At 40.3% G+C, this 275,554-nt stretch overlaps 1 protein-coding gene across 7 annotated transcripts; it reads right to left on the minus strand.

The window, feature by feature from the left end:
- Positions 1–1,177: 1,177 nt before the first annotated feature.
- CARMIL1 (capping protein regulator and myosin 1 linker 1) lies at positions 1,178–214,035 on the minus strand. Of its 7 annotated transcripts, none has more exons than XM_061995596.1 (39): positions 213,359–214,035; positions 209,207–209,304; positions 119,970–120,020; positions 115,419–115,478; positions 112,701–112,822; positions 110,638–110,735; positions 110,214–110,284; positions 110,008–110,081; positions 104,845–104,920; positions 101,435–101,523; positions 93,954–94,048; positions 89,266–89,352; positions 85,621–85,724; positions 83,641–83,718; positions 83,448–83,524; positions 82,504–82,608; positions 76,435–76,504; positions 72,078–72,159; positions 70,759–70,858; positions 70,620–70,674; positions 64,968–65,140; positions 62,716–62,784; positions 58,094–58,187; positions 55,750–55,848; positions 53,407–53,535; positions 53,025–53,156; positions 49,231–49,406; positions 47,375–47,462; positions 44,287–44,436; positions 26,517–26,583; positions 26,001–26,197; positions 21,482–21,588; positions 18,721–19,153; positions 13,729–13,807; positions 10,732–10,965; positions 7,949–8,083; positions 5,419–5,565; positions 2,748–2,902; positions 2,156–2,238 (listed from the first exon to the last, which is right to left on the minus strand). In XM_061995596.1, exons 1-39 carry the CDS (start codon positions 213,396–213,398, stop codon positions 2,233–2,235), a joined length of 4,302 nt encoding a protein of 1,433 aa, XP_061851580.1. In that variant the 5' UTR covers positions 213,399–214,035; the 3' UTR covers positions 2,156–2,232. The 7 variants fall into 7 exon arrangements, with proteins under 7 accessions (XP_061851585.1, XP_061851581.1, XP_061851583.1 ...); XM_061995595.1 differs by having other exon boundaries at positions 64,968–65,161; XM_061995601.1 differs by lacking the exon at positions 2,748–2,902 and having other exon boundaries at positions 1,178–2,238.
- Between the last annotated feature and the right edge of the window lie 61,519 nt (positions 214,036–275,554).

Genomic DNA, 275,554 nt, shown 5'->3' on the forward strand with positions numbered 1-275,554 from the left:
CCAAAACAAAACCTCAGGTCTCAAAGAGCTCCCACTAGCCATTCGCCAAAGTTGTTTCTCTACCACCTGCCCACACCACACTGATGGCTGGAATAAGGGCTGGAAGGGCTTTGCATAACTAACATTGAAAAACATTTCTGTTTAAGGAAATCTTTATACTGCAGTAGACAGCTATTACAACACTATGGCCTTGTCCAGTTTACTGATACCAGGGTGATGGGCATAACTACTACTCCCATTCTCACAGCGGGACCAGATGACTGATGAGATCATCAAGCACAAGTAAGTGAAATTCTCTGCAGTTGGAAGTGGGAATCTATTTCTTTTTAAATGAATACCACAAGCCTTACTGTTAATTTTGTTAAATTCAAAAAGCCAACAAACCATGCAGCCCTTCTTGTATACTTACACTTCTCAGTTGTCTTTTCCATGTCCCATGGGAATAAAAAATGTGATTTATTTATGATAGGATTATTTTTCCTATCCAAGCAGCTCAAGTTTTCCTTAGCCACTTCTCTTTTCTTCTCACTGATAAATAAGTCAAGAATACATATATGTGAAAATTCAGAGCTCTTTATGACTTTAGATGAGTGTAGAATTTCAAGACAGCGCAAACCCCAAGACCTTTTTCCCACAGCCTGTAGCCTGCTTTTGAGATGTAAACTTCTACAAAATGCTTTGAAGATGTTCTGGGATAAAAGGCTACTGTTTTGATTTAGCAGCCCTTTATACTGGGCAAGTAGGTGCACAGGGATTGTACAGAAAGTCATTTGACAGCTATCTGAGCATTTCTACCTGGGCAAGAAGCCACATTTCTACCTGGGCAAGAAGCCATAGGAGGGCCAGGGAAACAGCTCTTGGGAGAGAGTTATCAGAATCGTTTTGTTCTGTCCTGTGGAACGAAACCAGAGAATTTCAACAGCAGGTGTTTCTGGCTCCTTTGCTGAAGATCCCAAGAGGGATCTCTGTAAGAGATTAGCAATGAGATCTTCTTTCAGCAGTTTTAGCAAGATGACGTGTATGTGTCTCTTTCAGCAGCAGACATTTCCCCAGAAGCAGGCAAAGATTATGTGGGTTTTGTTTTAACTGCACGCTTCATCTACCTGACACCAGGCCATCATTTACAGAGCAGAGACTGTCAGACCACAAGCAGTGCCATAAGAAACAATGACCACTATTTCAGTTGTAAAATCTTTTTTTGTTTTATTGTTACAAATATACATATGAATAAAATCCCTTCAACCTGTAATGTAAGTGGGTAGCTGTGAAATTTGCAACCCCTCCCTTAAAAGCTGAAATGTTTTTACAGATGTCAAACTATTTTTCTCGTAGGATTACACACTGAAAGTAAGCTAATATGCAGACAGAACTGAAGAAGGCTTCTAGAAAACACCAATATTAATAAAATTTCAGTTGCCATCATTCCAATCAACTATATACATTAATATCTGAATGTGGAAGCATACCATGATTATACGTCATCCAAATCCTTCTCTGTTGTGCTTTTTGACGGTACACAAATGTAAGCGTTGGAGCTTTATGTACAGTACGAGAACGGGAAGAAAGAAGCTCCCTATGGGAGAATGTAAAAACCATACCCAAGCATTTAATATATATAATCTATACAAATTCTTTTATTAGTGTGCTCTTTTAATATAATTACAATGTGCAATTGCATACCGTAAGAATATATTTATAGGTAAGTCACGTGCAGATCTGACACATTTACATTCAGCAGTACAACACATTACCTGCTGTACAGTGTGTGAGTGTAAGACAGCGTCCAGTTAATTTGCTTTGCTTTCTAAACGCCCTAACTCAGGGCACCTTTTGTAGCTGCTTCAGAGAAGTTCAAGTAGAATACATGAGAGAATTGCTGGCTTTAGCAAAGGCATGGAAAGGAACGTCTGCATTGTACAGAACAGGAATTAAGGACCGAACCAATGCCAAGTGAATGTACTGTAAATCACGATTGGAAGATCAGGTTTTTCCCCATGGAAATGTACCTGTGGTGAAAGAGCAGCTGGCTAGAAGGGCTGTTGATTGCTTTACCCTGATTGTTATAAAAAGCTCTTGCTCTACAAAGCTCTTGTACTGATTGCTAAACAAAAATAAAATCTTTATCTGCTTCTTCGCCGGAGTCACTGGACTTGCTCCCCTGATGGCCATCTTTACTCAGGGACCTCTGCTTCAGCTCCTGGAACTCATGAGGCTGCTGCCCAGGGCTTTTTTTCACAGCTGTGCAAGACAGAAATAGGTCTTAGTAACAATTGTAGAAAAGAGGAAGAAAAAGAATTTTTACTAAAGTCATTCACGCACACAGGTCCTGTTCCTGCTCACACTCAGTTCATTTGGATTAGTGAGCGTAGCATCGGTCCATCAACTCTTCAACAGAGAAAAAGGTGAGAAAGAAGTGAGAGCTTGAGCAAACTTGATTCCACTGCTGGCTGGAAAGCAGGCAAACTCAAAATATGAAACTCAGTACTCCACTATGACATGGATAAATATTATCATTAGAAAGGGCCTGGAGACTTTTTTCCTCAGATCACTCCACTTTCAAAACCAGAACTGCATTCTGTTTTCCAGCTGGGCTGAGTGTCAGATGATGCACTGACTGCTCAGCGGGATATTCTCACTGGGCACCCCTCAGCCCAGCATCACACATCCCAGGCAGGCCTGTCTCCCCATCAGGACTCATCTATATTCTCCCTTTTGACTCAGCAGCCTTAATCAAGACAGACATTCACCTTGGCATCCAAGTTACTTGAACTGTGGTTCCTTGTCCCTCCAGTACTGCCAGGTCCTAATGTATCCTCTGTTCTCTGATCAGGGGGACACTCATGGCTCTGAGCCTGACCTGCACATCTTCCAGCTGAGACCATGGGCTCTGTACCTTGCTGTGCTTCACAGGGGAGAAAGTAAGAGGACATACACACTTGCCATGATCTAAGCACAAACAGTAACCACTTTGTTTGCTCAGTACCCTCAAATCCCGGCAAGGCCAGGGTTTTCCCCAAATCTATAAGCTTGAAAATAAATTGGAAAGATTATAAAACCTTGTTAAGCTTTCTGATCTAATCAGTAATCTAAAACTGCTATGGTACCAAGAGAGTTATTATACACATCAACAGGGGTGATGTTAAGCAAGGATTGACAGCTTTAAAACCTCATACTTCCAATTAAAATGAACCTTTAAACACACAGTGGTCCTTAAATATGACTTTACTGCAAGTCATCTCAATTCACCCCCTCAAAATGTTATGAGAACTTGATTTCCCCGTTTAAGATCAGGCCACCAGGCTTTGGTTTGCAATGGTCCTTTTGCCTGTTCCCATTTGTGCATGCCTCTCCTAACAAGGCACTGTTAACCACAGTAGCCACAACAGAGCACCACCTCCTCTTCCCTGTGCACCACTCACCTAAGGCCTCGCTGCGGCCAGGGTGGCGTGCCCTGTCACCAATGCCCAGCTCTGGCCAGTGCAGGGCCAGACAAGCAGAAGGCTGTTGTGCTTGCATCTCCATGGCCACTTCAGGCTGTGACAGGCCATATTAGATTCTATGATTCTATGATTAGGGTCTGCCAGAAAAGTGGAAAATGCAGAGAGGACCCCTGAGGGAATGGATGCTACTGAGCTGCTGGGGCAGGCTGAGGAGGGATGCTCCTTGCATCCCCGGGGGCCAGCATGACTTCCCAGGCAGTGCCAGTGACTGCCAACAGGCCATGAAACAGGAGACAGAAATCCCTGGCTCGTTTTCGTTTGGCACAGACAGTGTCTTGTCCTGGATCTCTGCCATGACAAAAGCAGAAGGGACGCATCCAGTATGTGTCTTGCGGAGACCCACCTCCGCACACACAGCACACTTGCTACCCAAATAGTTCTCCTGAGTCCAAAATACTTGTTTCCTTATTTGTGCTAGCCAAATCACAGAAGGAAAAGAGAGCCAGCAGCTACAGGCTTGCTGCATTCTAATCATGGCTTTGCTAGTTGGGAATGAAGAAGAATGGATTTTGAGAAAGGTTTTGAAAGATATTTAAAGGAATTGTAGAAGATTAACATACCTAAATTCTGTAACAAAATTAAATAAATAAACTAGGCATTTCCACCTTCCCAAACAGCTCTGCTTTTCAAAGAAATAGGTACCTGGAAACTTTTGAGTCTTTCTTGATACCAGTACCTCCTACTAATTACATGGCCTTTGAGCTTCCATTCACTCTTCAAATAAAACCTGGAATGCATCCTGCATCAGTCATTTTAGTTTATGGCCTGATAAATCGAGACAAGTAGTTTACCCCCAAAATGCCTGAAAAATACATCAGGCATTTAAGTCCACATACTGCAAGCAGGCTTCTACCACAAGAGCTTACCCTTGCCCTGATGAAACCATACACAGTTTACCTTCACAGATCTGTGGCAGCACCTCAGCTTTTGAAACTTACTCTGTCAGAGAAATATCTTAGAATGAACTGAAAGATAATAATTTGATGATGGTGAGGATCACAGATTCCAAGTCTGGGTGGGCTAATTTTGATCCTATGATATGAAAAGGAATTCAGCTTATACCTTTTGGCCTGAGGATGTTACACAAGCGATACATGACGTCTGATGGAAAGAAACTGTGGGTAAATATAATTGTGCAAGATATTCAAATGTCTCATTAAAATACTTCAGAAAATAAGTAATTTTGTAGCATTGTTTAAACAAATCAGTTAAGAGGTAAAGAGAAGCATGTAAACGTGTACCATTTGAGAACAGGAACTTTTATATTTTAAAAACACATAGATCAATCGTGTATTTTTATAGTCTAATAAATGAGTTCACTGTTAAGTCAAAGCTGCTCTCCAGAAAGTGCAGTTTAGGTGTGCAGCACAGTGTTAGTTCTGGGTTCTTTTGGGTTTTTTTAATCTGTTTATGCAGCTGAAAATCTGTACACTGTGTCAAAATAATCTGATTTACCCGGTTCTCAAATGATTTTGTGAATGATGTACTGAAACTGGCACTAACAATATTCAGCCTGAAATGTATTTTGAAACATGGAATTTACATAATACATAATGTATTTTGAAATACATCATTTTGAAATATTTCAGTAAAGGCACCTCAAAAACGAAAGGCTTGTCAGAGGTCTACCTGCAGGGTACTGACAGGGCAGCATGCTACCAACACTGCAATCAGCAGTCACAGGAGATAATGAGCCCTCATCTGCGGAGGGGCTGTGGGTGCTATACAGCACTGGGCACCGGTGTTACCACGGAAGAAATGTGTGTGCATTTTCCCTATCTGGAATTTTTTCCAGGCCACATAGTTCCCATGGGAACAAGCCCACACCCTTCTGTGGCTTCTTTGCCATTGCCGTTCCTTAGTGATTGTTAGTGCCAGTTTTCATGCACTGTCTTGATGAAAAATGAAAACTTCTAACCAGAAGTTGGCTGTGCCTTCCTCTGCCCAGGCACATGAGCTTCCTCTTCTGCACTGGTAGAACACTGCCCCGAAGTGGTTTGTTCACCGCCGGATGGCTGGGCACAGTCAGGAGCTGTATCTCTTTTTTGACAATCTCTTGTTTGCTCTAGCAGGGAAAAGGATTAATTTATACCCCTAGGCTCTTCTGTAGGCCCATATAAGGAAAGTAATATAAATGATTTCACTTATCCATCCCATTTAATCAATTATTCAAAGAGCAGTAATCAACATGCCAGACGCTTGCTTAAATTTAGTCTAGATATTTGCATATGTTGGCAACCATGGCCTGAACTTACAGGTATACACTGTGTACAGAGGTGTATTTTGATATTGTCTCGCCAAGTACAGTTAAACTTGTTAACATAAAGCAATTTGATAATCAAGCATCATCTAATTTGCAGCTTTCTTTTGCAGGAGATCTAATTTTGTTTACTAACTTAGGCTGATTTGCAGTGATTTACCAGTTGCAGAAATAAATTTGGCATGCTACCATGAGAGATGGCAGAAAGGAAAGACAGTGGAATGACTAAGTGAAGAGGTAGAGTGGTAATATAGAAAAAGCAAAACCTGAAAAAGAATAAAAAAGGAAAGAAACAGAATTTACTCTGGAACATTATTTTACAAAGCAGAGCATCTCCGTTAGGACGTGGAAACACAGTTTTATGCATTCTAACTATTATTGCTAGATTTCATACAGTGCAAGGTAGAGGCAACTAGAAAATCCTGCGTTTGTCCAAGTTGTCTGTGAAGGTGTGCCTAAGGGAACAAGGATTGAGGGAAGCAGAGTGTCTGATGCCTTTTTCCTAAGGGTGTTTGTGCAAACATCAAACATTTAAAAAACAAAACCATTGTTCCTTTTCTTGCGTGACAACCACAAAATGAAAACCTTGTCAAACCCCCGCTGTGCTAGAGATTGCTGTGACACACAAGGAGTGTAGTTACAATAGTGTATTCTCTGCTTCTCCAATATGTCTCCTCTCATGACAGGAAGATGGAGAAGACAGTGAGGTTAACCCCACATTAAAGTGTATCTCTCATAAGTCCCATTACATCGTGTTTATCTAGTTATGTAGTAACAATTTCTGTCTTGCAGACTGGTGAAAAGCTGGAGAGAAAACAAGGACTCTAGCATATACAGTTATCAGCTGAAAGAGGAGTACGTTGTGGCAAGGGCCTTTGACTGCAACTATTCACAACATGATGGCACTAGTGTAGTGAGTCTGATCCCTAAGCTGTAGCCCAGTTCACCTGTCTCAGTCTCTGAAGGGACTAAATGCAGGAGAATAAATAGGCTCTACTCTGCCTTGCAGCCCTCATAATGTCACAGACACTGGGAGACATTTCAGACACCCTACTGTCTTTCCCAGACACAGAACCACCGACTGTGTCAGCTTTTGGCAACCCAGACCATGTGAACCCTCAGCCCTTTCCAGACACAGGAGAAGTTTTTGGGTATGTCACGTTCTGCCAAATCTACCTAATGCAGTCAGATTGTAGTGGTCCTGCTGGCTTCATGGCACAAGAGCAGCCCAGCAGCATCATACAGGCTGCTGGAGCAAGAGTCAAAACCTATAGAGAAATAATTGATGCATTGGCATGTGGTCACCAAATAGTAGCTGCCACAGCAATGGCTTTCCAAGCAGAGCAAAACCCAGACTGTGAGGCCAGTTGTTTCATAAAGGGATTTGTAGTTTTAGGAGAGAAAGGAAGAAGCTTCTCAAAATATACCTTTGGATCATCCACTTTGGGGATGGCTTTGCATCTCTCATCTAGAGGGTATTTCAAAGACAGTCCCAGGAAGGACGAAGTCTCGCCCCTAGATTTCAAACATTGTCATTTGTGCCAGCTAACACCACTCTGAGCAACATATCTGTGACAACTTTTCCATGTATCCTATACGACCAGAGGAAGCCTTAGCTGTTCTAAGAGCTAACTGCAGGCAAAGAAATGCATCAACAAAAGTAGAGATGCAATGCGCACATGAAAATCAGGAAAGAAAAGGCAGTGGTCTACTGGCATATGTAAAAGACACTAAGTCTTGCCCTGCCACATAGACTGGGGAGGAGATGAACTCAGTCATGTGCAGTGACTCCACAGAGCATCAGGCTGGCTGCAAGCAACAAGGTCATGGCTGCTCCCCTGGGAACGTGCTGAACTACAGAGCTGCACTTCACATTACTGGGTGCGATTAATGCCAATGAGCATCTGGATTCAGATTAAACACAACACAAGGATCTTGTAATTGCTCAGCTGCATTATTAATACCAAGATATTCATCTTTTAGTTGGTTTGGTCAAAGGAAAACAATAGAGAGCACCAACTCATGGGTGGAGGAGATGAGGAACAGGTGACCAGATATACTTCCTTGCTCTTTTTTCATCCAAACAAATAACCCTTTTCCCTTACAAATGAAAACAAATCAGGGGACAATAACACATCACCTTCTAGAAGAAGACAAGCAGAAACACGAGTTATATCAACACTCCTACCTTCTTGAGAAAAGGATCTGATGGAGGGGCTGCTCTGACCATCTTTTTCTTTATCAGAAGGAACTTTCTTCAGCACAGGTGGAAGGAGGGCAACTTTTGGGGAACTGGGGCCAGAGGGAGACTCTGGAGCATCCTCTGTGGAGTACCATGAACAAAAGGGTGAGAAGTTATATTTGCACTGTAGCTCACAGAAATGGTGCTGTTATGATGGTCCCAATGTCACCATAATATACAAACATGCAACAGATAGAATCTATGTCAGGAAAAGAAGGATTCAGGAATTTACAATATGTCAAGAGGACACAGGCAAAAGAATTTCAACACCCAAAGATCTCAATATCAGCATTTTTGATGTTACTGTATCATAAATGGAAAACTGGTGAGAGCAACTGAATTTCCTGCAAGAAGTAAGTATGCCATTTGTAAAGAATGGCTGAAAATTATTTTGTGTGGATTTTTGGAAATACTTTTTGCATTTCTACCTTTATTGTCCTGAAAGAGAATGAAATGATTAATTCAGATGTCCTATTTCACAGTTACAAGGCATAAAAGCGAACCAGGGAAACAAATTTCATAAATAGCCTCCAGAACTCTGTATACCCAGGAGGAAATTTCCAGTACATAACATGATAGCATCTGAAAGGTTTTCTAAATAGAAAAAAATACTTTGTCTTCTAGACTGTGAGGAAATCTGGAACTTAAATTAAAAACCAGTTTAAACCATCTGGATATCTTGTTTAAATGGCTGAATATATAAATATGGTAGATATAAATATGGTATGTTGATTACCATCTTTAGAGCCCTTACAGGAAAGACCTTTTCAGTCCTACACTTAGGTCCTTCATTTGGACAGTAGTAAAGTACAGCTACAATGGATCACTTTAAAATTGCTTGTATGTTTGCTTTCCAAGGAATAAACAGTGGCATATGTATGCAATAGAGTAGCTAGGAAGATACATTAGCAGTGATAGAAGGAAAAACGATCTCAAGGTATCACCTGTATCACATATTTGTACAAGTTTTGTACAAACTGAGTGAATTCAGTTGCATTTTAGAAATTAATAGGAATTTTCCTCACCATTGAGGAGCTACCACAAAAGAGTCAATCTTTTTACTTTGAGCACAGGAAAGTGATGACTTTCCAAATGCAACTTGATCTGAACAGATACAGCAATTCTTGGACCTTCTCCAAGCTTTTGATGTGCTTGTGAGGCCGGTTGCTTTGGGAAGCTCAGTACCAACATATGGATGAGCACGGTTCTTGACAAACACAGCTACATATTTCTGAACTGAAGTTATTACAGGCTTGATTGAGGAATCACTTCAAGTCCTTGATAGTTCGTGGACATCTGAGCTGTGTTCCCTTGCCCTCAGATTACTTAGCAAAAATTTGCTACCATTAGTTTGGCCATGCAGCTGGAAACAAGACTGTAAGTAGGATCATCGCTTGGCCGCTTCCTTACGTCGCCTGGGCATGTTTAGCCTGAAGGCTGCTACAGGTACTAGAAGCTGGGCTGCAACAGAGGCAGTACTGCTGTTGCTGCCATCCAAGGAGCCGGCCTATTCTGGGTAAATATTAGTTACTCTTTATGTTAAATGCAGAGCACACTCTGCAGGAAATAGGGACTAGCAGAAACAGATAGCTCAGGTCTTTCTGATACCTGAGATTTTTGAGATAACACATTGATTATTTTACACATTAAGCATCACCAGATAAGCCACGCTTTCCTATTTTATTCATCTTTGTGAACATCTTACCCGGTATCTCTCACCTTTATGACCATTTCTACAATGGTCAATAAAATAAATTTAAAGCCATCTAAAACCTGGAGGTCATTTTGTATTTGAACAATGTTTTACTCACTGAAGTGCAAAGACTAAGTCATGTTCAGGTTACACATGAAGGGCAAAGAGGAGGCTGTAATATCCCTCTGCAACCTCATCCTCACCAGAAAGCACATCTTTTATAGATGGCTGTGCTCGCATTTTTCAGTCATTTGCAATTATTAAGCTGTACTCGCCATAGCCACTGTGGGAGCTGCAAACTAGCATGTGATTCTCCTCAACTGCAGTGGCTGTATTTGGGCAGCAGGGGTTGTCACACTGGCCTATTAAATAGCAGACAGACAAACGTATGGGAGATCTGCTGAAATATTTCTCACTGTTGGAAACCTTGAGATAATATTCAGACAGGAGGTTAGGACAGAGCATAAGTTAATAGGCATTCAACTGGGGTTTTGTGGTTGCAGGATTATAAAAGCACATTTACAATTATTTCCAGTCAATATTAATAAGGAAAGAAACAAAGGCAAAACAAGGAAAAAGAGAGTGAGAAACAGTCAGTTAGTGTGAATTTTTCAAGAACAGCAGGCATTTATTGGGGCGCTAAGAGCAGCCTGCCAGAAAACCCCAAGGACCTTTAAGGCAACGTGGTTTTGTCAGTGCTACTACAACAGGGCTTTGATGCTGAAGCAGCTGTCTGTGCTCAACTCTTCTGTGAAAGCAGGCTAACTCAAAACAACTCTGCCACTGCTGCTACTGCTTCTCCTTGGACTTTATCATTGTAGATCACAGATCAAGCCATTTTAGTATGTTTATTTGAGTTAGAGCAGAGAGAGGTGGAAAATAAGGATGTAAGTCAAGGGCAAATGACTGAAGAACCCGTCCCTCTACTTCTAATTCCTGTTCAGTATGTAGCCATAGGTGTCTCCTCCTTTGCCCAAACAAACACCACTGGGAAGTACCCAGCTGAGAACGATGAATGTGCAGAAGAGCTCCTCACCAGTGCGAGAGGCAGAGCGTGGTTTCTGTGGCACTGTGGGTCGTCCTGCCAGGCTGGGCTTTGTTGACTGCAGTGGGGGTTTTGGGCTAGTCGGTGTATTGGAAGAACTTCTTGCCTTTGCACCAGCTTCTGCCTTTGGTTCAGCTTTTGAATTTTTTTCTGATGATGCTGAGATGGAGTCGCCTTTATTCGAGGCAAAACGATTCTCTGGAAGGGTCTGCTGGAGTTTAGGCACTAAAACAAATAAACACATACAATGAAGTCTCTTGGAACACAGAAGGCTCTGTGCACAGATATGCTTATCTGGAAAACACCATCGTTAACTCACATATCACTGTTGCACTGTTGTGTGAGTGTGTAAGAGAATTCCTAAAACTTAATTAAAAATCACTGCAAGAAAAGCATCTAAATCCACTAGTGCTTCATCATTCAATTGCCTCAGAGATGATGGCATCTCTGGCTGGACGTTATTCTTCCTTTGTGTTTCTGGGAGCAGATGGTACAGCCTACCTGCTGAGAAAGCAGTGATGGAGCATTGGAAAAAGCTGCCTTTGGCTGTTTTGTGCCTCCACAGACAAAAGATTGGGTATCCAAGATCAACAGAGAAACCCTGGCCCAGAAAATAAATCCCAAATATGCGATCAGCAGGCTACATATCTTTCTTTGTTGCTTTTAGCAAGCTCCAGAGGAGGTTTTGAAACTTAGCCGAGATCAAAGTATTCTTTACATAATATTTTGATCTATCCAGTAACTCTGTATATGGATTACAGTTTCCACACATTAGCAAGTTTATCAACATATTATTTATCCCAAACAAAGACCAAGCTATTTACAGATAAAGCTATGCTGACTTCCAAGGAATACATCAACCCTATCTAGCTGTGCACGTGGGTGGGAAGCCTGATGGACTCTTGGTTTCAAATAAGTAAAGTGCTTGCCCTACTTTCCTACTCTGCAGCTTTCAGAAGTTTGAAAGCTGGTATGTGGCATGTACACTGATAATGTTGGAACTCGTACGTTAGCTAGGGAATTTTAACAATTGTCGCATCTATATTCTCAGAAGAAAATGACAGAGTAACTGAAATGCAGACTAGTGACCTTGGTACTTGGCAAAACCAAGTGTGTGCTCACAGATGCTGACTTGACCTACCTACCTGCTGTTCCCATTCAGATACTCCTCTTGTTACAGAGCACTGAGCACAGGTATTTTAACAGCAGTGGGAGGAAGGAAGAGGAGTGTTGATCCAGTTTGTTGTAAACCAATCTCCAATACCTTTTTCCAGCTTAGGGAGCTGTTTTTCAGCCCAGATGGAGCTAAACTCTGGTAAACTCTAAAGAGTTGTGTGGTGCATATGTAATTTCATGGGTGCATGACAAGGAGAGTTTGTGTCTATACGTGTGCAGTCGACTTTCACACCGCAAGCCAAACAGCAGGACACCTTCTACACCTGTGACCGTTTGCATACAAAAAATGGGCAACATCCAGGCACGAAGCAAGGAATAAAAACCCCCTTGTTCTCTTCTACATCATCATCTATAGTTTTACTTTAGCAAAATCCAGCAATTTTCCATTACCACTCTTTTGTGCCTTCCTAACCTCAGGCCTGCTAACATGAGAACCCAGTAAGTTAAAATAAATTAACCCAAAACAAAGACAAACTGCAGCCACAACAGCAAAGAGCAGCCTCGGGGAGCTCTCAGGCAAGAGTGGTAAAGAAAGAACTGACAGCTGGAGGTCGAAAGGAAGGGGCATGCACAGTGCAGTGAGGTGGGGGTGAAGTGTGTCATGTACGGAGACAAAGACCAGAGAAAAATTGGGGTCAGACACCCTCAGCTACTCTAATCCCCCAAGGGCAAACTATTCTTGCTCCTCTGACTTCAGCTTCATGATATCAGGAGATGCATAGTACACAAGGTCCTCCTCAAAGGATAAGCTGGCTTTAAGAGCACTGATTTATAGAGTTCACCTGGCTCTGAATATGTTTTTTATAACAGCTTTAGAAAGGTGTAAAACTTCAAAACTGATTTCTGAAGTGCTCATTCAAGACAGACACATTTAGATTTTAATTTTGGCCTGTTTCTTTCAGCCTTGTTTCTGTGTGTTTTGGCAGCCCCGCTTGCCATGCTTGCAAGATACCTAACCATTGCTGCTCAGAAATCAGACCTGGATTTCCTAGTTCAGCCCACTCCTTTTGGTCCAGAAAATGTAGTATATACAAACCACCAGAGCTGAATTCCTTTTGAATGCTTCAGTGGCCAGTCCCAAAAGTATGCACAGAGACCAGAATTTCATCTTGTAGGCACTGCCCAGGACTACAGCTTGACAAGGGCAGAATAGGACTAGGTGCAGAGGAATTCAGTGCAGTAAGCACCTCAAGGCTCAACTCCACTTTGTACACAATAGAGAGTTGTTCTGGGCATGAGTGTAGTGTCCAAGGGCCTCCACGGCTTTGCAGACAGCCCTGGCTTTGGTCAAGCTGGGTAAACCATTGGAAGAGCCACCTGCTATTGCCTAGGAGACATCTATTCTGACAGCAGAAAGCCAGGACTACTCAAAGAGGTACATGCATAGACTACTAGAAACCTTGCAAATTGGTCATATTTAGGTCATCACATATATTCAGGAGCTTCAGTTCTTTGTGTGGAGATATTTTTGATGGCTCCTGAGTTCAGCTTCAGCTTTGCTGATCGCATTATGGGTCAGCACCCTTTCAAAGGCACTCCAGGCACACGCACCAAGTCCTTTTCCTTCTGTGCAACACGGAATCCAAGAGTAAAAGCTGAGCTATCAACTCAGCCCTAGAGTTGACTTCATGAGAAATGCTGCCCAGTATAGGACAAAAAAATGAGCTTGTTTCTAATCCTCTCTGTGTGGTGTAAGCTCATATTTTGCTTAAGCAATAGTAGGCACACAATCCGAAGAGAGAAGTGAGGTTTTTGAGGTTAGTCATTCTTCGTTTTCTATAAAGAGTTTATACGAGGAAATTCAAACTGTACCTGTACCACTTCCTTCCAGTCGTTCCGAGGTCATCGCCGTGTCAAAAGACTCTCTGGGAGTTGTGTCATTCCCAAGCTTCTGAAAGAGTGAGAAAAGCTCTCATATTAGTCATATACCTGTGATTAACTAACAGAACAAACTCTGTGGTTCTGTTAGGAATAAAATAAGCTCTAGTTTGGAAATCACATGGCAGGAGAAAGCAGAGATAGTAATAAATTGTGGATTCTCTCTTCTCCTCTCTCTTTCAGGTCTTGGAGATCTAAGCAGGAAGAAAACGATGTCGATTTGTAACTGACACACGTACAAAGCTGCAATGACACTCTGTCTTCTACGACACATTTCTCCTAGTGTACACGAGTTGAAACTGAAGATAATAGTTAGAAACAATCTTTTCTTCAAAGACAGTTCCATATCCAAAAATCATTTTTTTAGGTTTAAAATAAAAAGTATTTTTCTGAAGATCTCAATTTTGAATATGAGTGCTGAAGGGATCTCACGCTCTTCCTCATACAAGAGCAATTTATTTCAGATAAACCTCCAACTTACACAAGTAACAGCACTCACGCATTTACAGGATTCTTCTGAAAACAGACCTTATGTACTGAAAGGTGTTTAAAGCTATGCATTTCAAGCACTGCTGGATGCTTGGCACCTCTAAATAAAGGGGGCTTCTTGTTCATGTGCCATTATTCTGGCTAAGTTTTCTATTCTCAAAAATGGCTTTCCTAACATCCTGAAGGAAAGAAAACTTTTTCAAAATAAAAAGTGCGAAGACTTTTGTCATATCATAGCTTTAGCCTAAGTGAGCTTGAAACCTGTATATTCACCAGGAGAAGCCTAGATACACAACTTGTAAAAGAACCAGCCTCTTTTATTGCCTTACTTGCTACCAAAGCTTAAGCAGAGGAATAAATGAGAGGATACAAAAACTTCACAAAAATAAATGTAACATATACTATGACAGAAAGCCTCATAAAGATAAGGCTAGGTAAAAAAGTGTTTTTTGAAACTAAAAAAGTGGGGATAGACTTCTGCAGGCAGCTTCAATCTTGATCTTGATTCATTACTTCAAGACAAGTAGCGTGGTGTATGACTTAAAGCAAATGATTTGTGCTGATGTTGGTCATATACCCGCACATAAGTCATATTGACACGTCCGGGACACTGCTACTACTGTTCCAACACAAATTCTGTGTGACTTGTGCTAGGATCTGGCTGTCACACAGAGTTCAGAAACCTCTTGCCATGCATCATACATCAAAATGGTCACCACCCTTTGGAGCTTACAATCTGAAAAACTAGGGGTAGCACGTAGATAAAGACTGGACAAAGGAAGTGTAAGAAGGAAGAGAATGGTTACACACGCAGTGGCACATACTAATTCTAGAAAAATTGACTGATTTAGAGTGAAAATAGTATTTTAAATACAAACATAAAGGAACGATCTCTAAATACCCACACTGGCCACATGTCTCTCCCCTGTAGTGGTAATTCAACACAGGCATTTAAAGAAATGCAGATCTTGGGCAGCGATGCAGAAAACAGTGTGGTCAGCCTTACAGATTTACTGATGCTTCAATTTTGCTCATGTAATCTCACAGCTCCTAAAACAAACCCTCTCATCGATACCAGAAAGAACAGAACAGAGATGCTGAAAGCCTGTATAAGACCGGACAGGGTAACGCTGCTTCCCAACTACTAAGCACAAGTGTGCACTTTGAATGTCATATTGCGTTAAGGAGGATGCTGTCGGAATTGTCATTACCCCAACACAGATACAGAGAACTATCCACTCTAAGAGATTATATTTCTACAGATTTTAAGTATAAAATCATGTATGTGTTAAAAAGAAAGTGTAAGACAAACAACACAAAGTTTTCTGATCAGAAGCACTCTAGAAATGTTATGACTTGTAAGGGGAAGCCTTGGTGTTTGTACAGACAAAACAAAGTCCTCTTCAAGGCTGGTAGGAACATCATGCTTTGTACCAATTTCTTGACTGCCACTGAAATTTTGGATAATTGTCACCTCTCCACCTCCTAAAGTCATGTGCTTCTTTCTAGGACTGCCTTGGCTATACATTTTTGAAGGGACTACTACTCTCCACTTTAAAGATTTGCCTTCCATACCTCGGCAAAACAAAACACTTTTGAGATCTGAATTTACCAACAATTTCCTCATGGAATGTGAATTCTCATAAACTTTGATTGAAGTACTCACGTTCCCATGTAAATATTGAAGATATAGGCATGACATAACAGTAAATTACTTGAGAGCTGTATGACAGTAAGAAAATAATTTCACTACAACTCCTTCTTCCCTCCCCAGTTATGGGACTCGTGAGCAAGTACGACCATATACAGAGACAAGTACAGAAGGTAGTGCTGGCATCTATTAGTGTAGTAGTTAAAAGTACAGTTAGATTGTTAGCATGTTTGACTACACACTTTACAAAACATTTTCTGCAAAAAATTCACTCTGGGAAGCTGTCAGTTGTGTCAGCCAAATGTGTTTAATTTATCATGTAGATAAATAATGTCCAGGCTCTACTTTTAATAATGATTAGTGCAAGCTTGGAAAATACTGCAGAGCTCTGGATGCCATGGAAAGTGAATAAATAGGTTACAGATGATCTTTGCCTGCTCATAGGTCTTGCTCGTGGTATTTAAGAATTGAGTCTGTAAACACTAGATGGAGCTGAAAGATCTTTCTTTGTGCACCAAGAGGCAACACTATCTGCAAATACTCCTCTCTACCATTAATGCCAATTCGCACGTTGTATTCTAAGCAAAAGAAAACAAAAAAGCGTTTACCATCTTTCCTTCTACTGTGCACCTGCTCATCACTTGTATCTGTAACAAGACTGCAATAGGGTATGAATTAAATAGTAAATTCCTTCTGGCTTTGTTTTCATATGAAACAGCTCAGAATATGAGCAGCCATCTGTACCTTAAAGGAAAATACAATTTTCTATCATACTGGAATTCTGATTAATTTGAAGATGTAAGGAAAGTTGGTGTCATACCCATCCTAGACAATTTAACAGCTTCTGTAGCTCAGCTGTCAGGGTATTGTATGGTTTTCACCTTCATGAATATCATGAATAAAAGTGCAAACCTAAATTATTTGGTATTGCAATGTAGGATGAAGTATGTGAAAAATTCTTGTGAACAGCAGTTCAATTTTGCATGGTCTGGGCAACATTAAGAATGGATAACTCAGTGCCCTGCTGTGTACAGATTCCTATTTCTACTCAGTTTTATTGTCACTAAAAAAAAAAAAAAACCCAACCTGCTTTTTCATTCCATAAACATAAATTTTTACAAAATCTAACTAAAAATCTGAGATCAGTAACATTATTTTTTTGAAAAGTAAACCTGAAAGAAGAAGAGTAACCTTTCCAGCCAGTTAAAGAATTAAGGATAGGGGCAACCACTCTTCTTTTTGATAGATGAAATTCAAGTTTTGAATGAATGCTATGAAAGCTCATGATTTGGAGAGGACTTTTATTCTCTTAAAAAAAAAATCCCTGCTAATATTCTACCTAAGTTACATCATTCCAGATCTTAACAACTTCAGATGACAAGTGGTAAGAACTTGGAAGAGCACCAAGCATACATGACTTATGCAGCTGTAAAAAAATTATATAATCTGTAGTATCTTGGTATTTTATAAGTTAAAGACAGAGCATAACAGTCTTTTCTAAAATCATATGCCATTTTACTTGTAAACTGTGTATTTTAGAAATCAATGAGATTTGCTTATTTTAAGACTCCAATGTCTGCGGCAATGGCTCAGACATCATGGCAAGCACTGTAAGACTACGAAGAAAGGTAAAAATGAACTTTGGATGCCTTGCTCGGTTGCAGCAAGTCAATTCTGTAATGTGTTAAAGGAAGGAAAACACAGCAAAGCTTGCAGATGAGTTTTGTTATAAGGCAACGTGTTCCAAATTACACATTGCATATGCACATTGCAGAGGAACAGAGTGAAAAAAGGCTGATCCTTTGGTAATTTTAGCGCATGCCAACTGCAGCTGGCAGAAAGTGGGAGATGATAATGGGGAAGTTTGATGGGAAATGGGCATCTGGCAAAACAGGTTGGCACAAAATGCTTTGGAGCGACACAAGGATATTCCACTCTGCACATTTGTGAAGTGAAGCAGGGTTCCTGCCCAGCATCAGCACTTCACAGAGGAGAAAATTAGAGGGAGTGAAGAGAATCCAGCCAGACAATTGGGAATAGATTACTTTAAAAAAAAAAAAAGCTTATTTTCTTTGAGTGTCAGTATTTGAAATAAAGAAATCAAAGGCATAAAAATAACCAGATGTGGTACAAAAGAACATAAAAACATGCAACAAGAAACTTATAAACTGAGTAGCTGTAAACAGTGTCTGCTAGAATATATAATTTAAAATACAGTACATCTCTTAATCTTTCTACCTCACATTACAAAAGAGAAGAGTACAGCCACCTACCCATTAGTTAACTGCCAAAAACCTGAGATACTGATGTGCTGGGGGTACACAGTGAGCGTGTCCTAGCTTTACCTCTGGTGAAGCAGGCTTCCATTATATATGAACAAACCACATATTATACAGAGTGGAGACATGCAAGCTGTGCTTACTAGTCACTCAAAAATTACTCTGTAATACATGCAAACAATTACATGTCCTCTTCTGTGCCTGTGATGTCCTGACATCAAGCACAAGAGCTGGCGTAATCTCCCGCACAAAAGGAGAGAAAGTGCACGCTTAGGGGTGCATCTCCTGCTGCAAATGTGCAGTCTAGTCCTTGGCCAGGGCATTTGTATTCACCAGTACAGTAGAAAACAATTCTCTTGCAGGAAAACCCTAATCCCTGGTATAAAGCAGGAATGACGTGTCAAAGCCCCAGCCACTAACCCTTGTAGACCAAATCTATCTCCCCTGAAGACATTTAGCTCTTGCTCTTATTTTCCCACGGCTCAAGAGAAAGCAAAATGCTATTACCTTCTGAGCGAAGGCTGCTCTCTTCTCCTGCTTGGCTTTCATTTCTGCAAGAAGTCCACTGCCCATCACCTGCACACCGTACCTCCGGCCTCCTTGTGGGCTTCCTTTGTTGTCACCCCTCTCAGCTTTTGCTGCATCATCTGTCTGTGTCTCCTCCAGTGAGTCTGGCGTCTTTAATTCCTCAGATCGGTCTGAACCACCGTTCTGCTCTGCAGGCTTTATCTCCTTCTTGCTTGTGTCCACAGCTGGACTTTTTGCAGCAACCTTGGGTGAGGAGGGCTCCTCTGCCACTGACACAGTCTGAGGACGTTCAGATTTGGAACCTCTTGATTTGATTAAATTAAGGAAGCCACTCTTCCTTGAGTCTCTTTTCTTCTTCTCATCACCAGCTTCACTGGGCTCACTGCCGTCTGAACTTTTAGTTGATGGTCTCCTAATAAAGGACATAGATGTTATAAACTCTTCTCAACTCCCTGCCCTCTCTTTTAAATATTATCCCCAAATGACTCCTCCCGGGAAAAGCCAATCTTTTGTGTGATTCTTGCTTGGCAAGGTTTTGGTAGCCAGGAGGCAACCAGGGTGGCTTCTGTGAGAAGCAGCTAGAAGCTTCCCCTGTGTCCAACAGACCCACTGCTGGCCAAGGCAGAGCCCACCAGTGACAATGGTAGTATCTCTGGGTTAAGAAGGGAAAAAAACTGCTGTGCAACAACAGTAGTAGAGAGGAGTGAGAATGTGAGAACAACCGTGCGGTCACCAAGGTCAGTGAAGGGGGAGGAGGTGCTGAAGGCACCAGAGCAGAGATTCCCCTGCAGCCTGTGGTGCAGCCCATGGTGAGGCCCTGCCCCTGCAGCCATGGAGGCCACGGGGCAGCAGAGACTCACCTGCAGCCTGGGGAGGACCCCACACCAGAACAAATGTATGCCTGAAGGAGACTGTGACCCCATGGGAAGCCCATGCTGGAGTGAGCTCCTGGCAGGAGCTGTGGCCCTGTGGGGGGACCTACATTGAAGCAGGTTTGCTGCAGGACTTGTGACCCTGTGTAGAACAATCTGTTCCTGAAGGACTGCCTCCATGGAAGGGAACCATGCTGGAGTAGTTCATGAAGAATTGCAGCTCATGGAGGAGACTCCACACTGCAGCAGGGGAAGAATCTGAGGAGTCCTCCCGCTCAGGAGGTAGCAATGTCAGATGAATTGACTGTAGTTCCCATTCCCCTTCCTCCTGCACCACCCAGCAGAGAAAATCAGAAGCAAAGCTGAATCCAGGAAGAAGGGAGAGGCTGGGAGGTGTTTTAAGATTTTGTTTTTCTTTCTCATTACCCTTCTCTATTTTGACTGGTGATATATTAAACTAATCTTCCCCAAGTTGAGTCTGTTTTGCTTGTGACGGTAATTGATGAGTGATCTGCTGGTCTTTATCTCAACCCATGACCCTTTTGATGTATTTTCCATCTCCTGTCCAGCTGAGAAGGGCAGTGATAGAGCAGCTTTGGTGGCCACCCAATTTCACTCTGCTCTGTTTTCCAGGGTGCACTTTCTCTGGTTTGTATCTGCCCATTAGTAAAAGAAGAAAAACTAATCCAGGCCCATGATTCGCACAGTTTTTGGAGAATCTTATCCTTTAAGAACCCTGCTTGAAAGAGGAATTAGTTGGCACAGACACCTTCTCTCAATAAGGAACACAGATAAGTCACCTTCATAGTGCAGTTACTCATCCTCAAAAAAACCCAAACCAACCCCAAACCTGCCAGTAAGGTTTTCTACAGGCTTCTCAGGAGCAGAGTATTCACGCTTGAGGGGAAAGCTGCATGCATAACACACCTGCATCAGACAACTCCAGGGCTAGGGCAAGTTCACAGGACATTTGAAACCAGTGGCTGGCAGGTGCCCAAAGGAATCAAAGGAGGATGCAGTAGTCTGTGGGCACCCTGAACTTAGCCTGGCTAATATACTTTTTGAAACTACTACAATTTTACCACTATACATAGTGTATCATCCACGGCCTCACATATCACAATGGATACTTATAAATGACCATGACATTTGCTTTCTTGCCACAGCTATCTAACAGTTAACACCTACCATTTTCCTTCATGGACATTACATGCAGCACAGAAGTTGTTTGGGAATTCCAAGTTGTTTGGGAATTGCCTTAACCTTCTTATTTATTAAATTTGTGTGTGTGTGTTTCTATGCATGAACATGCATGAATGCAAGGATATTTAGATGGATGGTTCTGTAAATACACAAACAGCTACAAAGCAACTGTATAGGCTGTATAAACCCTAGACAAAGCTGAAGGAGACATATCTTTCAGATTAACCCATTGCCTAAATCTGGAATGCTACAAATTGGTCAAACAAAACTTTAACACATTTCTAAAACAACATAAATCTACTGCCCTCTGTCAGAACATAGTGTCCAGCAGCAGCCCTTACTGGACAGACACACCCGTGTGTACTACTAGCACTGGAGTGGAGATCCTCTGTTTCAGCTCTAACGAGCTGCACTGAAGGGTAAAATGAAGTCAATTGAATCATAAAAATACACACTAGTCAATAATCGCCCACACATGGTGTATTAAAGCAATTTGTTTCAAAGTAGTCATTTTTAAGGGAAGGTTATTGAATTCACAACTTCACTACTAAAGTATTTTCTGACAACAGCAACTCTGGATACAAGCAATGAAAGTCAGATAAAACTTAAAAGTGTAACTTGCTCAGATAATAGGATGGACTTTTACTTTTTTTTTTTTAACTTACTTTGAATCCATTTTTGTCACTTTCTTAGTGAAAAATTCATCCACACCTTCATCCACTCTCCCCATGAGGCCATTCTGATCCCCTTCTGGAGGCACTCCAGCAGATACCTGACAAGAAAAACTCCCTGGTATATAATAATCTAAGCAGATTTATTTCCATGACAATAATTCAGAGTTAAGACATTATAAAAATTATTTGTGCCGACAAATTTGTGCAATGGATTCACCACTGGAATTACCACTTTAGGCAGACCAGCTGACACATGACACCAAAGTAACCCAAAACATCAGTGACAAACTGTATACTGAAATGCATGAGGCCAGAAATCAAATGCCTTGGTCTTTTTACAATAGAGCTCTGGTTCAGTTAGAAAACAAAAAGCATCAGCTAAGGCAAAAAAGTCAAAATCTGATCAGGTGGTGACCTGAAGAGAAAATATTTTCAACAGATAGTTGTTTCCCTATTCAGAGAAAAAGATATGTTCTGGATTTTGGATTTAGAGATTTAGAAGCAGAGCTCCAGCAGGCTAACAGAGCCTTTTAGAATTCAGTCAATCCAGCATTTCCAAAAGCAGAGACTATAAATACAGAATAAGGTATTTCACTTTAGGAACAAAACACAGAGTTTTTGCTGAGTGTCTGAAAATGGAAAACCTGCTCCCTTTCTTTGGTTTCAATGCCCATATTTTGAATGTTGGTGACTAGAAGGATCTAATCCAGGCTGATTTAGCAATCCCTGCCAACCACAAAGGCCTACGAAGATTAGCTGGTGACTCTTCAGCCTCTTAAAGATGAAACCTGATATCACCTGGGAGGATTTCTCACACAGTCTAGCTCACATATATGGCTTTGACGTGAAAAAAGTTATGTTAGCAGTAGAGAGATTTCCTTCAATTTAAATGCCATATGGAAACATTTTAGGTGACTACAGAGGACTCCACAAGACAGTTGTATTCTTGGTAGTAGCAATGACCAGGAATCAGTCTACCACAAAATAATGGGGTTTGTAATTTGAAACAACCTAAATCAATGAATCTCCTAGTTGCCATCATAACTCAAGAGTAATCCAACCTTCCTTTTTCAGCTGGAATACACTACTTTCTATGCCTCTAAAAAGAAAAACAAATATTCTTAAAAGCTGCTGTTAACATCAAAGCCAGTCTCATTTAGCCAGGACAATGAATTACATACAAAATAATGCTTTGACATACCCATGAAACATTTACTTTCCATGGCTGAACCTTTTTAGAAGCCTGGTATTTACTTTGTTATCAAAGATAATATTTTATTGATATGTGCTGTAGCAACATAATATTGATCTGGAAAGAGCCCATCAGGCAACAACTGCTCTGGTGTCAGTCAAACTGCATATTTTCTATAAAAAATAGTTTTATTTTAAGCAGCACAATAAATTCTCAGACTTCCAACTCTGATACCTTAAGGGCTTTGTAGGAAACTTGTTTAGCTAGAACATCTGACACCAGGAAGCAATGCATATACTAACATCTGTGTTGGTTACACCTATGATGGTTGTCTCAATGTGAATATTTACCTTTTCAGTCAAAAAATAGCAATCAAAGCTGGCTGAAGCATTTCAATAGAAATAAGTTAATTTGATACTGGTGCCCTCCAAATAATAGGAACAAGCAGAGGATTGGACTAGGTTATCTTTATAGGTCCCTTCCAACCTCTATCATTCTGTGATTCTGTGATAAAAGACAGTAGGAACAAGGCAAGCACATCTCCTGAGGGGTAGGTGATGCAAGAATCCAAGGTTCTATAGTAAATGAGAAAATCTGCCTCAAAAAAGAAAACTGTTTCCATCTGAAAATGCAGCAAATTCCTAAAAAGACATACAAAAACGTTGAGAGCCTGTTAAGCATCTTATGGCCCAGGATTTTCTTACATATGTTTATTGCAACAGCTTTTAGTGACTAGCATTAATATAAAAGATTAAACCCTGGTTTATTTTGTGTTTTATGCTCCTAAAAAAATTGCTAAGTTTTTGTTTGTCAATTCTCTTTTTTTAGCCTAAGTTTAAAAGTAAATATTCTATGTTTTTCTATTAATGAAAAAAATGGCTTGGAAGCAGAAATAAAGAAGTTGAATCTCAAACACTTTTATACATTAGAGGTTCCTCTCTGCTGCACTCAATCTTCACACTTGGTAGAAGAACTCTAGAAGTTAAGACATCAAAAGAATCTAAATGATAAACAACTGTTTCATCTTTCTTTTTTTCACCTTTCTCTCTTTTTTTTATTTCCCCTCTGAACATTCATTTCATTAAAAACTCTGAAAAAACTAAAAATCTTTCTTCTGTCTGCCCACCCACCCCCAGTTACGAGGTTACATTCTGTTTTTCTCCAGAGAATAATAGCTGTGATCATCTGAGACCCCTTAAATGACTAAATGGAAATAATGGGAACAGCGAAAAACTCAACAAATCTGCTTTAAGCAGCAGAAAATGTCAAGATTTTGCCTCTCACATATCAAGCACTTTTTCTAACTGCTGCCTTCTGTATTCTCAAAGTGGCAAAACCAGCAGCAAATCAATTCTGCAAACAACATCATAGTCCACTCATGACTCTGGCCTTTAAAATTTGGCTATTTTATTTTCAGAAGCAAACACTTTAAGTCTTTCTAAAATTTGTTTAGGCATTTGTTTAGGAATGAAAATGGGCTATAAAAATAAGACAGGAGCAAATGAGGTAAAGTAAAAAAATTCTTTTAGGTTTCTGCAACCAAATAACTACCTAATTTCCTAATTAATTCAGTATAGAGCTGTAGAATCATTTAGGATTGGAAAAGACCCTTAAGACCAATCAAGTTCAACCATTAACCTCACATTGCCAAGCCCACCACTAAACCACACCCCTCAGCACTTCATCTACATGCCTTTTAAATATCTTCAGGACTGAGGACTCCATCACCTCCCTAGACAGCCAGTATCTAACAGTATCTAACAACCCCCTCAGTCAAAAGCTCTTCCTAATCTCCAACCTAAACCTCTCCTGGTGCTACTTGAGGCCATTTCCTCTTGTCCTATCATTTGTTACTTGTGAGAAGAGACTGACTCCCACCTCTCTACAATCTCCTTCCAGGTAGTTGTAGAGAGTGATCTTGTCTCCCCTCAGCGTCCTTTTCTCCAGACTAAACCAATCCCAGTTCCCTCAGTTGCTCCTCACAAGACTTGTTCTCTGCAGACCCTTCCTTCACCAGCTTCATTGCCCTTCTTTGGGTGAGCACTCCCACAACACTGCTCTATCACAGGATGAAACACTTCACTATAAGTTTTTTGTTGATATTGAGCATTTATTGTATGTCCTAGTTCCATGTCTCATAGTGAAGCACTTGCCCTCCCATGCCCCACCCACCTCTTCCCACACTGCTGTGCAGATAGCATGGGATGCTCTGAGTAAATTTGTAAGAGAGGTGAGTTTAGCAACTGAGAAAACATGTGTGTTCTGTAGAATTGAAACTGGAAGGAGTAAACACAGATGTGTTTTCATTACAACTCAGAGACCAGTCCATCCTTCTGCTACCTTTCTCCTTCCTTGTGAAATTCAAGAAAATGGAAAGTTGGCTTGAGTATTTCCTCTGCTTGAAAGTTTCTCCAGTTCCAAGTAGTCCAAAAAGCACTCTACTGCCTAATATGATCTTTCCCAACAACAGAGTCCTGTTGGCTGACAATCCTCAGGGAGCAGAAGGGGCCACATATATTCACTACTAGGCAGAATGACTCAGGGAAGCATTGGCTGCTCCTTGATAAGGGTGTTACTTATCATATCAGCTGTGCTCTGTGCTGTGAGATAGCTCTGTAACTCCTCCAGATCTGTCCTTACATACCCTGAGGACATAGCATCACAGAAATAAACCTTCACTGATGTGGTATGCCAAGGAAATGGAACTGTGGGAGCTCTAGACACATATACTTGGGTTGACACCAATGTCTTTCGTAGACAGACAGTGCTCTTCTGTTTTGTTTTTCTAAGGCAGGCTCCAGCATGAAAAGCAGATATGTGACTATGCAGATTTGCTGGCTCAAACACCATTTTTAGTTAAGGAGCTGTGGGAAGCTGGGTGTCACAGAGTAGCTCCTCTGAGAGCTGACAGAAATAAGAATTCATGCCAAGATACCACATATTACTAAAGGCAGAAATAAAGGATTAAGACTTAACAAACCCTTGCAATATAACTGAAAAGTCTCATGATATTTTGTGTATTTCCTGTGAAAGCTCAAAGTACCTCCAGAAGTTGCTTCCATGAAAAAATAAAAGCAAATTTAAACAAACAAACAAACAAACAAAACAACATATCCTGGTTTTGGGCTGTGTCAAACAAGACAAAAATCTTGTAATAGAGACTGCACACTGAAAGACATGAATACCAGAAAGAGAATTAAATAGTTGCTTATGGCTTCTAAAACTTTAACAGTTGTCCTCATTGCATGGCAAGACCTGGCTCATGGCAAAAAGCAATCAACAGATGACATCACCAGCAATATTTTAATGTAGACTCACTGCTGCTTGGCTGGGCTGCTGCTTTTTGTTCCTTTTGGGCCGTAATTTTGTAAAATGTTCCAGTTTTCTCCCTTCTTCTGATGGCAACTCTGAAATGAATCCAGAAGTTCGTTTGTCCAGCCTGCTGGAAGGAAATGGTGGGTCTTCTATATGGATAGGTACTTCTTCCAGTGCTTTATCTAGATCAAATTCCATTTCTAAGAGAAATCAAAACTTTCTAATTAGATTTAACATGCTATTTAAAATGAAAGACAATGCCATTCCACTCTTTAGTGGTAAAGAATTATAAACACATTTAAAGAACCCAGCCACAACATGTTTGTGAGCAGACAGAGCATTGTGAATAAATATTTACTGCCAAACACAATAGTGGACTCACAAAACAAGCCAACCAGTGTTAAGCCTCAAGTACAATCCAGAGCAAGGGTGAGTCTCCTCTGCTTTTCAAACAATAACTACCTAGAAGCACCTCAGGCAAGCAAAGCAGCAAAAAGGTTTCAAGAAATTCTCACTTACCAAAAGCTCTGGACACTGGTCGGAGCATTCTGCTGTGGATGCTTTTCCTTTTTGATTTAGGTGTCATCTACCAACATAAAACAAAACAAAAATTACTTTAGCGGACAGAAGAAATTACAAAGGAACAACTTTTCATTTCTATCCAACAAATCGGTTCTTCAAGCCCACATATCATTTCAAGATCAGGTTGGATTTAAAACCAAGTGGGAATAAGATTTTTCTCCTCTCCTGAAACATTCAGAACTATTTTTTAAATTGACCTTTTGTTCAACTAACTTTGAATAGAATCAGAGAGGTGATTTATTCTTCCTGTTAGGCTATACAAAGGGTGATTATTTGAACTGTCCATGCACCAACTCATTGATCTTCAACTGTATAGAAGGGTAACTATTAAAACCTCACCTCTGTACTTGAGGTCATGAGGCACAGAAAACGTAATTTCTTCATCCAGTACTGGACAGGGGTAGTCTGTTCTTTGTTTTAAATTTTATTTTTTATAGAAAATACACTTTCTCAGTTAATTTGTTACTGACATGCTTCTGGGAATGATTAAAATTCAGATACCTATGCCTCTGGACTACACCATAGAGCTCACCAAATTTCCCTAGGAATATACAGTCTTGGACCACACAGCCCTTCTTCAAAAAGCAAAACCACTGTATCAGTGTTAGCAGTATCTTCAGCAAACACATCACTTCCCTGGACTTTAGATACACTGCAAATAGCTGGAAGGTTACATTGGCATCCATTGAATGTAGTTACTGTAAATGATGTGCTACTATTATTCTCCTCTTCACATTCCCAGGAAAAAAAAACCACAACAAAACAGTATATTGCCTGAAGAGCACACAAATATCCAAACTTAAGACCTGAGTTTGTTACTTTTGTAAGAAAATTGCCCTAATGTCTAACCTGAACTCTTCAGAAAGTTTGCATGGCAAGAAAGATTGTTTTGCTAGAGGAAATTCATGTATCCCCAATTCCAAACCTCTTGACGTAGCTCAGCATTCTAGGACTTTTCAAAAAAAAGTTGACTGGCAGATTTTCTAAAGGGTTAATTTAAAATTAATCAACTTTTGCAAAGATGGTCTCCTTTTGAGGTAGGGTGATACAATCTGGCTTTGGTGACATTCATATACTTCCATTTAAAATCATAGAATAGTATGGTTGGAAGGAACCTTTAGAGATCATCTAGTCCACCCCCCTGCAGAAGCAGGTTCACCTAGATCAGGTAGCACAGGAATGCGTTCAGGTAGGCATTGAAGCCCTCCAAGGAGGGAGGCTCCACAACCTCCCTGAGCAGCCTGTGCCAGGGCTCCGTCTTGAAGCCTAGTGGCTTCGAGTCTGGACTATCAGTCAGGAAACTGTTATGACTCATACTTCACTAACAAATTTGTTAATCAAGTTTGGTAGTAGCAATTTTGTATGAGCAAGAAAAGAAATAGTTAGCAAGGACATTTCAGAGAAATTATGAATTGTTTGAGGTAAAAGTTTGCTAGTTTAAATGTATGGAAAGTTAAGTGCACAGGCTTACATGTACTGAATTCATATTCCCACACAAAGTCAGGCAGATTATTATGCCCCTGTTCATATGCTCAGGGTTATGATAGATTTTTGTAACATGAAAACTGATATCCATCTTCTCAAGAGAAGGACTTGCAGACTACAGAGTGGGCAGTGATAGCACTGTCTGGGCAACAAAGTTCTGTTTTTCTTGCCACACACATGAGAAAAGGAGATACCTTCAGCTGTTGGAGGTTTCCACTTTCACATTTGCCAAGCATCAGTAAATCATATAATAGTTTAAAGATCAGCAAGGACATAGCTTGCCACCTGAGCAGACTTACCCTGAAACTAACGAGCAGGCAAAGTGTTACTGCATCTAAAGGTCAGATATTCCTTTCAGAGCTACTAAGAAATTAAACACAATGGATTCAATAGCAAGTGGTTGGAGAGGTGCTGAACTTTTCCAGCCCAAACTTCAGTGCATCGTGCAATAAGTGGGCAGCTGGGCAGCCTCTGAACTGTACACTGTGATAGCTGCCAATCCATCACCCAAACCTGAAACAACCAAAGGCATCCTCACCTCACCTAACGAGAAGTTGAAGCAGTTCAGTGTTTGGGGGACAGCAAGCAGGAGTCACTATCAGCAGTCTCCTGGTTTTATTTCCAGCTGTAGCTCTAGTTAATGTAAATTTCCATGTATTTTGGTCTTCTTGCCACTTTTTTTTTTTTTGCTGCTGCCACTAGAAATTACATCTAGTTGGAACATGCACCAACTCAGGTGCTGGAGAAGATCATCTAGGAGGACAGAAAACAAGGCTAATGGGAGACCTGCAATCACTCAGTAACTTCACAGCCACGGCCAGTGTTCAGACTACTCCTGGATGAACACAGTCAAGCTGAGAGCTGCGTGAGCCCAGAGCACTAATGTCAAACAGCATGGGGCATGTTTTGGGGTTCCTGTGCAGGGACTTGAATGCTCCAAGACAGCCAGGAACAGAATCATTTCATCTTCCTTCCCAGACAAGAAAGTGGCCCCAGATGACCCTGCAGAACTTGTGCTGGTGACCATAAGCCAGTCTCTGGATCACTGTTATAACGTGCTGGCAGCTTGGCATGATCCATTAGCAGCTTGGTTGCTGGGGATAAAGGCAGAGGGATGGAGATGCCTCCCATTTGCTTTAACAATATGAATAACAGCTCTACATACACTTTTATTTGAAAACCTTCTGTTTTCTAGCCTGTTTAGGAAGTACACAGATGAAAAGCTTCTTGTCAACTGAACTCTTTAGATCACATGCAGAGCAAAATGGGTCAAAGCATTAATTTAACTAGGACAGTGTGCTCTTTTTACAAAATATTAGACTTAATCTCTGCTTAATATCTCAGCTGCTGTGCTGTATGCTACGACAGCAGAGCACATGTCATTACCAGAGGAGATATTTGAACTCCTAGCGAAAGATCTCTGTCTCTCCAGCCTGAGCCCCATTTCCCAGAATTCATAGGAGCAGTTCAGGTTTGGCAGACATGTACCTTCTGCCATTCCACCACCTCTAGCCATATAAGCACAACACAGCTCTCCTGCCTTATGTTTCTTCTATGGCCTTTACAGGGGAATAGCTATTAGTATGAATTTTCCCTCCTTCAATTCTTCCACATCTTCCATCCTAGCAAACCACTCCTGATTTTCTTCCTTGTTTTGCCTACTTTTCAGTGAGCACATTGTAAGCTGCCTGACAGAACAGAGAAAAAGATTAACTGCATCTCTGGGTCTTGGGAGGCTCTCTTGGAAGTTTGCGTGCAGCTACGCTACTGAGATCTCTGGAGATGGCTCCACCAAGGTACCCCTCTGTAGTAGATGCAAGCCAACAAATCGCTCTGTCATGCTCTTAGACACTCTCATGTGTCCAAGCTAACTTTAAACTCCCAGGATCTCTTCCCATGATAATTTTTCCAGATTCTTCCCTTTTGACTCCTTTCTTCACAAAACTATCAGGGCTCTCGAGTTATTCTTAAGCTATATTACCAAATGTATAAGAACACTAGGATGTGCTTTTAACAACAGGGTTTCAGATACTCTACATTCCTTGATTATACAGATAACTGAAACTACTCTCAGAGGAGAGTGATATGCTTATTTCCATGTTTTTCTCCTCCTCCAAAGTAATTTATATTTGATACTATCAGATACAGGGATGCTCTGTGAGCCCCCTCTCACTTCCCTTTCAAAAGATTGCAGACAAACTAATGGACAACTTCCTCTCTCCTATTGAAGTTCAGGCCCTCAACCAGTCTCCCTTCAACACTCCTTCCTTCAAAAACACCCAACTTAAGGGTAGACAGCACAAAAAGGTGAGAGGCAGTCAAAGGCTCAAGGAAATTCAACTACACAAAGAAAACACAATTAACTAAAACTGAGGTATTCAAGATCTTTTCCACCCCACTGGCAAGGAAGCCCTGGTTTATGCCCATTTGTAAGCCATTTTTTCACTAAGCTGGATGTTTCTTGAATATAAAACCAAATCAATATTTATTTTCTGAGCAGTAATCTTTGTGCTTTTATCTCCAACATCAGCACTCTGCTTTTCTTTGGTTTTAAAGCCAAGAGATGCTTTAAATTCAGATGTTACAATAGCTGAATCTTTTTGTAAAATCCAGTCTCATCCCTGAACTGCTGCCTATTTTATTTGTAGGTGCAAATGGATGACACTACAGTCTCCCAGGAGACTCACAAGGCAGTACAGAGGCAAATGAGCACAAAAACATAAACAAGTAGGCGAGAAACAGCAGAGCTAAATAAAATACTTACACTTGTACAGCAGAGAGTCTCCATGCAGCAAAAAAAGAAAGAAAAAAGAATATGAATGGGGAAGACAAAGCAATAGCAGTTCTCAGGAAAGGAGGCAAAGTCAGAAATCACCAAAATAAAGAAAACTAAAACCAAACCACTTAGAAGTCTTAGCAGGAAAGGTGACATGCAAAAATGAGGTAAAATTCCTTTGCTTTCGGAGGTGCTTTTGTGTTTTCAAAGTACAACCAGAGAAAGATGTGATCTCTCTTGTTTTATCTATATTAAGACAAATTCAGGTTTTCAGATATTTGTTTGCACTCACCAACAGCGTCAACCTGCTGTCCCAATGTACTTTGTTTTTTTAATTTTGCTGGCAGCAGTAATGAGAAAAGAACTGTAATTCTGTTACTTCCTAGTCTGAAGGAAGCTTTTGAATTAAAAATAATTGGTTGTTGTGGAAAACAGGAGAGCAAGGAAAACAAAACAAATCTTCTCTTGAAAGAACAAAAAGGGATGCAAGTCTGTGCTTCTGGGGTTTAAATAAACTTAATCCAAAGCAACAGTATTTCTCCTTCCTGTAAGGAGGTTTAGAGGCATGGGCTTTCAAGTGCTTCTGGCCCATTACAACAACACTATTCCGTTAATAAAGCAGGACCTTTCCCCTCCCCTTCAAATAAGTAAAAGAAAAGAAGGAAGCAGCACAGCTATCATATGAAATCAAGCAATGCCATATCCCATCTCTTGTGTGGTACATGACTAATCACACTCCCCTTTAATTTAAGAGAAAACAATTATTAGAAGTGCAGTTTTGTCTTCCGTTTCAATGGAAACTGCTGCTGTAATAACATTGCAGGTATTAGCAGAGTGTGATAGAAAACAATAGTCATGGTCTGGATTAAACTTCTTGGCAAGAAGGTGCTGCATTTTTCAATGGATATTGCACTGGCATTCAATTATCAGCATTGAAAATGGTCTGCACATAACACAAAGTTCATCACTTAAAGCAGGACCTTCCCCCTCCCCTTCAAATAAGTAAAAGAAAAGAAGGAAGGGATATTAAGGTCAGCTTTTCAAAGCTTTGACATTTTCAGCAATAATGATCTACTTGTCATGGTTCATACTTCTAAGCTTAACTGTAGCTAAAAGCTTTAAAGATATTGTGGTCTATTGTTGAATAGCAATATCAGTATTCTTGCACATAGCTCCACTTCTTTATTTTTCTGCTTTTCTCAGGGTTTTTGCTTGGTTGTTTTTTAAATTTTCTTTTACCTTCAGAAACTTGGGCTTTATGCAGGAGTTTTCAGCTAACAGTGACTCAGGCAAAGCTCCTAATTACTCTAATTTTTGTATGCTATCTGTACACACACACACACATGCTCTTACTCAATTTCCTTGACAAGAGCCATGTACTCTCTTGCCCATTTTCTATATTGGTATTCAATAGGACTGCTCTGAGATTCCTGGACAGACTGCAGGACCCCTTCAGAAACATCTCAAAAACTGAGAACATCTTAAAAATAATTAAATCTCCAGTGTACTTCAAAAAAATCAATCTGCAATATGGTTTCTCTTTCAGATAGAATTTGTGGTAGTTAGTACTCCAGAGTGTTCTGCATATTTAATGCATAGGCAGGGAAGTTATTTATATTATATAAGCAGCTGGAAATGTGATTAGGACCAAAGTGTAAAGCAATACCTATAAAACAGGAAACAAGCCCAGGATCTGGGGGAGTTTACAGTCTATGGTCCTAATCCAGCAAGGGCTTATGGAAACTGCCACCTTTCACACTGTAGTAATCTCACCTGAGTGTGACTAGTGAGCCACCTAAAAGGTGCTAAGTGGCTTGTGGGTGGTGAGTGAAGAGGGAGAGGAGGAGGGAGAGGCACACAGCAGGCAACAGGTGAGACAAGGAAACACTGTTAAGCAAAGTTAAAGACTAAAAGACTCGCCTGAAGTCACCAAGGAATCTGGCTGCTCTGAAGGAAATGTAATGCCAGTCCTTAGACCCCTGAAGTTCTACAGACCACAGGGCCACCCAGCTCTTCATTTCATTTGCTCTCACCATAATTGCACAATAAAGTGATTTGCCTCCCAGCGTACATAGGCCATTGCTAAACACAACACCAACCCTCAACCAAAAATCCCAACCAAATTCAACCCAAATGAAACCAGAAACTGGACTGAATCATAACAATGTGCCAACTGTGAATGTGCTGTCAGAAAAAAAATATTTTCAAGGATCCTTCCAGAATGTTTAAAACCAGAGCTAAATTGTTTCATCTATGTCTATCTTGTGTGTCAGGTCTTAAGAAAAAGGCCTAAGAAAACAAGGTATTTTATTACAAGCCCTGCTGGTTTATTCTGCTGTAAGGAATCCTGATGTGAAAAGCTGCCATGACACTATTTCAGTCAATCAGAATTCCGCAAACTTCCTGTAATCTCCTACCTCTGACAGAGATGTCACTCATCTGATCTCGTTAAAACAAAAATAAATCTTCAGGTATTCTTTGTAAAGTAGAGCAGTAGATTCACCAACTTTGTTGTTTTTGCATATGAACCTTTGAACACTCAGGTGTCTCACCATCAGTATAGAAAGCCCTAGGAATTAGAAAGTTGCCATTGCTTACTTCAGCTATGGAAGATTTTATAATACCATTTCCAGGTTAAACCCCTCAGCATGGCTTGCAGAAATTAGCTACATACATTCCACTAGCAGCGATGATAACCTGAATCACCACGCTTAAATGTCCCCCTTGAGTGCCATTGACCTTAGAAAGTTAAAGGCTAAAATGCATGAGAGCTTATGGAGTATTTTGCAGGAAATGGGAAAGCAAAGCCACCAACACATTGTTTAGAAACCAAGGCCAAGCTGCTATAGGCTGCTGTTTGTTGATACATCTACCCTGAATGTAGTAGCTATGTGTTTTTACACCAGCAGAGGATCTAGTCCTGACCTTATATTTCAGAGTTCTATCTCCTGTATGGAAATACCATACCTAGATATCAATATTGTAAATAAATATGGCATACAAATAATCCATACGTGAATTTAAGGGGTATGTTTATTTTTATCCCTACCTCAAGAGCTGAATTTCCAGAAGACAAACTGAGGTTCAGAATTCAGTCAATTAGTCTCATATAAACCAGCCTGACCTTTAGAATTACTTTGTACAGCAACATTTTCTGAAGGAAAAGGAGTAGCACTGCAGTAAGATAAGCTCAATGGATTTGCCCTTGAGCTTGCTTCATTTTGCTAGCTAAGAAACCTTTTGCTTTTCTACTTGCTGAGACATGGCGCATGTATTCTGTTACTCTGTGATATTTCACCAAGTATTTCGATATGTTCTTTTAATTAATAATTCTGCACTTACATATTTCAAATGAGGTAAGATTCCTGCTAATAAATATTCCTGCATATACATATCCACAGCTTTTATTATGAAGAATAAAAAATTGGATGCATGAATTAGACTGAACAATTCCTAAAACTATTAAATTCAATCTTTTATTTCATGTCCCAAATAAGTATCCTGCAAGGAACTCTGCCTGCCACTACCACCTGCAAAAGAAAAACCAATTCTCCATATCACCACTTCTGTTTTGTACTTGCTCATGAAGAAGCTGACAGCTGGGCTTTAAATTGAACAATGAGGATGGTTCTAACCAATTTATTTTAGCTAAAAACAAAGTGCAGAAAGTGATGGGGAATTTTGGCCTTGAAAATCCAGGCATACTTGAGCTGCTGCTCTTTCCTCATTGGAGTTTGTTTCAAACATCTTTCCAGCATGCACAGTAAATCTTTATAGCACTCAAGACACTTAGAGATATCCTATGTGAACTGAAACATGAAAAAAATCCAAAAAACCCAATCTTCTGAATTTTAAGTCCTGTTTGGAAATGCTATATATCAAGATTTCCTTATTAAAACCAGAAGATATCTTGATGACCAACCAGCAAACATACTAAAACTCTGAACTGGAAACAGAAGTACTTAAGTAGAGTATATGAGTTGTCTTCATTAAAACAAACTGATGGAAAGGGCCAATTATAATTACCTAAGACAGGCTGGTCTATGGAGGGCCAGCATCTAAGTATGATACCTGATTTAAATAATACTACTTGGTCAGGCAGTCATAGGGCAGCACCAGGCCAGTCTAGGAAGGTTGGAAACACCGTGAAAGAAAAAGAAGATGAAAAGCAGGACAGCTCACCCACAAGTGTTGAATTAAGTTCTGGCTGGCAACAAGGCATTGGATTCTGCAATTGCTCAGAAAGTATGAACACAAACTCCCCCACAGTATTGGAAATTACCCCACAGCTAAAATGTACAAGATAAGAAGAGGTTCTGACCAGCTTTGAATGAAATTGCTCTGACTTTTGAATTGCTGTTTCTGTCCTGGTCATTCCTTTTAGTTTTCTTTAACTTCTGCTTACTTGAAGGGTTTTTTTCCACTAGTTTGAGTGCTTTTGGTTTCGCATTAATCTTTCAATCCCATCTCTACTGACCTCAGAAATCACATAAACTTGATCTTTACTCACTTAAGTAATATCTTACTTACACCCATCACTTTGCAATAAGGCTTTAGCTGACCTGAGTAACATAAGAAGAATGAATCTGTCTACCTCAAAGTTCTACTTGAGTCTGACAGAGAGATGCTTTGAGAGGAAGCCAGATAAATTTATGAACAGGATTGTGTGATGCAGTTGTCAGTAATAGTAGAGATGAGATTTGATGAGTCGGAACTTGTCTTCTAGACTTTTGTCACTATGTACTCTTGTTTTTATTTATTTAGAAGTTCTTATTACAGGAACCCAGCTCATCCTAACTTCCTTTTCCTTGACAAAATATAGCAAAATCTAACAGTACTTTATGACCACTTGCCCTAACACAGACTTCTTCTCCCCTCTTCCTGTGAGCAGTTATTCTTTATCTCTGCAGTATGAGGTATCATCTCTGCAGAGCAGAAAATCACAAGCCTCCCGTTCCTCTGGGTGAAGTGAGAACTATGAAGCACTCTTAGTGAGACAGACTTGTGCATGTGCTATTTTCAGTAGGCTCTTGAGATCAGAGTAAACAAGACTCGCCCATACAATACAGATAAGTGCCAAGGTATTTATTTTTGCTGCTGGAAGAATCAAAAAGCAGTAGAAAGGACCATACAACCATACAGAAAACAGCCACTTGAGAAGGTCAACTGGCCAGATATTAATTGAATCGAGAAGTATTATGGCTACAAACAGATATGTGCTACAGAAACAGAACAATCAGAGGTTATTCTCATGCTGTTTGCTGTTGACCCTCTGCCAGAGGATACACAGCCTAGATTTTGGCAAGAACTCTTTTAAAGGAGCTTTTGCTAATCTGTCATGGGAAATAATGAACAGGGTCTCATAAACAGAGGTTGTGGAAAGATGAATTCTGAACCTACTTGTGCTGAATATCAACTGATTCCACAGATCTGCTGGCAAAAGAGATCACACAAGTGCCTCCTGACCCAGATCAAGCAAAGGGGCTTCATCCTCATAACCTGTTATCTTTACCTGGAGTAGGTGGACGCTTGGAGATCCCTGCGGCTGGCTGTATGGGCAAGTACTGGCCAGCAGGACAAGCCAATCCAGACAGGGATAGTTACCTCCCTCAGCAAGCCATGGAGGGGTGCTCACAGCCTACAACAGCTAGCATTCAAACTCTTGCCAGCAGAGTGGCAAATGATGGGAATGAGCAGCCGGTGTTGGCACTACCTATACACTGCATAGCTATTTCTTTAAGGCCTTTCTGTCTGCCATAGACAAACTTCCTAGCAGTAAGCTCCCTCTTAAAATCAATCTTAGAACTCTCAAGGCCAGTGTTTCAGTGAGTGCTTTGTTACTGGACCCTCCTTGCAATGTGGCTTTTTTCAGGATGCATGAAATAAAATTATGAAAACTCAGTAAGACAACTACTGCCATAAGGACCTAAATACACATCCTCCTCTTCACCCCCAACAAAAATCTATTTATTAAGGAAAAACAAAACATCAATATTACGAGAAGACAATCTCCTGATACAGAAGTGCCACCATGCAAACAGAATATCCAGCAGCTGCACTTCACAACTCTCTTTTTTAACCTAAGCAGAAAACAGGCTCCAATTTTACACTCGTTGTTTTTCTTAACCAAGCATGCAGTGCTGTTACTAGAAGCAGTTTATCACATTTTTTTCTTTTACTTCATGTTGTGCCAATAATGTACTCCAGATTATGAGAAACAGTTTTAGACTCTAAGAAATCTAAGATGGTTTAAGAAAAGCACACTGTATATCAATTATCCATCACCTCCTTCCACTCAGAGACCAAAAAAAAAGAAAGCCAGGGTTCTTTTAAAGTGTTTCAGCTGGGAACACATAACCCCTCATAAGCCTGAAAGAGACTGCAGTCTGTAGTTTATACATGTAACAGGCACTGAATAAACAGGCATAAGGGCCTCTAAAGGCAGTGTGAATAGTACAAAACTATATATAAAGGAACCCAGGAAAAAATAGATAACAAATATTTGCCACTAAAATGAATGAAATCATAATATGAATGGTGAGCCTAACATATAAACACACAACTTGCAAATAAACAAGATGCTCATAGGTTTGGCAAAGTTATCACACTGGATCCCTTTATCTCTTACTTTCTCAGCCACATTAGGGAGCAGGCTGGCACTGTGCTGTCCTAGTTCAGGGTGAATCTGAAATATTACTAGACTCCCACCGAAGTAGATTTGCTCACATGCCTGTGATGGAGCCTTTTCAGAAACCAGAAATACTCTGGCATGCCAATTCCTAGCTTCCCACAGAGTGCTGTATTTACTACACATCAAAGGCACATTTCTGCTAATGCATACAAGGGAGAAACTCAAGTGTCAAAATTGATTTAATCCAGCATTCATCCAGGCTGCTTGCCTTTGCCCTCATCCTTGCCGACTTGTTCCTGCTGCTCAGGATTTGTTTTGTGAACTCAATCAGAGGACTGGTCAATCTGTAAAATAACCTGGGAAAGAAATCCTCTGTAAAAAGCTTAATTTTCAGCTGAATCACTTCCCATACCCAGTTTGTAGGGAGGTTGCATGAATACCAGTTTGTATGTGAGGGTGTGGGCAGGAAAGAGTAAGCAGTGTACAGGGGAAAGTAGAAATGCTCTTTTCAACAAGAACAATGATTTTAGTTGGATTAAATCTGTTGCAGAGCCAGAGCTTTATTTATAGTGCAGGAGAACATATGGAATCCAACAGGAACTGGGGTTTTATTGCAGTAGGAGTTCAGGCTTTCATCCAAAAAAAGCTGACTATATATGCCTGAAATAATTCTGCTACAGGTAAAGAGAGAGAAACAAGAATTGTATGTGGTAGTATGTCAGGACATACCAGAGAATCTCCACTTTAATTTTTCTTCCTACAATATCAGTGGACAGCAAAATAACCATGAGCCAGTAACGTGCCCTCGTGGCCAAGGAGGTCAATGGCATCCTGGGATGCATCAAGAAGAGTGTGGCCAGCAGGTCAAGGGAAGTTCTGCTGCCCCTCTGCGCTGGTGAGAACTCATCTGGAGCCCTGTGTTTAGTCCAGAGCTCCCCAGCTCAAGATGATCAGAGGAGTGGAACATTTCTGTGATGAAGAAAGGCTGTGAGACTGTTTAGCCTGGAGAGTATACCGAAAGGGAATGTTATCAATGCTTACAAATATGTAAAAAGGGAGTGTCAAGAGAAGGGAATCAGTCCTTTTTTCTGTAGTGCCCAGCAACAGGACAAGGGGTAACGGGCACAAGCTTGAACACAGGAGGTTCCAATTGAATATGAGGAAAAATTTCTTTCCTGTGAGAAAGCCCTGGCACAGGCTGCCCAGGTAAGGTGTGGAGTCTCCTTCTCTGGAGGTTTTCAAAACCTGCCTGGATGTCTTCCTGTGTGACCTGATCTAGGTGGACCTGCTTTGGCAGAAGGGTTGGACTAGATGATCTCTAGAGATCCCTTCCAGCCCCTATCGTTCTACGATTCGGTACAACATCTGTACCATGATTTTCTCCTTTCTCCAGTGAAAGCAACTGAAAGAGTTTCTGTTGTTTTAATTCTAATTTGTCTTGGATGAAGGTGTAGGGAGAGAAAAGCTTTCAAGTGATGCTTCATGAATTCTTTGGGGTTTTTTTTAAATTTCCAGTGCAGTGAGTACAATTTCTCTCTCTTCTCTGAAAGCACTGAAGTCCATACACTCCTTCTCTATCAGAATCAGTGGGCTCATAAGTCTTCACCTGGATACTAATCTGCTAGATCTTATTTAATGATTATTTAGTATTTTTCCAGGAAAAAACAAACATCACTAATCTAAAGTGTTCTGCTACTTTTGCAATTTTTCTTCTCTACTGTACTGGTGAAATCTGTTGTTCAATAGACACTAAAACATTAATATACTGCTCATGGGATTATTATTTTTTTTTAACTTTCCTTCATTGAAGTCATAGAACCATCTCTATGGTTAAAATTAGAAACAGATGAGAAATAGCTAAGATGCAATATTCATCACAGGCAGTCCTTTTCTATTAACTACAAGCACTTTTGCAAACACATAATTTACCATCCAAGCATTTCAATCTTACACTGTAATGCTTTAAAGAAGATTTATATGCCGACTTGTGTATTACAACCTACAATTCCCTTACATGCTTCAAACAATTTCCTACCATACGTCTTCATAATAACTCCCGCTTTGCTCTAAAAAGAATACTCATCCTTGCTGTATGCTTTTTACTGCCTATAGTAAAGAAAGTTATATTGCTGAAATGGATATTTTAAAGATTATGAGTACATGGATGTCTAGTAAAAAATCTATTTATCTCAAAACTTTTATTTAAATAGTGCCTCAACTGTGGTGATTGTCTTTTAGTATTCTGGAAGCCTGACTAACATTCAAGTAACTTTTAAAAAAGCTTTAGAACATAACCATTAAACACAGTGTAACAAAGATGTTCTATTACCATTGGGTGGGGAAGTGAGCACTGTGTAATCTCTCTTACTTATGCAAAGAGCTTACGGTTATGAAAGAATAAAGTACAACGAGAAGCATTACACAAAATTTAAGCTGTTAGTATCTACCTACATCATTACACATACCAAGATACATGATATTCAATCTCTGTAAAAAAGAGTGCTTTAAAGTTAGTTTTGAAGTGCATGCATTAGTTTTAAAAAGTGTCACTCTTGCTATATACACACAGAAAAATTCAGAGAAACTGTATTTTATGAAGTCAATTCCCGATTGAGTCTAAGCTTTGAAAAGAGTGCTATGTTTTTTTCCTTTAATCTGAGAGCAGTAAGTAATTTTCTGCATAGAGATTTTTCTTTCTATCTTATTGCATGCAATTTTAATCTAATGATTTATTACCATCAACACAGCTCTAATTAAACATAGCCAACTAAGATAGCTGTAGATTAGGGAAGCATCAATTTACCACACTGCAGCTCCGGGAGATCAGAAACTCTCGGGTCCATAGTGTTGTAGCTATTGCGTCCTATGCTTGACCACTCAGTCACTCCCAGCATTATTCAGAACTCATTTAACAGACTAACAAATCCTGATATGGCTTACAAACTCTTCATATTATGAGTTCTCAGGACACCATTAAAGGTTGGACAAGATTCATACCCTAAGCTGAAGCTAATAAACTTTACCTGAACAGTTTGATCTTTAGTAAGTCCTACTTCCTACAAAAAAATACTAGAAATAACCTTTAAAAGTCTGGTTGTCAGTGGTGTATTTCATGGACCTATTTGTGATATCTCATTCTGTCATGTCTGTGTTGCTTATATATATCAATCTTTGCGGCTCTATCCTGGAAATCCTCCCAGCCACAGTCATTCTGTATCCTGCCTGAGAAAAAGTGGTCAGGCTGTAAAACATGCTAGAGCTTGTTTGTTTGCTCTCTCTCCAACAATGGAGGTTTCACATCCCTATAGAATCGTAGAATCGTTTTGGTTGGAAAAGACCTTTAAGATCAGCGAGTCCAGCCCCTCACCTAACACTGCTGAGTCCAACCACTAACCTCACACTGCCAAGCCCACCACTAAACTGTGTGCCTCAGCACCTCATCTACATGGCTTTTAAATATCTCCAGGGATGGTGACTCCACCATCTCCCTGGGCAGCCTGTGTCAGCGTGTAACAACACGCTCAGTGAAAAAATTCTTCCTAAACCTCCCTCAGCACAACTTGAGGCCATTCTCTCATCCTGTTACTCATTACTGTGTGAGAGGCCATGTCCTATCACACATTACTTGGGAAAAGAGATTGACCTCCACTTCACTATAACCTCCTTTCAGATAGCTGTAGAGAATGATCAGGTTTCCCCTCAGCCTTCTCTTCTCCAGGCTAAACTGCCCCAGTTCTCTCAGCTACTTCTCATAAGACTTGTGCTCCAGACCCTTCACCAGCTTCATTGCCCATCTTTGAACATGCTCCAGCACCTCAATGTCCCTCTTGTAGTGGATGGCCCCATGCTGCCAGTCCAAGTACCATAAATGAACCTTCCTGTCTGCCATTTCAATCTGTATACAAGAACAAATAATTCATAAGCATTTTATCACAAATACATCTACCTCAGTGATAGTCATCCACCAAGCTCCAGTGCTATATAATCTACCTGTAATCATAGAGCCAAACCGAACCTGCATCCAGTTTTTCCCTGCATTGTTTAAACACAGCTTCAAGGAAGGCTGGTGAATAACAACATGCTATTGTATATATTGCCTCAGACAGAATACTGTTTGCTGAAAAAAACAGGAATGAAGAGAACAGCCTTGCTGAAGATAATGTGTTTGAAAAATGAAGTCAATTTTGCAAATGGAAAAAAAAAAGCTCACCCAAACAGTGGACCAAGCTCAGTACTTTCCCTGTTAAGACCAAAAATCTCTTCTTCCCCAGACATCTTGATAAATAACTGGAGCAAACTGATAGCCAAGCCTTAGAATAGGTCAGATTTTCCTGGCATTCCAGCAACATCATCAGCCTCATACCACATTCCATTTCCTTTTTGCAATAGGAAATTAGGCTCCCAAACATGCACAAAGCCAATCTGCAATTCAAAGCTTCAGGTCTGAGGTTTGCAGAATACACAGCCAGGTGCACCTTCTACTCACAAGACTAAGCTATGTTTTATCATCTCATTTTGTAATGTTTAGGGGTTTCTAATGGCCAAATAAGGCAGCACTCTGGACTAATGGAAGCAGGATCTACGTAGCTATTTCTCATTTAAGATTAAATATTGTCAAAGGAATTTAGGTTCATAACTGTGGTTCATTAAAAGCCTAGGAAAATCTGCACTGCCTAGGAACTGGCAAAATATTCACTGATGCCCCTTTCAGAAGGTTCCCCATTTCCAAACAAATATCTGTGTGACACTTAAAAGCTGAGAAAATTCAGGTTGTTTTTTCCAAGACAATATCTGAAATCTCTAGGATTTTTCTGTACATTGCTTGGAAAGTGCTATCTTTGATATTGCTAACTTCACCCAGAAGATGCAAGAAATCCATTCTCAAAATGCTTGCAGTTCCAAAAATCTCAGTAAGAACAACAGCTCAGAGGAAACCCTGTATTATTCAGCCTCTTGGGGGTATGCTATCTATATATCTGCATATTTTTACAACAGCAACTAGTACCGTTTGCACTCAGGATGCAGAAAGAAGCTCAGTTTTCAAATGGATTACAGCTTTTAATAAATGGATTCTTTAGCTCTGACTAAGATAACTGCCTGGTGTTTATTTGATGCTTCGTTCTCATTAGAAATTAGACATTGGTGAGAATCTGGGTCACAAAGGTATTTGAATCTCTGTGCAGGATGAGGGTGAATAAAGAGAATGTAGAGAGATATAAATACTTCTGAAGATAAGTACAGTTAGTATCTACTGCGTCTTTTAAAGAGTGTAAGCATCATCACATTTCCATTATTTTAATATGACCAAAATGAAAGATAACAATACAGCAACATGATCCTTTCATATAACCATGGTGATATGAGATACAGACAGGAGCTATTTTTAAATTTTCTGGTGTTATTATTCTTAACTGGCTGCAAGAATAAATTTAAACAGGGAAGGATAGGGTGTCAAAATGAGCTCTTAGCTTTTTTATCTATGTAAGAATCCAGCAAGGACAAGACTAACTTACACGTACGGTGTTAAGATGCCACACATTTTACTGGAATGTCTCTCCCATAGTATTTAGGGCTCAAAATGATTACTGAATGTTGGCTACAGAAAGCTTCTGGAACTTGATAGTATCAGTGATGAGCCAGATGATACCATCAAGATCATATGCCTCACAGGGATTTGTAATGTTCAAATATTGCATTGAATAAAATCTTAGTGAAGGGAGGGATTTGGAAGAGAGATAGAACTATTTTACACTGATATTTCCAATAAAGGTGTGCTTTTGTTTTACAGGTAAGCAAGACTAACAGAGTTGATGCAGAAAGGAGCTACCCTGCTACTCCTTCTCCTGAGATGTATCTGTCTGAATCATCAAAATCAACAAAATGAACAAATCTTCTTCTACAAAAAAATGCAACTATTTTTCTGCCAGTTTAGCTTCGTGTGAATGCACATGGCCAAGGAGCCAGGTAGAAGTGCAGAAGGGAAAGCCCGTCCCTTGCAGCAGTGACCACCCATTGAGCTACATTCTAATAGATAAATGCCCCTTGAAGCTCCTGTCCACCGCAGAGTTCCTCGAGAGACTGAGCTGGATGGAATGGTATTTGAGGTTGAAAGCAGTTAGCAACCTATTTATTTGTAATTCTGTGGATTTACATCTTGTAAAGAATTATGATGTGTCACACATGGGATTTTGTAAGGCACTTCAGTGACTTATGTTCCGTATTTTTACTAAATCTCACACTCCTAACTCAATTACTTTTCCAAACCTTGCCCTGTACTGTCACTTGCAGCCCATTCTCGAGGTTTCAAGAATACTTCCACACACACAAAGCCAATTTTAGAAAAATCAACTTCTGTCTGTGATCGATAATATAACTTCCAGGCAGAAGCATTTTTTGTACTAGCTCAGAGGAATCTGTCAAGTCTAATGAAGTCAAAGGTAGAAAACAGAAACCAAAGGCAGAAAACAGCATGTTGTCAAAGGATAACACGGTGCAATTGATTACTCCAACTGAACCTCTGTGAAACTGTGGCCAGTGGAGGAGAGGTCTATTGCATTGTAACAATGCATGCAAGGGAAAGGCCCTTGAATAGGTACCAGGAAATGAGAAATGAAGACAAAAGCTTTTCCTTTACTGAGCAGTACAATATGCAACTCAGACAGAATGTTCAAAAGATAGCATTTATTTTTTTCTAAGAAGCAAATTCCTAACTTGAGTTTCCTGATAATCATGAAACTGCCAAATGACATTTTGCAAAACATTTTTCTTCCGGTTATTTGTGTGCTTAACCAAATGAACTGAGGAAAGTCTCTTACCATACAAGTGTCCAGGTCCTCCAAACGTTCTATCTCTGTCAATTCCTCAACTGTGATGATAGAGCGTTTAGTTGGTTTTTCTTCGGCTATCTCAATTTCTAGCGATTCCTGCTGTGGAAGTGGTTTGCCACGTCTGGTCAAATGGTCAGCCTGGAGGCAAAAGACACACCAAGCAATCTGTTAAAAAAGGCAAACCAAACCCAACCAGAAAGCTTACAGAACTTAAGTGAGTATAGATCTTAGAAGAACTATTACAAAAGCAAAGCTCAGTTGTGTGTGATGATCTTCAGGGCTTGTTTTGTAGGGTGTTTTTTTTCCTTTTTTTTAAATGAAAAATCCCTTTTTTTTCCACACATTCTAAGGAGGAAAGGAGAAAGTCTAACAAGAAAAATGAAAAGAAAAAAGATCAGATAAATAGTCATCCTGCTTTTGTCTTGTAATAACATTACAGGGCTTTCTCAGCATTTGTCCTGTCTTTGTTTTAAGAAAACAAAGCGGTGGAAGAGAAGCTTTGTGCTAGACTGTTTGGTTTGTTTGTTGGGTTTTTTTAATTAAATAACACAAAGACATGTACAATTTCTGCTAACGTAATTTTCGTAATTATTAGATGGATAAAATGTTATCACTCACTACCAGGAAAGCTCTGTTAAATGCCTCAGTTCTGTTTCACTCAAAGAAATAGAGAGATGCTACCATGAAAAGAAATCTTCACTGTTACTAAGTATCAGTGGGTAAAATCAGAGGAAAAATTCTAATAGTAATGAAATCCATTTTTAGACCTGCATAGCAGAAGCTATTACTAAGAACACAGAGGACGTTTTATAAACTACCCTGGATTGTACTTGGAATGGAGTGGGTTCATGTTTTCAGGTAAATGATGAAATATTTTCTAGTTCTGTTGGTAACTAAAGAGAATATTAAACAATATTTGTTAAAAGCAAGTATTTGGAGATTAGCTTTTTAAAGAGGCAGCTAGAGAGAGTGGTAGTCCACTGCTTAACACAGTTCCCTACAACCAGTGGATTGTGGTTTTGTTAACCATCAAAAAGGGTAAATATATGACCTGAGTCGATTATAGCTCACTTAAGTCTAATGTCTACTCATGAAAAACAACTAGAGAGCTGCTACAGATTTATCTTTAATCATACTAAGATGGCCAGAATAATAATTAATGCTAATCATCATCACATTAGGGAAACTCAGGTCTTGGTGAACAAGGTTTATTTTCCAAATTTGCCTCAAACACTATTGTGTCAATACAACATACACAGTCAATGTAGGTGGCTGAATTAGTAGTACATGACACTTCAATTTAAGGAGCTGGCACAGAACTCTGTCAGTGCATTTAATCTTTGCTGTTTTAAGAACTAGCTGCCAACTCTCAGATTGCAGCTGTCAGTTAACACTGACAAATTAGACAGGAGCTCCTCTACCAGTTTTTCTAAGATCCGTACTCTTCAATGTTTTCATCAGTCCTATGCTATCTGAAATAATCTACAGCTAACAGAAAATAAGAGAGTTCAATAGTGAAAAGGACGTGTTACAAAAGCAGGCCAAAATGGATCACAAAGTAAATCAACTCAAATCAAATGCACAGATAATCATTCCTTAGGAAGTGTCAATGAGCTATGGACACAGTCCTGCAAAGCAATAAGTGTCAAGTGTCCAGAAGATGTTGGTGGGAGGGAGATCTAGCAAACCTAGCTCTGAAAATGAGCTACCACTGAAAGTCTGACAAAAGGAAGGAATTCTTATCTCCATAGAATCACAGAATGGTAGGGGTTGGAAGGGACCTTTAGAGATCATCTAGTCCAACTCCCCTGCAGAAGCAGGTTCACCTAGATCAGGTTGCATAGGAACATGTCCAGGTAAACATAGAAAGTAAAGAATATCAGGAGAAAACCAATTTCCTTCCTATGTTAAAACATTGGCATTGTCTGTCTGGTTCTGGGGACTGTAATTTTAAAAGAGGATTTTAAAGCAGCTAGAGAAAGTGTAGGTGATTGTTACTGAAATGACTCAAAGGCTGGAAAAAATAACTTGCTGTGCAGGAGTCAGTGTATGTCCAAGTTCTGAAATACCACTGGACAGAGACGGCCAGCTAAGCCTGTTCCAGGATCAACTGCAACTAACTAACATGGATGCTCACACAGCAGGCTGATGCTCCTGAGACCAGAGGTTGTATATCTTACACAATATTGCTCTGTATCACAAAGACATGCCCTCAAATAATTTTTAATATGTTTTTTAAAAAGGAAAGAAAGGAAAAAATAGCGGGAGTGATTTGTTTTCTGTGTATTAGCACTTTCATAGATAGGAAATTAAGAGAAAAATATAAGATTCCCTTATCTTGTGAGGAAAAGCATCTGAAAAAAAAAATCACTATAAGCTGAAGGCAGAGAAATTTAAATCCGAAATGAAGAGCAGTTTCAATCAGGAGAGTGACCACCCACTGGCTTCTTTAAACAACAATCCTGGGTTCTCCTTACAGAGGCCTGATGCATTAGAAATAAACATGGGGGGGGGTTTGTGTTTACACAATTGTTCATTTCTTCTTCTTGCTCTGATGAAGCAAGTACCTTTATAATAAATAACTGTGCCTCCTGACAGCTTAACACCTTCAAATAACAGTTTTTTCTTTCCTACATTTCTACTCCTTTCTATTAAAACATTTCCCAGATAGCCTTAAAATGTGACCATTCAGGGAACGAGGTCTCAGCAGTCCCTCCTATGAAGAATGATACTTTAATTTCCTAAGTAACCAGTCCTTATCATCTCACCAGGTCAAATACTGTCACTATTCTTAGCTAATAGCTCAGTGTTGCATCCTGATGGCATTTTTAGTTTAAGGTATGACAACAGTGCAAAAGGTACTAGGACAAATATATAACGTAGCCTCTTCCGAGGTTCTATCTCTTGTAAAGCAAAGAGGCAAGAGTCTCGTGATCATATTTCAAATGATGCCATGAAAATAAAACCATATTTCAAAAAAAGAGCTGTGGCTAAAGAGAAACTGATCAAGGTATGAATATAAACAGCATTGTTAAGATACCCAGCATATTCACATATAAACCATACAAATACTCACCAGTTTGTGATGGCAATGGGAAAGTGCATCCAGGATTTCATCTACAACTCGGTCAGACAGGAAAGAAGCCACTGTCAGCTTTACTTCACTGTATGAGGATTAAAAAAGAGACAGAGAAATTTTTAATTCATGAAGGAAAACTTTGTCTTTATTACAAGTTCAACAGTGTGGTGATTATCCACAGTGCTGTCACTTTATTTGAAGTACAACATTAGAGGGTGTTAGGATACATGACTGCAGGTTTCAGAAATAGACTCATGAATCACACAATAAACACAAGGGCCTCTGTACCATATTTAACCTGCTCCTAACATTTTGCTAACAGCTGAAATAAAAACATCTGGGTAACAGAGCTGAATAAAAAACACATGTGAAACTCAGTAAGGAACACTCCATTACTGAAGTCAGAGAAACATTGATCTCAGATGAATGGGATCAGGGCAGTGATGCCTATTTAAGACCACTGAATAACTACAATCTGCTCATTTCTTCAGCTCCTTTCAGTGTTTGTCTGCCAGTTGAAGAACAACTGTACAATGTTGGTTGTCCAGTCTTTGCCATCACAACTTTGCTTCCTCTTTTTGATTTAGGTGACGGCTTTCTGTCTCAAGAACTTTACATCAGCCAATCCCTTTACAAAGATATACGTGGAACACCACTACATCCCATACACTGAATTGAGGTTTCACTGGTAACTTTCTATAAAGGAAATGTGTACCTTGACATGCTCTCTTGAGGTTCCTTCTTTGGCAATAGTACAAAAGGCTTGGGCTTTGGAGGTAGGAAATTCTTTGGAAAGGCAATGCAGTTCATGGGGAGGTAGAATGGTGGCCAACAGTGGGAAAAGAATGAGCATGAAGAGATTTCTCTCAGTTATCTACATATTAATTTCAAACAATATAAGGCAGAAAGGGTGACTATGTGGCACACTCACCCCACTGGTAGTTGCAGCTTCTACAGAGGGAAGGGGTGCTTACTGTCTCAGGATTAAGATTTGATTGGACTGAAGCAAAGAAAACTTACTTCCTGAACCATTTTAAACATTCCGAAGGCATAGCTAAAGCCTTTAACACCTTTTCCTGTCAATTGTGCTGCATGTAAAATGATATACTTTTCCATCAAACAGAAAGGATTCCTTAACCAAATGATGGCAGCTGCAAAAGTTTAAGTAGAGGTCAACCACATTATACTGTTTAAATATATTCTCTGGTATACATTGAATACAACAAAAAAACCCTAACCCAAATGCCCCTCAAAACAGTAAAAAGGTCGGGTAAAAGCCTCTTTCCCCCCACATTTATTTTTTTTTTAATAGAAATGAACAAAAATTGTTTAGGGTAAGTGTTTCTGCTCCAGGTTTGTGATTTGAATATCCAAGTTTCCATTTTTCAAGTATGTCTGTCTGCTATGCACATCTTCCAAAAAATTTTAAGGTGATTGCTACAGCTTCAGGACAAGGCCAAACAGAGCAACAAAGAAAGCACTGTTAACTTGCAAGGCAAATAAGTGCAATTTCCTTCTATTGCAGTAATTTGGTGTTACCTGAGAACATAAATGGGTCTGAAAAAATGTGTCAGTCATGAAAATGTTATTTGTGTACCATAAACACAAATTCTTAAAACAGAAGGACATGCATTAATGAGCAAGTTAACATCCCTGGAGATTCCAAATAACACGAATCTCCCAAATAAGGTTCACCAGACCTGTAGGACAATTTCCTGCTCTTTGAATGATGCCTTAATATAGTTTCTTGTGAGTCACAAAAGCATTCAAAAAATCTTCTACCAGACAAACACACACGCAACGCAAAATCCAAATCCTAGAACCAATTTTGTTAGATTGATCCTTTAAAGTACCTAATTTTATTGAGGATATCAATTCCAGATTGCTCCAAGAGGACATTTTTCACAAAAGTGCGTGGGATGGAAATCTTCTCGGTGCTAGCCTCAATCAGGTCCTCACGGATGCGAGCTTTCTTCATCACATTTGGGCAAAGGTTTTCTGCTGCATCCACCATAGACTCAAGGAGTGTCTGCAGCACAGTAAGCAAAAGCTAGCATCAGATACTGAGATTTTTATTAGCCAGAAGATCACAGTACTATACTGATGCATAACATTATGACACTTTTAGACTTGCAGCTTTTGTAATTTTTCTTCCTAATTTCCAATCCATTTTGCAATCCAGCTGTAATATAAAAAGCATTTTACAAAATAAAGCTAAGAAAGGTCAATATACTTGTCTTGAAAATGACTCTATTTTGGTTTTGTTTGCTTTTACAAATATGAATAATTTACATCTCAGTGTGTTTAACTATCAGAACAATAAATTAGCTTCCTCTGTGCACCTCGCACTGCTGTCTCTGCATGCTGCAGAAGCAACGGATGCTCTGCCGTAGCTGCCTTCGCTTGAAACTGTGCCCTGAATCAGTAATTTCCGTCAATACTCCAGACCTGCCAGTTTGTAAGAGGCATCAGAGCATGAAAAAAGGAGGCTTGCTGAGAAGTTGGTATGCTCTACAAGGCTGGAATACACTAGCCAAATATCAAAAAGTATCTACAAGTACAATTTGCAGTGGGCACACAAACTTTTAATGTATAGATCTCATTTACATACATATGGAAGCCCACAGTGAACAGATGCACTCAGTGACTCTTATTCTTTTTTCATGAGTGATCAAAATCCAAAACCAGGACAGGAAAAAAACATATGCATTCCATAAACAGGACCATGCAATCCCCAATCCCCTCATCTGTCTTTTTCTTAAAATAAGGTCACTCCTGCTGATGGTATTAAGTTGACTTCTTCTCCCTTAGACTTTCTCTTAGAAAAATCTTCCTAACATACTTCAATGCTATCAAATCCCTTTCAATTGCCTCAGATTTCTCTCTTGTCTGTGTCTGTGAGAAAGGTAATTCTGGTTTAAATCCTCTTTAATCACCTACTGGTTTCTTTTCCAAATCCCAGGTCTAACTAGAAGACTAAATAGCCCTTACTACATGCACTGGTTAGGGCTCATGTTCCTTCTCATAATCATCCATGTATGAACTTATCTCACAAAAAGTGCAGGAGATCTCCAATGGACACACACAGGGATCAGGATGAGACATAGAAACACTAGTGGTCCCCTGTACCACTAAAAAATCTTTAATCACACTCAGTTTTTGTATCCAAAAAGGTTAGGTAGGGCCACAGAAAGTATAAAACAATTATTGGATCACTTGAGAAACTAAATGTTAAATTCATCCTGTTTTATCTACATGCCAATACGTATCCTGAGTGCAGTAAACCAAATTTATTTATTAACACAGAGCAGTATTTTTTGCAAGACTGGAAATTTTCGCTTGTTCAAATTCTCTCCAATCCCATCAACTTAGGAAATCTATTTTAAGTATCTTCAGAAAGCTGTTTAACAAAAACATTTCAGTCACAAGGCCACAAGTGCTAGTCAGCAGGTGTGCAGAAAGAAGAGAATGGACTCCTCTACACAACTAACAACTCCTAACATTCAGGAGACAGATACAATGAGCAAGAGAACTGGAAGATGGTGATATCTAAAGGAAATAATGCAATAAGCAACAGAGCCAACAAAGCCTTTTGCACTAGGCTGGACTTTAAGACTAATAGTTCAAGCACTCCTGTCCTTACAAAACAATCTTCTCTTGCTTAAGCATCGCTTGTTTTGCCTATGTTTTTCCCTTGCGCTTTTTCTGACTGAAAAAAAGCTCTCTGGGTTCTGTGTGTCCACAGTGACACCAGCAGGAGAAGAGAAATGCAAAGGCCTTGATATAATTTCTCCGTTGACCAACTCAACTCACTCCAATATATTGTGTTTCCTCATCTAACTTCTTCTTTCCCCTGCTTTCTGTTCTTTGAGGTTAAAAAAAAGAATAAATCTTTCATTTGTCTGAAGAGCATTCATTGACTTTATCTCATTTCCAAACACTTTTTCTAGAATCGGGCTCTGGTTGCTATGGAAGCTAAAAATCAAAACTCCACTTACAGTAAATAGGATGTTTTTTTCCCAACAACTACAAAAAGAACTGTACTTATGTGAGCTCCTTATCTATCTTCACCAATAATAAACCTCAGATGATGTTCTGAATTGTCCTAAATAACTAAAAAAAAAAAAACCCAAACAAAACTAATCCACGTTCAATGTTTCCCCCTCCACCCAAAGTACACCACCAGAGAACTTAAAGGAAAACCATTCAGCCTGGCGTGTAAATTAATACAAATGAATGTTACAATACACAAAAAGCATTATGACTTTATAGTTTCTTCTATGGCACTTGAGCTTAAATGCCACACAAATCAAAAGTAAATGTGAAAGTTAGAATGGCTGAGCTAAAGTGCCTCTTGCTGTAAATGTGTAAAAGTATAAATCGAAGACCCATTAACTCAATCTTATGCCAGAAATTATAAATAACATTCCAAATGCTGAAGAGGCTTCTCCTCCCCACTCTTTCTAAGACTCTCCAAAACGTACAGGATTTATTTAAGTGCAGGAGTCCTGCATGAGAACTACTCCTATTCCAATAACAGTCTAGAAGTTCCATGAGGAAGAATCTTATGAATAAATCATTTTTATGTCTTCAGAAATTAACTCAATTAAATTAAATAATTAAATAATGCTCATCTTATTTCATATAATGGGGGAAGGGAGGAAAATACTAAAAATTCTGCACCATTTTCCTCCTCATTAAGTTTTTAATTTTAAAAAAGTAATTAGTAATGCCATACTATTATTGTTCATTATATTCTTACCGACTGAAGCATTTTATGTTCTTTCAACTGAGAATTCAACTGACACTTTCAGATTTTGTGATAAATTTAAATATATTGAAACACAGGCAAGGCAGCTTAGTCATAAACTTAAGCTGATCTGAACTGTTTCAGAGCCATGGTTTTAAATTCATCAGCTTCCATACAGATCCCAACAGTTGCTAAATTTTCCCCACCTTGACTTCTTCTTGAATTGGTTACTTTTGCACATTGTACCTATGATGTTTCTTTGCTGATTATACAGTAAGATTTAACACAGTCGAAGGTATAAATTTATGAGTAAGAGCTGGCTGAACACACAGGTCAAAATATTTACAGACCAATGACATTTCTTTCATGAACTGGGGTTTAACATGGAACTTGTGAAAAGATCTCCTGTAAAGCTGCCTGTACTAACTATTGGGGCACTCTTAATATTTCCAAGTTGTTGGAACTAAACAGTTAAATGTTGGAATTCCGCACCAGGTTCAAAACTGGTCACAGGGTAAAAACAAATCTGCAATGGAGTTTACAGAAAAGCAGCTTTCAGGATACATTTACTAGTGAGTACTTTTCTCCAGGGCGTGAGACTTTTTAGGGCACTTGAGAGATGCCTTTATTAAAGCTCTAAGGAGCAATTAATCAGTCTTCCCCTCCTAGAAGATAAGACAATAATAAATAGTATATACTCTTTCTGTCCATTGCAAACACTAAAGCAATTTTTACCCAATTGGGTAAGTATCCAGATAACAAGGCACAAAGTTGTAAGAAACCAATAAAAGATAACTTACATACAAATTAAATTTTTAACATGTGGCACATTTGCATTTAGCAACAGATTTCAGGTTTAGTTATTTCTAATATTTCTAAATACATGTAACCACAGACCTTAAGCTGCTCATCCACAACCCTTGTGACTTCTCCAGCCATGGATTCAAGTGTCTCTTGGATTGGATTGGAGAGTGAACCATTTGCTCCTGCCCAAGAAGCTCCACCAAGATGATACAGATTTGGTAAAAGCTGTAAGACAGAAAGAATATCTTGAGAAAGCAGGTTCAACATTACATGTCCTCAAATCTGGACGAAAAAGAGGAAATCTCTTTGCAATATCAATGTCTTTGTAAGTTTGAATTGTTTGCCACTTACAGCTGATCATCTGAAGAAAATACACTTTTTTGCTATCCTGTTATTTTAACTTCCAAAAAGGAAAGAAACTACAAGCACATGCTGGACTATTCTTCATGTTACCAGTATGCTGAGAAAGGCTTACTGTTTTGGAGTTCTTAGCATCCCGCATAAGCCGTTCTGCAGATTTGACATCTTCCTGTACAGCATCCACACCACAGTTTCTTAAAGAGTTGAGATGATCTTGCACTTTTACACATATTCTGTCAATCATCTACTTGAACAAAAGAAGTAGAAAAGGTAAAGCATCAGAATGTTGGTCAAACACAAACTGAATTCAGTCTAAGCAGAAAACCAACAGTAGTATGATGAAATTTATAGTAACAATCTGGAAATGCATGATCAGAGCCTTGAAGTATATTAGTGCCACTGAAGGAAAGCATTACATCTCATAAAACCACAGGTAACCACTGGAAAAATAAATAAAACTTTACCATTTACAAAAAAAAAAGTTTCAATATTTCTACCACCAAGTTATTCAGTTAAAGTGTTGTTATGTTTTCCAGAGCAAGTTTAATGCTGAAAATGTTGTCAATATATCTAACACTCCAAAGATCCCTGAGTCGTTAAGAACTTCAGACAATGGAAGCAAGCTCTGTCACGATCCATTCGACAAATACCAACACAGATTTCTCCTGTCTAAGCAAAACACAGATGTGCAGGCTTCTGGGACATTCTCTCAAAATGCAAATATTCCTGGTTACAAGGGAATTATATTACAAAAGCAGAAGATTCCATCAGACTTTTCACAGGGGTATAAATTTAATTTAAATCTGTATCTGCAACACAATTTCTTCAACATGCTGAAAATACAGGGCAGGTGGTATATCTGTATCCTTACAAGACAAATCAACAACACTGTCTGACATATAGTCGGTTTTGATTAAGATATGCGAGGCAGAGAGATAAAAAACAGTTAAGTCTTTATCATTACACATTAGAACTGGCTACCTGACATTTTGATGCAACATCTGAGTGCATGTGTTATTATAGGATGTCTAGGGTTTGAGTATCATATATCATTAGCAACGAGATCTGAAATAATTTCACAGTATGCTCTTTTTCTGGTCCCCAAGATTCTTCCTCTTCAAAGGGTTTTGGGTGGTTTTTTTGTACAAGTACAAAAAGCTAATCAATTATTAGACAGGTGAAAATCTCATTGGGACATCTGAACTAAAAAATCCCAAAGAAACACACTCTGAAAATAATAATGCAATTCCATCATGCTAACTAGAAAATATTTTCCATCTCTCTCTTAAAATTGTTCTTAAAATTCGTTCATATTGTACACAATTTAAATAAAATGAGTAATTTTATTCTACTTTCAAAATAACAATAAGTTACATTTGCTGAAACCTGATATGAATGTGGTTGCTGGGGAAAAGTACAACTAAAACCACCAAGCTATAAAAAGATCTAAACTTAATTAATATGAAGATTAACAACTTGGAGGGAAAAAAGTTGGCATTAGAATAGATAAATTACTAAAATAAAGTGATGCTGCTCTTGCAATTTTTAGTGACAGTACATCTCCATATACCATTTTCTCTGCAGAAAGATTGGAGGGTAATTTCAGGTTCTAGTAATAAAATGCCATCCCACTAAATGCAAAACAAAACAAAACAACAACAAAAAACAACATCAAAAAAGCCCCAAAGGAATATGAAGCATTTGTGATACCTGGTAATGGCTGACGAAACACAAAATCTTCCCAACTTCAAACAATATTTTGGGCTGTATCAAAGAGCAAGTCTTTTCATCTGTCCAGACTATAAAGAGCATGGAAGACTTCCTTTGTTCCCCCCCTCAAAGAGGAGCTTCTCATGATACCCAGAGTTCTGCAGGTGTAAGGGAGATGATGCCTTACTCTGTAAGGCTATTTGCTCTAGTGGTACCTAAGGGTATTTCCTCTGTACTAGACAGAGACTGGAACTGACTCAGATACCAGAATTAGCAAAGTCTTATGATGACGATGCTTTTCATGCTGATGAGAGCCTGCTGAAAAGTCAGACTACAAAGCACAAATGAACTGAACTGTTCTTAGTTCCAACAGCAGTTCATTCAGAAACAGCTTGGGTCTTTCTCTACACAGTACTGTGATGGAGCACTGGAACAGGCTGCTGAGGTGGGTTGTTGAGTCTCCTTCTCTGCTTGACCTACTTTAGACAATGCTGCTCTGGCAGTGGGGTTGGACTAGATGATCTTTCGAGGTCCCTTCCAACCCTTAAGATTCTGCGATTCTGTGACAACACCTCCTTATCAGAAAAGCTTTTTTTCCTTCTAAAAATATTGTCATTGATGATCATTATTTCTTGGAAAACAAGTATAACCTATGAGGCACATTTTGGTTTAAGCTACTCTGGCAGAATGAGAGAGAAGTCTGTCTCCAGGCGGATTTCAGAAGTACTGGTAAGGAACAAGTTCTCACCTGTTGAGTGGTACTGGTAACAATGCCTTGCTGCAGCCGGTACGCTTGCTCCTGTAGGTACTTCCTGGTCTCGTGATTACGAAGCAAGTAGTTTTCTATCTAAAAAACAAAGCCAGGTTAGGAAATTGATCTGACTCCCTGCATTGCAAAGCTAATATGCTTTTAATTTTACTGTTGTATCAGAAATACGGATTAATAGGAAAAACTGCCTGTTTGTTATCTTGCAAACCTTATTCTGTGTCTCAGTGCTTAACAATCACATTGGCAAACATTCATTCACTCATAGACTAGTGAAACATGATTAAACATTGTGGTTTTGCCAGTGTTTTCTGAACTAGTCTCCTATTTTGAACAATTTCCTAAGTTACACTGACAAAGGTAGTGATCCAGGTTTAAGACATATTTGAAGTGACTCTATCGATGAGATGTTGGAGACAGTAACCACAAGACAGTTGATTGATTTCTTTTAGATGCATTTGCCTCACTGTGAAGGCACAGATTTAAATAGCAGTATGGGTTGGAGAGAAGACAAAATATTTAAAAGTGTCTAACTGAAACTGGAGTTTCAGTTCAAAAGTCACTTAAGGCTAAGCAGTATGTAAGCGCTCTTCAAAGACAAGTGATTCTTTCTTACAGCTGCTTGTCACAGCCTGCCACAATAGTCACCAGCAGTGACAATCCATCAGCAGCTTAATGGCATATAAAGTAACACCCTAACCTGGCTCTATCAAACTTAGCCAAACGAAAAAAAAAACCATAGTGATAAGCTGTTTAAGGTTCATGAAAGGTGATGGATCTAGTCTGAAAGGAAGAGACGGGAACAGGATGGGTGGAGCAGCCAGCAGGTTGTGAGGCAGAGACCAATAGGGATGGTCACCTCTGAAACTACATCAGCAGCAAGAACTGTCACAGTCTGATGATGCCTCACAGCAGTGTAGGGTTTATCCAGTCTGCTCACACTGTATGCACAAAGTGTGCTGCAGAGATATCAGAGCTTAGGGAGTTAGCTACTATGTCCATCTGGTGCTGGACCACAGCCAGGAGCATTCCCACTGTACTCAAGCTGGTGTGGTGTGCTGAAGCTTATGGAACCTCCTGAGATCCCAGTCAGTCCATTTGGGTGTCCCTGCAGTGGGCATGACAACTCAGCCCATGTGGGTGGTTGGGCAGGCATTCTTACATGCATGGAGTCAAACACCTTCACAGCACTGCTCCCAAGACTTTTACCTTTCTTTCTTTCTGTTTTGTGAAGAAAGTCTGAACCACACATGCTAAAACCAACTCAGGGCCAAACAGCTTTAGCAACTTTCAAATGAATAGAAGAAAATGCTAACTGTACATAATGACTACTTCACATGTAGAATTTCAATTCCCACAGCCAGAAGCTTTACAATACTTTTTTGAGACACATCTATCACTCTAGATATGAATCTATCTATGGTTATTTAAATAAGATGTAAGAAATATGTTCATCCTCCATTATTCAGATTGTTTAAAGCAAAATTTAGATCATTTTTATGCATCAAATAAAAAGGCACTAACTACCAGCATTTCCCCCTCTAAGAATCAATTTACTGAAAAGTTCTTTACTAATAAGGATCATGAGACATTTGCGTTTTGATCAGAGTCATCTGTAAGATCTGTAAGGTGTTTTTTTTGACCTCACCCTGGCTGAAGGAAAGATACTCATTAAAGAGATGTGAATTGTATGCAGGAGGCTCATTTGTAGCTCACAAGAATGAGTACATCAAAACTCAGTTGAGAGTTTTATAACTAATGCAAGTGGAATAGTTACAAACACCGTTAACACCTCTTCATCAAAAGAAACATGGTGCAGTTAGGGCAATATAATGTGTGAATATTGTACAAAACAGTATAAAACACAGGCAGTAAATGTTTTTATCCTCCCCCAAATTAAAGACCACCCTTTCTCTTGTACAGTGCTGACTGCACTTTTTACGACAAAACAAAAACCCACATAGCAATAAGCATGTGCACATGGAAATACACGCAAGCACATATGTAACAAACGTGCCAGTTTTGAACTCTCCCTTTCATAGGTATGTATACAGCAACATGAGGTATAGTTTACACTTGTTTAGTTCTGACTTTTTGATACTACACCATTGCATTCCATCAGTCTCCGCTCCAAACATTATTTGGAATAAAAAGCCTTACATGGCCCTTGCAGCACTTGATCACCACATATATGCCCAAGCAAATTAAAGAATCCACGAACCTAGCCCAGAATTCTTACTCATCCAAGCATGAAATCATTGCCACTTAAAATTATGACTTTATTTGTAGTGATTTTATTTCTGTATGTTGGTGGTATATGCAATACCTTTTGCAGTGCCTCTTCTGTTTTCTCAGGGTTTGTTTTGAGTGCTTGGGAAGCATCATTCATCGGAATAGGCATGAATCTCAAAGTATAATTCCTAAACAAAAATTAAAAATAAGGTTGTTTAACAGTATAAATTAACCTAATTTCTATGCTTCTTTATGGAGAATAAACTAGAAGGGAGAAATAAGATGCATCTAGCTTGTCTATGCAAGGTACTAAGAATGTATTTTTCACAGTTTTAAGTGGACTAATTGGAGTCAAGTATGTTCCTTCTTGCTGCCAACTCTTCTTTACCACCGGATAGAGGTGGAGATTTTGAAAAGCAAATTATGCAGTTAAGTGGCCAGTGCCCAGTGGCTATCAATTAAAAGCCTTGCTGCCCTCTGCACCTTTGTGCACAATGCTGAATCACTTTTTCCGATATCAAAACAGAACAGAGAGTGATGGCAATTTTGTCAGATCTAAGTCTAAATGGAAATATTCAGTAACGGATAAATCGCAACTAAGAGACTGAGTGTCAAAAATGTACTATTTAATAACTCTTGTGTTTACAGTGAGTTGAAGACACTTGCTGAATTTTTAATAAAAGCTGACAAAATAAGTGTAACATCTCCGTGTTACTTGATGTAAACAATTGCTCCCTGCCTGTTACTTATTTGTTTACAAAATATTTCCATGGTTTCATTTATCTGCTGTGATATGAGACAAAGATAATAAAGACAATTGCATTCCTAGTTGATCTGATTGAGGTGAAACTGCTTTATAAGTGTTGGTCTAGATCATCTCTAGAAGGCTCTTCCAACCCCTACCATTCTGTGATTCTGTGATAAGGTTTTGACTCAAGTCAAAACTGTATTTAAACTCTGAGAACCCAAATTGTCTACCATGACACAGTTAAACCTGAAATACTACGTGCAGTGGTATGTCCACACATCTTCACATTTAAACAAATGAAATAAAAAAAGAGCAAGGTGTTCTTAAAACCTTGAAAGGAAATTTTTCTTCCTATTTTCAGTTAGTTTTAATTTCCCATAAATATCTTCCTCCTTCTTTGACTGTCTGCAAATGTCTCAAAAACTGTCTGGTCCTATTCCATTGCTACAGGAGTATGGTTGGAACTATTTGCGAGTACTTAAACAGTAACAATTTCAACTAAGTCAACTCCATTGACTTCAATGGACCCATCCCTCACTATATGCACTAACTCCCAGCAGTAGATACCTTAACTGCTGTGACACTGTAAAGTTCTTTCACTTCCTCTCCCACCAGTTGCTTAGCCACATGTAACACCACTCTCTGAAGGACAGTGGTCTTTTGAATTGCTAAACACATAGATTCCTCACTGATACTATCCAATATTTTACCTTTAATGATAACAGAAGACTTCTACACATCTTCTCCAATGTAAACATGGTGATATATAGCTCTTGGCGGCAGATAGTTACTCACGTGGAGTCAGCAAAGACCCTGTCCTTCCACAGTGTCCAACTGCCTGCTGCATCACACACAGAAAATTAACTTTTCTTTCTAGCTGTCTTATCCTTCAAAAGTACTGTGCCTACTGTAAAGGCCCTGTTATGTATTCTCATATAATATGAAACAATGAATAAGTATCTGTCCACTGGGATGGGGAAAATTTTTAAATGTCAAAGATACAGAGTGGAGAGACAGATAATAATTACAGAACTTGCTGATTTTCTGACTAGTACTTGGCAGATGTGGTATTTACTTGGTTAAAAAGAAGCAAAGGTAGATTTCAAAGTATCTCTGCAGCTGTTTGACATTTAATACATCCCATTCATTGAAATTTATAATTGACAGCTCTCACGCTAGTAATTCTATGTTAAATTAAATTTAGTCAAAGGTTTAGTGCATCCTCCCTCAAATACAGAGACATACACACTGAGGAAGGGGATAAAAAGGCAAGGAGATTTTACGGACACATAGTGACAAAACTTAAGATGATTGCTATCCTAAGGAAAGTGCACTTGATTTCCTTTCAAGCAGACAGCACTGTATCAGAAGGCTACTTCATTTTCATCTAAGAATTAACTGTCTCTCAGAGACAAAAAATAAATTTAAAAAAAAAAAAAAAGAAATCTAGAATTTAAAGCTCGCTTTTCAACTTTGATCAGAGCAACATTTATCTTCACACTTCATTTTTCTGTTTCCTTTGAAGTCTAAAATATTCCTCCATTCTTCTTTTTATTAACACTCCACTTGTCTCTTGAAACAGCGTACATCTATCAACTCAATAATCCAGTAATTTCATATCACAATGGTGCTCTCAGCAAAGTGCCTATATTTTAAAGATGTCAAATTTCAGAGAGGTGCTCAGAGACTGGAAAGGATGTCTCAAAAACCTCCTGTTTTTCCCCCTGCACACAGCATGTGTGACAACAGTCCTGCATTTTATTCTGTGTTATTTCCACCATAGTAACTACTGCTCCATTCACAACATTCACTCTCTGCTGCAAAGTGATGATTTTACTGTCTATTTTTATAAAAGTGCAAATAAGAACATGTGTTTTGAAGGCTTAGACATGTGAACTTCATATCACTGCTAAAGCAAGAAAATTCCAGCATTTCCCACCAGATTTTGGAAAACGAGCTATTTTTTTCAGTCAGTCCATATAGAAATAACACCTTTTAGAAATGAATATGTGGCAATACTGTACAGTTCTATGACAGAAGGGGCTCTGAGCTGCAAAGAACACGAGCACATGTTTATTTTTGTATTCAAATTACAGAGATACAAGTCCCTGTTTAATGGCCAGGCTGATTAGGGTTCCCACTGTTCTCAGTGCTCTCTGGAACTGACATCAGTACTGGACTCTACAGAAGATCCTCTCAGCATCTCACATCAGCTGGTTGGGACACCTTTAGGGCAACCCACCCAACAGCCATAGCCATGCTCCCGAAATTCCCCTGCAGGAAAAACGTTTTCACACAACTAAAAGCAGAAGAAGAAAATCTGGGAGGAGGGGAAAAAACCCACTCTTCGGATTACTCTAGACTGTTTTAAAGTCTGTGACAATCCCTCCCAATTCTCTTCATCATACTAGGAAAGCCTAGCTTGCCTCTTTTTTAGTTTAGTACATGACTATTTTTCTTAAGAACAAAATCAACACACTCGTGTACCCCCAAGCATCTTCAATATATTTCATTCCATGTGGAGCAGCAATTCTTTCCTACAGAGTACTGATGATTTCATGTATTTTTAGGAAACTTTTGTATGGTAGAGGATGTTTCTCAATCTGTCTTCAAGATGGATCATTTAAAGGCTAATTGTTTTCAGCCAGTACTGCCAGTCCTTCTCCAGCAAGTCTATAACTTTGATGCTTATGGCTTAGTTTCTGATATTATTAATGGTTTTATCAGTTTTAAAATGTTAGAGGAGATACAAAATGACCTCAGCTTCCAAGCTAAATGAGATGTCACCTCAACAAAGTGCAATGTCACAAAATTATCTATAGCATTTCTCTTTTTTTCTACTTAGATGATTTGCTTTTGCCTTGGGATTTCCCCATCCTTTCTATGCGTTTATCCAAGCACTTCACGATAGAAAAGTAAAGTTGATGCTAACCAGAAAATAAACATATTTTCTTTCCTACCAGTCTTTCTTATAAATGGACATGCTATTACTCTCTACTAGAGAAATGTCTGCAAATTGACAAATAACCTTTGCAAATTATTATTCATTACTATCGATGAAATCACTCCAAGATGATAGCTTAATTATGCATCATTTGTATAATTACCCCTTCAGTGCAACTGAATTCCTTTTGAAACCATGTATATAAACTACAGCCATTTCATAGAATGAGCAATTTTATAAGCTCTAGCCTCATGACACCTTCCAGGGTTAAGATGTTCTCCTAAGTAGTTATACAGTTTTCTAAGACATCTTTTCTAGAAACTAGCAATTGTATCTTACCTTCACCTTCTAAAGAGAGCATTTGTTCCCGTCTGAAGGATTTAATGACATGAAACAACTGCAACTGCTTCTTAATTTAAGTCTGTAATTTTTCCCTCTTAAGAAAAGTAATAATAACATATAAAGAACTGTGATGGGGATGGAGAGAGATGAAAGTCATTTAGCATCTATCACTGGTAATGGCTGCAACTGTGAGTAAGCTCAGGGAAGCAAAATGATCTAGACCATAGTGATTATGATGCACAACTGAGTTCCTGGGAGCATCACTATTAGTTGAAACTTGCTGGGAGAAAGGAAAAATAGATCACAAAGGTATGCTTCAGTAATTTTCTGGTATTATACACAGCTTCATTCACTGACTAGAAGAGAATTTCTGTGTACTATCAACACAAGAGAATGAAGAAAAGGAAAAATATTCTCAAATTCAGAATTTGAATGCTAACAGCAGAACTCAATGGCCTTAATGCTGATAGTAGAGATGAAAGAGCCACAGAGTACTTTCTCTATCCTTTTTAAAGATGCAAGTCATAAATTTGCCTTTAGATTAAGAACTCTGATGCTTAAAAATGAGAGTGCTCAGCACTCTCAGATCATATTGACTGCAGTGAGAACTGAAGCTGCTCAGATTATTCAGGATCTAAGTCTTTGGCCTCTCCATCAGTCATTCAGTTCCTTGAGAACTTACTTTTCCAGCGCCACAGCTATGTCCTGGAAGCCCTGGGCAGTGATGTTATTCTTGTCCCATATTACAGTTCTGGCAGGGAGTGTGGGAGGTAGGGGGGACAGAGAGAGGAAAGGAACAAAAATTAGTTAGACAAGAACCACTGAATAAATCTATATTGAAAGAACATAGTGCTGTATGTTCAAAGTTCTATAGTGGGAGACAACATTTTCAAAACTTGTCTTTAGTTATATGCTAAAACCTTGGAACAACACAAGTTAGGGACAGAGATACTACAAAATTCAGTTTCTCTTTCTTTAAAAGGGACTTGGCAAGCCCACCCTGAAAAAAAAAAGAAAAAGAAAACTGCAGTAAGCAATCAATATGTTCCACATAGGCTACATGGCTACAGTGATAGAAAAATGTATTTTAAAAAATCATGCTGATTGATGGTCAAAATTTGCAGGCTAATCCTGTACGAGCTCATCATACAGTTCCTATGATTCCGTATGCAGCATCACTAGCTGCCAATAAAAGCCATTAGGTCAGGTGCATAAACTGTAGCTCTTTTGAATACACAATTGTGATAAGAGTGATCAAGCTTTCCCCCTCCTCCCCCAATTTAGACCACTCAAGCAGACTGCTTGGCAAACACACGTTCAAAGATCTCATTAGTAGTCAGAAGAGACAGTCAAGCAGATAAACCTTGCTTGTACAAGAGCACTAGTTGCAATTGTTCCTTAAAAAAAAAACCAAAAAAACCAGTTCAAACCCAAAGATTTCTGATGTTTTAAAAAAAAAGATAGATGGCAGAGTTTTATAGGTATTGATACCCTTCTGCTGTTGCAGAATTATATTTTTTAGATGGAAAGATGGAGGTAAGAAAGGGAAGAGAAATTCTACACTCACTCTCCAAAGATCAGATATGCTTAGGGTCAAATCTTGGATATTTTTGTTGTTGGGAAGTGTGTTTATATTTCTACCCAGATGTAATTTTATAACATTTTAAGCAGAGACAGTTACCATTTCATTATTCAGTTTGTAATCACGCCACAGACTGTACTGACATTATGTCATCTGTGACATTCAGTATACTGTGAAATATTTCAGTCTGCCATCCTGAAATCTGTCAAGGCTCTATTTCTTCAGCTACTGTGGTCATTTCAGGTTAATACATTCCACAAACGAAAGCCATCTCTCCACGGTTTTCTTTACATTTGCAATATTCATTTTGGGCATAGCAATGCAAAGACGAGGATCCCTGTTTCTAAATAAAATAGTCAGGACTGTTCTGGGGAATTTCTTATCCTCCAGGGAACAAATGTTTGAAGACTAAGCGTAAACTGGTCTCTTCACACACACAATACGCTGAGGAAGGTTCATCTCCACAGTCTGACAAGAGGAGGAATGAGGATTAGCTTTCCTGATGATGTGACATGTTTACAGGACCAAATACAGATTCGTGCTGATTGAAGGTTTTACTGTTTGCTAATCACATGCTGGATAGAAAAAAATAATACTCTCAAGCCATCAGTGCCAGACGTGCTAAAAAGTAGTGAAGTTGTCAGGTGGGTGAAGTTGCAGAGAAGAGATGCCAAGGTCCATCAGCACTTTTGGCAGGGGGAGGGATGGACCATGCTGCTACTCATTCTGAATTCCACATACTTTTAGTTCTCCTACAGTCTGATAGTCCAGAATGTAATGAACAATTTACTTCAGTTTCCCACTCAAGTACCAGAAATTTTCTTTGATGGGAAAGCCTTCAGTGAAAGTGAGAGGAGAGCAGAGCAGAAGAGAAAGACTAAGCACTGGGAAAAAAAGTTCCCAGAGACACTGTGGAACTCTGTACCTGAAAAGCCTCAAAACCTGCCTGGACAGAGCCCTGAGCAATCTTGTACAGCTTTAAAGCTGGTGCTGCTTTGAGGACATTGGATCAGATGATATCCAGAGCTCTGTAAGAAGGGTTTTTTTTTCTTTGATTCTAGGAAATTTAGAGCTCTGTTGTTCCAACAAGAACCAGGTGTTTCTGATTGAATTTAGATTTTTATTTTTACAGTTTCAATTATGGAAATGTATTTGCAGAGACAATTTGGTTCTCTCATTTGTGGGTTTGTTTGTTTTTTTAGAGGAAAGAAGGATGAGAATCTTTCCAAATGGACACACTAAAAAATGTCTGTACCTAGAAGGGTTTTGAAGAGAAATAGCTTGAGAATAAACCAACAATGTCAGTATTATGAAGCCATTCTATCTTTTACTGAAAATAAAATTTCTCTTACCTGAGCTTGGTGTTTATCTGTAGGGCTTTTGCCAGCATCTTTGCTCCCATATCTCCCATGGCATTTCCACTAATATCTACTTTTGTAAGAGAAGTATTGCTGCCCAAGGCATTAATAATGATGGTCACCTCAGTTTTCAGCTTGGAATCTGCGAGGGACAATGACTGCAGTGGCTGTGGAACACAGAAAAGGCACTGATAACAGAACTCATAGTGCATTTGTTCTTCAAACACAAGCCAAAAGAAGTTCTAAGTTCCCCAAACTCATGGATACAGCAGTAAGCATCAAAGAGTTATCTCTGTGTTTGTTGCAAGTACAACACATGATAAATTAGGAGTCAATAACTTACAGTAAAAGTATCAAACACCTACACACACACAGATTAAGTTCCAGCACCTTGAAGAAAAAAATGAAGTGACAGTGCCTCCAGTTACAGTCACTTAAGTATCACTTAATACAGCAGGAACCTGAAAAGAGGCAAGAGAGCAACAACCAGCTTCACAGTACAACCTCTAGTGTCCAGTCAATTTTGCTTTACCATCTTACTTCCCTGATACTGATAAAACTATGTAGCACTCTCCTCCTCTCCTCCAGACTGAGAGCTTTATCCAAGGGCAAATTAGGATCTGAGACATTGTTAAAGCAAAAACAATTCCTTTAAACTCTTTTGTTACTTCAGCTTTAGGATTGATATTGCATATCTGTTCCTTCAACTAAGAGCATGGACACTTGGGAGGAAAGAGACAGAAAACAGTAGCAGGTCTGAAATTACAACCAATAAGAAAACTCTGTATTAAAATCAGTAAGTCAATGGGTATTATTCACAGTGGTGTTCTGACATCTGTAATCACAATATCTTTATGTAACATTTTTTAATATACTACATTAAACTGGAACTTCTTTACTGAGCTCCTGCAAGTCACACTCTAAGCTTTAAGAAAACTTTTAAAAACGCCTGTCTTCTCTCCACTCTGTGTACCAACAGTCAATGGCAGGAGCTCAAGAACTACAGCCTGTCCATGCCTTGGACACATACTACTATATCTTGCAGAGGTATTACAGCTGCTAAACTTTTTTCTTTGCTGATGTACAAGAACTCCACAAAACATTCCCCTTGATCAAGTGTGAGTTCATACAGAAGAGTGTATTGTCATTATACGCCCACTTAGGCAGATGAAATTTAGGAGCCTAAAAATCTCCAAATTGCCAGTATGAGAAAATAAACATCTCACAAAGATGAATCAGGGCACCTACATTTGACTCCTAAAGATTAGATTAATATAAATAAACCAACTGAACTGTGTACACCTTTCGTAGTCCCATATATTGGGACTCTAGCCTCCAGGCACCACTGGATTAGAATGAAAACCAAAAAGCTTGCCACAATAAGAAATGCATTTCTAAGTGAGGAAATGCATAAAAAATTGAAAGCACAGCAGGACTATAAGTAGAAAGTCTAACAATAACACAAGCCACATGTGTTACTTCTATTTTAAATGGATGTTACTAAATGACTATGTTAATGCCCTAAGTCTGTGTTTCCCTGTTTTATTACTTTATGTACTCAAATAATATTAGCATCATTAGTATGGCATTTGGAGCTCTTGGCACAAGTTAGAGAAGACTTACTGCAGCAGATTTACAGAAAAGCAGCATCAGGCAGCACTTGGACAGAAATCACAATAAGTTTGTGAAAATCAACTTTCTTCTGTTTCTCATGTGTCACTTTAGAAAGAATGAAAGGATCATTCAAGTAACTTAGATAGAAGTGCCCCCTCAGGCACATCCATTTTTCTAAACCTCAAATATCCTCCCAGGGAAGGGTATCTCACCTCTTGTAACCCAATACTCTGACAAAACAGTATATAAATGAAAACTGTGTTCTGCAAGGACTGACACTTAAACATCATTACTACCACATATAGAACAGTAAAGCACTGCTATATTAACAGTGTCTGTAAAGTGGATGAACTGCTAGTTTCCTTGCACAGCTACCCTTATCATTTGCTGAGTGGGAAAGAAGCAAAAACCTTTGGATTCACTTGGTGTGAATCCAGAATGTAAACTAGAACCAAAATGTAACTCTATAGGATTAAATGTACAGGCTGTTGAATACTCATTGAACTATCTGACCATTACATTAAAGAAAGCAATGAAACAACAACCAAAAAATCCCACCAAAACCAGTCTCCCCATAAACAGGGGCAGTACTCTACATAGCCTACAAACATTTACTTATTTTAGCAACTTAAGTTTTAGCTGGATATTGAGAAAAAAATAGTCTGACAAGCACTTCAATGTCTCTGCTGCAGAAAATAGACACTTTGCCAATACAGTGAAGAAGTCTTAACATAATTTAACTGAGAAAGATGAATTCTTAAAGTAAATAATAGAATTAGAAATTGTATGATTGTATTGATTTTGTGATACTCCTGCTGGAAAACATTTGAGAATTAAATCACGATAAATTTGTTCTCCTGTGAGGAAGAAAAGCTGTAAAAACCCTCAAAAAGCCATTTCTGATACAAACACTGAACTAAGAATTAGAGATATTAAGTCCTGTAGCAATTTGCTGCACCTCTTCAGGACTGTCTACCACTCTACATTGCACTACATTGTACTTGCAGTGTAACATGTATATTTGCAAGAAGAAATGGCACAGTAAACATGCAGCTTCAGACACTTCCTTCAATACTAAAAAGAATATGTTATTACAGCCTGAACGATATAGCATCTACTTCAAAAAGACTAAAGAACAAAACCAAACCAAAAATCAAATTTAAACATTACATTCTTGTCTATATTAAACAATTGGGAAATTTTGCTGTTTACATTACAGCTACTGCTTTTAAATTGTGTAGAATTACATCTGCATCTAGCTGTAATTTTACAGTCATAAACTCAAGATACTGATTGTTCAAATCATTTTACTCATGACTCATATTAACACAGCTACGGATCTATTCGAAGTGTGTATGCATATATGAAGCATTTGGCAGATGCCTGTTTTAGATTAAAGCCTCTTGCTTCAGCTTTCCGCTCACATAATGCACAGTCTCCAAACTGAACCAGCCTGCAGGCAATACTGATCAAGCAGTATGCTCTGGGCAATATCATATCCTGATCTCTCCAATTCCATCCTTACTTTTTAATGACCTGTGGCAGTAAACATGTAGTGGCAGAACAAGGACCACCCCACTGAGGATTCAAAACCAATCCAAAATAACTAGCAACTTACAATCATAGAATGGTAGGGGTTGTTAGGGACTTTTAGATATTGTAATTTCCTAAGCATTGTACTATCTCAAGGCAGAGTGAAGACCATCCTGCAACAGTAACATGTTTTTCTTATGGTGTTAAAGAATCTACATCCTCAACTCTTTAGCTGCTAGAAGATGCCTCAGTTTTAATTTAGCACCCGATGAGACACAAATACAATTCTTTCACTGAAGAGAATTAAAAAGAGAAATAAATACATGGAGAGAAGAGTCAGGATAAGACCAACAGGATCATATGTTGTATTATCCCAAAGGTTAATATATTACATAAAGGAGAGACAGTAATTTTAAGTACTTAACTAAAATAACTTTTTGTTGCAATATTTTGTTGTAACACTGTGTGGAAACAAGATGAAGCTACAGAGCACATTCTGTAGGTTAGCTCAGGAAAGATTGTGAGCAGGAATTACAGCAGCACATCTGACCACTGGATTATGCCAAAGGCAGAAATAGGAATCATAGCTGACATTGCCATTGGGCTGAAAAGAGGGGGAACATAAGAAACTGAAAATGAGGACAGAAGAGAGGAAGAGTTGTGAAAATGACACATTCAAAATTCAGCAGGTACGTTTTCTCTGTCCTGAAAGCTAGGAAAATAAACAGAAGATTGTAACACTTAATAGACACAAGAAGGTAAAAGTTGAAATTTTTATCCTTGTGAGCAGATAATATGAACATAATAGTCATATAAATACAAAAAGAATCCCCAACAAGCAGTATGAGAAGATGGTTTGAATAGTGAAAGAACACATAAGAATGTGTTGAAGAAGTGTTTTAGGATGTGGCCTGAGTGGGAAGATATGTTAACCTGCAACAGAGAAAACAGATGAAGGAAATTGAGAAAAAATATATAAAATTATACTTGCTTGTGATTAATCTGATTTCACATAAGTCTTCAGAACAGCTGTGAGACGTTAAGCATGAGATACAAGGCAGGACAGATACAAATATCCAAACAGAAGAAGCAGGTGCTATCTCATGAAATGATACCACCCCTCAGTATAGGACAGTATGTCAGCAAGAAGAGGAGAGAAGATGACAGCCCCGCACCATTCTTTTTAGAGATAGGGTAGCAGGAGGTGGTCACACTACAAAATGCAAAGGCTGGTTTGGTATACTAAGTACCATTACACTTCCCAGCATGATGCTCCAACTGACTTGTGTTAACAAGCACTTAGAATCATAGAAACAGATATACTTGCTGCATTCATTATAGGTCCTGACTCAATTAGAATCAGCTCTGGTATCCATATACAGCACTTCACTGTATCAGGCTGACATCTCGTGTTTTAAAAAATAAGGTGAGGAAGTAGAAAAAAAAGAAAAAAAAAAACCAACAGTACTAATAATCCCAGGTACGAGAACATGAGAGAGATTAACAAATCACTTCAAATACAACTAAGCAGTTAAGAACAAATGAACACAGAATCTCTAATGTCCTTGGATGGAAGGAGACATCAGAAATCCTGATAAAATCTGCACAGATTGGGGGAAAAATGAGAAAGTAGTCAGTGTGGAGGCCACAAATTTGGAGGTGAGGCAATAAAGAAAACAGGAATAGCAGGTGTTTAGGCAGCAGAAGTCTAGAGTCAGCTATTTTTGGAAAACAAGGAAAGTGGAACTTGCTTGTTACTTGTATGGGGAATGAAGGAGAAAGAAAGGACTAAGAATAGATGAATAAAGACTGACAGGTATGAGCATCTTAAGAGTCCCTTGTAGCAAAACCAGGAAGTAAAGTAAGGCCAGGACACAAACCCAGCCACAAAAGTATTTCAGAATCAGGAGAGGGTGGAAATGAAGAAATTGCTCCTGCAGTTAACATATTAGGAGAAGTAAACAACAGCATAATAAACAGTTATTTGCAATTTTAGGAGGAGAAAAGAGTTCTGGGAGATCACTGCAGTGACTTATCATTTTGTCCATCAAAAAAATACTAACACCCAGAACAGCTACAAGGAAAGAGTGCATTGTATTAGTAAACAAACCAAAAAAAAAGACAAAAATTCTGTTATTGAAGGAGTATCACTACCCAAAGAACACTTCCATTGTAATCTCCAATTGGGATACGAAGTTTTTAAAATTTTTACCTACTGGACTGTATGATTTAAACGTAAATCAACTAGGTTAAGCACATGGAACTATTTTGAATGAATATTTTTCAACAAGCACAGATCCTAAGACTACTCATTTATCTATATGCTACATATAAGTCAAATTACACTTGAAAAAAAAATCAACAAACCACAAAATGTTGGATGTGTCTGTGCAGGATCATAATCAAATCTTATGCAGTAAATTAACACAGTGAAAAATATTCTAAGTAGGCTGTGAGAGTACAAATATCCATGATGATAGTAGGCAGAAAAATACTCACTGAATCCTCATCTTGGATCATCTGAACTAAATTATCAAGTACTGGAGTGAGATTTCTGAAGGAAGAAAAGTTAGGAAGATGATGAAATCAGCAGCAGCTTCTCATCCATTTTCTTATTTAAAAGAAAGAAAAGCCTTACTTGGATTTCATGTTGTTGAAGTTTTTGCCTAACGCCAAGTGCCTTATCGATCGGTTTTTACTAAGCCAGACTACAAGGGTTGAGAGGTCAGATTCTAGGCCTGTAAAGAATCAGATTAGATTAAGGATTAAAACACATTTTCACAAAAACCCCAGACAGGATCAAATTATTAACACTACATTCTTTCAAGTTCCCATATTAGTGTACTAATTTCCAAGAGCTCTAGAAAAAAAATCCCAGTCTGCTATTTTGAAATCTTTTTCACTTTTTTTACTGCCTTCTTATATGAGAATAAATACTTTCCCTAAAATGAGTTCTTTTAAATCTCCATCCTAATTAGCCATTGAAGGCACCTCCAGAAACACAGAAATGTAGCCCTTTATCTGTAGTCCAATCACTCAAGGGTAGTTCTTCACATTGTCAGGCAGAATTTAAAGATCCTGTGAGAATTTTGAGACCATGTTAATTGCTATTTAGTCTTAGTAGAGCTGTGTACCAATAAGGTATCAAAGCTGTCAAGTGTAAAACAGGCTATGAATAAAATGACCTGAAAAACAAGTAAAATTTTATTTTACTCCCAAGTAAGAAAAATAATCTGCTTTAGTATCGTATTCTAAAACTAGTGGCCCCTTTGAAGAGTCCATTGGTTAGATCACAATGCCTGAGTATCCAGATTTGCAGGATAATGTAGATTGCAAACGTCTATCTTTACTCATAACAATCAGTTTATGTATTTGGGTTGAATCAGTAGCTCCCAAAGCTTTCCACTTGTCAACCCATCCCACTTTTCTTGGGCATTCCACTGTACTGGGAATCTCTTTCTGAAATACTTCTGCATTTGACTGTCAGAGAGGCAAACAGCAGGTAAATTCTTCCATTACTTACATCTACAATCTGAGTTTGGAAGATGAGATGTCAGCTGGTATTCTAAGCTAGGATACACAGAGCCTCCAAAGCAGGAATAGTCCAAGACTTTTCCAAAGACTCAAACAGACCTTCTCTGACTTGAAGCTGTTTGTTGCTTCTTGCTTCTTCAGTAGCATGACCTCAGCTTCATTCTGTATCTAATCTTTCCCTTTCCTCTTTCACAACACTTCTAATTGAGCTTCTTATGCTCTTGTACGTAAAATCACTTTCTTCTAAATCTAACATGACACTTGCTGCCATCAATTTATTCTGCTGTGTTATGTTTGTCTCAAACAGTGTAAACTTCTGAGGGTAAAGTTAGTCTATAAACATTTCTTATACACTTTATAGCAATAAGAGGTTTCTCAGATTCTGGTCTTGCATGATCCTTCATTCCTGTTCTGTGTACTTACCATTGTCTGAAATATCTAGGCTGGTGATATTGTGTATTTCTGCTATGCATCCTTCCAAGACTTGTGCACCTCCCGATCTTAACTAGAGACAAAACATGAGCCATTTTTTCAAACTAGTTATGGTTTCAATATTGTACAGAAAACAGTGGAAGGAGCTTTGTGAACACAGAAGGCACTTCCAGTTGCAAAAACAACAGCAACAGAAGTTGGAGATATCAGCAATGACAGCCTATGCACACAGTCCTACTAATGTCATCCTTGCTCTCACTGTTTTTATATAAATGAGAAAAGAGACTCTCTTTCCTTTCTCTTAAAACTATTGCTTAGCAGTTAAATCAGGGATTTAAATGTTGCAGACACAATGAATCCTTTAGCACTTGTGCCAGGCAGTGACTGCATGACCTTCGTGTGGTTCTCTATGTGAAAAGCCCAGAACATTTCCAATATCCAGTGAGAAAAAAAAAACCCAAAAACTTATCCTAGCCTGTAAGATTGGAACGCTGTCATCCTTGAGTTCCACTACAGTTAAGACTTACAGTGAACATTTTTTTTCTGTTCTTAGCACAAAGTTAGGGTGCCCAGATCAAAGATCAGTAGTAAATTAAAACAAGAGCAACCCCTCTCCCAAAAAAACCACCCACAATGAAATTATGTTTCCCTGTCACTGAAAAGAAAATTTAAATAATCCAGTTGTAAAATGGCCAAAAAAGACCATAAACAAGAGAAATCAGTAATTTAACTTAATCTTAATTTAAAAATGGGCATAAGAGAGAAAGTCAACAACAATAACAAAAAGTGGCTAGCTGGAAAGCATCAGTTACAATGTTATTAGTTCAAAATATTAAATGGATATAAAAGAAATGTCAAGATTTCATGAAAAAACAATGAAATGGCCAAGAAGAAAATATAAACATTAAGAACCAAAGTTATTAAAAGTTACAAACTTATTTACTAATGCCAATGAATTAAACACAATGTATTTTCTTTTCTCAAGAAGTAAAAGCATTTTCTTACTTCTTACAGCTATGCAAACTAGATAAAGTGTGTTTCATTTCATGAACCTCCTCCAGAAAATGACTTACACAAGAAAAGGGAAAAGTTCTATAAAAATTCTATTTTCATATTTTCCATTTTCACTTTCCTTGCTTTAAAAAAAAAAACAAAAAAACAATCAAACAAAAAGCTTTTTCAAACATGAAACAGCCTTTTTGCCTCCTGTGCATTAAAAAATGAGTAATATTCTATTAAATATCCTGATTCAATCTGCTGTTATTTCTCTTTTATCAATGCTACAATTAAGGAACTACAAATGCCTTTAGAAGTATTTTTCAATAAAGGCTTCACTTTGCACTTCTTAGAAAGTCTGAAATATGTGACTATTTAACAAGCAGCTCAATAACTTGGTATGAGCATTTAAGGAACAGTGGTGGTCAAATATAACATCTAAATCCTAAATCGCATCTGGAAGTACAAGAGAGACCTTTCCTCTTCTGCATAAAAGAAAACCTAGATACTCTTCACCCTGTCATCTCAAGAAATGGTCAGATTGAAGTCTGTATTTGGGCCAGAAGTGGTACATTTCTAATTCAACTTTATTTTTGTAAGGGTATTTGTAGTATTTGTTCTATGAATGCCAAAATAATTCAGTTTTGCTCTGTGCTGTGCTCTCAGCATGGCCCGCCACAGGACAACCATTTTACACAGAATGTCACATCTATTATTCCAAAATCTATGGAACTGGCAGATTATATGTGGTCTTGGATTGGTTGTTGGTATGATAAAAGTTCTATAGTCCAAAATTACATCCACAAATGAATCCAGATGCTTATCCTGTATACACTTTGAGGGCTGAAGTGGACATGTTTTCAGAAGCAGCTTTCAATCTTTTACCAATAACTCTGTATTAAAAATCTTACATATTCAAACATTTCATGTGCACAAATGGTGATATCTATTTAATCTGAGAGTGATAATAACGACTTTTAGGATCAAAATTTATTGCAACAGTATTAAAACAATATATATATATATAAAGGCAGAGATTAATTGAAGGGCTATTCATCAACACAAACTGTGATACTAAAAAAAACAACCCCCTCTGCAACATCTTCCATGTGATATATTTCTGACACTACAAATACAAGCTCTTATTCAGAAAGTGAAGAACAGCCCTTCAACAATTAATAATGCCAAGCATGTTCAAAGCTATGAGGTACCAATAAGGGGCCAGCAAACAAAGCTGCTTACTGATTTAACAATTGAAGTAAAGCATGGAAGGTACTTACACAGTGACCAAGCTAAAGGAAGCAGAAGGGAAAAGAGTGAAATACATCAGTGCTGAGCAGGTAGAAATAAAAGTGTAATTTTCATAGTAAAAATAATTGAAAAAACAACCAAACAAGCACTACAAAATGATTCAGCTTGGAGCTAATATACCAGAAAATTGTGGGAGCAAATGAAAAGTGGTGTGAAAGGGAGGAAACAGAGAGATTTTATCCTTCCATAGTTGAGTACAGCTCGCCTGGTAAAGGAAAGAGGAGAGTAAAGCCATCAGCTTTCTAGCCTCCTAACAGTATGTGCTAGCAGGAACTGGGAGCAGTGCAGGCCACCATCTCTGAGCTCTCCTCAGCACAGTTTCTGGGTGCAGATTACCTTGCCCAGCTGGCAGAGGGTCAGGGAGAGGTAGAGAAGGCTCAGAGAGTCCTCCCAGCTCTTGGCACATCAGCTCCCCTGTGGGTGGAAGCTAACTTCTTTGCAAAGAATGTGAGAATGGATGAAGGTCAGCAATGTGAAAAAAATGTAAAGAGAAGGATCTAAGGAAGTGCTGTCAGCTTGTTGGGATCAGCTACAGGACCCAGTTGGGCACAACTGCTTCCTTTTTGTCATGAGTTTTCTGTGCTTTGGTGTCCAGTAAAGCTAACTGCTCCTCAAAAGGCTCCTCCATATCCCATCCTGGTTTTTTCTTTTAGTGAAACAAAAATGATTTCACTCCTGTCAGTCCTTGTCGATTTACACGCTAATTTATATTTTCATTACTAATGTGTTTTATTGCTTTATTCTCTTAAGGTTATGGTGACAGGACCTCATTTTTGTTACTTCAACTACTCCTCCCTTATCTTTCCTTCCTCCCTCTAAAAGAAAAAATATCATCCATCTGATCCCTGTACTCAGAAGTCAGAAGTATGTGTGCTTGACTGGAAAGCTTTTCTATTTGGAATTTGTATGTAGTGCTCTTCAAAGCAATACCTTTTTTTTTTAAAGTATAAAATATGAAAACAAAGTATGAAATGCATTCACAATGATTTGGGGGTTTATTTCACAAGGAAATCTGTGCACATTTCAAAAGCAACTGATAATGAACCTAAGGCAAAGACTACTAGATCTCAACATGTTAATCAAATCACAAGCTTTCTCCTTAAAAGAAAACCATTGCATTTGAAAGACACTTGCAGAGCAGTTAATACTGTGGTGATGGACTTTGAAATATCAGTTTAGCAAATGAGAGGCTTTCTTCGCAGCTTAAAACCAAAAAGGTGGGTGCTCAGCTAGAGAACGCCTGAGCCTAAGTTGGTTCACATTGGTTTTGGCAAGAATCCTGACAGTTCTCTATGTAACTTTGCCTCACAAGACCATCAGATCTCGTGGCTGATCTTTTGTCATAAGCTGCAGCCACACAGGTATCATCTTACAAGAGTATGGACAAATCTGAGAATTGAAGTGCACAGCAAAGCACAGAGATGCAAGAGGAAACATCATAAAGCAAACCAAGCTGCCACAATTGTCTGTCTTCTTGAGACAATCAAAGCCATTTACAGAGTGCTTCTTATGTTACTGTTATGCTTCAATCAACTTTTACCAATGTCTCCTGTTGGCCAGAATTGATTAATTGATTAGGAAAGCAGAATTGCCCCAAGCAAACCTGCAGGAAAGGAAGCATATCTCCATTTTCGAAGGAAGACAATCAAACCGCGGACATGCCTTCAAGGCGTGCAGCTTCCTGTGACCCATTCAAATTTGGGCACCTTGGAAAGTTCTGCTGCAGAGTCTCGTGTAACCACAGCACCAGAGAGCAGAAGCAGCCAAGCAGCAAATGGCAAACTGTTGTCTTAGAATCTGCAACAGCTACACTGCAAGGAGGGTTTTGCCAGTCAGGTGCTGCAGGTGCACTGAACCTCTATGCTGATTGTTACGGATACTGTAACACATAGCAGATGATTTTTACTGTAACTGTCTCTCAGTTCTCTCTTTCTGCAAACATTTGATTACAGAGGAAGAATATCTTGCCCAGTGGATTTCATAGGAACTCTAAATCCACATTGTTGCACCTTTTGAACACATCTTGATAAGCGTTCCTTACCTCACAGCTACTGAGATCTAAAGACACTTCCTTCAGATTGTGATTGCAAGCCAGGCCTAATAAAAGCGCTCTGAAAAAGATCAATTTTAAAATCATTTTAAAAGGCAGCTTGACATTATCATCTGAACAATTACAGGTTAACACACCCATAATCCAAAGAATCATTTCAGAACAAAACTACACCAGCTGAACAGTTATTTCTTAAATGACAATGGCAACGCAAACATGCCTCATGTCAAACATTCCAGCAACTTCAAAATTGGCAAGGATGTAAGGCTAATAAAGAAACCATAAAGCTAATGTTACATCAAAATATAATGAGCATCAAATGATTACAAAAAAAAAAGTATTCCATTGTATGACCACACTAGCTCCCTGATTTTTTTGAAAATTCAGGAAAAAAAAGGGGTTTTAATACATGCAAGATGCAGTGCAGCCAGCCATTTTGGCCAGTGCCAGTAACACTCAAACACTGGGTCATATTCAAGTATCACACAATTCTCCACTGCTGTAACCCAATAAATATTTGTAGATTTCAAAATTATATTCCCAGACAATAGATCCTTTGTGTTTAGGCAGAATGTCTGTAAAATGCAGCAATGATTGATTATGATTATCATAATTCCACCTTTAAAGCCTTACAGAAGCCTCTTTCCACATATAAAAGTTAGCATAACAACTTGAGTATGCTTTCTAGTACCTTTAGAAGTAGATACTGCTTTGAATTAGTGATTGAACAGAGAAACAGAAGGACTTCCATCACAAACTTAATTTCAGCCAAAAAACAAGCTAACAGAATCCAAACGATGCATGATGATAAAAACCAATCCATTTGGCTGTGTAAAAATTATATTTAAAATGTGTGCAGCCCAGGAAGGTTTTTCATTCAAACCTATTTCTATCTGCCCTACAGGCTCTTAACAAAGACAAGTCTCGAGTGCCTTATTACCTCTTAAGCCATTAATATATGGACTTAGAAAAAACCATGAAAGCTCTGCAACAGTTTTTACAAGTTTTCGGCAATCCTTGTGCATATTTCCTTTGCAAATATGCTGTTATTCAAAGTTAGTCTGGCTGATGATAACTTTGTCAAAAACTTCCTAAACATTTTTGAGGTAAAAAAAATAAAATACAGTGCAACAATGACAAAAAATGCAGATTATAAAAGAGCCATAGTGATGCTTCAAACATACAAGAAAACGGTTAGGGGGGTTTTCTAACCTCTTTCTCATGATTTCTCAGTTCTTTGTCATGAAAAACCTCCAGTGTCCAAAGGAACTGAAGACGGACATATCATAATTACACTTAGCCACTATGTTTAAATCATACATATGACAATACATGGAAAGGTCCTGTCAACTGTGCTGGATGCAGAATGGCCCTGTAATCATCATTTGCATGAGAAGCGTATCAAACACTTGTCTTGTTACAGCACTGACAGATAAAAATACAACTCTTGGCAATGTCTGTAAAATAACAAAAGTGCCAACATACACTTAAACAAGGAAAAGGGAGTGTAAACTGCCTCACTCAGTATTAAAAAACAAAAAAAAAAAGAAGGAAAAGTAGTGAGCTGTGGTGGAACATTAGCAATATTAATTATGTACATAGAATTAAAATTACCGTTTCCCCACCCACTACATGGCATCCTTGCATTACAGCTTTATTAGCAAACCTCCTTCCTGAAAGGCTTGACTGATATTAACAGGTCCATCACTGTACAAGCAAATGCAGCTCCTCTGCCAACTGCACTGACTAACCAATGCCTTTAATGAGCTCACATATGTGATTAAACATACCACAACTGTTGATCTAAAGGAAGCTGTTAAGAAGGAAATCAAATAACAATTAATCAGGGGAATCCGAGTCTCAGAGTGTCAGGAATCTGCAGTTTATCTATATAATTTTCTCTAGGCAGGCTTAATCTTGAATCACACATTAACCCGGTGATCTCTGGTTCATGGATGTGACTCAGGAACTTCACTAGAATTGTCACAGGACAATTCAAAGGCCTACATTGTCAAAAGCTTTTCAATATGCATTGAGGAAAGATGACAGAGAATTATTATTGTCATACACTATGTCATTTTTATTTTTCATTCTGTAAATCATCCCTTATGTGCTATTGCAGTCTTGGCCATGACAATTAAGTCTATCTGAAAATAGATGTTTCCATCCTGTTGTCTTTAAGAAAGGCCAAGAAGGCCTTGATGCATCCTAGGATGCATCAAGTAGACTGTGGCCAGCAGGTCGAGGGAGGTTCTCCTCCCCCTCTACTCTGCTCAAGTGAGGCCTCATCTGGAGTCGTGTGTCCAGGTTTTGGGCTCCTCAGCTCAAGAGGGACAGGGAAGTGCTGGAGAGAGTCCAGCGCAGGACCATCAAGACAATCAGAGAACTGGAGCATCTTCCTTATGAAGAAAGGCTGTGGGAACTGGAGTTGTTTAGTCTAGAGAAGACTGAGGGGGTATCTCATTAATAGTTACAAGTATATAAATGGTGGGTGTCAGGAGGTTGGGACATCCCTTTTTTCTATAGTACCTAGCAACAGGACAAGGGATAATGTAATGAAGCTGCAACACAAAAAGTTCCATTTAAACATAAGGAAAAACTATTTTACTGTTCAGGTGAGGGAGCCCTGGCACAGGCTGCCCAGGGAGGGTGTGGAGTCTCCTTCCTTAGAGGTCTTCAAGACCTGGCTGGGTTCCTATGCAACCTGATCTAGGTGAACCTGTTTCTTCAGGGAGACTGGACTAGATGATCTCTAAAGGTCTCTTCCAACCCCTACCATTCTATGAGTTTATGAAATCCTGTGATCTTGGTTGTTCTGTAAAAAGATTTTTAATTTCTCACAGTTAAGACCAAAATGCTAAGCAGCTGCCCCAGGATACAGCACATCCTGAGTCTTCTTAACATCAGATTAACTTGTACAGGATGCTTTTAAAATATATTATTCAAGGCATAAATGGTTTGAGAGAGAAAACGAAGTGTACTGGAGATTGTAGTTCTCTGTACTGTTGTGAAATACAGTCGGTTCAGACTGAAGAAAAAACTTAGGTCAGAGAAAAAGTACATCAAGGAAACTATAAAAAATATTAAGAGCTCTGTCTTGTCTCCTAGGCAAAGATAAACACTGTCATCAGAATAAAACAGAAAGAAGCCCATGCCAAAAAGGCAGTCAGCTGAGAAAAACATGGACACACAGAGATCATTCGTGTCCTAGTGACATGTGTAATTCTAAACCAATTCAGACAAATGGAGCCAGATTATCTTAAACATTATCAACAGGGCACACTTTTGCTAATATTGCTCATTTTGAGTGAAAAGGACAAGGAATACATTGTTTGCTGCACAGCTGGCAGATGAGGGAGTTACAAGTATTTGGGATAAATTAATACAATAACATCTTCCTTGAGCACAGACAACTGTAGAGCACTCGCCAAAATCCATGCCCCAGGAGATACACAATATGCCAAGGAGAAGAGCTAAATATGAACCTTAGTGTTTGGGGCTTCTCACCGTTCCTAATCTGTGTAGATGTATCTCAGCATTTTTTTTTTCTGTAGCACTGGTGAGATTCCTTCCTCCATACCTTTTGCCTTTTTAAACATAGCTCCCTGCTGCCCTCCACCACAGAATCAATAGCCCTAAACTAATCAGAATCAACCAATATGTTTTTCAACAGTCACCTCTGTTTGAAAACACATCAGTACTATAAATTCCTAATCCTAGCAAAGTACAAGCAAGCAAGACAATAACCAAGAGCAATAGAGAACAAAGTGAAAGATCAGAGCTAAAATGACAGGCTGCTGCAGCTGAATATTGATTTCAGTCCAGTGCATCTTCATTCAGCATCATATTGTACTGTCCTCTCCAATGTCAAATTGCATTAAGAAAAAATATCCCACGATGTACACTGCTCTTTCCTGTGGAGCGCTTGTCATTTTTCTCTCCCTTAGGTTCCCCCAGATTAGTATTCACTAACTGCTCTTTCCCGGTCTCCCTCAGAAGGCAGGTTCTCAACCACACAAGTATACATACATATGCATACGTATCTATATTTGTATCCATACTATGATTTTGAAGGTGTGTTCCCAGAAATATTTAGTGGACATATTGTCATGTTTTGACATGACAGCCTTTTCTGGTAAGGGGGAAGGGGCTGTAAAGATGGCTCCTGTAAGAAGTTGCTCAGAACTCTCCCCAGCTCTGAGCCAGACCCACTTCTAGGGATGAGCCAATTGGGCTCCTCCATGATCACTTTTTAAGAAGAAGCCAGAAGAGGAAGCTTCTTCCTATTCCTTCTGCCTCTCTTCTTCTCTGGCTGGTGCTGGTGCAAGGAGTGGGAAGAGAGAGAGAAGCAACCATGCAGACTCCAAGGTCAGTGAGGGAAGAGAGGAGGAGGTGTGCTGGAACAGAGACTCTGCATTCTACAGACGTGAAGTTGAGATTTGTTTGCATTTTGCTAAAGACCCCGTATCAGGATCAGTGACTCACTTCATTACACATCCCAAGCCAGGGGCAGTGACTATGGCCAGAGGAGGCCGTGTCCCATGGGAGGGACCCCATATTCACAGAAGCTGTAACTGTGGGGAGGAACCCACTCCAAAGAAGTTCATAAAAATTATGCCCAGAAGAGGCTGTGTCCCGTGTGAGGGATCTTGTATCTGCAGAAACTGCAACTGTTGGGAACAACCCACACCAGAGATATTTATTAAGGACTGTGTCCCGTGGGAGGGACCCCATATAGGAGCAGGGGAAGAATGCCAGGAGTCATCCTCATCTGAGAAGAGAGAAGTGGCAGAGCCCATCTGTGAGAGACTGACCACATCCTCCCTTCCCTGCCCCCTGAGTCGTTGAGTGGGGAGGAGGTAGAGATATCGGGAGCAGTGAGCTGGGCCTGGGAAGAAAGGAGGGATGGGGGAGGGAGATCTTAAAGTGCTGGTTGTAATTTTCTCATGATTCTACTCCCTTTTTGCTTTTGTTTCATTCTGTTTCTTGTAGGCAGTAGAATAAACTTTCCTACTTTCCTCTCTAAGTTGAATACTGCAGTCTGTTTTGCCTGGAACCGTAATTGGCAGTGAGCCCTCCCTGCCTTTGTCTCAATCCACAACAACCTTGGTTATGTTTTTCCCTCCCATCTTACTGGGGTCTCCACCATCCTAACGAGGGTGGGGGTGGATGTGGGGCACTGAACGAGAGACTGTCATGGTGCCTCTGTGCTAGCTGGGCCAAACTACAACATATGTCTAAGTTTCTACTATGGATAGGGTTATATATGTTTTAATGCATATTAGCTAGCAAGCTGCCACTCTGGAAAGGCCCTTTTAATTTAGCCAAATAAACACAAGGATTCTGCCAGAATCAGAGACATATCTATCTAGATATAGATCTATCTATCTAGACCTATCTAGACTTTAAATCATATCTTTAATTTTTTTATCTGGGACATTCAACACAGTTCAAAACTACACACTTCACAATGCTCCACAACTTCCCTTTGCCTGCCTTAGGCTGTAAGAACAGTTTCTCTCCAATACCTGATCCACATTGCCAAGAACTTGTTAGTCACAAGATGAGTGACTAACACTCAAAAAACACATTACACTCTTCATTCCTAGAAGTTGCTGCCATTGTCTCACCTCACAAAAGGAAAGCATAACTCCGTGCAATAGATCTCCCAGCATTGCTACAGGTTCAGTTTCATAATGGCTGTTGCAATACCACAGCCTCTAAGGAAACACACGCACACAAGTACATCATCCCATTTTACTGTGAAGCAGTTTTGTTCATAAGCCACCAAGAAAGAAATATATAACAGAAAAAATGTTGATGGAAGCTAAACAGTTGTGACGTTCTCACAGAACAAAATATGGCTAACAGTCTCATCTGTCAGGTGGAAGTAACATTTCTCAAATTTGTGATCATTAAGAAATACAGTCTTACAATATAATGTACTATGGGGAAAAAAAAAGCAAAATCCTTTCCCATTCTTTTTTAATACGAGGCACTCACACAATAAAAATGCAAACTAGGTTTTAGGCAACGGAGAAAATTATGTGAAATTCTTACTTTAGAGGCTCAGGAGGGAGTTTGGTTCCCGAAAGATTAATCTGCATCAAAGCAAGTGAGCTGCTGAAAAACTGTTTGAAGGAAGGAGGGACTTCTTTTCCTTTTCTGTAAGTAAACAAATTCATTAAGAAGTAGCATCTAGACATTCCTTATATGTTTAGTTTAAACATTCTACCATCAACAGCACAGTAAACAATGTCTGTCAATTACTTTAGAAATACAATGTTATCAAACCACTGATTCAACAATCAATCTTCAGCATTGCATTGCTGCATAAAAGACATTACTATCTAGTTTCTGTTTGGTGAACCACAAAGAATGATAATTTAGGTCTTATTAATAGTGAACATACTTATGTCTTATGAGCAGAAGATCAAACTGGACATTACAAAAATCCTGAAATTGCTTTTTCACCACTAGAAATAATTATTGAGTGCTGGAATAGCTTAGCCCCCATCAGGTAACATCTCTGATGTGGACCCAAGACAGTGATTTGATGAAAATGGAAGCTAATGTTAATATTTCCTACAATACAAGTACTTTACAAAGTCACAGTTCTGTCTCAAAGACTTTCAAAGAGACTTCCTCCCAGAAATGGACAAAAAAAGCATTTGTAACCATGAACAAATGATAAAAAATACAAACTTTAACGACCAAATTTAAAGAGGAGTTGGTCAGACTTCAAAGCTTGATGTTACGCTTCTTAGAGATAACAAATATATAGAGAGACTTTCCACTATACCAGTATCACAAAAAACATATTAGACAAGGTAGCTTATTTTACATCTAGCAAAGAGCAGAAATTGAAAGAAAATATTTTGCTTGGAATAAATAATACTTATTTCAAATCTTGGATTTCTTCTTAAATAAAGGTGTATCATGAGACCAAGAAACTAAAAACCAAAATACTGCATGAGTTCATAGTAATGACATTGAAATTGTACCTGTGAGAAAAGAGAGTCCTAGAGAGGCTAAGGACCGCTAGATGCTGAAGACATCCACGAAGGAGGGCTCCACACACCTGGTTTAAAATAAACAATATTGATTTTTACTTTATGTAAACCCAGAAAAGTATCTATGGATAGAAGGTGGGAAATGTTTCCTTGGTATTTCAATCTCCAGAAAAAATATCTTTACCATATCTAGCGCACACTCCGTGTTGGATAAATCCAGATGAACGAGGGCATTTGGCTGGGCCAAAAAATTGTATAGGCTCTATAATTAATAAAGAGAAAAAAAAAAAATGAACCATGTTAATTTTAATAGTGTGATACCCACTACTGGATTGCTACTCCCCGTTACATTTTAGCCTTTCATTATAAAAGTGTGCTACAAGTGTTGTGTGTGAAACTTGTTTTACTTTAAAAGGCTATTAATTTTTTTTAAAATAACAGGTTAAAACATGATACTTAGTCTATATTTACCAAACATTTCCCTGAAGTCTTGAGTTATGTTGTAAGTCACTTTCATAGCAAATGGTAATTAATTTAGTTACGAATGCCTTGGAATGCACACAGATTGCTGTTGCATTCCAGAAAGGTTAATTGGTTTGTACGTTTAAATATGAGGGAAGCAACTAATTTGTGTCCAGAGCCCATGGTTATTTCTTACTATCAGCAGTGTATTAAATGTTAAAAGGAGAATACAGAACAGGTAACAAGATTTTAACATTAATGGCTTCAATACAGCGTAGGATAGTCATGTAAATGTTAGTGTATATACAACTTCTTCACTTTTATATTTTGGTCTTTTTTTAGTCTCGGAGAACAACACAGAACGATAAAATCATGACCTAATTCCCAGAAATGTGTAACACTCAACTCCACATGAAATGAAGCCAAACAGAGCATGTTAAATGTTTCTAAAATAGATCCATCTTTCTAAAAATTAGGTCATTTAGCCCCTATACCTACAGTGCAGGAAAGGTCACTGCTTTAAAAATCCCTCTGCTTTGCTAGGGTTTATTTTAATTGATAAATAACAGGATTTCCTTACTTCTGTCGGAAAACTGTTCCACGGATTAAAAGATCTGAGTATTAATAATCTTTTCCTTTGAAGCATATCTCTCTCTGACAGGCTAAGAAAAACCCCACTTTCTGTATTTATATGATATACCTTCAAATATTGTAGATAGATTTATTTAAGTGTTGCCTATCAAAGATACACATTTTACTTTATTTTTTGGTTTTATGTTATTTGCTATGTTATTCTCTCTTAAAGGATAATTCACTGTGTGTCTTGATTTATATTTATCTATTTGTTTGCTACCTTTTAAATCCTCTTGTCCCAATGAAACTCTTATGTCTAAAAAGACTAGTTCTTTGAATGTGATCATGAATTTGAAACTAGTAAGATTAGTGAAAACGTCAGAGTCACATCTGACTCCACTATAAATGATAAGACTGAGTGACTCTAGCGTTGCATTTTTTAGATGCTCAGTACTTAAAGAACTCAAAATCTGACACTTACATGCACAGTACTTTTGATGTGAGAGAGAAATACAGATGTAACAGTCAATAAGTGTAATACATACAAAGTGAATACATACAAAATGAGAACTAAATGGATTTTATCCTGGAGAAAATAGAAGCTCGATAACTCAATGCAACTGATAAACTGAACCAAAAAATTAAAAAATAATTGCATTCTTCAAAGAATCATGAGCTTCAACAGCATGTGTCAAGGAGGTGCATAGATCTATTCATATAAAAAATATTGAAAATCAAATGAAATCATTTGTTTTGAACTTTCCAATAATAAATTTGTAATACACCCATCACTTAAAAGAAGATGAGAGTTTTTAATTGTGTCTTGGCCACTTTCAAACAGAACTCAAGGAGCATGGTAAGTCCACTGAAGCAAGTGTCACACTTGCAGGTCTCTCATTTATCAGTAGAAGCCAAGCTCTAAAAGCATGAACTAAAATTACGTGGATTTGGTTAGTCATTTGGGGTAGTTTCATTCTGAAGAGTAAAGATCAAAATGTTATTTTGTAATCTTACTAGAATTGTACTAAAATAAAGGCAAAAAAGGATCTAAACAAAATTACTTTGCCTTTCTCTTACAATTAATTAAAACATTCACTGTTTAACTCCCCAAAAAGAAGAAAGTGCTTACTGAGAGATCATCGCCACGGAGCGCGTTCCCTGAGAGGTCAAGATAGACGAGTGTGTTTGCTATCAGCGAGTTGGCACTCAGTGACTGGGAAAGGCTATTCACCCCTGCCAAAAAAAAATTGTCAGTACTCAACTTAGCTCTAGACAAAACTGGCCTAGACACTGCAAGTGCACAATTATAGTGAACATAAATATGCACAAATGTTTAAAGACCTCTTATTAATGGACTATGGCAGAGGAATACAGATCACCTGGCAGATATGAGACCCTTCCCTGCCACAGTATGCCTAGCTTTGCCTGACTCAAGCTCCACCAGCTGCCTTGATGGAGTCATAGTGTTATAGGGTCCCAGATCCAGGGAAGAAGTCTTTTTGCCAAGCCTGTAGTAGCTGTAACATTGCAATCCCATTTTGAAACAGATTTTTAAAACAGAGTTTACTCCATAATGTTAAGTCAGCATCTTCCTGAAAACAATAATATTTGAATAAAAGTGTCTGTGGAAATAGATGAAAGTATCTGTACAAAACCAAGTACATTATCAATTATAATTGCCAGAACTTCAAAAGCAACTGATGAGACCTAGAAATTAAAAATATTTCAATTAACATGTTTGCCTGTAATTTCAGAAAAATAGTTAATTAAAATATCAAGAGATGCATGAAGACTCTTATTTCTTGATCAGAACAAATGCATGTTTTTCACATTAAAACCAAAAAGCTCACATTGGGAACAAACCAGTCAGAGCTTTCTGCCTCCAAAATTCCTCAGCTTTCCTGAATTATGACACGGCTACTTCTAATCCCTCTAATCCAAATTTCATCTGAGGGCTCTGCGGACTATTTATTCTAGTTCTTGGTTTATTGTAGATGGCTATTGCTGCCTTTCAAGTACTACATAAAGTGTTTGTTAAATATATAAGCATCACAGTGTTCTTTAGTAGACGCAGTAAGCACCCAGCCAAAGCTGTGAAGCAGGCAGATGTTTGATCTATTCCACAACATTAAGCAATTTCTCAAAGCTACTGGTCAGTGAAAGTGCACTGGCATTCAAAGGATGTAACATAACCATTCTGCACTTAAAAACTACTACAAAAATGATTTACCAATGAGGCTGTAGAAGCATCATCTAGCAAATCATACTCTATATCATTGCTTTAGTTTTCCAAGTTTCCAAATGTTAAGAAAGTCTCCCATTTTAGTAGAACAGTTCCTGGATTCACAAGGCTTTTGATACTGAAAAGAACTGCAGTACACTGACATTGTTACCAAGTCTTAAAACTTGTCTGTCAGGTATAATTTTTCTTTTATGTTAACATTGCATTGTTGAATCCTACCATTCTATGATTCTATATTCTATCTAAAAAGGTAAACTGCAAATGAATACTTTTTGAAACTTAATTGTTAGAGCTTTTAGGTCTCCACTTTAATGAGTCTTTTCTACTGCATTTATAAACAAGAAGAAGCAGTAGAAATGAATGTAATGTACCATCAACAATTCAGCATACACTATCAAGAGCCAATTCTGGGAATTCAGGAACAATGTCTGAGTTTGAAGGAAAAGAACTGTCACACAATCCATAATGCTGCTGCTTGTTTCAGGTTTAAAAAGGGCTAACTGCTCAAAGTTAACCATGTCAGTGAAGGTAACCGATGTAAATGAGGGATTTTTTTTTTAATTAGTCTTTGGCTCAGGCTCTGAAAAGCAAGACCAGTCTCTGAATGAATTTTCTGTTTAACCAGCATCTTCTGATCAATAAATTTCTGTTTGAACTTTACTATCCTCATGCTATACTCTAACAGTAATCTCACTTTCATTTGCAGACAATATTTTATACTCTTTTACAGCTCTCAGGAGGCTCAGCATGTTAATAGTTCTCAGGAACTTGGAGGTACAATATTTGAAGAAAGATCAGCTAGGAAGTTACCACTTGCCAATTGCTCCCCCTGTCTCCCCCCCTTTCCAAAAAAAAGAAGAAAGGATGAAGGAAAAAGAAATCCATGCACCTTGGTGTCTAGTGAATCCAAGATCCGAGTCTTCTTTAGACTTTCTCCCCAGAAAATACAGCAAGTTCAAAAATAGCCTCCCAAGTTAAAATCAGTTTAGTATCCTTAAGTTGAAGGAAAAGTGGCTAAGACGGACAGCTTTGCAGACAATCGAAAAGGTGAAGTTGAGTTTCTCCAAGTCCAGAGGGTTATAAGAATTTTTAGCCATTGCATATACCTTTTAGAGACATACTGAGGAGCTGTCCATGGGAGAATATTCAAGACGACATTCTCTGGAGAATAGTTACTGCAATGCAATCTCGACTAGGTTTCACATGAGGCCAATACCAGAAGTACTGGAAAATACTTTCAGGTTTTGTTTAAATATTTTAAAAGTGTGTTTAAAACCTTCAGAATTCTTCCATAATCTCTGAATTAGTTTTTATTGACAAGAGTTTGGTGGATGAACTTCCTCAAGCTGACATTTATTCTTTATAAAGGTAGAAGTGCAGCTAGAGTGTTCTCTTGACTCAACGATCATAAGTACTTGGTGAAATCCTTCAGGTCACACAAAGAAAAGCACAAGATGAATGAACCCATCAGAACTGCATGAATTTATGTTACATTCATGAACATCTAATTTCAAGACTCCATGCAAAGTTAAGTCAAGATTCTTAATCAATTTCTTGTCACTAAAAACAGAGCTGGCAGTAAAAAAAAACAACCCTAGATTTTAATAAAGTATTTTTAATTAAAATCCTGATGGATTAAATTTAGTTTAGAGTTTACTACTCACTTAAACATAACAAGAGCTACAAACATTCATAAAATAACCCAAGAAAACAACCTTCTCTCAGATGGTATTCCCTCAGGCCAATCCTTAAAGCTTAGGAGAACACAGACTCTGCACTTCACAGAGCAATCATTAACAGGATAAAAGAGCATGGCTGCTATCTGTTATCAGCTAATGTCCTTCATAGATAGTAACTCGCTTATCTTTTCCAGGTCATCAACATCTGCAAAAAAGCTGCAATCATGTCAGTGGTTTTTTTTTCTATTTTTAGCACTCATGTTCTACACAGGAGACTCTGGGTTTGCACACTCTGTTTAAGAATTCACAGCATCTATGATTTGTAAACCAGCAGAGCAAAAAATCCTGAAAGCTTCCAATTTGTATTTCAGTACTGTTATTTCTTTTAAATATACATACATTTAATCTCAATACCAAATCAGAAATATATAAATTTTAAGGCAAAGAAATCTTTACTCAGAGCAAACCACTGAACAGCTATTGTCACAACACTTGGTTTCATAAACAATTGCATGCAAAACATTTGGAAAACTCCCTACACATTTTTGCTTAAGACATCTTTTTGAAGCCTATACGAAACATATAATTTATACAATTCTAAATTCAATCTTTCTTTACGATACAGGTTCAGAACCAAAGCCTACAGAAGTAAGGGTTTTGCAAAGAACTGAAGAGAACACAGAACTCAGTTCACTGGTCAGCAACCAAGGGCCGCAGAAAAACCTAGCTGTACTGTTGAGAGTACACAAGCAAATCGTTTACAGAACTCATTACATTATTATCTGATAACAAAAGTTAGGATGGAAGCTGGGAACTTTTAGAACAGAAAAAGAGGCATACTTATGAAACATACCTTTAGGTGACAAAGAGGTTTTGGATAAATTTAAGTGTTTCAGTCCCTTTGGAAGCTTAGCAAACTGGATGCTCAAAGATGACACACCTGTTTGGGGAGGAAAGAGAAAATGGTTGTTTTCAGGTCAACTATGTGATCTCAGGTTTCCCCAGCAATCACATTAGAGGCAATCTGCATGGGAGGAACTGCATGGAGCATGAGGGTGGGTCCAAAATGTCCTTGTCTTTTTATGACATAAATCTTTTAAATGACTGATGTGGTCAAGATCTCTTCTTTGCTAACTATTGAATAGAAAGGGAACTTTGCTGTCAATGATCAGTGAGCCACTTTCATTACTTTAAACACACACACACATTTAAGAATGAGTCAAAGGGAATATACTACATGTCAGTCAGCACTTGAGAAACCTGGAAGCTTTAGAGTTCAGCCAAAAAAAAACCAATGTAAAAAACCAACCACAAAATAAAACCCAAGAACAGTACCTCACATGAAACTTCAAACTATTTTTATTTTCTTTTAAAAGGAAGGGCTATCAGGGCAAGAGACACACTCACATTAGCCAACATTGCCCTCTTTTTCTGAAGTAAATCCCAAGAGCTTGAAACCTCCACAGAGTTGTAATGGCCACTTAACTTCCATATACTAGCCTGGAGGCTACCAGTCAAGACATAGGTTTGGAAATGCTATGACTGCTTGAAATCCTAAACAGTAAAAACCTATTAAGATTCTGACATAGATAGAACAACCTCAGCACAAATCCAACAAAGAAAAAAAAAAGTGCACATTTCATTAAAGCCCCTTCTTTGTGTATCCAAGTTCTACACTCCATAAATTTAATACCTCCATTTAAGCAAAAGACTGAAATTTGATTAAGAGGGCACATCCTAAATAAAAATGGAACCAATCCATGAAATATTTATTGGAGGAATAAATCAACATTAAAACTCCAAGCTTAACATGAGATATGAAATACAGTTCTCTACCACACAGAAAAAAGCAAAGCGAAAGGGCCTTTCACTTGATTCAAAACACAGTAAACCGAAAAGTTGACACCGTTCTCCACATATGCAGTCATGAAACAGCCCGACAGCATGCCACATACATATGTTTACCTATCACTGATAATGAAAGAGCAGCTACCTTGCAGATATTGTTGTAGGGGTTTTTTTTCAATGCTTGCTATAGAAGTATGTTGTGTATGCTGGTGATAGGTGTAATGTCCATGCAGCAAAACAACATACCATATTTCATTTCTACTGCCAAAATATTAGACCTATGTTACCTTGGCATTGTTGATGGTAAAGCATAATGGTAACTGAATGGTTGGAGCAAGAATGAATCAAGTCATATTAATAGGATTTTCTTTTATAGCCTTACTACAGTAAAAAAAAAAAATCTTTTTGGCTCCTCAATGAGACTGAATCTATCTAATCTACCTTAAGCTCACCTCAAGTTACACTCTGAAGCTGACTGTCTACATTGGTTAAGCTGGTTTAGCTACAATATATATACTCTCAGAATCAAGGTAGATATGCTGGCAAAAGAGGAGTAAAAGAAGTAGAATCAAAATCATAAGGTTATCACAAGTGTAATTTTTGTTGTGAAGCATTTGGAGCAAGACACGCAGCAAATAATTTTACCTCTCCATCTTTGTATTTAGGCGACAATTTGCAGACTACTTATCACTTTAGTCAAGTTGAACAATTTTAACATCCTACCAGTGCTGAGGGTTAAGGATCCACCCAGTTGACTATAAAATACAGGAATCAGGTATAGAAAAGGAAAAGAAGAAAAATGTGCTTCTCGTCACTCAGGTCTATGAATGCTCTTTAAGCCATCCATTTTTACTAATGTCATAACAGATGAGAGCTCCAATGGCAGAAACAAAGACAACTGCATCTGGGCATACAGTTTTGAATGTAAGTATTTCTAGGCTTGGGTTTGGTTTGCATTGCTTTTTACACACTATGAGATTAAATTCTGATCCTAGTAGAACCAAAGCAAAACTCCCATTGCTTTAGTGTGGCTAGATTGTAAAGATCAATAATAATCTTCCCAGGTGTTAGTCTCACAAATATGGACAGTATCATAAAGTGAAGCTAATCACAAATTAAGAGACAGATGTCAGTGTAAATCACTTCATATAAACACCGTTATGTATTTGAACTGAAGCCAGATCCCATGCTTTAATAAAACTGAACACACTTCACATGTTATTGGAATATACAGTTACATAAATGTAAAAATATATTATATTTACTTCCTGATACTCAGCAATGCATAATAGCTTAGGGTGGCTTTTTTGTTTAAATAAGGCACAAAAATATGTTCTTCCCCATAAGTCACACAACTCCATGTAATTTCCCTTAAAACTGCAAAATAATCTGGCTGAATTTCCATTTCCTGCAGGAAATTTTTCAGGAGGTATTTTCCAAAATCCATGTTTGCATAAATGTCCATTATGCTAGCTTTTCATAGAATCATAGAATGGTAGGGGTTAGAAGGGACCTTTAGAGATCATTTAGTCCAACCCCTCTGCAGAAGCAGGGTCACCTAGATCAGGTCACATAGGAACTTGTCCAGGCAGGTCTTGAAGACCTCCAAGGAAGGAGACTCCACAACCCCTCTGGGCAGCCTGTGCCAGGGCTCCATCACCCTCACAGTGAAATAGCTTTTTCTTATGTTTAAGTGGAACTTTTTATGTTCCAGCTTCATCCCATTACCCCTTGTCCTGTTACTATCTACTATAGAAAGAGGGATGTCCCAACCTCCTGACACCCACCCTTTAGATATTTATAAATGTTAATAGCATCTCCCCTCAGTTTCCTCCAGACTAAACAGCCCCAGTTCCCACAGCCTTTCCTCATATGAAAGATGTTCCATTCCCCTGATCATCTTGGTGGCTCTGCGCTGGACTCTCTCCAGCACTATCCAAAGCACTCCAGCTTTTACTTCTGAAATGCTTTCTGTCCCTTCAGTTTAATGAAGTCGACTCTACCTTGTGCTCCGTGAATATTAGATCACAGGAGACGTAAACCTTTCTTAATCGCTGCAATGTTTGTACATTATAATTAGAGTTAATTTCTCTTTTAGTACTCATATAACTTAACTAATTATCCAATGAAACGGTCAGATCTTAATTGCATGTGATAGGAGAGATTCAGATAATGAAAAATTTCTCCAAGTTTTAGTTTCCACATTTCATTTCTGTCTTGTATGTAGATAATGCAGAATCATTTGAATCCATAGGTTTGTTACAAAGAAAGTATCCATGCTACTGTTAAAAAAAAATCTGTAGACTATCTACCAAATGTTTAGACATTTATTTTGCTTTCAAGATAATCACAGAATCATTATGATTGGAAAAGATCTTTAAGAAAAATCAGTTCCTTTTAAAAAAGCCTTTTATATAACACAATATAAATACACTCTTCAAAAGCAGAAATCAACAATGTCTTTTAGCTAGCTTACAGTAGAAATTTTTGTACAATGCAGTTAGGCCTACAGCATGTTGTGATTATAATGTTCTTCAGCAAAATATTAACTTCCCATGATATGGATTCTTACGGAGAGCAAGCAGTAATGAGCAGGAAAGAACAATTTAAAATAAAAATCTACTCTAAACAAGTCAAAACCAAAAATATTTTTGTATTTGTTTCTAGTAAAAAGATAAAGAAAAGATAAATAGGAAAGGGGGGAAAAAAATCCCTTCCCATCTTTTTTTCTTCGTTGAAGCAGCAAGATAGGAGAAACAGGAAACTCTGTGTTAACAACATTCAGTCAGGTGGTAATCAAAATGAATATTTTTTTCTAGTTTGAATCATGACAGCAAAGAGAGTGGAAAATTTCCCCAAAACAAACCAAATAAACTAAGAAAAAGTTCACTGTATAAAGATCTTATTTTTCTTCCGGTCCAACAGGAGCACAAGAGAGTCTGATCTCAGAACACTGTGTGCCTGGAATGCATTAAGCGAAGCAAATGGAAATCTCACACGGGCAGCGCTGAAGGGTCAACTCCAGACTGAAAGAATGTAACCTTATTTTAAAAATAAATGTCTCTGGGGTGAAAAGGGAGTAGATGGGGGAGGGGAATGACTTGATATACACTGAAATCATGCCTAGCAGTGCCTAGTCTAAGAAAAACAGCTCTTCAGCTTGATTTTCAATCTTATGGAGTCAACAGCACTCCGCTGTATAAGGATGCCAGTTACTGACTATTACCAAGAACAGGTAAGGCAACAGACTAGCACAAAGTTTCAATAGTTAAAATAAATACAGAATTATGGCTGAAATAAAAACATGAAACCACCAGGAAAATATAACCCAGGCCACAAAGTTGCTTTATGCTTTTCCTTTCAACTCATTATGTTGGTTTTAAAAATGCACACCACTTTATTTACTCTCTAGTCTTAAACAATCACTGTGTTCTGTCTTCCTTTAAGAGAAACCTTCATGAGAATGTAATGAGGTCTAATGAAATCCATGATTGGCTTAAATATTTCTCAATATGTTAACGGATATGTATAAAACAAAAAAAGAATAGCAATTCTCAGTCATTTGTGAACAACAGATATTTACAATAGCATAACACACAAAGCAATAATCTATTATTCTGACAAAGTTGAACAAAGCAGTAGTAATCCTCCTATTACAGCTGAAGAAAAAGAAAAATACAAATGTTACAGTACCTCTGTCTTCAAGTGGATTGCTGGCAAGGTTGATCGTATGGAGTCCTGAGTTGGGATTATGGGCTAGGGCACTGGCTAGTTTCTGTGCAAAATCTCTGCAAGAAAAGAAAAGAAGGAGAAAGAATCCTGTTATCTCCTCTATCAACAGCCCATTTAGAGGCTTAAAAGCATCAAGCGATTACTAGTCTGAAGTGGCCTATCCTACTGCAGAGCAGTAACTGATTCTTCACAGTTATAAACAAGGCTTATTTGGCTAATTTGTCATGTTTCAACTGTGGTTATTTTATTATTTATTCAGTGACCTAAGAGACTGAAGAGCAATCAATCAAAGCTCAAACTGCTTTTGACAGAGATCTGAAAATATAAAATAGGAGTTATACAGAGTAACTGAAAACTCAAACACATTTCATCTCTTCCACGCCACTCATGAGTGGGATACTTACATCAACTTCCATACTGCTACCTCCTTCCCTTAATAGATGAGTTTTCCTGCATATTCAGGTCAACAAATCAATAGCGTTTCTGACCTTATAAAACACTAGGAAGAGCTCTTTCTGAAAACAGCAGAACACTGATAAACTGGTCTTTGTTGCCTCTGTTTACAGCAAGAAGCATCAAAGTACTTAATATAGTCCCCAGAGAGATGATGGTATATCAGTTCTACAGTGCTCACAACAGCTAGGCCAGGTAGCACAGATAGCTTTGAACTAACTTTAACTGCTGAATAGCCATGGTAGCATGACCTGCCTCTGTTCCAAGACCACTTGAGAGACAAGAGAATGCTGCCTGTCTGAGAGTGCTTTGCTAAAGCACCTACAGGTGCTGACTATCACCACCTATAGCACTAAGTTCAAAGCTAGCTTGGATTTTTCTTCTACAAGACACACTGTCAGACTTGTGAAGACATTTCCTTTGCATTAAGTTAGAAGGCTGTTAACTATTATCAGCTCTGAGATAAATACTCAAATCTGTCCTTACACCTACTAGGAGGTCAAACTACCTACTGAGTGTCAAATGAGGAAGGATTCTCTTGCATCCATCCAGGGAAACTTGTCTGCTCTAGTAAGCCTCTGCATTGCACCTATACCAACGCACACAGCCTGGGGAATAACCAGGAGGAATTGGATATATGGGTGCAAATACAGGGCCATGATCTCTTTGCTGTTACAGAGACATGGTGAGATAGCTCCCAAGACTGGAGCACAGCCATGAATGAGTATGTGCTATTTAGGAAAGACAGGCAAACCCAGCAAGAGGGTGGAGTTACTCTCTATGTTAGAGAGCAATTAGAGTGCATTGAGCTGTCTGGGCAGGGATGAGGGGCGGATTGAGTGCTTATGGGTGAGAATTAAGTGGTAGGCCACCTAATAAGGAAGAGGAAGTGGTTGAGGCCTTCTACTCCCTGATATTTGTTGGCAAAGCCAGACAAGCATGCATAGTCCAGGAAGTTCCTACAGACTGTTGATAACAACTTCTTGTCACAAGTGATTGAGGAACCAAGGACGAGGGGTGTGCTACTGGACCTGGTGCTGACAAATAAAGAACATCTGGTTAGGAATGTGAAGGTTGGAGGCAATCTTGGCTGTAGCAACTATGAGATGTTGGAGTTCAACATCCTGTGTGGAAGAAGTAGGACATCAAGCTGGATTGCAACCCTGGATTTTGAGTGAGCTGACTTTGGCCTCTCCAAAGACCTACTTGGAGAAATCTCATGGGATAAGATCCTAGATGATAGAAGTGCCCAAGAGAGCTGGTCAATCTTCAAGCTCCACTTCCTCCAAGCCCAAGATCAGGGTATCCCCAAAGCAGAAAAGCAGAAAAAGGAGTCAAGAGGCCTCCATGGATGAAAAAAGAACACCTGGAGCTACTTGAAGAGAAGAAAGAAATCTATATCAGGTTACAAAAGGGCTTGGTTGCTTGGGAAGAGTATAAGAATATTGACAGAGTTTGCAGGGTCAAAACTAGGAAGGCCAAAGCCCTTTTGGAATTAAACTTAGCAAAGGAAATAAAGGAAAACAAGAAAGGCTTTTTCAAGTACATCAGCAGCAAAAGGAAGATTAGGGACAATGTGAACCCACTGATGAACAAAGAGGGTGTGACAGAGGATGCAGAAAAGAGGATGCCTTCAACTCAGTCTTCACTGTCAAGGCTGGACCTCGAGAAGCCCAGTCCCTGGGGGATAGTAAAAGAGTCTGAAGAACGGAAGACTTTCCCTTAGTGGACAAGGATAGGGTTAGAGACATGTTGGGCAAGCTTGACACCCATAAATCTATGGGACCTGATGGGATGCACCCATGAGTGCTGAGAGAGCTGACTGATGTGGTTGCTAAGCCGGTCTCCATCACTTTTGAACATTCATGGAAGACAGGTGAGGTGCCTGAGGACTGGGGAAAGGCCAATGTCACTCCAGTCTTCAAAAAGGGTAGGAAGGACAATCAGGAAACTACAGGCCAGTCAGTCTCACCTCCATCCCTGGAAAGGTGATGGAGCAGCTCATTCTGGATGACATCTCAAAACACATGAAGGAAAAGATGGTTATCTGGATGACTCAACATGGATTCACCAATGGGAAATCCTGCTTTAACAACCTGATAGCCTTCTATGAGAGTATAACTGGATGGCTAGATGACAGGGGAGTAGTAGAGTCAAGTTGGAGACCTGTGGCCGGTGGAGTTCCACAGGTGTCGGTTCTGGGGCCAGTCGTATTCACAATCGTCATCAATGACCTGGATGAGGGGACAGAGGGTACCCTCAGCAAGTTCCTTGATGACACTAAACTGAGAGGACTGGCTGATTCCCCAGAAGGCTGTGCTGCCATTCAGTGGGATCTCCACCAGTTTGAGAGTTGTGCAGAGAAGAACCTCATGAGGTTCAACAAGGACAAGTGCAGAGTGCTGCATCTGGGAAGGAACAACCCCATGCACCAGTACAGGCTGGGGGTCGAACTGATGGGGAGCAGCTGTGCAGAGAGAGACCTGGGAGTCCTGGTTAATAATAAACTAACCATAAGCCAGCAATGTGCTCTTATGGCCAAGAAGGCCAATGGCATCCTGGGATGCATCAAGAAGAGTGTGGCTAGCAGGCTGAGGGAGGTTCTCCTCCTCATCTACTCTGCCCTGGTGAGGCCTCATCTGGAGTCCTGTGTCCAGTTCTGGGTTCCCCACATCAGAGGGACAGGGAACTTCTGGAGAGACTGCAGCGCAGGGCCACCAAGATGATCAGGAGACTGGAGCATCTTCCTTATGAGGAAAGGCTGCGGGAGCTGGGTCTGTTCAGCCTGGAGGAGACTACAGGGAGACTTAACTAATACTTACAAACATTTAAAAGGTGGATATCAAGAATACAGGGCAGCATTATTTTCTGTAGTGTCTGGTGACAGGATAATGGGTAACAGACAAAAGCTGGAACACAAAAAGTTCCACTTAAACTTAAGGAAAATCTTCTTTCCTGTGAGGGTGAGGGAGCCCAGGCACAGGCTGCCCACAGGGTTTGTGAAGTTTCCTTCTCTACAGGTTTTCAAGAGCTGCCTGGACGCATTCCCATGTGACCTGATCTAGGTGGACCTGCTTTAGGAGGGAGGTTGGACTAGATGTTCTCTAAAGGTCCCTTCCAACCCCTGCCATTCTGTGACTTTGTGTGAAGCTTTCATGTATTAAGGGACTGACCCTACTGACTGCTTGTTAAACTGAGGCTGTAATTTCAATGGTTTTGATTCACCTAAGTTAGATACTGAGGAAGAAATCAAAAATATGTCCTGAGCTTCCTTCTCTCACTCTTTGGAATTGTTATCATTTTACCTTCCATAGGCCAGTGGTGGTGAACTACCAGTTACATTGCTAGAAGAGTGATAATTAACACTGCTCTCTATACTTGGAACAGATCCTGCCTACCATAAAACTAGTAGATCAGTCTGTGTGCTGAGAACTGCAGTGGAAATAGCATCCTCTTCCAGTTTCTAGGAAAAAGTGGAGACTATACAGAAATATCCTCAATAACTTTTGGTTATCTGTTGTTGCAAGGTCTACTTCAGTACACAGATGTTCCAAGAAACTTCAGTTTCCCACTGCAACCCCATGTCCTTAAAAGGGGTCCTAGGGCTAGAACAGTTTCTGGTGCTGCAAATGCTTGCATTTAGGAAAAGCATTATTCTTTTCCTAAAATACAAGCAGTGTGTGACTACAAACACTCAACAAAAATAAATTCTGGGCTTCAATCTCTACCACCTGACAGCCCTCAGGCTATCCTGCTTTGCTACCAGCTGCTGCTACAGGAGACTAGATATCTCCTGTAGGTCCACAGCTAGATTTGCCAGCAATCTGTGGATAGCCCTCCAGCATTTCAAATGGCACTAGATACCTGCACTTTGGCAAATGAATCAAGTTCCTTATGTCCAGCCAAGAAAACAAAAAAAAAAGACATTCTGAATTAAAAACCAAACAAAGCTCGTTTCTTCATGAGAAGTTTTTTTCCTTTATGCCTAACAAATTCTTGTCATTACAGTATTCTGCCTACACCTCTAGGCTTGTTTACAGACGCTGCTCCAGCTTTTGCCATCAATATAGGCAGTATTACCAGAACTTTTTTTACAAGTCTGAACTACTTAGCAAAGGCACAGTAAATTGACTGCCACCAGAAAAGACTGGAGTATGTATGTAGGGTGCAAGGGGCTCCAAGGCTCATTTTGGAAAAAACTAACCCAACTTCCTCACACCCTACACAGCCTCTGCTAAACAAAGGCACTTGGGCTCTACTGACTGGGTAACCTCCCTTCCCTTCCTTTGTCTATTCTTTTTTTCAAGTCCTAACATTTATTACTTTTTTTTGCCTGCACATTTCATGAACAGAGCATGCAATGTAAGCCTGACACTTCCTAAAATGCATCGGTTTCACTCTGTGTACATTTCACAGCCATACTTGCCTAAACCGATGATGCTCAGGCTTGCAGGCAAAACCCAAAAAAGGCTCAATTTAACTGTATGTATGGCAGAGTATGTTCCTCTGTGTGAGGAACAAACACTGTCAGCTCTATGGACATTCAGAGTCCATCCAGAAGGGAAAGATGAGATGCAAGTCACTGTCAAAGGCCCTCTGGGTAGAGGCAGCTGTCACCTCTGTTGCTCTCCCTCTGTCATAGTTGGCCACTTCCTCTGGAACAGGGCTGCAGAGGACAATCCAGAAGGCATTAGGGACACTCTACCTGACAGTTTTCAGTGCAACAAATAGATCATTTGCCCCAGATCCTGCAAACATGCCTTTGCAAACTGAAGACTGTCTCACAGTTTCACAGGAATGAATGTTCTGACTATTACGTATTGCCCCATTCCACTAAAACACCTCAGGGATGTAACTCTTTTCAAATGTATTTGTTCAGATTGTCCTGAACAATTCTTCTTTCTCTGAAATCTGAATATCATCTACCTCAGGTGACATACTTAGCAAAACATCAGTGTTTGCTGTATGCATTAAAGCTGTCCAGCATAATCTAGACTGCCCCCTTTACATCTGCTAAAGAAATAGCAGTGCGGATAACATTTTCAAGAGCATCTAAAATGGCAAAAATTCTATCAGACATGATATTCCACTTGACATCTTGTTTTTTTCCCCAAAAGCAAGTCCACACTTCCCTAGTATTGGGTCCTTAAGACTGCTGCTACAGAATAGCTTGCTGTGTCATCAGCTGGCAGGATGAGAAATATTTATGGGGCCATGGCCTAACAAAATCACAGAAATAAGTGGCTGGAGGTAGAAAATAACGGAATAATTTTAAAATTACTCTGGTGCAAGAAGAAAGATGTTATTGCAGCTGCTCAGATAATTTCTCAAATCATTGCTCTCAGTAGCTCTTTGTTAACCCTGGTTTGGCACACTGTCACAGCTCGTTAAAAATGACTGATCTGTAAGCTATGTGAAGGAGGATACCCAATAACAAGAGGATTTCCTCCTAGCAAGCAGATATGATAAATGGGAAAACTGACAAATGCATCCTTGACAAAACCAGACAGATAATGCTGATCAAAGCAGAGACACACAAAGGCAAAATGCCAACACTGTGCATGTAGATGGAGACACGAAAACCAAAGTCACTAGTTGACTGTCCATCAATTCTTGTTACAATTGAAACCAGTTAATCTATTTGTGATAAGACAGGCCATGGGCAAATGTAGTCAATGTTTCTTTTAATATTAATGATTATCACTTTATTTAATGGCATTTACTGCAAGAAAAAAATGAGATTAGAATCTTATGCTTATGTGTGAATGACAGCTATTAAAGGCAGTACACTAGTACTTTGAAAGTTTGGGTGTAATTCCAAACTCCACCTCAAGTTTCTTCTTTTAGAGGATTTTCAATACAAAGCCCATTTTAAAAAGCGGAAAAAAGCACAAACAATGGAAGAAGAAACAATATAAAGTATACCAAATATTTCCCCTGTGCTTATTTCCCCTTCTGTATTTGTAATTCAGTATATTGTTCTGCTTCTCCTACCTTTCCACAGCCTTTTTTTTGTTAACATAAGAATTCATTAGCATTTGAGTTTATCTTGTCTACATGGTCTCAGCTTCTACTCTAGCAGTAAAACAAGCTATAAGTGCTTCCAGTTGAGCTAGAATGTAACTTGAACTTTTCTATTTCCTGTGTTGCAAAAAAACCCAAAAGAGAAATACCTAATAACTACAACTTACTGTATTTAAAACATATGCAAGGATGAAATTGTATAGCTTACCTCTATACACCTTTCTTTTAAGCTATGGCAAGGCATTAAACTTAATTCTACTGTCTGTCTTTTTTTAAAAGAGTTGCTAATGTAGAAGTCCTGTTATATTTAAGCAGACTGAAATCTACAATAAGATAAAAACAGCTCTCTTGAGAATGAAGCAATAATCTTGTTATGCACGATAGAACAATACACGTTACAAAAAGAAACCTCTAGCACTGTTTTTTAAATGATAAAAAGGTGCTCATACTTCTACTGGCAACCATATTTGGAGAAGAAGAGTGAGAGTTCATTTAGGGTTTATGCTCATCCATTTTGCTCTGCTAAACCCAACTCTCCAAGCAGAATCTTAAAAACCATCAGTTTACGGAGATTTCTTGGACATAAAGAAAAAATTATTTCACTATGAAGGTGATGTAGCCCTGGCACAGGCTGCCCAGAGGGGTTGTGAAGTCTCCTTCCTTGGAGGTCTTCAAGACCCGCCTGGACATGTTCCTATGTGACCTGATCTAGATGACCCTGCTTCTGCAGGGGGGTTGGACTGGATGACCTCTAAAGGTCCCTTCCAACCCCTACCATTCTGTGATTCTATAATTCTAAAGAATCCCTGGAAAATCTAATACAAAGCTTGTGACTACAGGCACCTCAGTACAAGGTGGACAATAATCACAAGCTTTTTTAATGTCTGTCTGGCTAACACACATCACATATCCCTTTCACTGGGAGGAAGCAGTAACAAATGTGACATTTCAAGGGAATTACTTACGTTCTAAGCCCGGCGTTCTCCAATACCAGTTCTTCCAGTCGATTGGACCTACTCACCACTCGCAGTATCTGCTCACAGACATCAGTGGACTGACACAGAAAAGACAGAACAGGGTTAAAAGAACACGAACATGGAACAAATCGTTACTGATTTATAAACTGTACTTTGAAATGGGATGCAGGCTGTGACCATCTTCTTGTCATACATAAATGGTAAGTAAAAATACTAGAAACATTCAAGAGAGTCAGGTGGCAACAGAGAACTTCTGGAGAAGACTCAGAGAAGCAAGAGGAAGACTAAAAGCAAGTCATTTATGAATCAGGCCATCTAATCATAGAGGACAGAATTTTAATAATGATAGTAAAAAATGTAAACTTTGTGATTAATAAAAAGCACTCAATTTTTAAAGAAAATCTTGTTCATATGCACGCTAATCCTTCAGAAGAAAGTGGCAACTAGTATGAAGGAGAATAAAGCCTGACTAGGATTGAAAACTAAACACAGAGAACAATGTTATAAGGCAAACAATCAAAAAAGACCCCAAAAATCTCAAGAGCAAAAGCACTCTAGCTATATACTCCATATATAACTATATATATATATGCTATAACCCCAAGGACTGCTAAAGGCGAGAGCTTAAGGGACACTGTATTTCAGTGCAAATTTGCTCTGCCTACTTAGAAATAAACGCTATCTTATGATCTTACTGTTGTTGGAGTCTAAAATTTGCATGGGCATTTGCAAGTACCGTGAACAAAACGTAATATCAGAAGAGTTTTGTTTGCAATGCTCATGCAAATGGAGAAATAAAACCTTAAATTATTCAAAAGCCATACAGTGAACTCAGTACCTCATCACCTTTTATTATAATATTTTCTTTTGCTTTTGGATTTGCTTTTTTGGTTTTTTTACAGCACATGCTAACCAACATTCACGTGTTGTTCAAAGCTGAATTTCCATCCTAATCATGAAGTGCTGAAGCTACAAGTACAGAGTCCTGCACCTGAAAAGGAACAACCCCATGCACCAGTACAGGCTGGGGATTGACCTGCTGAAGAGCAGCTCTGCAGAGAGAGACCTGGGAGTCCTGATTGTTAACAAACTAACCATGAGCTAGCAATGTGCCCTCATAGCCAAGAAGGCCAATGGCATCCTGGGATGCATCAAGAACAGTGTAGCCAGCAGGCCAAGGGAAGTTCTTCTCCCCGTCTACTCTGCCCTGGTGAGGCCTCATCTGGAATACCGTGTCCTCAGCTCAAGAGGGACAGAGAACTGCTGGAGAGAGTCCGGTGTAGGGCCACCAAGATGATCAGGGGAATGGAGCATCTTTCATATGAGAAAAGGCTGCAGGAACTGGGGCTGTTTAGTCTGGAGAAGAGAAGACTGAGGGGAGATCTTATTAACATTTATAAATATCTAAATACTGGATATCAGGAGACATCCCTTTTTTCTATGGTATCTAGCAACAGGACAAGGGGTAATGGGATGAAGCTGGAACACAAAAAGTTCCACTTAAATACAAGAAAAAAACTATTTTACTGTTCAGGTGAGGGAGCCCTGGCACAGGCTGCCCAGGGAGGGTGTGGAGTCTCCTTCCTTGGAGGTCTTCAAGACCCGCCTGGACATCTTCCTATGTGACCTGATCTAGGTGACCCTGCTTCTGCAGGGGGGTTGGACTAGATGATCTCTAAAGGTCCCTTCCAACCCCTACCATTCTATGATTGTATGATTCTGTGATTCATACCTGGGACTTCTCTGTCTAATGACAGTCTTACATTTTCTAATTTGGGTGGTTTGCATTTTTTTTAAAATAATTAAATATCTTAAAAGCTAAAAAGAAAACCAGCTGCTCTACTACACACGTAAAATCTTATTAATTCTTTCCACAGTAAAGATTATTTTTTTTTCTCAGGACTCTTAACTGAACCACCTTCCCAATTCTACCTTTGCTTTCCATATTTTAATAGTGAAATATTATCACAATGCTTCTACAGCAGTGTGATTGCAAGTGGAAAGTTATGCATGTACTATAAAAACACAATAGATATCATCTACCAAACACAATGTCAGAGCGGGACTCATGAAGCACAATGCATTCAGTGGCCTCTGGATATGTCTGACCTGATACTGACCCTCAGCAGTGTTCCTATGGCATGGATTTACTGTCCAGCACTCTATATTCTTCCTGGAGTTTTTGACTGAAAATGGAATGTGGAGAAGATAAATTTGGGATTTTTTTAAGGAATTGACACTTTTTCAAGACATTTTTTTGTTTTCCACAGAACAGTTACTAAGAACTAATGTAAAAATATCTCAGCTATATCACACGGACTGTTCTTGTCCTAAGCCTTACACTGGTCAGTCTTCTAACTAAGCGAACTATCTCGTTTCGTTGGAGTAGAAACTAATTTATTGCATTGTGCCTTTTAACAACACTGATTTTACCAGCAAACTACAATAGAATTTAAAATACCCCCGTTTCATTGTGTACATAATTTTGAGTAAGATGTCTCAGTGAGAATGAAAAGATTTTTGCTCATTCTTCCCCCAAGAATCTCATTGCCTACTTCCAATTGTATTTTCATGGAAAGTGATAGCTTAGGAATGCAATGAGAGCTTTTTCAGATCAATAAAATTGCATCAATTTAAACAAGATGAGACTCAACATTTTTCAGGACAAAGATTTCTGGATGCAAGCATGAACGCAATTTCTCCAACCACTACCTCTCACTATAAACTTTCAAGTTCAGAAGAAATAGTATCTTTTGGTATATTTAAAATGTCACCTAATTACTGATTTTCTTGACCCTTTCTTCAGTCATTCAACTTGTTTAGATTTGTCCTCTTTTTGCTTTTCAGAAAGAAATCTAGTATGGAAGAATATCAATGTCACACATCAATACATACTTATCACTACACAGAGTTAACTTCAAACAATTGGTCGAAAAAATCCTAAGTTTGCAATGAAATTGCCAGGAGAAAACTAATATATACATGAGAAAAAATCCCATAATCTTGATAATTTCTTTCCACTTCTAAAAAAAACCTCAGATTTCTCTCTGCTTTAAAAGTCAGTTTTCTGTTTAGTTGCCAAATATTATTTGAGGGAGCTAACAACACTTATTGTCTGAGGGAGCTAACAATACTTAATGAAGAAGTTTTATGGGTTTCTGTTATTTCCCAACAAGGTTTTCAAACTCTGCTAACTTAAAATTTTGACAAGACTTGACTCTCAGCAGTGTTTCTATGGCATGAATTAGGTATTAACTGTTTTAAGGGGGAAAAAAAAAATCAGTAGATTGTCCAGCTGTACTTGCCCAAAAAGGATCACCTTGAAAAATGTAAGAGTATCCTCTAAAACACATAACAGCCTGGTAGGAGCAGGAATACTGTTAGAATTTATTACTTACTAATTTCAGATCCTTGGAGGACAGCTTTGTAAACCACTGATTATACTCCAGAGCAGCAACTATAGGTATTAAGTCTCTAGAAAAAGAAAAACACTTTTACACACATTTCGTATAACTGTCAGTTTTGGTCATTTGAAACAATCTCTTAAGTGTTCTTCCATATCTAATACTCCATGCTTTTGCAACGCTAATTGTCCACCATCTCCATTCCTGAAATCTATGCATTCTGAAAAATAAGAAGCAGCAGCAGCTGTGTGTCTTTCTCATATCTTAGTATGAATTTTTAACTGGCCAACTGACTTTCATTCTAGCATGAATTTTTAAATCAGGAATTTGTCTGGGCTGCCATTCCTACTTTTAGCATTACTTTTTCTTCAGCCTGTGACATATTTAAGCTTCTTAATCACCTCTAATTATAATTTAGCACGATGCTAAAAAGCTTTTAGGCAGTCTGATGATTTAATATAATTCCATGACTGAACGCTTCTAGAGAACGCCTTCTTGTCTCATCTCTATAGCTAAATTCCCTCAGGAAGCAGGAGGCTTGTAAAAGGATAATGCATCTTTCAATACAAACCCACCTTAATTGTAAAAGGGATTTCACAAATGAAATTCTAAATTATTCCCATTTTCTTTATACCAAGCCTCTTAACATGATCTACTCTCCCTCTGTTCAGTTTCTTCAGTAGCAGATGCTGATACATGTCATGTCCATACACTACCCCAGCAGAATCATTCATCAACCACCAGCACACCATTTAGCAGTGCAGAATTTGAATCATTTTGATGCAACTGATTAAAAACATAAATACACCTATACTGGGACTTAGAAAGCTTAGACTGCCTTTGTCTTTATAAGGAGACAAAGAACTATAATCTATGCAAACGTATAGAACCAGCAAAATAGTGCCATCCAAGCCTCAGTTTTTGGAGGAAGAAATTTAAAAGCATTTACGTGTATAAGCTACTCTCACCTTCCCTAGCTTATCATTCAGGACATACATAGGTAGGCACAGATTTGCACTAAACGTGCAGCACCCTTCTCCTGTCTTCTTTTCTTCTTCCTTTCCTTCAGTTTTCTTCTACCAACATTCAGACACTTCAGGGTGATTGTTAAACACATAGGAAAGCCAGGAAACAAAGCAATATCACTTGCACAAGCCTTCGAGCCGGCTATATTGGGAAGTGCAGTTGCCAGATTTGGAAGTACAAGCCCATCGCTAAGGTAACAGTAGGAAGGTGTAGCATTTTGCAGCAAAAGTGTAGCCCACCAACTGTGAAGCTCATGCAAACAGACAATTTTCACACTCCTGCAGAGGAGCTAGTGTGTGGTACCCTTCAAGGATTAAGCCTGTTTTCCATCTTGTTCATAGCACACAATAAGTCTCATGGTGAATCCACTGCCACAGTACAGCCTTATTGGCTTCATGAAGCGAAGATTTATTCCTGTCCACCACATTTTGCTCTTACACACACACTTTATCCCCATGTAAAGCAGTAACTGACTAGTGAAATGTTAGGGGGGAAAAGTAACAATTCAGAAGTATTTCTCCTTTAGTCTGGGCAGGCAGGAACCTTGCCTGTGAGGAACGACCACACACAGAAGTTTGTTCCTCTTTTGCTTTCCTCTGGCATGATCAGTAAGACTGTAACAAGTTAGCAGCTTTGATGTCCCTCTTGCCAGTGCCTTTGCCTTGGAAGCAGAATGAATGTAAGAGTGATTTTTCAGGTGTATTTTTGGTGTGCTCACCCAGCAGTAACCAGTCAGCCACAGCTGGTGGTGAATGCTGCAGGGGAAATTTTGGGCAGGCTGATGGTACCACCAACAGATCGGTGGAGCCAAGCTTTTCATGCTATGGATTACCACCCCCAAAAGAGGAAGAAGTACCACCAGCAGTTTTATTTCAGCTGTCAGCAACAGCCCGGTTTCTCCAAAGGAACAGAGTGACATTGATCGAGGATCACTGGCTGCAAGCATTTACACTACCAGGGAGCCGGTAAGGCAGCTTGGAGGGCTGTCAAGAGCTCAATAATTTCTAGGCAGAAGAGGGATTGAGGCAAAACTTGCCTGAGGCTGTCACTTTCTCTCCTCTCCCCTCTCCTCCCTGCCTCCCCAGCCTGCGAGAGAAACAGCTGAAGGACATAGGGTGCTCAGAGTTAGTGGGAAAACCATCACACTTTCAAGATGGTAAAGAAATATTGCTACAGCAGGACAGGAATATTTTAAAACAAATCAGCCCAGCTGATCTGCAAATTCTCATCTTTAAATAGTTTAGTATTCTGCAGTATTCATGGCCTGTTTGTTCAAATCTTAGGAAAGCACAGACACTAGCACCCTTCAGTAACACCAACTGCTAACAATCTTCCTCGCTCTTTCCTCCTCACGTGCCTGAAGACAGTGGAACCCCTATCCGTTCTGCAGTAACTTTACTGGTTAGAAACTTTGCTTTGTCAGATCCTAACATCTGATTTTAAGAAGACACTATATAGTTAGTCTTTCTTCATTTTGTTTATATTTTTAAAGGTGCTTCTGACCAATGAGGGTCCTTTAGGAATTTACCTCTACTCCTCTTGCTCTGAGCTTGCCTAACCTCAGTGCACTTGTTGAGTTTTCCTTTTCAAAATGAGATACTGCTTTCTTCTATTAAATTCTAGATGTGGTACTAACAATGATCTGTATTCTTTTGCAATACAGTTTGAAAGAATGCTAATGATCATTTCCAAAAGCAAAGCCTTCTCATTGTCTTATATTGAATTGCTTATATTCGTTAGTTGACTATATTACCATTCAGAATAATCTAAGATTTATAAAATGTAAATCTGTGCCATTTTAAAATGAAAAAAGATTCTGTTCTTCTGGAATGCAGAAAATCTCTCCAAGCTTCAATAACATTCAAGCTTATCTAATACCTTCACATTTTTTCAATATCTCTGTCCCCTTCCGTATTTAAGATGGCAAAAAATCGAAACAACACAAAGAAAAAATAATCCAGCCAATCACACTTTTCTGACAATTTTTTGAGTGTCCAAATATGTTAAAATATATGCTACACAGATGAAAATCATACTGCTGAGTTAAAAAAGCCCTGCTCACTTTGAGTATTTTTTTTGTTGTTGTTAAACAATTACATGGTTCGCAGCACAACTTTGCCTCGGATAAAATCTCCAAAATCACATTCCCATGTGGCAAGCCACACTATGCACTCTAAGTGTCAGATGCTCTGGGAACTGAAATTCATCTATAATTCATCTTAGGTTGACTTCTAACAGAAATGCTTTACAAGAAATAAACATAAATTGTTTATTTTTGCAATGCATAGTCCCTGTATCTAGAGAACTGATTCAGTCATCCTATATCACTTCAGAGCTTCAAAATGAAGTATATAGTTTCAGCAACCCAAAAATGAGATGGTCAAGATATGTAACAGTCCCTCAAAAGCCAAAGCTGGATGATACATTGTTAATTTATAGCATTCTTGTTGTGCTAAATATATTACAAAAACCCTCACATACATTCTTGAATTGACTGAGATCTCAGATCCTAATTTGTATTTTTAGTTAGTAACATAAAGTGTCAGTTTTCTAAAAATATCAAATTTTCTTGAAACTTCAATCCAAAGCTTTTTTCTCAATAGAGTACTCAACAGGTAGAAACTCTCACTACAATATAGATTCCATGGCATGTATATGATTCCAAAATTGTTTTGAATCTTTGGAATTACACAATCATGAGACATTTAATTAAGTTCTTATTAACAAAGCAAATATATTTTCTCAGTAATGTCCATTTTGTACAGTGTACTTCAATGAAAAGCTTTTGTAAAGCAGCAAATCCATTATTCCATTTTCTGAAAGCCAATTCATTTGAACCAGCTGAGATATTCTGAGATGTTTACTTTTTAATAAGTAATACTTTCAGTCCCAATAAATTGTTCAAATATTTAATTTCTATTGAAGCTGGGTATCTGCAAGTCACTTTTTCAAGAAGGCCTCAGAGTCTTCTGACTTTTATATATGTTTAAAGCATTAGCACGTTCTTGCCCCATGTTTGCTTGTGCTGAGTAGTATTCTCTTCCTTATCTTCTCTCAGCAAGGCTGAGCCAGCCAGTCTTTGGCTACATCCATTATGCACTAGCAGCAGCCTTGCAGTTTTGCTCATGTTACCTCTGAATTGGTCAACACAAGTACTGCTCAATTACTCTGCCATGGGATTCACTGCACACTATGAAAACCCACTGTAGAAGCCGAGCAAGCATCCGGATGAGGTTTATTGTGAGTTTACATACTAGACAGCTCAGGGTTGCAAAGAATGCTGTGGCAGAATACCCTGATTGACTTACTTCCAAATTCAGCCCTCCTATTTTTAAATTGTACTTCTGATAAGATTCTTAATTCTTCCTCAAAGAAGGACTTTCTCAAAGAAACAAATGCTTTCTCTGTCGTAGAGTTCCTTTTTTACAGTTCCTTAAGTTTGTCGTTTTCCTTGTATAATGATGGATTTTAGTTAAGATTCCCTCCCATTTCCTCCTATTTAGATTCGACTTACTTGCAATCCAATTTTCTCAGCCAGCTAAATTCAGTAAACTAAATACAACACTTAACTATATTTCAGTATCTTACAGTAAAATTACCCTCAATTAGTTCCTTTCTGGAAGTACACATTTTTGATAGCATCAGTTCTAAGTGGAGAAACTACTGGCTGGGATTCAGTTGAACAACTTAAACCTTTTACTGACTTGCTGACAAAAAGAATTCCTGTACTGGGTACACCATGGGAAAAAGATTCTGCATAAGTAAAGACTGCATAATTTCCTTTCTTGCTTTGCTCACCAGATGTAGTTGCATGTTTTCTCTTCTGAATTGAAACTCTTATATCTGCCATCACAGGAAAAGTATCTATGTGCTAACTTTTTGGAGTGCTTCCAATAGCAAAATATATTCATCTTCTCAGGCTCCTCAAAGAAATGTACTCTCCATGTGGCTTTTATGCAAAAACAGCAGCTTTGTGCTGAAAACTAAAAATGCTACAGGTGGTCATTTCAGAGGTCTACACATTCAAGTAACAGCTATGAGATCATCCCACTTCAGTGAGAACAGGTGAACACTCTTACACAGAGGAGCAAAGTTTGCAAAACGCTAGCATGATTCATGCATATTGTTTACCTGTGGTCAAGGTGGCTGAAGTCTTGCAAATTCAACTCTCTGGTATCTTGTGTTAGATAAATTGTATCGACATCCTGTTAAAAATACATAACCAAATACATCTTTAACAGAACTGTTGGGTTTTTTTCCAGGAATTGTGATTTACTTATTCTTTCATCACTTGCACGGTTAGTTGAAAAGAGTTCCGAAACAAGACATGTACTTACCCACTGTACTTCTTCTCTATAGGGAAATCCAAGCCAATCACAAACACAGGCATACATCTGTGAAAAGCCTCCTAAAAACAATCCAAGACAATATTTGACACAGTAAAACAAGCAAATAAACATACATCTAACAGGATACTTTAATACTTCTACGTAAAGATCTTGTCTTTCAAAACTCACTCTCTTTTTCTCTCAGAAGGGTGTTCATTGTGCTGCTGAAAGAAACTGAGACTATCCTATTTTTCCTCATAAGGCTGCAAAAATGCTTAAAACAGTGCCTTCACCTACCAATCAGAAGTCTGCTCCATACTAATTACACTTAAAACTAATTACACCTTTACAAGCTTCTGCCAGAAATAGAATTAAACTTCCTGACACCACAATTTCAGCCTTTTTATATTTAAGCCTTTAAATTCATTCTCACCACAAGGTCCAAGTTCTGCTACTGTCTGACTGTCCCACAGGGCCTGGAGATTAGCCAGTCTTTCTGAAGGTTCCATAGTTACTTTTTTCAGAATCCTCCTGGATGCAAAAGAAAGCAGGGGAGTGCAAAAAAAAAAAAAAAAAAAAAAAAGCATTCATGACCTTGAAAGTGTTTTTAAAGTCCAAAATCTTCTTTACTTCAAGTACAATTTTAAACCAATGTGTAGTAAGAACTAGTATCTTTAATACAACTCTGCCTAAAAGTCACGCACATTGTGATGCAGCCCAGCAGGAGTAACATTTATTTGTCTCTTCTTTCTTTCTAACAATTAACTCTGTGACTACTGGAGCAACTAAGCCCTTTTCAACAATAGGATCACTCAAGGTAAGGAGACTTGTGGCCCTCATCTAACACAAGGATGCCCAAAATAGGGGAGATACATGGCATTATTGGTTACCTTGAAACCACTGCTGTTTATTGCTTTTATACAGTAAAAGCTCATGGTGCAAGGAGCCACAGAGCATTCTGAGTAGCTAGGCGTGGCCTCTAGGCTGCACTCTAGTTACCCAGCTCCAATCTTTGTAACTTGGTAGTGTTCTTCCTCCCCTAGACGGAAACACAGTTCCTGTCTGCCTTTTAATAAATTATCTGAATGGCAAGACTGCCTCATAAACTGCAGCATTCCATAAAACAAGGGAGGAGAATTAATAAAATATATCAACTGGTGAAATCTCTTTCCCCTTCTTGTCTGTTCTAGTCTTATATCATCTGTACAACTCTGATGTTTTAATTTTGGAAAGTTGTGCCATCTGAGATGAGAGAAAGAAATCTCATTTCTTTTCTAGGAAGTACTCTATACAGCTAGCCAAAATGCTAGTTCCATCAGTGTTCTCAAGAAAGCCCAGAGAAAACACAGATAGAGGTCAAGGTCTTCACAGACACCCAGATAAACATGCATAGCCTGGAAGCCCTTCCAACACTATTCTTGTCTGCATTTCTCACATCATTACTGAGGTTTTTATGGCAAATTTGCACACAAATATTCACTCATATGCATGCTCTTTAAAGGAAGAGCTCAATCTCCATTAAGGCTGTTAATAGTACTGCCAAAGCGGAAAACTGGAAATAAAAAAAGAAACTGTCAGTCAGATTTTATGAACTTGGATTTCCTACTCCACCTACAGGAAAGGTGAATAATAAAGATATGCACCCAAAATAAAACATATAAATTTAGCCTGACTATTCACATCTCATGTCTGTTATGAAAGTTCACTTTAAAAAAATCAGCATGTCCAGGAAAACTTGCATGATCCATTTTCTCTAATATTGCTGAAAACCAGCAGCTGAAGGAGTAGTAGTAGAGTTGTGTGATCTGGTAGAGAGTGATGAAGGCGAGGCAAGGACAGAGTGGAGAGAAAAAGGAAAAAAAATACTTCTGAGAACTGTTGCAAGATGATAACATTCAGAGGCACAGATACAAGAGAAAAGACAAAGGCAAGAGCAAGTAGAGTAAAAATAGCTGGAAAAGGAAACATATGAAAAAAAGGAACCATGGAAAATCATGGGAAATGTATGAGAAGACTGTCCAAGGGTCAGTTTTGCAGATCAAGGCAGTCAGCCATGCACATTGTTTCACAAACACTGAAAGTAAACAGAAGTCTTCCCTCCTCTCATTTAGGGGGGTGGGGGGTGGGAGTGGAGGTGCATGAGACAGACACCAAAACAACAACAAAAAAACCCAAGCCAAATCAAAAGGAGTAAATTACAATAAAAGCTGGAATCTATGCTATACCTGAGGTGGAAGAAGCACCAAGGTAAAGTGCAAACTTCGGACTCCAAATGCTGTCATTGCCCCTTCAAAACAAAGGTTCTTGTGACCCTACAGACCAGGCATAGCCTACCCATGGTCTGCACTGTCTCCTGGTTCTGTCATACATCTGGACAAAAGCTCAGCACTTGTCTCAAGGTCTTTAACATATATTTAGTACATTACTGAGGTCAGGGTGGACAAGAAATGGTCACTCATCACTGTTTCAGCTAGAGGTGCTCTAAAAGACACTTACACTGGCGAGAGTCCAGGGAATATCTTCCTGAGGCAGGTCCCAATGTGTGCCAGCACCTCGTTCACATCCTCCGAAGATGCCATCTTCATGGAGATGCTGCATTTCTCAGTTTCCATAATCAACTACAAATAAGAGAGCATGAGTACAAAAGCTGGGATTCATATAATTTGTATCCTTTGAGAAAGGAGAGCATTTTGAATGAGAGCTGAATGCTTTGCATGCTGTTAGGAATCTGCTATTCTTTTAAGACATGACACAGCAATGCTCCAGGTAAAAGTTTCTGAAACTTTGTTCTTGAATATACCAGATGACTGTACTCAAACTTTGCATTTCCTAATGGAATCCTGCTTTCCATGGGAATAAAATTTTCAAAGGATCTTGATCTCAGCTGACACTTTGAAAACCAAGAACTTTTCACAGCATTGTCCTCTTTTGAAACAGATCCCAGAACACCAGGAGAAGTGAGCACAGCCTGACAGGAAACTATTGAACAAGCAGGGCTTGCTTCCTCCAGCAAAAAGTAAAAGTCTTTAATGGCTGTGATCCTCTGGAAAAGCCTTAACACTTTGATCTATCCCATTTAAGAAAACATTAGGGTAATGTACTGCCTCAGTTCAGATGAAGCAGTAACTCAGCTTGCATAGCTGTCCCCCTGTCTAGGGCATACGTGCTTCAGTGAGGAGGAAAAACAAACCCTTTTTCAACCCATCCTTGTTATATATTTGAGTGTTTGGAATCAAATCAGATTACTGTCTGACTGACACATCAGGTCTGCTGCTGCTTTCAGCTGCATCAAAGGAAGCAACGTAACATTTTCATCCTCTCCGATGTGAATATTTAGTACAGCCCAAGTCATAAACTCTTTCAGATGATGAGCTGTACTCACTCAGTAAAATGTTAATATTAGAAATAAATAATAAGTGTAAGTTGACAATGGGGACACTGCATAATATTCTACAGAAGATTAGGTTTCCCAGCGCTCCTTTGACTCCCAGCTCACGTCTAGGGTCATCACTAGGATAATCCTCAAAGAGTCTGTATTATCCCCAAAGCACACAGAGAATCTTCACAACTTTTCCCACCAGTTCAACTCATTCCTGAACCTGTTGTCATCACTTTCTGAAGATGAATCAATGAGCAAGTTGCTATTGTATTTCATTCTCTCCAGTATTAACACATTTCACAGAATCACAGAATGGTAGGGGTAAGAGGAGACCTCTAGAGATCAAGTCCAATCCCTCTGCTAAAGTAAGTTCACCTCTATCAGGTCACACAGGAACGTGTCCAGGCAAGTTTTGAAAACCTCCAGAGAAAGAGGCTACACAACCTCCCTGGGTAGCCTGGGCCAGGGCTCCTTCACCCTTACAGTAAAGAATTCTTTCCCCACGTTTCAGTGGAACTTTTTATGTTCCAGCTTATGTCCATTACTGCTAGTCTTGTCACTGGGCTACAGAAAAAAGACTTGCCTCATCCTCTTGATCCCCACTCTTTAAGTATTTATAAGTGTTGATAAGGTCTCCCCTCAGTCTTCTCTTTTCTAGGCTAAACAGCCCCAGGTCTTGCAGCTTTGTCTGCATTTCCTTGTATTACTCTATGCACTATTCTACGGTGGGAAGCTCTTCATGGCTTTGAGATGCCTGGCACAAGACTACATCCTTTGGCTATTGCAGATTTAACATGCTGTTTGCAGGAAAACTGCAACAATACCATTTTCCCCACAAGTAGAATTCTGCCTGCCTTCAGCTCTGAGCCTTACACATTTAAAACACAAACGTGTAAACATGTAAAACCTTAAAGAAAATTATTTTAGGAGAACGGCATGATAAGTGAGGCTGCTGAAAATCTCTTGTAAACTTGGTGTCTATGCCTCTAGGAATAATTAGCATTAGCTACTGTGGCATTTTATTACCTTAAGTAAATAAAGCCACAAAAACATACACAGAATTTACTTAACGTCTCCCCATTAAAATAGTAAATATCTGGACTTCTCGCCTCCCATCCCTTTAAGAAAAGCTTTAAAAGCCAGGTTAAAAAGATGACATGTTAAACATAATGAGAGCTTTTCAGAGTTGAAATAAAGTGTCAGATGCTCCTATTTTTAAAAAGCTTTTTAAAAGCCAAACACACATGAAACACATGAAGGCTTTGATACAATCCAACTGTCAAGTCTTGTCAACAATTAGTCTTATGAATGAAAAATATATTAAAGGCATTCTTCTTTTCAGCACTTTCTCTTTGACATTCACTTTTTTGGCACATAACTTGCTGTCAAATGCATTTCGTGTTGTATACAGCACTGGCATGAAGAACAGTCAGAAGTAAATAATTTCTGCCTGCAATATAAGCAGTAGCTTTTGGCTTCACCATAAAAGTATTCACCACAAAAGCCATTCAAGCTTACATGGTGACAATTATATACCAGCCATCATTGTTTCGTTATCTCTGAGAAAAATATTCACTTATAAGACAAGTGAAAACTTGGACTACATTGAACTAGGAAAAAAAAGTGTTCCTTATTGTCATCTAGCTGTGCAACACATTCCTAAAACTGACTCTTTAAATTCTTATCATTAAGGCTTTAAAGCATCATGAATGTAAGAATGCAAATGTGCTGTGTGCTCATCAGAAAGGGACATCTGCATGTTAGAGCACTGTCTCCTTGACTGGAACAGGTTCAGCAATGAGTAAACAAGTATCTTTAATCTAGAATACACTCACCTGACCCGGTTTACTGGAAGTTACTCCTTGGATTTCCAAGTAGCTGAACGTTAATTCTAACTGTAGTTAAAAAAGAAAATGTCACATTAGTACAAGCATCTTATTTTAAAGAGCACTTACACTTTTCAATGAGTTTAAGAAAATCTTGAGCAAGGCTACTGTAAGTTTACATCTGTTTCTGTAATTAACACTAAGTACTCGTTAATATCTTACCTTATAGCATTTTACACTAAAGTAACACTTACATTTGCTTGTTACAGGTTCAAATGGTTAGAGGTTAGAAAAAATACTACATTGGAGCTTTTATTGTGAGCTAGAAGTTCATAAGCTTATAGTAAAATTTATGACAAAATTTTACTATAAAAAGCATCATTTATACAATAGCTGACTGATGTGTACTCTTGTGCCTGAATAATCATTAATTACAATACTTAGAGTATCACAGATTATTCTTTCATTAGTTACACTGATTATAGATGTGAAAAACTTCATTTTGCAGAACCTGAAGGAAATATACATGCAACTCTTTTTATATATACACACAGAAGTAAAAATACCACAAATAGATACAGATAGATAAATGCAAGAGACTGCTTTAACATGTCTAAAAGTATAATAAGAAATAATACATTAGATTTTCCAGAGTGTGTTATTTTGATGACAGTATAGTAGGAGAAAAAAGGTGAACATACTGAATCCAAATAGAAGTTTAGAAGGAAACGGGAAGTCCTCTCCACCAAGGACAAAATTAAGAGTTACAGGGAGTGTGCTAAGGTCTGAATTCACAGGTACATAGACAAGTATCTTGACAGCTCAGATATGCAGAAAGAAACAAACCTCATGGATTGAATCATAACTATAGGGAAAGACATTAGTATGGTCATTTCCTTTTGTTTATAATTAAAGCCATTGTAACATAGCAGTCTAAACTGCACAAAGTTTCCTGCACTTGATCTTACCTGAGGTTCACAGTCAGGGTGCTCCCAGGCTAACTGGCAAACACTATATTTCTGTATTTGTGGCAATCTTTTTAAGAGACGACCCTGAATGGACTCCTGGGGTGCTCTGAACCCAGGTGCAGCTCTTACAACTCTCTCCATAAAGGCTGCAACAGCAGTCAGGAACATACCAGTTTCCAACCATAAGCCAAAACTTTTTCAGAAAGCAAAGAGATAGAAGAGAGAGCTCCTAAATGTCAAGTCCCACTGCTAAATCTATAAGATGTCACAAACAGGGTTACTACAAGAAGAAATTGGCCTAAAAAATGTCAGTTAAAATAGTTATTACAATATTCTGAAATGAAGTTGGGTTTAATGGAATAGAAGACAATTTTTAAGCATTCAGCTACATTATCTGCTCACAGCTGCAGAGATTGAAGATTATATAACTGTCTATTTGTTCTCTGCTGTCAGTTTTCTGAATCCTTTTCCCTTTGGTTGCCCTCATCATTTGACAGCACCAGAAGACATATGTACCTCTCAGCCTTTTCTGTGCATAGTTCACCTTCCACCACAGACCTAACTTAGTGACCAAACTTTACTCTGAAATTTTTGAGGACTTTTCATGTGCTTCTGTTCACTTATTCTGCTGCAAGGGCTGCATCCTAGAGCAAACTAGTAGTTTCAGACCCCAGAGGTGAAACTGTGGATGCTCACAAAGGGAGCATTGCACAGGCAAGCGAGGCAGGAGAAACAGGCCCAGTTCAAGTATCTTATCAGTGCCCACACTGCTGCTGCCTAGCATTTTTCCAATGGCAAGACATTCACTTCTCTTCAGGCCTCTTTAGTGCCTTATTTCTAAGTTAAGACTGTTGATCTTTTGTAATAACAGGACATAGTCCCTTGCAGCGTATTTGGGTCAGAAAGGAAAAAAAAAAAAGAGCAGAGCAGCTCTTTTTGTTGGCTTGCATATTCTAGACTACACATGTAGAAGTGAAAGGCTTTTTCTCCAGTAATCGTCACATTAAGCAAACATATGAGACTATCTAAGATCTGTTTGCTCAAATCACAGTGAAATTTTAGGAAATAGTTTCTATGATTGAAATCTGTCTTGTTTTGGAAATTATTTACCTACCAGATTGAAGGTTCTGCTTTTGATAATGTACTCTGTACATGCAAACATATATCTGTACACACGATCAAAAAAATCCCCTTTTCTCCTCCTGAGAAAAGTTTGCACAGGTCCAAATTCAATTATTCAATCTGCAAAAATTCTCTTGACTAGAAATAACAAATACTATCAAATATGGTAACATCTCTGCAGTTCACCTTTAGTTCATTTTTCTACTTAAAAACATGCATTTACAGTCCCTGGTTTACAGCAAAAAATATAGAACACATTCTAAACATTGTATACCTAAAACTATGAAATAACGATTACAAGGTTTTAAAAAGTATAATCTCATTTATTACCTGAAATTATATTTTAAAAAATCCTTTTAAAAGGCCATGAGTACCTCTTATTTAGGGATTCTTCAGTTACTAAAACGGTTACTTTCATAGTTGGTTGTTTTTTAAATCAAAACTTAATGAAAGCTGGCACTTAACAATATGTTCACAAACCTGAATTACACTTCCAGAAATCATTTCATTCACTTATCTTTGGGCTTGGTGACACATCCAACAATAACTAATGTTGCAATTATCTTACTAGTAGGCTTAACGCTCTGCACTTCCTTTCCTGTCAGTCCATCTAGATTAGTGGAAATGAACAGATTGGACTTGAGTGTAAAGTTAGGAGGTAGCCATTGTAAAATCCTTGCTCTTAGCATAACCATGTGAGTTCATAGTATAGTTAATCAACCTTCATTCTTTTTAGCTTTGATCCTTGCTTACTTGATGCATCTCAACAGCATTGTTTAGGCAAAAGTGAAGCTTGGAATTAGATGTAGTAATAACAGTCACTCAGAACTGGTCATCTCTCAGCATACTGAATTTTGTGAGGTCCTTAGAGGAATAAAGTGTCCTTGCTGCATGTTCTCAGCTGTCTTGCTAGGAGTTACTATGTGTCAGTTATATTTAAATTCTTGGGCTCAGAACAGCTTTTAGAAATACTGCAGATTTTTTTCAGTAAATTTCACTAAGCCTGCTGGAAAAGAAATATATTTTGAACCATGCTAGTAATTTTTAACATACACAAAGTTTAATATTGACATAAATCATGAGCAGACAGTTTCTTCTGATCACATTTATTCTGTTTGTTATCACTAAAGTCACACCTCTGTTCTAGATTTCTATAAAAAGAGAAACAAGGCTTTCAATTACATAAATTCATTTAATAAAAGATGTTTCGAGAGATATTTGTAACATTAAACTAGAGGTATAGTTATTCCTTAGTACTCTAAGCCCTTGCCTTTAAGAGCTTTTTGAAATTTTACAATGGCTTTGCTATTACTTAACAAGATTATCATCACCACATGTCTGTCATACTACCATTGCACTGATGTATGAGCTGTTCATCAACTGACTCTATGTTTCCATGCAGCCAGTCACTAAAATCTGTCTTAAAAAACAACTCTGGCTGAAAACTGCAGTGATCCAAAAGCCAATAGACAACAAGTTGGAGATGTCTATGCTGCAGGGACAGTGTGGTCAACTGTGAGAAATAACTTTCAGCAGAAATTGAACCTAGTCATCCTACCTGCCAATCAGCATCTACGACTTATACGTAAGAAAAGTTGCATTTACCAGAGACCACAACAAAAAGTCTGGTATCAGTCATTCCATTTATTGATCTTGTTTTTTATATAAATCATATGTGAACATACATACACACATACACTTGCACACACACACATATACAAAACACAACAAAACAGAACATGTGTCAATATCCCATTCATTCCTTCCAAGATGTACAAGATATATTCTTACACATCAGTCATTTTCGTTTACATGGAAATTATCTTTCTCTGCTACAACAATCATTACAAATTGTCATAGGAATAGAAAAAATAATTCCTGCCTTGGCAAAGTAGGTTGGCAAGATGCCTTTCAAAATGAACCACAGAAGTCATCCGAAAAAAAGCACAATTTAATAAAATTCAATGTAATTTCTCTCTTCAAATCAAATATATTCCTATTTGACACTACAAACACTAGAGGGAATAATGTCATCAGCTTGTTTGGACATAAACTGTCTCACTACAAAGATCATCAAGCTCAACTCATGGTTCTTCAAGTTGGTATTTACAATGTAATTCTTCATCCACCCACATTTCTAAAAGTTAAAATTCCTCTGAAATGGTGTCTATGTGTGTATACACACACACAAGTCCATTTAGGGCAGACACAAATAGAAGCATCATTCATCATTACTTCTGCAGGGGGGTTGGACTAGATGATCTCTAAAGGTCCCTTCCAATCCTATCATTCTATGATTCTATAATTCTAACTCAAACCCATGCAACAACGCACTATTCCCCAGTTATTCAATTTTTTAAAATAGATGCACAAGTATAACTAAAATATGCTACTTTTATGCAATTTAATTTATGCAACTTACATTTGTATTAAAAAAACCAGAATATTTATAGAAACACAGTGACTTTACCTTGGTAGGAATCCGAGATGTTAAAAGAAATGCCCGACATGATGCCAAAACCTATTGAAAAAAAAAAAAACAACAGACTTTATAACAAATATTTTATTTATCAGGAGTAGTATTAAAGATTCTTTTCCAGGAAAATCCTGAAAACAGAGGGAAAAAGCCTTTAGCAACATGTGTGTCAATTCCCTTTGCTGTCATAAACTGAAGGAGGCAAAACTGAGCTCAGGTCCAGTAGAACATAGTGAAGAGACTGCTGCAACCTGATCAGCTATAAGCTAGTTAGTACAGCATTGATCTGAAGAAATTTATTTACCCAGTCTCTCAAGAATATCTAGTAGAAACTGTTGTGACATTTTTAAAAGAAGCAAGGATAAGAAGTCCTACCATGGACATAAGATGTATTTAAATATGACAAAAACATGCAAGATAATCATAATATTATTAGTAAGATAAGAGATCATAGAATCATAGAACGGTAGAGGTTGAAAGAAAACATTTTCTTTTGAACACACTGGTACTTTTCTAGAGTGAGAACATAAAGATTTTTCATTGACACCATTTTTTCTCCAGCAAGGACAATGGAAAAACAGGATTAGATTAGTGAGAGCAGTATCTCCAGAGAGAAAACACAACAAAATCAGTATTTCAGAAGTTATTGCAAATCACAATATGATATGCAGGAATACCACTCCAATCTCCAGTACTTAATCTCACTCACAGATTCTATGCTTTGCAAAAGGGGTGACTTAGTTTTCAAAACTACAGTATTGCTTTGTGATTTGCCTGCCTATAGAAATAGTGACTGTGGCTATGCTTTCTTCCAGACAAAATCTGAAGCCAACTTAAAGCAAATACCTGGATCAAAATCCCACAGCACGTGCAGAGCTTTTCACACAGCTGGGACTTTCTGAACCCAGGTCTCCTCAGTAAGTATTCAATCTCCAGATGAGTAGGTTGACACAAAATGTGTTCCTCATTTGGAGAGGGAAAACCAGTCCAGGAAGGCAACACAGCCCTCAGCTCCAAACACTGTCCGAAGCACTTTGGAGACTGTATTTCAACTTCAGTATCTCAGTTGAACTACATCTTGCTAAAATCTAAGAGCACAAATGCTGCTATGAACTGATGCTATGTACTGATGTTGGATTTTAGTAGATTGTTTCAGGGTTGATGTGATTAGACCTAGTGCTCTGATTATCATGGATGTAGAGACAAACCCCTGTGGAATAAATGGCAATCATTGCCTCCTGTAAGGCTCTCCACTACAGGCCTGTTACATGGGCTGACACATCACCACTGTCACTCAGCTGGCACGTCCAGGCCATCAGACAGACCCATCTCATTCTCTTTCACGGCAGAGAAACAGTCTCTCCTGCTTTCCTCTCAGCTGCACCTGTCACAAGTATGTCTTCCACAATCCTCCAGGAAGAGAAAGGGGAAGGATCAGTCCAGGGGGTTTTACCATTGCACAACCACAGTTTCCCCAGCCTGACCACAGTGGCTCTCATAGTAATAAAATATTAATTCTTTCCCCTTCCTCACTCACCTTCTCCGGGCAGAATCACACCATCAGTCCCAGCCCTGTGCACTCACAAGAAGAGCTTTGCCATCAGCAGGAATGCACCTTTTAGCTATTTCTGCACACACAAACAAGCTGTCCAGTCCTGCAGAGGGCTAGGTGATCAGGCACCTTCCCTGCAATGGAACCACCAGCAAAATCCCTCCAGAGTAATTAGCTACAATAGCTTCTCTTGATCTGGTCACCGTATCTCAAGTGCAGAAGTGAAAGAGTCAGGGGAAAGGACAGCTTTTGAAACTTACCCTCTAGCTAGTGCTCTGTGATATTACTATGATCAGTGTGTGTGTGTGTATGCCATCAGAGTGGGACAGCTAGTTAGAGGAAAATTGTGTCACAGTCCTGTTACAAAACATCTGCCTCAATGTATAGGTTCAAGCTACTTTGTGAGCATTGACAGGGTCTCCTTAGCATGATTACAGTACACATAAGTAGTCAGATATCAAAGTTAAATGCAAACCAGGTAACCAGAAGGCAGTAACACAATTATGTTGGAAAAGAGTGTTCCAACAGAACACATGTCAGTGTATATTCTCGTAGTGGATGGGCCAATGCTCCCAAATCTTGCTAAAACTGACTAAGCTCACCTTAAGAAGATGAATTTACACACAAAGGAGAGGACTGTTGTAAGATAACAGTTCCCGCTCAGTCCATAAACAATCGACTCTTGAGCAATAAGATCATACAAAAGAGATTGAGCCCTCTAATCCAATAACACCAAGGTTTCTACAGTTTTCACAAATGAGACTGTCAAGTAAGAAACTGATTTTTACATAAAGTCAGTTAAAGACAGGATCAATTATTGCTGTAAAACTAATGTCCTACCTTGACAACAGCAGATTTTCTCTTTTTTTGAATGACAGCAGAATTGGCCAAGAGGAGGCTTGTCATTTACCAGAACTTTAGCTGCTAAAATCTATGAGCATGTATCATGACCTTTGAAAGGATCAGCTTTAGTTTACTGCTTTCTAATTGTTTTCTTTAGTCTTTTCAAAATTTTATGCCATATCTGCATTTTAACTCTGGCATTTCTGTTCCCGTTTTGAAACACTGTAGCAACTTGAGACTTGTTGGATAAACTGCAAAACATAATCAGTTTCCAGTGACCTCCTTCTCCTCCATAAGGCTGCAGTACATTAAGAAATAATGGCCATTATGATACTGGCTCCCCCATGTCCCCATCAATCGGATTCTGCATGGTCCTTAGCACTTGTAAAGGGCAACAGAACGTACATTACAGACTACTTAACCTACCATACTGTTCCTTCCCAGAAATATGATGCTGGCACCAAAGGCAGAGGCACCAGAGGTGTTTTCACACTGACAGTTCAAGTCCGCTTTTAAACACCAAGCTGTTTTTGTGAAAGAAATCCCAGTCTCTATGCATTTCTCTGACATGAATAATGAGTATGTGTTTAATTGCACAACTGTGTAGGGCTTTTAGAAGTATCTGAGAGTGCTGGGTTTTAGGCATAGGCAGGTTCTAGATTTCCTAGAGATTTTCATCTCTTCATACAAACAAACTAAAAAGCAACAGTAGCCACCAGTTACTCTTTGTCAGTTCTCAAGCTTCTTACAGAGAAGATTCTGCTATTGTTATACTTGTTTTGCATCCAAGGAACCTTGAGTACAGGAGAAGGAATGTCTTCAAAGTCACTCCAAAAGAGAGTCAGAGGAGTAGACCCCCATCCAAGGATAAGACTGAGCAAACCACTCTCTTGCTCACAACATATCAAGAATGTCGGTGGGCGTGGTATATAACCTACACTATCTTCTGATAAGAAAATATTCACGTGTTCAGTCACAGCCTCATTCCACTATAACTTGTTTTGTTTTGTCACAAGTGGTATTCAACCCTCAATAAAGTTAAAAGATCCCATCAAAAGATAAACACGTGCAGGGTAAAGAGAGTGGATTCACACACCAATAAGCCAAAAGGCTTGCAAGGCAATGATGTCAGAGCAGCAAGCACATCTAGGCAAATTTTATACAGGGTACATAACCTGGCTGTGGTTCCATGAAAGGAACAATAAAAGAGAATTATATTTCACTTACAGTAGCTTCAGTCTGTCATCCCACTCTGCCTTTTTTCAAGTACAAAACAGGATTATCATTTGCATATTAAACGACTCCTACTCATACACAGATACCCGAGTTGATGATTTCTTAACAATTTTATCACTCCAAATTCAACAACACTCCCTACACTGCTCATAATGTACATAAAACAAGTTAAAAATTGGAAATTAATAGGGAAATGCTCACTCAACACACACCCTGCAAATTATTTCTCAGAGACTCATGGCCTACAAGATCATCTTCTATTTACCAGAACAAGTGATTTGTTTCAGTAAAAAAATAATAATTTTAACATGAATCCTCAGCAATTATATCAACAAATATAAACAGATGCATTTTGTGATTTATTGCCAAATCCTAGCTTTATCATCCAGTTTAGCACAGTAAGTTAAACGAATAGGGCTGCACTGGGTCAATCCAGTCATTCTATCTGGCAATCAGCCTTGGGAATATCATTTCAGCAACAGAGTTCTGTACTAATTGCAATTACTTTGCCAGACAGACCACAGCATCTCAAGCCACCTTATCTATATTTAAAGCACTTTCAAATTCACAAACAAATGAAAGAAATCTTCTATAAATCACTACTATTCACTACTATAATTTTTTAAATGATGAGGAATATAAAGAATTCTGGAAAACACAGTGAGTGTACATGGCTTCTTGATGAAACATAAAACAGAATGAAATCAATCACTGCATTTCATGGGTGCTGGGAAGTTGTGTGATCCACACTCCACTCTCTAGCACAAATGTTTTGAAACTTTGCTGCAATCTCAAAAAAAAAAATAATTAGCCAAATGTTTTTCTCTTGTTGAAAACTGATTGACAAAGATATATTGAAAAAAAGCTGAGAATTTAGTACATTTTTTTACCAAATGTTACAGCTTTCCCTCTTAAAATACACTCTCCAATCTTTTCCTTCCACCACAGGTTCTTTTCCTCCTGGTATTTGCCATTTTACCTGCCTCAAACTGCTTTATTACCATTAACTTGAGGAAAGAAGCATTTGTTACAGATTTTCATATTTAGGTATGGTTTTGAGAATGCTTTGAAATTCAGAAGACAATTGATTTTCTTTATATACCTCTTACCTACACTATCCCTGTTTTTATAATTATTCATTGCCATTATTATTACCATTCATTGCCATTATTATTATATATCATCATTATTTTTAAAGTTTCCATATTTATCTGCTGCTTTATCATTTCTATCATAAGCTTTCCATTACTACTACTGGTTCAATATCTAACATACACAAAATAACATGGGGTAAAGCAGCAGCACTAATACAGTCTTTGTTTTGTTAAAAATACAGATGAATCAATACATGTTAGAGCATGCAGGCTCTCTGACTCCCTACAGGATCGAACGTTCATTTCCTGGGTTGCATGCCTGATGTTGTAAATGCTCCATCCTGAAGTGACTGGAGTTCGATTAGATAAAAGGCCCCTTCAGCACCATGTTAGAGATATTGGAGATGGTTTTGAGCAAGGTGCTCTCTGTTAAAAGCACTGAGCCTCCCTACACAAAGAGGCTAGCTGACATCCTGGAGGTATTTTTGGAGGGCTAATTAACTCGGGTAAAACAGAATGATGCATGCTGATTCTGAAATGGTGGTATCACTTGCTATACAGTGGGTTTCTCAGGAGAGAACTGACATCAGCAAAGCATCAGTTCAGCCTCAACCTAAAGGTTCAGAGAGTCACCACCTTCACCCACAACTCTCAACTGCCCAAGGCTGAATTTGATTATTTGATCTCAGCTCCTTTTCAATTGTCATCTATAATGAAACTCTTATGATAAAACCATTGGCAAACCTTACCCACTTCTCTAGCAAATGTCTACTTACTTACCCACTAACATTGAAACAGTCATTTGTAGCTGGGGAAGATCCTTCAGGAAAGGGTTAGTGCAACTCAGTTCTTGGCATTCACACATAAAAACTAGAATTTCTTCCTCCCTGAGCTGACTTTAGCCAAGTTGAACCCATTCCCAGACTTGCTTAATTCGCCGGTGCCTGTGTGGACAGCCAAGCACCTACACAAAACACACCCTGGAGCAGACCCTCAGCAATAAAGGAAGTTGTTGTTTGCATCAGTACAACTCTCTACTGCTCGAGACTGGGGCAAGCTCTGCAGCAAAGGTAGCAACTTTGACCATCTCCGTGAAGGGCTACTCTGACGCATGTTTCCTCAACAAAGTCTCCTCACCGAAGCCACAGACAGAGAGGCTGCCTGCCTTCTGCCCTGCCACCAACTGTATGGAGCTCAGCTTGTCACTGGTCCTTACTACCATCATATCCCACTCAAGTGTGATCTGTATAGCCCACCATGTTCCATGTTTTATGGACAGCAAAGAATGGCACGGAGAGCAGTTTTTAGTTGAAATGGTGTAGTGGGTCTGGGACGGTAGTGATTTTCCACAGCAGCTCCTGCAGTGCTGTGCTTACTGTTGATATCAATATTATGACTACCGCTTGCACAACATCGGGGCTGTCCCTCCAGCATTCCTTCCCCCACCTTCACCAATAGCTGTGAGTGGGCATGATCTTGGGAGGGACCATGGCCAGGACAGCTGACCCAGGCTGACCAAGGAGATATTCCATACCATATGACGTCAGCTCAGTAATATAAACTGGGGGAAAGGAGCAGGAAGGGGAGGCGAGATTCATTTCTGGCCTTCCCAAAGCAACCGCTACGCGTACTGAAGCCCTGCTTCTCGGGAGGTGGCCGGACATCGCTGCTGATGGGAAGTAGAGAGTAACAGCTTATCTGCTTCTGCTTTGCTTCCCGCGCGCGCGGCTTTGCTATTTATTTATTAAACTGCTTTTATCTCAACCCACGAGATTCCCATCTTATTTTCTCCCCTCCCTGGCTTGCTGAGGAGGTGGGGGGTAAAGCGGTGTGGTGGGCACCTGGCATCCAGCCAGGCTCAAACTACCACAGCCCTTTTGGCGCCCAACGTGGGGCGAGATAATAGCAGATTTACATTAACTGCATTGCAATTACAGTAAACCAATGAGAGCAAAGTTCCTGTGCTGGTCACGGAGCCTTGCTGCTATGCAGCTTATCTTACACTTTCTAATGTTTGGGAACACGATGCTCCTAACATTGACTCTCGGCTGTGCTTTAACCTTAATAGCTTTGCTAAGCTGGCTATATAATTTTGTGAAGAGGATGAAAGGGCCTGGGAACATGATGGCCCAAATAACAATAGCAAGTCTCATTCTGTTACTGATGAATTTAGTGTGCTGTGGGAGCTATCTTGTGGAGGCCATGGGGCAAAGCACCTCTTTCTCCTCAGCTCGGACTGATCTAGACAATTCTGTTACACAGACTTCCCAGGTCCTTAGTCACCCTTATACGAGAGTTTTAATATTACTAATTAACATGGTTGGTATATTATATATCTTGTGGAATCTGGAGTCATCTGGGTATCAGAGAGTACAAATTTGTGATGGAAACATGTTAAAATGCCCCCTGAAGCGGCCAGTCCATGGGTGGCAGGGTATGTGGATGAATTTAGGCAAATTCCTAGGACGGTTATCACCTCCTGTAACCTGGGATTTTACATCTGAACAGATAAAAAACCCTGCTTTGCTGACACGCTGCCTGATAGAGGGGTGTCTTACCTACCCTAATGAGGCCCATCAGGTTCAGGCACTATACTGGGGCCTAGCCTCTGCCTACCGAGCTGCATTCCAGTCCTCTCAGAGAACTGTGATTGAAATGGAAACTCAAACGGTACCTGAGACCAACGTGGTTGGGTCAGTCGCAGTCCAGCCCTCTCAGAGAACTATGGCCGAGGTGGAAATTCAAACTATACCTGAGACTACCATGGTTGAGTCGGGGAACCAAACAACAACCACAGTGGTTGCCCCAGTAGTGAAAAAGAAGCAGTGGATAAGGAGGTCAAGTCCATATCATCGATTAGTAAGGGCAGACGAGGAGGAAGAGGAAAGGCTAGAAGAAGAAACTGGTCCTTCGGTAAGGAGATCAGGAGAAGTGAAAGAAATCGAAAAGGAAATGGAAACTACTCGGTCCCTCACCTCAACAGAACTTAGAGATATGCGAAAAGATTACAGTCGCCAGCCAGGTGAGCGGATTGGTGCCTGGCTGCTCCGATGCTGGGATAACGGGGCTGACAGTCAACAATTGGAAGGCAGAGAAGCCCAACAGCTAGGATCTCTTGCTAGGGACCGGGGAATTGATAAAGGCATTGGAAAGAAAACCTCAGTTTGTAGTCTCTGGAAACGACTCCTCTCAAGTGTACGGGCAAGATACCCATTCAAGGAAGACCTTGTAAATGCCCGAGGAAAGTGGACTAAAGCTGATGAAGGGATCCAATATCTAAGGGAATTAGCTGTGTTGGAAGTCATCTATGGTGATCTGGATAATGTCGAGGCCTCCACAGATCCAGACGATGTCCAGTGTACACGGGCCATGTTGAGAAAAGTGATTCAGAGTGCCCCAGCTACATATTCTAATATCCTGGCAATGGTGTATCATCCAGACATGGACATACCAACAGTGGAGAGGGTATCTTCTTGGTTACAGAACTATGAAGAGAGCCTCTGCACCTCCTCATCAGTGTGGGATGATGGCCTGACTGTTAGATCTGCCTCAAGAACTCAGTCATCTACTGTCCCAACCAGGGGAAAGGGAAGTCCCAGACGCAGGAGTACACCGCGAAATGAACTCTGGCTCTTTTTGCGTGGCCAAGGAGAGGATATGAGGAAGTGGGATGGCGAACCCACTTTTAAGCTAGAAGCGCGTGTACGTGAACTAAGGGGGAAGACAGCTGTTAGAAAAGGACCGCCCAGGAGAGCTGTCAGCAGAGTGGCTGCCAAACCAAAAGAGGACAATCAACAATCTCCAAGACATAGAAGAACTGCAACTACTTCCTTCGAAGCCAATGAGGAGACTTCAGGTCTGCAATTGCAAGGATCAGATAGCGAATACTCTGATGAAGAACAGAAATAGAGGGTCCCTGCCTCCAGCCAGGAGGAGGAAAGGGATGACCGAATCTACTGGACTGTGTGGGTTCGATGGCCTGGCACATCAAACCCACAAAGGTATAAAGCCTTAGTAGACACAGGGGCACAGTGTACATTGATGCCATCAAGGTATAGAGGCACAGATTCTGTCTGGATCTCTGGAGTGACAGGGGGATGTGAAGAATTATCTGTATTAGAGGCTGAAGTGAGCTTAACAGGGGACAAATGGAAAAAACACCCCATTGTGACTGGTCCAGAGGCCCCTTGTATTCTTGGCATAGATTACCTCAGGAGAGGGTACTTCAAAGACCCCAAGGGGTATCGATGGGCTTTTGGTATAGCCACTGTAGATGCAGAGAAAATCAAACAACTCTCTAATTTACCTGGCCTCTCAGAAGACCCTTTTGTTGTGGGATTGCTGCAAGTTCAAGAGCAACAGGTACCAATTGCTACCAGGACAGTGCACCGGAGGCAATATCGCACGAACCGAGATTCCCTGGCTCCCATCCGTGAGTTGATTCATCAACTGGAGGCTCAAGGAGTAATTAGCAAAACTCATTCTCCATTTAATAGTCCCATATGGCCTGTGAAAAAATCTGATGGAGGGTGGAGGTTAACAGTAGACTATCGTGGCCTGAACGAAGTGACACCACCACTGAGTGCTGCTGTACCAGACATGTTAGAGCTCCAGTATGAACTGGAGTCAAAAGCAGCCAAGTGGTATGCTACGATTGACATCGCTAATGCATTCTTCTCAATTCCATTGGCAGCAGAGTGCAGGCCACAATTTGCCTTCACATGGAGAGGTGTCCAATATACCTGGAATCGATTGCCCCAGGGGTGGAAACATAGTCCTACTATTTGCCATGGTCTAATCCAAACTGTGCTGGAAACGGGTGATGCCCCTGAACATTTACAGTACATTGATGACATAATTGTATGGGGCAACAAGGCAGAAGAAGTGTTTGAGAAAGGGAAAAGAATAATACAGATTCTCCTGAAAGCTGGTTTTGCTATAAAAAGAAACAAAGTAAAGGGACCTGCACAAGAGATACAGTTTTTGGGCATAAAATGGCAAGATGGGCGTCGGCATGTGCCTATGGATGTTGTGAATAAAATAGCTACTATGTCTCAACCGACTAATAAGAAAGAAACACAAGCTTTCCTGGGCCTTGTGGGATTCTGGAGGATGCATATCCCAGGTTATAGTCAGCTTGTGAGCCCTCTCTTTAGAGTAACCAGAAAAAAGAACTGTTTTGAGTGGGGCCTTGAGCAACAACAAGCTTTTCAACAAATTAAACAGGAAATAGCTCGTGCAGTCGCCCTTGGGCCCATCCGTACAGGACCAGATGTGCAGAATATCCTCTACACTGCCGCTGGAGAGCATGGTCTCACCTGGAGCCTCTGGCAGAAAACATCTGGAGAAACCCGAGGTCGACCATTAGGGTTTTGGAGCCGAGGATATCGAGGATCGGAAGCCCACTACACCCCAACTGAAAAAGAAATACTAGCAGCATATGAGGGACTTCGAGCTGCTTCAGAAGTCATTGGCACAGAAGCTCATCTCCTCTTGGCACCACGTCTGCCTGTGTTACACTGGATGTTCAAAGGGAAAACCCCTTCTATACATCATGCAACCAGCGCTACATGGAGTAAGTGGATGGCGTTGATTACACAACGATCTCGGCTGGGGAAATCTAATCGCCCAGGAATCCTGGAAGAAATCATGGACTGGCCAGAAGGCAGAGATTTTGGAGCATTGCCTGAGGAAGTAGCTCGCGCCCAAGAGGCACCACCATATAATGAACTGTCAGAAGATGAGAGGCATTATGCTTTGTTTACTGATGGATCCTGCCGCGTGGTAGGAAATCATCGTAAGTGGAAAGCTGCTGTGTGGAGTCCCACACGACGAGTTGTTGAGGCCACTGAAGGAGAAGGTGAGTCAAGTCAGTTTGCTGAAGTGAAGGCTATCCAACTAGCTCTAAAGATTGCAGAACGAGAGAAGTGGCCAGTACTCTATCTTTACACTGACTCCTGGATGGTGGCTAATGCTCTATGGGGATGGCTACAGCAATGGAAGAAGACCAACTGGCAGCGCAAGGGTAAACCCATCTGGGCTGCTGCATTATGGCAAGACATTGCTGCTCGGGTGGAAAATATAACTCTGAAGGTACGTCATGTAGATGCTCATGTGCCAAAAAGCCGTGCCAATGAAGAACAATGGAATAACCAACAGGTAGATAAAGCTGCTAAAATTGAATTAGCTCAGGTAGATCTAGACTGGGAGCGTAAAGGTGAGCTATTTATAGCTCGATGGGCCCATGAAACATCAGGACATCTGGGAAGAGATGCAACATATAGATGGGCTCGTGATCGAGGGGTGGACTTGACCATGGAAGCCATCACACAGGTCACCCATGAATGTGAAACATGTGCCGCAATCAAGCGAGCCACACGAATCAAGTCTCCCTGGAACAGAGGCCGATGGCTGGGTTTTCAGTATGGTGAGGCCTGGCAAATTGACTATGTTGGACCACTACCACGAACACATCAAGGCAAGCGGTATATACTCACCATGGTGGAAGCAACTACTGGTTGGTTGGAAACATACTCTGTAAACCACGCCACTGCCCGAAATACTGTCTTGGGTCTTGAAAGGCAAGTTTTGTGGCGACACGGCACTCCAGAAAGAATTGAATCAGATAATGGAACTCATTTTCGAAATAATCTCATAAACTCCTGGGCAAAGAAACATGGCATTGAGTGGATATACCACATCCCCTATCACCCACAAGCCTCTGGAAAGATTGAGAGATATAATGGGTTACTAAAGACCATGTTGAGAGCACTGGGCAATGGGGCATGGAAGCAGTGGGATAAAAATTTAGCAGAAGCCACTTGGCTGGTCAATAGCAGAGGTTCAACTAACCGTCCTGGTCCTGCCCAAACAAAACCACTACATACTGTGGGAGGAGATAAGGTCCCCGTAGTGCACCCAGGGAAATGGCTGGGGAAGGCAGTATGGGTTGCACCTCCCATGGGAAAAGGCAAACCCATTCGTGGGATTGTCTTTGCTCAAGGGCCTGGCTGTACTTGGTGGGTGATGAGAAAGGATGGGGAAACTCGATGTGTACCTCAAGGAGACTTAACCTTGGGGGAAAAATAACCTGTTATGTGAGTTATCTGTTGTAGATGAACTTTGCAAGAAAAACCGGACAAGTGGACAAACCAAGCCGGTGCTGGTGCCCAACACTGAACATACTGTTTCCCCTGGCCTGGATATTCATCTTGATGGATGAGACAGAAGTTATGACCTGCTCCAGTGAACATCTACAGAGGATGAAAGATACAAGAATGTTGTTTGTTTGTTTGATGCAAGATGCAAGAGGGAATACAAGAATGATGTTTGTCTGTTGAAGAGCGGGGGTACTGGTTAATGAGAGTATATAAGAATGTATATGGATTGTTAAGATGGTTTGTCTGAGCATGACATAAATGGTATGGAATAAGGGGTGGAGACTGTAGTGGGTCTGGGACGGTAGTGATTTTCCACAGCAGCTCCTGCAGTGCTGTGCTTACTGTTGATATCAATATTATGACTACCGCTTGCACAACATCGGGGCTGTCCCTCCAGCATTCCTTCCCCCACCTTCACCAATAGCTGTGAGTGGGCATGATCTTGGGAGGGACCATGGCCAGGACAGCTGACCCAGGCTGACCAAGGAGATATTCCATACCATATGACGTCAGCTCAGTAATATAAACTGGGGGAAAGGAGCAGGAAGGGGAGGCGAGATTCATTTCTGGCCTTCCCAAAGCAACCGCTACGCGTACTGAAGCCCTGCTTCTCGGGAGGTGGCCGGACATCGCTGCTGATGGGAAGTAGAGAGTAACAGCTTATCTGCTTCTGCTTTGCTTCCCGCGCGCGCGGCTTTGCTATTTATTTATTAAACTGCTTTTATCTCAACCCACGAGATTCCCATCTTATTTTCTCCCCTCCCTGGCTTGCTGAGGAGGTGGGGGGTAAAGCGGTGTGGTGGGCACCTGGCATCCAGCCAGGCTCAAACTACCACAAATGGGTTCTTATAAAATAAAAAATGAGGTCAGATATCAGAACTGCTGGCCATAAATCTGATCTGTTTCAAGAGAAGAGAGGAGAGGCACCTTTCAAATTATTTTACCGAGCATGACAGGGGACACCACAAGATGGCACAATAGAGTGCTTCATTCAAATTTTCCTTACAGTTAAAATCAGAGAGGACACTTTTAAAAAATATGCAAAGCGGTTTCTACTTCAGTGGCAATGATGAACTAGTCCTCCCTGTAAGATAGTTAAGAAAAAGTATCCTCATTTTAAAACTGACAAAACACAATGCGATTACATGCCAAGAGATCTGCCTAAAACAAAACTGCAAAATGAAGTTGCAAAGCTTGAAGTGAACGATTCCTCTAACTATGAAGAAAGGAAACAACATGGCTTGGAGGTTTATCAGCAAATGGAAGCAAAATCTCCCACCTAAATCAAGTTTATTCATTAGCTCTTCCAACAGATATAACAACGTTGCTACTATCATCTTTAGGCAATGTCCCAGTCCTCTAGTAAACTGTAAAAGACACACTAATCAGATTGTGCTTCTTTTAACACCTGGAGCACAAATAAATATACATACTTGTTATAATTCTGTCTGCAATGTGCAAATGACCTAGCTATTCCTGAAAGAGCGGGATTTCAGAAGATGCTGAGATAGGGGTTCACCTTTGGCTAGGCAAAAGCAACAACATGTCATGGGCATTCCAACTGCCAGTCCCTGTCATTTGAAGTAGCTTGTGGTGCAGACTGATGCTTGTGGTCACTTGTGGTGCAGACTGGGACTCCTCTGATACAGAGATCATACTCAATTTTTTTCTTGTTATCTATCATTTCCATTAACCACAGCTGCTCGTGGACGGGAAGCCATCTATTGCATATGCTCACAGGACTCCCTTGTTCTTCCATCCAGTCAGTCATGGAAAAGATTTTCATGACATTGTGAGAGGTGTCCAACACAGAGTGCTTAAGCCAATGCAACTCCCTGTAGACAGCAAAACTTACTTGTTATTCCTCTCACCACCGCACAATTCCCAACAGAAAAAGAAAATCCCAAACTAGTGTTGTAAAGCACTAAATACCAGAAGACCTAACTACTGTGTTATTTGAGTCTGCTCTGAACCATAAAAATAGGAAACAGAGAGCAGCAGCACTTCACTGACAAAAAAAGGCCTCTGTGGCACTAGACCCAGCCTGAGTTGACTCCAACCAGCGTAGAGGAGGGCAACAAGAGGGGGTACAGACTCAAGAACATATATTCATTTGTAACTCATCGGTGAGGCATATAATCCCAAGGTGGTTTTCCTTCACTGTATCTACCTTACACATAAATAGGTCACTAGCACATTAGTGCTAATACATCTTTATTTCACATCTTTTCCCACTGTTGTTCTCCCTTGTGCAGCCATTACACAGATTCACTGCCCCAATTCAAGTTATGGAGTGCAACAGCAGGATACCTTCCCCATGTGCCAACCTTTTACAATGTTCTAGCCCCTGATACTAGGTTAAATACTAGGTTGAAAACATTTAATTGAGTTCAAATTCCAAAGGCCCACATCTCCAGCATCACCTGAATTTTCTTCGGCTCTCACATTACTTGTCTCCATCATAAAAGCGCATATAGACACCCTTTAGAAAAACACTCCTACTACTTATCCTTGATGTTAAATATCTGTACATCTTTCTTCTTCCTACATGGAGCCTCTTTCTGGGTTTAGGGGCACCAGGTAAGACTGGAAGCATTTTGGCATGCTGTGCATGACTGTTTCTATGCAGAAGCAGCTGGAAATAGATTTTGCTATTTGCAGTGTTTTTATTCTTATCTTCTCTTGTTTCATCACTTAGAAATGCCAGATTAAACATTTTGCAGTGTTTCATGGTTGCTCTCTTTGTAAGTATGTCACACACAACCATAAAGCAAGATTTTAAACACCAGGAAACAAAACAAAAACTTCAGGACAGATGAAACACATTTAATCCCTAATGGAAGTATTTTATAAGAAACTCTTCTACAATCATTCATATCTACTATTAGTTATCAACAATTAAATGAAGGTTCTATTAGTAAAATGCAATACACTTAGTTCCACTCAAAGTAAAACTAAAATAAATAAGCACAATAAATCAATTAATCTCAATACCCACTGCCATAAGCCACAGTCTCAATAACATAGACTTTGGACAGTCTCGAGAGCAAAGGGCCAGAGGAAGTCGTCAGTTTAATAAATGTGTAGAATTAAGCATTTTTTTGTCTTCTCCATGGCATAAACAAATTGAAACACAAAACCAAATCAATGGGTAGAGAGTTACGAAAACTTCCAAGTCAAGGCAGCTCTTTCCCAGAGAAACTACTGACACAGATGCAAGACAAAACCCCCCTCCTCATTAAGTCCAGAGGGGATTACTCAAGATCTACTCCCCTATATCACTTCAAGAGTTCAAGAGCTTCACTGCAGTCCTCAGGTGCACTGGTCTCCATTTCCTTTTCCTTCCCCACAGAACCCTTATTCCAATTCTATTATCTGTAAAATGCAAAGTACCATCCTTATTCACCTGAGGTATGCTGCAAGTCTTCATCTTTTTATATTTTGATATCTTAAAACCATCAATCTTTCAAGACAGGAATGGTGCTCAAGTGTTATAACCAGACACTTGGCCGTTTAAAATCCTTAAAAGCTACCACTACACTCTCAACTCCCAAACTTGGATGTTCTGTTACACTGTTTTACATTTTAGAAGATAATCTCCAACAGTTATTTTATTTCTAGTATATCACATTTCCCCTCTGATAAAGAAATATTTATTTCAGAGTTTTAAATCACCTCCTAGAAATGAAGAGAACAAACTACTGACCCTGACTCTGCACAAGAAGGCCATGCTGGAAATGTCCTCCCTTTCATTGCTCATTGCCATTCCCTCAATGCAACTTCTGCCCATAGCTCCCATACCTTATTATTTAAGCACTGGGAGAGGTTCATGGCATCCTCTGTTGTCTTACCCAGTGCTGACCATCCACCCACCAGCTTAGCTGATGAGTAGCTGGTTTCCTGGGGAAAACATACAAAAGCTTCTGTCAGGCACTTTACTTTTACAACCAGGGCAGCCAAATAACTGAGGTGTGAACTATGTCCCCACTCTCTCATCATGCAGGTGTGTGATGCTGGATGGATTTCTTTCTTAGGAAATTCTGCACCAGATGATAAATCTCAGCTCAACCTCCTTCCCCCTGCTCCCACTCAGTAACCAGCAGACAGGAAACCCAGAGGCAGGGCCAGTTTCAGGCAGCGACACAGCTGACTGAGTCTGACTTCCCCTTAGATGGAAATTCAGGAATTGCCACATTCCAGGAAAGCAATTTTGTCTCCAACATCCTGGAAAAAAACAAACAACTTGCAGTTTCACCTCACTATCAACATGCACTCTGTCTTGCCTGCCTAAGAAGCACAAGCTGTATGTACTGGGCAAAAGACACTAAGTAATCGCTGATGAAGGGTTATTCTCCTTTGTGCTGATTCTTATAAGTCATGAGAAATCAATTATCTAATGCTATTCATTATTAAAAATTAATATGCTCCTGTACAATATAAAAGCTATTTTGATATTTTCTGGTTTTATTTAAATGTATCACACTAATATTGCCTGTGTTTTACTTGTACAGTTTCTTATGCAAATGTATTAACCTGACAAAACACATGTAATAACAAAACATCCCTATTTACCTGAGAACATCAATTTCTAACAGCCAAATGGAATCGTAACTTTAAAAAAAGGGCAGGAACCATGCTAAAAACAAATTACAATCCACTAATGCAAAACCAACAAATAATTCTGCTCTTCAAACTTATGAGTTAAGTATAAGAACTGTTACACCTGTTACCCAAGACACTCAGTAAAATCAGCTCCTAGCTATACAGAAGACTTTAGTAGTTTGTAAACTACCTTGGCCTCTGAAAAAAATTGAAAAAATCAGCTTGCATCCTCAAAAAGCTTTCAAGAGATTCTTATATAAAGGTCTGCCAGGTCAATCTGTTTCTCGGAACAATTTTGTGGGTGAAATTTGCTTTTGTAAGCACTGAAGTATATGCTTAATCATTGTTCATTTCAGAACATAAGAGTTTCAGAGAACAGAGCTTTTAAAATGTTACTTCACTACTGTGACTTTAAACAACCAATTCAGCTTGTCAGTGCATACTACAAAAATGTAAAGCTATCTAGATTCTTCTAGGTTTTATCATTTCATCTAGAATTATGATTTACAGGCTCTTAATTTTGTAGATTCTCTTCACTCATGCTATGGAGGTACAGTCTGCCAAAAAAGCAAGTAAACCTGAGACTAGCCTTTGCTTTGCTTAGATGGTAGGTTTGCAGGCAGATCTGTTCCATTTTCTAGCCAGCCAAGGTTTTTTTTTCCTCTTAGCCAGACCTCTCCCCTATCTGCACTGCAATGGCTTAAGCTCTTCTGTTGACCAAGTCAACCCACCCTTCAGAGTTACTGGGGTGAGGCACATATGCTCACAGAGCAGCATGAGTAGCAGCAGCACTGGCCAGGCTGAGCTGCTGAAGCAGCCCCTGAGAGGTAGCAGCACAATCCTGCAGCCTCAGGAGCTGACAAACATGCTTCCAAGCCAGGCTGCAGTCTCAAGTAGTCTCTCTTGCATATACCCTAAAAATCATCCTGTGTAGACAGAACAGAGATTTTAAAAATGTAACTGGGACATTTATGTTTCGTTTTTAAAGGAAATGCTAATGGAGGCAAAGCTTGTGTAGGGCTGCAAATAAGAAGGGAAGGCGAGTACCTATGTGGCTCATCAGCAGAGTTTGCACTGTGGTCATCCAGCTGCTCCCATGGCCACCAGCACTGGCCCCCCACATGGGCCCAGTATAGCCAAATGCAACCTCTTCTGCAGGCAAACAAACCACTGCCACAAACCTGGATCACCTTAGCAGCAGTATGGCCCAGTTACCAACAGCAGCAGCAGCACATGAATATGGTGCTCTGGGTAAGCTAACTGCCTGAAAACTTCCCCATCCCATGGGTAGGTCTTTCAGGCTAGACTGAACTCCACACTCCGATAAGTTAACCTGGTTTTAAGGAAATTTAAGGCTTCCTTGAATAAGACAAGTCAGAAGGTATCCTGAGTGCAGCACAGATGCAGTTTACAGCACACACTTTCTAGGCTTCCATTTTCCCAAGCACTACCAATGCTCTTACCATCAACATGGCTCTACTAGTCATGAACACAGAGAGGGAAATAGAAACATAACTTTAAGAAGCTGGGATGCTTTTAGCCATAGGATTCCCAGGATTATTTTTCATACCTGTTCAAGGGTATGGCTGAAAACCCACCCACTCTTCTACCACTGGAGACCTGCTGCTTTTAATAAAGCTGGAAAGCCTTCAGATGAAATTCAACATGTCATAGACAAAATTTATCATGCTGTATCTTTTCAATGCTTTATCTTTTTGATGCTTACACAGAGTGTTTACACATACAATGCATCTTTATTATATCGCTAGAGTAAGCAGTACCTAAAAACCCATAAAACTCCATAGGCCTTCAACCTATTACATAGACAACCTTAAACACAACTTTAACCCCAACGTGTTATCATCATGCCTCCAAAGCCAACACAAGCAACACAAAACCCACGCTAAAACCATCTTGAAAATACTTCTTAAGGAAGTATTGCTGTTATTTCTTTTTTTGAAGTTGAAGTTTCTTTGATTCCTAATGTTGGTGACTAGTTTGCTTTTTCTTTACTGTAAAACCAAACCCAAATGTTGGTAACTATTTTACAATAGTGTATCAGTGCTTAACCTTCAGAAAACTACTACAAATGTTTGAAATGTCCATTCAGTTGCTACTGTTGCCTTTATTGTCACCTATTAACTTCAAGTAGGATTTTAATACTCAGTTTAGGTAGTGCAAGATCTCACCCGTGAAGTTTGAGTTTGGTTAAAGGATAGCCCATCCAAGTTTAGTTTGTAAGACCAAGGCTTCCAAGTGAATTTTCAGTTTATGCCAAAGTATGGTGTTAATATGCACACACCAGTTCAGCTAAATTTGCTTCTAATGCAACTACCATCCTTAGTCTAATTGAGTTCACAATGACATTGATTACTATTGCTGGAATGATACATAATCTGTCAACCACTTAGATATATTCACCTGTATTCAGTCAATTTTGCTGGTCTTCTCACACAAATCAGAAAGGAAAATATCATTTAATTGTGTTGCCTAAATGATTAATTGGTGTATGTAATCATGAGTTTTCAACCCCCTTCTTGTTTATCATCTCTTCTCAAGGTCTTTCGTTGCTTAAAGTTCTAAATATGCTTTTTTTTCCCTTTGTTGAGCTTTCACCTTTTTATCAATGTAGAAGTTTTGTGAAAGTAAAATTAAAACTTAAAAAAAAAAAATCACTGTCAGGTTCTTGAATTACATGGATAAGCTTCCAGTCATGCCATAAATGAATGATCACAGTCTTGTTAGCAGGTTTGCAGAAAATTGCACCCAACAGAACATCAGATACATTGAAGATCTGAACTCTACCCACACGAAAACACTGATATTATTGGACTATTAATTTTATTATTCAGACGAGAGCATTAATCATGTCACTAAAACCCAGTCAAAGCTCAAAACCTTCCACCACAATTGCAATACTGAAACAATCCTCCCAACTTTATTTCATCTCAAATTTCTTCTGTCAGGGTGCTCTGACAACTGGATTTGTCTAAGCTCCCATTTTTATTTTCTTCCAGACTGGATGCAGATGTATCCTCCTTCCCTTTCCTAAATCCTAGGATTTCTTCAAAACAGGTGCACCAAGAAATAAGGACAAAAAGAAAGCATCCATGCCAAGGTGTCTGTGGTAAAATTCTGACTTTTCAAGTTCAGCTGTATTCCAAACTCCCACCAATTCTGAAAGCACCACTACTTCTCCCTTGGTCATAAATTAGATGTGAAATTAAGACATCTTCTGTTCTCAAGTATAGATTCCTTCTTAAGTAGTTGTTTAGCAAGACAAAGAACAGGATGCTGTATCCAGCCTCCAGTCCAGGCTGAGTAAAGAAACTCCAAGAGATATTACTTTGCTCAAGCTAAAAAAGCAAGGGCACTTACTAATGTATTTAAAAGAAAAAAGAAAAACTGGCTTTTCACCTCAAATGATTGTATTAACATAAAGCATACTTTTAATAAGGCCACTTCCATTCTAGAAGCTTTTACCGTATGCAAACATGTGATTAAGGCCCTAATTTAAAGATGTAGTTGACAGAAGCAAGTAACCCTTTCAAGAAAAGATGCCAAATACCAGGGTTTAAAATGAATGTTAAAATACCTTTATGCACACTCCTTGAATGACAAAGACCCCAGTGCTTCCTTGAACGGTACCAGCATGTAAGTTAGGTTCGTCAATCTGATGTCTCAGAGCAGCTTAAAGACTGAATGTCTGTTATGATTGCTAATAAAACATCTGAGAAATTTTGCTTTTAAATATATGTGGGGTGAGGTACAGGCAGTTTCCCTTTCCCTGGAGCCACATAAAGATCCATAAGAGCTTTTAAAGTACATCGTTGACCCACTCATGGTACAAATCAATTCATCCTATGAAGTTTCTGAATCCCCATAAATTAGCTAGGAAAACACAACATTCTCCTTCTCAAGGGTTAACAATTTGTGGTCAGACTCTGCTTCTAATGATCATGTCACTATAAACATATGTTGAATAAATCACAGCTGTCAAGAGATACTGGTACTCAATAATGCTGCCTCCAAAGAGGTCAAAACCTGTGATCTTTCACAGGCCTCCAGGAGTCCGGCACAGGACCAATGCTGCAACAGCCTGGCAGGGCCACTACAGATGAACAGGCTTAGCAACCTTGAAAAAGTGAGGTGACCAAGTAGAGATGTGACATAAGAGGTAGTCAAACAGGACCAAGCCTTGTCTCTCATAATCTGAGTACCATTCCTGAGGAGGGGAACACAAAATGAATACTTCTCTGCTATTAAACAGGAAAGAGGTTTTAATTCCATGCACAAACACTACAGAAGTGACAAATGTCAAGGTCATTCAGTTCTGGGAACTAAGAAGTGAATTTTTCCTCTTCTCTCAGTTTTCAGTCTTTGACACATTTTTGCTTTCAGAAGGCTGCATTACCAGTTCAAAGGCTACAACATTCCACACAAATGTTTGGCTACTGAGTTTGTATATATCTAGAGTAGATGTCACTATGATGTTCAGATGTCTGGCATCATCTTCAGAGCCATGGTTTCATCTGGATCACCACAGGGCTGGAAATTCAAGAGAAATGCACCATACTCTCAACATTTCACCCCTTTTTTTGGTTTTTCTCCCCTAAGCAGAAATGGATAACATGACCAGAGAAATCCAAATGTATATGGGTTGCAGAGACCAAGGATGGGGGTTACAAAAGGGTTAACCTGTGGTAAGTCAAGCTATCCTGATTTAAAAGCTGTGACACTTGCTAGGGACTTAGTTCTCTCCCAAAGACAAGTTACCCAGGGCTAAATTTGTCATCTTTCATATGCCTACATTTCAATCCCAGTTCACTCAGTTCTTATGTTATCAAATGCACAGCTTTTCCTTTTGTCTGCAGCTGCTTCAGTGTTAGTTGCACCAGGTTTCTGCCTGGAGGTTCCTCCCTCTGCCTCTGTGCCCATAACTTGAGAAGCTCGTAATTGGCAGATCTGGGACACTAAATTCTTACAGAAAAGCCAGGAAGCTTCCTAAACCAACAAACAAGACAACAGAACATCTCAGCGGGGGATAAGTGTGCGTGAAATGAATGAAAAACAGTGACAACATAAAACTGTATGAAAATGTTTCTTTACAGGTCACTTTTACCATGAAAAACACTTGGATTCTCTAAATCCACTCTGTTGATGTTATAAACATACCCCATTTCAGTAGCAAATGTATAGACAGCTGCAGAACCACAGTTCCTTTAAACAAGAAGATGCTGTTCTATTCCAGATTATTAGCTGAAATACTGTCCCTTGCAATTCATATACTCTTGTGATTTGCATGCTTAACTTAGTACTACCTTTGTAATGGAGCATTAATTCAAGTATTATTTTCTGTTTCATTGTAATAAATAAATGCAGAAAGACTACAAATACAAGGAAACCTACAAATTTCAAAGAAATGACAAAACAATGTTGGGATTTTTTGTTTTTAATTTGCCAGTTCCTAGAGAAAAGAGAAATCTTTTTAAACTACTGATGTATAAGTCTATCTGAAAACTATGAAGGAAATAATAAGACTTAAAATCTAATGCTTTTTAAAAAATATAATAACACTTTAAAAGAAATTAAAAAACAGTTAATATTGATCAGTCAATAGAATGGGTACATTTCTGGTATAGCTTCAGAAGTCAATTTTGTTGTCAAAATACAGTCAGCAAATTTATATAACACATACAAAAAAAAGAATCCAGAGTTAACAGTCATCTCTGTGTTACCCTAGTTATTAAGCAAAGCAAACTGTGGGGAGCACCATAATTTGAGATACTAAAGGACAGGACAGCAGGCTTCACAACAGTCACACAAATACATGGTGCCTTTTTTTCTAACCACATAGTCATACAGAAATATTTGGAGATGGTCCACCAGAACTAGAAGCAGGATTCAGCTCCTCTTTCTTCCCTGTTTATGCATATGAACTGCTGTCTTCTGAGATCCAACTAAAACAATGATAAACAGCATAAAACTTAAATCACTTCACCCAAGATGAAAAATTCTCCTAATTAAAGAAAGAGAATTAAATTAATACTCTGTTATAATACATAAAACTGGTTCCAGCACAAGGAGCACTGCATCAGCCTTGGCACTCTGTGTTCTAGGTCACATTTACACAAAGTAGGAAAGAAATTGAGAAAAATCAATTAGAAGTGCAAAGCCTCCATGCACGTGCCAAGACACAGTCTTAGGATGCAGCTGTGCACTACAGTTAATCCAGCATAATTACAGGGCTTCCCCCAAGAGGCTGAGTCCACTCTTCCCTCAGTTCCATCACACTGCACAGCACTGATGATGCCACACAACTGCTCAGGTCACTCGTCCAGGCAAGGAGCCAACACGTGCATGCACACTAAATCAGTTCTCCACCACCTGATGGAGATATGCGCGGCCACGTCCACACCATCAACCCAGCCAGGGGAGCAATAACCTCTGCCCAAGGGGCAGATGGCAAAATAGAAAAGTACTATAATTCCCACAGCTGGCTCAGTCAGAGCTTGCTGTCTGTCTTGCTATCAGAAGGAGCTTCCCTCAGAGCCGGACAAGTTCCATGATTTTAATTGCCGTCCTTTTGCTTTTCATCAACAGGACAAACCCCCAAAGAGATGAAAGAACCATAGCCTAACTTCTCTTTAGAAAGGATCAGACATAAAAAGTGTATTATTATTGTAGAGAGAGCAGATGAGAAAAGGCAGTGTAATTAAGCATCTAAACAAGCCAGTGATGGACTACAGCTGACTGACTTTGAGTCATTCTGTGATTTAGGTATACAGACCAACCCCTGGCAGTCCTCACTTCAGTTCCAGTAATTACCACCTGGCAGTTCACCCCAAGGCATCCTACCGGACACAGATATCTCATTTGGAGATACTTCTGCTGACGGACCTGGCAAAGCTGCTGTCACAGAAGTGGGGTCGTTTAACTGGTGTGTGAGATGCTAATAAACACACAGAGAGCAGAGGTGTTTTGTTGCATATTTGCACAGATATGGGTGCTAGGTGGTAATCTACAAAGCTGACACATGCCAGTGGTACTTCCGATGCTATAGTTATACACAAAACATTAGCATGCTCTACATTCTAATACATATGTATTGTTATTCTATTTAGTAATTGGTTAGCAGACTGGCATATAAATGATTACACATGCTTAGTTCACTTTCTCCTCCCTCTTCTTTTGGTTCTGGGGTATGAATTGGGTAGGTGGGCTGTGAGTCAGTGATTGTGATCTTCCCCAGCCATCTTAACCACTTCCCCAGTTACTGCAGATGTTTGATGACTTCATGCTAATTCAGCAGTCATTCAGCCTTCGGTGCCTTCTGATGCAGGAGAATGCCTCCTTATCAGTCTCTAGTCCATCTTCAAAGATACAGAGTAGTCAGGTTCAGGAAATACAGATAGTGATTTATGGTCATCCCAATCTAACCAGTGTTACTATGGCCTCAGCATTAACCCCTCTTTCTAACCACCAGAGCCTCTTTCCCAAGACATTCAGATCCTTGTCCTTGCTTAAAGAAAAATTCCAGTCTACAAAAGTACATCAGAGCTGCATCACATTGAAAGGGCAGCAGCACAGGTATGGTATAGGTTCCTGGAGCGAAATAGATGCTGTAAGCTGGTAGGGCACATCATTGGGCCACTAAGTAGCCCACACTTAGGGGTTCAGGCATCTATTTGACCACTGCACTGGGATAATCAGTGCTATTTGGGCTGATTAAACTTAAATAAATAAAGATCAGTGCTTCCTACAATGGGTGAAAGATGAAAATATTATATTAATTTGCATTCAACATTTCAGAAACACTGGACTGAAAAACAACCCTCATGAGACTGTGCTAGCACGCAGCAATCCTTTTTAAACAGCTAGCAGCCTCTCACCCTCATCTGTCAGGGGCTAGCTCAGAGTATCAGCAACCTGAGCTCTGGATTTCAGTTCAAGAGTTAACTTGCATGTAGAAACAAATACTTGTCTTGCCAGTCCCTGCCTTGGAACTCTTGGGAAAAAGGAAGCAACTCAGACATGTTGCATAACTGTTCATCGGCACAGGCAAAGAGCTTGAACTGTAATTGGAAGACTAATACCACTGCTTCAAATAAGTGCAAAAACACAAAGTAAAAAGCCCATTAACAAGGCAGATGAGGAGACAGACATTCAGCTTCTCTCACTGTCAAGGCTTCTGTTCAGATTAATGTAGTGCATAATCCAAAGAAAATGTCTTCCCATATGTATTGATACTAATTCACAAAATTAACAAGCAAACTCTGAAAGACTGAAGCAAAGAAATGGGGTGACTGTAAAATCATGTCTCAGTTTGGGCAAATTAACCTGGTAACATGCTTCGTTCATATGCCCTAACATACACAAAGCATGTAATTTTGGTCAAGTTTACTGTAATTCTGGCACTCCTACTACCCACAGATGTACAAGTGGTTTCCAAAGTGCCCATTTAGCTATCACATCAGCCAAGATAAGTGCTTTTATACTCAAGACAGTTTTCTAAAAGGTTCATGCTGTTTTTTTTTTTTTTTTAAAATGAACCTTAATCTGAAAAAAACCCTCATGCTAGGCTATGCTCAAACAAAGTTTGTTTTGCTCACAAATTAAAAAGCAGAGGTCACCTACACTGATAACCTCCTTTGCGCTGTGGAGAAAGATAACTGTGATTTCTTAAAAGAGGAAAAAAAGCTCTATTTAATATGAAGAGAAGTACAGGTTAGCTATTCAGCTGGTGAAATAGAGAAGGAAAAACTAAGATGAAAGATCTGATAGTCCTCTTCTAAAGGAATTCGCAACTTACAAGAGGAAAACAAAAGAAAGATATTTTCCAGAGGTGTTTTCCCCCATAACCCCAGAGACATACATACATACAGATATACTGTGGAGGGAGAAAATGCACAAGAACAGTACACAAACGTTTTTCCACAGGACTTTTTTGGTACTGAAAGGGGCAGAAAACATAATGAAGATCTTCTTACACTGTTCTTCACAATACTGCAGGTAGCAATCTATTTGCCATGTACACTTAGCTACCACTTGCAGACTACTAAAATAAAATTGTAGCAAATGTTCTTTCAGTGGAAACAACATACTTGGCTGCATAAAATCTTAAACCAGTATATAACAAAGTACCTTACATTATTCACAGCATTTAACACTACTGTAGACATATTTATGCTTGTTTCCCAATAAGAATAACATGATAACATACAGAACTGTCCCAGAACCACACGTACTAATAAAGTTTCATTTTATAAAAGAGTTTTCCTTTTTAAGGTCTCAAATAACCCAATGACATACACAAAAAATCTGACTCTTGTCTTCACAAAAAAAACCCACTTTCATAAATTACTACCAAAACCCAAATATTTTACATTCTCCATGATCTAATTTTTATACATTCATAACACAACACTTACAATTTTAACAAAAATAGCAAAGGTGGCCACAGTGTCTTTGGATTCTGTGCACTTGGGTTGCACTCCAGCACTTGCCAGCACATCCTTCTGAGCTACAAAGCTCATGTCTGCACCTTCTCAAACTCAGGCCCAGACCATCGTGCCCACAGCTCCCAGACTCCTCTCCCAGTACCCCATATTCCAACACTTCTCCCTCCCAGAAGGCTGTAGCCATACTAAAAGGTGCCTAAGCACTGTTTGAGTGCCTAAGCAGCCTTCTCCAACCAATATTGAATCTTACCAGTGGAAAAAGAACTAGAGGAATGTGGGTTTGTGTCATGGTTTGGCCCAGCTAGCACAGCAGCACCACGACAGTCTCTCGCTCAGTGCCCCCATTCACCCCCATCCTCATTAGGATGGCGGAGGCCCCAGCGAAATGGGAGTAAAAAGATAAGCAAGATTGTTGTGGATTAAGACAAGCGCAGGGAGGGCTCGCTGCCAATTATGGTTCTGGGCAAAACAGACTCCAGTACTCAACTTAGAGAGGAAAGTAGGAAAGTTTATTCTACAAGAAACAGAAAGGAATAAAAGCAAAAAGGGAGTAGGATGATGAGAAAAATTGCAGCCAGCACTTTAAGATCTCCCTTCCCAATCCTTCCTTTCCTCCCGGGCCCAGCTCATTGCTCCCTATATCTCTACCTCCTCCCCTCCTCAATGGCTCAAGGGGGCAGGGAATGGGGGATGTGGTCAGTCTCTCACAGATGGGCTCTGCCGCTTCTCTCTTCTCAGATGAGGACGATTCCTGGCATTCTTCCCCTGCTTCAACATGGGGTTCCTCCCATGGGACACAGTCCTTAGCGAACTTCTCTGGTGTGGGTTGTTCCCAACAGCTGCGGCTTCTGCCAATACAGGGTCTCTCACACGAGACGCAGTCCTTGGTGAATATATCTGGTGTTGATTTTTTGCCATGGTTGCAGTTTCTGCAGTTACAGGGTCCCTCTCTCTGGACAAGGCCTCTTCTGGACATAAGTTTAATGAGCTGCTTTGTCGTGGGTTTCTCCCCACAGTTACAGCTGTGGATATTGGGTCCCTTCCTCAGGACACGGCCTGCTCTGGCCATAGTGAAAAAGGGTCCCTCCTTCCAGACACGGCCTCTTCTGGCCATAGTTTTAAAGAAGAAAATCACTGCCCCTGGCTTGGAGTATGTAGTGAAGCGACTGGGTCCCTCCCGTGGGACATGGCCTCCTCTGGCCATAGTCACTGTCCCTCACTCGAGGCCTTTAATGAAGTGAATAAGTGAATCGCTGCCCCTGGTCCAGGGACAGCTGTAGCAAAATGAGTCTCTGCCCCTGATACAGGGTCATTATCAAAATGAGTCTCTACTGCTGATGCAGGGTCTTCAAAGAAATGAAAATAAATCTCAGCTTCACCAGTTCTCTCCATAGAATGCAGAGGAGTCTCTGTTCCAACACACCTCCTCCTCTCTTTCCTCACTGACCCCAGAGTCCCCATGGTTGTTTCTCTCACTGTTCCTACTCCTTGCACCACCACCAGCCAGAAGAAGAAGGGCAGAAGAAGGAAGAAATAGGAAGAAGAAAGAGGAAGAAGCCTCCTCTTCCAGCTTCTTCTTAAAAAGTGATTGTGGAGGTGTCTAATTGGTTCAGCCCCAGAAGTGGGTCTGGCTCAGAGCTGGGGAGAGTTTTGAGCAACTACTTACAGGAGCCATCTTTACAGGCTCTTCCCCCTTACCAGAAAAGACTGTCATGTCAAACCATGACAGTTTGAAACAACAAATGCATACTCCAAACCCTACTTACCTCTAAGTGACTACCAAACCCCTGTGCTGGAGACCCTAGAGAAACCCTACCTCCTTCATACACACTCAACAAACAGCTTTTCCAAAACAAGGGCCTGAACTCTGTCAGAAAGGAATTTAAGTATTCATAACCCTCTGGCTCACTGATCCATACTACTGCCAGACAAAACATGTTTTGTAACCTGCCTAGAGCTCATAGCGACTTTTAACAGCTAAAAGCTCAGGAACTATCTATTAACCATATCTGAGATGCTTCCAGAAAGTATTTTATTTCAGACTATTGTTTTGCTACCTGCTTTTCCAACAGCCTGTTATTATTACAGTACATTCAAGGGGTAACACCTCAATAGGTAACTGAACGGCACAATACCAGGTAAGTAAACCTCCCTGCCAAATGAATAGGGCATTTTCTTATTTAGTTACAGAGTAGCCATCCATCAGTACACATATTAAAAGACCCAACTTCAGAGTTTGCAGTCATCAGAAAGCTGCCTTGTATAAATACACCAGAAATACATAAATACCCTACCCACTATTGCCCTGAACAAACTGTAGATGCATAATATGAATGGCAACACACCTGGTGAAGAGCAGAGATGGAAAACTGCAGTTTTCATGGCTGTTAAATGAAATAATTCATAGCTCAAGGCAATGGCCTCTACCAAATAGAGTAAGACTGCATTACCAGCTTATTTTATCAATCTACGTTTTTTCCTAATAGGGAGAAATAACAATATACAGTAGAGACAAATAACAATAAATAGCAATATTGATAACAAATAGCTGTGTTATCTACGATGTTAAGCATACAGCAAACAAACAAGATGTAATCATATTAATATTCATTCCTGTAAAAGAGTTAGGAATTTGGTATTGAACATTCACCCTGGTAAATGAAACAGTTAAAAAAGAACTTCAGGAATTAATCCTATTCTACTTTCTAGACAGCTGTCAGACTGCAATGATGAGCAATTTATCTTCCATCTACACCACTGTCAGCAGACAAATGGCATCACTGGGGAAGTCAGCTGCAGTCCACACCCTTTGCAATATCAAGTCCATGCCTGTGAGGAAGGAGACACCAGGGAACTTTGTCATTTGCCCAGCTGCCCCTCAAATAATGAAATACTTGCATTCCAGGACCCAGGTAACTTACATCCTTTTACATATTTGCTATCTGCTGTCCTGATCAAAAAAGAGCTGCTCCCCAAGGAGAAGTTACAATGACATGCCAACTTTCACCTACACTCTTCCACTCCTGACTTAAAATCAGCTGTGCAAATCCCCACAACCTTTTTATCTCAATGTTACCAAAACCAGTGAAACCCTGTGCATGGCAGCGTCAGAAGCTGAAATGCCCTATTCACCTCAGGTCTTGAAGGAGCACAGAGAGACAGATACACGAGTGCAGACAGAATACTTACCCCAGAGTATAAAATTCTGTCTAAAACAGGAAGAAACAACTTCAGACCTGCAGGTGGACAAGGCAGCTCAAATCAATGACAGCTGCTGCCAACTAGGTAGAATGCAGGTAGAAGTGTCTCACCTGAAAGAGCAGGTGAAAGCTATACTTCCCTCCCACATCCATGGCTATTGCACTACAGTAAATGCTAACACCTCCTTCCTTACTGCCAGGGAAATAAGTATTTTTTATTTTTAAAACATCTGTAATTTCATGAGGCTGAGCTGTTCTCAGGTTAGCTCTCAGTGAAGGCAAGGCACTTTTGTTTTCTACCTTAAATGCAACAAGAAGTCAGAATGCGCACAGATACTCATTGATGGCACAGATGCTGAGCTAACCTACTGGAGAGGCTGGACAGTCCACAAGCCTACGAGTGCACAGAGCACTGAGGAGCCAAATGGGAGCAAGCAACCTGCATGCTTTGCAAATCCTGGTATATGTGCAACAGGAGACCACGCTGCATCAAGCCAGGCCTTATCAGCTGATTGCATAATCCCATGCCTCACCTCTAATGAAATCATAACAATTGACAGTCTTATCTGTCCGTAACCATTATTAGACTGTGGAAGCTCTTTGCCATCAGTGACTCCAGAAGAGGTTAAACACATCAGCAGAATAAAGCTTAGGAACCACTTGGTCATCTTTTATGAGTAAATCTGCAACAGCAAATCAGCATCCATCCCCACAACTAAATAATGGAACATGAGCTCCAGATGTTGTTCACAAAATCACTGTATCAAATCTACCATTAGAAGCACTACTAACATGATTTTCATGACTCACTGCCCAAAACAAAAGAAATTGCTTTGTACCCTTAGGAACAACAAAATGCTTTTAGGTGGTGGCCATGAAACACGAGAGTTTACCTTTTTTGTCTGCTAATGCTGAAAACTTCAGGAATAGGCTTGTTTCAAAGTTGTTTGCCTTAGGTCATGTAAGTATTAAGTTCCCAGTTTTCAGCAGCAACAATTACATTTGCTAAGGAAGGATATCAAATAAAGTGCTTCTACAAGCTATAAAATGTTATCATCGGAACATTTTGGCTCTTTGTTTTTTGTCACTGTGCTTCATGGAATCATACAGAATCAAAGAATGGTAGGGATTGGAAAGGACCTCTAGAGATCACCCAGTCCAACCACCCTGCTAATGGAAAACTTATCTCAAAACTTGACAACTTTCATAAAAACTCACTTCTCAGTAGGGCAGCAATAAAATAACAATCCTACAAAGAAGGTGTCCATAAGTCCAGGCAGAACCCTGTCTTCATCTGGATGTGCTTCCAACAGTCTTACATTAAATATACATTGCAATTTTTTCAAGTAGTCATTTTTGCTGAACTGTCACAATTTCTCTCTCAGTTTTACGGGAGAACTTTTAAGGAGCAAGGGAGATTTGCAAAACCCATTTGATTTTGCAAATAGGATCAAGGGTGTCACAAAAAAAAACCAAAAAAAAACCCCTAACCCTTCTTCCCCCTGAAAAAAAAAAGAAAACCCCAAAACACAAAGCAGTAATTTTCTGCTGGAAATGTGTTTTGTGCCTTTTTAAGACTCTCAAAAGGAGGATGCTTTCTTTAATGAAGAAGTGTTACACTGAAAATTCATTAATGATTGTGGGTATTTCCACTTAAAGTAATTACTAGTTGATTACTATAGTCATTTTTCTCTCCACAAATCCAACTTGTCATAAAGGTAGAACCATTAACAAATGGGTATTGACTGCTAAGAACTCACTTGTGATTTACATAGGCCTTTTTGTTTCTAAACTGGATTCCAACAGAACTCTTACCCACTCTGGGTGTAGTGGGTCTGGGATGGTAGTGATTTTCCACAGCAGCTCTTGCAGTGCTGTGCATACTGTTGGTATCAATGTCATGACTACCGCTCGCACAGCATCAGGGCTGTCCCTCCAGCATTCTTTCCCCCACCTTCACCAATAGCTGTGGGTGGGTACAATCTTGGGAGGGACCACGGCCAGAACAGCTGTCCCAGGCTGACCAAGGAGATATTCCATACCATATGACGTCAGCTCAGTAATATAAACTGGGGTAGAAGAAGAGGAAGGGGAGGCAAGATTCATTTCTGGCCTTCCCAAAGCAACCACTACGCGTACTGAAGCCCTGCTTCTCAGGAGGTGGCCAGACATCGCTGCTGATGGGAAGTAGAGAGTAACAGCTTTGCCTGCTTTTGCTTCGCTTCCCGCAAGCACAGCTTTGCCGTTTCTTTATTAAACTGCTTTTATCTCAACCCACAAGACTCCCATGTTATTTTCTCCCCTTCCCTGGCTTGCTGAGGAGGTGGGGGATAGAGCGGTGTGGTGGGCACCTGGCATCCAGCCAGGGTCAAACTACCACACTGGGAAACCCCTTTTAAACAATGGATACAGGGTGGGACCTTGCTGACTCCAAACTGTTACAGATACCAGCATTTCCATTCCTTGCTCTGCTCTGTAGAGGCAGCTTCAGTTACCAACAGCATACAGACGGAGGAGCTGAACCTCCTTCCCCATGGCCCTAAACAATAAGCAGGACCATGAGAAGAAAGCCAACAGAAAACAGTAAAACTGCAGAGAAATAACTATACCACATACTGTAAGATAGAGGAAGGCAGTAAAAAGGGAAGGGCACAAATTATCTTGAGCAACATTAAAAGAGAGCCATTTACCAAGCAAAATGCAAACATTAATTGAAGTTTTCTGTCTAACTCACGGAGTATGGCTGTGGACTGTAAGCCAAATCATCTTTCAAATAGACACGTGTCAACAGCTGTTTTCTGGTGCTCAGATTCTCCTCACAAAGCAGTTCTAGTACCAGCATTTCACATCTCTAGACTTACACGCTGTTGCTCTCCAATTCTTATTTTCAGTCAGTGAGCCACACTGGCCATGCTCCAATCAATCCTGTAGCCACCAGGAACTTGGCTCACCAAGGATTTTATTTTTTTATTGTAGACATATTTCATTTGAGAAGAAAAACATTTAGTTCTAGCAGCACTGATAAAATTTGCACACGTGGAAAAGTAACAGCCTGCAATAGACTGCAAAACAGGTCTCTATCTCATGCTAAACAAGCAGGGTAGACATAACTGACTCTGAAAACAAACGACTATTTTTGTAAATCATCCACCTGCAATAGCTTAACCAGATCCAGTAACTGTTTAGCCAGACATCTGGTCAGCTTTCTGCAATCCTTTGATGGAGACATACATGTTATGTGCACACACTGTTACTCACAACACTGTCCCTCCAGAGCAGGGCATAGGGCCTCCTGGTTTTTATCCTTCACACAAGCCAGAGTGTGCACTTGGTGCTCCCTGTCTGGCTATGGCCAATGACTTCAGCGTAGCGTGCTTTGCTTACCAAAATGCCAGTTCAAGCATGTATCACACCAGGGTACACAACCTTCCTAAGCTGCTGGAGAGAGGTGGGGAGTCAGTGTTCAAAGGTCTCATATAGCAGCAACAGCCTGCTCTGTCTCAGAGCTCCTGGAGGACAAAGCAGCAGCTCACCTCAAGTATACTCCAAATGCAGCTCTTGAACACACAGTCTGATTTGGATTAAAATGTGCTTTTGTATGTCTCGTGAATTATGACAAGCAGGATCAAAAGGATACCCTAAATGATGACCTATATGCTATCTTCTAAGGAAGAAATAGCAAAACATAAGAAATTTCATATTTTCATAACCAAGTAAACAAGCACTAAGCTCACATTGCGGAACAAATATGAAGTTACTTCTCATATAAAGCCTCACTGTTCATCATTTGTATTCTATTCTCATCATCCTAGCCTGGAAGTTTGTCATAGAAAAAGAAAAAAAGAAGAAAAAAAAAAGAATGCAAGCAAAAAAATCACTGTGGATCTTCCCTCTTACTCCAAGCAAGGAACTCCGACAACTGTGTGTGCCCTTGGGCAGCTCTTTGCTTTCCAGAAAACAAGGTACACTTTGGAAGCTGAATAAAGCTTTTGCAGATGCTTTCATGTGAGAGACAGCCTTTCCCACAGAACACCACCTCTCTCAGCAGGAAAGGCTGCCCAAGCAGCTGAGTGTTTCTTTCTGTACTGCACACATAGAACCTGACAAAGAGCTGCTGATGCTGAGTGAAAGCATATGCAAGCTCAACTCTTCTCACACATGCCTGCAACCCAGTAGATTTACCTGGAAGCTGATGCCTTCTGTTAGCAGAGACAAAGTGATTTTTCACAAAAAAAAAAAAAAGAAAACTTGACACCTGCCTCTACAACATGGTAGTTTGGATAATGCCATCATAAAAAGTAGGACTTACTGTAAATATGCAAATGATGCTACCCAGTGTATAATAAACAGGGCAGTGTGGTACAGATCTTAGCCATTCTGACTCTGAAGTTTCAGTGTACTATCACATAAAGCAGCACCTACTATAAATGTTTAACAACTTTAATTCTTTTGTAATTAAAACAGCTCTGTTTTGCAGAGGATTTTAGCCATCCTTGGTGCAGAAAGCTGTCCAGGTGTGCCAGTGCAGAGGAGGTGAAATCCAATAGCATTCACCTAACCTGAGTCCTTCCAGAACAGCCTAGGCAGTTATTTTCTCCTGCAGACCACACTTGTTGAGGAGTTACACTGGTAGGCTGGAAAGGGCTAGCAACAACCAGCTGAGAGACAGAGGGAAAGCTGAGCCATATAACTTCCTGGATGGGGTTTGCAGACAGAACTGCGTCCTGGACTACAGCTTCCTGCAGAACATGGGTGACACCTGCTCTGGAGCAGTTCAGACTGGACACACAGTGTGCAAGCTTCTGTCTCTGTGGAGACATTGCTACAGCAGGAACAACTGTGAATAAACATAGTATTTCATTCTGCAGTACTTGTGGAGACATGTTTTTAACAAAGGTATCCATCATTCTGAAAAAGAATGTGAAGATATCAACATCTGAGAGCAAAGCATGGTGGGAGAATGACACAACACATACAACTTATGAAAAAATATGAATTCTACAGCTAGCCTACAGGTCTTAAATACTTTCTTTAATACTCATACAGTAAAAGCATTTGGTTAACTACAGTTCAGATAAGTAAGTTTCCCCAATAAAACTAACGCAGAAAATATATAGTACATCATGGCCACTCCTCTACATTCCTTTTGCACTCTCCCTCTTTGCATTTAACATCATTTCTATACTTTCCAAAGCTAGGAAAAACCTCACAATTCTGATGTCCCCTAACTTTGAAATTACTTTTATGTAAATAAGAATTATTGTATCAAATTCTCTAGTGTAATAGGCACACAAAATTAGAACACACCCAGAATAATTTTTTCAATGTGTATTTTAAGATTGTGTGGATTGGAACACCAACAGTGTATACTTCAAATGACACAGAGAGAAAGATTATCTTTATATGTCATGGGATGCACAGATTTGCCACTTGTAATATTCACTGGGGTGAAGGGCAAGAGGGTCTTTGGTGCCCAGGCATCATCTTTCAACTTGACATGCATGGTCACATATTGGTCTCTTCAGGTGCCTTGAGTTTGAAAAGCTGGATAGACCCCAGATCCTTTTTCTAACCAGTCTAAATTTAACACCTCAGTGAAGATGCTCTTCACTCCTTCTCCCTTTCCCAATATAAAGGCAGCACTGAAAAGGAACACACAAAAATCAACCAATATGGTTCATGAAACATGAGCTATATTCACAATACAAAAATAGAAAGCTTTCATCTTTCATTATCAGCCACTCTACCACACAGCACAGGAAGCCAGAGTTTGGCGCAATGCTAAGTTTCAAATTCTCAAAATGTGAGCAAGGCTTTCCTTTTCTGCTCCGTGAAAGGCTAAAAGAAGTTGACTTGGCAGTGACAAAAAACATTAAGGTCAAACAAGCCTCTCCAACAGCAATCCAAACAGAAAGGTCTTGGGGCAGGCAATTCTTAAAGCAACAGCACTGAATAAATTCTGCTATGTAGAAGGACAGCCCTTGCCTCCTCATTTTAGCTGATTCTGAAAATCTACATTTTAAAATTGTTACTATTCTAAGATTGAGTCCTAGCCCCCAGAGGAATTCAGGAGGAAAAAGGGAAGAGAATAACACCATTGCTAGAGAACTGATACTTCATGAGCTTCAAAAATTGTACTTGCTTGAAGCCCTCCAGCCTCCCTCTGCAAAGAGCAGCCTGAATTTAATGGTGTTTGAATCTGCTCTCTAGGGTTTGGGAAGGGCAGATGGAAAGTAAAGAGAGACCAGAGGAAATGAGCTGTACTGCTGCTCTGTCAGGGTATGTCAAGTCTTCCAGAAATCTCCTCAGCCTCCATCTTTACCATCTCTAAAAAGAGACTATGTGGCCATCTGCTGAGCTCCAAGTTCAATACCTGTTTGTATTTTAAGAGAAGCCGTCAGTGAAAGAACCACCACGCAAAGTCACAACCTTTCCTTCTTTTTTTTTTTTTTTTTATCTTCTTCTCTGTTCTTACCCAGTTTGGAGATAACCAGTGAAACCAGAAACAAGCTGTGTTCACTTGCTCATTCACTAGCCAAGGAAATGCTGCTTATGAATTTGAATGGACTTTGACACACCATGAACCGGAAACTTCACAAACCATTTAAACTTACCAAAGTTAGTCTGACTCTTTCCATCATCCACATCTAACCCATTGCTACTACACACATTCAAAGAGCATCTTTAGGGGTTTATCATCTGTTGGGAACTATCATATTTCATTACCCAGTCGCGTTTCTGCCTCTTTTGTCCTTGCAAAATCCTGAGAGTTAGCGGACGAACTAGGGTTTTTTTGTTGGTTTGGTTTTGTTTTTTACCAACAGGAGTTTAGCACAACAGCAGCACAAGCACAACCCTCCTCCTTGGCAAAAGAATGAGTTGCCTAGAGGATTGCTTGTTGGATAGTACATCATTGAATGATGGGGTGAGCACTGTGAAGAGGAATTACTGCTGCTCCCACTCAGCAAACAAGCACATAGGGTAGAGAAGGAAAGGAAAAAACAGTCCTTTGTTGCAAAAAAAGAAATCAAGACATAGTTTTACATTTTTCTATGGCATTGCTGTCCTTACTTTTAAACAATGACATGAAAATTTCACTTAGGTATCACACAACACTTGTGCAGAGCATTCAACATCAACATGCCTTACAGGTAACTTTTAAGTTTCAAAATGGTATTAACTTTCTTATTTTACAGTCTGGGAAATTTAAGATGCCTATGAGGCAGAGAGCATGAAAACAGCACCAGAACTCTGAGAGTTTAATCCATCTGAAACTAGAAAAAACTCGGTAACTGTCATCTGTTGATTCTTGAAGCACTGGCAAATAAAATTGCAGTGCTAGGTTCAAGGACTTTATTAAAACTATTAAGTATAGTGTTGTATATGACCTGAAAACATTCAACAAATGTAGTAACTAGATTTTTTTTTAAAAGACAGAGGAGGTGGCAAACACAAACTACTCATCCAGGCAATTATTGTGCATAAAAATCAGCTCAGGAGTAATATATGGCATTAGAACACATTGTAAAGAGATGTATAATTAACATCAGAGGCTAAAGGAAAACAGAATAAAATATAACATCAGTTTGCCAGCACAAAAAGAAAATTTGTATCAGACCAATATGACATTCTTTCTTAATGAAGCACCTCATTTTGTAGATGAAGGAAATACATTAGCCCTAACACAGCTGAGTACTCTCCAGGATCCCCCAGTGTTGTTTGGGACACTGAGGTGGAAATGAAGGACTTTAAAGTAGGTAGGAAGCTTACTGCAAAGGACAAAATGAGAGTTACACTACTATACAATCAATGTTTCACCTAGGACACTGAGAGAAAAATCCTCATCAGCATCAAGTCTAAAGGCTTAACCAGCAAATGATTGAGGGGAGAGACAATTATTGAAGTGACAGAACATCAGAAAGAGCTTGACGTATTTGCATTCTGAGGTGACTGGGTCTCTCTTATGGTTTGCTAAATCTTAAAAGATAAGAACTTGATTTTACAATGATTTTAACTGGCACAAGGACCAAGTGTGCCTACTTGTAATGACATCTCTGTCAGAAACTGGAAGCTTCCTCACCACCACGAAAGCAAAACATCAGATGGCTTCAGCAGGGGCAAGAACCCTAAAGGTAGAGCTTGGTTAATATATGGGTACTGTTATATGATATAACAGCAGGAACTGGACTCAATGAATCAGACCTTTTTGCAAGGGTTTCTTTCATTCATCAGTATTCTAAGAGAGTTTAATAGAGGTGACTCCTCTTCCACAAGAGTTTGTTCAAATAGGTAGTCATACAGTAAAGTTTACCAGAAGACTTAAAGATTGCAGTTGCACTAACTTTTCAGTTAAATATTCCTAGTCCATGACAATACCACAAGAGCTCCACTTTTAGGGAGAGGAAGGAAATTTGCTTTGTTTGTTTTAAACTATATTATGCCTTCTTGCTCTGAGCAAGTCTTGAAACCACAAGAATATCTGAGGGAATAAGTTCTGGGACTGGATTCAGGGCAACAACAGCTGGCACACCTTTTCCTCAAGGTGGCAGACCAAAAAGGTTATGTAGCACCAGTCTACTTAATATATTATACAGTCTCACACTAGCCAGAGGAATTCCAGTGGAATTTAGGACATTAAATTCTTGTGCAATCCTACTAGATACCTGGAACCCTGCAGATCTGTAGATGTAGCCAGCCCCAGATTGATGCAGCTAGGTGCATCAGTGCACTCAATTCTCACAGACTACCTGAATCTACAGAATTCATGTCTGATACATGTAAAAAGCCAACTTCTATATCCCAGTTCAGTTACACAAGTGTTCCCACTAACATCATCCCTTTGGGAAGATGGAGAGAGGTGGATGTAACAATGGGAAAAGATTTAATATGAGCCGTGAAAAAATGGCTAGCAAAAAACACCCACAAGCAACGGATCCAGAACAGCGTGGTATGTAAGGGACACAGAATTAGCTGCCAAGCGTAATGTGAGCAGTAATGGAAGATAATCAACAGCAAAAAAAAAAAAAAATCCACAGCAGTTGCTCAACTTAGAAAAAATATCAAAATATCCTTAAAATGAGTCAGTAAACCTGATCTTCCAGTAAGTTGCAGTAACATGAACAATAACATTTTGCAAACAGGAAGTTATTGTTTCCTTTGTATAAACACTAAGTCCAAAATTATCCATTTAAATAATGTGTACTTTAAAAGAAATGAATAATTTCTATTTAGTTATTCATTATTGAAATTTTAAACAAAAAACTGCTACACTTCTACATTCTTCTGCTGTAGGAAAAGTGCTGCCAGGAAACTGTAATATAATAAAATGGATGCATCAAGAAGAGTGTGGCCAGTCGGTCAAGGGAGGTTCTTCTCCCTCTCTACTCTGCCCTGGGGAGGCCTCAGCTGGAGTCCTGTGTCCAGTTCTGGGCTCCTCAGCTCAAGAGGGACAGAAAATTGCTGGAGAGAGTCCAGTGCAGGGCTACTGAGATGATCAGGGGACTGGAGCATCTTCCTTATGAGGAAAGGCTGTGGGAACTGGGGCTGTTTAGTCTGGAGAAGAGGAGACTGAGGAGTGATCTTATTAACATTTATAAATATAAGGGTCGGTGTCAGGAGGTTGGGACATCCCTTTTTTCTATAGTAGATAGTAACAGGACAAGGGGTAACGGGATGAAGCTGGAACACAAAAAGTTCCACTGAAATATAAGAAAAAACTATTTCACTGTGAGAGTGAGGGAGCCCTGGCACAGGCTGCCCAGAGGGGTGTGGAGTCTCCTTCCTTGGAGGTCTTCAAGACCCAGCCTGGACATGTTCCTATGCGACCTGATCTAGGTGACCCTGCTTCTGCAGGGGGGTTGGACTAGATGATCTCTAAAGGTCCTATCCAACCCCTACCATTCTATGATTCTATGATTCTATGAAATTAATACCTACAAATTCAAAATAGTTCTAAGTACAAGTAGATTTCTGATTCTTATTATAGTCCTGCTAAAGAATGGTTACTGCGCACTCTCAAGCAGCACACAATTGCCAGATACAAGTGCTTCTGCATACATTGAAATACTACCAAATTATCCATAAGGCTAGATATATACTGCACTTCCCTGCATCCTGCGGCAATCATTGTAGTCTAGGCTTTAAACCATTTTTGGCTGCATTTGGGAATTCATAGACAGAGCTCTCCTTTCCATGTGTTTGCTGCACATCTCCAAAAGCAAGAGGACAATGGAAACTTGTTTGTCATTCTGCAAACTAATATCCAAACCATCCTTTCAACAGGTTTATGGTTTTCTGCTTTACTTTATTTATCTCCATGCCCTTCATGTACTGAATGATTAGGGAATTAGCTACAACGGGGCTGTACTGTCTAACAAATTGGAGCCTGATGGAGAAGTATGAAATCTCAGTCTGTTCAGGACTTTGACAGTAATTCCAACCAACTCCCCTTCAGAGTATCTTCTTCTCAAAGCCTTCCCTTACTTTGCCTATCTTAAAGCTTCTGAAAGAGATAGTGCCTTTGGGAATATCTAGTTATGTCTCAATTACATGCTCTCCAGCATGGCTGCCCGGCGAAGTGATGGAGACATCATCCATGAAGGTATTTAACAGGTGTGTAGATGAAGTGGTGAGGGGCATGGTTAAGTGGTGGACATGACACTGCTAAGCTAATGGTTGGACTCCATGATCTTAAAGGTCTTTTCCAACCTAAGTAATATTGAGTCTCTGTAGAAAAACCTGAACTAGCTCAGAAAGCAGCCCAGCTATGGTATCACAAAGGCACTATTTGCTGCTCCCATCTCCTCCTTTCTACACTATATGGCTTCTAGTATGCAAGCTAGCATAGTCTAGTCTTGCCCAAGAAGCCCTGCCCATTATGTTGAACAATTGTTTTTGTATTTCTAGACCCCATTATAATTAAAAATAACAGAACAATAACAAAAAATAACAGAAAAATCTTGGAGTTTTCAGACCAGGACAGAACAGAGCTTCATCAAATGTCCTGCTTACACTTATCTACCCAGGAAATAGCCAGGCAGGACGCATGTGCTCTTCTGATTCCACAATTTATAACTCAGGTGTACACTTTATAACTACTGCTCACTTGCTTTCAGGGAGTCACAGTGGCCACAGGTCCTACTCATGATAAAAACACAGCACACTGCAAACACATGAGACAGTCACCATTGAACTGGAAGTTTTCTGCAGACATGGCTCATGCAATGTGCCAGTGTTAAAACACAGCAAAGACACTTAGAGACTATACATAATGGGAGGAATGGCTTTTACTGGTATGGAGTTAAAAATGCAGTTGTGATGTATTTATTATATTCCTTTACATTTTCCTTTCCTTATTTAAACTTCAATTTTTTTTAAATGCAGTCCAAATATCTGTCTTTAGATCCTTATTAAGGAGATATGGAACTCAATGCAGAACTGTGAAATCTGATTAATAAGCAGAAACACTTGTTTTCTAGCCACATCACTTAATATCTCATGGTTTTATATGATAACTTATTCAGCTGAAATATCAGGACATTTTAGAGAATGCTGATTCTATTGAAGGCTCAAAGCACCTTCCGTGTTCATAGAGGTTTCATCTTACAAATAGCATCATAGTCATTAACATTTTTATCCTGAAAAACATTCCAGTCCCAATGAGGATCAGAGCCACATTGTGCTACAACTGAGAAAAAAGTATATTTAGATATCATCTATCCCCAAGTGATCTTGCAAGAAGACATGCAGCATATGGCAGATTAAAAAAAAAAACCCAACAAACCAGAAAAGAGAGAGGGGGCAGGAGAAAGAAACTGACTGTCAAAAATACTTCAAATTAATACCAAAAAGGAAAGAAAGAATAATTAAAAAAGAAACAAACCACAAACGAACAAAAAACCCAAAAACACAACAAAACACTTTGTCATGAGCTCAGCATTTCATGGAAACGTATAAAGGCATATAGGCACTTTAAACTAAAATGACATTGACATTTCTATGTCACTTGTTTTGCCCTCAATCTCTTTATTCACAAGAGTAGACATGTCTTAGTTCTATTCATAGTTCTATATCTTAAAATGTTAATTTAAACAAAAAAATTCACACCATTATTGAAATTCAAAATTTCAATGATCTCCCAAATAGTATTTCAGAAATCTCATTTCAAGAAAACTGACGCCTTGAGCAAAGGTTAAAAGATAGAGAAAATATATATTTCATTCTTCTTTGCTTAGAAGATACCAGACTCCAAAGATTTAAGACTCCTATAGAATCCCTCTCTTTTACAGGCACGATTCAGACTTTGAGATGTGTGATAAATGACGAGAGAATTGCAAACAAAGGGTTTAAAGAATCAAAGTGCCAATTCCACTTATCTGACATGCAGACACCCTCAAGTGAGAGGCTTCAAAATCAGCATTAGAAGCATAAGAGAGGCTTACAATAGCAAGAAAGTTAGGTTTCGGCTATAAATCATGGGAAGGAGCAGATAAATAACTTTGAAACAATTTCAGCAAGGGCACAGAGTTCTGTGAGACCTTTGCTTCATTAACTGAGAAATTAATATTAGAGTTAACACCCTTTCAACACTCCTAAGTATGATAATGAGCTAAAAGGAGAACATGATAGTCTTCTATGAGAGTAAAACCAGCTGGCTGGCTGAGTAGAGGGCAGCAGATGCTGTCTATCTTGACTTCAGCAAGGCTTTTGACACTGTCTCCCATCACATCCTCATCAGAAAGCTCAGGCAGTGTGGCTTGGATGAGTGGACAGTGAGGTGGATCGAGAATTGGCTGGATGACAGAGCCCAGAGGGTGGTCATCAATGGCACAGAATCGAGTTGGAGGCCTGTGGCCAGTGGAGTTCTACAGGGATTGGTTCTGGGGCCAGTCCTGTTCAACATCTTCATCAACGACCTGGATGAGAGAATAGAGTGTACTCTCAGCAAGTTCGCTGATGACACCAAACTGGGAGGACTGGCTGATTCCCCAGAAGGCTGTGCTGCCATTCAGCAGGATCTCGACCGGCTTGAGAGTTGGGCAGAGAGGAACCTCATGAGGTTCAACAAGGACAAGTGCAGAGTCCTGCATCTGGGGAAGAACAATCCTATGCACCAGTACAGGCTGGGGGTCAAACTGCTGGAGAGCAGCTCTGCAGAGAGAAACCTGGGAGTCCTGGTTGATAATAAACTGAACATGAGCCAACAATATGTGCTCGTGGCCAAGAAAGTCAATGGCATCCTGGGATGCATCAAGAAGACTGTTGCCAGCAGGTCAAGAGAGGTTCTCCTCCTCATCTACTCTGTCCTGGTGAGGCCTCAGCTGGAGTCCTGTGTCCAGTTCTGGGCTCCTCAGCTCAAGAGAGACTCCAGTGCAGGGCCACCAAGATGATCAGGGGACTGGAGCATCTTCCTTATGAAAAAAGGCTGTGGGAACTGGAGCTGTTCAGCCCAGATAACAGGAGACTGCAGGAGGATCTCATTAATATTTACAGATAGCTAATTACTGGATGTCAGGAGGCTGGGACATCCCTTTTTTCTATTGTACCTGGTGACAGGACAAGGGGTAATGGGATTAAGCTGGAACACAAAAAGTTCCATTTAAACATAAGGAAAAACTATTTCACTGTGAGGGTGAGGGAGCCCTGGCACAGGCTGCCCAGGGAGGGTGTGGAATCTCCTTCTCTGGAGATTTTCAAGAGCTGCCTGAACACTTTCCTGTGTGACCTGATCTAGGTGGACCTACTTTAGCAGGAGGTTTGGACTAGATGATCTCTAAAGGTCCCTTCCAACCTCTGCCATTCTGTGATTCTGTGATATATGACTAAGTTCCTCAATTCTCCACCCAAAACATGCTAAGGTCACCCTGTATGGCATGTGTATTAGACAGACAGTAGCAGAAAGGAAGTTTATTTTCAGTAACATATATAAGATGTGTTGTTTTGTGTCTCGATGTGCACTCTTGGAAGAACTGTCCTCCATGCATCCAGTGATGGAATAAAGAATGTCTGCTTTCTAAAGCTCCAAAATAGAGTCTCAAAGAGTTTTGCTAGACCACCTTTTACAATGTCAATACTTCCTAAAATATTTTCATTGTTTTTTTCCAATTTCAGAGAAGAAAACATTAATTTCCTGTTGCAATGCTATAATGTCCAAAATATCAAAGTATAAATAAACCACAACCTTAGTGCAAGCCAATGGATCCTACTACAATCTAATAAATTTTTAGAGGTAACTGAGAAGTTCCATGAGCTCACTTCAGGCAGAAATGTCAAGTGATATTAACCTAATTTTCACCATTTTACTGCCAAGTCTCATAATATCTAGAGTGGTTTGGTTTTTGTTTTTTTAATCCCACATCCTGTTGTCAGAGCAGTATCTCAACCCATTTGATTCTCCAAAACATCTGAGAATGGAACTCAGGCTTGTAAAGAAAAATTTTAATATGTTGGATATGCTAACCCAAAATTCAGAAAATCGTCAAGTGGGTAAACAGATTTCAGGAGGTCCTACTGCACAGGTTTGAAATCTTTATTTTGTTTTGGTGAGAGAAAGAAGGCTCTGTCAAGTGAAATATACTGGTTTCGTAATGTACTCTACCATCATTTGATCCTAACAGACCTTAGCAGGCTGTTCTAGAGCATGGTTCAATACAGAAAGACCCAAGCATTAATGGACCAGCCAAGCAGCACACAAAAACATTTAGTGCAGGTCATGGAAGTTGCCTCCTAGTCTGCTGCAGACTCCATGGCTAGTGAATAAGCCAGTTTCTCAAGAAGTTAGTTCATCCACACTAAATTCTTCTGTCTCAATTCAGGCTGGAAACAATTTGGCCAAGTCTAGTGTGGTGGTTTAGCCCAGTGTCCACCAAGTCATAAAATCACTCCCCCTCCCAAACTAGACAGGAGAGAGAGAGAGAGAAATACAACAAACAGCTTGTGAGTTGAGATAAGGACAGAGAGATGACTCGGCAATTAGCATCACGGGCAAAAGAGACTCAACTTAGGGAGAAAAAAGTTTGATTTATTAAAGAAACAATAAGAGCAGGGAGATGAAAAATAAAAATCATCTTAAAAACACCTCTCCCCAGCCCTCCCCTTCCTTCCCTCCCAGCAGCACAGGGGATGAGGGATGGGGGTTATGGCCAGTTCATTTTAGATGGACTTTGCTGCTGCTGCTTCTTAGGAGGAGGCCTCCTCACACTTCCCACTGCTACACTGTGGGGTCCCTCTCACCGGAAGACAGTCCCTCACGAACTTCTCCAGTGTGGGTCCTTCCCATGGGCTGCAGCTCTTCACAAACTGCTCTGGCATGGGCCCTCCCACGGGGGCAGCTCCTCACACCCTGCCCCAAAGTGGGTCATCCACCCAGAAGAACAGTCCTTCAGGGACAGACTGCTCTAGCCTGGGTCTCTCACAGGATCACAAGTCCTGACAACGAACCTGCTCTGGTGTGGGCACCACACCCACAGACTTCCAGATCCTGCCAGGAACTTGCTCCAGGACGAACTTCCCATGGAGTCACAGCCTCCTTCAGGCATCCACCTGCTCTGGCGTGAGATCCTGCAACAGGCTGTGAGTGTGTCTCTGCTTCCCGGTGGTCCTCCATGGACTGCTGGGGGACAACCTGCTTCACCATGGTCCTCATCACATATCACAGGAGAGCCTTTTGAGTGCCTAAGCACCCTCCTCCCCCTCCTTCTCCACTGACTTTGATGTCTGCAGAGATGTTTTCACATTCTACCTCCTTGTTGTTGCTGCAGATTTGCAACTGTGCAACAACTTCTTCTCAAATACATTATTCACAGAGGTGTTACCTCTATCACTAACTGGCCAGGCTTGGGTCAGATGCAGGGTCCAGCTTAGAAGTGACTGGCCCTAACCCTATGAGCAATTGGGGAAGCTTTTGGCAACTTTTCAAGAAGCCGCCCCTGTAGCCCTCCCGCTAGGAAAAAACCTGGCCCGGGCAAAACTACTACTTCTTGAGATAACCTAGATCTCACTGCATCATCCCACAGCCTTGCAAAGTAAGAGGATGGTGGATAAGGAGTCCAATCAGAGAAGAAGCATCATCCTCAAGAAAGAACAAGGGCAGCAGCCGCAAGCATGGCCATGGAAAGCCTTCACGCTTATTTGAAGCACTAGCTGAGCTTAACATCTGGTTTGACCCGAGCTGCTTCTAAACATGGCCCCATCTATCAATGCTGACAGGTCATAGGCTATCTGTGGGGCTACAAACTGAAACTAAACCCTTTGGCATCTAGTACTTACCTGACATCTGGTTACAGAACAAGAAGGAAGTTCTTCAAATGAGCACAGTAGTAGCCTCCAATAAATTACCCCATATAAACCATAAACCACATGCAGCTACTCAAGAAAATTGTCGTGGTTTGGCCCAGCTAGCACAGCAGCACCACGACAGTCTCTCACTCGATGTCCCCATTCACCCCCATCCTCATTAGGATGGCGGAAGCCTCAGCGAAATGGGAGGAAAAAGATAAGCAAGATTGCTGTGGATTAAGACAAGGGCAGGGAGGGCTCACTGCCAATTATGGTTCTGTGCAAAACAGACTCCAGTACTCGACTTAGAGAGGAAAGTAGGAAAGTTTATTCTACAAGAAACAGAAAGGAATAAAAGCAAAAAGGGAGTAGGATGATGAGAAAACTACAATCAGCACTTTAAGATCTCCCTCCACCATCCCTCCTTTCCTCCCGGGCCCAGCTCACTGCTCCCGATATCTCTACCTCCTCCCCTCTCAATGGCTCACGGGGGCAGGGAATGGGGAATGTGGTCAGTCTCTCACAGATGGGCTCTGCCGCTTCTCTCTGCTCAGATGAGGACGACTCCTGGCACTCTTTGCCACAGTTGTAGTTTCTGCAGTTAAAAGGTCCCTCTCTCACAACAAGGCATCTTCTGGGCATAAGTTTAATGAGCTGCTTTGTCGTGGGTTCCTCCCCACAGTTACAGCTATGGATATTGGGTCCCTTCCTCGGGACACAGCCTGCTCCGGCCATAGTGATAAAGGGTCCCTCCTTCGGGACACGGCCTCTTCCAGCCATAGTTTTAAAGAAGAAAATCACTGCCCCTGGCTCAGGGTCTGCAGTGAAGTGACTGGGTCCCCCCAATGGGACACAGCCTCCTCCGGCCATAGTCACTGTTCCTGGGTCGGGGCCTTTAATGAAGTGAATTGTTGCCCCTGGTCTGGGGCCAGCTTTAGCAGAATGAGTCTCTGTCCCTGATACGGGGTCATTATCAAAATGAATCTCTGCTGCTGATGTGGGGTCTTTAAAGAAATTAAAATAAATCTCAGCTTCACCAGTTCTCTCCGTAGAATGCAGGGGAGTCTCTGCTCCAGCACACCTCCTCCTCTCTTTCATCACTGACCTTGGAGTCCGCATGGTTGTTTCTCTCACTGTTCCTACTCCTTGCACCACTGCCAGCCAGAAAGAAAAGAAGGGACAGAGAAGAAGTAAGAAGATGGAGGAAGAAACCTCCCTTCCGACTTCTTCTTAAAAAGTGATTGTGGAGGCGTCTAATTGGCTCAGCCCCAGAAGTGGGTCTGGCTCAGAGCTGGGGAGAGTTGTGAGCAACTTCTTACAGGAGCCATCTTTACAGCTCCTTCCCCCTTACCAGAAAAGGCTGTCATGCCAAACCATGACAGAAATAAATTAAAAACTCAGGCCAAGCATACACCCCATGACAAGTGGCAAGGCTTCAGAGTTGTAGGGGCTGCTGCCTGACTGCAGGCAGTGAATTAAGTGAGGCAGTGAGGGCTACTAAGGTTCTTGCCCTTCACTCAGCTGGGTGCAGCCAGGCACCCAGATAGTCCTCTCCAGTGTGGCCATGGGACAAGTAGGAAGCCACTACCATGTCTTGACAGCAGGTTATCCTTGGAATGTTTCTGCCTCCTACTCTGGTCTACTAGGGTAGGCAGGACTTTATTTGTGTATTTCTTTTTGACTGAAGCCATCTCAGATTTTCAGTGAGCTGGTGTGCAAGCTCTCAGCAATCCAGCCTGCAAGTGGCCCCAGTGGCAGGCTAGCACTGCTCACAGAGTAATATCACCATTCCCAGCTCCCTCCACCCCAGCAACAACAGGGAACATGAACTCCAGCTCCTCACACACTTTGCATATCCCAAAGAGACACTGCCAGGAGCCTCTCAATCCATGAGGAAACACCAGCAGCTGCAGGCACACACATCCACCCCAGGGCCCTACCCTCCTCAAGTAAGAGATGTCATTCACCCACTGAGAAATTGCTTCCCAGGGGGAAAACTGAAGACGATAACCATACATTAGCAAGCAGCAAAAGTTACTTCTGAATTTGATTTCATGTTTTTGACCTTCCCAATGCCTGTTTCATAGATATTTTCAGATGTGAGCAATGACCACTCAGGAACCATGTGCCTGGGTGCCCAACCTCCCCTTGTTTATCTATGTCTCACTCCAGCACTTATTCAGCAAGCTGTTACACTAAGCGTAAAAAACAAGCAAATTATACAGTAGATAAAATGGCAAGCTTCTTCTCTTGCACTGCCAACTCCATTTCAGAAAAAAAGTGATGAAGTCTGCATGCATATAATCACAATAATTAGACACTTGTAACCAGCTGAATATCAGCATGTGTGCTGAAATTGAAATAGCACAGTTTGAAAAATGTAAGAGAGTGAGATCTGTGCAGTCCTATCCTGCAGAAGAGGATGAGAATATTTTTTTAGCTAATTCATCTCATTTCTTCTTCAAAGAAAACCCTACAGCACTGGCTTTACTACCTATCACTCACTAGAGAACAGCCTTTGAGTTTGTTGTACAACACTCATCGTTAACTTTCTTAAGGAAATTAACTTAAGGAATTTAAAATTTGGTCATGAGTGAACAGTCCCACATTTCAACAGCTTAAAGATGTTGTTGAGCTTGGATGGGGTTTTTTTTGACTCTTCTGTCAGTATTAAAAATTCCTCCTTTCTTAGGACGTTGCTTTTCCCTTACCGTGTTGTGAAGTCACTTGTTGAAAAAGCCACTGCAAAAGTCTTTGTGAGTTTAAGTAAGAATTAAAAGTCTTTTTACTTGGCTACTCTTTTTGTTTAAGAATTACCAGAATACATCAAAAAATGCAAAAATCCAGCACTGAATCAATCTTCAATATCAGCAATTGTCACATAAATTAATCCCTTTAAAACCAGTCTGCTCATCGTGGGGACACTATTGCTCACTTCAAAAATCAAAGTAACCCACAATTAAAAGATGCAAGAACATTCAAAACTGTGAACTCAACCTTCTCTCCTTCTCAAAACTTCCATCTTTATTTTAAAACTGTATGTCTCCCTGAATATTCCCTTTTCACCAGTAAAGCAATGACTTTACAACTTTACGAGTATTGCTTACTTTCTGGAAAGTAAGATTTAGAGAAATTCCTTTCATTTAGGACAACACAGCCACTAATTTTCACTGGACATGTCAGATTAGTTTTCCTGCAGTAAGAACTAGGAATAAAGTTAAGAGCATTCTCTGTTTGTGTTTTTTTAATAAAAGCAATTGCCTTCTCACTTTGTTTTCACACATTATTCTTTCCAGTTCATTTACATTATCAGAACATCTTGGACCTACAACCTTCTAAATCCACAGATGACAGACATGATTAGTTTTACACAACCTATAGTGAGCCCACTTCTTCATTCACTGATATTTTGCAAGACAGTTGTTTGAAACAACTTATTTCCTATTAAATTCTGTAACAGCAAATCGGTAAACAGATACAGAAAAACCAGAAAACGATGGAGGGCGGGGTGCAGGAGAAGCTAGCTTTATTTTGCAACTGTATATTTTAAGTTGTCATACTTCACTGGGTAAATGTCTTACAAATTGTTACACAAATTAAATCTTCAGGAAGCAGACTGAATAACTGCAGGATTTCTGTCACGAGTACTACTTAAAATTAGCATTATTGTAGTTGTACCTGCTCTACTCTCATCGACTTTAGTACATAGTTGGTGTTAGAAGAAACAAAAAGCTACCACAAGAATAAGAGAATCGTGACATTTTTAGAATGTATCTAATTAGTGACTTGTTTGATTAAGTAAAATGAAAATTATTACACACAGCAAAAATTATTCATTTTATCCTCTGATGGTTTTTTTTCCATACTCCTAAATATTTCAGCATTGCTAAGACACAGAACTTAAAAGCTCTTTACCTGTTATTATATCACTTTGTGACATGTTTGGGGTATGGCAGTGTAGCTTCTTAAATTTCTTACAAAATAAAAGAGGTTTTTCTAAAGTCTTTAAAAGCATCTTTTCCCAAAACCAAAATTAACATCCAAAATTTTACCTCAGAAAGGTCTTGATAGGGATCTCATTTAGATACTGTGTTATATTCTTCTTGTTACAGACATTTCCTTCATATTTTATCATAGTTATTGTTTCAATGAGAAATTATGAATGAGCAGGCTATAAGACAAGAGTCTCATCTATGGTGTAATAAGAGTAGATTCACGTACAGAGAAGAGAATTCAATCTAAAATACTCAAAATCCAACTGCAGACAGTAATCTTAAGGATTATTTAATAAATCATGCAGGTCTAATGTTTGCTGAAAAACTGAAGTACAGAAAGACTACACAAAAGGCTTGGCCACCAGAAGAGACACATGCAGGAGACACATCTATGCAAGAGATCTTAGTCAATTCACTGAGAGTAAAAGGCTACTGCTTTTCGATGTGAAAAGGTTGATAAAACAGCTGTTCACAGCCTTCATCCTTGGCTAAAATGTGAGTGAACATGGCCACATACTTCTTGAATGGTTGCTCTACTGAAGGATGCAAGATCCAGTGCTGCACATGTGCCTGGCTGGAATAAAACCATTTGGAGCTACCAATACCTTTCCTATACTGCAGTAAGCTGTCATTCCTGCTGCACACATCTCTAAGACAGTAGTTCCCACCAGCACTTCTGACAGCAGAGTACAATGTTCTCCTAGCACAATGTTCTTCCTTCACAGGGCTTGTTTACACAAGATATTAACATGTCAGGAAAAAATAGTGCAAAGTCATTGGCTATACACATGCAGCAAACGAAAAAATTAATGCTATTGAAGCAGCTACGTGACACACAGGCATTTACAGTGCAACACAGCTCTATCAGACCTAATGTTGCACACATCCAGCAAATGGGAAAAGGATGAAGCCTGGAGGAGATTGAGGGAGGGCTTCATTAATACTTAAAAATATTTGAAAGGTGGATGTCAAGAGGATGGAGCAACACTTTTTTCTGTAGTGGCCAGTGATAGAACTGGGGGTAATGTAAAGAAGCGGGAACACAAAAAGTTCCATTTAAACTTAAGGAGAAACTTCTTTCCTCTGAGGGTGAGGGAGCCCTGGCTTCCTAGGGAGGGTGTGGATACTGTTTTTTATCAACACAAAAAACCTAAAGTAGAGGGAAACATACTTCAGCATATTTTAGGCAGTATTTGATGTTTCCTAGTGTCAAGCAATCCACAGAGGACTCTCACTTCAGAATTACCTCACACTTTTCCTGTCCACGCAGATATAATTAAATGGATAAATCCAAACGGCTTTTATCACTTCAGAGAAGAAATAGTTTCTTTACAAACTTCTTTTTTTGGCCAGGAAAAAGTTTACTCAATGACCAAATATCAATTATTAAGATTATTAACTAAGACTTAAGGCTAGTAATGTTCAGATAATAACTTCACAGAAAAAAATTTACCATTGACAAACATTACTTACAAAGACATCAAGAATAAATGTAAAACAATTCATACAGTACAACTAAGTCTCTAGTCACACAGTCTTTTTAAAAACCAATCAAACAAAATCAACAAGAAAACCCTACAACTCAAAATTACTTAGTTCTTTTATAAGAAGTCCCTTGAACACACAACCCTGTGCTGAAGTATAGGTACAATTTGAGTAGCTGTATTTTGGCAAGTGCTAACCTACTTTGCTGAAATAGTGCCCAGATAATCTATAAAATTTTAATGGTATATTATATAAACAACTGTCTGGCATAAAAGTCATGTACTTCATTAGATACTCAGGCTTCCTATGTTCAGACCTTAGAGAGGTATTTATGTCTATTTAAGAAACTCTACTGTATATTTAACTTTCTGCTGATTTACCTGGTCTGCAAGTTATTTACACTCCATGAGGTTACATGGTTTTAGTCAAAGGTTTGAGGAAAAGAAACAAGAAGGGATACATAGCACGAGTAAATCATGTAAACTTGTTCAGGAACTTCCTCTTGTATGAGTACAGAACAGGAAAAAAAAACAAAACAAAAATAACAAAACAAACTTTCATAGAAATCTTCATAGAAATGGAGGAGGTCAACTAAAGGCCATTTAACCATTTCTGCCAATAACAGGCACCAGGCATGACAACCAAAGAAATACATTAAAGGCCCAGTCCAAATTTCTCTTCAGCCACTTCACCCGATTTTCAAGTTTCCCTGAATCATTTCTCAATACCTCCACTTGCTTAAAAACCAGAAACGAAAAGATAACCTAGGCCATATGGGAAAAGGTACCATCAATCAGTGAAAGAATGCTTTGATCCAATACAACCATATCCAAGAAAAGACCACAACCTTTGGCAGAAACGCAATGGTTTAGACTTTCAATGCTTTGAATGCTGAGCCTGAAAAAACAGGACTGCTGCCTCAAAAAGACACTTGAAGAACAGCAACACAAGTTTAAGAATTGCTGATTTCATGAAGGATTTCTATTTAAATATACTACTAATTTTTATAAACTCACAATGTATCTAGTAACATATTTCCTGGTTATTTTTCACCTGCCATCATGGTTACCTCACAAGCTCTCACAACTTGCCATTCAGTGGAGAAAATTGTAATATGGGAAAATAAGCAAGGTGATTTCCATCCCAGTCTTGTCCAAACAGGGAGGTAATGCACATCTTGCTAGAAGGTGGTGACCTTCTTTCAGAAGTTTTCTTCTTGATCATCCTCTCTTTCACTGCATCCTCAAGGGTTTCCTCCTGGTTTTACTCCTCCTTGTAAGACCTCTGTAACAAAGGTTCAATCTAGAAGGCTATGGTCTTTACACAAAACATGTCTATACAAAATCAAACAATTCACCTCAGGTCAGCTGAGTGGCAGGAAAATAGATATACTATCCAAACTCTTTGGGAATCAACATGCAGCCTTACAGGAGATACAGCCTGTCTCAGCAAATGCAGCTGCTATCTTGATGCATTTAGAAGGGCTGATTTTACTCTGAGGGATTCAAATGCAAGTTACTTGTTCTTATTCTTGACAGTAGGCAGTCTGTTAGGAACTGCAAGTATGGAAGAAGTTTACGGTGAGGTGAACTTAACTGAGACCCTATTTAGTATGTTTCTTGCAGCACCCTCACCATTCACTTGTGAAAATGAACAATTTAAAAAATATGGCATGCATAACAATTAAGAGAAGCTTACTTTATAAGTCTGGGATGTCTGTACAAAAACACAGAAGAGATGTACACTTTCCAAAATGAATTGTTACAATTGTACATCACAGCACTTCACAGCTGTTCCCTATTTTCCTTATCTTTGAACTATGTATTCTGTGCAGGCATATATCAAACAGGTCCTTCAGGTTTGCAGTAAGATTTAGTCTTTGTTACCCTATGTTTGCACTCATTCCTTCCTTCTGAAAACAACATGAGAACAGGATCCCAGAGTAGAAGGCCTATGCCCATGTCCAGCCTCCTCTGTGCAGCACCCATGAGCTGCAGCAATGAGAAACCTGTTGTCCCAACAGTCAGTTCTTCCCTGCCACTCCTCCACCTCTCTCCTGTCACCCCAAAGCCTGCCAGGCTGAAAATGCCCTAAGCCCGACATGTTTCACTCTGTTCTTGAGGCTTTCAAAAAGCAGAAGCTGGGTGCTACTATAACAAGTTTGAAAAACAATAACAGGAAGAGAGACAGGAAAAAAAAAGCTTTTTCTTAGCATTGAGATTTTTCCAACTGAATTAAAACATATAAATCAAATCTCCGATAAAATAACCACAAACAAAAAAAAAAACAAACAAAAAAAAAAACACTCTCTAAAATAAATACTGTTACAGGAAGGGGAAAATGCTAAAAGGAAACATTTAATTCAGAAAATAATCATAATGATACAACACTTGTCCAACAACAGTGCTTTTATTGCAACCCATTCAGTAAGTTAAACTTGCAAGGAATAAAAACTGTAAAAATCTGATGGACAGTCAACATTCCACTTTCCTTCCTCAAAATGGAAAAAACCCAAAAATCACTAAACTAATGATTCATGAATTCAACTAAGCTCACAAGCCCAGTCGCAGAGTACCCAATTAATTAAAAAAAATAGGTCTACCACTGCTGACACATCAGCTTTAGGCAGAAGGTGAGACTGCTGGAGGGCAGCACAAGACTGGGATCTGCTGCAGATTGACACCTGTAAACTGTGTGGCTTGGACAACTTTGTATAGAAATCTCTATTGCAGATTAAACATGTTCAGCATAGCTACATCATAAAGACTGTATTTAAAAAGAAGAGAGGAGAAGGAGTATTCAGAATCATTGGTGATTTTTTTAAAAAAATCCACAATCATAATTAAATTTTAATTAATTACTAAGCATCACGATCATAGAATCATTTAGATTGTAGAAGACCTTTAAGATCAAGTCCACCACAAACCCAACACTAGCAAGCCCACCACTAACCTATGTCCCTAAGCCCCACATCTGCACTACTTTTAAATACTTCTAGGGACAACATCTCCCTGGGCAGTCAAACTGTTCCAATGCTAGAGAATCCTCTTGTTGAATAAATTTTTCCTAATATCCAGTCTCACTATCCTCTGGCACAACTTCAGGCCATTTCTTCATGTATTGTTGTTTATTACTTGAGAGAAGACATTGACCTCCACCTCGCTACAACAGCCTTTCAGGTAGTTGTAGAGAGTGATCCTATCTCCTCTCATCCTCCTCTTCTCCACACAAAACCACCCCACTTCTCTCAGACACTCCTCATATGACTTATTCCCTAGGTCCTTTACCAAATTCATTGCTCATCTCTGAACATGCTCCAGTAATGTCCCTCTGGCAGTGAGGGGCCCAAAGCTGAACACAGTACCTGAGGTGTAGCCACACCAGTGCAGATTACAGGGAGAAAATCACTTCCCTGGTCCTGCTGATTGTCTTTACCAAGGAAGGATGGACCAACTAATTGTGTTTAAGAGGAGCCTCGCTCTTTGCTGTAGAAGAAAAGTGACTTTTGCATAGGAAAACTTGTCCTTTTGCAAAATATTCTTTCTTTGACGTGAAGTGTGATGCTTAAGAAGATGGTTTAGTGGTGGTGGACACAGCAATGCTAGGTTTACAGTAGGACTTTATGATCTTAAGGGTTTTTTCCAACCCAAACAATTCTGTGATTCTAAGTCAAAAGGATCAAATAATGTCTATGAAGGCCTTCCCACACAATGGAAATTAATATAAGGGTTTATATCTTTATCCCAATACTCAGGAAATAAACAAACAACAAAAAACAAGCAAACAAAAACCAAAACAAAACCGACCATACATTATAGCCAACTATAAGAAGAAGAAAGGACTCCAGGGCAGCCATAGAGCAGGAAGGAAAGCTATTTCAAAGCCAAGGAATAGGAAATATTATTTATCTAATACAAATAGACCTCAACCACTGCACAACCTTGACACCTCCTAGAAAATTTGCCTGTCAAAAAAAGCATTGGGCAGACTCAGAAAAGATAAGCAAGAAAATTACTTTATTTTCTCAGCAAATGGCACATATTCATATCATTTCAAAAGAAAAGAGCAAAAAAACCCCCAAAAATACCATCACAAAAAAACACCAAAACAAACCAACCCACAAACTCACAACAAAAAAAACATCAGTATTTAATGCAATATTACTTGCTGATGCTCTAATACATCAATCAACACTTTACAGGACAATTTTCATTACTTGTTGATACCCTAATATATCAATCAATGTTTTCTAGGACAATTTTCAAAGTCGTTGAGTAGCTGATAAACTCGGAATACTGTCTTTTTTTGTATCTCACAAATTATTTGGTCACAATCTTTTTATACTACTTACATGTCTATTTTATTTGGCTTTTATCAAATTAACATGAATGTTGAATTCTAATAAATTCTTAAATTGTGCTTTATAGAAACTAAATCTTTACTGCAATTAAAACTTAAAGTCTTTTTTGTTACACTAATCATAGGATCATAGAATGGTAGAGTTGGAAGGGACCTCCTGAGATCATCTAGTCCAACCCCCCTGCAGGAGCAGATTCACCTAGATCAGGTCACATAGGAACATGTCCACGTGGGTCTTGAAGACCTCCAAGGGAGGAGACTCCACAACTCCTCTGGGTAGCCTCATTCTGTGTCCTCTGAAAAGCATAATTTCCATGAAACTCTTTAAGCAAATCTTTGTATTATGAAAAGAAAAAAACCCATGATTTTGGAAGACTTTCCAGTAATGGCTAACAATGTATCAATAACTATGAAAAGGTCAGTGGAGCACATAAGTTCAAGGACAAGATTAGTTAAAACAATTTTCAAATTGTGAGTTGCATAGTTCTCTTTCTCATATAGCTTAGAAATTCTTCACTGAAATAGTTGTTTTTTTAAGCAATGCTTAGTATCACTGGATGCATTATGTGGAAACTAGAAGAGGCTGATTCTCAAAACTAAAAACTTGATGGAAGATTTGTGAATGAACTGTCAAAGAACATGAAAAAGTAGATGATGCATTGCAGTAACTATGACTAATAAAACTCATGATGAGGAACATTCACAGAAAACCACAAAAAGCTCATTTCTCTGCTATTCCCGGCCTTCAGCACGTATCATCAAATATTACAGACATTAGAGAACTTGCTGGAGAGATAATGGGCAATTAGTGTTTGGGGTTCATTACACTGCGCATCTTTACAAGGCTTTTTTTATACTTTCAGAAAACATGAGCAGAGGAGGTGCCCAAGTGAATTTCATCTCACTTTATTACAGGAATGCTTATCTTAGTTTTGTTCAGAGAGGTATTAAAAGACTTTGCTGAAGCCAGTAAAGTGCCTAACTGCCACCTCAGAGGTCAGACTTTCCCCACTGAGTTGCATGAGGGTGTTGGTTTGGATGATGCATGAGAGCTCAGCTAAACAGAAAAGGAGAATGCATTAAGCTGAGTTAAAGGAAGTCTCCAGCTCCCAGGCAGCAGGGAAGGGGCAAGGAATGAAGCATAAATGAGTCTAGCAGGCGTGCACATGCTACCCGAGAGGCCCAGTCCTTGCTATGCAGTTGCCTCTGACCCAGAGGGATAGCAAAACCAGTGCCCATGCACTGCTCCTCACAGTCAGTCCCAACTGACTGCACCTGAATAGACTTTTACAGGCAGCCACCCAAGTTTGCTGAATCAATGTCACCATATATGCAAGATTCAAACTCAAACAGTAAGTTGAACAGCAACTCTTGACACATTTCTCCTCCTCAGATGTGCACATGGGTTCAGTTTTCTCTCTTTTGTCCTTCTTAGCCCAGGCTCCTGAAGGTAGTCTCCTAGGTTGTGTTCCTCCAGACAATCTTTAGACTCTCAGTGGAAAAGAGGAAGCAAGACTGAGGCATCAGACTCATTGCGGTAAGAATGGAACTGTGAACACTTTCCTAACCTGTATTTACCTTAAGTGTGTGCAGCTATTGTATCCTATAACCACTCCTCTTGACTTTTTGAGATTCTCTCTCACATCTGTGCCCTCTATAGCAATACTTCACCTCCTTTCACCTTGTCTGAGGCATTACTTCAGCAAAAGCAACTTCCTTATTATAGGAAGTATGTTTGGCTTTGTCACATAAGTCAAAGATTAACATAAGGAACAAAGCATTTCCATTGTAGCTCTATCCCAGCACAAATTCTTACCCAAAGATGTAATGTTGTCTTGTTTCAAAAGAAAGCTTTATTTAAATTTGGTGTATGTGTTTTTCCATTCAAAAACATCCAAACTATGGTGCCACATATAATTTTGCACAGAACCCTTTCAATGACCCCCCCCCAAAAAAAAGTCCTTAGTGTAAGCTTTTTGTCCCATTGCTATTCCAGCCTCAAAACAGGAGATGAAAGTTTCAGTGAGTAATACTACACTACATAATCCACCAAAGCCCCAGCTCCCTTGACACTGCCCCTGCTCCTACAGTATACAACCTTCTGTGCTCTGGATCAAATCTTCAAATCCTTTACAGAATGAACATCCAAAGAGTCAATCTGTCTAATTCAGAAAGTGTCTGATACTTTCTGAAAAAGGAGGGAAAAGGTGATGGATTTCCAGACTCTCCAGAGAGAAGCAGGAGCACTCTACCAAGGCTGAAGCACTTCAAGTAGGAACTGATTTGTGAAATGTTGATGTGAACCCTATTTCTGGACAGCACTTAACTATCTTAACCTTAAGGTAACTTGCATACACTTTCAATTTTTGGCTCTGCATTGACAGTATTTGTTTTCTTTATAGGTGACTCCGTGTTTTGCACTGGTAAGGAAAATATTTATGTGTGTAATGTTTTCCTCTTTAGGAAATACTCCAAGTGAACAAAACAGTGAATGGGATGTTGTGGTTACCAGTGCAGTACTAGTCATGCAAGAAACTACTGATGTAACTACTTAGCCATGCTTTCCAGACACTAATGTACAGTATACACTAGTATATCAGTATCTAAAAAACATTGTGAAAATATTTGCACACAACATTGTTACATAGTTGTATTTTCTTGATTAGAAAAAAAAACCCCAAAATACATCAGAACTATTTGAAGCATGTTCATAAAAATCCCTGTACAGTCCAATGTTGTAGCTTCTCAAACCGTCCCAAAGACATAAGAGCAGTTTTCTAGGCTCTCCATATCTGTCAGTTACAACGCACCCAGGCAGGATGCTAAGCACCTTGATTTTCAAAGAATGTCCTGTCACTACCCTGTTTCACAGTATAGTCACATCAGTGTTCTGAAAAACCACAATGATTTGCATGTTTACCAAGTGCTTTTCAAGTTGATTAAAAACCTATGGACCAAATCCTAGACATTTAAGACCAGGCTTTATTTTATGCATAGCACATAACATATAAACACCATGCACACCCATAGTTCCACTAAGCTAAATATATTAGTCCAGGCAGCCATGTATGCACACATTTAGGGCTCAAATATGTAAAACTGTGGTTTTTTATGGACGTACAGTCTCCTCTGAAAACACAGCACTTTTCACAGCAGCTCACCACCAGACTTAATAATGGGAAATGAGCACTGCTGTTCCATTTGAAACTACCAATGAACCTGTGAAGCTGGAATGACTAGAAACAGCAGAGTGTGATAGCAAAAACTCCATATGTATTAGGAGTGAGTATCCACACTCATTTTCTTGAAATAAATTATGTGCTGTATTTATCTTCACCTCTTTCCCTGCAAGGCTGAACAAACCAGCCCTGCCACAGGACACAACTAACACCCCATTCTCTTTCAACAGTTCTGACAATTTAAGCACACTGTAAATAACTTATGCTATAGATAGTTATTGCCCATAAGCAATCAGCTCTTCCCATTGCTTTTGAGTCTACCGCATTTCTGCTGAAATTCTTCTAAGCATTTATTACAATCCAGCCTCTCAGTTGAATAAATATGAGTCGATTATGTCAATAATGAGAAAACGCTGTCCTCCTTGGGAAGCCTTTCCTTGAAGAGTTCCTGCAAGGTTATAAGGTGAGTTTTGGCTGAACACAGAGTGGTGGAGAACACAGGGATCAGAAGAGGTAAGAGGCCTGCAGAAAGGTGGCTACAGGGAGCATCCCAGCCCAGGCACAAAAAGCTAGCACTGTCACTTGACACAGTCAAAGAGCAACAACCCAGATGGAGAGGCTGACTGAGCTCCTTGCTCAGCACAGACACAGCGATGTAGAGGGGGACTGTCTTTATTAACATCCAGCTTGCAAAGCTGACAGAGATCATACTGGCTGTTAACACCTAAGAGTGCCTTGCTCTGGCAAGCCATGCTCCTCAATGCCACAAAACCAGGAGAGCCTTTAGCCAACCCCTCTCAGACAGTGATTGCTCTTATAGATACCTTTTTTCCTGCAGTAACTAACAGTACCACTCTCTGCAACAACAGTCAGTGCTGACAAGCACTTATGGTCCTGGTTTCTGTGCAATACTTGCCAATTGCCAATACTTGTCAATACTCTGCCAGAGGTAAAATTTAAAAGAACTGACCAGACAAAATAACCCCCCACCAAACCTCAAACAACAATCAGGTAAAATATTGCTTATTTTATTGATCCATGCCAGGAGTCCCAGATACTAGGAATTAATACACTAGTTCAAAATATGAAACCATCTCAGATTTCTCTATTTGTAACTCCAGACAACTCACTTAAGCCTGTGCAACAAGTCACACTTCTGTGAGAGACACTCATATTTCCTCACCCCCACAATGGTTTATACTCTTCCAAGGTACAACTGACATTTTTCAGCCCCATCTTCTACTGTTGACCAGACTTTGAAGCCTGATTTCTCCCCTGTCAGCATGTTCCTAAGCAAGTCATTCAACCTTTTAGTCTTTGTTTACCTTCCAACAATACATTGTACTGACTGATTTGATAAGAAAATAGCAGCAGACATATCACTGCACAGATGAGATTATCCTACAAAATGGGGCAGAGACATCACCAATCATGCAAAGATTAGGAGGAGATCACATTCCTTCAGATAATGCCATTAAATCACAACTTAGACCTGCAACCATGAAGTTCACAAACACATGACTTTTCACTTTACAAAATTATTGTCCGATGACTACAGCGTCTTTGAACTATATCAATGCTATCACTTTAGTCCTGCTGCATTAATGTCACATGAAAACGGTCATGTTACTAACAAAAGGAAGTAAAAAATGAACCGCTTAGTTAGAGACACATTTTAAACATGAAGCCAGAGATCACCATAAAACAAATACAAGTGCCCTCATGGCCAAGAAGGCCAATGGCATCCTGGGATACATCAAGAAGAGTGCGACCAGCAGGTCAAGGGAGGTTCTTCTCCCCCTCTACTCTGTCCTAGTGAGGCCTCATCTGGAGTCCTGTGTCCAGTTCTGGGCTCCTCAGCTCAAGAGGGACAGAGAACTGCTGGAGAGAGTCCAGCGCAGGGTCACCAAGATGATCAGGGGACTGGAACACCTTTCATATGAGGAAAGGCTGTGGGAACTGGGGCTGTTTAGTCTGGAGAAGAGGAGACTGAGGGGAGATCTTATTAACATTTACAAATATCTACATGGTGGGTGTCAGGAGGTTGGGACATCCCTTTTTTCTATTGTAGTAGCAACAGGAAAAGGGGTAATGTTTTCTTAAATATAAAAAAACTATTTCACTGAGGGTGATGGAGCCCTGGCACAGGCTACCCAGAGGGGTTGTGGAATCTCCTTCCTTGGAGGTCTTCAAAACCCACCGGGACATGTTCCTATTTGACCTGATCTAGGTGAACCTGCTTCTGCAGGGGGGTTGTACTACATGATCTCTAAAGGTCCCTTCCAACCCCTACCATTCTATGATTCTAAGTTTCTTTGCACTCACTGTTACATGCATTCTTTTCTAAGAGGAAAACAGTGACTACAGACACACAGGAGTTGCAAATAAGTAGTGATTTTCACTAATTAAGAATAGGGATATCCTTCCTTGAAATGGGCTTTTTGTAAGAGAGTTAGCTGCCAAATAAAGAGTATACTCACTTGGCTTAACATACTAATGAGAGAAAGGTAGAAAATCAAGAGTCAATTTAGCAATATGAAAACAAAGTATAAATAGATATTTGCTTTCAGTTCAATTACTTGACAGTGAATCCATTATTATTTCCCACCTTAATCACACATTTTACCCCCTTGTTAGGGCAAAATTCCTTATCAAACAAATATGTTTTGACCTCTTATTACTATGAAATTTTGGTAATTACTCATTTCTTTGCTGCTATGTTGCAATCACAGAATTCACTTTTCCCAAGAAAAAGGACATCAACTAAAAAAGCAACAAGTCAGTTTGAAACAATAGCTAATAACAATAATTTTTTTAAAAAGGGGAAAAAAAAGCATAAAGTTCGTGTTCCCTCGTGGTCTGAACGTCCTGTTCTTTCTCCCCCAGCCGCCGCCCCCCACCCCCCCCCCCCCCCCCCCTTCCCCGCGTTAATCACCGGCGTGTGTCACTTCCTGGCTGATCACCCTACAGTAGTAGCAGCATAGGCAGCATTCCTGCACTCAGCTGGAGGCTGAAGTGGAACAAAACCAAAGCAGATTCAATTTGGGAGAGGTTTTTTTCCTCTTTTAAGTTTGGACACATGTAACCTTATGGTACCTAACAACAGAAGGTCTCTGGGATCCAACCTCATTGATATTAACAGAGCCCAGGCAAACTTTTGAACAAATACCTTTACCCAGAAGTTTTATAGAACTGATATAGTACAAAAGCATCCCCACGCACAACAAGTACAAGGCAGCAACCCTAAAAAATGCAAGGCACAGTCTTAGAGTGTGCTTCATGTGACTTTTTATTTTGTGGAATGACAGTCATGCACATGCCTCTGGTATTTAGCATCATTGTTGGAATAAAATGAAGTGAAAACCCACACAATTCCTGGATAGTGTAGCTTAGCCCAATAAATAATCAACTGGATAAGAAATTTCCCTTGTAGCGTGACAGGTTTTTTTCAAATCTATAGTAAACAAAGTCTTAATATATTTATTATTTCGCTATAGTACACTGAAAAATGGGGGGGAGGGGTCCCCATCTTAAGTTTTCTACTCTAGAAGCATGAACTATTTCAAGATCTACCTATAACTAATTAAATGTGGAAAGAAAAAATAACTATAAACATTACCCTTAACAGGCTGCAAACTCTTTTATTCCAGAGAGCCTGTATCAGATGAGAATGGCAGCTCCCACTCCTGAAGAAAAACAAGCATCTCAGCTGAGAAACAAGACAACATTTCTCCTCCATGTCCACCGTAGCATGATGCTTTCCTGGGCAAAGCCTGGGAAAGTAGGGGAACCTTCAATGCTTCAAACTTCAGATTTTGGGATACACTCCACCATATCATTACATTGCTTGATGTGTCATCATGAAGTCAGTCTCCTTGGCTTACACTGGGCAGGGAGCACCACCAATTTTCTACAAGCCAGAGAGAATCAGCCTCAGCTGATTTCATCAGCCATGAAATAGCAACTAATCTTTCATGTGACACAGTTTGATGATGGAGATGCAAGATGTGCTTAGTGGTAAGGATAAAAATATATAATTAAAAGTAAGCACAAGTCCCAGGGGAAAAAAAAAGAAAAATTGGGCCTCTTTGGAGGCTTTAACAGCTTGATCTCATTTCCTAGAAAACAACAAACTGAATACTAAACATGGGCCTATCTAGCTTTTTTTTCTTTTTCACTATAAATCCACTGAGCCAGTCAATGCAATTTGGTTTTTATCTTTTTAGTTACTAAAAAATAAAAATAAGAAGGAGGAAGGGAAATAAACTATATTTAATCCACTGGGAAGATATTTCAAATCCTTCACAATGTTTAGGGGTAGGTATTTCAATTATTGGTATAATAAAGGGGACATTGGACTAGTTTTTTCTCTTCAGTTCTGAAATTCCCACACTTCTGCCACTGCTGGTTAGTGAACATCCTTCCCCTACCCCTGCATTGGCATTCCTCTCCCATGTGATCATCCAGCAATATACCCGTAAGTGACTGTTTAGTCAACAAGGAGTGCAATGAGCGCCAAAACCAAACACATACTGCCCCTCGCAATGTTGTCTAGAGAAGACCTATGCTGTAGCACAAATTTCAAAGAATAGATACCTTCTGGAAACAACATGGAGTAATATGTGAAGGCACACTTGTAGAAGGAGGTGATGAATGAGTAATGTGCATCCACTGAGCAGTGTCACAGGTGGAGAACTGTGCTTACCATTTAAATTACACTGATAGCTTTTTATTCTAACAGATATAAATGGAGTCTTCCCTACCCATACAGACATAATACTGCCATATCTGGGTTCCTGCCAAAACCGCAGCAATAAAATTAATCAACTGTCAAGGCAAAACATTCCAAGGAATGTTTAAAGCTCCTGCACTTGGCATCGTAAGAAATTTTTTTTTACAACTATTCCTCACACTTACCATATACTGAAATTCTGAACTTCCATAGTGGTAGAATAGTGATCTCCTTTTTATTCCCTCCCAAATACCCTTATCCTTTCTTCTAAATCAGGTTCTTCAGGTTCATGGCAGCAGAGGATATTCATACTGCTCAGGCGCAGCCAGGTAACTAAATATTTAATTCAGAAGTAAGTCATAATCAACAGAAAGATGCAGGAATCCCCACAAGAACTTCAGAAGAAGCTTAGTCTGGATTTTCCCAATTATTGTCTGGGGAAGCCCCTATATCTATGCACTGATAACAGAAGGAGCCTGCCTCCCAGACCAAAGCTGAGTGGCTTTGTTTACCCCTCCTGCTCTCACCTTGCATTACAACCACATTAATTTTCCAATCTGGTTATCATATAAGTATTTTCAGAAACATGTACAAGACTTCTAAAACATCTCAGAAGTCAAAGAAACAATAAACAACTGGTAAAAAAATTTGAGATTGCAAGATTTGATTCCACTGCGCTTGTATACAAAATCGTCACTGCAAACATTCTTTCATGATACATCCCTGCAATACTCCACAGTAAAAATAATTCAGAAAATACTACTTCCCCAGCGAAATCTTTCACTTTTTTGATTATCACAAAGAATACAAATTAATGGAATTTCTTTGCTAATTTTCCAGCAGTTACTAGCTATCAAGCAGGTTTTCAAAGGTATTCGGGGACTTATAAATACAGCCATGAAATAAACTATTTCAAAAGGTCTAGAACAAGTTAGATTCAAAATGCCCTTTACTTTAAAATCCTACAAATTCTAGCCTTATATTAAAAACTAATTGAAACAGCAAGAAACATGTGGAATTGCTATCAAGGTCCTATCCACAGATGTTGCCACATCTAGTTAATATCATTGCTCAGTTAGTAGTCATTTGTTTTCTACAGGAAACACTTCTACAGAAAAGAAAGTTATACTCTTGGATTTACTGCATACCCTAGTGAAGCAAACACATATATCTATCTCCTGAAAATAATGTCAATAAATTCAGAAAGTAGGATTTAAACAGCAACCAGAGAGGTAAGGTAACAAACAAGAAAACACTCAAAGCCCTTCCCATTGGGGTAAATATTGACAAATTAATGGAAAATGGAGCATTAAATGATATGTCTATTATTCATTTCTAACTATTTTTGAGGACATAGATGCATTATCCTCCTGCCAAAGTTCTTCCTTTCAGTTATTTACAACTGAAAAGAAAATGAGAGATGTATACCATATTTCTAACCCAGGTTTTAAGACAGTATCTTTATATACAACTTTGAAAGATTAATTTTTCCATCACAGAAACTAATTTTAGTGTGACTATATAACGCCACACACTAGAACAGACATGAGGCCTACTAACACTGCATACATGGTCTCTATTTTCATTTGAGTTTTGATTTGGTGGTTTTTTCCATTTTTTAAACTTAGCACTCTCTAACAGCCTCAATCCGTGTTCTCAATTCTACTTCTGTGAGCAACCCCTCTGTGCTCATCTCTGTTTGCTGCAGTGAGCAACACTTCTGTTTCCCACACGCTTGCCAAATTGGCCTCTTGCCCCCAAATTAATTTACAGCTCTAGTGTGCAAGAGTACAAGGCAGGTGTAGTTTAGCTTACTCCAATTCTACTTCTGTGTCCTGACTCACCTGGTAGCATTTCTTCCAGAGCATGGCCCTTTGGAGACAGTATTACTGCAGAGCAGGGGCAGAAGGCAAGGAAACATACAGGAGGACAGTTTCTCAATTTTACTTTTACCTTCTAAGTCACTGACAGAATAAAAAAGATTAAAATAAAAGGTGCTGTCTCTCACCCTGCCATGTCCACGCACTTCCTTCACACTTGTCCTTTTAGGACTATATAAATGTGTAAAAGGAGCACAAGCACTGGATTAGAAATTATCCTACCTAACACACTCACAAAAAGGTAGGTATACTTGCAGTCACAGTGAAGGAATATACCTCAGGGCTCAGTCCTATGGAATTAACACTGCATACTTGGAAGACAAAAAAAAGTTTGTCTTTATTCCTATTTTGAATGAGCTATGTTTTCTAATAAACTGCATCAAGCACCACTTGCAGCTTGCATCAGTCAAAATGATGCAAGCATATAAATGGCCTATGTATGTGGTACCCCAGCAGATGACATTTATACACAGAAAAAAGCATATTTGTTCAGGTGTCTCCCACATACTGGATGAAGAACTCTAAATACCATGTTCTCTCTATTTCTTCCCTATCACCCTGATCACCTTAAGCATCCTGGTACCCAGCATACTCAGAACAGCCTGGCTCACTTTGAGTAGCTAGACATTAAGATTCTCTTTTTTTTTTTTTATATATCCCAAGCCAAACATGTCACCACAAACACTTTTTAGTTCCTTATCTCCACTCAAGTAGCACCTACAAACCCTTTTAGAACTGAGAGGTTACTGTCCTGCCTGAAAACAGACATCATCCTCCTAAAGCTTTCAGCATTTAAGACCAGACATTATAGGGTCACAAACAGCAGGAGGAAAGGAAAAGAAGGAATACAGAAATAAATCCACACATAAAGATGGTAACTGCATGAAGAGACTAGAAAAATAATGAAGAGTTCTTGGGGAAAAGAAAAAGCCTAGGAGTTCAGTGAAATAAGGCATTCGGTGACTGCATCACATTTACATTGGATTATTACCCTTCCCAGGATATTGCATTTAAGCAAACATTCTGTGAATACAAAACAGGATCCCATGGTTAATATAATAAAGTAGACTCACAGTTGGACTTTCAAAACGTTCCAAGCTAATATTAAATCAGGGTGATACAAGTCACCAGTTCAGAAACTGTGTTTTCAGAGGCCTGTTACTAGCACTGTAATAAGAAACTCCTGCATGAAGAGCGGAAGGCAAGCTGGTATTATTTCCTGAACTGACTTCACTCTGAGACTGTCCCCTCAAGACTGTTGCTGTCTAGTTAAATTGGGTTTTGGTGATGGATTAGACAATACTTTATTCTATTCAACTTTTGATTTAAGAGCATTTGCCTCAACTCTTCTAAATGATTTGGTTTTATTTAAATTCATTCTGATCTTTGGCTCTTTGGGAAGAATTTGCCCTCAGAAGGGAAAACTTCTGGTATAATAGTTAGAGCAAAGGCATTAGGAGACACCTGTGAAGAGATGCTTGTCTCAAAGGGAAAGGCAAGTCTCCATCCTCCAGCATCTGATGGGACAGCAGCCATGCCTGGACCACCAAAGAGGCACCCACCCTGGCCACAGGAAGGGGACTGTCAATGCATTTTCTGCATTTCCTACATATACCTGGACAGGTCTCCATTGAAAGGGGAAGGAGAGCCTTCTCAGCTGCAATAAAAGTAAACAGTTCTTGATCAAACATATAGTTCTTCAGGGTTACTCTATAACATCTCTGAACACGCTTCCCAACAGCTTCTTTTCCTCACAACCAGTACACATTATTAGTTTATCTGGCACACTGTACAATAGTACTCTAGTTCTATACTATACTCCTGAACACGTTTAACTTCTGTGTCACCAATGTGTTTCAGTCCTGTGTGTCTCTAAGCAATGGAGAGGAAAGTAGCACTGGACACACTTAAAAGATCTAAAGGAGGTAGAAAGGGTGTCTAGCAGACACCACAAAATGTCCACTAAATGCATCACCACAGCCCACAGCAGGCATCCCCATTACCATTACAGGCTCCAGCAGATGACCAGAAGCCACAATTACAGTATGCCACATCAAGACAAATAGAGACATCAACAGCACAACCAAGTACCGTACGTTCGTGGAAACACATCACAGTAAAGGCATCCTGCATGCCAGTGGGATAAACCATTCAGGAAAGATGATGATTATCCTGCAAGGCAGCATCAGGCCACTCTTCAATTTCACAAACATGAAAGCAAAGCACACAGAAGCAAGGCAAAAAATTATTTTGTTTAACTCGAGCCAACTAAAAGACCAAGATTTAGCCTAAGATGAAGTTTAGATGCCCTTCTCTACTCCCAGAAAGCGATTAACAAACCCCTTTGCTTTTAGCCATTAAAAGGTGCAAGAGATTCTATCTCACCTAGATGACTCAAAAAGACTTGAGCAGTGGTCTTTTAACCTAATGTCTCTGTTTTACTTAAAATACCATCACAAGAACATGAATGTAGAATATGTTCCTTCAGCAGCACATCTCATCATCACTGCAGTATGTATAGCAAGCTGGTCACCACCCAAAAACAGGCAGGTTACCTATGACCTCTCACAGAGTAAGAGCAGGCACACAGGCAAACACCAGCTGTAGCAAATATGCCAGACATCTGAACTCCAGCAATTCAGGCAATTGTTTGTATAACCCACAGCTGACATTTTCACCCTATGTAGTTATACCTGCTTCAATATTCTAGATATTTCTAAAAGGTAAAAAAATTTTAAAGCAGCACATCCAGGAGACAGCTGTTCAAGATCCCTACACAGAAGGAAGAAGAAAAACACAGGTCCATCTTTAAAACCTCACTTATAAGTGGAATTTTAGTCAACACTAAGCTGTTACTGGAACTTCTGATGTGATGCAATTACCCAGGTAAGATCCCTCCTTCTTTTACATCTCAAATTTACATCAGACCAAACTACTGCTGCTCAAAGCTAAGCTAGTAAGAGCAAAAACCTGAGATTAGTATAAGGATAAACCTCAGCACAGCTACTCTTATGGCTAACTCTTGATGTCTATGAATTGAAACAACTCCATAGCTGTGGATCAGCACTATATTTACATATTTATGTCTTTTTAAACACCTCTTGAAAGCACGTTTCTGAAGTTACTAGTTTCACTCATTTTAACAACAATTAATCCTGATCACTATCATTGCATATGTTCTGCAGAATTCTGCCACGCTGCCATTAACCCTTGGAAAGGAAAAATAAAACCTCCAAACAAAAAGACCCCCAAACTGAGCAAAAACACTCAAAACCAAACATCAATTAAATTCCTGGCCCTGCCAGGCTACCTCCATATCCCTTCATCAGAGCCTGATCCTGACAAGCACTGCAGGACTCCTCCAGCATAGATTCCTATTTCCATTTTCTTCAGCAGGTAGCACAGACTTGCAGGTCTTGCTGAGACAGGGGTCTATAAAGTGACACTGAGCAATTGTTTTACTTGGCTCTGCAGTCTCTGATCTCCTAGTTTAAAAAACCCCCCATTCCCAACAACTTCATTTTTAATTGCAAACTGCACAACTGTTTATTTGTGCATTCTTCATACACATAGAAAAGCCTCTGCCAAGACAAGTATTCCTAAAAAAAGCAGCTGGGTTAACTGAGGCAGACTGCAAGATCTCTGAGAAATGAGGCTCATTAAGTACTTAACACTACCGCAGCGTAAGCCATTCATTCAAAACTCAGATCACAGATTTCCAATACTGACTGAAATAAAAGATCCAAGAGACAGAAGGGAAGGGAGGAAATGCATTTGAATGTTTCCATCTGCTTTTTCCTTCTCAGTGCCTTGAAGCCCGCTAGCTACAGCTCACAAGAGCTATTCCACTGCACTTTGATTTGGTATCTGGCTTCTGTCTACACTAACAGGTAAAACTGCCCTGCAGCAGCCTGAATCTGCTCAGCCTACTTGCTGTCTATCACTCCCCTCATCACAGCAGCTCACTTACGAAACACAGCAGACCACAATAATGGGCAGTAACTCTCTATCTCTAGCTGGAAAGCCTTTTCTCCTGCTCTTCTCCAGCCTCCAATAAACATGAAAACCCAACACAAAGAGTTTGGAGTCTTATCTATGGCTAGGATAACAATCAACAGATGAAATTCCAGGGTAGAGAGGGGGCTAAAAGTTATTGCTATGGGTTTATTCTTTCAAAATATCCATAGGTTGCTACTGCTGTCTCTCAGAAGCAGGATTAGGAAGAAATTGGCACTTTTTATTTTTTTTTAGACACAGGTAGGAGAAAAGCCACAAAAGCCAAGCATGGCTTTGGCATTAGGTCACTCCTTTGCAGACATACAACTTATCCACATCATCACCAATTCTGTAAGTGTCTTTCCTTTGATAAAGCATCCTGTGAATTATAAACCTGAGTGCAATAACTTGCTCAAGGGAGCGAAGCATTCAGAAAATGAAAAGCAGAAACGGAATAGTTCTTCACAGAAAGAAACATAATTGTTGTATCAAGTTTTCAAGGGATCAACAGACTTCCTTACAGAGGAAAATAAACCAAGTGAAGTGCCTTCCTCATCGAAAAGAAAAAACTGTCAGAGATCCCAGGGAATTTGGTTTAATTACTCACATAGCTCAGTGGAAAAATTTTGACAGCAGATGACTTCTCAAAGTTGGTAGCAAGCAATTTTCCTAATACATTTTTTAATGCTAATGACTTTAAAATGGAAACTAGTTCACTTCTACAGAAAGGATTAGACTACATATTCCTCTGTATGAGTAATTCTTCTGTATAAGGGAAGAGTTCCCAGACTGAGTCAAACATTAATCCTACCCAGCAAATCCTGCCCAACATCTGACAAGTCGTAACTAAACAACCTTTTCTTACAAAATCATGAAGATTCAAGGTCAGTTTATTCAGTACACATACAGACAACTGAGAAGTGCAAAGAAATTAAACACTTGACTATTCAACATGGCCCTTTTCTGTTCTCATCCCATGGCAATAGCCATCCTGGTCATGTAAATATTGTCTTTCTTTCTACTGAATTGCATAAACCAAGTTGGTAGTCTCTGTCCTAGACCTCTTGCTTTTCAGAAATAATAATTAAAAAAAAACCCAAAACACCACCAAAGTATGCCCAGGAAGTTAGTAAACCTTCCATTTCTCCAGCAATTTAGGTAGCTCATATCCACTACTTAGCTACAAAAAAACCCCAATAGGTCTTCTCTAAAGGCTACAGCATTGCTTTCATGTTGGTTTCTTGGCAAAGATATCCCTTTCCCAGCCTGATCACTCAAAACTAGTAATTACTCAGGGATGGTTCCCAGATCCTAACACACCTTCTTAAAGTCTGCCTCAAACCCATAGATCTTTCCAACTCAGTTAAACCAGATGCTAATGTCACCAATCACTATCTTCCAAGATTTTTACTTGCAAGGATCTTACTCAGTCCGCACAAAACACACATTTTTCCTAAGAATCCTTTCACATTAGTTTAACAAGAACAGCTGCACTTGTATGTTTTTAAAGTTATTTGAAAAATTTGCAGACCTGTAATGCTTTTTCTTGTCCTTGTACCCTGTGTATTTATTAAAATCTGTTAAATGCTTGTGTTGCCTCACAATACGGCATTTTTTTCCTACTTATTAAATTTAGCTACATGGAGTTTCACTTCAGGAAAGAGGTTTACATCTCCATTACAGGTGATACTCCCTAGAGCCAGAGACTCTTAAGACAATTCCCATCTCATTGGTCTTCCCTTTAGTAAGAAGCATATTCCAATATAGTTTGCTATAAAGTGCAAGCAAATTAGACAGATATCATTAAAAAAAGCATTAACGTTTTTAAAACAGAGGAATAGCCTATATTAATGTAGAAGAAAGATGGTTTATGTACAAATTGATATTTGTACAAGTCTGTGGCTACATCTGCCTTGCACTTCCCAGGATATCACAGCTTATCATACAGTTCAAGGACAGTAAGCTGCCCTGCAAAAACAACCCTTGTCCGAGGGAGCTCACTAGGGAAGCACAAACTGGGAAGCACGATAACTACACTGCAATCACTTACATGATCAGAGCACTGAGATGATGTTGGAAAAAAAAATATTTTTTAAAAAGGAGTTGGTTTCTCAAGCCTAACTCAAACTACATACTTTTCTTGATACGTGTTTTTCCAGCTGCAAAGTGGAGCCTTTCCAAAAGAGTTTGCCTTCTTATGAAAACAGACAGCTGCTGAAAGTTCCCAACATCATCTATGACTCTAGGATTCAATATATGATCCTCCTGTCATTAAACTATCATACACATTTCATAGAAATAATCACCTTTGGAATCAGGTAGGGAAAAAAAAACCAACATTGATTTGATTCATCTTTATTTAGTGATGTGGGAGAAGAGCCAAGGTACAGGCTCAGCATGAAGGGCTGTGAGGTGATTTATGTGATGGCTACAGTAAATCGACAGCCCCACTTGATTATTGGATGCTGCTGGCTATAGGTTTTTATACATTTGCACCTAAGTATTCAATGCCATTGAATAATCATACTTACAATTCACCCAGTTATCAATATACTGCTCAGAGCTTATTTTCAAGATTGTTTATTACCATTAAATCCAAAGTAAAGGGTGAGACAGCAGACATCACTGTCTATATGACCTGAGGTAATAGATTCTCCTTATGGCTTTCTGTCATTAGAAAATGCCATTATAAATTATTGTGTGACAAGTCCCAACTTTTTAACTCTCAACCCATAAACACAACAGCTAAAATGCAGTGTAATTCAGAGTTAGGGCTATCCTAATGTACGCTCATAAAACATTATGCAGTCAGACATCAAGAGCATCAAAACCAAAACAAAACCTAAACAGTAGAACACCCTAAAAATTAATTTTCAAGTTTGATTGTGAACAAATCTATTCTCAAAAAACGAAAGGCAGAAAGAGCAAGAGAAATCTCAGGAAAGCACTGTTTTTAGAGTAAAAGACTAAGCCAACAACCACCTTCCATTCTCAGCAAGCACCAACACTATAGGCTAGTGTCCTCCCACAAGTGTTCACTCCTTCCACAAATGTTGGAGAAACAAAGTTTATGGAAATGATAGTGGAACTTTGTCCCTATGAGTCTTCACATGCAACAAACATGAATATTCACACCAGAAATGCTTCCAGTATCCACAAATTTGGGGGTGAAAAAACATTCAAATATCTGGTAAACCAGATTCAAGCCTCTGAACAGTCAGCTCTGCACAGCTGTCAGATTTCCATGGAATAGTGTTAAACCCACCTAGAAAATAAACATCATGGCATTTTTGTAAATACATAATCAGGCACAGGAGGTAAGATAGAAATTTATCCAATTATTTATTCATTGCAGATGGCACACTTGGTTCCAATTAGCACTCTCACAACTGCCACGTGTTTTGTGGCACTAAAACAAGAAGGAAAGTTTGATCCTATGACTTGGAAATCAAGCATTTCAGCAGTTCCAGAAGGAACTATCCCAAAGGAATTATCCCACCATTTCCACACTGAGTGGGAAACAAAATGCCTACTTAATCAAAAGAAACTGGTTTCTGGTGCCCAGCTTGGCTTAGAGCATTTTGAAGAGACCTGCATGCCACCTGAAATGCTCATGGCATACCCTATAGTTATTTCATTAGCTACAAGACTTAGTACAACTGTCCTACAACTGTTTTTCAACTAGTAAGAGTAAAGTTAAAAACAGCTAAGATGATCACAGTTGAGAACAGATAAAACCCATGAGTATGAGACATGAGAAGGCTCAGTTCCTTGTGCTGCTTTACTAATAATGGCCAAAAAAACATTTAGCATGTTGACTGATCAAGTTCCCCAAGGTCACTTGAGCTCCGTCGTTTTCTTTTCAGCTTCAGTTGCCCCAATTAGACAGACAGTATTTGACTCCCACCCGAAGAAAACATTATACTTCTCCTTCCAGATCTTCTGCTGGTGTGGAGGAGGACAATGTTCACAGCTGCAGTCTATTAAATAGAGAACCTCATTCAAAAGCCTGAGTAATTTCCCATGGCCTTGATCTCATTCTTCCTGGCCTTTCTTTGAAATATTCTTCAGCCAGTCTCCCATCTACTTATTTCTTCTTTTCTAGGGGAAGTCAGCTCTTCCACTGTTAGGTATCTTGATAGCATAAGTGCTGTCCCAGGTCACTGCTGGTGTTACATCCAACTGTGTGATTAGTCTTAGATCCAAGAGGTGAGTCTTACAGAGGAACCACCTTACATTCACTAGTTGGTTATTTTCAAAGCAAACAAATAAATATATATAGGAGAATACTGAGCTAAAGATCTGTCATTTTCTATTTTCTAAAAACAATCAGAACCAAAAAGCTTCTATTTGGAAAGATACCTTCTTATCAAATCAATATGTAGTAGCTAACTCTGGTATCTCTTTAGAAGAGAAGCTGGTGTCCTGGATTAGTACACCAGGTGTGTCTACAGCTCTCAAATACCAAAATGCTCATCTAAGAAAAGATACATCAAATATCAAGTCAGAACATACTTAAGAGTTGAAAAGTAAAACAGTGTTTACACAAGTAGAGCTTAGGAAGGAAACGCAAAGCCTTGATTTGTTTGTTGTCGTTGAACAATCATAAAACTTAATTCAAAAAACTTTAACATTAGATGAGTTACATCAAAAAACTTCAGAAGGCTAGAATCTTTGTAGCTCATGTCAGAAAAAGTGTCTTTTCATATGGGGACTGCACATCAGCTACAGTAATACATAAGTACATATAATAACACACTTACTGTGGAGTATGAACATTCATTTTTATGTAGATCTAAATATATTATCAGGCCTCTAGGAAATATTTTCAAACACATTACATTCTTGTTTCTGTTTTCAGTACAAATCTGGAAAAACTAGCACTCCATTTTTACATGACTAAAAGGCTTAAAGAACAGGATGGAGAAAATCTACCAGCTTGTCAGGTAGTCTGGCCTGAAGAGCACTTCAGTGGAAAGTAGAAATGTATAGTATTTGCATTAAAAAAAAAAAAAAAGGCAAAAAACATAACAACAACATGAATCCAGTGGAGGTTCTCGGGTTCAGCCACGGTGAAAGGTGTTTTATAGCACATGTCAAGCAGAAAGCCTGCACTTACTAATGAATAAACGAAGCAGATAAAACTACAAGAACGCAACAGCACAAAAGGTGAACCAGGCTATGGTATTTCACAGCAAGTGTCGACAGAGGAGGGTGCTCAGGCTGAAACAAATGGGCATTGCAGAATCCACAGATGCACTGACTGTCTGGCAAAAAGCACATTTGGCAACTGAACATCATCTTGATGCAAGAGGCAGCATGCTGGACTCAGAAGATTTTATTTTATTGCCTCTTGTTTTAGTTACTCTACTGACCTTAAGAGTATAATGTATATAATCTATGTATAATATATTAGGCAATATATAACAAACTCTAAGTCACAGATGTATCTAAAGCTTATTTGTGCAAAATTATATGCATTGTGATTATTAAACATACTTAAAAGCTTAATATTTATCTTACTCTGCCTACAGGAATGGAAAAATATCAATACCCCCATTACAAATGCTTGAAAGCAATCTTATCACACAGAGGTAGAGTGATAACTGCAAACCACTATGAATTTTTACCTCTGTGTAATGCTAAAATCAGCCCAGGACAGATTTTCCATTACAGAAGAATTTAAAAATGAAATTAGAAAAGGAATATTTTTCTTACAGTAACAGCTTAACACTACTGTTGGAAGCTACTGTAACCTAGATACTAAATTTCCTCATGGCATTATGGATGCAATGACCTAAAGAATAACCTAATTCCTAGTCCAATTGTCCTGGTTCCACCGTGCACCAACGAATCCACTAATCCTTAGCCTGTGGTGGAGGAAACTCTGAGAAAGACAATCCATTTTACTCTTCACTCTGTAAGTGTGGCATCCAAAAGCCACCTCAGAGTGCTCTATACTTAGATCACAAGAGATTACAGCTAAATAACCAAAATCAGCTTTTGGTCACATCTTAAGTAGTGTCATGGCTTTGTGGGGAGCCATTTCTGGTAACAGAGAAGGGCTGTAACAATGGCTTCTGTAGGAAGTTGCTTGAAACTCTCCCCAGCTGAGACAGACCCACCTGTGAACCTGAGCCAAATGGACACCTCCACAATCACTTTTTAAGAAGAAGCTGGAAGAGGAGGGTTCTTCCTCTTACTTATTACTGTTCTTTCTTCCTTCTTTTCCTGCTGGTGGTGGTGCAAGGAATTTGGAGAGAGAGAGAAGCAACCATGTGGATACCAAGGTCAGGGAGGGAAGAGAGGAGGAGATGAGCTGGAGCAGAGACTCTCCTGCATCCTGTGGATAGGACTGGTCAAGCAGAGATTTGTTTGCACTTCATAAAAGACCCTGTGCCAGGGGTAATGACTGTGCCTAGAGGCGGCCATGTCCCATTTGAAGGATGTTGTATCAGCAGAAGCCGCAGCTGTTGGGAACAACCCACACCCGAGAAGTTCATTAAGGACTGTGTCCCAGGGGAGGAACCCCCTTATAGGAGCTGGGGAAGAATGCCAGTAGTCTTCCTTCTCTGAGAAGAGAGAAACAGCAGAGCCCATCTGTGAGAGACTGACCACATCCCCCATTCCCTACCCCTTTGAGCCATTGAGGGGGGAGAAGGTAGAGATATCAGGAGCAGTGAGCTGAGCCTGGGAAGAAAGGAGGGATGGGGGAGGGAGACCTTAAAGTGCTGGTTGTAATTTTCTCATCATTCTAATCAGTGCTTTTTGTTCTGTTCTGTTTCTTGTAGATAGTAGAATAAACCTTCCTTACTTTCCTTTCTAAGTTGAGTACTGGAGTCTGTTTTGCCCAGAACTGTAATTGGCAGTGAGCCCTCCCTGCCCTTGTCTCAATCCACAATAACCTTGGCTATCTTTTTTCCTAAGGAGAGTGGGGGTGGATGGGGATTTGCTGACTGGACAAAACCACGACAGTAGACACAGTTCAACATAAGTGAACAGATGGGTTATTCAGAAAACCTAAAAATGTAAAAGATTGGTGTTCAATGGATTTCCAAGACCCAAGTTTGAATGACATGACAAGATAAATTCCACATGACTACATTTGTTTGTTCTCTTAGACAATGCCGTTAGATTATCCAAAGGTCTCTCTGCCCCACATATCTATGAACATAAAGTCAAGTACCAGACTTACTTGGTGTCCTTCAAGATACTAGGTGTTAAGAACCACAGCATACCAAACAACTCAGATTCCCAAAGATGCATCTGGACCTTACATGTTTAAGGATATTCTCAGCATGTTTTATTTTATTAATACCTTAATTCAGAGAAATGGATCTCAAGGCTAAACACACAGCTTGAAACAGTTTTAGGGGGGACAGGAGCAATACCCATGCACTGTGGTAAATCTCTCATGTATTTTAAAACACTTCTGCAATCCTCCGACAATTTGCTATGTGTATCACAAGGGTACTCCTACAGAAATAAGACCTATACAATTTGTGTTACTACAACAACATTTCTTTCAAAGCTAACTGCAATGGTGTAAATAAATAAGTGTATGAAACTAACACCTACTACCAAAGGATCTCAAATTACTTTACCAAGAACTAAAGCCCAGTGAGACTGATGCAGTATTCATAACCAGTTGCTTTGCCTGGTCCATAGAAAATACACTTCAAGAGAAGACAAAAATACAAGAACAGCTAAGGCAGCTTGCTTAATTCCTGCCAGGCTTCTGACTGGGAGTCTCTTGTCTCTGCCAGCTCTTTCTCTTTATGTTCCAGGAAAAGCTGCTATTACCACTTCAGAAACAGTGACACAGGGAGGTGGAGAAAGTTATTCTTTTTGCCAGTTCTGTCAAGTTGTATATTGCCTTTTGCATAAGCTGAGGATTTTCAGAAATATTACCAATAAAACTGAAAAATTAGCAGATGAAGATGACTTAGGAAAACATTTCTTAGGCTGACCTCTCAGAGTGTGTACAGTAAAATGGCTGGTGAGATCAAGCATTTGATATACTGAAAGAAGCCCTACAGCTTGTGAATCCCTTCCTCCTCCCATCATGTTCTGAAGTCAAGCAATACCATGCAGATTCGTGCATCTGGCAAGAGAGATGTCTAGCATTAGAGCATGAATTGTGCAAGCAAAGACACCTTCTCCTCCAGTGCAATCCAGCCTCTTCCAGCTCCCAGAGGCTATTCTATGCGAACACAGTTACACAAAGAACAGCCACACTATGAATTTGCAATGCACAGGCTACTCCATAGAAAAGCTTTCTTTGCAGTATATCAAGGTACAAGCATGGCAACAATCCTCCTCGTATTAGATCTAAGCTACCCTGACACTACTCTGCATTTACTCAAAGGCAGAGAGCATTAGCGCTAGGCAGCTCTGGCACCTGACCAGGCAGTAACTGGGAAAGCAGAGGAAAGGAAGTCCCTAGTGCTCTGTGTCAAGCACAGTTCACTAACCCCTTCTCCTCAAGTTAATGCTGCTCCTGGCTGAAAGGAGAGGCACTATGCACTATCCGCATCTGTGACAGCAGTGGAAGACCAGAACAGTTACAGAAGTGAAAGGGGAGGCCAAAAGGCTGATTTGCCAATGTTTCCTTCAATTATGCATACATCTTTAAAGCCACTCTTGATTTCAAACAATTGTCAGCAATATTTTCTTTATGGGGAGAGTAAACAGACTCTTCAAATAGGAAAAACCACATAATGAATATTCTAAAATAAACAATGGAAGATAAAAATAGAAAAATAAAACACCCCAAAAAAGGAAAAAAATAAAATAGAAGAATAATGTGTTTTGGGCGGACTTAACCACTTGGGCTGAACAAAGACCTACTAAAATTCCATTAGGGCTACATTGTGATAAATTAGCTCTGTACAAAAACCCATAGGATTTTAATTTCACACCATTTCATGCACATACAAACAATAGCAGATCCTTTTAATAGCATTACAGGAAGTACTTTAAAGGGATAGCATTACATTGGAAATATCATATGAAACTAACACATCTCTAGATTTTGTATTTTTCACTAAATGTTTTCAAAATATTTAACAGGGAAAAATGTATTTCCAAGGCTTACAATAACCATTTCCTAAGTTTAAGAAATCTTTGCCAGCTGACAAAGATCTTACTTTTACAATGAGAGGGCAAAGAGGCAAAGTGTTTTCAGTGTCAGTATTAATCCTGCAACAATCATAGAATCATGGAATGGCAGGGGTTGGAAAGAACTTTTACAGATCATCTAGTCCAACCCCCCCTGCTGAAGCAGGTTCACCTAGATCAGGTAGCAAACAACCTGAAATCTTTCTAATTTGAACATGCAACTTTGAAGAGTTGAGATCTGCATCTCTTACTATTTTTGGTATCATTCAGTACGGGCAAAAAAATAGCAATAATTTACAACAGAAAACAAAACATATGCCTCTGCTGTATTAGGCCACTCCTGCAGACTTTTCTTGACTTTTGGCTAAAGAGCACATGTTCTTCTCCAGACAGCTGGCTTTTCCAAACTTCAGCTGGCATAACTGCATAGAAGCCTAAGAGAGCATTTAACTTCACCTGCTGCTTGCCTACATGGTGTTGCTAAGTAAGTAAACAGTAGAAAGGTGGCTTTGAAATCATATGTGAAGGAAATAGTATAGATTATGTAAGATATAGTTAAATTAATTAGCAAAGTCAAATCTCTTATAAAATGTCTTCCCAAAGCAAAGAGAAAACTATAAAAATTGAGTAACACATTGTATTCACAGACAAAACCCTTTTAATGCTATTTCACAATCTTTTAGACTTCTCTGGCACTACTCACAGCAGATTGCATTTAAATTGTCATGTTATATACTATAGTCCTTGTTTTGTTTTTACCTTTTCTCTTTTTCTCATCCCAACAGCTCATCTATCTAGAGAGACAGAGAGAGCAATGCAAGTTAGCTTCCCTTCAGGACAAGCATAATTTGCACAGTTGAGATACTAGTTGGTTGAGATGTTGGGCTTGGTTTTGGGTTTTGCTTTTAACCAAAGAATACTACTTTTAGAAAAGTGGAAAGAACCTAAGTCACATTATGTGAATAGGTCTGTAATATTCAGTATGAAGCAAAGTGCTTTCATGACACAAACAACATCAATCCAGCATAGATTTTGATGAAAACAGAAAACAAAGATGCAGAGAACTTGGCTAGCAGGACCAGGTAAAACTGTACACAGAGTGAGTTTCTGGCAACTATCAATATTTCTTAGCATTGCAGCATTATGTTTTGTCCATTATCCCTGTATTTATTAGATAGTGAGGTCTCTGGAGTTTCTTGCATTATCTCTGTAAGGAAAGGAACAGGAGAGAAAGAGAATAGGCTGCTGGGAAAATTGGGACACTAGTGTGAGAAGGGGTAGATTGATAAAGCAAACCTAAATCCTAATCTACAGACAGGAAAGTTTGCAGGGACTTGCTGAAGCAGAGAAGGAGGAAAGACCAAGCTAGTAAAGGATTTGGAGCACATCTCATATGAGGAACGGCTGAGGTATCTGAAGCTGTTTAGCCTGGAGAAAAGAAGGCTCAGGGGAGATCTTCTCGCTCTCTACAACTACCTGAAAGGAAACTGTAGTGAGGTAGGGGTTGGTCTGTTCTCCCTGGTAATAAGCAACAGAACAAGAGGAAACAGCCACAAATTGCACAAGGGGAGGTTCAGGCTGGATATGAGGAGGAATTTCTTTACTGAAAAGGTTGTCAGGCATTGGAACGGACTGCCCAAGGAGGTGGTGGAGTCACCATCCCTGGAGGGGTTCAAAAGTTTACTGGCAATATTGTAAACACTAGAAGAGAAGATTGTCAGCTGAAGTTGTCTGCACTAAAAATCCAAACCTCTGTATTGATCTGTCTTCACTTCTCACCTAAGGCTTCTTGAGTTTTGCACAGCAGTAGAAACTCTCATGCAGGGCTGTAACAGCGTATCACTCTTAAGCACCAGGCTCAAGTATTTGCTAAGAAATAAGCCTCTGAAAGGCTTCCCCCTTATCATTAGTTTTGTATGTATAGTTTAGGTCTTGCTAATGTTCTTCAAGGCAAAAAAGGAGAAGGCCTTTTATTCAAAGGTCAACCCTGAATAAACAGCAGTGCACAGCCTCCCAGTGCAGATCAAGGCCAACAGTTATTCACTCCTCCACAGCAGCTATATCACCTTCTTGTTTTCCTCCCAGGCCTCAAGAATAAATAGATGTCTGTAACTTAGCTCAAATCATCAAATTTTCATGAAGTTCTAGAAAGCAGTGCTTTGTTAAAGTTTTAGGTACATGGGGAGGATTGCTGTTCAATTGGAGAACTGAAGATGATCATGTTCAAAGAAAGAGACATGTACCTGGAGTGCTTATTCCATTAAGACATGCCTCCAGCAAGTATCTTTCAAGCATTCGGGAACACCAACTAGAAATGACTTGGTCTGAATGACTCAGCCTCCTAAGCCCTGGTTATTAAGAATGCTTCCAGACATCACAACCACACCATTGCCCACCTCAGCGGCAGCATGCTGCTAACCACTGCTTTAACTGCAGAGAGGGAAAGAATTTCAATCTACTTATCAACCTATCTAAAAAGCACAGAAACAAACACTACTTTAAAAAACAGTGCAGAACAGAAATAATAGGAAAAAATAGACCCAACCTCTTCTGTTCTGTTTTCCATCCCCATATACGCACTTTCTGAAGCCCATCCTACTCTTCACAGGCCTTCTACTGTACACAAGGATACAAATGCCACTTGTTAGCCAAGGGAATAAGCTACACAATGTCCAACACCCACAAGCTCTGCTCACAAGTCTCTGTGGGGTTATTTTTTGTTTTGGTTTGTTTTTTTTTAAATAAAGGTCACTTTGCAAGGAAGATTCAGGAACGTAACCTGTTGAAGTAAGAACTGCTTCTATCTTCCTTCTGCTTTCTATGCTGCAGATGCCTTTGGATCAGCCTTGCAGGACACGTAGACTCTTTTAATTTGTGTTTGTTTAGGAACAAGTGCCATCAGAATTCATTTGCAAAGCCCCCAGAAGAGTGATAGTAGTATAAGAATGGACAAATACTGTTTAGGTGAGGGGTGAAGCCTTCCTCTTTGCTAAAACCCCACCTGTCCTTTGGTCTGCCAGAAACCTCTGCCCTGGTCCTCATGTGACCAGGCAACAACCTGTTCTTTCCTCTGCTCACCACCAGCAATTCAATGATTTCTAACTTTCTAACCAGCTGAAACTTGTTTCCATCTGCTAACTATAAAATTGCATGTCACAGCTGTTTAGACTTTATTCTGCAACTCCAACTCCCCAAGCTAAGGTGGCTCTTCCCTCATCCAGCAGGCCAATTTATTTGATTAGGTCTGTTTAAGCAATGTTGGATTATCAGACTCTGATCCTTATAACTAACTTTTCACCCTAACTTTATCATAAGATTTGTCACCTTAAATGATCAAATTAGGGAAGCTAAAGATATCATTCCTGAGTTGCCATAGAGTTTCAGAAACAGGGAAAGATTAGACAGGAACAAGGGCAGAAATCAGCCTGGGGACTGTGGTAGCAGTACAAAGCACAGTTAGCAGCAGTAATATTTACAGAATAATTTTAAATACCGGGCCTGTAATTACTTTACACAAAATTAAATTACCACCACTGTTAGAAAAAAAAAATAAGCCTAATTGTAGGTGATCCAAAGTAAGTATTTTAATAATCAGCCAAGTGACATTCACCAATTTTCCACCACAAACACGGTTGAAGAAAGGGGCACTGAGCAAGGAGAAGAACTTTTCACAGTGTGCTGCACTAACTTTTCCACTAGCAGCCCTTCTGGCCTTTCTCAAGCTTACTGTGTCCTCTTCCATACTCCCCGACCCTAACCCCTTTCCCTGCATGGGATGTCTTTTCTTAGAATAAGTATCTTTAGGTAGACAAAACAAGCTATAAGAGGAAAAAAAAAATTATATTTAAAAAAATACAGCCAAGAATTTTAAATTTACATTGGTGAACCAAGTAATGCATATTCTGTTGTCTTCTAAGCCTCGACTTTCATGCAAAAAAACCCAAAAAAAACCATCAGCAGAGAAGAGTGACTGAGACAAGAAGTTGACCCTAATGCTCATTTTCTACTTTTCACTTCCAGCTTTTGAGAAATGAGATGTAATAGTCTTCTATGACTTTTATGCACAGATTTCAATGGAAATCCCTGCTTAGGAAGGCTCCATTTCACAAATAGTAGTGGCAAGGAGTCAGGCCCTCTAGAAACAAAAGTACATTAGCAAACTACTTTGGTACATTATATATTTATCAAGAGAAGTAGAAAGAGTGTGATAGTTTCTTTTTTTTTTTTTTTTAAACAAAGGGTTGAAATTGAGTTATAAAACATTGACTGAAGAAAAGCACCTATGAACAATTCAGAACCATAGCAGATTCCTGCCTCCCACTACTACTTTTTTCTTGATAGCTGTTAGAGCTGTGAACAGAAAAACCAGAAGCTGCAAAGAGTGAGATGATGTTTACGCTTCCTCCTTCCAGAACCCAGATAAGGATATATACACCCGCAGGTGGGTGCATATATGAAAAGTAAGCAAGAGAGAAAAAAGGCAGGTACTTTCAGGGCACTGAAGGAGAAGTTGTCTTTTCTTACCTTTCCCTACATGTACTCAATGCCCAAAACTAAAGAAAGGGAGACCAAGCAAGCTGATCTTCTGATGTAATAGTTAAACTATCCTACCAAAGCACACAAAGAATACACTACACCCTCAAGGTACAAGAAATCTTCTATGTCTCAACCAAGTTTCAAATAAAACAGACAACTCTGGGCAGAGCTGCACTCGAAAGGACACAAATGTGCCAAGACTGTAGAAAACATACATTTTGCCTGTGTAGCCAGAGAAAAAAGACTGTTTCTGTTTGGTCAAAGGCCAACTTAATTAAGCAAGAAGATGAGATCTTACCCCTAATGCTGACAAACCTGAGGGAAAGGAGCCTCAGAGTTTATTTGCCTTATAATAATAAGAGGTGTGTCAACACTGATTTGAACACAAGATAAAGTTCTGTCTGCAATTGATGCTTTGAATTTGGAGAATAAGGAAGGGGAAGAGGAAAAGAAAATCTGGAATTAGGAATTGGAAGGGAAAACTGAGGAAAGAAAAGTAATTCTCAGCCCTGTCAATCCAAATCAGAGAGAAACTTTCCATCGATCAATTCCATTGATAGTCAGTTTCCCCTGCTAGAAGTGGAAATATCTCAACAATGAGGATTTCAGCATTTGTATACACTACCACACCATCAGAATGCTAAGTTTGTAAATCTTCCCACTGGTTAAAAGCAACCGTATAGATTAGTGTATCATGTAAACATAGATTTCAGTAGAACTTGCACATAAATAACCTGAGGTTTTTGAACAGTTCCTATTTTGAGACTATATACAACTGCATGACTGGATGAATATATTCTCTTTCCAGGAGCACTCTTATTATTTCAGTTTTCTGCAGCAATTTTATTGGCCACAGTTCAATTGTTTTCTAAGAGCCATCCTGTAGATGTATTAAAATATATTTTCACAGAAGTATTTTTGATTTACCTCACTTCATTTAGATTTCCTGCCACGAGAGATGTACCAACACCTACTCCCTTTCATCTTCATAAATACACACTTAAGATATATGTCATAATACTCAAAGTCCTGGACAGGAAAGAGGAAACACCATTACTTTAAAAGAATGTCCATATTTAACATCATTATCACATACCAGCTGTCATGATAAAATGTGTGCAATCTCACACTTTTTATGTAAAACTAGCCTTGGACAACCTTGTGAGCTTCATGCTCTTAGTGATTTGATACAAGTGCACATTTTTTAAGGTAAGGCATTTGCACTTAGAGAAATTCATCTCCATTTGAACAGTATATCATGGATGAATATTTCCAAGACAAAAGATGAGCAATGGAAAGCAAGTGCCAGAACTTTTAATCCTAAAATAGTTTTGGCTGTGCAAAGTATTACTGTCTCCACCTGGAGCCTGACACTTCTATAGCTGAACAAGGACAGTAGCTCGTACAAGCATTTCTCAGCTGCTTCAGTACAGTCAGACAGGTTGTTCAGGAGTATTCAGAAGCCAGACAGATGGTACAAGATGGCCATAACTGCTCCTTTAAAAGTAAATATGGAGAGATATTTTTTTAAATAGAATTTCAGTCCTTACAAGTGAGTCTTTAGAAGCAGAATATGAAATCTCAGACCATGTGCACAGAACAAATGTAACAGGAGTCAACTAAAAACTTTGCTTTAAAAGCCTATGGAAACATATGTCTCAAAGAAAGTGACAAGGACATACAAATCACTCACAGTAAATCCATATTGGGCAGACAGTACATTTTTAAGGAGAGCTACCTGCTAAAGCAACTGTCCCAGTTCCAGAAGTAGCACTGTGATATTTTAACAAAGAGAATGTAAATGACCTGGGGCAGCAGCATAACAGAGATCTCTCAATGGGACCTAATGAAACATGTTGGTCCTCCCTATTATACATAATACTATTCTATGGCCTTAAGGTTAGGAAAACATAAAATAAACAAATAAGCTAACACCTAAAACAAACAAACAAAAAAACAGAACAACAAAGGAAGAAACCTCAGGCCAGCCATATAGACAGCACGGTCATCTGCAGTATTTTCTCGTCTTTAATATCTAAAATAATATTATTTTGGAAAGGAAAACTAAACTCAAAGGCAACTAGACTAGGAGTATTCTCTTTTTTAACAGCAAAGAAACAAAAAATAAGAGGAATCCTGAATTCTGGATTGTCATTAACTGCTCCTGAAAACATTAGTAGTTGGTAAGGAGTTGCCTTTATCTTACAATTTCAACTTTTCAATGATTGCTGCTAATTATAATAAATGTAACAGGAAGAAACTGAAATAAGAAATATTAATCAAAATGCTTTACATACATCTTGGCTATTTTGAGGAAAAAAAAACCAACACAGTACTACAAACACCAAAACTATGTAGCCCTGCTTCCTATCTGTGTTTATCATTGAGGCCTCTGGGTTATAAAAATAGACAAAACACTGAAATCTTTCTCACTAACAGGGCATCCTGCCTGATCCTGGCACCAAAAGGTAGGGCCCTTGAGAGAGGGAGTAGATGTAAATTTTCTCTTCTTCTGAATGCCTTCCTGCCCCCCACCAACTCTATTGCCATTACAACCAAGACCTCTAAATACTCATCAGCTGAAGGTGAAACTAGAATGAAGGTCAGAAGTTGACAGTGTGAGGAAGAACACAGCAGACACTCGGAGTGATGCCCTGAACCTTGTCCATATAAAGAGATTAGGTTTAAACAAAACAATCCCACAAAACCAAAGCAATCCTTGAACAATTACAAAATAATGATGTCTTTATCTATTTTCACCCAATAAGACTACTGTTGAAAGAACTGTATTGAAGCCAAATGCAGTGGGTTCTGTTCCTGCAGTAGCAGTCTGCCTCTGGCCATGGGGACCCAGCTAGGGCAGCCTGCCCAAGGGTTCTAAAGGACATGGTGCAGGTATGTGACCCAAAAAGCTGGGAGAAGCCTTGACCAGAACTCTCCCCATATTGCTCCAGAGCTCCAGCACTCAGCCCTTGCCTGAACAATGCCACAGATATGCTTGCACCCAACCATCTTCCTGGCTGAGCCTGCCCAATCAACCTGACTATCTGGCTTGTCCTCATGTCTCCCTGGGTGCCATAGCACTGCTGGCCATTACCAGAGCACAGCTGCCCCAGCCAGCACCCCCAGTCTTGCTGCCTGCCTTGCTGCAGCAAGGTGCATCAGGGAGCCCACAATCCCCATTCCTCTTGAGCTGTGAAGCAGCTCCTCCTTGGCAGTTTGGTTTCCTCACCCTCCCTAATAGTAGCTTTGCCCTGCTACAGTATCAAAATGACTTGTATAGGGCTGGAATTTGTCCCTAATTCCTTGAGGACTGATCCTCTGCCTGTTCAAGCTAGTTATTGCCTTTTCAGGGTCGAATATCAGTTTGCTGCCTGCACATCTGAGATCTGGTACCAGCAGACCAGAGGCAGTTAAGCAGCTCTCCATGATCCCTGGTTTGCATCATTATGACTAATTGAAAAACTAAATAACTGCAGATTCAGATTACTGAAGCAGCAAGATCACTGTGCAGACTGGAAAAATACAAATCTGTTTTACATCAAAACTCCTAGTCATAATTTCCAAACTCTGGTGCTTGAAGCTGATATCCTAAAGCACCTTAAGGCAAGCATGGATTTTACCAGTTTAACATTGGTATCTTATTTCAAGCAACACCAGGGGTTTTGTGCTGTTTTTCCCTTTGCCTTAGATTCTAATTTCCATCTTAATTATCAGAGGAATTTCCTATAGCAGAGTGACTTAAGTAGATGGTTATATCCATATTCTAGTACTCTGAACCTTAAATACACCATGAACAAAAAGACTATAAGTCAAATGTTTTTGTAGTTACCTGCCAAGTCCAGTCATTTTTAAACAATCTCCCTTTCTCAAAGTGTCACTGATTTTGCTGAATTTTCCTAGGAAGGAAGGGTGAGAGATCATTTAATTAAAACACAGATTTGGGTGCCAGGGCTCAGTGCCAATCTTTGCAATCAACCTCCTCTAAAACCTTGAGCACATTCCACCATGGCTCTGGGGTTAGCTAGACTGAGAGCAACTGCTATTTTCTCAAGTGCTGGACCCAATGAATTCTAACTAATTTGCTTGTAAACACTCAACTATTAATAAAATTTAAACCAAAGTCTCAAAACAATTCATTGCCACATGTGCGTTCAAGAAACCATGCTTAGAAGATTAACATTTCAAAACTAAGCTCTCAGGAATTGAGGAGTGCTGGCATGAAGGTTGCCCACGCAATCACATTTGAGCCCTTCAGTGCATGCACTTGAGGATATAGTCTTTAATTACTGAATTGCTCTTGCTGCCAACACTTCCTTCAGCATTCAGGCTGACATCCTCACCCAAGGCAGAGCGATTCAGTACTCTATTTTACCTGCTCCGGTCAGAATGTGTCCATACGCATTATTTACTGAATATAGTTAAGTCCCAGCTTACAGCATGAACATTATTCATTTTGTTGTCAGTTTCTCTGTGGTGTTGAGTATGAAGCACCTGCATACTTCTGAAACAAGGTTACTTGGTTTCAGCGTGGCTATTTTGAAGAGGGGGCGGGGTTATATCTCCTCTACCTCCCAGTGAAGAGGCAAGACTGTGTAGACACAGGAAGACCAAAAGGTCTCCACAAACTTGAGTTACCCAATTTAAGGTATTGCTGGTGGTGGGTTTTTTCAGACCACTCTGCATTTCAGAGAACTCTACATCCTCAAAAGGAACCACAGTTTCCACTGGCCTCTGCTACAGCAAATAACACTCAGTGTTTCTGGGAAAAGATTCCATGTAAAGATACACATATGCAGTTAGAGAAACATTGCAAAACATAAAGTGGCAGAAGAAAAAGCAAAATCCAACCCCAGCAGTCAACAGTCAATTTATCTGATTCATGACAGATATCATGATATCAATATATAATCACAAAAACATTCTCTTTTCTTTGCAATATAAATCCCCTGCATTATTCTATCAAGGAAAAAATGGTTCTACCAGACAAAATTCCCTTCAGCAATTTGTACCTTGGAAGATTTGTCCTGTGCACGGAAGATGATATGGACACAACATGAGAAGCGTTCACTGACTTGTGAACCCCTTAAAACAATTTCTCTCCCTTTCAGTACCTCCTCAGTCATAAAAGGTTAAAGTCACCCATCTGAGAGCGTAGGAGATTAAAGAAAGGAAAAACATTTGAGTCATCACATTTAGACATTTTACTGCCAAGTAGTACATCCCTTAGGAACTTCACTGACAACTCAAAGTTTGACATTCTCTTGGTCTCATCAAATCAGAACAGTATTTCAGTAGTTCCACCAGATATTTCACTATTTCTACAATATATTTCACTGTCAATAACAGTAATGATTCTATATAAGTCAAAAATGTGATTAAGTGACATTGTCAGTCTTCCCTATAAACATAGCTTTCAAATAAACAAACAATCAATCAACACTCACACATCAACCTATTACCAGTACAGAAACTGTAAACCTACATAAAACGTGGCAAGATACTACTCAGAAAATATTTCAGATTCTTTAAGTAGCTGTTTTTGCTGTAAAGAACACCATTATCTACAATCTTACTGCCCAGGGATATGCAACGTGTACTTTGTGAAGATAATTCAGAACTGATTAACAAGTTGCAGCTTTTAAAGACAAAAAGAGATCTGCATGGGAAATGTACCTAAAATCTGTAAAAATAGTTTTGTCCATTAATCTTTCAAATATGTAGTGGCATTTTTACAGACACAAAACACCAAATCTCAAATATCTTGTGAAATATTACCATATTACTATACTTATTTGTGTTTATTACTCTAGTTCTCCCAGTAGTGTGGTATCACAAGAATGAAGACATAAAGTTCCATCTCTTGAATCTAAGTATTCAAGATAGTATGAAAGCATACAAGCTCATCGCCACAGCTTCTTCTTATCAAGAGAGGTCAGAAAAAATATTCATGAGAAAACAGGAAAACATACTTAAAGGAGATTAGTTTAACATTTTCCTCCACTACACTTTTAGGAATAGCAATTGAGGACCACATATTAAGCATTTCTTTTAAAATGCATATGCATAACTTAATAGAGAATATTTAAACATACAAATAGTCATATGAGTTCAAAAAGCACAATACTTCTACAGTTACCCTTCACTGTATAACAGCTTCAAAAGATTCTCAAAGGTAAATAATTCTACGTGCTTCATTTTGTATTCCTTTTCCACTCAAAATTCCTGTGCATGTAATGGGAAATCTAACCAGCAAAAGCAGCAAATTATTACAGAACATATTCTAATGAGAGTACAACACAATACCCTAAACTCTGAAGAATAACTCAGTAAACATGTGCATACATGTTCATGCCTGCACATCAACTTGCTGTGCAAGCTAGCAAGAAAGTAGGAAAATAAGTGGTATGTGTATCTTACGGCACACACAAAGTTCAAGGAATCTTTCTGAAGGAGAATTAATGCCACTGAAAATACACTGTCTTTTCCTTCACATATATAATCAGAATCTTTTTATCATACTTACCAATATTTTGTTATCCACTTTATCTCCCTTGGTTTCCAGCTTTACTTTCTTCTTGACTGAAATTTTAATTTTCCTCCCAATAACATCCCTGACACTTTCTGAAATAAAAGAAACAATTAAATACCTTTAGTGTCAACATGAAAAGGAAACAGACACTACTGTCAAATTTTCAGGGAGACTCAAAGCTATGTTGTTCAACTGCTCACACTGATGGAATTCTCATGCACATGTACCAGTACTAAACACAACCTAACAAAAGTACAACTTCTGTAAGTTAATCATCTACACAGTAATTTATGTCTGCTACAATAGGACTGTTGATTTCATATGCCAGAATTCTAAATATAATTTGATCTTTCTTTCCAGCATTACTTACACACCAAAAGTACTCAAGACAAGCTCTTGCACTGCTCAGCTCTGTTCTAGGAAAAGATAACAAATTCCTCACTTGCTATCCTTTAAACCCGAAAAGTTTACTAGAGCAAATCAGCTTCTTGCATTGTAAAAAATTTAGCTACATGTTGTTAATATCAGAGAGACCAAATAGGTCAGATAGCAGAAAAGCAAGTGTTTGCACATTTTGTCCTCTACATATTTAGGTTGCAAAACAAACCAAGTAGACTTCTAGATATGAACAGCTGACAGCTCTGCAGAGGATGCTAAGGAAGTCAACATTGGTCCTAGTCCAGCTCCCAATGACAATGTAACCACCTTGCAGTGCCAACACAAAAGTTACTTTGATTGCCATACTGTTGCAACATGTATATGCATGTACAGTTACACATGGTCTCTGCCAAGTGACAAATGAAGCAGCCTTTCCCCTAAATATTTGCATCCTGGCCTGGAGGGAAGGTATACACAGGGACCCATATCAGAAAGCTTATACAATGACTGACACTGATGTAAATGGGAGACAAACTGAATTCATCTAGAAGAGCCAGTTTGGCACCTTCCTTAAGTTTCACTCTCCAGCCCTCTCAGAAAAGGAATAAGAAAGAAATCTTTTAAACACATTAACCTATTTCCAGCATTACAACTAGCGAAAGGCAAGCCTCCACCTTCCGCAGACACACACACACTTTACACTCATGCAGACTGAAGTTTAAAGGCTAAAATTGAAGATAATGGGCTCTTCCTGAGGCTTTTAATTATAGTGCTCTGTACAACACTTTTCTGCACAACTTTCATCCGGTAGTCAGAATGCCTTAGTGCAAACAACACACCATTTATTAAGCCTGGATGTTTAGCCCAGGCCCCAGCATTCTGCCTGCAGGGCAGGAGGGTGTGCAAGTCAGAAACTCGCCTGGTTGGAGCGACTCTCCACCAGAAAGAGCTCTTTCTGCAGAATCGGCATGTTTTCCCCAGGAATTTTAATTTTCCTATCAGGAAACAAAAGCTCCTCGGTAGCAGCGGCTTGCCTGCCCCAAGCCGCGACAGCCCCGTGGCAGTCAGCCAGCGCGGCTGGCTCCCTGGGCAACCACTTGGTCGGGAGCCAGACTGCAAGTTCCCCGAGCAGCCAGGTAAGCAAAGCCCGGGGGGAAAGTCCAGTTTGATGTGAACTGTTTTCCGGAGGCTTCCCCTCCCATGACTAATGCCTAAATCTGGTCTTTCTGTTCCTGCTTGGGGATCTAGAAGCAAGTTGACCCCACAGGGTTTTTTTTTTCATGAAGTCCTATCTCCTTGCAGAAGGAAAGGTATTACTGTGGCATCTCCTACTTTACCTCCACCCACAGCCTCTGTCTGTCAGTTTCTGCTCTCCCAAAAATAGCACCAAGTGCCTGCACCTAGGCAAGGGATTTTGTTCTGATATGTCTGCATGAGGAAACCCACTTCCCTTAACCATCCCACATGGCAGTAGTGTGCAAACTCTCATCTCCAGCCCTCTTACTTTAGTAAGACATAGGGAGAGAAAGGGCCCGGGACCCAAGACTGCAAAGTGTCAGGATGTCAGCTCCCTCCATGGCTTTATCTGCCAGAAAAGGCTAGAAATGCTTTCTCAAAGAGTTAATAAGTAGATTTCATAGATAATCCCTATGTGACTGAGGACACTTCCTTACATTTTGGGTGGCAAGTGGACTTGCAAAGTGATTTTTCAGGCTCAGAGGTGGAAACATAACATTAAGGCTCATCTTTCAAAGTGCTCATCCATTTCTAATGCTGGAGACTTCAGCAATCCACACCTCAGAAGAGCAGATACAGGTAAGCCAATAGTAAAAGAAGGTTTTTTTGAAGACTATTGACCTATGAGACCTAACAAAGGTCACATGGGAAGTGAGTAACAGAACAAAAACTACAGCTCAAATGCTCCTACCCCCAGTTTAATCTCCATACTTCAGTCACTAAGTATTTAGCCACATTATTTCATCCTCTTCTCAAAACATAGGGTTACTACCAAAACAACAATTCAAAATGTTAAAATTTAACATGTAGGCAACAAAATACTGCTAGAAAATAACCCAATCTATATGAACAGATCTACATGCCACAGAAGAGCCCTTGACAAAGCAAGTTTGGGGACTGTAAGGAACTGGGACTGGGAAGTAATTCTTTAAATATTCAAAAGCCTCTAGAGGAGTGGATGTGTGAGGATGCTCACTTTTAGTCTTCCCCATAATATGCACCACATCTCACCTACGACACCAGAGTATAGGGCAGATCACAGCAAGTATTAGCATCTCAAATATGTCTGGCTGTTTTAAAAATGAAAAAGCTCCTAGTTTTGACCATAGCTACTCTCAGCATTCTTCCCAGATCATCATTTCTAAGTAGTAAGATGTAGACTAAAGCAGACCACGTGGTTTGCATACTTGAAAAAAAAAACCAAAAAAACACCAAAAAACTCACAAAATAGAACTATTTCTGTCTATACAGCAAAAAATCTACAGCAGTTGCAACCATACATCCAGGTTTTTACCAGTATTTTATAAAACGCTGAAACCGGTTGCCACGTCTACCGGGCTTACCTACGAAACTGAAGGAAATGCAACAATGTAAATGATCTAGGTATGGTTTGAAGGACTGCTTTCGGGATTGCGACGTGTACCTTGTTGCCTGACAAATTTCTGTTTCATTCTGTCATTAAGGCAGCAGTTTAAATTATTCTAATGGTGGTGGAATCATTCCATCTCTCTTCAGTAGGCAAAACTGCAACTAAAACCAAAGGAAGTTTGGCCTGAGCATGGCAGCACAGGGGCATCATAGCCATTACCTCCAAATCACACTAGTTGCCAGGATTAATGATCCATTTATCAAAACCTCCCCAATAGCATGGACAGCATTTTCAGGGTCCTTATCATCCTCTATCATTTCCTAAGCATATATCACGCAACATGGGGGCTTGTGTCTATGTGGCCATAAAACTTTAATTACAAATACCATCACTCCCTTGTACATATGTAGGAACACGAGTCCCAAACTATGCAAAACCCAGGGGAAAACATAAAAAAAATAATGGCCAGAGTAGATCCAGGAGCCTCAGCCCGTGCCGTCAGGCTGAAGGAGCCCGGGAACTGACCTGCCCACCCGGGCGGCGGTGCGGGAGGCGCTGGCGGGCCGGGGCAGTTCCACCGCCCATCTGCCAGCCCCGCAGGGCCCTGGCGACCACCTGGCCTTTCCTCCGACAGTGCCGGCGGGAAGGCACACTGGGAGCCGGGCCGGGGCCGCCTGTCACCGTGGTCCCGGGGCGGAGCACCGCTCTGCCCGAGGACGGTGACACGGGTATGACTGCTGGCTACGGGCGGGTGGCCGCCCCCCCCGCTCTCCGCCTCAGGCCCGCAGCCCCCGCATGCCCGTTCCCCGCACGCAGCAGCGGGGCCAAGCGCCGGTGGCGCGGCCTCGCCGCCCCCCGCCGGCTCCTGAGAATCCTCCAGGATCTGTCCTATGCCTTCCTTGCCGAGCCCTCTCTGCGCCCGCGGAGCCTTCCCCGCTCCCCCTGGCAGCCCCCGCGAAGCTCCCACCGGCCCCACAGACACCCTTCCCCCCGTCGCCGCTGCCCCCCGAGTCCCTTCACATCCGTCCCACCGGCACCGCCGCAGCCCGGGTCGCGCTCGGTGGCCTCCCAGCTGCGCCCCCCACACACCCCTTCCTCCCACAACACCTTTTCCTCCCGGGGACGCCCTCACTGCATCCCCGCAGCCATGCCCCGTTCCTTACCGATCAACTCTTTGGGGACGTCGGAGCTCTCCTCTGCCATGGCGGCCACTGCCCGGCGGCGGGGGTACCCGGTAGCGGCGCTGCCTCAGCGGCGCGCCGCCCCTCCGCCAGGCGCGGCGGGCATGCGACCAGCGCGGAGCGGGAGGAGGGCCGGCCGCGCGCCGCTCTGTGGTGCGGGCGCGCGGCGGCTGCGGGGAGCGCGGGCGGAGGGAAGGGGCTTCTCCCGCCCCGTGGAGCTCGCTCCCTCCGCGCTACACGACGCCCCCGGCTGCCGGCGCGGCCAGGGTGGGCATGTCGAGAGGAGGAGCGGCCCGCAGGCAGCCGTCAGGCTCGGCGGGCCGGGCTCACGGCGGCCCCCGCGCCCGCTCCCTCCCTCTTTCCCTCTTGCACGGCCGGCTCCCCGCCGCCCGGCACCGGTGGCTCAGGCGTGGGCGGGAGGAGGCGGTGGCGGCTGCCCTCGCCCCGGGAGGGCTGTCGCCCTTACCCCGGCACGGCCTCCTCAGCTCGCGAGAGCCGCCGGGAGCCGCCCGCTCGCCCGCCCGGGCCCACCGAGCACCCGGCGGCAGAGGAGGAGGAGGTGGCGGCGGCCGCCGCGAGGGAGCATCACCCTCAGGAAGCCATCGCGCCTGCCCCGCCGCGGAGAGGAGAGCCGAGGAGGAGGAGGACAGCGGGCTGAGAAACTGAGCGCGGCAGGCCGGCCCCTCCTTCCCGCGCTCAGCCCCCGGCGCTGCGGCGGGCCCGAGAGGGCGGCGGCGGGGGCCATCTGCCGGCGGCCACCACTGCCGCGGATCAACCGGCACGGCACGGCACCCCCGGCGTCGCCGCAGGCCCCGGCCGCCACCCAGGGCTGTGGGGCAGCACCGGCCCTCCTCTGCAGCCGCTCCGCTTTCCGCAGGTGCACCTTCAGGGGCACTGCGCGAATTCTCCGAGTTCTCGTCATTAACAAATGTGTACGATATGAAGGGGGTGGTTGTCTCGTGGGAGAGGGATTGCCCAGGCTGGATCTCTTCAAGTCCTGGAAGAGGGTAACCTTTGATCCCGAACTCCTCTTATCTCTATAGGGACGGCAGCCGCTTCAGCACTTGTTGTGAGATAACGCTCTCGCTAGCTATAGCTTGGGGAAAACCTTATGCGAGGAAAGGCAAGTCTCTGAGCTTGTGCTAGGTGCAAAGGAACTGGCCCCCTTCTCGGGGCCAAATTAAAACCCACGAATTGCAGTGTTTCGCTTGTCGCACTTTGCCGTTAAGATTTCTTGTCGTGCCTTAACAGCCAAGTTTAAAAAAAGCAGTACGCGAGCTGCCTAATTGCACCTATAAAAATAAGGACAGAAAGATTCTCGTTGCGTGAGAGGAAGCGGCTTAGCAGCTCTGGAAATCCTTCGGCTTGTTTCTGGTAGTGATGCCTAGTTTCGATGAAAAGATCATTTTCACTGCAGCAGGACTGTGATTGGTCGCCCTCTATCCTAAAGGGGTGGATTACTGCATAAACCTCGTATTTCAAGAACTCCACAAGTGAGTGATGGATCTGGGAGATCCAAGTCTTTTATGGCTGATTAAGAAATCTGAAATGCATGCAGTGAAAGTGGCAAATTAAATCCAAGCAGAGTTATTTTGCTAGTGTAATACCATACTGCTGCACTCTGTGTCTCAGGGACTACTGCATACCCTGGTCTGCAGAAGAAACATGATAAACAGTTTGAAATTGGTGGATCTGGTCAAACAAGTGTCATATGACACCCTATGTCACCAGTCAGATTTCTAAATAATGTCAGAGTTTATTTTACTGATTTGGGAAGGATTCCCACAGAAATGGCTATTGTTTGCTCTCTTTCCAGATTGCTGTTTACATGTAACAAATAAGGACCTCCTTTAAAGAAAATAAACATAAAGTTAATATATTAGTAAAAGAATATAGTGAAGAAGCTTTGTGCTTTTAATATGTATCAATGTTAATCACATCTTATCTGGATATAAGTATTTTTACCTACAGAATGCACTGTATTCCTTTTCCATTGGTGGTCCCACTCTCCTCCCTGCACCTACATCCTTTTTAGATGCATGCAGAATACCTACTGACCTCTTCCTTTCCTTTCTGCCAATCTTTCCTCACATCTCAGCAGAAAAATGGGCTTCTTGCTTGCAGTATACACATAAGTTTATTTCCACCAAGGAGAGTGGGCATCTTTTAGTAGGAAACAAAAGAAAAACCCAAAAAAAAGAATTGAGAAACTCACATCTTTTCTAACACCAAGGGTGGAAAAATCAGATCATTAAGCCTGCATAAGAAAGGCCAGGTAATTTCATGCAGTTATTCTGTATTGAATCTAAAGCCACAGATCTCCCAACATGCAACAGCTGCAAAAATGGTGTGTTCCTTCCAGGCCTGCCTGCCTGCAGTGTTCTGCTGGGATACTGCTAGCACCAGCTCCTCCCTCCCAGCTTCCTACCACATGAGCTGGCAGCTCCTGGGGAGCTCAGGATGTATAAAGAGGAAAAAAAGTTAAAAAAAGAGAAGAGAATAAATGATAGCAGCAGGCACAGTTTTTTGGTTTGATTTGGGTGGGTTTTTAATCACCAACACCCAAAGTGAATGAAGTAGCACTGCCAGGGCTACCGTATAATTCCTGCTTTGGCACCTAGGAGACTGGACTTGATTCAAGGTAGAGCAGGTACAGTCTGAACTTAGGTGGACTAGTGCTCCCAAGGGCAGGTTCGGTCAGCAAATTGCATTGTTTCCCATTCCTTGTTCCCTGGACAAGATATAGAACATGGTTGCCCAGGGAGGCTGCTGCTTCCTGCTCCTCCAACTGCAGTAATACCTAGGTATTGGTGCTATCACATCTGTCTGTGAAAAGAAGAGTATTTCCAATCCCAAGGGCCCACCTCCCAGCACAGAGAGGATTGGACCACCTTCCCAGGGATCGCAGACCATCAACTCCCAGAGCCTCCCAAATGGAGACTCTTCTCCATAGGCAAAGCTGCACCATGGAGACTGAAGGCTTTGTAAGGAGGTGTGATTTTTTTCTGTTCCTGGTGACCCTTACTCTCCAATAGTCAAAGCAATAGAGACTGTGTCACAAACACCTTCCCCAGTGGCAATGACACTGGAAGAAGTTTAGGCCCCCTGCAGTAAGTCATCCTTTACCTCCTTTACCTTTTCATGTTGTGCGGGTATGAGAAACAGTGATACCGTGTTGTAACCTGAACTGGTGAAAGAAAGGGAGTTTGTCATTTCTGTAACTGAATTTTAATCAATCTTTTATCCCTCCTCACTCACTGACAGAGGCACACCAGCCTGGAGAGGTGCCTAGGTCAAGATGGGGTAACTGAGGCAGACTCAGCTGGGTTTCCTGCCTGATCTCAGTAGCATTCCCACAAGTCTCAGGTGTAGCTCAGGTCCCATGCTGTTGCTGAGCAGCAGCCCTTGCTGTGTCTGCGCAGGGCCTCCTAATCTCATGTTACCTACATTGATACAAACAATCACAGTTTAAGTTCCCTAACTAGGATCACACCCTAGCCCTAGCTCAGTGTTGTGTATCACATAATTGAAAGAGGCTACATTGTCTTCTACTAGAGCAGGAGACCTATGAGGTCATTTTTTGAAGCAATTTTTTAAAGTCTTTCAAAGGGGAATCGATTTGCCTGCTACAGGAATGGGAATCCATGTGGTTTCACTGAAGATATTTTTTTCTCCACTCAATTTGTTGTTGTTTCTGCCATGATGAAAGTGCTGAACAGAGTAGTGGCCTGGATCATGTGTGAGTTAGAGGGCTCCGGGGAGTTTTGCAGCATCTACAGCTTATACTAATGATAACAGACCAGGGGTAAATTAGAGTGAGCTTCAGAAGACATTAATCAGAGAGACATTTTATGTAGAAAGCGGGATGGGTGGATGTGTCTTCTGAATGGTAGCCTTCATGCATCAGATTTAACCATAAATTACATGAAGTAACTTTTGAGGAGCTTCTGACTCCACCTCTCACAGGTCTGTATTGTCATGGCATCTCAAACCCTGTTTTGACATATGGTGTAACGTATTCCTGTCTTCCACAATCTGTTGCCCTTGTCCTCCTTCTCAGCTGAAATCCTGTCTTCTCCTGCAGATAAAGCAGGTGTCAATACAAGTTGGTGCCAAGCCATACACGCTGTCATAAGGTAGGCTATTTGTAGCCTCAACTGCTCCATGTCCTCTCTGCCAAGTTCTTTGCCACTTGAATTTTAGCTTCATCACTGAAGAGGCTTGGTCTTTTTTCCTAAGAAGCAATAGTATGATGTCATCAATGTTATGATATGATCAACATCATGATCCTACTCCTGCTGAAACCAGTAGAAAGATTTTGGTTGCCAATAGCAGGTAGGTGTCTGACCAACACTCAAGTCACACCCTGGAGTCATCCTGCTGTGCAGAGCAGTATCGTGGTGGGAGGAACCGGATGATCCAATCTGATTTGCAGAGCTGCCTTGCAGCATGCAGCAAAAGCTCAGACCATCTCATGAAAGACAGGATAAAAAGCAGCAACAGATATAAATGACACATCCTTGCTGGTTGCATTTCTAAGAACAAAATCAAAGGGCTGACTTCTTCCCCAGCAGTGCTTTTGCAACCCCAAAGGTACTGTGTACTGCCCCAGTTCAATGCAGATAGGATGGGGCCATACTGTCTCATATGCCACAATACTTGCCAGTCAGCCTTCTCCAAGAGCAGTATGGTTTAAGGAAGTGTTACTTTTCAATCACTGCAATTATTAAGGGTAGACCAAGAGGCAGCTAACCTGCCACTCTATGATGGTATGTGAAGCACAAACAAGACACACACTTGTAATCATGCCTGAGCTCCGAAGTTCATGAGGTTTACTCATCTGCCAGCTTTATTTCCATTCATTCCAAAAATAATTCATAGCACTTCCAGTTTTAGTGTCTCTCTAGTTTTCAGTTGTTATAATTTTAACCCAATAAATACCTTTGTGTTTATTCTTTCCATGTGGCAATAGCATTAAATGTAATATTTGAGCCCTTCACATTGATCATAATTGTTCTGAAATTTGTACATGTTCCAAGATTTAGGGATGTTTTGACATGAAACATTAATTAGAAAAAGAACAGAAAACAATAGCTTGCCAATTGCACAACAGTAGGTATGTCTTATTTTGCTGAATGATTGGATGCCTGCTTTGGATTTCAGCAGTTGAGACAAAATTGAAAAGGAAAAATGCATATCCTCCATCAATTGCTAGTTTGGCAAAGGAAATGGCACACTTATAAGCAGGCTGTTGTTACCTATGACCAAGTCTTTGCAAACCATTTAGTCTGGGTTGCTATGTGTTCTTATGATTATGTCTTATGATTATTTCAGTACACCACAAAAAAGTGTTTTGTCTCAATTTTAAATAGGGTGAACCCAAATGCAGCAGCAAAGATGTACATTTTGATAAGGCATACTTTGATGGTAGTGTTAAGAGCATTACAACTGACACCTCATGAAAATCTTTATAAGAAAAATCTATTCAGAATAATTCTGGTTGCTCTACTGTATTACTGTATCATCCATTTCTATATTCCTCTTCTCTCATTCATTTTTAGCAGGCATATTTGCATAAAACCAAGATCATTGTTTCTCAAGAGATCATCTGCTTCTCCTACTTAGCATTCATGTGGAAGCATAATTCTCTGCATATCCTAATGCATTTAGTTAGACATTGTTATAATTTTTGTAACTCCAGATGTGGAACTAGAGAGTAAAAGCAGATGTTTCCTAAACATGCAGCCTAAACTGGCATCCCAGTTTATTCTGTACTGGCATTACTAGCAACATGTGGAATACCATTGGCAAGATACTAAATGCAAATGCAATGTTTTAAAGCAATTAAAACTGGTATGCAAGTGTTGTATCTTCTTGGCTTACCTGTCACTAAGTCAAGCTGCACAACATTTAGCATTTGTAAAATCTCATTTCTTCTCCACTACAGGCTTTCATTATGTCTGATGTCTCTGCAAAACTCTTTTTCTTGCTATTGACTGGAAGTTAATCAAACAACACGTCTTGATTGGCTTTCTGTCAGCCCTATGAGATTGACTGTCCCCTGGACTTGAGACAATGAAATATGTTCTATAGATGTTATTTGTACTGTCTGAAACAACCAAAAAGAAGAGTTATTCTTTGTGGCTACAGAGATGAATTAAATGAACCTGCACAAAACCAAATATGAAGTAGTTCTGATCTAAGTTTCAAAATTAACATAATCCTCTCCTTTTTAAAAGTTTTAGATTCTCTCTCAGCCTTTACTATCTTTATTACTTCCCCACAGAAAGTACTAGTAGTCCTTCCATCAATACCAATACCTTTCATTCAACCTAGCAACCTTTGCTACCAAAAAAAAAAATATGATCTGTAGTTCTCAAAAAGCTTTCTCAGAGACAGCACATTCTGGAGAGGTCTTTGACTACACGGTATGTCAACAATAACCTTTAAAAAAAGTGTGCTAAGTCTAAATAACCCTCCAGCTCCCAACATGATAGCCTGAGAGACAGGAAAGAGAGGATGAGAAGTATGGAGGAAAAGTTATTTTGACTTATACTGCCTTGAGAGTAGAAAAAGATGAATATGTAGTGAAAAAAGAGAAAACTGGCAGCAATTACATGTAAGTTTTAAATACCAAACAGCTTTCCAGCTACACTGAGATACCAGCCTTTTGAATACAGTGATAGAACCTGAATTCATTTAAGCTGATAAAACGTTTACAGTGTTTTGGCTGAATGATGTCCAAGATCCACAATACACTTGTCTTTTTTTCACAGATTGAAGAACTGTTAGGCTTAATTCAGTTTTGAAGGTCTCACTTCTTTACACTCAGGCTTGTAGCCACCTTGCAAAACTCACAATTGCCTCTGGCTTCGGGAGAACTCCATGTGAGGACAAGATTCTTCTAGAGAATCTCCTTGCCACTTCCATAGTGTCCAGAGTTGTCTTAGATGTTTTGTACAATAAAGGAACACCATCCATCACTGAACAACTTATGAAAATTTTATGAATAACATATGGAGGAAGTAGTAAGCAGGGAAAGCAATGTGAGCAAACAACAAGGACATCTTAGCTGCATGCACCTAATATAAACCAGCATTGGATGTGGTATTGAAATGTAATAGGAATTTGCTGGAAAAATTAGATTGACATTTTTAGGCCTGGCTATAATGTGATGTTAAAATAAGGGTTGACAAGCACAGTAAAGTTGAGGTCATACAAATTTCTTTGGCTGTATATGCAACATGGTCTTGAGCAAAACATTTTTTTAAAATGCTACTTTTCAGGTTCCAATCTCCACTTTATAAAATTTGAAGAAAAAGTCCTGTGCAATAGGATTATCACCAGCACACACAACTTCCTGTCGATAGCATACATGCATAATGTTCTTCCGAGTAGATCTGCTTCTATATATGGCTATTTACTCAGTCTTACTGAAGAAATAGTGTCCTAGGCTACTAATTTCAAGCCCTGTTTTAATTCCTTAAGTGGCTGGTATGTGAGGGCAAATGCCACCACTGAATCAAAAGTGATAAGAGGTTCTGGTTTGCTAAAGGGTCAAGAAATAAGTTCTTGCATCATGGCCCTTGGAGTACCACAGGGGAGCCCACCAGCAACTCACTTCACACTCCAGTTGCATGTCCTCCTCTGCAGAAAAGGAGGGGTAAAATTCACATTTGCAGCTTTAAAAAAGTAGGAGAAACACTGTTACAACATGTAACTGAAGAGAAAGGCTGTATTTGTAATAGTAAATTGAATAGCTCAGTGATGTTACTGAGTGCTGAAGATGACAAGCATGAGGTGGTCTGTATCTGTGTTAGGTGGCATTTGGCAGGCTCAGACCAGTGAACTGCATTTTAGTGCAGATATTTGCTCTCCAGGGTCTGGGTATGGTTCCTGGCACAGTTTACTCCAGGAGTACAACCTCAGCATGCTCTGTCTCTGCACCCCTGCGTGATGAAGGGTGCTCAGAAGACTTTTGCAATACAATGAAATGACTGGACATTTTGCTGCCTCAAGCCAGCAGTGCTAAAGGAATACTTTGAGAGCAATAAAGAGCAGTAGAAGGAAAAACACTTATAAAATTCCCAAGATAAGCCACAAGTATGAGGATATTGCAGAAGGAAAGCCTGCCTTGCAGTTCCATGGTATGCCATGAGCAAAACCAGCCTAAGAGGTTTCTGCTCACTTTATTGCTATGTTTCATAGTCACCTTACCAAGTGCACTGGTTTTGGCTAGGATAGAGTTAATGTACTTTGCAGCGATCCATATGGTGCTATGTTTTGGAGTTTTGATGAAAACAGCATTGACAATAATACAGGAATATGTTAGCTACTGCTGAGCAATGTTCACACAGCATCAAGGCCTTCTCTGCTTCTCACACTGCCCCAGCAGGAAGCGAGCTTCGGGTTGGCAAGAGGTTTGGAAGGAACACAGCCAGGACAGCTGATCCCAACTGACCAAAGGGATATTCCATACCATATAACATTGTGGTCAGCAATAGAAGCTGATGGGTGAGTTTTTGGAGGCTGCTGTTCCTTGGGGACTGACTGGACATCAGTTGACTAGTGGGGAGAATTATGGGTTTTTGCATCACTCGTTTTCCTTGGGTTTATTTTTTTTTTTCTTTAATTAATTTTGAAAGTTATTAAACCTTTTTCTCAACCCAAAAGTTTTCCAATTTTTTCCCCTTCTATTCTCTCTCTCATCCCATGATGGGGAGGTGAGAAAGCAGCTGCCTTCTGGCGTTAACACACATCAGGATATTACAATTCTTTGCGGGGCTGTACTGTAAACCAAGTGAGAAGATCAAAGTGAAAAATAAGTCATGATATTTAGATCATACTCCTAAAGGGCAGATGCTCCAGAAAAATCACAGATCATCATTTCACTTACTCTGAGTGCTTCCAACTACTCTTCCATTGCTTTAATTTCAAATCACCATTGAAAAGATTACACACTTGCTGAATGTATTTGTTACTAAGAAAGAATTACCCACATATTTATTCAGAAAACAATCAGCTATCTGCAAAGCATAATTTTATGTGTAACTATTTGAAGTTTCTAATCTCCAGCTACATTTTTGATCTCAGTTACAGATGCGTCTCAACTAGGAGAGCAGAAATAAGATCACATTATTTAGGCTAGGACATAAAGGTGACAAACAGGGAACTATGTGGATGACTAACATTCACAATTTGCAAGTTACACTTTACAGTCAGTGGTAGAGGTTAAATCATATTATTTCTGTTCCTTCTCTGGATTATTTACATAATAAACTAGCACAACAAGAACAGTGTGTTTCACAATCAGCCTGAAGTTTGCTTTTAGCATATGAGTGCCAGCTCTCATCAAGTTCAAGTGCTCAAACGATCTCTGAAAACAATTATGAAATGGTTACTCCCCCAGTGGACTCAAAATCTACTAATGAATTTGATTGGAGGTTTTTGGAAGCATTTTCCCCAGTCATCATCCTTGACTGTCATTTTATGTAATGCAATTTCTCAAAGCACAAATGTATCACAGAATCTTAAAAGTTGGAAGGGACCTTGTATCTGTTTATTAGGATTATTTGCAGTAAAACAATGTGGTGTCAGGGATGAATTTGTGTTTAATTTTCTCATGTTCAATAGAAAAGATCCAGCAGCATTTAGCAGTCTTCAGTCTGCTCCTAAGTGGTTAATTTACTGTTCAGAACAGGTTTTTATTACTCTTTCTTCCTTCCCTGCCTCACTGCACATGTGTTTGTCTTTATTTTTTTTTTTCCCTGCAACTTGATGCTCTTGGTTCTTTTCACTGTGTATTATCTGCTGCTGGCAGTAATCTTAGCTCTTCAACTGACAGCAAAATTATGAGGTGCTCAGTACAAGATGACAATTTTCCTTCCCTCATTCTAATTCATTTGCGCCGCCATCAAGGAATCTTTTCAGTACATTAATAGCTCTCTGCTGATAGAAAGCATTAGCTCCCCATTCTTCAGCAAGAGGTCAGAAACGATTTTTGTTTTGTAACAACCCATTAAATTTTGTGCTTTGGAAAATTCCATTGCTCTCTAATGTCAAATACTTAGGCTGTCATCTCAGTTGACATAGAAAAGGAAGAGAGGGTTTGCTGTGAGATACCAAGTGACTCAGGCAGCCGAGAGTCTTTCCTCTAGAGGACTATGGTCTACCACCAGCCTTGCCTAGTTGATTATTTGCTCTTGTTTTCTTTTTTTACCTACCGTTTAGAAAACCTCTTTGTTTCAGTGTGCACACAGGGGCTCCTAACATCTTTTTACTGGCTTTGAAAAAGTGATGGCTAAATGTTACTGTAGGCTTTTTTTCAGTTTTAAGGGATTTGGTTATACGTGTTACCAGATAAACTTATGTAAAATCCTATCAGAGACAAGACCTACCTAAGCTGATGCAAATCATAAAGGTCACCTCTGTAACTTCCACAAGGTGTTCACATTGACTCAATATACCATCATGTGATTGGTAAAAAAATATAATGTCTTATGTACCTGCCCTGTTTCTATACACATGACATTGCTTTATTCAATTTTCTGCATAGATGAGCTTATCTAGGTGGACAAGTGAGTTCTTTTATCCTCAGGTAGCTTTGTAATAGAAAACCTTGGTCACTGTTACACACACTCATATACACTCAGCATTACCAAAATCTAAAGTCTTTGTCAGGCAACAGTGAGGACAATTGTGTTTCTGATGATTGTACAGGCCAACTACATATATGACTCTTACTATGTGTGGAGGTAGATGGAGGGGATTTGTAGAGAGTCAGAAGGTTGCACTGGCCCCCAAAGGTGCCCAGATACTGGAACAGAGCTGGCCTGACAAGCTCCATTCAAGGCAACATGAAGCTGGCAGTGCTGTTCCTCATTCTGAAAGCAGGCAAATGGTCCTGGGTTTTTCCTACCTCTCTTTCAAATGCACCACAATTAAATACAAAGGGTAAAGCTTGCAATATCTCAAAACCAAAATACGGAGAATGAAAGCCAGAAACAACCTTGTTAAAAATATCCCAACCGGTGAGTGTGCAGTGCAATATACATACGACAACACTTGTGGATAGATAGGGCTGTGAGGAAGAAAAGGTAGCAAACTGTGGTTTTGGCTACAAACAGAAGTTAATTCAGCATTCATGGTAGCACAATCAGAGCCCTGCGGGTGAAAGCAGCAGGGCTCCTGGGCTCTGCAGTGGTAGGACACCCAAAGGACAGGGTTCGGAGAAAAGAAATCCATTTGTTTGGGAAAGAGGTGGACATCAGAGAAAAAAAACCCAGTATTTTGAAAGTATTGAGGAGGTCCTGCTTTCTTCTACTCCAGCTGCAAACAGAGCAGCCATAATTGCCACCATGGCTTCATCCCACCCCAGGGACCATTGGGGATCTCCTAGGGAGCGGTATGGGCACCAAATGCACTGCTGTAGGCATGTTTCCCAGCAAGCTGCTGCTCTAGGAGTAGCTGTATCTATTTCCAATTTTACATCAGATGGCATATGAAATTAATGTTCTTTAATAAGCAGCAAAATGTGTGTTGTCAGCAGCTCAGGGTAAACACAGATACAACTACATCTTCAGCAGGGCTTATTTATGCTTTACCTGTGTCCAAGAGTGCTCTTCAGAGCAAACTTGGACTGTTTGAATTCTTTATTTAGCTGTGATTCAACAAAAAGAAGGGAAAATCTGCCGCACACAGAAATACTTCACTCCTCCTCCCTCTTCCCATTTGCACACACCCGGTCGACTCATTTCCTTTCTCAGTAAAGGAATTAGGCGCTTGTGATGATGCATTTCCAAAACAAGCATTTTCAGCTGCAAAGCCTTTGCTTCTGTGCTGGGGAAAGTGTGCCAGACATCCTTGTCACAAGCAGAAGAGAGACCAGCCCAGGTGCTAGCACACAGCTTACAGCAGCTAGCTGTAAGAGATGTAATACATGGCAATGTATTTAATGCAACACACACCAGAGCATTGAATGCAATATGTGCCAATGCTGTTCAGTGCCAATGCTGCTGAGCTGTGAGGTAGCAGGAGATACTCACACTTTGAGGCATGGATGTTGCTGCCAGATAGGGCCAGAGGGAAATTGCAAGGGGTGGTAGCTGCCCAGTGAAGCCTTTTGAATTTGCTATAACACTCACACAAAGGAATTCCTCCTGAAGTAGCTCTCTGCTTCACCAGACTTGGCATCCTCCTTGCTTTTTTTCCAAGGGCATCAAATTGTCATTTACTTTTGATTCCCTTGGAAGATTCACCTAGTTTTTACTAATTCCTCTGCTGAAGCATAAGCTCTGCTCTCTCCAGAGACCCTTCACAGGGCTTGCAATGTTTATCATCATCTGATGATTTCCTCATGAAATAGGCTTGTTTTGAAAGAGAAAGTGTTTTCCTGAGCTGCCAACTCTGTTGTGTCTCCAGCAGCTGAGCTGGCTTCCTTCCATCTGAGGTGGCTTTCTTCCATCCGAGGCATCATCGCTCTTAATCCAGGGTCCTGCCGACAAGCTCCAGACCCTAGCTGTGCCTATGTGACTGTGTGGCCTTCAATTACTGCTATCTGTGGCAGCTTGCTGGATCTGGTGGCTCTGGAACAGTCACATGGGGGAAGACATTGCAGTGAAGTTTACAGAGCTGGTAGCTGTGTTGCTGCAGAGGTGCACCAAAATGCATCAGAACGACAAAGGACTAAATATCAGGAGATATCTACCCTTATAAAAACACACTATCTTTTGTCAATTTTCAGAGTGTGGTTGCACTAAGAGGCTATTTTGCTATAGACTGGACAGAAAGGGTCCCTTTTTTTTACAGCTTTAGAAAGAGTCCCTAAAGGTAGGCAAAAAGCCTCCTTCCCTCCACTTCAGGAAGTAATATGACACCATGGAGCATAAATTCATGCATATTCACACATTTTCTTGCTCAGAGGAAAAAAAAATACAGCAGCACTGAAAGAGATAGTTCAGAATACCACTAAATTACATGTGCCATGTAATTCATATTTTTCCCCTTCAGCAAATCAGTGCTATTCTCTCCCACCAGCACTTGGGATGAGTACTTGAATGCAGAACTGCCACTCAAAGCATCTGAAGTTCACATAGAGAATACAGAGAGAGTTGTGGCAAAAGGGTAAAACGTCTTTGCTATATAACAAAACATATAGCACTATCTGGACTACTAGTGCTCTGTTAGGATTTCTGAAGGCAAAACTGCTGTATATACAGTATCAGTTGGCAAGAAGGAGTTTCATTATTAAAGGATTGTTGAAAAATCCTGGTATTTATCAGACATTCAAATGGTGCCAAGTTTTTTAAAGCCCAGCTTCCTGTTTTGGTTTTTTTCTCACTTTTTTTTTTCTTTTGTCACTTGTTATTCAGAAGTGTTAAGTGTTTCTGAATGTGCCTCTAGAGCTTTCTAATTTTTGCTGATCTTTTTTGTACTTTGGTTAAGTAAAATCATGTTGAGGAGAGTACAACTTTTCAACCCATCTCAGAAAAATTGAAATATTGCAGAAAAATAATAATGGAACTGAGTTTTGATTTAACCCATTAGCTATGCAGGTGTGGCTGTGTATCTAATACTACAAAGTATGTTTTTTATCTCCTTACGAGATGAAAGGAGAAGATTTTGCTCTTGAGGTTAACACTTTTCCCTTACATTTACTGTCTTTTCATTTCATATTTCCCTGACATCACTCCGGGAAGAGTGTAAACTTTGCTACAGTTCTGATCGAGAGTAACGTTACCAGTCATTAGTTCTTCTTGTGAGTAAGGATTGACACCTTGTGGCCAGAATGTGCTACAGAAAAAAAAAAATCCTGTTAGTTTTGACTCATCAGGCCATTGCCTATTAGGCAAAGCTTTTCTTAGCCATCAGTTATCTAGCTCTTTAAAGAGTGAAAGAATTATCAACATGTGTATGGGTTTATGCTCTTTCGCTTACATTGTCATATGGTTAAGAATGACTAAATTTCCCATCTTCCAGGGAGAGAAAAAATACCTTTGGAGGCTCTGCTCCTCTAGCAGAGAGATAGGGTTTTTTTCTCTACTGAAAGCATCTGCAAGACCTGAACAAGCATAAGTAGCATGATCTCACGGTGGAAATTGCCGAGACAGACTGTTAACCAGGGGTCCCCAACACTTCATCAGTCCATCTCAGGATAGATTTCAGCTTGGGGAGCAGAAGAAATCTGTGAGAGGGCCACCATAATCTGGGGACAGAAGGAGTTTGAGCTACTTCAGGATGTTTCTGTTTCCACCATGCAACTTGCATATAGTTTATGAAATTATCTTAAAATCTCAAGTTTTTTCAATGTTTGAGGAGAAAAAAAAAAATAGACTCTGAAAATCTTTTCAGCCCAAGGAAGTAGAAATGTTATGGACTTGAAACACCCCTCACTCCAACCCAGAGTTTCCTCCTATGTGGATATTTAGTTTTGTTGTTTAATTTTCACTAACATCCAGGAATTTTGTGTCTGGGATTTGTACTAATACTCAAAGTACAGTTAGACATTGCCTCATATTCTCAGTGTCTACAAGAACTGTCAGCTAGGCAAAACAGATTAAAGCCGGTGATTTGAGCTGGAAAGACAAGAGAATACAATGAAAGGGCAAAACCCCAGACATTCCTGGTCATTCACTGAGTTTAAATGATGTCACATAAGAGTGATTTGTCCATCAGCGTGGGAAAGGTGAATTTTGAGCAGAAATGCTTAAGAGAGTGTGTCTAACTTCTTCAGATTTTGACTGAAATCTTTTCCCAATTAAAAAAAGAATAGTGAAGAAGAAAATGCAAAGCATCTTCCTGCTCTTTGAAAGTTTAATGGACTCATTTGGAGGCTGTCAATGAAAGAGTCACCTGACTCAAGGTCAATCTGTTTTGCTTGTGTACAGTGCACAAATTCTCACAAAGTACAACAATCATCTCTTGAAGATGACCAGGGAAAAAAATAATCACTGACTTTTTCATGGGTGACTATTATAATGTTACAAATGACCATTTGCCCATAGTGACAATGTCAAAGACACTTTAACCTGTACAACAAATGAAGTCAGAGTGATACAGATTTCTCATCTCTGTTGCTATATCGGCTTTAAGACCATTTGTGTGTAAACCTTTATGAACTCAAGTGCTGAAAGAATCATCCAAACCCTTTTCCTAAGTGAAGAGCAATGCCTTTTCTGAACTTCTTAGTTCAGGATGATTTGCTTCACAGGAACTTGTGCAGGATCCCTCCCAGACATCACGTGTCCTCCCAGAATCATAGCATCATAGAATGTTAGGGGTTGGAAGAGACCAGCAGTAATAATTCTCTTTGCAAGTCTTGTGTTCATTGCCTTGTACTTCATTCTCTTTATTTTCCGTTTGTAAGGTGATGACAGCTCTTTCTCTGCTCACTTGTCATGCCAACCAAGACGATTTTCCTGGCTGGAGCCACCTCTGCTGAGAAGCTATTTAACATTTTGCAGCCTATGATAAAGGCTGACCCCAGCACTGGGCTATTCAGCTGCAATGAACTGGATGTTTCCATCGTTGTACGACAGAGTTCATGCTTTTGCACATGCTGAATCCCATGTCAATGCAAAGTTGTGGGGCTTGCATGTATAATCTTTCCAAAGGGTGTCAGATGGAGTGATTTATCACTGAATTAGCTGGCAGAAGCAGAAGGTACTAGAGGCTATGCCGCTGTACCCCATAGGAGAGGTGTCATGTGTGGTTACACTTCAAGAGGAGGACAAAGGATGAGACACTTTTTGATGAGTAGCCCAGGGAAAATGTGCTAATGTGGGATTTGGGTGAAATTTTGGTTATGGCCAAACCAGAAGAGGAAGGAGCTCTAGCATTTCAGAAAATTATTTTAGGACAAGTACCAGAAATTGTTAGTTTTCAGGACTGAAAATCTGGGGGCCTATCCTTATTTGATGTAGGTAGAGGACCTTAGATTCTTAGCACTGCTTGCTTATCTTAATCATTGGAAACCTTTCAAAGCTTAGCTGGAGAGAACCCTGAGAAACTTCATTTGATTCTGAAGCTGACCTTGATTCAAACATGGAGTTGGATCAGGTGACCTCCAGAAATCCTTTCCAAACTCATTTTTCTTATCATTCTCAGAGTCATAGTTCTCCCAACAAGCTGTGTGACATGCAAACAAAGCCTCAGACCAGAAAGTTTTTAACAAAGCCACGATCAGGGTCTTTTCTCTTCAAAGAAATGTTGAGGCCTAAGTCAAAGTTTATTTACATTGGGATGTAAAGGTTACCTACCCACTAGAGACACAGGAAGACACTCTTTGCAGTTTTATTACAAATATTGGGGATGTAATTTCAAAATTTGAAGCCTGGAAGTTTCTGAATTTCAGCAGAAAATTAATATGCTTAGGAGATTGAGGCAAACTATTTTTATAGCATGACTTTGCAGTCTTAGTGGGTTTTTTTCCTATTTTCTGGATGACCATTGTTGTCTTTTCACAGTGATGCACTGAGTTGAAGTCTTTTATTCTTTGCATTAGTCCTGGAAATAAGCCTAAAAGATTCTTTTTATAGAGTCGTTTGTTTTGGAGGGAGAGAAAAACAATGCCCAGAAATGTTTCATCAAGCATGTTTTTCTAAGGCAGTCAGTGAGTAAAAGCAACTGAGTCATGAGCAATTAGAAGGAAAACTTTGTGTCAGACTACAGAGTAATTTGAACTTATTTCTCTCTTACCAGATCTCTCATGCAACCTCAGTTTGAGAATACAACAGATTAGAATGCAAGTTTAGACTTTGGCTTTGAGTCATGCCATTAGAATCTCTTATCAGCTTTACAAAGTCAGAAATCGTGAAGGCAAATGACTGCACTGGGACTCCGTATATTAGCTGCAATAGTTGTGAATTCTTTCTTTGTGTTTATTCAAAAAGGTGAAACACATCTACTAACAGGGTTGTTAAAAGACATAATTTATCTTAAGGGGTAGTGGAAGGTAAATAATAACTCATCTTTAAAAATCTTAGTAGTAGTTGAAGTGTTATCTCTTCTTCTGGTTTCAGTTAATCAGATATGTTATAGATATATGAGATAGCTAACATTCCTTATTCTATGGAATATTATTAAAAAATACTGAAGCATAGTAATAATGACTTTTATACAAATAGGAAATCAGAATCCTACATTTACTTGTAGAAAGTCAGTTTTGAAGACTGAAAAACAAACAGGTTGTGAGCTTACTTTGTGATATTGGACTCTATAACAAACTAGTGCTTGCAAAAGTGTAACTATACAAAAGAAGGACATAAAGTTCAGTTCCATAAAGTCCTGTGAAGCTTCCAGAATATTGCTTTTCATAGAAGAATCATAGAATCATTATGGTTGGAAGAGAACAGGTCTTAAGATTGTTAAGTCCAACCACTAACCTCATACTGCCAAGGCTGTCACTAAACTAGACTATGTCTCTCAGCACCTCATCTACATGTCTTCTAAACATCTCTAGGAGTGGTGACTCCACCACCTCCTTAGGCAGCCCCTTCTAATGTTTAATAACCCTCCCAGTGAAAAAGTTCTTCCTAATCTCCAATCTAAATCTCCCCTGGTGCTACTTGAGCCCATTTGCTCTTGTCCTATCATTCATTACTGGAGAAAAGAGATCAACCCCCACCTCACTACAACCTCCTTTCAGGTAGTTGTAGAGAGTGATCATATCTCCTTTCAGCCTCATCTTCTCTTGGCTAAACATCTCCTCAGGCAGTCCACATTGAACACGTTCTCCAGATCCTTCACCAGCTTCATTGCTCATCTCTGGGCATGCTCTAGCACCTCAATGTCCTTCTTATAGAAGAATCGGATATAGTATTCAAGGAGATGCCTCACCAGCACTGAGTACAAGGGGACAATCACTTCCTTGGTCCTGCTGGGCACACTATTTCTGATACAATCCAGGATGCCATTGCCCTTTTTGGTCACCTGAGCACACTCCTGGCTCATGTTCAGCTGTCTGTTAAGCAATACCTCCAGGTCCTTTTCTGCAGGACAGCTTTCCAGCCACCCTGCCCCAAGCCTGCAGGACTAAGCACTTGATTTTCTTTAACTTCATGCAATTGGCCTCAGCCCATCGCTTTAGCCTGTTTAGGTCCCTCTGAAGGGCCTTCCTGCCCTCAAGCAGATATATGTACCCACCTAGCTTGGTATCATCAGTATTATGACTGGGAGTGCACTCAATCCCCCTCATCCAGACCATTGATACAGATTTTAAACAGAACAGATCCCAACACTGAACCCTGAGGAACACCACTGCTGACTGGCCGCCAACTGGGTTTAACTCCATTCCCCACCACTCTCTGGGCCTGGCCATCCAGCCAATTTTTCACCTGTCTCAGAGTAGATCCATCCAAGCCATGGGCAGCCAGTTTCTCCAGAAGGATACTGTGGGAGACTGTGTCAAAGGCCATACTTGAAGTCCAGGAAGACCACATCCACAGCCTTTCCCTTACATACTAGGTAGGTCATCTTGTCATAGAAGGAAATCAGATTGGACAAACAGGACCTGCCCTTCATAAAGCCATGTTGACTGTGACTGAACCCTTGGTTATCTTGTATGTATCCCAGGATAGTGTTCAGTATGATCTGCTCCATGATCTTCCCTGGCACCAAGGTCAAGCTGAAAGGCCTGTAGTTCACAGGATCCTCCTTCCAGCCCTTCTTGTAATTGGGCATCACATTTACCATCCTCCAGTCAGCTGGGACCTTCCCGGTGAGCCAGGGCTGCTGGTAGATGATGAGGAGTGGCTCAGTGAGCACTTCCACCAGCTCCCTCAGCACTCTCGACTGGATCCCATCCAGCCCCATGGACTTATGTGAGTCAAGATGAAGCAGCAGGTCGAACACCATTTCCCCTTGGACTAAATGGACTTCATTTCTTGGTCCTCTTGGGTTGTCTGACCTTTTTCTTCCAAAGATTATAAATTCTCTTTTCCCCCTGAGCTCCAGCAGAGGCTATCTGTTCAGTCATGATGAACTCCTGCCCCACTGGCTCATCTTGCGCATGGGGACAGCTTGATCCTGCACCTTTAAGATGTCCTTCTTGAAAAACGTCCAGCCTTCTTGGACTCCTTTGCCCTTCAGGACTGCCTCCCAAGGGACACTGGCAATCAGCTTCCTAAACGTGTGAAAGTCTGCCCCCTGAAAAATCTAAGGTGGCACTTCTGCTGATCCCCTTCCTTGCTTCTCTGAGCATTGAGAATTTGATCATTTCATGATCACTATGCCCAAAGCGGCCTCCAGCCATCATACTTCCCATAAGACCTTCTTTTTTCACAAAACAAAGAAGGTGTTAGGTGCTGGAGTCACAATTACCAAAAAGGAACTTCAAAGAAAAAGAGGCAGAATAAGGAAAATATACTCGTGCAGATGGAAATTAGAGATGAGTTAACAATGAACACATATTTTAAGCTGATGATGATGATGATTAGTATTATTATTAAATTTAGGAAAAATACTGGGTAGAGCTAAAATCAGGAAATATTATATGAAATTGATAGAAGATGAAAGATAGAGAGACATTGATATGAGATTAAATTGATAAAACAGACTGTTAAAAGAGCTATCAGAAATGAGTAATTAAGGGAGCAGGTTATTATTTATTTAAATAAAGCATAGGTACAATACCATAGTAATAGAGTGGTCCAAAGGTTCTTAGTAGTCACAAATCTATTGTATAATTTTTAGTATTTTGCTTGGGTGGTAAAGTCAAGTTGGGAGCTTCCATATGAGCTCCATACTCATAGCAGCTCTCATTTTAGGCATCTTCCTTTGCAGAAACAAATTCCTATCCACCCTGAGTTTACTACTCAGAATGGATTTATAAGTTGGTTTAGCTCTCATGCCTATGAAAGTCTGGACAACCTGAAAGCCTGGCTTAATGAGCTGGCTTTGCTGCACTGAGTAGCTGTCTCCAGGTGAAAACAAGGAAGTTCAGGAAAAGATTAAGGAAGCAAGAGAACTGTGCCTTGAGTACAACATTTATTTATTGACCCATAAATAGTGCAGCTGTATTTTCAACGTTTGGTGGGAAAATGCTAAGATAAATATTTCAAGAAGCATAAGTGCTATCTCTCCTGCTGTTACTCCAGGTCAGCAATCTGTTCTGAAGGCCTTTCCTTTTTTGTCAGAGGTGAGCTCGCTGCAGTGTTTCTGATTTAAATCTGTGCATGCAAGAGGAAGTATTGGGTTATTTCTAAATCCTAAATGCCTGATGCTTTGTGGCAAGTACTGTACGATAGTTGAGCATAGAACAAGAAAGCTATCGTAGTTATCAAAAAAAACTGTCTTCCTTTACGATGCTGTGCCAAGTTAACTGGTAGCATAACCCAAACGCTTGCCAATCTCTGAAATAGTTTCTAAAAATACTTGAAATCCAGTTGAGATTTCTGGAATGATTAATCCATTTATTTCTAGAAGAAATTGCCCAGAGGACAACAATTACAATGTAAGGAAAAAATTAATTGAGATCACATACTGAACTTTAAATAATTTAAAGTATTGTGTCCCCAAACACAACATTTGTGCATGATCTCTTTTTTGTCCTTTTCAAAGAATATAAGAAATTTTTGTCATGCTTCAAATTAGAGTCCAGAAGCCTATCATCTCATCTTCTGATTTCTACATTTTTACTGTGGAGAAACAGTTGCAAAGGGCAGCACATTTAGCAATGAAGAAAATTGAAATATTCGTTTCCTCATATTTTTACAAATATGTAGTGGAGTAGTGGCCCCATTGAAATACACAGCTGTGTGGAATGATTACTGGAAATAATTTAGAAATTAAACTTGTATTAAAGATATAACATTGTTCACACTCTAAGGAATGGAATAACATTGCAAAGGGTCCCAGAGAAGAGTGCAGCTCTTATGTGAGGAATCCCTGGTTCCATAGGCAACCAGCATGGAGGCTGGGATGGAGCGGAGATTCCGTAGCCAGGTTCTGTGTGATGTTGCAAGGAAAAGGGTACGGCATAGTGCTACGGGATTGATAAACCACAGGCCTGACACTCTGGGTCAACAGCCTGCCATATTTTGACAAATATGGCCATATCTGAACTTTAAACTTAGAAATCTCTGTAGAGTCCCTTTCCTTCTCTTTTCTAACTTTGCATGCTGTATTATTCACATACATATATTTGCACTTGCTTTTTTCAGACAGTCAGTGTCACCAGCAATCCATAAGAACCTGTGCAACCTGTAGCTTTAATAAATTGCACTATTCATATAGCTGGGCATAGAGGTTTCTCATTGGGTGCCGCCACACTCTGAGCCTGGCCATGTGAGTCCATGGAGCGTGACCAAGCTGAGTGTGCAGCATGCTGTGAGTGTATCTGTAACCGTGATAGTTCACAGAGGGTGAACACGGTCAGACTAATATTACACATCATATATCTCTCAGAATTTAAACCTAGCTGCCCTCAGTCCCTCTCATATCTGAAAATAAGCTGGAATGAAGAGGGCTTTGTTTTCTGCCAAACTACTTTGTCCTTTTTAATGCAATAAGCTGGAGAAAAGCAGGTGCTGGAGATAGAACCTGCAGCTAGGAGCAATTCATGTCCTGGCCTGGCTAAAGGCTGTTTTAACTCCAGAACAAAGTGATTGTTTAAGACTATGTCTAGAATGGGTGCCATTCTGATCACCTTTTTTCTTTTGAGGAGCTCTGGAAGGACTGCCTGTTCTAACAGTGGCCTGGAGAGTCCACTGATGCAGTTATTCTGGAGAAATTATTTATTGATGCCATAGTCATCTGAAACCCTCAGTCCCAGGCTTATCACAGCCATATACCACTCTTTACAGGTTTCAACTTGTTCTCAGATGAGTACTGGAATAATTCTTTTTAACCTAAGTCCTTCAGAAGGTAAAGTGCCACAGCAGCTATCAGAAATGTTTGCAGGGTGATAGCGATATTCAGCCTAACAACTATTGCTAAAGCCACCATCTGGCAAAACAACTCACAGTGTTCGACCAATCTGTGCTTTATCTACCCAAGATAGGTGCAAACACATAGCTTTTCAAATAAAACAGAGTACATATTTTCTACCTTGTGAGCATTTCAGGAATGTCTCAGGTAAAGGACACATTCAAGAGAGGGCCTTGACTTTTGAAAACAAAGTTTAAAGTATTTTCTTAGTTGTGAGGGTTAGCTCCTAGTTTCAAGGAGTTGGAAAGCCAAAAGAAAAGCACTTTTTGTCAGCACACCCAGGGGATGAGGACCTGCAGCCTGCATTTCAATATTTCTCCCTTATATGGAAATGAGAGATCAACCCCTTGCCATAGCTCAGTCACGTCAGGAAGAGCATTTATGGACAGAAAGCAAACTCTTTAGGTAGCTTCTGGTTTTTAACATCAATCACAATTATTTTAGCAGGGAATTACATATTTAAGGACAGAAAGCACTTTTGGATCTGACATGCTAGGTAACACAGACCATCCCATCCCATCCCATCCCATCCCATCCCATCCCATCCCATCCCATCCCATCCCATCCCATCCCATTCTTGTACAGGGCCAACTAGCACAGGATAGTGTAGTTCAGCTCTGAATTAGATCTTACTAATAAGGCATGATGACTGGCTGTGTTCACTAACTATTAATTGCTTTGGGAAAATCCAATACCATATATTTACATTTAAAAACAAACTGAAAAATGTTCTGTTTAGGGAAACCATGAATTTTAAGTTAGGATGAATTGGTCAGTAGGTGGCATAAGAAGAGCACAAGACTGCACTGAGTATGAGAGATGAGCCACCGAGGTAGTACTGTGAGCCATCAACGTTAAGCAGTTTTTCCCCTACAATATTTATAAACCCTGTTACTCAGTGATTTAACTAACTGAATCATCACACCGAAGCACATAGAATGAGTGGCTTAATTGGAAGTTCTCCTTGAAAAGCTAGTTACTCCATCACTGAGTGCACTGTGTACTCTCGACATCCATTAACATCACTGTACCACATCAACTGTTTTCAAGGATTAAAAAGACTGAATTCCACTGTATAACAAAATAGGCATCTGACGTGCCAGATTACAATGTTCTGACATTTAGAAGGTTTGTAGTTTGCTAGCTGGAAAAATGATTGCATATATTGGATTAGGAGCACTTCAAAGCCTTCAAGAGAAGCAGAATAATGTAAGCCCCACAACAGACTCCCTCTGCAATGGGAAACCTTTATTAACTGCATTTGTTTATCGGCAGCGTGTCAGGGAAAAAACTAGTAGTGCCACGGGCCAGGGCTTCAGTTGTGACCATCACTATCTGCAGGAAGTCTCTGTCTTTCTGGAGAAGTATCAGCAGTGCCTAGAAAACCACACTGTGCTGGAACATCAGTGACAGGCATCAGGATATTTAGCATTTATATTTAACTTTGGAAACTCCATGATGACAGAAGGCTACTGCATTCACTGTCTGTTGCCAAGGATTTTCTTGCTAATTAGAGTTACAGGAGCAACATGACTGGGTGCAGACTGTCTCGGCGGTTCCAATTTCTACTGTGCAGTGGCATGTCTCTTCCTCTGTACCAAGGTTTTAAAGTAAAGCCCAGAAAGACACATATAGTGAGTGCCCTGCCTTCTGACTCTGACATGGCATCAGTCATTTACAGAAAATGATTTGGAAGAAAATTGAACGAGGATTGGTGTTGAAAAATAATGTGCCTTATTTAGAAATTAAGCCTTTCTGAATGTCTCTTTTGCTCTTTGGAGCAAGATGACTGCATACGATTCACTCAGAATGTTGTGAAGAAAATCATAATGAATCAGAACCAATAAAGTATCAAAATGATGACTTCTGCCTACTCTAAGTTAAAATACATATCTACAAATACCTTACTCTAGGCTTAGGTGTGTTTGTGTTTAAAAAAGAACAAAAAAGGAGGAGGATAAACATCAAATATTGAAGAAAACAAGTTATCATCAGCACAAATATAATAATGTACTTTCCTTAAACAAGCAAAATTGAATGCTATGAAGCCAGTCTCCTATATTATTCTTGTTTGTTTGCCTGTACTAGTCTAAAAAGACAATTATAAGCATTCAGTCTCTTATATTATTCTTGTTTATTTGCCTGTACTAGTCTAAAAAGACAATTATAAGCACTATTTAAGCATAAGTTACACCAAAGTCATTATACCTTTCTCATTTCAGATCTAATTTGTATTTTCAACCCACACATACCTGCTGTTATATCTCATTTATTGCTGTAAATTGTGTGCATCAAATTCACTGCAAGTAACTGATGGCACTGAAATCACAGCTGTGCTGAATTCTAATCAAAAAGTGTCTCTTCATCACTTAAAGTTGCCTCAACTTGCATTTCTGTGTTCCTCAAGTCAAAGAGGGACGGAAGCATTATTCTGAGATATAAAAGAGGGAAGGAAGTCTTATTCTCAAATGCAATTTATTAAAGACTGAGAATCTGCTGGGATTGCTATGGCAGCTACAGTCTGGACGTGATGACCGAGGAATCCCTTCCAGTCTGGTACAGCAATGGTTTCATCAGACCCAAAGCATATTATGATGCATCCTTCTTGATAGGAACAGAAATAGATGATGGTGCCCATTGAAATACCAGAATCATGGCCGTGAAGAAAATACACCCGGATCAGTTGCTCCTTGTTCTGCCAGCAGTATTGTGTACCGCAGTATGTGGTTAATTCACTCTGACCAGTCTCAAAATGAAGTTATTGCACAATGACTCAAGACTCAAAGCAAATTCTTAATGTTTTTCAAAACGTTTCTGCACTATCCATTACTTTTGTTTCTGATTGGCTCCAAATTAGTAATCTGGCGTGTCTGTTGTCTGCAGGTGGAGGGTGTGTGGAATTTCATATCTTCCCTTGACAGGGATTTGTGAGTTTGGTTTTAAATTTCCAGGTTTTTATTTTCCAATTTAAATATAAAGTTTCCAATTTAAATGTTTGGGGTTGTCATACTGAATCCTGTGTGAATTCACAGCATGGGTGAGCTACTTGTGAGCTTTAGCACAAAATTCAGCTGCAAATATAATTGTGTTTTTCATAGTGGCAATAGGGATTCAAAATACTACTTTTCATCCAGACTGGGATGAATCCAATGAACTTTAAAATGTAGCTCAAATGCATCTGCTCGGTTTTATCTATCATTACAATGAGAACACAAGATTTACCTGCCTACACCAGACAAAAAATCGACCACGATGGCCCTTTGGATGACCCTACTGTGAGATTCAAATGGCAAGGAAACCTGAAACTCGGCCAGCACCCCCTCTCCAGTTACACTGGTGCATGTGGCCAGGCTTGCCTCCTCCCTGTCTGGCCTTCAGTGGTCTCACAGCAGGACTTGACACAGGGAAAGGCTTCAAGCCTCCTGCCAGGGATGACACTGCCTATGCAGACCCACTTCTTAGTTTTGCTCTTGCCCAGTGAAGGGTGCGCTGTAGAGTGTGTATAACCTTTTTCTTGTGAGCTACAGAATATTAAATGCAAAAAGCACAAGTGTATTTGCTGAGGCAAAGCTTCTAGGTATGACATCAGAGGCCTAAACTGTCAGGTCCTTGGTAGGGAGACCATTTTGTCACATTACAAAACAAATGCATTGGACAGCGGTGATAGTGTTATGAATGGCACTCTGGGGATCACAGTAATATCAAAAGTGAAATTAGAATATAAAAGAGAAATGCTGACAACCCCTAACAGTGCAGTACTGAATTGGACATACAAAAGTTTCACTGTGTTCAGCCTTAGCACCCTTGTTTCCTCACACTACAGGAGTGGGGTTGAGGTTTCAAACACAGGCCACAGCTTTGTGACTATGAGATTCTATAGGGCATCCTAATCACAGCATCACAGAATCACAGAATGGTAGGGGTTGGAAGGGACCTCTAGAAGTACCTAGTCCAATCTCCTGCTAAAGCAGGCTCACCTCAATCAGGTCACACGGAAATGTGTCCAGGCAGGTTTTGAAAACCTCCAGAGAAGGAAACTCCACAACCTCCCTGGGCAGCCTGTGCCAGGGCTTCCTCACCCTCACAGCAAATAAGTTTTTCCTTAAATTTAAGTAGAACTTTTTGTGTTCCAGATTTTGTTCATTACCCCTTGTCCTGTTACTGGACACTACAGAAAAAAAAAAAGTGTTGCCCCATCCTCCTGACATCTATCTTTTAGGTAATTAAAAGTGTTGATGAGGTTCCCTTCTCCAGTCTTCTCTTTTCTTGACTAAACAGCCCCAGGCCCTACAACCTTTCCTCATGTGAAAGATATCCCGGTCCCCTGATTATCTTTGTATCCTGGAATCTCTTCTTGCTCTGAGGTCCATGCAGAGCACAGCACCTGCAGACCTGCAGATAGCTGAGCTTCAGCTGATATCACAGAGGTTGAAAAAGGACCTGTTTCTCTGATGGGCAGCTTCTGATGGGCACCTTCACTTACCCTGGAAGTGCTGCATGCTCCTTGCCTCCCCCTGAGCTTGCTCTCCCTGGGGACTGGTGCCGTGGCTCCTCCGTGTCGCAGGAGCACACGTACACACTGTGCGCAGAGAATCAGGATGAAATTACGCGCCATCACCTTCATACATAAAAGATGGCATGGCGACTGAGGGAGAGCAGGGCCTCAGCGGCTGCCCGCCGCCTCCTGCCAGCGGCCTGGGGCTTGGCCCGGGGCTGCCACAGGTTTGCCCATCGGGGACGGGCAGCCCCTCGAGCCATGGACCTGTCCCCCTGCCTGCATTGGGTGCGGACGCGGCTCTGGCGACGTGGGACCAGGCGGCGACGGTTCTGCAGTGAGTATTGTGTCTGATCCCTCTGTGCTTCCTTCTCCCTTTTTCACCTCTCTCTCTCCCTGCTTGCACTCATCCCACCATTTGGATGGGACCAGCATGGAGCAGGGCCCAGCATGGAGCAGGGCCCAGCATGGAGCAGGGCCATGTGGACTCCCAGCACCCACCCACATCCCCAGGTCTGGGGCTCTTTGCTTGGATACTATGGGCATGGCAAGAGGGCAGGGGCATGGCCATGGTCATCTATCCCCTACTGCCTCGAGACAGTGGACCCCAGGCTGAGCAAAGCGCTGTGGCTGGTGGACCACCTTGGGAGAGTCTGGTTTGAAAGAGTCCCTTCCTAACACAGTTAGGCACCTTTTCACATTTCTAAGAGAGTTTTAAGAGGAGACAATTTCTGGTTTGGAAGGGGATTATGACAAAATGGAGAATAATGCCTATTCCTTTTTTTTTGACTCTCTGCATGAATCAAAAACATTTGATTAAAAGGAACATACCAGATCAGTGGCTTCTGAAATGTCACAGTGCAAACAATGTCCTGAGCCTTTGCACTTCTTCAACTGGTAGAGCCATGCACTTCACTGAAGTGTATAGCCTTGTTGCACATTGTTGGGGTACACTATTCACCATTTCACCACGGTTTTAGTGGACATCATTTGACTGCCTTCCGTGACCTACCTTACATACTACAGTGGGTACTGCTGTACAGAGATCCAGACACTTCTAGCTGATTTATTCAGGCGTCTTTTCAGCTGGCATCTTGGAAAGAAATGCTGCCAGCAATTCTGCAAAGACTCAGTAAGAGTAACACAGCTATGACAAACTGGGAAAACAGGGAATTTCTTTGGTTCAGGCAACTGTAGTGTCTAATCATTCCTAAGGAGATGAAAAGCAGTAGCCTAGGAGGATGAGCTGGGTTGGCTGGCAAACTGAAACATCGTCTTCTGTATCAAGGGGATGATATATTGTAAAAAGGATTTTAGAATGGAAATGCTATTCAGACTACACTGCAATAGGATAAATATGATAAAATGATCATGCTGTCTATCAGCACCTCTGCCCTGAGCTCATGTCATTTCGCTATCCTGGTTTATTCACGGGGATACTAAGGTCTGTTTAGATCTTTCTAACTCATAGCATTGCAGCATAGACATCCAGCTCTCATATTTACATTCTTAAATATTATTTTGTCACGAATTAAACACTAGTTTGCCTTTCAGGTTCAAAATACTACTGGTAGATGCCAGAAAAACTGATTTTCCTAGTTGTCAGTTGGCTGTTGTCAATTGCTCACTGGTTCCTGGCGCTTGCAGCTTTATGAGTATTTTGGTGTGCCACAGCTTTATGATCAACTTTCTAGTTATTGATGATGATTTTAAAAAGGCAGTTCTGTTTCCCGTCTACTTGGGATAACATTCACCGTTTCCATTTGAAGCTCCCTACTCTTTACAAATAAGCACTTGACAGATAGTTTGGGAATGTACATGGAAAGTTCTTACCGCAACATTTACTTTAGATATTAATTATCCGATGAATACATGTGTTCCTTACTCAGGCTGTCCTCTGAGTTAATAAGAGCTACTGCCAAATGCATGCAGCAGCACTTAGATCAAGCTGTAAGAGTGGGAAATTTGAGAATGGCAGATACTCTAAATAATTGAAGAAGGTTTCTTTGGTTGACAATGATGCTATCTTTGCACATCTCTCCCAGCCTGTCTTTTCATCTTGCCTCTGGCTTCAAGAAACATTGCAGCACTGGACAAAAAGAGAGATAAAGATTTTTATTTGTTTTTAGTGAGTTAGAACAGTGTTTGTTGTCTTTATTATTAGAAATAACTTCTGGCATCTTTAATTAGATTGCTTTAGCGTGCACTGGTGAAGGAGCGTGGCTTTCTGTGACCTGGCATGAACAGTTATATGGTCAGTCATGAGGGTCTACTCCTTGCAAGTTGTCCAGACACAGTTTGTCCTCCCTAGCTGTCTTCTGCTGAGTCGCTGCAGCAAACCTGCTGCTTTTACAGGAGATATGCTACTCTTCTGTTTATAAATGTGCAGTTTAGAATTAAAGAAAAAAAAATCTATAAAGGAAAGTACTGCTGCCTGGTTTCAGAAGTCCCAGTGAACACAGACTGTCACTGTACCTTCTTGTTAAAGCAGTCATTCAAGAGTGCAGCCAAGGGACTTCGCAGTCCTTCTGTGCCTGCTCTTCTGGCCCCATTTTGCAGATGAGTCCCTGAAGGAAGCTCCCTGCAGGCATGTGTGCTCATGGCAAAAACACTGCTCTGAACAAAGGCACATTTTCAAATGGAGAGCAATGCTCTCCTGGCTGTTTCACTGGCTATGTCTGCTGGCTGAGGGAAAGCAACAGCAGCTCTTGCCAGAGAAGCCCTCTGAGAGGCTTTTGACATTCACAAAATTGACTCTCTGTTTTCACCTCACAGTGAGGGCTGCTTCCAGTACTGTTGGAGTCATTGCACAGAGAGCATAAGTTCATCATGCTACTGTAAAAACTAATACTGGAACTAATGAAATTTGCTGTCCCACTGGATGCTCTTGAGTCCACACAGATGAAAAATGTTTCGAAGCTTTCCCAGAGGGGAATGTACACAGCATCTCCCTCTCCCTGGACTCTCTGGGGCCTCAAGCATGTTGACCTGCTTTTTCTCTCATTTTCCTTGGCCCAGCCACATATGATTCATGAACTTTCTAGGAACTTGGTGTCTCCAAGACCGACACCTGGCTGATAGGTGGGTTAAGAAATATTAATGATCAGAATGTTATCACATGTACAATGTTTCCTTAGGAAAGCAGGCTAAAAGGTCTTTCTCATTCTAGAGTTGGAAGTTGAGCTCAAATCATGCTAGTAATAATTGTATGGACCAAGTCTTAAAATTGTTGGGAAGAGTCTGAAAGGCAGCTGTTTGCCATACTTCCCAAAATATGCTTGACTTCTGGCCACCAACACATTTTGAAGCCCTGGGAATTTGTGAGGAGGAAGTTTCTCTGCGTTTTCCTGCAATTTAACAGATGGGGAGGTGGGGAATCTGCAGAAGAAAGTTAAGGAACGTGTTTGGAGGCACAATCCCAGTTGGAGTTGGGAGGCAAGATGCAGGATGCCCAATCACACACTTGCCCTATGAACTGAGCACCTATGCCACCCATGGCACTGCATTAGGTCTGGTTCTATATCTGAGTCTGGCTGTAGGTCTGAGTCTAGGTCTGGGTCCAGCCCTTTGCAGCACTGCCTGTCACTACCACAAACCCATCCTGGACATTGCCAGGTGTCAGGGTCCAGCAGTAGCAGTTGTCCAGCAGGGTAGGCCTAGAAAGCTATATTCTACTGGTGTTAATGTGGCTTTCACAACCTGTAACCTTTAGGGAAAGGAATCAGTGGTGAGCTTTTACCAATCTAATTAAGTATTCGATTGCTAAGCACTTTTTCTCCTCACTAGCAAGGCCTACTAGAGTAATGTTTTGAGCATACCTTTATTATCTCTGCTCTAAACTGGCAGTGCAGTTTAGACTGGATAGCGTCTGCTGTGTTTTTCATATGTTCCCAAGTGGAAAAAAAGAAAAAAAAGCCACAAAAATCACTTGCCACCAAAAATCAGAGAAACAAGGAGCAAAATGTCATCTGGAAAAGAGAAAATGGCAAAAGCGCAATTTGTACGTGAATAGTATAGTCTCACACAACACCAAAACCTACCTTATTTCATAGTACATTTAATTGATTCATATAGGAAAGAAAAAAATAACTCTACAAGTCACTGTTGTTAGGGAAAGCAGTACAGAAACCTTGTTCATATTCATAAATGGAAATAATCTTATATAAGCTAGTAGATGAGCCTGGCTTTAAGCTACACTTAAATGACAATAAAAAAGAGTGCACTGTGTGTCCTACTCATTCTTGGTAATGATGTAGTTTTAAATGGTGTTTTTGTTTTGGGAAGGGAGGAGGAGATTGCTTTCCTGCAGAGGAGTAGACTTCATGCAATATTGGATACAAGAGCTATATTTTACCTCTTACCCCAGGGAAATTTTCTTTGGAAAACACACTGTAACGTACCCAGAGGCATGAGTCCCTGTGTAGCACTGTGATACTTGTGTGGGTAAAAAGCCTTTCCACTCAGAAGGGTCTATTCAGGATCGAAGGAAATGGATGGATTTCAAAACTGTCCAAAACATAGCTCTTTGTCTTCTTAGACCCTTGAAATGGGGAAAGAAGCATATGCAAGTATGACTAATGTTCTTCCATTGCTGTACAAAACCTCTTCCTATAGAGCCTTTGTTAGCACTGTAACCCATGCAATGCTTAGCCTTCATCCTTCAGTGACTGGGAAATGGTAATGGGTTTCTAGGTATGTTTTGAATACCAATTAAAGTGCTGAGAATTTCATGTCAGTAAGTCTTTGTAAAACTCAAGAACATTTGCAAGGTTTGTATTGTTTTTCTTAATATCACTCCCCAACCGCTCATTTTAAAGTGTGTTTCAGAGAAGTTGGAATTGCTTTGTCATTACTCATTACAGCCAGGGAACCTGACAGCTTAATGGTGAGGTTGCAACAGACCCCTGGCTGGGCAGCTGGCAGTGAATATGTAGTAGGTATGTTTGCATAACATACAATAATTCACAGGTACCAATACTAAGAAATCCTAGGAAATGGTTGATAACCGCAATTACCTGAGCAAGACAGACAAAAACTTTTGTAATTTAAACCAGTAGCAATAGTTATTTTATTTGTTGTGTTTTTTCTCTTCCTTTGGAGGACTATACTCTGCTTTATAATTATAGGCTTAGCATATAAACTCACCATCCTTTTGGATACAACAAACTTTAGCAATTCTCAGATGAATTGTCAGAAACTTTAATAACTCTCACATAGAGTGACAGTGGTCTTACGCTCAGCACCAATTTAAAAGTATGGTGCTGATGCAACAGCCCTCATTGGGCTCCTTACTGTCATATAACACAAACTTACACATCTTGTGAAGCCTCATCAAAGACGCGCTGACCTTAGGAGACAACTGCTGAATAAAATGAAAGTGTTTAGTCGTTAAACTTCTCCCAATACTGTGGGACTTACAACAAGTTTCCTCTAGGCATGAAGCTACACTTGCCAAAAACTAGGTGTAGCATAAGGAAATAACTCTTTCCAACAACCAAAGGACTGTTATGCTCAGAAAGTGAGGACTTCACTGTTCTGCTGACTATTTGGAAAACCTACAAGCCCTACATCTTCAGAGCAGGCCATGTTATCCAATGCCCTGTGATAAGTAGCTTTGGTAACTGCTTACATAAAATTAAAGCAATTAAATCCCCTAATGGGCCTAGGGCAAATCTCACTTAAATCCCACTTAGGCCATACTTTGAGGAGGAGCGTGAGCCTTGCTTGTGTGAGATGGGAACTGCCCACCAGTATCTTTACCCAAGCAGAGAAGCCAGCATGGCCTCTGGGTCTGAGCATAACACCAACATCCTCAGCTCCTGTTCTGGAGACAAAGGAATCAAAACAATCCAGACATTTTGTATTGTCTCTTGTGAATTGCCTCACTGACTGATTCTCAGTTCCTCCCTTCTTCTTCCTGAGAACAGTACAAGCTTAAGCCAGTCCCAAAACTTTTAGATAGAATCAGTAAAGATAGATTCAACTTGCAGTGATGTTCTAAAGAGGGCTTCAGCCCTGATTTTTTCTCAGAATAAGTAAGGATTTAGCAGTCAGGTGAAAAAAATAATGAGCTAGTCCAAAGCTGGTCATTTAAACAGTGTTTACAGTGTCCACAACACAGATGGTAGCAAACCTGTGCCAAATATAATGACTGCTTTACTTAAGCTTTTTAGCTCTGTTAATCCTTTTGAACTGAGTAACAAATGACATGGTGGAAAGCTAAGCTGGAAAGCAAAAGAAAGTGATGAAAAGGAACAACAGATTATGTCTCTGCAGAGTAGAAGACACTGAGGCTAAAGAAATGCAAAGGTACATGAGACCCTTAAAAGCATCAGTGCAGTCACCAGGCATGCAGTGGTCACTAGGCAGAGCATCTGGTTTGAGAAGTCCAGGTAAAAGCATGTAACTTAATTTTAAAAGATGAGAAAGAACCAAATTTAGCTCTTGTCAGATGAAGGCTCATATCCAAGCAGGATAAACGTCAATGGGGTAGATGTTATGGCACAATGTTTATGATTAAATGATTTTTAATCCCTTGCAGATTATGATCCTGTGCCATAGGCGGTAGTTGCATTTGTCAAAGCTTCTGAGTGCTGGTGGCAGGTTTCCATCAAAGCCACTGGATCGTGAAGTCCTCTTTGCAAGTCACCTTCAAAACCTGGCGTGGGCTATAGTTGCCCACCGCTGAGCTCTAGGAGCTCTGCAAGAGCTGAGTGTTTCTCTTGAGGAGAAACTGAAGTTCAGAAGTATTTGTAATGGACCTGTATTAAAAAAAAAAAAAAGAAAGCATCTGTTTTCTAAGTGGTGGACAGCTGCAGGGAATATCAGTATGCATTACACAAATTCTGTAGGGAACATAGACTTCCAGCGAAAAATTATCATTGTGTGATTAAAATTGACAAATACTTTTTGTTTTATTTTGCTTCAACAAAGTATGTTCAGGTTTGTGACAGGAACAACTCTCCACTTTCAAAATGTTATAACGCTTGCTCTGATGCAGAAGTCAAATTGCTGGGGTAAATTCTCTGGATGCAAACTAGCATATTCAAAAACAACAAAGAAATTAAGCTCAAATTTCCAATTTTGTTTTTAACATTCAGATTTTAGATCAAGACAAAACCAAAAAAAGATTAACACATCCCAGCTATTAAGGAAACAGTAAAAGAATAGCAATAAGATTGTCATCAAGTTTGGAAAATTGCTTAGCAGGACCACACTTCAGTGAAACTAGGCCCTTTTATTTAATATAAAATCTGAGATAAAACTTGAACCCTTATATTAAAACAATGTCTGTTACATTCACCAAATTTTGGCATGGTAATGGATAGACCAGCAGTTACAGAGGAGAACTCTGCAATGCAGAAGTGTCTTTGTTCTGTCCCACTCCTGATCATTCACAGATCATGACAAGGTTGGCACCTCTCAGCAGAAGAAAACACAGGCAGGAGCCTGAAAGCTTGACCAGGTCAGATGGAAAATATGGAAGATAAAGTAAATCCCACAACCAGCTTTACCCTACTTATCCTTTCTATTTAAAACCTGTGCTGAAGAGAGTTCAGAATTTGAGAGGGTTTCGTTTTGGGGAAGGGATGCGTTGATGCATAATTGAATTGTTTCTTGTTTGGAGTGGCAGTACAAAGCCAGGCTCCCACACTGAGTTCGTAACGTCTAACCCAAAAATGTCAAACCACCTTGAAGCAGAAAAAAAGTCTTCTAAGAGGAACGTAGACAGAGCAATTCAGTTTGTCTGTAGTTGCTTGTATTTCCCTTGTTTTCCTAGCACAAGAGTGCTGGATAAATCCGGTATGGTTTCAAACTTAAGTAATTAATACTATACCTACATGTGCATATGTGGTCTTTTCAAGACACCTATATGTTCTTTAGAAATACCAAAGTATTTCAGCAAGTTTTCAGCAGGAACTGAAAACTGTAACACCTTCTGGATGCCCTTAGCTGATAATACCTCTTTAAGGAAAACTGGCATTATATTAGAAACCCAATCTTAAGAACAGAAGGTAGGTCCACAGCTCTTTAGTGAACTCCTTATTGCTCATTAACACTCTGCTTGTGGTAATAGGCTTGGTTAAGCCACTTCCTATTGCCCTGCATACAATTTCATGAATGTGCCTGACTGCTGACAGGGACTAACTTGGGAGCTTGACCCAGGCACATAGTTTCATGGTGCTTCCCTTGCACCTCTTATTGGGTGAAAAAAACCTACACAACAACAACAACAAAAAAGAAGTTATTGCAACCCCAAGAAGATGGAGATATTGAATAATGACAGGCACGCTGCCTTGGGCCTAGCAGGAGGAACCTAAAGGAGGATTGCACAAAAATACTGTTTCTGTGCAACAGGTAGGAAGGATGCTGAGCTAATCAGCCCAGCCCAGCAAACCTGGGCTCCCTCTGACATGCAACTGAAAAGCTGTAAGCTGTCAGGGTATACAGGATAACAAGAAAAGCATCATGGCATGAACCCCTTTGCACAGTGACCAACAGCCTCAGGGAAAGGCAGCAGGGAGGAGTCCCCATGGGAGATGCTTTGTTCCCAGTTTGGAGCGGTCCTATGCAAGCCTGCCATACTGCCCTTCCCTCCTGGCTGATGGGCCAGCTGGTGGAGGGGAAGGATGGATATCTGCTGGAGGTGCCAATCCTATCTCCCAAGTGCCATCTACTTTAAGTCATTTGCCAGGAGACATTTTTAGGTGCTTACGAGGTGAACCTCTCCCATTCTTTGCTATGCATTTCTGCAGATCGTGGGGCAGGGGAGAGATGACCACTTGGTGTTTGCCCAGAACATCTTCTGTACAGACAGCTCCTCAAATAGCTCATAACTGGGGCAGGTGTTGCTTGGTTACACTCTGTGAATAATTTTCACAGTTAACATTATAGTTACAAGAGGAAGAGATTTTGGCTACACATATAAATAAGAGCTGAGATTGCAGAGAACAAGTTGGTAAACTCTGAGACAAGCAAATAATAAAAAAACCCGAGACCCAGACAGCCTGAATAAGTCCTGAACATAGTATCTGAAGAAACACTTGTAGTGAGATTTTCCAGTTGCAAGGCCTGATGGCACAGTTTGGGTCTCACAAAACAAGTGATCTGATCAAAGCCATCCACCACTGGAAGCTGTGAAAGAAACCATGTTAACAGGTTCAGACCTTCCAAAGATGCCAAAGTACCAAAATCCCTTTGCAAATACTAGCAGAAAGTACCTAAATACCTTTGATGAGCACAAGTTTGCATACTTCTCCTTGCAGCACTCAATAACCTAGGCAGACAAGGAGCTTCCAAAAAGCCCTAAGTTGATTGAAATTTCCTTCAAGTCAGGGGACAGCAGAGTGAGGGGCTCCTTCGTGGCCACTGCCTGCCTTCTCTGCCATCAGCACGTCAGTATTTCACACAAATGCTCTGGGAACACAGTGAAATGGCTATTTCAGAAATCACAAGCCATGTTCAAGCATTATCCTGCTGGAAGAAGACAATAAAACCACCTCTCTGTAGCAGGTCTACATGGCTTCTGAAGGTGAGACGGAGCTGCAGTGGGAGCTTGCCTGAGCCAAACTTTGAGGATCGAGCATCTGGAAATAGTCCTTCTCATTTCTTCTTTCAGTATTTCATAATTATACATTTCCAGTGCAGCTACCACCTGCCCTCCAAACTCCAGCTGAGCTGCACAAATATTGGCCCACGTCACTAACAATTTTTGCATTGATTGGCAAAGTAAGGGTAGCTTAAGCATAAATAAGCATTGGTGATATACATGGCCTTGGTTTGGTTTGTATAGGCTTTATAAAATCCAGCTAAAACAGGAAATTAACAAGATGACCTCAAAAAAAATCTACTATTGTGGTTTTATCTATCCTTTTTTATATCTAATATCTATATCTAACATCTACCCTTTCTACTTGGTTGTCTGAGGAGAACATAGTCACATATTGTCACCTATTATTTGTCAATCAGATCAGTCATTTGGGAGGAGTCACTACTACTGACACCAGTGTGGTCACTATTTGAAAGACATAGTTTTTAAAAATGCTTTGGTCTTTGGGGCATCTTTAAGATCTTGCAGTCAATTTGATACATGAAAATTATGGAAAAACTTCACTTGAGTGCTATTGAATTCCGGTACTATTGTCATATTGCCATTTGTATTCAAATTTGCCCATTCAAGTACCAATCAACAGAGACTGAAAAGGTCAGAGGGAGGCCTGGTAGACTAAAATCAATCATTTCCATGGTGCTACCCTGCTGAATTAATCAATTAGAAGAGTTTTCAAGGATCTTTTGTTCTACTTCCAACACTTGCATATTCCTAGACTATGTATTCAAAGAGTCACTCTGCATGAACTAGCTTTTGTGGAGGATGTGCCTTTCTCTTTGTCTCAAAAAAAGACTATTTAGTTGGTTGCAGAAAATCACTTTTGTCTGAGGAGTGCTTCCTTGAGTTAGCAGTTGAAAATGAATCCTCATGAAGGCACTAGGCGAAGAAAATCCATACCAACAGAATTCCAGATTATGTTTTAAAATACAAAGAAGATTAGAAAACAAAAGAAAATGAGGAAACTGAGATCACTTGGAGATGATTCTTTGGCTAATTGTACTGCAACGTTAAGGAAAGGGACTATTGTGATCTCTCCCTGCATCTTTGAAGTGACATGGTGTCCTGTACCATACATCAAAAGCTAAACAGTTCTCTCTCATATATGTATTGAGTTAGCCCTTTAAAAGTATTAGTAAAGCATTATCTCTTCTGGAACTATGACTGGAGGTCATAATTTTGTTTTTCTGGCACAGAGGAACATGTGCATTGCTATTGTACTATGATGCAATTATTTTGGTATTGCTAATTAAATTAAAAGCAAGGTACAATGTGTCTCAGGTTTTTTCATTAAGTGCAATTTACTTCAAGAAAAATCCCAAACAGAAGCAACAACAGCCAGCAACTAAGCACCACACAGCAGCTCATGCACACCCCCCTCTGTGGGATGGGGAAGAGAATGAGAAAAAAAGGAAAACTTGTGGGTTGAGATTAGGACAGTTTAATAACTACAATGAAAAATAATAATAATAATAATAATAATAAAAATTATAACATATATAAAACATAGCAGGGGAGGGGGGGGAAATCACAAAACAAACAAACCTCTAGTGCTGCACAATGCAATTGCTCACCATCTCCTGACTGATGCTCAAGCAGTGACCTGCCCCTCCTCCCCAGCTCACCCCAGTTTATATTCTGGACATGATGTTGTTTGGTATGAAATAGCCCTTTGGTTAGTTGTGGCCAGCTGTCCTGGCCATGCTTCCTTACAGCTTCTTGTGCCCTTTCAGGGCCACGCTGTCAGGGCAGGGTGAGAAGCAGAAAAGGCCTTGATGTTGTGCAGGCACTGCTCAGCAATAACCAAAACATCCTTGGTTTATCAACACTATTCTCAGAACAAATCCAAAACACAGTCCCATACCAGCTACTAGGAAGAAAATTAACTCTATCCTAACCAAAATCAGGATGCCTGCACACCCTGCAGCCATGCAATCCCCCTGTACAGGAACTAAAACTCCTCTCCCAGGTGTTGGGAGTGAGGACCACTGATGGACTTGCAATCAGCTCGTCAAAGGTGCAAAAAAGTCCTACAGTCTCCCAAAGGAAAATTTCTCTCTAGGTCTCCTGGAGAGAAGACTGTGGAGGCTGAGGCTTTCAATGTGATACATCTGATGCTCAGCTGCCCACAAATTATTCAGAATTGGATACAGCTTGTCAGGCATTTATGTCCTTGAAAGTGAAACAACCCAAACCAAGCAAACCTTCCTGTAAAGATGTCATGTCCTCCCAACTGCTAATTCAAAAGGATGATAATTAAGGTCTACAGAAACTGATTTGGGAAAAACAGGAGGACAAGCCTTCATCAGCCTTACCAACAAAGAGCCTCCAAGCTGCTCTGCCTGGGGAGGAATTAACTATAACCCCTTTCACCTAAGTTTATTGATTTTGCAGAGAAACAAGTTCTGTCATGTTCCTAATTCTGTCATACCGTCTTGCTACAAGGCAGCTGGCCATCATCACAAAAGTATTTCCTCATAGTATTCATCCAACACTTCTGTAACACACATCATAATGAGATTGCTTTTGGCTCTTAAGCATTATGTGGCTTAATTTAGATGGAAAAATTAGTACTATTATCAACTAAAGCCGAAAAAGCCATGCTGACATGTCACAGCCCATAATACTAAAATGCATGACAAGATGAATTAACATATTTTTATCCAGATAGTGTGGCAATCTGTAAGGAAGGGATTTCTCATTGTGTATGAGAATGTTTTTCTGTGATTTTTAAGAAGATAACAGCTCCCCACTGGAGCAGAAGCATGGCTGGCATCTGCTGGCATCTGCAGAGCAAGTGTTATGTGGTGGTCCTGTATCCATGGAGGCAACTGCCCACTACTCAGAGATTGCTCATGCCCCAACAATACTCATTTTTAGGAGTTGAAAAAGGAGAAAAAGCATGAGGGAAGCAAAGCAGGTTGATTGGAGCAATGATGAGCGTTGAGTATCAGAGAAGGATCACTATTCTCCTGTTAGCACTGCTCTGATCCTGCACAAAGAGCTTTCTGCTAAATATGCCAAGGTATGCATCTGGAGTGTTGTTCACACTAGTGGTCTTCCATGTTTGTTTGATTTGTGCCTCCTCATTACTGTGGTCAAGCTTTGGCATGATCTGGAGAAAGCTGACTTCAGCCTCCCTACCTTCAGTTCCCGATTTCATGCTTATTAGCCACAATAGTTTCACACAAGTTTTAAGTGCTCTAAACACCTTATTTTTTCTCTTTTTTTTTTTTTACTTACCACTATTGTTCCTTTGTTCAATAACCAGAGATTATAAATAGAGATGTTGATATGAATATAATTTTTTGGCTTGTCTGAGTAATGCTAAGTACCTGTGACATTCATTAACAAGCAACTACATTTCACTTTGTTACAGATGGGACTGCTGACACCAACCAGCATTGCCTGCAAGCACCTATAGCTATCACCTAGAAGCACAGAAAGCATTTTGAACATGTTTCTAATTAAAGCCCAAAGCTACAGCAGGATTTAGGTGTGGCCAGTATCCCTGACAGTAATAAATATTGAATAATAAAATGATGCAGCTGCTTTGCACTGTGCCAACCTCACACTGATGTATACACCAAGTAAACCCAGCTGCTCAAGGGAATTTTTTTGCAGGTTAAATTTTCCTGACTGAGCTTCATTAAAGGACTAGACAGTCCTTTAATGTGGGAGTAGATGATGACCCAGGAGTCATCATCTCCTGGGAGATGATGTGGGAGTAGATGGTGTCAACGGCAGAGTGGATGGGACCACCACACGACCCACATAAATGGCTTTATCCTGTAAAGAAGTCTCCTCCTACTGCCTGAGGAGACTGGGCTACTGTGCTGAAAATAGCCCTAAGTCTAAGAGATGCTGAGGTATTCAATGCCTTCTCGGAGAGTCAGTAGTGAAATTTTGGGTGTGCATGCTTACTGGTGAAAATTTTTATGCCTATGACCTTTGAGGACCTTCAGCTACTTTGAGTCTCAATGTCACTGGTGGACTGAGGTGAACAAGTTCTACCAAAGTTGCACTGTGGGTGCAAACATGCTCTGTTCTTTGTTTTTTCTCTTTTCCTTAGTATATCCATTATGCATAAGCACACTGGATCAAACAAGAAAGTAGATGAAATTTGGGTTTCACAATGTTTTCTGAGATCTTTGTGATAAATTTTCCCTGCTCTTCACTCACTGTCTTTTAATGTGTCTAAATTTATGCTTGTAACAGCTCTCATAATTCCAAAAAATATGGCCTTTTCTCTCTGCAACAAGCATTGCAACAATAGTCATGAGGGATTCAGGACTGGTGAAATTAATTTTGCAGACTCCTTCTCTATGAAGAATGATATTAAGATAGTATAACTGGTAACCTCTGTATTTTCTAATGACCTGCTACAAGTGGATTAGTTATTGCTAAAAGAAATTTTTAAAGTGTCAAGAATAAGACTAAAGATTTGGTTTGGACTGGAAGGCATCCTCCTGGAATTGAGTGGTTTTACTTGCTAACTGCTGACATTTAATATTTAGCAATAGGAATACTTAGGGAGGAGAACATGGAAAAGCTATGAAGCTGCAGTACATTTTACTGGAGTCTGTGGGAGGACCAGATGCCAGATAGGAAGCACTAACTTTGTCATTATGTCTAATTATATAAACTGTATAATGGCAGGGTCAGGAATATAACCCTGTTCTTCTGAATTTCAGCATCTTCTAAGTCAGTTCTCTTATTGTGATGTAATTGCTCTAACTGAACTAAGACTCCTCACAGGAGATGGACACATTCAGTCATTGGCTTCCACATTAAAACTGTTCAGAGCTAGCAATGATGCTGGTCAACAAGTTCAAAGACCTCTGATGCTAGTGAGTCTGATTAACAGTTGCAGTGAGATAAGACTGAAGGGGAGCATCTCTTGTCCAACCCACAGATATAACTGAAAACGAAAAGACATGCTTTTGGCCACAGAAGCTCTTCCTCAGGTTGGAAGCAGTAGATTTTAATGCCAGGTCACATGTACTAGTAGTTAAGTAAAAGCTTCAGAAAACTAATTTATCCTGACAATGCTAATCATTCAGATATCTCAAGAGAAGGAAGCGGCTTGTAACTATGGAGTAGTAGACAGAAAAAGGATGATGAAATCATCAGCCCTCATCTTACAGACAATAAGAGATAGTTATCCCACTACGACATTAGCTGGAAGAACTATTATGTGCCATGAAATATTTTTTTCTGTTGTATTTATTATTTGTTAACATTAGTAGAGTTAACAATTTTAGTTCCAGTCTAGTCTTTAGAAATATTTTGTGGGCCTACCTTAGTTTTTTTATGTTTAGAGTATGTCAGAACATGCAGCAAGAAAGCCTCTGCAGAATGAAAGCAGGATGCAGAGAGTTACAGTATCGTAGTGTTGGAAAAAGTAAGACATCACCTTCCTTCTGTGCCCCGGGCAGGCACAGGGACTTTGGGACATTTCTCTATTTTAGGTAATGTGGTAGGCACTCATGAGAGAGGAACTTAACACTCAGCAACCTGGTTTCAAGAACAGGCCAGCTCCTGGGCTTAGCAAGGCTACCTGGGCTGCCCTAGTAACTCAGCTTGAGGAGTGGCACAGACCATCTAGTTTCAGTTTGAGCTGCTGGAATGCATCTCCCCAAAATTTAACAGACCATATGTTACTTGTCTAAGTGACACCTTCAGCTGCTTTGGAGTATTTACCTCAATATTGCTAGAATTTTCTAGTTTGAGAGCTGCAAAGTTATTCCAAAAGAGCTACGCCGACATGCGTATAAAAATGAAGTTGAGTATAAAAATGAAGTTTTGAGTTGTGACTAGCGTCCCTAAATTATACAGTGACACAAACAGGTAGTAAATGTCCCTTCCCAATTCTGAAAATCTTTCTGTAGAGGTAGGGTGTCTTGAGGGAATTCCCCAGGCAACTGCTTTTGCCAGTTGGGGAAATGCCTGACCTGCATGGCAAGGGTGTTGATAGTCCAAGCTCCCTTAACACAAACTTGCCCATCAGTCATCAGCTGTACCGCTGAAGATGGTTCCCATTGGTGCCTCCCGGTTACAAGGCTCTGAAACACAAGCAACAGCTCTGACACAGCTGCACTGCTTCTGCTCCTCACACACAGATTAATTCCAAGCCAGAGAAATGCATGCAATACCTCAAACCTTTGTGCTGATTCTGGGGCTGCTCTTCCTTAATGGGAAAGAACTTGATGCATTTTCAGATTATTTCATATTTGATTATTTATTTCTTTAAAGCATCTTTCCTGAGCTGACTGCTCTTCCAAAGTTTTTTTTCATGGATATCCAGGCTTTCCCAGCCTGGTACTCCTACAGCAGCACAGCATTGGGAAGCACGTTTGCCCTTGTGAGACTCAGGTGGTGTAGCCCAGAGATTGATTTACACTCTCACACTTGGAGACTTATTTTCACAGCCTGTGTTTAATTCAGGGACTGATATACTCAATAGGAAGCATACCTTCTAGTATGGCTGTTTAGAAACATCCATAGCATATCATTGGTCAATGAAACACTTCACACACCAAAATGATGTGTTATGCAAAAAGTGCACTTGTGTAGACTTGTTGAGATAGATGGAGGTAGATACTAAAGCTGAGAAAGCTATGGAAAACTGGCTTTAGGAAAAGAGCTTTGACCCTTCTGATCATCCCACGGAGTAGGCAGGAATGTAGGTTGCTAGGGTCCCAGACAAAAGCATGAAGTAAAAGCAGAGGGTTTTGATCTTGCTGCTCCAGAGCACTGGGGACACTTGACCATGGCAAAGTGAGTACTGCATGTGCAGTTGGTCACTGAATAAGACGCTAAAGGAAATATTTACTGTTCAGATGAGGAAGCCCTGGCACAGGCTGCCCAGGAAGGGTGAGGATTCTCCTTCTCTGGAGTTTTTCAAGACCCACCTGGACACATTCCTGTGTGACCTGATCTAGGTGGCCCTGCTTGAGCTGGGGGGTTGGACTAGATGATCTTTATAGGTCCCTTCCAACCACTACCGTTCGATGATTCTATGAGAAGCAGCTCCACCATACCACATGGTAGGGAGGAATAACTGTTCATATCTTACATAAAAATTTGACATAACACCCTTGTAAAGCAAGAAGCAGCAGCAATGTCCATATAGTCATTCTAAGACCTGCCCCTTCTTGCCATCCAGGAATGGCTTGTGAAAAGTTTGTTAAATTTTTTTACATCGGTCACATTCTGGGTAATGCACAGAACGACTCTATTTGTGTTAATCTTCCCTGTGATGCTGAGGAGGCAAGCAAAACATTAATTTTGGAGCATTTTTCTCCCTTGGGGATTGCTGGAGTTCCTGGACCATACTTTGCAATCTTGAGTGAGTGTTCCCTTGTTTACACCCCATCCTCTCTGGGATTTCAAGCCTCATGCAAAACAGCTGTCCTGCTGGGACAGTCATGTTTGTAAACAACGTGGAGATATTTTATGACTTTCCTTTATTTTCACAGTGAGACATTTCTAAGCAGCAATTAATGAAAGCAGTACCACATAGCATTATCTTTTCACACTCTTAGTTAGAGTGCTCTAGTGCTTGCATTTGGGCACTGCACATTCCTGAATATGGGCTGACTTAGATATGAATCTCTCAGCCTTCCATTTTCTTTTATTGCTGGTTTTAATAGCCCTTTACTTATGTAAAGTACTTCCTTTGCTTATGAAAACTACCAGTGACAGATGATATGCAATGCTATCTAGAAAACTACCAGCAGCAGATGATCATAGAACAATAGACTTGTTTTGGTTGGAAAAGACCTTTGAGATCATTGAGTCCAATCACTAATCTAACACTACCAAGCCCATCACTAAACCATGTCCCTCAGCACCTCATCTATGTGTCTCTTAAATATCTCCAGGGATGGTGACTCCACCCTGGGCAGCTCATTCCAGTGTTTAACAACCCTCTCAGTGAAAAAGTTCTTCCTAATCTCCAATCTAAACTTCCTGTGAGGCAACTGGAGGCCATTTCCTCTTGTTCTATCACTCCTTACTTGGGAGATCAGCCCCCACCTCACTGCAACCTCTTTTCAGGTAGTCGTAGAGAGTGATCATATCTCCTTTCAGCCTCCTCTTCTCCAGGCTAAACAACCCCAGTTCCCTCAGCTAGTTCTCATAAGATTTGTTCTCCAGACCCTTCATCAGCTTTGTTGCCCGTCTCTGGACACGCTCCAGCACCTCAATGTTCTTTTTGTAGTGAGGAGCCCAAAACTGTACACAGTACTTGAGATATAGCCTCACCAGCATCCAGTACAGGGAGACAATCAATTCCTTGGCCCTGCTGGTCACACTATTTCTGATACAAACCAGGATGTCATTGGCATTCTTGGCCACCTGAGCACACTGCTGGATCATGTTCAGCTGTCTGTCGATTAACATCCCCAGATCATTTTCTGCTGGGCAGCTTTCCAGCCACTCTGTCTCAACCCTGCAGTGTTGCTTGGGGTTGTTGTGGCCCAAGTGCAGGACCTGGCACCTGGCCTTGTTAAACCTCGTGCGATTGGCCTTGGCCTATTGATCCAGTCTGACAGTGCACAGCTCTATTCAGCTGAATCAACCCATTCATGCCCCACTATAAGTAGTACACGTTTTGACCCTCTTTGTCACGTATGAAAAGAGTTTTCCGACTAAGACCCCCTGAAAATGGCTTTAGCTGGACAGGGCTACCCTCTGCCTCCCACTGGCTTCTGTGCCTGTTACATCATGTGTACAATGTAATATTGGAAGCTCACAAGCACAAGTAGCCAGCAAGAAGCAGAGATGAACTGCTGCCAAGTGCAAGGACTGCAGCAACCCTTAAGCATCCAAAACCTCCCCTCCTGGCAGCAACAAGTATCAGATGTGTTTGGATTTTCATGCAAACCCAACTGTGAGGTCAAGGCAGGACAGCGCAGGAGAAGCCGCTGGCAAGGCACAGATAGGATCTGGGCATGGGGAGAGGTGCTTGTGGGCTGCCAGGCAGCAGTTGGCTCAGGGACTGGAAGCAGCTGTGCCTAGGCCTCAGCAAGGGGTCTGCTCACACACGGGAAGGTCCTGCTGCCCACCCAATTGGGTTCCCAGCATCAGCCATCCCACAGCAAGCCCAGCCAGCCAACCTGTTGCATCCACTCCTCAGCACAAACACAGTTCCTTCTGCTCCACAGTCCATTACTATTGTAAGGTTGAGGGCATGATATGAAACCACATTATTTGTTTCACTTCAGAAGGGGATGTTTGACTCAAAAAAAAATCCGGTTTTGATGGTGTGTATTTTTGTTTCCCAAACCAATCTTTGCTATTGTGCCTCCCCTTTGACAAGCGACTGTCAAAAGGGAATTCAGGGGAAAAGCTTCAGGTTATTGTAAAGAAAGGCTTCCTAAATATCTTGCTCAAGAAAAGTCAAGAAAAAATCCCAAATCAATACATTTTGTTTAAAATGTACATAAACTTAACCTTTCTGCTAAATACTTGATATTTTGGTCTTAACTGCAACAGGACAGAGCTGGATTAGACTTTAAGCAACTTTTTAAGGCCACAGAGGAATGGGACAGGCTGTTGGGAAAGGCTCAGATCCTCATCACCTGTGGTGTTAGGGAGCAATTTAGCCAATATCTATCTAAACTGGTCTTGCTTTGGGGCAAGAGAATTAACTTCTGCACGTCTCTTACAGCCCTGTTTTACTTTTCTACACTTGTAGACTTTTCTGTACCTCTGACCTTAACTGATGTCCTGGTGAGTAGTGGGTGGCCACCAGCAGCAGCCCCCAGCCCGGTGCTGATGGGGTAGGTGGGTGCCATGTGTGGCACAGGGGGAGCCAGGAGGGAAGATCCCAAGGTGTTTGCCTTCTTCCCACGCAGCAAGGATGCCAGTCAGGGCACAAGCACTGTCTCCTGCTGCGGAGATGTAGCTGCTCCCTGCCACATATGGCAGGCTAGGACCTCATCTCAGGCAGTACTGAATGGTAACTTCATCACCTGTGTGGGTTACTTTTAAAATCAGGCATTTGTTGTGCTAAGAAATGAATGCAAATACCATACTGCTCACCTTTTAAGTTATCATGAATAAGATGGTCAGCTTTTAGTAGCACTTTATTTTCCTTGGCTGCCAAAAATCCACTGACAAGGAAAAAACCTGAAGGCTTGTTTTGTGATGAGAGGGCACATGATATAGAACACACCCTGAGAACTTCATAAGGCAACTAAGCACATGACACAATAATTTGTATTTATTTTATTGTATCATCTTTCAAAATTTTTCCTGCTCTTTAAAGACCAACTTACTGTCAGGAGGACTGAAGTGTTTTCCATGACACAGAGGACTTTCAGTCAGACAGTGAACCCCTAGCAATTGCATTACCAGAGATGGCACTTGGTCATGCTCAGGTTCTGCACTGAAAGGACATTTGCCAAGTAATTTCAGCAAGAAATCTTTTCCTTCCATTCATTGTCCACTGGTTTGCCTTGTAAATGTAGGTAAACACTTTCCTGGTTTGTACCTCAGCTTTCTCAACTCTCAAATGTTCATGAGAGAGTTATGTGGCTGCTGAATGTTTGCTGGTGAAATGGGCCCTACCAACTCCATGCACGACCCACAATTTTCAGATCAAGTACAAATTTTAACTGATTATCATTTCTGCTTCTGCCAGAAGTTGCTTAACTTCACTGAGACGGTTTTGCAAGGTACAAAACATCATGTCAGAAAGTTACAGAATCAGAGAATCAAAGAATGATAGGAGTTGGGAGAGACCTTTAGAGATCATCTAATCCAAACCCCTACCAAAGCAGGTCCACCTAGATCAGGTCACACACGAATGTGTCCAGGTGGCTCTTGCAAACCTCCAGAGAAGGAGACTAGATAAACTCCCTGGGCAGCCTGCGCCAGGACTCCCTCACCTGAACAGTAGAATAGGTTTTCCTTATGTTTAAATGTTCCAGCTTATGTCCATTACCCCTTGTCCTGTCACTAGATACAACAGAAAAAAGTGATGCCCCAACGTCCTGACACCCATTATTTAGATATTTGTAAATATTAATGAGGTCCTCCCTCAGTTTCCTCTTCTCCAGGCTGAACAGCCCCAGTTCCTGCAGCCTTTCCTCATAAGTAAGATGTTCCAGTCCCCTGATCATCTTGGTGGTCCTGTGCTGGACTCTCTCCAGCAGTTCTCTGTCCCTCTTGACCTGAGGAGCCCAGAACTGGACACAGGACTCCAGATGAGGCCTCACCAGGGCAGAGTACAAGGAGTACAGAACCTCCCTCAACCTGCTGGCCACACTCTTGATGCATCTCAGAATGCCACTGGCCTTCTTTACCATAAGGGCACATTGCTAATGGGGATCTTCTCCAACAGATTTTTCAACTTCAGGTTAATTTTAACTTTCATATAGTGTTTCATCTCTTTCTTTCAGGAAGTGGTTTTCTGAGGTCTTCTACCAGCTGCCAAGTCTTGATTAGGCCAGGGGATTTATATTTAGCCAATGCTACATGGCTAGTTCTCCAAATTCCTTCCTTCCTTGTCCTTTTTTTGTTCCTCTTTTCCTTCACAGGAAAAAGTCTGGCACAGATGTACCCACAGCTTAGCTGAGGTACCCATGGGTCTTTCCCACTCTTCTGTAACCCAAACACTTAGCTACAGATTATAAATTGTCTTTGGCTTGGTTTAATCTCAGTGGGCAGCTAAGCACCACTAGCTGCTCACTCACCCACCTCTCTCCCCCTTCCCATGGATGACGAGAATTGGAAAAAAAGTACAATTTATAGGTTGAGATAAAAACAGTTTAATGACTAAAATGAAATATAGTAACAATAATATGTAATAATGTTTCCAGCCCATAACCAGATTGAGTGATTGCATAGTCAGTACAAGGAGGTGTTTGGCTGAGGGTGCACTAACATAAGAAGCTAGACTCATATTTTCTTCTGCTAGGATACTCCCCTTAACCACAAGCTTGCCAGAGCTGTTGGCACTGCTTGTAGCCCCCATCCAAGGTGCCGGCACTTATCAGGCATCACAGTTAGTGTATTTGCAAAGCTCTGACAAACTCCCAACCTTAAAAAGGATTTCATGGGATTTGCATTTGGTCTCCAGTGTAATAGATCTGCATTAGTTACTCCACTTTTTTAAAAGAAAAATTATGTCTTCTATGCCTAGATAACAATATGAACTGTATACTAAAAAGATGTATATCTCTATGTTACCATCATGGGTATTTTGAGGGTTCATTTTTGTTGTTGTTTGATGGGGTTTTTTTGTTGGCATCCTTTTAAAGCATAACAATAGAAAATTTGTCTTTGGAGCTCAGTTCCTACCACCAAAGTCAAAAAACAACTCCCTCTATTTAATAACAGGAGAGGGAATTTGTACCAAGAAAGATGTGCTCAGAAAGCCATAGCAATATAGTTTTGTTTCTCACATAGTTTGAAATTTCACTCCTTTTAATAGGGCTGATCCACAGGCTTCATTTCCCAATTACTCTGGAGTGATTAATGATACGCATATTGCAGCTGTTTGTGCCCTCCTTCCTCTCTTCCCACTCTATCAAACTGCAATGGGAAAAGCTGTTTCTCCACCCACCTTCAGTCTGTTGTCGCCCACGAGGCTGTTTTATACCCATTGGTTGTAAATGCTGTAGTTGAGGGTGTGCTGCTGTGGCTTTCCACAAGCTGCTCTGGAAACAGCTGAGACGGATGGAAACATCATCCTTCCTCAACCCAGCAGCCTCACCTGCCCCTCATTGCCATGGGCTGTGAGGCTTCAGATTGTGACTACCTCAGCTGTCACCACTGCTGGACTGTCTTGAGGAATGTCACTGAGATGTCACTGAAAGCCTCCAGTCAAGGGATATTTTTTTTTTTTTCCTGGCTACATTCTGTATGTTGTCTGCAAGCACCAGGATGAGCTCAGGGCAAAAGCTGAGAGTGAGGAAGCAGAGTTCCTTCCTCACCCTCTGAAAACCCAGGATGCTAGCTCAAACCCAAAATGCTGATAACTGTGTGTGTGGTGCATTACCATTGGTGGGACTACTGTTTGCTTGAGCCTCAGTTTCAATCTGCAGTGCTTTTGTGGCTGACGGTTCCTTGGCCTGTCCATGTCTTGGGAGCAGAGGAGATCCAGCACTGATTTTTGGTGCATCAGGCCACTAAAATCAGGTCTTTCTGTGCCGCTTGGAATGCTCAGCTTAGATACTTGCTAACCTCCAGCGGACAACTGAATAAAAGACATGCTATGGTCCTTGATTTTCTTGTACCAGCATTTTCCTTAGTATTAAGATGCCCAGCAAAACAGCTGTGCAAATAATATTTTAAGAACCAAAGTGGAAATATTCATTAAAGGGAACATTATGAACATGACCAGAAGTGAAATCATGCAAGCAAAGCAGAGGAAATCTCTAGGCAAAGCCAGTTACTGCAGAATCCTTGGCCCTGGGAGCGTGTTTCTGCTCAGGGCAGGTGATGATGAGGCTGTAGGATCTGGGCAGAGAGGCACACAGAGAAGAGGCTGTTGGCTGGCTGCATTGTACACATTGTATACATTGTACACATTATGCAAGTGCCAGGGTGGTCTCAGGGCAAAACCTGAGGGCGAGAGACCAGGACTGCTTCCTTGCCCTCAGTAAAATCCAGGAGGCTAACCCAGGGCTGAGCACTGCAGAGAGGAACAAGTGGTAGAGGTGCTCTGGGCATTTTCTAGTCATGCTTTCAGCAGTACATCCTTTTGTCCTGGAATACTGGTGTGTAACACCTCTGATATCTCTGAGGGCCGCTGCAACTGATTATTAAACCACTATGAATGCATGGGCCATCCAGAAAAGGACTGTCACCTGTCTTAGAGTGTTACCATCTCTTGGCTCTTGGGTCATGCCCATCTGAATCTTTGTCTCATCTCTGCAGCTTTGAGCTACTGTGCAGATCCTGATGGTGCTCTGAGCACCAATACAGTTTTCTTTCTCTATTCCACATCCATACAAAACTCTTGGTGCTGGCTGCAGGTACCTTAATCCTCCTTGCTGAGGATAACCAGTCCTATTAGTACGTTCCTCTCCCCCTACGGTTCCTGAACGCCACCCACATGCTCACTTTCAGTAAGGGCTGTCTGTTTTTCCAAGTGGCTGGTGTTTGGGGGGTTTTGGTTTGGGGTCTTTTTGTACTAAAGGAAAGGTGGAATTGCAGGACTATAAAGAAACTTACAAGATGTGTCTTCGTGTACCTGCTTTTAAACCTGCATGAAACCTCTGACCATCTCACTTAGTCATTAAGGTCTGTGCTTCTGTCACAGACAGAAACAAAACTCTGAGTGACAACACACCTGAACCAGGTGATTTTGTATTCTACATTGCCAGTACCCAAACATAATATCTTTTAAAAACTTCATTTGGATTTGGGCAGTAGGTAGTAGACAGGAAAACAAACCCAGGTCTTTAAGATAAGGTTCAGATTAAATCTTTCATTTTAGACTCTCTTCAGATTTTATCTCCTGAATATTTGATGCTATCCCTTAAATACCTACTTTCTGGCTCTTCATTTTGCAAGTGATGAGAACAGATCTAGTCTAGCAAGTGCGTATCTTCTGAACAGATCACGCTGTATGCTTGTGCTGGCAGTCATTGCTTCCTTGATGGAGGAAATGAAATAAACCAAGTTTTTCACCATCTCAATGATAAGAGAAAGTCAATACCTTCATTGCCTACGCAAGCAGAGAGTTTCTTTTTAATCACACAGAACTAAAGGCAAATGAGTCTACCTCCAGATCTCTTGCCATGGATTCATAACACCTCCCACATTCATCACATAGAATAATGAATAAATAATGTATGAAAAATGCCTCCTAGCTATGAGTGGCATCCTTATTACAGGAACACATAACATTTCAGAATGGGGAAATCTGAGGAAATGAGTTCTAAAATAGCTGCCATAAAAAATCAGAGAAGGCTGGTATGAAATCAAGGTGGCTTTTTCCCACTAGAAACATCACCAGGCTATTAGCAATGTGGAAAAAAAAAATCTATGACATCTATCACAAACACAGGAATAAGGCCAGCCGATACTGAGAGAGCACCTCGGCTGCTGCTTCCCTCCCTGTGATGCTGTTGGATTCACTGGGCAACGGGCACGAGTTCACCCAGTTCCTGCAGCTGCTATAGTCCTCACTGCAAAGCAGCAGCCTGGCTGCTGGACATGAGCCATGCAACAGTTAGGCCTTTATGACAACATATGACAGCATTCACAGCAAAGGAGAACCTTCCCCATTGCTAATTTCCACAGCCTCTGTCTGGATAAACCAGTGTGAGGATGCGAACCTCATGTGAAATATCCTTGGCTTTAACCTCAACAGTGGCACCAGAAGCCAGTGAGCCTGGCTTTTATTGGTATTTTTAAGTGGTGGCCTGAGGGCTGTGGAGCTGTTGCAGCTTTCTTTAGTCTCTCTCAGCCCCTGAGATGACAAGTGGATCTGGCCTTTGAATACACTGCTGAGAGCTTGTCTGGTGGGGCAGAAGTGAGGAAGGGTGGTGCAGGGAGATGCTGCCTGCACAAGGAAGGGCTGATGTATGGGCTGCCCCTGTCAACCCACTGCCAAGCTCCTGCCTTGGCAAGGTTTGCTAGGGGTGACAAAGTAACAGAGTGGAAGTATTATAAAACCTATCTGCAAAAGAAAACTATGTTAATGCACTATGTAGGCTTACCTCTGTTGGATTTTTTAGCAGTGAAATTAATAAAGACAAGGAATGAAGAGTAAAATTTAGTATAGATGGTTTGTAAGTCATTCAGTCAGAATCTACAACTACATGAAAGGAGTAGTGAGATAGAGGTTGATCTCTCCAGTAATTAATTACATGACAAGAGGAAATGGGCTCAAGTTACATCGGGAGCAGTTTAGATTCGCTATTAAGAAGAACTTTTTCATCGAAAAGTTTATTAAGCATTGGAACGGGCTGCCCAGGGAGATGGTGGAGTCACTATCCCTAGAGGTGATTCAGAAGACACGTAGATGAGGTGCTGAGCAACATGGTTTTGTTTAGTGATGGGCTTGGTAGTGTTAGGTTAGGGGTTGGAATTGATGATCTTAAAGTCTTTTTCTAATAATAATGATTCTATGATTCTCTGAATCCTATACACCTTTGTCTGTGGGAAAAATACTCATAGTAACTGGTTTTATGGCACTTCCCCTATTCATGAAAGGTTTGCGTGTCTTCAGCAAATCTCCCTTTAGTTGTTTCTTCTCTTAAATTAGCTATGCCATGTAGGCATCTTCCTGACATGGCATAGCTGCCTTGCTGCCATCTGTACCCAAGGTGCTCATGAAAAGACCTATTTGTCCCCAGCTAGAGTTAGTTGAGTTGTTCTTCCTGAGACTGAGTCCTTTATAAGCTTCTGTTTGTATTTTGGTAACTCATCAAAGGACTTACTTAGGTATTCACAATTCAGGCAAAGTAGTAACAATATAATATATCAACCCTTCCTGCCTGATCCTCTGGGCAATTCTGGCACTTTGGAAGACCAGTTCTAATTGCAAAATAAGAAGAAAGGACTGAAAGTGGATCTGTTGCTTAGTGGAAGCTGTACTTCTCTTACTGAGAAATAGCCCAGAAAATTGCATTTGCTCCCCAATGGAGTCAGGACGTCACTGTATGGGGATCAGATCATGTTGTCTGAGCCTCTTTCACAACATGCTTTGAATTGAATCATCTCAGCTTTTCACTTACAAACTGTGATAATCCAAAAGACTTTTTATTTCATTCTGGTTGAAATAAAATCTTCTCCTTGCTGAAAATTAATTATTGAGTGTTCTGCTGCTTTATAATATATTTATGTGCTCTTGGGAACCTCTCTTTCAGAGCACAGAAAGGCACAATTTTAAACATTGCTCAGGCAAGATAAGTGCTCAGCTCTGTTTTGTAATGCCCTTCCCAAGAGCAGTTCAGGAGATAATGCCATCTGTAGACAGAGCTAATATGCCCATTACCAGACCTTCTGATCATTGTCTGTGAAAGGAAAAATAACCTTGATGTTCAGGATGGGCTGCTACTCATGCAAAGTGCTTTGCTCAGAAGGCTTTCCTCAAATCCAGGTTGAGAACTCTGCAAACATGCAAGGGCTGTGTTCTACTTTCTGCAGGGTTAGAGGTTCCTGGCTGAGAGAGCTCATGCCCATGGCAAATTCACCCTTCCAGGTGCTTGCCAGGCAGCATGACTGGCATCTGCCATAGCTCCATTATTCTCGTCTCCTGTCCCCAAAGGGACAAGTGTAGCAAGTGGAACGTTTTTACTTGGTGACTTGTATGTTTCTGGCTTGTGAGGGTTTTTTTAATGAACGTAATTATACTGTTATGCATGTGTTAGGGAAGGCCAGCTATCAAAGAGTAGTTTGGGCTTGTGACTGAGTCAGGGAAACTTGCTAGCTCTTGCAGTGGTCCTCTCCACCAGCATGGGACAGTGAGGAACACGTATCTCTGTCTTAAGATAGTTTTGCTCCACTCATTGAACTGTGGAGCCAACAACAGAGGGCTGAGATATCACCCACAGTCAGGTCTGAATGGTGGAGGCTGTCCTGAGCAACACTGCTTTGTTCTGTCTTCCCTGTTTTCAGAAAAGAGGTCTTTCACAAGCAAGGGTTGCTCACCTTTGCTTGCACAAGCTCGCTAGGGCCAGGCAGAATCACTTCACTGTGGCTGAGGGTGAGATGAAGGAATAGGAAAGTATGGGCTAAAAGTTCAGTGTATTGTCATTGTGGTAGCTCCCAGGAGAGAGAAGTGCCATTAAGAAAGTTAAGTCCCCAGCTTCACAGGGCTAGGTGAGTCTTTGTGTTGCTGTTATGCCGTTAACATATGTTGTGATCCTCCTACACTAGTTGCTTTCTTCTTATACTTAACCTTGTCCACTAAGGGAAGAAAAAATCTGGCAACTTCAGATTTGGTGATTCATTTCACAGGTTGTTGTGTCTTCTAAAATACAATCTACTCTAAAGACTTAATTGCAGGCTTATTGTCTGCCTCAAAAACTTGGTTTTATCCTTGAAAATGGAAACAGCTTTATCCAGGCACACTTAGAGGGTAGAACTGCAAGCACAGTGGTGGTGGATTTCTAACCTAACTGCTAAAATAAGTGGGGTCTAGAGAGGATTTCATTAAAATTTTCAAGACAAGACTGTTTGCCTTGCTTTAATTGATCACAAATCCCCAGACTTGCAGCAGAGACAAGTGTGCACTCTGGGAAGAGGTGTTTGAATAAATTGGTGCCCCAGCCTTGCAGAGCAAGGAGAGAAGAAAAAGACAGATTGTCCATCAGACAATGCACTCAGGGGGCAGATCTCAATAAATGTGAATGAACAAAGAGAAAAGCTCTATGGAGATTTCCAGTTCCTAAGCCCTTGTGTGAGGAGGCTCACAGATCTTTCCTTCCTACCTCTGTTCATTGGCTGTGAGTTGGAACAGCAAATTTTTTGGATGGAAATAGCATTACTTGGACACTAAGAGGGTGGAAAAAATATCATTTGGTCTTAGGAAGGAAAACACAGCAAAATCAAAGGGCTTAGATTCCGTCAATTTTTTACTCAAGATGCAAGCCCTGAATATCAGGTCATGAGCACAGCCAGGTTTGGTTCATGGACAGCTACATAGTCCTGGTTGTGTTTCGGTTGGAGGGCTTTGCCAGCTCACCCAGCACGCACTGCTGCGGGAAATCATCCCACATTTCCCAAAGCAGTATTCGGTTTTGCAAACAGCTTCCCAGGCATCACTGTCCACACCTGGAAACCCTAACACAAATTTGTCTGCCTAGCATCTTTCTTTAGCTTCTTCTAAGTCTTAAATTTACTGAAAAACTTGCCAGCAAGACTCAGAGATCAGATTGAGATTCATTTAAAATTTGGCCTACAAAAGAAGGCTCAAATGAAGCCAGCGCTGCACTGAATATGTCACCAGCTGCCTTTCTTCTGCTCTGCTCTGCTCTGCTCTGCTCCAAAAGACAGCCTATCTACTTCAAACAGACAGCCTTCATTTTCCACCTTTCTCAGATGTTTTTGAGCAACCTAGTTTCAGTGGAGAGCAGCCTATGGGGGCTGGGGTTTTCTTCTTTGAAAATGTGAGCTTTTTCTGGGCATCAACTACCAGGAGAGTGCCAGCCACCAAAAGCAAGCGGTTTTGGACAGTTACCAAAGCTGCTGCGGAGGCAACTCTCCACAGGGAGGAGAAAGGTTCGGAAATTGTTCTCAGCCATCTTGGTCCACATGGTGAAATCCTTGCGAAAAGGAAACAATCCTCCTACGTGTCAGTTTTGACATCGTCATCCTGTTTCTTGCCTCTATTTCAGCATGCTAATTGCTTGGAAAGGTGGGGGGTAAAAGATCTTATACTTAGATCTTTGTGTAGGTGCTGTTGCTAAGATGCATGACGAAAAAAATTAACCTTCTTTCTTTTGATTTTGTATTTCACCCTCATCCCTGCCAGCCTCTGCAGAGGAGCAGGGAGGAGAGGTACCATCCGTGGTCCCTGACCAGCCTGCGGTTTGGCTGGAAGGGCAGGGTTCTGTGGTCGGAGGCAGCCTCCTGGTGAGAGGTGGCAAGAGGGTCTCCCCAGGGCTCTGCCTTGTACCACAGTGATGGCAAAGGTGAGCTGCTATGCGCTGGGCAGTGCCCGTTGCTGACTACCAAGCCATGCCACACCTGGCCTCCTCCACCCCTGCCACCCTCCCTGAGATCCCTTGTCTGCCCCACTCTCACCCTGCCTTAAAGCTTCTTCACAGCACTCCCTGTGCAAAGAACATGAAGTAGGGCATGCTGGTGTGTCTCCTACAATAGTTGCTTTGTTGCTCACTGCAGGTTGCTGCTTTGCTATCACCAATTCCTTGTCTCTTCTACAATAGCAAAGCCTGTACCAAGGCTGTTAGATCAACAGTCTGCCCGAGGGGATACACTAGTTTGCTTCTGGTTTTCCTTTTACCCAATTTATGTTATTTTCTATCAGTGTCAAATATTATTTCTGAATCACCTGTTGCGTAAATTACTAAAACTCATTAACACTTCTGCTTCACACTGAGCCATTTTTTGTTTACTTTGAGAAGATAACTCGATGGTCAGCTGCTGTTTAGGAGAGCCTCTTCACTAGTCTCAATATGTGTGGGGCAGGGAGACGGTCTCTATACAAGAGTTAGACTTACTAAGAAAAAGAAAATTCAAGAGATGCAAAGAGGAAAAAAAGTAATTGCATGGATACCACATTTTGCTGAAACTCTTGTTGCTATTTTTACTTTTCTGTGTTGTACGATTCTCTCTGAAGTAGCTCTCTCAGCAAACAAGGCCAGGATGAAAGACAGACTGATTAAAAAAATCAAGGCCGTTGAAGAAAAACTGATGCAGTGGGTGGTGATCTTTTCCTGAGCCAGCTAAGTCTCAGCGCAGTAATCCTTGACATCTACAGCCAGTGGAAGGCTTTAGGTATATTTTAAGAGCAAAATTTGCTTGGGATACCATGGTCAACAGCAGCCAGTTTACATATTTACATACATCCATCAGTAGAAGTTGGACAAGCTGCTCTTTATTTCCTACCTTAAACTACTATACCTTTGTGGGGTAAGGAATTGCAGATGAATATAAATGTTTGCAGAGGTTTCCTCATTCTAAAATACTCTAGAAATATTATCATTGTTTGCCCACTCAACTGCCATAATTTCTTCCTGGATGAGAGAGATTTGGCTCTTCACTTCTTTCTTTTGATGGGCCATAAATCCAGGTCCCTTCTTTTGACCTTCTGTTCTTTACGGGAGAAAAGTGTCACTCCACAGTTAAAAGCAACCAAATCCACAACACCAAATCAGTCCACTGCTGGTTTCTGAGCTTCTAGTCACTTCAACAAATTACAAAAAGTGAGATACTATGCTAAAAAGGGGAAAAAAAAGAAAAAACCCCAAACCCTATATTTTCTGCCCTAATTTGTAAAGGAGTAAAAATGAAGCAATCCCTCCAGGAATGTTGTTGCCAGCCCTGTGCACGCCCAGCCCCCTGTACAGCACATGCCCTGTGCCACTCGCTGAAGGAGGAAGGCGAGCAGGGTGGGGATGCCTTGCGGTGAGGTTTCCTTTCCCACAGGTTCCGTTCTCAGCTGTGCTTTCATTCTAGGCCTTCAGAAAAAGGAGAAGTAAATCCTGCTGTTGCAATTATTCAGAGAACTTGATCCCAGAGTGGCACCCATGTACCAAGAGATTGCAAACACAAATCGGGCACATTTTTCAGAAAAGGTTCTCCAAAAAGCTGCCTGAGAGCCAGAACAGAATAGACCTGTCTCAACTTAGCAACCCTTTTGTCCTTAACAAAAAAGCTCTCCTCTGCTGCTACCTGCAAAAACAGGCAATATAAGAGAGCTTTTCCATCCTTTGGAGCCATCTGTTTTTCTAAAACCAAGATGTACTGGTTTTAATACAACCTCACTACTAACCGTGCCGTGGTCACCTGCAGTGAGTGGGTTGGAATAAGCAACCGGGGAAAGATAAAAGCTTGACTCTGGGCATTGCCACTAAGTTTGAGCTTAAATATCAGAATATTTCTATGATACTATGATCTATGAAATATTCTGATTTCCTTGGTACCAGGTGTGAGTGATATGTGACCTGGGAGAGAGCACCTAAGTCATGACCAGTATTGGCAATGATTTCACAGAAAGTAGACTGGGCTAGAAACCAAATTGTACCACAGATGTCTCCGGCCTGCACTCAAGCTGGTGTCACACCAGCTTTGCAGTTACATGTGTGAGCTAGACTGAAGTGATGCCTTCCTACAAAGTGGAGGAGGTTCAAGGTTTAGGCCTGTTCTAGCTCTTGCAAATGTCTGACAGAGAAAATCCTGGCAATTTATGTTTTATACCTCTCAGTAACACAGTTTGGAAGCAAAGGCATGGCCTGAATGTCATAGTTCTCCCTAGAACATTATTTGCAACAGCAATTCTTTATGTCCACCAACCTCTGCTAAGTGATGCCCTGAAGGAGAGCTGCTAAACTGAGTTAAACAGTGATTTACAGTGTTTTAGAGACTGATGAATATATTGTGGGCAGGAGGGAAATGCTGAGACCTAACAGTGTTCTGGTGATGGAAGCAGCTAGGTCAGACTGCCTTAGAAAAATATACACATGTTCCTTTTGCAGTTGCCTCAGGCAGACTCTCAGACATCTTACAACCGAAGCCACTTAACCATAGTTTCTGGGAATATGGGAGAATGTCTTCAAAAATTCCTTTGGAAGTGAAAAACCCCCACATTGTCTTGCAAAATGCCTGGGGTCAGTACTGTCAAGAATCACCTCACAGCAGCAAAATGAGCACTGTGCTGGTTGGAGCTGGAAGAAGCAGAGAAGACTAAGGGAGAAGGCTGACTCCTGCAGTCCTTCCAGCAGTTGGAGGAACAGGAAAGATAGTCTACACAATAAAGCGCAGTAAAGATCCCTAAACTGTATAGTCTACAAGCAGAATTAATTTAATGTGAAAGAGAGGCATTCACCTACAGGCACTGTTTGTTTGACAGTGTGACCTGGGTGTCTGAAACGAATGACCCAGGGCTTTCATTCTATTTTTAATAGCTTAGTTAAAGCAAAAGAAGCAGAACTCATATCTTTTTGGAAATACTACTCTCTGAATATACTGCTGTGAATCAGCTTGCAATATACTTTGCCAGTGATGGAAGACATACAGATGAACAATGAGATAAGTTTCTTCCTTGTTCTTCCTCCAACATTCAAGGAAATTGCTATTGGGGGAAAAAAAAATTATAAAACAATATTATGTATGGCAGAGAAAATAAGGAAGAAATTGTGGGTTTGGGATAGGCACTATAATATGATGTAGACCTCTTTGGTCAAATTTAGGATTTGTTATAGTTGGTAAAAAGATTATATAATTGATGTGTGACCCTTACTAAGACAAAGGGTTTTGATGCTTAGCAGGACTGAACATATTTGTTGGTTGTGCTGGGGACAGCATCAGCCAGTTTGCATGTTATTATGGTATGCAGTCTGCTGCTCTGTAACAATTTATGGAAATAATCTGAAGTATTTCTGAGGGAAACTCATAGAATTTAATATTCAAAGGATGAAAAATCCATCATCTATTCTTTTCTGATAACAATGACCTCGTTGGATCACAGAGGAATAGGTGTGAAAATAACCAGGAAGGCAAAAGCAACCAGGAAAGCAAAAGCAACCAGGCATGAAGAGTTCTTGAAGAAGGCAAAAGATAATAGGGATATTTAAATTGGTTGAAATAGCAAAGATATTCCCATCCCAGCCAAGAGACGTTGGAATGTGCTGGACTCCTCAAGCAGGAGAACAACTCAGCACTCAGCTAACTGTCACCAAGAAATAAATCTACCAAGCAGAAATCCAGCATTTCTCAATAGCTGCTCTCGCAAAATTGAACCTAACTTCAAGAGATCTGCTACTCCCACTGTCCTTCCCTAAGGCAGAATCAGCTATTCTTATATTATTCCCAATAGTAACTTGTCTACTCTGTTCTTCAAAAGCTTTATGGATGCTTTGCAAATTAAAGCAGCACTCCGATTCACTCAGCACTGACTCACTGAAGCATTCACTTTTGCTGCTGCACTATCTTGACAGTTGGAAAGGTTTTTTTCCTAACTTGCTTCCTAGTTTGTACTAGTTTGCTACCTAATTTGCCTCCTCCATTCTGCAGTCTAAGTTCATGACTCCTTGTGAACCACAGAGATGGAGAAGAGGGCTTGAGGGCTTGAGGACTGTGCTTATCTTCTGCAGTCATCTTCTCTCCCTCAAATGGAGTGGTTCTGGTTCCTCCCATCCTTTTCTTAATTTCCTAGTTTTTAGCCCTCTCAGCAGTCTGGTATCTCTCCTTAGGACTGTCACCAAACAGTCTCTATTCTCCTTGAACTGAGATGCCTGTAAGCCATGTTCTGCCTCGACTAAGGTCTTTCTAACCCCAACCACAGTGACTGAATTACTTTGTTTCCCTGCCTTTGATCATTCCTGATGGCAAGATGTCTGCTGTTTTGGGGTGTTACTGCTGAGTCCCACCTGGCTGCCTCCAAGCCTCCTTTCTGAAAACATGCTACTTAAGCAGCCATGCCCCAGCCTGCATTTGTGTGGTTGATGATTACTCTTGCTTGAGCATAGCACTTCACAGCTCACTACCTCGCATTTAGGTTTTTTTGCAAAACACTTGTCTAGTTTGTCAATATTAGCTTGAGTTTTGTTTCTGTCCTCCAGTGTACACACTGGGCAGCCTGCTATCTGCAATTGTAATGAGTGTGATCATATCTGCTCTCCCATCTAGGATATTAAAGGATATATTGAATAATACCAGATCCAAAGGCAAACCCTGTAAAATCACACTTGACCATTTTCTTCTCTTTTGATAATGAACCATTGGGAACTACTCACTAAGGGTAATTTTCAAGATGATATTCATTCTGTAAGGGTTTCATCCAGGAGAGTTTGCTTCCTTCCTTTGAATTGAAATAGTATTTTTAGGAATAACTTTTTCACTGAGAGGGTTATTAAGCACTGGAACGGGCTGTCCAGGGAGGTGGTGGAGTCGTCATCCTTAGAGATATTCAAAAGACACACAGATGAGGTGCTGAGGGTGGTTTAGTTTAGTGTTGAGCCTAGCAGTGTTAGGTTAGTGGCTGGATGCGATGACCTTAAAGGTCTTTTCCAAGCACGAAGATTGTGATTCTGTAAGAATGTAATGGTTGCCTTTCATAGGCCAAATGACGTCTGAATGAAAAATATTTGGCAGCCAGCAAAAGTCAAGTCACAGTCAGCGTTGATGGACCTGGTGGGATGTGCTAGGTGTGACATGTCTGAATGGACACACACGCAACTCACCTCTGAGGCATGTGATGGGTTCATTGTCCACAGCATGGCGGATAATATGACAGGAGACAGTAGGACACCAACAGCCTGTGTGTCGTGGGTCCTGCTCACTGTGGTGTGCTTGTCCATTGGGCATGGAGTACAAGGCTGTGCACAGACCTCCCCCCTGGCCCCCAAACTGAGGTGTCCAAGATGGATATGAACATGATTCCTGGAGCCTATCCTTTTTTTCAGCTCTCCAAGATATAGGGTGTGTACTTCATAGCCTCATGAAGCTTTGTGCACAGGACTCCTAAGGTCCATGAAGTTGTGTGGAGTGAGTCATGTCTTCTACCATCATGGTCTACTGACTCTCCTCCTGGATAGTAAGAAGGAGAATTTCTCTGGAATTTAATATCCTTATGTAAAAAGAAAACAAACAAACAAACAAACAGCTTGGTTTGGAGGAAAAATGGGCAAAAAGTTTCAAGAATTGACAAAGAAAAAAATTATACTAAGCTCAGTCACTGACACAGATGGTCTAAACACAACGTAAGTTTCTGGAGTGCCTGTAACTTGTAAATGAGTTAACAACTAGGCAAGTTATTGTAACCCCATCCTTTGGGTTTCTGAGGAGGAGATTTACTGGGAAAACTGAAATGCAGCAATATCCAGAGCAGATACTCTTCCTACATCCTCCTTCACAGTCTCAACCTGAGAGACATCTGCCCTTCCTTAATCTCTTTTTTTTTTACTCCTTGTTTTCCATACAGGTTATCCCCTCAAATGTAATCTTCCTCTCTGAAATAGGCCCAGAACAAAGCACAGCACTGACTAACCTTCTGACACACAACTTTCTGATCATGGGAGTTCACCTTGCATCAGAGCAGTAGATATGAATAGGGCAGAAATTGTTTAAGACATCCCCTTTCAGCAACAGTATACAGGGCAGAAAATGGTCAACTTATCTCTCATGCTACTTGTGAAGGTGTTGGTAATTTAAGGTAGGGATTAATTAAAACAACTCCTTCCAACACTGCTAAGTGGCACAATTTTTTATGCCTCTTTCATCAGGATGGTCTTGGCTTTTAGTCTTTTATCTGAAGACAAAACATCAGAACTCTTGATTTTTCCCCTGGTTCAGAAATTCTAATAATGTTGTAGGAGAAGAGTAATGTTGGGATGATTTAAAGAGCTGTCCTAAAAGCTGCCTTCTCTTACTTTGTTTTTGCCATTTCCCCAGTCTCCCCTACTTTTTGTTTACAGGTTCTTAGAGGATGGGTGGTGGCTTTTTCTGAGAGTAGAATCTGATGTGGTTACATGAAAAACATGCACGTGAGAGCTTTGCA

Source organism: Colius striatus, chromosome 4, assembly GCF_028858725.1.
Source record: "Colius striatus isolate bColStr4 chromosome 4, bColStr4.1.hap1, whole genome shotgun sequence".
Classification (NCBI taxonomy): domain Eukaryota; kingdom Metazoa; phylum Chordata; class Aves; order Coliiformes; family Coliidae; genus Colius; species Colius striatus.

Excerpts from the sequence above, each read along its gene's own strand:
- CARMIL1 (XM_061995595.1), bottom strand. The coding sequence starts at position 213,398 with ATGGCAGAGGAGAGCTCCGACGTCCCCAAAGAGTTGATCG. Across the intron at positions 94,049-101,434 it reads GAGAACGCCGGGCTTAGAAC|AGATTTTGCACAGAAACTAG; the intron begins GTAAGTAATTCC and ends CTTTTCTTGCAG. Across the intron at positions 8,084-10,731 it reads ACGCTCTGCCTCTCGCACTG|AGGATGCTCCAGAGTCTCCC; the intron begins GTGAGGAGCTCT and ends GGTACTCCACAG.